Source organism: Vidua macroura, chromosome 10 (assembly GCF_024509145.1).
Source record: "Vidua macroura isolate BioBank_ID:100142 chromosome 10, ASM2450914v1, whole genome shotgun sequence".
NCBI classification, from domain to species: Eukaryota; Metazoa; Chordata; class Aves; order Passeriformes; family Viduidae; genus Vidua; species Vidua macroura.
Window position 1 is genome coordinate 24,036,060 of NC_071580.1, and position 253,599 is coordinate 24,289,658.

At 44.4% G+C, this 253,599-nt stretch overlaps 3 protein-coding genes and 3 long non-coding RNA genes across 9 annotated transcripts; 3 read left to right on the forward strand and 3 right to left on the reverse strand.

Annotated features, from left to right (window-relative positions):
* Positions 1 to 4,391: 4,391 nt before the first annotated feature.
* LOC128812275 (uncharacterized) lies at positions 4,392 to 7,011 on the reverse strand. Of its 2 annotated transcripts, none has more exons than XR_008438674.1 (2): positions 6,804 to 7,011; positions 4,392 to 4,499 (listed from the first exon to the last, which is right to left on the reverse strand). It is a non-coding gene; the product is annotated as an uncharacterized LOC128812275 (long non-coding RNA). The 2 variants fall into 2 exon arrangements; XR_008438673.1 differs by lacking the exon at positions 4,392 to 4,499 and adding an exon at positions 6,033 to 6,197.
* A 61,374-nt stretch (positions 7,012 to 68,385) lies between these two features.
* FOXL2 (forkhead box L2) lies at positions 68,386 to 69,726 on the forward strand. Its single transcript, XM_053986436.1, has one exon. The coding sequence runs from the start codon at positions 68,460 to 68,462 to the stop codon at positions 69,381 to 69,383; it is 924 nt and encodes a 307-aa protein (XP_053842411.1). The 5' UTR covers positions 68,386 to 68,459; the 3' UTR covers positions 69,384 to 69,726.
* Positions 69,727 to 91,096: 21,370 nt separating this feature from the next.
* Positions 91,097 to 92,290, reverse strand: LOC128812431 (uncharacterized). The gene is made up of 2 exons (XR_008438713.1): positions 92,208 to 92,290; positions 91,097 to 91,430 (listed from the first exon to the last, which is right to left on the reverse strand). It is a non-coding gene; the product is annotated as an uncharacterized LOC128812431 (long non-coding RNA).
* Positions 92,291 to 102,425: 10,135 nt separating this feature from the next.
* On the forward strand, positions 102,426 to 187,873 carry PIK3CB (phosphatidylinositol-4,5-bisphosphate 3-kinase catalytic subunit beta). Of its 3 annotated transcripts, XM_053986428.1 has the most exons (25): positions 102,426 to 102,880; positions 118,534 to 118,702; positions 138,235 to 138,351; positions 150,917 to 151,102; positions 152,127 to 152,352; positions 154,984 to 155,207; positions 157,974 to 158,156; positions 158,409 to 158,579; positions 159,051 to 159,128; positions 161,645 to 161,896; positions 162,214 to 162,310; positions 163,100 to 163,230; positions 166,106 to 166,159; positions 166,858 to 167,046; positions 171,739 to 171,860; positions 172,734 to 172,877; positions 173,846 to 173,945; positions 176,147 to 176,325; positions 176,980 to 177,089; positions 177,392 to 177,470; positions 182,905 to 183,072; positions 183,500 to 183,623; positions 184,680 to 184,825; positions 185,640 to 185,772; positions 186,243 to 187,873. In XM_053986428.1, the coding sequence occupies exons 4-25, from the start codon at positions 150,950 to 150,952 to the stop codon at positions 186,378 to 186,380; spliced, it is 3,201 nt and encodes a 1,066-aa protein (XP_053842403.1). In that variant the 5' UTR covers positions 102,426 to 102,880; positions 118,534 to 118,702; positions 138,235 to 138,351; positions 150,917 to 150,949; the 3' UTR covers positions 186,381 to 187,873. The 3 variants fall into 3 exon arrangements, with proteins under 3 accessions (XP_053842403.1, XP_053842404.1, XP_053842402.1); XM_053986429.1 differs by lacking the exons at positions 102,426 to 102,880; positions 118,534 to 118,702 and adding an exon at positions 119,924 to 119,952; XM_053986427.1 differs by lacking the exons at positions 102,426 to 102,880; positions 118,534 to 118,702 and adding an exon at positions 120,386 to 120,529.
* Positions 187,874 to 199,735: 11,862 nt separating this feature from the next.
* Positions 199,736 to 241,576, forward strand: LOC128812426 (vesicle-associated membrane protein 2-like). Its single transcript, XM_053986832.1, has 5 exons — positions 199,736 to 199,810; positions 231,948 to 232,065; positions 237,177 to 237,335; positions 239,282 to 239,333; positions 241,429 to 241,576. Coding segments are annotated over exons 1-5 (348 nt in total). The 5' UTR covers positions 199,736 to 199,808; the 3' UTR covers positions 241,446 to 241,576.
* On the reverse strand, positions 208,196 to 212,028 carry LOC128812428 (uncharacterized). The gene is made up of 3 exons (XR_008438710.1): positions 211,891 to 212,028; positions 210,907 to 211,120; positions 208,196 to 209,203 (listed from the first exon to the last, which is right to left on the reverse strand). It is a non-coding gene; the product is annotated as an uncharacterized LOC128812428 (long non-coding RNA).
* Positions 241,577 to 253,599: the final 12,023 nt, after the last annotated feature.

Genomic DNA, 253,599 nt, shown 5'->3' on the forward strand with positions numbered 1-253,599 from the left:
GAACAGTTCATTTAGGAGCTGCTGCTCATTAAGGAACCATTGACAGCCAAAAGGCAGAGAAGTCATAATCCACCTTCTGACAAGAGCTCGGAGCAGTCAGCTGCTTCAGTGTGGCACGTTCATGCTGGATGTGACTGGTATTAATACTCCAGGAGGCACCAAAGGAGAATTACAGCAGTGCTGTGTTGCCAAATAGGAAGGTAAGAGCCATCACTGTTTTCTTCAAGTGCTTGAGGTTGACAGAAATCTCCTAAATGATCCCCACTGCCAGATTTTAAATTGGGTAGGAGGAAGGGGGAGAAGGAAATGGATGGCCATGGGGAATTTGACCAGTGGCATGTTTTAGGATGGCGTAAAAATGATGAACCACTGGGGCAAACAGCGTGAAGAATCTCTCTGTATGTGCTAACATGCAGTGTTTGCTATTGAAATGTGTGTTTGTTTCTATAGAAATCAGTGGGAATGCAGAATTCTCAATAACTGCTGTCCCTGGGGAGGCAAACAGGCTGAGCACTGGGAGCCCTGCCATGCACATGGCTTGGGGCAGTGCCAGGAGATGCCAACGTGAGGCTGGTCAAGGTCTAGAACTGCCTGAGATCCAGCAGTTGTTTGAAATAGATTTTAAATGTTTGACAGGATGGCTGATCATTGCTTCGTGCAAACATGCTTACATACAGTGTTTCTCAGAATCAGCAAGTAGAAGGTTCCAAAGGTGACAGAAGGATATTTATCCAATAATAAGGAAAATGAGTTGAAAATATACTTCCAGAGTCCAGTATCTCTTAGCATTGTAATCACACAGCACTTTGCACAAAATATTTGGTGTTTTTCAGCAAGAAGTCTATATTTTTTATGTGACAACTCACTGGAAGGGACAAAAGACTCACAGTGTGGATTAGTGAGTAAAATTTAATTTTACTTAAGCATTAGCTACCAGCTGCTACTTAGAAATCGTGTTTCAAACTGAATTAAAATGGCAACAGTGTGCAGCACCTGTCTTCCCAAAGAGTTACCAAGTTTTAGAGGACACATCAAAAAGTCACATGAAACTGGAGCAGCTAATTTCAAAATGATTTTAATAATGCCTGATCCATTTGAATTTAAGCAGATGAAGGATAAGCAGAAGCAGGGATAAACTGAAAGGCCATGTACCGAGTCCCTTCATTATCTACATGACTAGAAACTGCTCTGCTTTAGCATCTGCTGTCTCTTCTTTGCTATCTCTCTCTTTAATTTTCCTAAATGGCTGGTGCACTGCTGCTGAGATAAGGTTTTTAATATGGGAAAGGATTTAGATGTTCCTACAAGACCAGCCTAGGCTCCTTTTTTTTTTTTAATGTCATCTTGATTTGTGCTTTTTTCTTCTCTCTAAGTGATGGGCATAGGGATTATGAAATGAATCTGGAAGCTAAATTTCACTAATAAAATCCTTGTCTCCAGTGGTAACATAAATAATAATTGGTTCATAGTACAATAACTCCAGACAGCAAGCATTATTACAAGATGCATAAACTAAACCTCATGCTGTAGGGCTACATATACTTCATTGTAAATAAAGTTACCTAATTTAACTTGTTTATGACATTATTTATATTTAAAAAAAATATAATAGATATATACCTGCTCCTTCTGTGTCCTAAAACTCATCCTGTAGCAATTCCATGGATTGACTCCATTAAGAACTAAAGTTTGGTAGCTTCCCCCAGGAGTGTATTTTTAAGGGAGTAATCCTAACAGTATGTCACATTCTGGCACCCCTACAAATGTTGAGCAGCAGCTCCCTCCAGATGTGTTCTGCACATGGCTGGGAGACACCCCTGTGCAGAGCTGCTCTGCTGGGCACCAGAAGAGGTGTCCACACACATCTCAGTGGGATCAGAAATGCATTTCTGGAGTCAGTCTCCCCCTTATCCCTGCTCACTCTGCATTGAGTCAATTGGAGCTCACAAACAAAGACAGAAAAACGTGCTTCAGAAACACAATTGCAGTGCTGCAGCTGTAACTGGGTGTTCAGCTGTGGGGAGCAGATCAGAGCCAGTCTGAAGAACAAGGCTCACACCGAGTCTGGTGTCCACAGTGCCCCCACATCAGCCTCTGCACCCTGCAGACCTGTTCCCATTGCTCAGCAAAACTTGCAAGGGCAGACAGAGCTCAAGGGTAACAGGAAATGCAAAGGCATTTCAGCAAAGTGCTCACGTTCCCAATAGCTGTGTAACCTGAATTCTAGCCCCTGTGTTTGCATATCATGGAAGCCTTCAATGTCACAATAGCCCATGGAGTTCTGCAAAATTTCTTGCTTCAGTCAATGCATTCCATTGACTTTTACTGGGGAAGGAGACAGAAAATCATTATTTCACTATCAACTTCAGGACATTTTTAAAATTCAAATACATTTGTTGCTGCAAAATGCATTTTCTATAGCATTTTGCTTTACTAATGGTGAGGCACAGTCTGGTATTACCAGCATAAACCTGTGACAAAGTGCCCAGACCACTTTGGATCCAGAACTGAACGGGGCACGAGATTTCTGGATGTGGATTCTCACATCTGGACTGAGCAGTGAACAGGAGAGCTCAGAGCAAACTTCCACTGAGCTTCCCAGTGCAGGGAGGAGAGGCTGCAGGCGTAGCCCAGATGCATTTGGATGCTAACCTCCAAAAAAAGAAAAGCATGGAATTTTCTGGTGCCCTGCTGAGCTAAGATCTCTGTGTGATGCTGTGTTTCAGCTGACAGCTCACTCTCTGGTGTCACCACCCACAACTGACAGACAGCATTAAAAGCTTGCTCAGATGGGCAGGAGCACTGAACAATCACTGGTACAGAGGTTTGAGAGTGTTCAACCATAGGTACACTTGAAACTCCAGAGCTTGAGTCTTGTAATAGATACTTTAACCCTTTTGGTTTGAAGCGTAAGCTAGTAGGGCAGATGATACTGGACAAGTAAAGATCTGATCCTTGAATAAAGCTTGGAAGGCAGAGAGAACTCATGTTTTGGCAGGCAGAGAATGCCAAATCCCTAGAAGGAGCTCAGGTCACACAACACAACAGCACTACAGCAGTTCCTTGATTTTCCTGAAAAGAGGGCCACAGGGTGCAGAGTTTACCCCACAAAAGTGGGTGTTTTTTCATAACTTGCCTCTTTATCAACACCTGTCTCAGAAATTAAAATTAAGAATTTAATCTCCTGGTTTGCCATAGAAGCAGCCCTTCCAGTGTGTGAAAGAAGCACAAGCTTGCAGTAGCCTGTTCTGGAAATTCTCTGGTACCTTTTTGTAGCTAGAGGGAGGAAATTAATGGATGCAGCTGCTAATCCTATAATATTCTAATGAAAACTTCATTTTTATTTAAACTTAGCTTTTATAGGCTTCCTGCTTGTGAATAACACTTGGTAGGAAAATGAACCTAGTTGTTAAAGCAGTGTGGACAGGGAGATAATTTCAGAGATTTGATCTCAGTTTCTCCCTGGAGGGAGAAAATGAGGCATAATACATCCAGAATTGGAAACTTAAAGGTTGATGGCAACAACCAGCGCTGCTTTTAGGCAACTTCAGGAGAGCTGTGTTGCAAAGGAAAATGTTTTCCTCACTGCAGTGTATGGAGGATTTTTGTTGGCATGTCCTGGTTCTTTGTGTCACGTGTGATCAATGCCTAAGGCAGACATGTGGAGGACAGCCTCTGCTCCAGGGGGGGCACAATTTCTGCCCTTCACTTAAAATGAGTGTTACTCCCTTTTCTATTGAATTGCACTGGCTAAGTCCCACCAGTCTGGGCTGCCATTGCCAAGGTGCTTTCTGCATTTAGTATGTGGAGACTTGAATTTATTTCCACTGCAGAAGAGGATACAGAATGCAATCCATTACTGGAGATCGGGTGTGCTGCTCCATGCAGCTGAGGAACATCTGCTCCCTGCTGCAGTTCAGGCTCTGAACCTCTGCACCTGAAGAATATTGGGTTTATGGTATAGTTCAGCCTATGTTCAGCCAGATGAAAATAATTAAAGAGCACTTGAATCCTTCACAGTGAAGGCCTCTAGTTAATGTTTACTGTGATGATAACATAAAATGCCAGGAAGCAAAAAATTTTTGAAACGTTTTTAATAATCAGAACACAGAGTTTTGAATATTAGATATTTATAGGCAGCTCGAGTAACTATTGTTTTTACAAGAGGAGAAGATGTAAATAAAGGTGTTTTTTCAAGGTGTAGTCTGCTATTGACAAAAGAGTTCTACTGCAAGAGAGAGGTGGAGGAGAGGTGGATCCACTTACCGACTGGAGCTGCTCTTTACTGTTTCCATTTGTGAGAAATCATCACAGGCAATCAGCCATCTCCTTGGCTTTAGGATGAGGGTGTTTTGGGGTGAGTATCAAAAGATAGCTCTGGAGACAAGCACTGACATGGATCTCATTTATCCCTGCCTTGGAGCTGGGAGATGAATGTGCTTCGAGGAAACCCAGCAAACGCGAGCAGAAGAAAAGACTGGAAAGTAAAACACGAGGTTCTGGGGGAAAATGAAAGAGATTGGGAAGATCATTTAGTCAAATCTTGTGGGTTTAGTGTAATACCACAAATACAATGCTCTGAGCATTCTGAGGCCTCCTTCTTTATAATTCAACACCACACGCTGAATTTTCACTTCTGTGGTTGAGATACTTTGGAGTCACCTTGATCTATTTTACAGCTTTTTTCCCCAATATTTTATGTAGGTTGTTTGGGTCTTTTTGGCTTTTATCTTTCTGTGATAGAAGAGATAATGTTGGCAGAATACAGAACAGTTAAAAGATGCTCTCTCAATCTTCGTGGAAATTCCAGTTATTTTCTGCTTTTGTTGCAAACTAGTGGTGAAATTGTTCAGAAACCAACACACAGAGCTGAACATCTTTAAAACAGCTTTGTCTCCTGTTGAATTACCAAAGGAAAAGTAAGTATGCTTTCAATTTTTCTCATTGCTGCTAATTCTAGGACAATGTTGCATTGTATATTAATAAGTAGAATACAATTTCAGTGAAAGGATAGGAAAGTGACTAACATTAGAAAACTATAGGTCTCAAATTTGCTTTGAAGGTTTGTATCTTTGCCTAAAGTAGTATTGCATCGGGATTCTGGTACGGGTTTTGTGCTAGGCTGTCTGAGGACGTACTCAGTCTTCATGCTGTTGAAATTATTGAAGCTTGAACAATTTATACCGGCAGTGCCCAGCTTTTCTCTTGAAGTTTTGAACATTCCCCTCTAATTGCCCAGAAAAGTAAATCTTTAGAATGCTGTGGGGTTATGTCCTTGCATGGTGTCTGAGGAAAGTGCATCTCAAAGGAGAAGCCAGTGTTTGTGGGGGGGTAATGTCAGAGCTCTCACTACGAACTCTGTCCTCTGCCTGTGCTGGTGAACCCAAATGCACACGGGTCTGCCACTGGGACCTGCTCTAGCTGCACTAATTAGTGCAAAGGCTGAGGGGGAAATAAAAACAGGACATGAGCAGTCTTGTTTACTCAGTTAACCAGAAGTCAGAGATCACAAAAGAAGGAGTAGTTAACACCAGTGTGATTCAGACTAGTGGGGAGGCCTGGCCTGTGGTTGTTTAGATCTTCTGCTGTGATGAGTCTTCTCATAATAGGCCCTAAACCAGGACACACATGAAGTCCTAAAACCTGGTAACTTAGCCTAAAAGTATAGAAAACCAGTTTATTTTTTCCTGTCAAGTAATTCAATGCACTAACAGAGCAGAGAGGAGATTAAGGTGGAGTTTGTCATAAACATCTGTAAGTATTCAATGAGACACTTTTGTCTCATTGATCAAGTTACAGAGTCTATTCTATCCCTCTATCCCTGTCCCTAAAAGGGACTCTATCCCTTTTAGATATCTGGTGATTATTCTTAAAAAACAAATTATTAACCTTCATCTAAACTACTTACCTGTAAACTTAGAATCGTTTTATCCAAGGGGGCTTTTCAGCACAAATTAGGATTTGAAAACCACTGGTTCCCATTATTATTAATATTTGCAGAAAGCTGTTGCCAGAAATATTTATCTGCAAAATGCTGTTTGTTCCAAGAGTTTTATTTGGTTGTGCATCTTGTTTATCATTTGCTAGCATGTGAGTTTCCAGGGTCCAGTACTAAGGCAGACAAGGGTAATTGTTCTTCAAATGTTGCTATTATTTTACTTGAGATTTCCCATTATGAAATGCCCTTAAATCAGTGTCTGTCAAAGAATCAGATTAGTGCCTGATTAGATCTGTCAAGTTTCATCTTCCAAAGTGTTTTGTGCCAGATTTGGATTTGAGGATGAATGCTTAGAGTATTAGAAGTTAATATATGATACAATTGAAAGCTCTGTTGGGTAATTACATTTTTCATTTTGAATTTGTTACCCTAACAAGTACAGTAGGGCACAAATGAAAGGTTCTAATATCAGAAAATTCACTACATGATGTCATACACTGCATCCCTCCCAGAAGAATTCATGTTAATTGTCACAGATCCCTGCCAAAATCATGAGCAGTGTGCAGTAATGAAATCCTAATAGCAGACAGCTGGCTTTAGAGGCACGTACCCAATGGCTTTAGCATTTTTCAAAGGTTACTCCTGCAAGGGCTCTGAACTCCTGCCTGACCCACTGAGGGAAGGGATGCTGCTCTGCCAGCAGCTCTGCAGAGCTCTGCAGTCTCTGCACACTCTGTGTGGGGCAGGAAAAGGGGCACTGGACCCACCTCTCTCCCAGTTTCCCTCAATGCCTGGCTGAGCCCAAGGGAAACGTCTGCCTCTACATTGAATTGAACTGCATCATGACTTTCTAATTATCCCTTACCTTCTATTTTCCCAGGCTCCAGCCCTGGGAATACCATTCTCTGATGTGTGTTTGTTTATAAATGGGTCATTTCCATGGGGCTTTGCCCTCTCCAGTTGGTTTCAAAACCTAAACTGTGTGGAGGAATCTGTTTTCCACCTCACTGCAGACACTCTCCCTTGTTTTCTTGGGTGAGGAACATACCCCAGTGAGCTCCTTCTTTCCTGAGACTAACTTGTGGATCCTAGTGACATTTGTGAGGTCACCTTCACAGCTCACAGTCCCAGACAGAAAGAAGGGGAGCTGTCACCATTCTTTTGGGATCCTAAAAAAAACCCCAGTTTTAATATACCAGTCCACCTGCTTCATGTCATGGAGAGGTGAACTCTGCAAGTAGATGTACTCAGTGGTACCAGCATCCATCCACAGATCAATCCTTCTCCTGTGTTTGGAATTTGATTTCTCACTACTGTTTACCAGTCATCTGAGAGGGTGACAGTTTTTATCAGTATCTACAGCCCTGTATGGATCTGTTTGAAAGCCCCACATTAGCTTTCTGCTGCCAGTCCTTACCTACTGATGTGCTGGTCACAGCTTGGAGGAGACTAAACCTTGTAGTCCAGCACACTGGTGTGAGCTGTCCACCCAGGAGGAGTGGCAGCTGTCCCTGCAGGGTGAAGCGCAGTGGAAGGTGATCCCAGGGCACATTGGCACCAGCAGAGAGAGCTCCATGTGCCCCCTGAGGCTGCTGTGGCAACACCTTGTGTGCTGGGCAGGTGAGTAAGGAGGCAGAGTGCAGCAGGGCCCCCAGGTACTTTGTGTCCTGGCTGGAATTTTGCACTGGGTGCTGCAGAAGGACGTGCAGGTGCAGACTCAGGGAACCCCTTGTGGGGGTGGTGGCAATCCAACACAGACATTGCTCCTGGGCAGGGAAAAGCCCCACTGCTTCCTGCTCCAGAAACAGAACTGGCAGCCCCTGGAGAAGAAAACCTCTCCTGATATGGTAGGCCAAGTGAGACTTCTGTTTGAACACCAGTAAATCAGGTCATAAAGGGAACTTGCCAGCAGCATGGTGAAGATTGGGGTGGGGGCTGCAGATTGTGTGCCTTGCCATGGGGAAAATCACGCTGCTGAAGTCAGCAGCAATGTTAGATAGAAAATGCTCCCTGGGCATGAACAGATTTCTCCAGGTTCAGTAAAATATTTGAAAGATAGATATATAGGTGGGAATATCTGATTTTTTTTTTTTAATTTCTAAGTAGTAGGTGAGTATATTGTAATCTGGGCAAATCAATCCCTTCCTACACCACCTGCACTAGGAGATGGTTTTCACCCCTGATATCAGTGATATTTCTGTGATATTTCAGTGATAATCTCCAGGCTCTTATGCCCTTTGGTAAGGACAGCCACCACAGTTTCATAACTTCTGCTTGTCAAGGCAGTGCACATGCCAGGTGGAACAATAATAAATCAGCTCAGGCAGAAGTTCTTGCTACTCCTTCTTTTCCTCTATGATGAATTCCAGTGTAAACCTGCCATGTTGCACATGTTGTTTTAGCTGTTTACACTGTCCTACTTCATGTTTTTCTTTTAGCATATTGGTAAATGCTCAAGCAAAACAATATTAGAGCAGGGAATGCAACAAGTGGTTTCTAAGAGACATCTCAAAATGAAAATTATACAGCAGCAACTCCACTGTCAGAGGCTTGGCTGTATAAGCAAAAGTTAATATTAGATGTCTCTCAGTTCTGATTGGGGGAGGGAGTGGACAGGTCATGCTGATTATTTTTGGTTTTACACAGCACCAATTGTGCTGATTATTTTTTCTTTTGCACAGCACCAATGTAAAAATTAAGAGAGTAGCCAAAGAGAATGAACACACACATGAAGAAAGGGAATTATTTTCAGGGAAGTGAGTAATAAAAGGCAGAATAGAAATGAAAAATGAAGTCTATGGAGCAGTGGAGGGTGGCTCCCAGCAACTGGATAGGGGAAGTAGAAAGGTGGCTGCCAAATAGAAGTGAACTCTTCTTTCCGTTGTTTTGATGTAAATATACAACTGTATGTGAGTGGGTGTGGAAAGCATGGCACTTATATTTCCTGTGACAGCTCCAAACCAGTATGGGTGTAGGACACAGGGCACAGGGTGGCTCCCTGTGCTCCCATGGGATTTCCACCGTGTGCTGCCCTGCTGCTGTCCTGTAGCAGGTGCCCAGGCACTGCCTGCCCACGGGCTCTGCCCAGCTGCAGTGTTCGTGCTGAAATGGTCACAACTGGGTTTGAGTCAAAGGGCTGCATCTCCTTGCTGCCACATGGGATTCCAGCTCTCTGGCAATAATACAGCTTGGTTTTTAATTTATTTTTAATTTTTAATTAATTTTTTACTTTTTTTTTTTTTCTTGCCAGCAGGGAAAAAACACTGCATTCAGTTCACGACACTTACTAAAAGAGGAGATTTCAAAAATTCCCTAAATTCCTTTTTTGTAGTGAGTTCAGCAGTACTTTTACCTCTGTTTAATGTGAAGGATATCTTTTGCTTCCGTGGATGTCTTTTGGTATCTTTGTTTCAGAATAATTAGTGGTATTTTGGTAAAGGGGAGGTGGGGTCTGTAGACTTCCCAAATGCACTGTGATTGTCCTTATCTGATTTCTGTGGCTTTCCTTACAAAGCAGAGCAAGGTCTGGGAAAGCAAAAGAGAATTGCTAAGAGAGAGAAGAGCAGTGCCAAGTCCCAGCTTTCCAGCAGAGCTTCCAGAGCACATCCAGCTGGGCTGTGCCCCAGTGTGGGATCCTGGCCCGTGCAGGAGCCCAGCTCTGGGTGTGCTGCTCCAGCAACGCCCTGGCTGGGCTGTCAGTGACATTTACAGCCCAGGTCACCGTCAAGGCCTCCCAAATACACTGATGTGGGCAAGCTGGCAGTGTCGGGGTTTGTAGCCTCAGCACACGGGTGCCATGTGCTCTGTCACAGCCTGTGATCTGCAGAGGGGCTCCCGACTACGCTGACACATCCCATGTCAGGGATCAGCCTTGCCACAAGAGCTCAGGCATGAGGCTCAATCTCCTCTCCAGTGCAGCCTCTGCTACACTGGTTTTCCTTAATAAGCCAAATATTGCCATCTAGAATTGAAGGAGTTTTCTAATCCCCTTACTGCTGAGAGCTGGTGTAATGAGAAGCAGCAGAAATGACCTCTGGAGTTTGTGCAGCCCGATGAGCTTTCACGAGGCTTTCGAATGCCATGAGTTCCACACAAATGACTATAAATAATTGCCTAGGTTGGCCTGACCTCGGGTTGTCTGAGAAGATGATCTGATAATGGCACGAGTGACTCTGGTTCTGTTCTGAAGCTGAGATCCCGTTTAGGATTATACTTATTTGAACTCTCTGTAATTTAAGAAGGAAGCTTTCTGCATGCGCCAGTACTGGAAACACATTCTGAGCACAGAGGTCACTGATGTGGCAGTTGAAATCATCATGAAATAAGTCACTTGGGACACGAGTTTAAGCAGAACTGAAAAGTTACCTCCTGTTTGACAGTGCAGTTTTCTTGCCCTGCTCTCTCAGCCCTGCTCAGAGCTGCCAAGTTTTGTATTAACTCCTCAGTTCTGCAGAGTGGATCGGGCAGGTCTGGCTCTGCAGGACCCAGCAGGGAGCTCTGCACACTTGGGGTCTCATCAGCCTGAGAGCAGCCTGCAGAAGGGCAAGTTGGGCACCAGCTCTTTCCCTGGGGGCATCCTTGCCTCCTTTCCTTACAGTGGCAATGGTGTGTGGTCATTTCCAAGAATTCCAAACCCATTTCATCCATCGTGGTTTGAGAAAGAAGAAATTATTAACAAAAACGGCCTTTATTACAACCTTGCTTAGTCATGCCTTTCTTTTTTTCCTGACAAGTTATGAAGAATGAAACTGACTCTTTAATGATGATGATCTTTAATGTCCTTTCCAGCCCTAATGATTCTATGACTCTTTTCCCCTGTAATTTCTCTTTTGCTGAATGCATAGTGTGAGGAGTAGTTCTGTTACTTGCTCTCTTCCACCCCAAGGTGCTCAGAACTCACAGCTTTTCATAAGACATGATCTTGATATGTAATAAAATAATTCTTTTGGTTTTGATGTGCTACAGTGTCCTCAGTCACAAAAGGAAAGATGAGAAACTTGTTTTTTGACGAAGTTGTCAAAATTTCCAAGTCGAAATATCCTAAAACAATCCTCTCAAAGGAGATGAAAAGTGTTGTTAAAACACTGGATTTGCTAGCAGTTTCTCAAATCAGCCGTGTCTGTGACTTGGTGTGCCATTGCTGCAATTTTTTGGGTTTTCCAGCAAATAATGATTTATAGGTATTGCTGTAGAAGGCAGCAGCTTAGGCAATGTGATGAATGTGCTGCTGGGAGGGGCATAAACCACTTCAAAATGGCCCAGAGCCCGGCAAACAAACAGGACTGATGCTGCCAGGGGAGGTGTTTGCAGTTACTGATGGTTGTACATGCAGCAGAAAAAAGTTTGGGAACTCCCTGGCTTGGAATAAAGAATTCCCTGAAGGTAGATGGTCTGTACAGATTAACTGTGGCCTTAGCAGCCAGGCTGTCAGTAAATTGTTTTGTTACTGGTGCCATCTGAAAGTCTTTAAACCTCATACAAGACTGGGAGAAAGCTCTGGAGAGATCTGTGTATTATTGATGTATTTTCATTTCTTCCCAAATGACTGTAAAAAGAATTACTGTTTTCAGTAATTTCCTAAGAAGCCTGTGAAAACTTTTAATTCTTCCACTTTGCTGCCTTTTCTGAAAGGCAGAGCTCTGCTTATCCTTTCTTTACTTGGCCAAGAATAATGTGTTGAGGGACATATCTGTATTTGGGGAAGCCTTGGGGCTCATTTCATTGTGGCTGTAGTAATAATATGGACCATAAATAGTGCAAACTGATTTATCATAAGCAGAGCCACTAGGTGAGGGAGGCAGATTTAATCAGATTTAATTTTTAATAATGAGGAAACTGCAAAGGCTTTATAGGTGTGAGAGAGTGACAGGAGAGGACATTCACAGTGCATATTTCAGCTCTTCATCAACTTTTTGTAATGTGTTAGCTGAGATTTTCAAAATATCTGCAGGATTTAGTCACATTTTCCACTGAGGTGTGATGGGCTTAGATAAGTTTAAATACCGTGTTCAGAAAAAGGAAAAAAAGATTGAAAATATTTCCAGTCCTTGCTGCAGCATCCCACGGTACACTGGTGTGAGGAGAAGGAAAAGACAGGTGAGATCTACTGTATGGCTGGGCAAGCTTCCAAGAGCACTAACATTTTATTTTAAGAGATGAATAAAACCCTCCAAATTGCTGTAGACTTGGCAGGTAAGGGTTGTTATGCTTCATCTTGCCTCTTGGCCAGAAAGCTCAGGGAGTGGGAGCGTGCCAGATACGGCAGTCTTCCCCACTACCTGAATTTAATTTAAACCATTCTGTGCAGCCCTGATTTTAATCCTTTCATTTTGGTTTTGAGTTACCGCATATATGGCACAATGGAAATATTTTTTCAAACTTAAATTAGAAACATATTTTAGGAGACAAAAAAAAAAGTGCCTGTCTTTTATGCAGAATGAAACATCTTTAACTGTTAGAAGAAGTAGAGCAATTGGACCATTTTACTTGAAAAGTTTGATTATTAGTAGACAAAGGTGGATTTTTCTTTTTGCTTCCCTTTCCTTCTTCCAGCTGCACACATTGCACAGAGTGTTTCTTCAGGGTGGACAACAAATATGTTTTTAAAATAACTAGAGATAGAAGTGGGACGTGTCAAAAGTAAAAAAAAAAAAATCAGTGTGTTCATCTTTATTTTTACACTCTGCATGTAAAAGCAATGGTGGGGTTTTTTTTAAATTCTACTGAGATCTTTTTATTTGCCATAAATTATGGCAATGTTTTCATCACCTCCAAGGAAATATGTTTCCATGTGTCCAGGATATACCATCGACTTTTGCTCCAAATGCAGTGCAGAACAGGAAGTATAAATGCTCAATCCAAGTAAAAATGGTGGAAAGAGGATGGGTTGCAAGTGGATCTTCAGTTTTGCTGACCAGGTTGGCCTTGTTACTTCCACAAGGAAAAGTAAGAGGCCAGCTCAATAGAGGAAAAAAGGTAATTCTTCACCCCATTTTTTAAAATATACTCAGGGTGTTTTTTGAGGCTACGAAGTATAGAAAATTCAGATCTTTATGGAACTGCCATATGAGGAGCACGGGGGAAGCCTGTCGGAGCAGTTATCAGCAATTCACCTTCAAGGGGATGAGTGGATATATTGGGTGGGATTCCAGAGACCCTGGCTGTGGCTGATCCATCAAAAGCACAGCTGGGACATGGAGGAATGTGGTTTCAAAGTGCAGATGACAGGATTCTGGTCCAGGAGGATGACTCTGACCTCGACCGGGCATTTCACAGAGCATGAGCACCAATGGGGCTGATTCAGTGTTGAGGATGTCTGGAGGTCTGGAAATGTCACTCAAGGCCTAAGTCACTGCAGTGATGCTCATTTGTTGTGAGTAATTCCTAGAATCTAGTAAAAGTGAGGGTTTGGGGTTTTTTAACGCAGATTTATTAGTAAATCTAATGTGTGTTAATGTAATTTATGCATTTTTTAATGCCTGCATGTTGGCAGCAGACCTTGGAAACAGAAAGGAATATTTGCTGTGCAATTGTGGACAAAGGACTGTCCTTAATTCTTTGATGGATCATTTAGAGCCAACTCCAGAAAAAAATGTGCCTGAGCATCGAGGCCGTAAGGACATACCCTGATGAATAGCCCCAGCTTCTCTGTGGTCTACCCCACGTACCAAACTGTTGGTATGTGGGGTTGCCTTACCACACTGCTGGTGGTACTTGTTTCAGCACAAATATATACACACTTGACTTAGTTTTATAAAGATGACTTTGAGAAGTGTGTCTTCTGAGAAATCCACGTTAGGTGATCTGGTTTGGTTTTATAAATTATGTGAATGAGGCCACTGGAAAATGGCTTATTTCTCTCTCTTGTGCCTGGGAAATGGTGGAGGGAGCAGGTTGAAATGTGGCTTCCCAGAGTGCTGGAATGCAGAGCAGGTCACGCAGTCACCCATGGGTGTTGGCCAGGACCAATCTGACACGGTCACAATTAAAGGCAAAGCAAACTGAAGGAGGGGAAGGGACTGGCGGGGTATCTCTGCTGGAGAAAGCTTATCTCCAACGTGCTGGCTACCCTGGCAAAGTGGGGAAAGGCCAATTAGCTCTGCTTATCCTTCCCTTCCTGTTGTTCCCAGCCTGGGTGTGATCCACTCACAACTTCTTAAGGCTTTGAGCAATGAGCTGCTTTTTCTAAGGACTGACAGGAAATAATTTAATAAGCCAGGGGGAGGGAGAAGTTTCCTGTTCTAGTTAGTCCCTATATAATTCCTAAACTAAAAAGAGAAGCCAGTTCAGTGGGCCAGACCACCAGCCCCAGTGTCCTTACTGTGCTCCTTTGACAGTGGAGATCTACCCAAAGTGATCACATCTCCATGGATCTCACTTTCCTCTCAGCTGGACCCCTAAAGGCTATCAATTCTTTCAAAGGATGAATAAGTTGAGTGTTTTCTTGCAGTTGCACGTAGTAGAAGTGCTTCCAAGGCCATGACTGTGGGTTAGCTCTGTGCAGAGGGGCTGCATCAGAGCCTCGGGGCCATTTGGAGCCTCACACACACTCCATGACAAGCTAGGCTCAAGTGAAGGCTATTTTGCAATGCACAGAAAAAAAGATAATGGAGATTGGTGTATCTTTGTCTTGTCTTACACCATTTAGTATCAATACTTAACTTCATTACTTTGGTCTGTGAACACAAGGCCTTTATTCCTTTTAATCCTCATGATACCGAGATGAATGCCAAGAAATTCACCTCGTGTGTGAGTGCCAGGGGCTGAGCAGTGCAAGCCCAAGTTCAGTTTCAGTGAAAATCTGCATAACTTCCTTGTGCTCCCTGCCAGCAGCTGGGCAGCCCCTCCAGCTCCCTGCCCTGTGCTTCTCTCTGGCACTGACTGCAGCCAAGTGTCTGCACCCACACACCCTCGGGCCAGATGGACCAGATCCTGCTCTGCACATGGCTACAATGCATAAGGCACTTATATTTATCTTACTGATGCTTTTGGTGTATTTATCCCCAGATTTGTTTTTCAGGTCTTATTGTCTACCAGTAAATTTGAAATCCACTTCTGAATTCACTAAAGAACGTGTGTGCTCATTTGAAGTTGTGCAAAAGTATCATTTTATTGATTTGAGTGGGTGAATGGGAAACACCAATTTTGTCAAAAGCCCCGGGTAAATTTAAAGCTTTAATACTGTAATGGTCCTGGCTGAAGAGTTGCACAAAAACTCTAGTGTATTTTTAAAAAAATACTCGCTAGATAGGATTTCAGATTAAAAGTGGTACTGACTAAATCTGCACTGTTAAGGGAGAGAAATATAAACCCTGCTGTGTTTCCAAGTCCAGCAATAGTATTATTCAATAACTGAAGGTAAATCCTTTGCTACAGACCTGGCATTTGTGTTCTGACAGAAGTGTGTGTTTGTTTCTGGAGCAGACATCCTCCACTGCTGAGGAGCCTCTCAGAAAGCACAACATTTCAGAGGGGTCCTGAGGAAGGATGTGACAAAGTTCTGCAAGATGTGACATCTGGTGGATGGCCTGGTCCCAGTGACCCAGGGCCCCTGTCAGGTACAGCGATGGGTTCGGTTTTATTGAGGTCTTTAACAAATTTCAGATGACCTGATTAAAATCATGAGCGTGCAACTTTGTCTCCACTGGGGGTTCACTTCTTTGTGCTGCAGTGGGCAGCACAGCACATTTAGGTGCTATTTGAATTTTGCTAACTGCTTACTTGACAGCACTGAAGGATTACAAATTTGTGTTCTTTAAAATCTGAGAGAAGTTTGGTAGCTGCAGGATATATTGTTAGATTTTGCTCTCTTTCTACTTTCCAGGACAGGTGTGTCTATTGTTGTAGGCTTGTACATCTGCATTTCCATTCTGTAATTACCAGGTTTTTTTAAAGTACCCAAAATCATGAATTCACCTAAAATGCATCTCAGTGCAATATATTTAACTGCATTTTTTTTCATTTTCTACTTCTAACAAGAGCCAAGAACCACACCTTTAAGTTAAATAATTGATTGTTTGTGACATAGAAATTGCAGTCTTCTGTGGCTCCAAGAGTGGAGACTTTCTGGAAAGTACCAGAAATTGCAAAAACAAAACAAAAAAAAATAAAAATAAAAATAAAAATAAAAAAAAAAAATTTAAAAAAATTTAAAAAAAAATTAAAAAAAAAAAATTAGTGTTTAGTAAAGCTCAGGCTGATATTCTTTAGTAAGACTGGAACTGTGAGGCAATCCTTGCAGTGGTGGCTGCAGTGAGCTGGCAGTAGGAGCTGGAAAAGAGGGCACAGGGAAAGCAGCTGAAAAATCAACATTTTTCAATTAAAAATAAACCTTTCCATGCCTGTTTCTGTTGGTTCTATATGCTTCCATGTCTGTGCTTTTCAGAAGTTACAGATTATGCATCCTTTATTATTTTTTTCTCAGTCATTCCAGTAAATTTTCTCCCCTGTTATTTGTTATTGCTGAGCTGCTCAAGCAGGGGAAGATTTGTTTGCTTGTTTTTATTTTGTTTTCCTCTTGAGATGCTCTGTCTGGAATTTCAAAGCAAAGGCAAACTTTTGGGGTGAAACTTCTGCTGGCAAGGGTTATTTCAAATAGCTGTGGAAACTCCATCAGAAACATAATTATTCATAATGATGAGGATGTATCAATCTGCCAGCAGTTTGCCTGGGACACAAATATACACACAAGCCCATGGATTGAAATGTCTGACCTGAGCTTTTGTATCCAGGAAAAAGTTGTTGATTTTATCCCTTGACAGTGTCAAAATACCTCCACCACAGATTTGTAGAACCTGTGTTTTTTCACCACACTTTCCTTATTTTTTCCTGAACTAAATTCTTGTAAGATGTTCTCGTCTCAGTATAAACCCACTGGTCTGCCTTCCCCCTTAACCTCCAAGGATTTCGTTTGTGAGGGGGAAGTGTTTAAAAATAATTCCAGATATGGCAGAACAGCCTGTATCCTTTCTATAGAGTAACTGACATCAGACTTCTGAGTTCACGAAATGGTCAACAAAAGATCAGTAAAAATATCTAAGGATTGTGAAGGGCAAACATTTTTTTCCTCTTTCCTTTAAAGGGAAAATGAGACAGCAAAAAGCAGGAGTAGATTTTCAGACTGTGGAAGGCTGAGTGACACACACCTTTTAGTAAAACTATGGTGATTTTATAGCCTAAAGCACTACCCAACCTCCTAAAAGCTTCACCTCTGAGGATACTCTGGCTCTGCTGCAATACCAGGTTCATAAACAGATGAAGGGCCCTGTGCATGAGTCAGGCTAAAGAGAAAAAGGTAAATCTCTCCTGTGTCCTTTGTGCCTGAGCTAGTGGCACACCTCGTGCAGGGCTGGGTGGGGGCTGCCTTTTGCTCCTGTTAGAGCTGGGGGATGTGAGGAGTTGCAGCCTGAGGCTGCAGGTGGAGAAGTTCTTCAGACCAGGGAGTACGTGCCTGCAGGGTAGCCCCGTGACTGCTGTGGCTCTCATGTGGCTTTTCCATGTGGAGGGCAGAAAGAGGGAGCCAAACTGGGACACACGGGACAAAAGCTGAGGAGGAGGTGTGGGAGGGGGCAGGAACTGATTTAACAGAGAGGGAGCTCTGTGGCTTGCTCCTGTTCCAGGACCAGGTGCCATTGCCACCCAGCCAGGAGCAGCAGCAGCCTGGGGTCACTCAGTGCTGTCCTGCTCAGATTGACCTTGCACAGTGCTCTCATTGAATTTTCTTATTTGAAGGAAACACCTGAGTGCTTGAGAAGAGGGCAGGCAGCAGAGGAGAGTTATTTCCTTATGCCCAGATCAAAGGTACTCCAAAATCCCAAACCAGACAAGCGAGGGGCTCCAAAGAGCAAGGCAAGGACGTGGTCAGCACCTCCTGGCCAGGCCGTGGTGCCCAGCAGGACCCGAGGCAGGGAGGACAACAAATGTTTGCAAACCCTCAGCTGAAAACCTTCCCTTACTGCAGGGCTCCACACCAGGAGCTGGAAATGTACCAGCAGTGCAGATTTTCCTTGACTTAGTGTTTTCCCCGCTATGTTTTAGAAATGTGGCTTTGGAGACTTTGAAGTGACTCATTTGGAAGCACCACTGGACTGTTTCTAATGATGTTACTTTTAATGCGTGCACACACCAGTGGACACCCATCTGATGTGTTTTCTCACTCTCTCCTATCTAACAAAGCCAGGACTTCTTGTGAATTGATACCTGCTAACATCAATATTTTACACTTGCCAAATTTCTTGGCTTACCTTAGAAAGACTAAACCTTGAAATAATAATTTCTTTTTTAACTAGAAATTTAAATTACTTTTTTTCCTGGCATATAAGACTAGACAGGGAAAACAACACACCCTTTTTCCCAAAGCAGTGGCTACATTCATATATGCATATATACAGCCACGCCAAATCTTTCTAAACATTATGAGCATATTCTTTCCCTCTGCTGCTTGCTAACAGATTTTTCCAGATCCTTGTCCTGTTCAGGAGATAAACTGCTATACTTAATAAAGCATTTTCTGGGCGCTTTCCCTTTGTTTTACGGGCTGGAAGTTGCTTGGGAAGCTGCGGGGATGCTCGGGCCCCGGCAGGAGCGCCCCGCTCGCAGCTCGCCCGGCGCCGGGCTCAGCCCTCGCTGCTCCGCGCTGCTCCAGCGCTCGCCGCTCCACTGATGCCCCCTTCTGCCCTTCTCGCCTCACGCCACGGGAAAATCCTCCTTCGGCACGGCACAGCAGTGGGGTTTGAGTGCGGGAAAATCCTCCTTCGGCACGGCACAGCAGCGGGGTTTGAGTGCGGGAAAATCCTCCTTCGGCACGGCACAGCAGCGGGGTTTGAGTGCGGGAAAATCCTCCTTCGGCACGGCACAGCAGCGGGGTTTGAGTGCGGGAAAATCCTCCTTCGGCACGGCACAGCAGTGGGGTTTGAGCGCTGCCGGCTGTGCTGGGGGAACGCGCCCGATTCCCGTGGTGCCGGCCAGTTCGTCATTAGTCATTTGCCTTTTCTGCGAGTCAGAAATGCATCCTGTGAATGCACGAGGAATACACTGAAGGAAGGAGGTGGGAATGATTTCATGCATTAGAAATCGTTGTGTGCGAGAGACCAAAAAGCTCTAAAAAGCACATTTGGTTTTCGGTTTTCAGTTGTGTGGTCACCCATGCACTTTTAGCCAAAGTATCATATCGGAAATTAGCTCCTCCTTACAAAAAAAAATAACAGACTATCTTTGAAAAATTGGGTCTGGTCTCTGTGACTGTTCTTTTTCATTTTCCTCTCCAACAAGCCCGTTAGGGTGACCCAGGAGTGCACATCCCTGTCCATGCTCCCCGTTAGGGTGACCCAGGAGTGCACAGCCCTGTCCATGCTCCCCGTTAGGGTGACCCAGGAGTGCACAGCCCTGTCCATGCTCCCCGTTAGGGTGACCCAGGAGTGCACATCCCTGTCCATGCTCCCCGTTAGGGTGACCCAGGAGTGCACAGCCCTGTCCATGCTCCCCGTTAGGGTGACCCAGGAGTGCACAGCCCTGCCCATGCTGGGAGCTGCTGCTGGCTGGGCAGGCTGTGTGCCACACTTCCGTGCCCTGCAGCCAGTGAAGTGTCCCAGCTCCGGGATGCACTTGCCCATTCTTGCCAGAGAGATCCAGTTACAGAGCTGAGAGCACCACCCAGATCCTTGCTCTCTGCTGCTGCTGCTGCCGCCCCTGGGGCTCAGTTCCACTTGGGTGCATTTTTGCAGCCCACGCTTTGCTGGGAAGGAGAGGGAAACCAGCACCTGTCACAGTTTAATTGGTGTGGGGCTGTGACCTTGCACTGAGCAACTTCACCCCTGAAAGTCTGCCTGCCCCTAGAGACCTCTGCAGGAGTGGCTCACCTGCTGGAAGCCCTCGTGTGGGTGCTGATTGCAGGTGGCACTCCAGGGACTCTTCTGGAATGGCCATTCTGGGAAATATCTGCACACAGACTGCTCCTTATCCTGTGAGGCCTCTCCTCCCCGTTGTATTCCAGGGAGCTCCTGCTGCACAGAAAACAGAGTTCCCAACAAGGTGATTACTTCTGTAACAGACACCACGAGAGCCAAGAGTGCGGGTGCTTGGGCAATAAAAGAAACTTTTTTTTTTAATTAAAAAAAAAAAAAACCACAAAACAAAACAAACTTGTCAATTCAAAATATGGATGAGAGGATATAGGCTGCTATAATTCAGCATGTAAAGGGAGTGCAGGGAATAATGCCATAGAGACAGGACATGAAACATTCCTTAGTTTTGGGGACTTTTAGGAAAAGGTATCTGTGGAAATGTTTCTGCATTTTTTCCAATGCAATGCAAAGATTGTTTCACTGTTTCCCGATATCAGCTGCAGTGATACAGAACCACTGTGGAAGAAGGTTTTAGTCTCTGCACTATCTTTGTTTTTACAACATTAAGTGCAATTACCAATTGCATGGAATGATCTCTCTTCTAGGTCAAACTCTTTGTTTGTATTGCAATGACAGCTTGACATAAAATGATTTAATGACTAAAATGAAAAAATGGTTCAATATTTCAACCCTCACATCATGATCAATTTAGGAATTAAAAAGAATAACATAGAATTCACGTATTTTTCAAAAATTCATTAAAACAACCCTCTTAGGTCCAGTTAACACTGACATTTAAATTGACCTTAGGTTTTAACAAAACACCTGTGTTTTGTAAGGAAAAAAATACCAACCTAATTGAAGTAAAGCCTTTGTATCTGAAGTTTCCTCATGTGTCCTGATATAGCTGTCCCTGAGATGGAAACTTCTGCTTCTCGCTGTAAACAGCAGTGAGAACTGGCAGAGGCAGCTCCTTCCCACCACCGTGGGCTCCCGGGATGTTGACACACAGGAGTGGCAGAGAGGAAGGTGCAAACAGACGAAAATCCCAGCTGAATGAGTGGGGTTTTAATCTTCTTGCACCTGTTTCCAGGAGGGAGTGTGACACTGATAGGGTGCAGAAAGGAATGTTACAACCTGGGCAGCAGGATGTGGGCGGAGGCTGGAGTCCCAAGGGGGAGTGGGATGGGGGAGGAAGAAGCAGGAGCTTGCATGGTATTTCTGACCTTGAATTTGGAAGAATTTGGTATATTGAAGACAATAATTTAAGAGAAAGAAAATAATTTAGGAGGCGTTTTTAGGTATGTTGTTTACTGAGGAGGAGAGGTATTGACCTGCACGATGTGAGTGCAGCAACTTCTCAAATAGCTTCATTTCCAAAAGCGGTTGCAGTGAGACCACAGCACTGACTCTGCTGAGAGGATTTCATGCACAGCAGAATCTGATCTTACCTCCCAGGCTAATTGCCTGAGCACAGAGTGGGGATTTAATGGTCAGGAGTAGGAGATGGAGAGTAAAAACCATCCCAGCCAGGGTTTGCTGTGAGACTGGAGAGCAGTGCAGCCTCTGCAGAGGGCTCTGTCCTGGAGGTGCTGGTACCCCATTGGGGACAGGGGACAGTGCACAGAAGGGGCTGCTGGAAGATTTTTCAGCACCCCTTTATCCATCTCCAGTACCAGGTCCCTGAAGTCCTCCTGGTCACAGGGGCTGAAGCCAGGCTTTTCAGAGGAGCCTGCTTGGAGGCCAAGAAGGCACCCTCATTTCCAGCCCTCTGTTCCTCGGTGGCCTTTTTCATTCCAGTGATAGGATTGTGACAAATGGCTAAAATATCTGCTCTGCAGTGTTTCTGGAGATTTGTGAACCTGCTCCTTTCCAGCACACCCCTGGGTCCCGTGCTGGGTGTTCCCTGGCCAGTGGTGGCAGCTCCAGCTGCTGGGTTATTGCCCAGCTGCACTCAGAGTCCTTTGAAACGATGCAGAGCAGAGATGAATTTCAAATGGTGCTTAAAATCTTGTGTTATTGCTATAAATCCTTTTTCCCTTTTGCTCTCTTTTGGGTGGACTCCTAGCAAGTTTGACAGGAGCACGGGATATTTTTGATATATGGCATCAGGTCTGTTCGTTCAGAAACTCCACACAGAAGCTTGTTTTTAGAAAGAGAGAAAATAAGATTAAACAGGACAGAGAATGCTGTTATGAAGGAATGAAAATATTTTCATTACCAGAGTATTTGTATGTCAACAGCTGATAGGGAATGATGTGAGACATTCCCAGAAGGACTCCCAAAGATTTTTTCCTGGTGTAATAGACCAATTAGCAGAGCCCAGATTAAATGAGCAATGTCACATTGCTTCTTGCATTAAGAAAGTGTGACATTCAGTCTCTTTATCTAGTAAATATTTGCATTTTTTATCCTTGGGACTTCAGTTATACTGCTTTCAACAGCTCTATGTTCCCAAGTAATACAGGGAAAATGGTAGCTTGTCCAACATAACTTTCAGACATACAGATACATTTCTCTTATGTAGTATAAATTTTCAAATATTTATTAATGAGAAGCTCTTGGAACACATACACATGTGAAAAGGAGGGGATATTAAACTCTGCTAACACAGAACTTGTAATACTTTTAAGCTGACTTCATGAGTTAATAAAGGAGGAAATGAGCAAATTCAGTTTCAGACTGCTGCCCAGTTCTCCTGGAGCAGCCCTTGAACTGACCCAAAAGAAATTATTTGATTTACATTTTTTTTCCAATATTAAAGTGGTTTGGATAAATTTTAGTCTTTTTCTAGGGAAAACAGCTGAATAAGTAGATAAAAAAATTAATGCTATTAGAAAAAAAAAATTATTTGCAGTGTAGCTTTGTTTTCTTAGCAGCTTTTGGATTCCACCGCAGACGAGGCTGGTTTTTGGTGACAGGGCTCTTTTAGGAATTAATGTTGGTTTGCAGTAGGTAGAAGAAATTGCAATAGATTTAAAGAGCTTTAACATTTAATTGAATTTAGTTTCTGTACACCTTTTCTACTTCCACATCCCTGAAAATTTGCACAAGTTAATTTTCAGCTAATGACTCTGCTCTTTCTCAGATGAGTAATTGAAGCAGGTTATAATTCAGAATCAGATGGCTCCTTCGGAAGTGATGTGATCTGCATCTCCTGTCAGTAATGTGAATTCATTGAAAAAAGGCAGTGGAATGTTATTCCATTTCAGCATTCAAAGGACTTGCATTTCACAGGACAGTCTTGTCCATCCAAATCTTCACTCTGATTCATCCACTGGTGTGTTATTACCTCATCTTTACCTTCTTCCTCAAATCTGTTCTTCTTTGCTGGTGGCTCTTTCTGAATACAGAGCACAAAACCTGTTCTTCAGGTCACAGGAACACTTGAGAGAAGAACAGTTAATTTCAAGAGAGATATTTCTTAATAACATTGCAATATGCTCCAGAAAAGACTCAGGACTCTGCTGTCTGTTACACTTACATATTTTCATCCTTCCCTTAAAAACTTCCAATATCGTCACAGGTGGGAGTTTCAGAAGGGCCTAAGTAACCCTAAATAACTGCATTTTTAATCTTCACTCATGTTCCAGGGGACATTCGTTCAGGAGTGTCCAGGAGATGCTTTGGGACTAAATAGAAGATGTCCTTATTTTTTTCAGATTTTTTTTTTCTGAAAAAAAATTTTCAGGTTTTTCAGATTTTCTTCTGAGGTTCTTTGGTTTCTTCTCTTCTGCTGGTCCTGGGTTTGAGGATTCTAGCTGACACCATTTCTGGCAGCTGAATTCTGGCTTGTTAGATCATCAGATCAAAACAGGGACATGATGGTCATAAAATGTGCATGCCTTAAGGGAAGGTTGAATTGTGTCAGAAAATACCAGTTTTCTCCTTTTCCACCTCATCTGTAGCTACTTAAAGTGTTTACAGCATTTGCTGCATTTTTGCACCTATCTGGAAGTGCAGATTTCAGTGCATCTCTGTGTTTCTTTGAGAGGTGTGTGCACGTGTAAATGTGTGCAGGAAAGACCATTTCTCTTCTACTCTTCTTAAAATATTTGTATTTTATTTACATTTTAATAAATTAAATATTTTATTTATGGATGGCACCTCTCTAGAGCAAAGCTGAAATAATACAAATACAAGCATTGTTCCTCCCCCTCCCTTGCCCACCCAAAAAAAATCCCAGAATGTGAAGGTCCTTCCCTGGAAATGAATCCAGCCCCATGGATATTCCTTCCTGCAGGAAAGAAAGGAGCAGGTGCCAAGTTAAATAGGGTCCTGCTTTCCATCCAGAGGGGTGAGTGTGAATATAAAGAAGTTAAAACAGTGCCTAATGTTGATTAGCTAATAGTCACATTTGAAATAGGCTCTTCCCACCCCTGAATATTGCCAGGGTCACTTGGAAGAGGAATGACTGCAGGGATTTCACTCAGGGTGGGGATCCACAGGCAAAAATGCAGTGAATAACCTGTGTGGTATTCTACCCGCTGCAGAGGAGCCTTCACCTCTTGCTGGAGTTTTTTGGCATCTAGAAGAGCTTATCTTCGAGCAGCATGTAGAGTGTAAGGTGAATTGCAAAAGAGGAATGCAGACAGCTTCTCCTATCAGCACATTGTTTTGGTTAGAACTCCACTGGAGTTCTGGAAAAATGCACTTGGGGGAAGAGAAACAAGACAAAGTCAGCCTGTCCTCGGGGTTTGCTTAGTTAATCAAACAAGTTTATTGGGAAATTAACACTTCTGGGCTTAGAAAAGAATTGCTATTTTATTTTTCAGGTGCCTTCAAACACTGCAGCCAGCTGTCTGAATAACAACCAGGCACAAAAATAAGCTCTTGCACCTCTGGCTCTAAATGCAAAGGTGGGGGGCCAGGAGCCTGCATTGGCATGGCACATTACTTTGAGAAAGGAATATTTTTTTATGCCTGACTTCTTGTGAGTGACTGCGGATCTTGCAGCACTCTGGATGTTGGCAAGAGCAAAATTCTCAGCAAATGACCTTTTCTATGATATTTTCTGCTTTATTTTAGATTTATCTGATAACTTCCACCACTATTAGCTGTTCTTTTGTGACTTCTATAAAATCACCCTTTAAGAACTGCCTGCTTGCACGGCTGGATGTCCTGCACTTCCCTCTCCTGAGCACACCAGTGTGACTCCCACAGCATCCTCCATGCAAAGATCCTCCTGGAAATTTCAGATGCATTTTTCATTAGTTGATTAAAATATGCTCTTGCATTTTCTAACTCATTTTTGCAGGGAATTAAGCCCTCCCAAAAAGTATGAATCTGCTTGATGAGTTGTTGGCTGTTTCATAGTGCCAGCACCGAGAATCACCCCTGGCTCTGCTGCCTCAATCCCTTGCCCTGGAGATCCTGAATCTCTCTCCCCAAATGATGGTGGTGGTCCCTGCCCAGAACAGCTCCTGTGCAGAAACCTTGAATTCTCCTTCACCAGCCTTGCCACCATTCCATCTAATTCCCTTTTCTTCCTTGCTCTTGGAGCTTCCCTCTTCTGTGATATTTCCTAAGCAGCTTGAGGAGCGCAGGGGTTTCAGTGCTTGCACACCCTTGACATTCTGTGGGTTTGCATCTTATCCCTGAGAAGCAGGACTACATTGCACTTCTCAGTGAACTGAAGCATGGGAAGCAAAGCCTTTAATTTCCACCTCATTTAAAGCTGTGTTAAAATCTAGGTTATCATTTTGGTAATAAATCTCCTCAGCTGGGGAGCTCAAGCATTCTCTGCACTCACCTGTGTCCTCAAAGACAGTGAACTGGGCAAGGTGTGTGGAGTTTCTGAGGGTTTTTTTTTTTTAAGAATTGAAATGTAAAATAAGCAAAATAGCAAACGTCAGGCATGCTGGGGAGCAGGGGCTGTCGATCTTTGTACTGATTATGTGGTGCAGAAAGCTTGTGAATGCTTTGGATAAGGGGTGCTGTGGAGAAACAGCGGCCCAAGAGTTATCCCTGCCGGGCTCTGTCCTTCACCCGGGGGATCCCTGTGGGCTCTGCCTGGCCGTGCCGGAGGAGAGAGCCGGGATTCTGTGCCTTTGAGGGAGCTCTCGGGGCGAGCAGGGCTGTGTGTGGGTGTGAGCCGCCCTGGAACGCCGCGTTCTCTGCGGACAGCCCTCGGGAGGAGGGGGCGGCCGCATCTGCCAGGCTTCTGGGGAGAAGGTCACTGCAGGCAAAGCCGACATCCGATCGTGCCGGCTCCACGCCTGGCAGCTGCCGAGCTGCTTTTGGACAGGTACACGGCTGATTGTATCGCAGCAACACCGAGCACCACTACGGCCCTTAACAAGACGAGATTTGCAAATTCCTTGTCAGCAAATGCCTTTGGGAAGTGTGCAGCAGGAACTAAAGAAAGGAGTCCCTGTCTGCAGCTCCACAGCCATTTCTCTGCTGCCTGAAGACCTTTCTTTTACCCTGTGCAGTTGAGAGACATTTCCTGAGCGCGAAGGCTTCTCAGGGACTGATGGACTTGCACCAGTCTGCAGCAGCAGGAAAATAGAGCTCACTGCGGCATGCTGTAGAAGCATATTTAATGTGCAGCTGTGAAATCTGGGGAGTGGAGAAGGCTACAGATTTAAGCAAATAATATAAAGAAAACTCATAAATGCTGTACATTTTATCAATGTGTTATTCTGCTCTTAAATCTGGTTTAGACAAAAGCAGAATGAACAGCAGTGAAGTAGCTAATTCCTAGGAGCTGATTTTCACCTCATTTCAGACATGCAAATACATCACTATCTCCTATCCAATCATGTATTTTGTCCTGAAAATACATTGTGCGCCAGATGAATATTAATTAATGTATTTCTCTTTATTGTAGGCAAAGTAAATATATGCAGCTTACCAAAGCACTTTAAAAAAGCAAATGTTGAACAGAGGCAAGGTTTGATTACTCTAACTATTGCACTCTGATTATTCAGAGTTTCAGAGTCTGGTTCTGCACTAATAAGAATAACTCCCAGGGAAGTCTCCTTGGTCAAATATATCCTTGTGGAAATCTGCTATGTTGTATTTAGTGCTTTATATCTAGTTCTTTTTCTCTTTTTTTTTTTTTCATATTTTTTAGGATCTTAAGTGGATTTTTCTTTTAAATATGAGAATTAAGAGAATTTTGCTGTATAAATTTAGAGGGAATCAATAAGGTTTTACTTCCCTTTGGTGGGGCTATTAGCCAAAAAGAAAGATTTCTCTAGTGTTTCACTCCAAGAAAAAAAAAAATGAAGTGTCTGTTCAGCCCTGGTTTGAGCTATCTGATAGGGAGCTGGAATTTATCATTTAAAAAAAGCCTTGTAGCTGAACTTCAGCTCTTCACAGTGGACTAATCTTGGACTGCCTCTGTGCAGGGCCAGATCAGCTTCCTTCGTGTCAGTAATCAAGAGCAAATAATTTGGGGGAGTTAACTGGCAAAAGAAAAACCCCTGAGATGAGCAAGCACTCTGTTCAAACTTTCTCTGATTTGCCTACTTTTATGTCCTTGGTTTTGCCCTTTGTCTCACGTTAAAGGATCTAATTGAGTGAACCCGTTAATTACCTAGACAGCTCTCATGATTTTGCTGCTCAGTCTATATAAAGCTTCTCTCTTTCTAGGAGGTAAATGGGTTCAGCACAGGCAAGAGGAAGAGCACATTGTCCCTCTTTGCTTCCTGGTAGTAAACTCTCCTAATGAGTGCCCTGCCTGGTGGCTGTGCTGCTCCAGAAGACACCTTCTTTCCAGGAACATGAAAGTCCTGAGATAGCCTGGAAAGACAATGAACACACAGACTGTGTCAATGAAAAGTCATAATTCATGTAAAAATGCAGACAGTCTAAAAAAGAATAACTGGATCAGCACAATAGTGGCAAATCCTTCTTATTGAGCTACTTTGACGGGGGAAATTTTCTAAAATACTAAAATAAAAGACTTAGCTGTGCTATTCATATCAAATAAATCCAGCATCCCTAAAGCAATTTTTTTTTCTTCATCATCCTGTGAATAACCTGAGTTAGAACAGCTGGATAAGGAACAACTCTGAATTGCAGATGCTGCAATGCAGATTATATTTTATTAAGCTGAAATGAGAGACATAGCAAACTCTCCCAGGGAGTTCAGGAGTTTCCACCCTCCTAGTAATTGCATACTGTACAGGAAATGGAGGTTAAAAAAAATTACAAAAGTCACTCAGGGTATCTCTAATAGCATCAATGCCTTGAAACAAGTTCTCATCTCAGAAATCCTCTGGAAGAAAGAATCAGGAAAGCCTTTTGGTAGTTCCTGGCATTTGTCAGAGAAAAGGCTCCTGAGCTGCAGTGCAGGCACCCAGCCCTGTGCAGACTCTGCACTGACATCTGCATTTCACACTGAGCTCCCCAGGGTACCTGCACAGAGGTGCTGCCTTCTGCTCTTATCACCACTGCTTTCCCCTGTAGGCACCACCTCCAAAAAAAGGTAATTTGCTACTCCTGCAAAGCACAACTGAAAGTATTTCATGTTGTTAATCCCACAGGCAGGCAGACAGGAGCACTATCAGCCTGCAGCTTTCATCTCACCAAGGTGATGCGAGATAAAAACTCAGCACTGGCCTGCATGGGAGCTCCAGGCTGCTCTTGCCCACAGCCCACCCCTCTCCCTGGGAGCACAGCTGTGCTCCAAGCTTCCCTCCAGCCACCTGGGCTCAAACTGCATCTTAAAGGGAGAGCAATGCCTTTCCTCCTCCTTCCTCTCCTTTCCTAATGAATACTATTAAAAAAAAAAAATCCAAGTCTGTGCTGTTAGCTCTTGAGAATAAGGTTGTTTTGGCAGTTGCAAGTCATGACAGTCACTATAAAAGGGAAGCTTTATACTCAGATTATGCTTTGTGAGGTAATTCTCTAAAAAACGTGGAGTACTGGGAGTGTTTCATCCACAGCAGTGCCAGAATGATCAGTTTCCTCTCTCGAGTGGAGAGAGAGAGGATTATCTGGGAAACAGAACACTTAATTTTTTGTTTTCTTCAGTGACTGAGTCATTAACAGGTGTATGGTTGAGGACCAGAAGGTTCTGTACCATGTTCTTGTTTCTTTTAACTGCCTATCATCTCCTCCAAATTGGCCATTAGCTTCATGTACCTTAAAAGAGGCATTGTGTGCCCCTCAAAGGGAAGGAAATATTTGCTTGCAATTTATAGATAAGATGCTTTAAATATGGATTTGACTTAGCCTGTCCAAATTCAGAAAGCTGAAGCTCTTTGAGGTCTGATATATGGGGTGTACCTGATGGATTGTGCTGGAACTGCTTCATGATTCTGAAGGAAATTGCCCTCCTCATTCAGCAGAGTTACCTGGATTTCTTTATGTGTGTCAGGGACTTCACAGTCAGTGAAAAAGGGGGTGGTGGATTTTTGTGCATTTCATTTGCTCTATTTTCCAGAATAAACACAAGGTTGAATGTGTTCCATCAAAATGCTCATATTTGAATTTAAACCATTGCTAGTGCAAAAATCCTGTGGGAGAGGGGGAAAAAAAGCTCTAAGACATGAACCTCATTGTACTTTCTTTGAAACTCCATCAGAATAGTAAATTAGTAACACTGAAAACACCAAGCTACACAAAATATTTGGTTTAGTTCTGTCTTTGTTACGTACCAGCCAAAACTGGTGCAAGATAGAGGCTCTTGGGAAGACTGAACAATGCATAACACATCAATTGGGCAATTTAGAGTACTGGTGGGATTATATTGTTATAAAAAGTACAGATATATTAGCTCTTGCAAGATTGGAGACAAGTTGAATGTCCAGGAAAACTTAATTTATAAAGGAATTAGGTGAATTTCAAATTAACTTCCACAAATGTCCTTCAATTGATGTGAACCTCCAACTTAGCACTCTGTCAGGAATATTGATATGCTTCTATAATTATGAGAGTAATTATCAACACTTATTTGACTTTTTCCTTTTTGAAAATGTCTGTACAATTAACAGCAGTGTCATTTACTTAATCTAGAGAGGAATTTGATTCTGTGCATGAGGTAACACAAGTACTCAGCAAAATTGCATTCATTAAGTTTTAATAAAAGATCACATTTGGAGCTTGGCTGTATGATAGAACGTGGCAAATCAGGAAATACAACCTCTAACACACATGGCTATCCAAGCTAGATAAATGGGCAAGACAGAAATAAAGTGGCTCTGTGCTAATAAATGCAAATCTATGCAGACTAAAAGTGAAAAAGAAGGTGTTTGAAAGGCACCAGATTCACTTGGTTTACATCATGGGATCTAAGAGATCAAGTTGTATAAAAAGGTGATTTAACAAATGCTCAGATTTGTAATTTTATGCTTCAAGAAAATAACTGAGGCACTTCTATTGTCACATTTGAAGCAAGATGCATAAGAAATAAAAATCCTACAGTGTGCACTGTACTTCCATCTTTACTTTTAATAAATTTAATTTTAAATTATAGGTAATTTTTAGATACCAAAATGTAGCCTGTGGTTTTAAATAGTTTCTCAGAACTTATTCTTTTCTTGCCACTATTTCAGTTGTAAATATTCAACAAACAATAAAAGGGCATTAAATTTATATCACTGCTTCAGTGAAGGCTTTCTGTCAGTAAGTATCAACTGACTCATTTAAGAACTTGGAGTTTTTATGCTTCTTTGACATGCAGCCAGCAACCAAATTCTCTGGCTCTCGTGTCCTCTTGGAGTGCTACAAAAGGCTAAGAGCACATTAAGTTGAAAAGAACTCACAGAATGCTACAAGGACAGGCCACTGTCCCATATCTGACAAATCCTGTCTCCATACAATGAGTCACATCTGATGGAGAGAAATGGGCTGAACACATCAAAATCATCTGTTGCACTGATATGTTTCACATATTTAAAATCACATAGCAAAAGCAAAAACACAAAGCTGTGGGCTGGGACCTGCTGATTCTCGTGTCAGCCAGATGTTTGCTGGCCCTGTCTGTCTCAGCTGAATGCATCAGCCCGGCGTGTGTGGAGGAGAGGAAATGGTTGACATCAGTGAAAACCTTGCCTGTAGCGGGCTGCTCACTATCTTTCCCATCTGAGGCTGCTCATCCTTTCAGAAGAGCTGGTGGGAGCTGCTGGTTTGTCCTGAGAGCGGATCTGGAATGGGCCCAAGCTGTGTGAGGAGCAGTTGTCCTTCTCTCCCTCCAGAGCCAGCGGAAGATCACAGCCCGTGTAGACCATGACCCTGAGACCATGGCCCTCGGCTCCCCCTGCCCCTCCCCGTGCAGGATGCTCCTGCTGACTGAGGATTTACAGGACAGGGGGTGCAGGCAGGGAGAGCAGTGATGGAGCTCTCTGCCAGCTGGGAAGAGCTCAGCACTGCGCAGGAGGGACAGGCACACAGAGCTGTCACTGCACGTGGCTGTGGTGCTATCTGCCAGGCATAGTGGATGTCAGCAGCTGCCAGAGTGTCCTCAGCTCTCAGAGTTTCCCTGTGTTCCTGGGGGAAGGCTGGTCACCCTGCACAGACTGACTGCAGGTGTGGGTGCAGGGTTATACCCAGCTCTGGCTCATTTCACCCTCAGACACATCCTGTCCATCATGAGAGCTTTAGGAGCAGAGAGGGACTGTCCCACACCCAGGCAGCACAGAGAAGGTAACTAGTGCTGAATTCAGAAATGTTGTGAGCTGTGCTGGAGGACAAGGCAGAGATTAGTGCAGTTTCTGAGGAGGGGCAAACATTTGGATGGACAAGGAGATCAGAAATGATAATGAGGTGGCAGCTTAGGCTGGGTGTACAAGGCAAGGTGTGCTGCAGCCAGTGATCTGTGCAGAGATGTTAAGATCAAGCAGAATAAGGAAGGAGAAAACTGAATTTAGAATTCTTAGCCATCCTACTCCAAAACCAGGAGTAGCTGGACAAAGAGACTGACAGGGGCTTGAGGAAGACAGGCATTGGCACAAGGATCTTGCTCCACACCTTTTTCATCATCTCTGTGCTGCTCGGTTCTATTTGCTCCATGCTGTGTTCTGCTCAATGAAGTCTTTTGTTCTGCTTAAAGTCTGGGTCTATTTTGTGGTTTTGTTAGTGAAAGGTGCTCCGTGCTTTGGATTGTTCTCTCTGCACTGACTCTGCCTGCTCCAGGCTGTCCTGTCTGAGATGTGCCCAAGCGACACATTATATTCAGGACATGAAAGAACCATGGGTGTACACAGAGACATGGGAAGGTTTTCAGGTAAATTTCTTACTCTTCATCAAATTCCACCTGCTACTGTGTCAGCTGCTGCTCGCTGAGCTGTTAGCTTTTATGGAACCCATCATTTCAAAGTATTGCTATTGCTCAGTAATAGCCAGAGTCCCTCACTGCAGGGATAAAATCAGGACTCTTTTTTACTTTGCAGATCGCTTCACACCTTTAAATACTTGAGTTTCATATGCCATTTTATGACAGATGTTAATATTGTCATGTAATTCTACGTGGCTGACTTTAGTTTTCACTGCACTTAAAATGCACGTCATGAGGAAACCTCATCTCACTCTCCACTTCTCTAAGACACTCATGAACACATGGACACCCCAAGCTCCAGTGCAGATTCTTGTGGAACTCCACGTTTTCCTGTGGCAAAGCACTCCTACCCCATTTTTCAGGAAGGTATTTATGAGTGGGAACACTTTTTTATCTCGTTTGAACTTAAAGCTCAGAGAGAGAAAAATTTATCATGAACTCTCTGGGAATAGAAGTAAGGTATATGAGTAAGGTGCCTATATCTGTGTTTGTTTGTCTTTTCAGAGAAAATCAGTATTTCTAGCATTCTGGCAGCCCTTTAGCCATTCCAATCTCCTTGCTCTTACTCAAGGTTATTTTGATAAATGTGCATTTTTTGTCCCCTTGATATGATGTATTTAAGTATTCCTGTAGTCTTCACGTACAAGATTTTCTGGTTTGCCTTTTGATTTTAATTTTCTTTTGACAAGAATTAACTCTGTAGCTAAAGCACTGCTGTGATGGATGTTCTCCTACAAGCAGCAACATGGTATGGGTGCTGCTGATCCTGTTAGGAACATTTTGATCCAGGAACAACTCAGGAACAACTAAAGAATTGTTTCTGCTCTCGTGTATATTCTGACCAACTGCTTTGTGAATTTTTTTTCGGGAAGAGATATTTGTGGTTTTTATTACAATATTATTTACAGGAAAACTTGGAAATGTAACTAGACTTTTATAATTATGTTCAACATGGGTCCTGAAAAACTAGGTGAGAAAATCATCTTGGTTAGACCTTGATTTTTTTTTAAATTTGATTTTTATTTGGGAAAATAAAATCTTGAAATGGATTTCTCAAAAGCCCAACACAATGATCTTACGTGAAACAAAATTATTAACTTTCATGTCAAGAAGTTGCTTCTTGAAGATAAAATTGAAGGTGATCTTGGTATGAACAGGCAATTTGAACACAAAACTTTTATTAAACATTTGTGAGATATAATATTTTGTCTCCTCTTTGCTTGAGAGAGGATCAGCTGAGCCACCCCATGTGCAGGCTGGTGGCTGTGTCTGACTGTGTCCCAGCAGTGTCACTGAGCAGCCCCTGGGTTGATGTGGTTCAGCCTTGGGTTCATCCCATTTGGGGTGATTTGCTCCCCAAAGCCTGTTCCCCTTTGATAAATTGTTAAATTCATTGCTCTGTTTGAGCTGTGACCTTTGTTTGTACAGAGACACTTCTCCTGAGTGAAACAGAGATAATACAATTAATGTACCTCACTGGGCTTTAGATTTTTCTCTTCATATTTATTTCCTAAGTCACATTCCCCAGCTCCTGGCTGAACTGGTGCTCTGCTGGTTTGAAGCTGGGCAGGTGGCTCCTCTCCTTTTGATGGTGTTGGAGGAGAAAGGTTGATTAGCTCTTCTCTCATCTACAACCTTTTGAATGTAGCCTGAAAGAAATGGTTGAATCAGTGTAAAATCCTCTCTGCAAAGTGCCTCACATTGTGTGGAAGGACACACATTCCTCAGGAGTGGCAGAACACTGTGACAGACATCACCATGACACACACACAGAGTCTGTCATGGTGCAAGAGCTGCTTCTCCCTTCCTAGCCAATCAGTCAAGTGATGGATGTGGTCAAAGGGTTTTAAATGGATCAGCTTGCCTACAAATCACAGTCCTGACAAAAGCAATGTTGTAGCATCCTCTGAAAGAGCAGAAATTCCTCCTCCTCCCTGATAAAGTCCAGAAAACCTTACAGTAAAACCACTCTAGAAATAAGGGATTCCTTTATCAAAATGATTTCCAGAAGTATTTTTAAACACAGGAGATTGGGAGAATTCCAACCCATGCATGGAACCATGATCAGCAGCAATGCCTGTCCTGGGCACTGCACAACTTGAGGGGATGCTCAGCTGAGTCTTTCCTCACAAGCTAATCCAAAATAACAAAGTTTCAAAAGATTCTGGGGAAGAATCCCTTTTCAGATAATTAATAGAAAGCAATTAAAAAAAAAAAAAACAAAACAATCCTTTTCCTTCACAAGTGCCATCCCATCCCCCTCCAGAAAGCCACAGTCTGACATCTGCTACTGCTGCTGCTCTGCCTGTTATTATTTGTCTTAGAGCCTCTGCCCATTTCTTTGCTTCTACAGCTGCTGCTGGTGTTTCCTCTTGGTGCTTCCTGCCTGCCTGGCCTGAATTCCTAAATCTAACACCCTCTTGGCCCTCTGGCTTTCTGCCCAGCTGGTTAAGAGCTGGCATCCAGTTGACTGCAGCGCTTATTTCTGCAGTAGGAACATGAAATAATATTTGGGTTTCATTTTCTTTTGAGCAGCTCTTCAAGACCTTTTCATGAAGGTAATCTATTATGTTTTCATGCTGACCCTTTGATCCGTGGAGGATCTTGTACCCGTGTGAGAATTGCCAGTGCCTGCAAGGTCTGCAGGGAAGCTTGGGGCCAATTTCCTGCTGCAAAAGCCTTGAGGAGCTGCTTTGGGTGGGGAAGGGGAAGGTGACTGCACAGCCTTGCCCTGGCAGCATCCCTGATGTCTCTGCTTTCTGCAGACACTTCTCAGTAGAGGGGAGAAAAATGCAAGGAGGAATTCAGGCTGTGCCTTCTCTCTTGTTCCTTCGCCCCAGTGTCTCTCTGGAAGCCCAGAGAAGGAGAGGTTCATGGTGAGTCCTCCTCTCCAGTGCCCTGGGAGATGCTTCCTTCAGCCTTCAGGAGAAGGGGGAGTGCCTGTCTGGGCCCTTCCATCTACAGAGATAACAGCTACAAACTGGAGAAGAGGCAAGTCACTGGAACTGCAGAATCTTCTCCTTTTTCACCTTAGATTTCTCACATTTAATGAACTTCATAATACAGTGCTGAATTTAACCATATTAAGGACTACATGGCCGAGGTATTTTGGCTTTTGAGAACTGACAGATGAGAACCTGGCCTCTGGAAGATGAGACATTTGAGAGAGTCCACAGGTTATGGCAACAGCTTATCAGCAATATCCCCATTTGGCTTACTGATATGAGGTTTTTCTGGTTTTATTAGATCACCTATGAAATATTCCTGTCTTCTGTACTAGCACTGGTCCCTGCCAACATCCTGAAGGGTGGGGAACCTGCTGACCTGATTATTTGGAAAAGACAACTTTTTTTTCCTGTCCTGAAGTTACCAGCTGTCTTCTATTAATGGCCAAAATAGACTTCTGATGTAATCTTATCTTTTCAGCTGTGAAACGACACCTATCCCATGTAGATTTTTAAAATTTGGAACCAAAATAAATCCTTGCTTAGCTATAATGTGAGTAGCCTGGTGCTGGCTTGTGCACAGAGTGGCTAAAGTGGCTAAAGTGAAGCATTACAGCTACAATCTGATGTTCCCACTTGTCTGTCATCTGGATGTTTTTGCACTGGATAAGTGCAAGATGTTATTCTAGGAGATAATACTGTGCAGGCTAATAATCACTTTTTTATGTATGAAAGTACTTCCAGAACAACAGCACGTCCAGCACAGAGAATACCAGGGAAAGGTTAATCTGAAATGGGCACAAGGAGTGACACTGGAATGGATGCATGGAGCTGTGCTCCACCAAATCATGGCCAAGGACTCCCGATGTCTTCTAACCCAGAAACTGAAGATCCAGAAATTACATGGAAATACCAGTAAATTAAAAGGAAAAAAGTTGTTATCACCTCCCTTTCTCCTGAAGTTAGTTAGCTCTGTTGAAGGAGCTGAATTCAAGAAGAGACACAGGTCTAAAATCCCAGGTTTTGTAGACAAACAGTTTCCAGGTGGAGGGATCAGCCTGTTCAGAGGCACAAGGTTTGTTTCTTGCAGCTGGCCTTGAATGATTATTTCTCAATGTTTTGCTGTCATGCTGCCCACACCACAGTTAAGCAGCACCTAAAACATTCTCAGGACAAGGAAACTAATGAATGTGGAAAAATAAGTTTGAATTTATGAAACAAAAATGTGTAACCAATAAAGCATTTCATCTTCATGTAATTTTGTGTCAGTACAACGTAGTGGGGAAGAGCAAGAATAATCTTTTGCCAAAAAAAAGCTAATTTTTAAGAGAACCAAGCTGCTGAGAACTGTCATGTCTCATATTCCCTAAATCTGTATTTGCCATACTCAGATTTCTATCAAAATATGAGACAAATACTATGAAGAACATCTCCAGCTTTTACGAATGTTGAGTAAAAGCCTGAAAACACAGGATGTGGGTAACAGTGCACTGCAGTCCTGCAGAGATGCTTGTGGTGAACTTACACCAGAAAATTCCTTGGAGACTCCTTTTCCTCCATTTGGAATGTTTTGGGCACTGCCAGGAACTTCACAGGTGGGTGCTACACAGGAAATTCTATTGCCTCTCCCAGAAAGCAAGAACAAGTACAGGAGGGGTTAATTTTGACTTCTCAGTTCATTCTTAGATGGTATCTTGGGAGTGTGCTTGACAATCTTAACTTGACACCTGTATATATATATTTATTTTTATTGGAACATAGAATTACATTGGATTTTAAGTGATTCCATTCGGTTTGTAAAATGATATTTTGTTTACATTGGTTCTTCTGGTTTGTTTTCAAAATGTTGTTACAGTGAGCTCTTAAATATTTTAATTAGCAGCACATTAAAAAATACTGTTTTCAGGGAATTAAGTCATTTAGAACTAGTTAAGACCCTTCTGTATCACTTTAACCTGAATCTAGGCTGCTAATCCTGTTGAATAACAAAAACATTGAATTTCCCTCCCTGGTTGTAGATTCAGGCAGATGCCCATGAGTAAAGTGCACCTTGAATGTCACTTAAGGGAATAAAATTAGAAAATTGAAATTTTTTTATGTATCTCTAAAACATAAATTAATTCCACTAGTGTTGGTTATGCAGTCTAGTGGAATGTCTGAAATTCCTGGGGTATCTGCTTCTGTTTCATATGATATTTCTGATGATGTCCAATAAAATACTCTCAGAATGTTCCTTCAAGCTGAAAAACGCTTTTGGTTTTCCCATAGTTGTAAACATTTGAGTTGCTTGATATTATTTCATGGCTTTTAATGTCATGTGTTTAAAAAAATTCCCAAATCCATTAGGTGTCTTCTCATTGTTTTTATTGAACATGTGTCAGATCTTTGGGGGTCACACAAGTACCTCAACGTGTAAAATGCATCATTTACAGCAATGTTTGCAGGTGTGGCCATTCAGAAACTTAAGCATGTGGAAGATAAATACATTGCCATGCAGCTGGGCTTTGGTCTGGCCACAGCAGGGCTGCCTTCCCTTGGGTAGGGGTAGGATCTTCCTCCCATTTTCCCTTCTCCATGGTTCCCCTCCTTGTCATTCTCCTTGATGTCAGCGCAGGTTTTGACCCTCCATCCAAAGCTGTGCTGTTTTTCCTTGGGTTCCTGGGTTTTTTTGCTGTGTGTGCTGAAAGCCAAGGCACTGAGCATCAGCTGCTGCTCCCTCCCAGCCCAGACCTGCACTTTTCTGGTGGCTGTCACCTCCCATTTCTGTGCTGCTGCTGCTCCCTCTGCAGTCCCAGCACGCAGGATTTCCCCCCTGGATAAAAAGCACTGCATTAGAGCCCGCAGCTTCAAACAGCTCCATTATCCCCTGAATCCCAAACTCTCCTGCCTGCTTTCACGCCTCTCCCCGGGATTTCGTGGAGAGCTGCAGCCTTGCTAAACCACCTCCCCTCTTTGCTCTCCCCTGCTCAGCCACAAGTGGCCTTCTTCCCTCTGACCCTGCTGCTTGTGCCGCCGGGAGCAGCCCCTGTGCCTCGCTGCCTCTCTGACTCACCACCTGCATTCCAAATGCCATGTGAAAGCCTAGAGCTTCAGCCTTGCCTTGGAACAATCTGCAGCAGCTTAAGGAAAACAACCTCTGGCTGTTACCCAAAGAGGGTTCAATAATTATTTCTCTAACCCTCCTAAAGTAAAAAGGTTGGCCACCAAAAACAAATAGGAGGAAGACCCCACACAGATTATCCATATTGGCTGGCTTTTTATCAAAGAGATAAGAGAAATAAAATGAAATGAAAAAATAAAATAAAATAAAATCTTGACAATTACCTCTGCTGCCTGGAAAATACAAAATAAAAAAATATCTATCCATGCAAATAAAACAGATTGGTACATTGATTTTTTTTTTTTTTTTTTTTTTTGGTGTGTGTGTGTTTTTCTGTAATATTCCCATCAACTCCTGGTTCTTAAGAATCATTTCAGAACAGGTGTGTGTTAAGGTGTGTGTTAAGCAGTAGTAAGGACAGAGTGTACTGTTCAAGTAGAAGTAAGATTAAATACCCATCAGGAACAGGATGATTGGAAGAACTCACTTAAAGCAAGTTCCCAATTCTGTGCTGCTGAGACTGTCCCTGCTTTAAAGCCTCTGCTCCATGCTGGTGAAACCCTCTCCAGTGCACCCCCACGGTGATGGAAGCACTTCAGCTCTTACAGGAGGTATTTTCTATCCAGTGCTCTGTGTAGAAGGCCAGGGACAAGGCAGCACCAGACAGGTTTCCAGGCTTCAGTAGAGTAAAAGGAAGTTTGATTAAAATTAACATGGCAGGCAAAAAGCATTTGGGAACCACTTTCTACCAAAGTCCTTGCTAATGCTCCAAGGAGCAGAGCAGGGAGGGAGATCACAAAGTCATCCCCAGTGTTTGCTTCCAGCATTATTTTTACTGGCTGCTGGTTTGTTCTCTTTCTAAAGTTCTAAAGTTCTTCAGTGCCCATTTTCCCTCTAACTTCATATATTTTTCTCACTGCTGCTTGTGGCTTTGCTTGTGAATCCTCATCCCAGCCAGCCTGGAGCACCTTCTTCCTTTTGCCTGGGGAAGGCAGCACCCTGCTTCCAATTAGCAAGGCAAGGAAGTTGGCTGCAGGAGCCTCTTCCTAACGAGAAACACCTCTGGTGTTCTGCTATTTGTGTTTGCTGCCTACTGTCCCTAATCAAGCTCAAGAGATTGCTGTGCTTGGAACCAGATACACAGATCTTGTCTTCATTAGGAAAAAGGTGGTTTAGATGTCTCGCTAAAGGGATTCAAAAGACTTGAGCTTAATACAAATCAGTTGCTGTTTTTAAAAGGGGGTTGTTAATTTGAATAGCTAAAGTAGATTAAAACAGCTGCTGTCTTTGGTAAGGCTGTAGCAATGGCTAAAATCAGGAAATACCCATGGTGTGGCTCAGCCAGAAACTGCCAGACAAGCCAGGTGAGCTCTTGTTTCTGCTGCTGAAGTCAGTCAGGATTTCCTTTCCATGCATGGACAAGTGCTTTGTGTGAGCACCCAGGGGTGCCTGCCTCACCTGGCAGGGTACCTTGTTATATAAAACACAACAAAATGGTGAAATAGGACTTGTACCTTTGAGCAGGTTCCCTATTTCTTGACATCTAACATTTTGTTGCTCTTTACTCTGTGTGAGTGCACAATGGGTAGGAAATTCCTTCCTGAGGGTTGATACAGCTCCAGCTTTCCCCTTAGGCCCTGGAAACTGTGTTGTACTAAAATTTTACATGAAGAGGAAAAATTGTCCGCTGTGAGGAGAGAGAAGACAGTCACTGTCAATCTGAGTGATAAAATTATGTTATAAAGTTTTTTCTGTCCCGAGCTGGGCAGCTTTGTCCAGATTCTATTTCAGTAAGTGTCATTCCAAGTTTGGTTCTCTTCCTTTTCTCTTTCAGTACTGTGAGCATTGCAGCTGCTGATGTGAACAGTTGTTCCCACACCATTATACTGTTTATGTAATTAACACTAATATAAGCCAGTCTACCTTTCTGACTAACGTTAATGGGGATGAAAGTCCTTAACATCTCCTTAATGCTTTCTTCAGCCACTTCAGTTACTTCTTCTCTGAATTAGAATTACTCACACACTGCTGTTGTATTTAAATACAGCACTTGCTTCTCTGTGGATAAATGCTAGTTTGGTTCCAATTATTGCATTGGAAGCCTGAGGCTAGAGTGAGGTTATTGCTTAAATAATATATTAAAGGAAGGAGGCCATTTGGCTGGTTTTGTTAAAAATCCTGGGGCAATCATTTGTGTAAAACCACTGAAGGCTCATACAAATGACACCTGTATAAGCTCCAGGGAGAATGGTCATCTCAGTTCACGCTAGAAAAACCCCAGCTTGAGAGTCATTAATGAAGCAGGAGAGCTGCAGAAAAATTCCCTTCTGCATCTCTAGTAAGAGATTGAGGAATAGCTGAAGCAGCTAAGAAATATCACTCATCACTGCTCCAAAATCTAAGGAGAGTGGGGTTGGGGGTGCAGCTGAGAGGCTCTTGGAAACTTTTGAAATTGTTTTCATGCTTTAACAGCTATATTTAACCTTCATTAAATGTTCAAGTAAGTGAATATTTTGGTTTATTAAGTGGGGTTCAGGTTGCAGTACAGACCACTGCTCATTTCTGCTTTAATCTTTGCACTTAGAGGAAATATTTGCCACGTTTAGGCACTGTTTACTCTCTTTCCAGCCTCTTGAATTAAAACTGGCAACAAAGCAAAAAAACTTTTGAAAAGTCCTACTTACATCTGATATAAACTAAATCTGTGTTGATATTTGCTTTTCTGAATATCGAGGAATTTCTGAATTCAAATATCTTCGAATTTCTGTTCGCTTCGAATTTTGTTAGCTTGGCTACTGTGGGCAGTATGCTCTGGGTCCCAGGCATGGCTGGCACAGGCAGCAGCTACCTGCAAACCCATCCAGAGCTGGGTGACACACAGCTCATGGCATTCCCTTACAGGGGAACCTGAGGTGCAGCTGTTCCCAGTGCCTCCCTCACAGGGCTTTCCTGGCATGAAGGCTCTGACCAGGCTGCCCAGCATTTTGGAAAGGTGCATGTTGAGGTTTCATTCCCCAGCATTTTATTTTCAGATCAGCTCTACCTGCTGAAGTAAGATTTGGTGGTGTGAACCTGCAAAGGCAGCCACATGGAAGGAGGTCTGAAACCCTTTTCAAGTGGCTAGACCCAATCCAGATACCTCGCTGGTGTTCTCACCCTGCCAGAACCGAGAGCTGTGGGGCTGTGTACCTCACAAGCAGATGACAAAGCCGTGATTGCTGCCCTGGAGCAGCTGCAATCCAAGATTCCAGTGCTGTGACTGGGCTGTTGGAATGGCCAGGAGCCCTCCAGGGCTCTGCTCCTCCTGCCCTGGGAGCATTTCTCATTTCTGGGACTGCAGGATGCTGCAGCCAGCCTTCTAAAGGGACATGGGGCTGGCCTGCCAGGGGATGGGGACACTCAGTGGCCCTAGACCCGAGCTATGAGTGTCTGAAAACCACACCCAAGGCCTCGATTCCAGAGCAGCACGCCGCTGTGCAGCAGCAGAGCTGGGATCTGCCCCCTGCACGCCCCAGGAGCCAGCTCTGGCATGGCCCCGTGCTGGGACCAGCATTCTGCTCCTTCTCCTGCCTGCTCACGCTCCTGATCTTCTCCAAGGTGAAGACAGCCTGTGCTAGTGGAGAGGGAAAAGAGCGGCTGGGGTTATTTTGGCCCGTGTTATTTAGGAAGTCAGACTGCGTGTTACACGATCACCTTACAACCGATAAAAACCAAGTGCTGGGGCTACTGTGGTCCCACATCTCTGGGGGCTGTAGAAGTGTGCACAGCCCTTGTGGAGAGCTGTCCCCTCCCTGGCACCCGAGTGTCCCCTCTGCTGTGCCCCTGGCAGGCTCAGGGCTCGGCAAAATTCCTGTAAATGGCACCTTAACAGGAAGGGACCCTCCCTGGGACTGCTGCGAGGGCCAAATTCAGAGCTGGTGTCAGGGGACACGGGGACAGTGCGGGGACAACCTCGGGGAAGCTCCTCGCAGCCAGGACACGAGGACTTTGCTTTCGTTCCCAACCTTGGCTTTCGTTCCCAAACCTTTGCTTTCATTCCCAAACCTTTGCTTTCATTCCCAAACCTTTGCTTTCGTTCCCAAACCTTTGCTTTCTGAGCTGTCCCTGCAGCTGGGCAATTTTTCATTCAGAAGAACAAAACCCAATACATTAAAATAACAGGGGAAAAACCAAACCCCAACCTTCTACCATAGCAAATTATCCCTCATTCAAACTCAGTATTTGGTCTCATTCATCTCCAGTGGTTTTTTTAGGCACTTTTAGAGATGTCTGGGATTTCTTCCCTGTTCATGGGCAGTGCTATAACTAGAGCTGGGTGATGCTTTGCAGCTCTCTGTTATTACTCATCAGAAATGCAAGTTCTAAAATCCTTTACTAAATTCAAAGCTTCTAAGGAATAAGTGAATCTATTTTTTTTAAAAAAGGCAAACACAAAAACAACTATTGCAGTATTTAAATAAAGCTTACATTTCTTATTTCAAATGATGTTATTATTTAGAAATCCAAACTGTTACTTTAGATAATTCTATAGACTGGGAAAACCAACAAGATTTAATCAAGATTTCATTTTGGGTCAGCCAAAAGGATTTATTTAGGTCAGGATTTTTTTTTTTAAAGACTTCTAGAAATAGAAATTAATTTCTAAAAGCTGAAAAAAAAGTGAAAAATCTATTCTTAAATTTCTGGTTTACTCAGTGAACAAAATTTATTTTGTTCTAGACATTGATCTTTGGAGCTAGTGAGGTGACAAATCTTTGTCCAGCTTCTGTTCAAATAAGTAAGACATATTTTCTGTATATTATATTTCCTGGTAATACAATAGCTCCACTTTTACATAATGCTCTTTCAGGATTTATAAGACTGGAGGTAATTAATTCTAATATAATTATTTGTTACCAACTGGAGATTATGAACAATAGCACAGACTAAAAAGGAAAGTTCTTCAGAAAGCAAGGATAAAAGGAGTGCACAAAGCAGATTATTTTTTTCAAATGCTTTCACTAATAAATTTTACTAAAATAGAGATTCAGACAGGAACTGTAGGATGTGAGCTCTGTCTTGGCAGGAGTGGGCACTGTCCACTGACTTACACCGCCTGACCAGCCAGGGAGATTTTGGGAGCTCTCTGCTGCAGCAGCAGGGACATGAGCTGCTGCCCAGTACAAATGTCAAGCAAATAAACTGTGTGCATGAATAAATCATAACAGGACCAGCATCATGTAGAGCCTCAGCTCTGCCCACAGCCTTGCTGAGATCTCTGCAGTCACTGGGCTGGTCATTACCTGCTAACTGTTCTGCCTCTCCTGACATAATACCTATTTTTTTGCATGAGTCACTAAGTTCACAAAAGCCTCTAAACTATCTGCAGTGATCAAGCCCTGATTATAGTCTGCAGATGAATTGAGAGGTCCTGTTCCATAACCTCTGTGTGACTTTGAAATGTGCATTGCACTTCAGGCGGTGTCTAACACAATCTGTTTCCACTGAAGGCAAGCACCACTGGAAATATGATTACAATAATTGTATTATGAACATGGCATTGTCCTGATCAAGTGAAGGGCTCCAAAATGTAACTGATAAAATTGCAGCTCTGACCTCCATCTTCAGCTCCAAAACTCAATCCAGTTCAAATATCCCTGTGTGTTAGGCTTGTTAGCACAAAGGCAGGCCCAGCAGTTCAACCCCTGCTCCCAGGAGCCACTTCACAGACAATACTCGGGTAAACAAGAGCTTGTGGGAGGGGAGAAACAGGATCCAGCTTTTGATGCTGGTTTAGAGCGTAAAAGACTGAATCTTGTGCTGTAACAGTTCCATCAATTCCCCGGAGCTGGAGCAACACAGAATTCGATTTGAAATTCCTGTGTAAACACGCTGGGGCAAATTCATGGTTGATGTAAATTGTTGTAACTTCCTTGGCTGTATTGGTATCACTGAAACCAATGAATTTGGGGCTGTTTGCACCATATGAGGATTCATCCCCTCCATAAATATTTATGCAAAAAATGAGAGAATTATAGCAATTTAAAAATATTTTAATGTGGTGTTCCAAATCATGCAGGACATAGTAGACCACTTCTGCTTTGTTTTCTTATCTTCTGGCTTCATTCAGGCCCTAGTCTGAACTTCTCAGCTAAATATGGAAAGAAATGTGTAAATTGTACCAGTCCTACCATTAGTTTCAGTTTGCAGAAGTGCCATTGATACAGACTCCTGCATTTATTTGGGGTGGAAAGTGTCTATTTGAATTGTGAGATCAATCGTCAAATTAGATGTGTGACTGCACACATCGCTCCAGTGTTTATTTTCTTTTCTGGCACACTTGTGGCTCTTTGGGTTTGAAGAATGTAACTCAATTGGAATGAGCCCCAGTGATAAAATGGTCATCACATAAGATGTCTTTGTGTTGTTTTGAAATGTACTATTACAAGGCATTTTAATAAACTTTGTTTTTATTTTCCTTGATTAATAACACATTTGCTTGTGAATTTTCCGGGATGTTTGATTCATGGTCTTTCCTTTCTTTTCCTTAGAACTCCTTGGTGGCAGCAGCCTCCAGGAGGCCTTGTGGGACTATCCCATGGCGAGCTGACCTGGTCCTGCCTTTGTCCAAGTAATTTTAGTCGCACTAACACTTTTGACCCCTGGTGTCATTGATAAGCTCCAGAGCACCGAGTGCTGGGTCAAAAAAGTTTTGAAAGGTCTGCAGAAAACTAAATGCTTAAAGCCATGTGATTGATATTTATTTATTTTAATGATGAATATAGAAAATAATACTGTCACTTTCTCTTCTCTGCCCGTTCACACTGACAGAGAAGCTGATTTATGGATAGTAGATACATTACATGTAATAAAAACTGCCAGTGATGTAAGGGAGAATATTCTGTTTTCATCTTCTCTGCTCAATAGCTGATATGATTTTTACCCATTCCTCAGCTGTATGGTTTAGAAGACTCCAAGTGTTGTGCAAGGCATTAAACAGCAGTTGATCACTTCTGCTAATATGGTTTCACTATAGGATATTGTCATCTTCTTCTGATTGGCATTTGCCTCTCAGAGAATTGTTTGGCTAATGCACTGCTTAATACTTTCATTTTCTCTTTTCCTTTTTCTTTTTTTTTTTTTTTTTTTGGTTGAAACTGGCTTTTATCTTTAAACTGTTTTTATAAAGCAGAAAACTATGTCCCTTTGAACTCATCTTCTGATGTCATAAGAGCTGGGAGCTGACATGAATTACACTGTGAAAATACTGACATTTAGAGCTAGGTACCAGCATGTGCTAAAACCCAGTAACATATGATGTGCTCCAGAATATTTTTTTACCACGGTGTTATTAGTGGCAGGCTCTTTGGTCTGAACGCCTTTGATAAGAAAAATTAGCACGCTGTTTTTCCAGCCTAAGTATGGTAAATTCTTTCCCCTTTTGGGGTCAAAAAATATAAATATTAAAGAAAACTCCAAGCGTCGCTATTTGCAAGGTTACAATGTTTGTTATTAGAGCTGCGGAATACATTCAGCCTTTTGGAGAAGACAGTGTGAGGGACCCCTGAAAGGACAGGAAACATCTATATTTGCTGGCAGCGTGCCTGGATTAAACACATTGCTCCCAGTGCCACCCTGATGGCACGGTGGGGAGAGCCAGCTCAGCTATGCAGAAGGAAAACAGGCAGCATATCGATATTTCATAACACAGCGTGCTCAGGAGGGGAAGGTAATTGGATGAGGCTCTTTGCAGGAAGCCAGTTCTGTGGACAGCCAAAAACCCCAGGATGTTCACTGGAATTAAGGCCCTAATCTTAATCCCCTCCCAGGAGGAGCAGCCCAATGCAGGAAGCACTTTGCACAGGGCTTCCTCTGGGTGCCCCAGAGATGTCCCACAGAGAAGCCTGGTTTTAATGCTGCATTCCTCAGCACAAATAAAGCACAGCTTTGCAGCCTTACTTGTGCAAGGCTCGAAAGGAGACTCTTAGGGAACCCTCCAGCATAGGTATACTGAGGCAATAGGGAAAAGTACCATTTCCCTTGCACTTTTTTTTTTTTTAATACAACAGGGTTATGCCGTACATGAAGACAAAGTAGACTTTGGATCTTAAGTAACATCAGAAAAATATACAGTGCTGTGCATCCTCTAAAGAAGGCTGAATTTAGCACCATTTATTCCCACCTATATCCATCCTCTAACTGTGCCTCGTATAAACAGTTCTGATTCCATCAGGCAATTTTCCTGATTGTGTTAATGGATATTATCCTTCCCAGGAGCATATAGAAAGCTTGGAGATGCTTTTAATATCCCCGTTTGTCTTACTCAAAAAAGAGATCCAACCAATCAAAAACCCTGCAGCCTTTTCTTTTTTTTTTTTTTTTTGAACCTAGTCCATAGCTCCTGGAACTAACTAAAACAAGAGCACAAGAAATCCAATGCATTTGTAAATAATCCCAATTCAGAATAGCAGCTTTGGCCGGGCTGAGTATGGAAGCAATCGGCCTGGCTCGGGCCACTGCAGTGTGACCCAGCCCAGCACGGCCGGTCCCACCCTCCCTGCAGGGCAGACAGGGAGGAGAGACGGGCTCTGCTGGGGACAGCCCTGCTGGGGTCACTCTGCTGGGGACACTCTGCTGGGGACACTCTGCTGGGGTCACTCTGCTGGGGTCACCCTGCTGGGGACAGCCCTGCTGGAGTCACCCTGCTGGGGACACTCTGCTGGGGACAGCCCTGCTGGAGTCACCCTGCTGGGGACACTCTGCTGGGGTCACCCTGCTGGGGTCACCCTGCTGGGGACAGCCCTGCTGGAGTCACCCTGCTGGGGACACTCTGCTGGGGTCACTCTGCTGGGGACAGCCCTGCTGGGGACACCCTGCTGGGGTCACCCTGCTGGGGACACTCTGCTGGGGACAGTCCTGCTGGGGACAGCCCTGCTGGGGTCATCCTGCTGGGGTCACCCTGCTGGGGTCACTCTGCTGGGGTCACTCTGCTGGAGTCACCCTGCTGGGGTCACTCTGCGGGGGACACCCTGCTGGGGACAGCCCTGCTGGGGACAGCCCTGCTGGGGACACCCTGCTGGGGACAGTCCTGCTGGGGACACCCTGCTGGGGACAGTCCTGCTGGGGTCATCCTGCTGGGGACAGCCCTGCTGGGGACACCCTGCTGGGGACAGTCCTGCTGGGGTCATCCTGCTGGGGTCACTCTGCTGGGGACACCCTGCTAGGGACACCCTGCTGGGGGCAGCCCTGCTGGGGACACTCTGCTGGGGACACCCTGCTGGGGACACTCTGCTGGGGACACCCTGCTGGGGACACTCTGCTGGGGACACCCTGCTAGGGACACCCTGCTGGGGGCAGCCCTGCTGGGGACACTCTGCTGGGGACACCCTGCTGGGGACACTCTGCTGGGGACACCCTGCTGGGGACACTCTGCTGGGGACACCCTGCTGGGGACAGTGCTGCTGTCCCCTCGAGGGGAGCACGGATAACTGCTTCTCCTGCCTCGGGAGCCCCTCCAGAGCACAGGGACGTGCACAGAGGGGCTCCAGCCCTGTTTGCTCCGGGACAGCAGGGCAGCCTCGCTGATGCCTATTTTGGGCTTACCTAGAAACAGATTCCACACAAAGCTAAAAAGATAAAAGCAGATATATTTAATGAAGGGCCTTCAGGTACATTAAGGGCAAACAAAGCCTCCCCAAGGGGCTACACCCAACCTGGATGATGGTCATGAGTTTTTCAGACAATTATGCGTTTGTCCATTTACATATCAGGGGTCAACTCTCCAATTTCAGCTTCAGGTAATGAAGTAATTTACCCTCAGTTTGCTCCTCCCAATTCACTTTTGTTTGTACTTTTTGGGGCCTTTTTGAGGCTGTGGGGTGACCTTGGATCTCAGGCCCAGAGGGATTGTTTTGTCTGACCAAAGTGCGAAGACAGTAATGAACACTGTATGGAGTTTGGAGTTATGCCCTAATGCAGCACAGGATCTGAAAAATAGAAAAGCTAAAATCCTAAGGCATCATCATGGTGATGTGCCCATGTCCCACGGTGGTGGGCTGTGAGGAACACAGATATGGCAAGGAAAGGCCGGGGCAGCAGCTGGAGGCAGCTGGGGCTGAGCCAGGCACCCAGCCCCAGGCTGTGCCTCTGCTGTGGTCACACCATGGCTGAGCTGCACACCCTCTGCACCCCAAGGGAGCATTGGGAAAAGTGATGCCTCGAAACTGAGCAAACGTGCAGGTAGGGAGTGGTGCAGGTTGTATACTGGTGTGTGTGTGTGTTGTGTAGAAATTATCATTTCAATGGTAATTGCGAAGGCATTATCAGTCACCTTTACCAACTGCTTCCAGCCACAAGGAGCTCTCTCTGATAAAGATTTCTGCTGTTTGGAGGCAGGCCTGTATTTACAACCACAAGATAAAGTGATTACATTCACAAGAAACTCTTGCTACTGCAGGAGCCCTCAGAAGGAGGATTGGTGCTGAATTCTGCTCTGGTTTCTCGTCCTGTGCTGCTGCTTTACCCATCCAGAATGGCCCTGTTCCTCGAGCTGCACTCAGAGGGAGGGCAGAAAGCTGCTGGCTTTGCTCACAAGGGTGCCTCCACCTCCATCCCCAACATCCTTCCCGCACCACCTCATCAGACTCTTGGCCCCTCTTTTCTCCCCCAGCAGATGAACTCGGGCCGCTTAAAATAAATTGTTGAAAAAGTTTTGTTCAGGTCCAAAATGGTGTTCTGTTGAACATACTTCATTTTCTTCAGAGTCTTTAACTTTTGACTAGATTTTTGGGATTTTCTTTTTGCCAAAATAGTGTGAGAGATACAAGAAATTTTCATTTTTTTACCCCCAAATGAGAAAAAAGAAAAAATACGAGACTAAAACACCCTAAGAAATAACCAAATCCAGGCAGATGCACTTCAGCTTTGAACAAGAAAAGGCAATTTGTGATAGGTTTTTCCAGAAGTGGACAATTTGGAGGGAGGATAGCTTCTTGGTTAGGAGGAAAAATTTTTAAAAAAGGAATTATTAGGAGAGAAGAAACAGTGAGAGAAGAAGCAGGAAAAGGGACTTTGGAAGAGTGTGAGAGGCATGGCAAGGGTGGGACAAAGGCACTCTGGGAGACCCAAGGGTACTTTATGTGGCTCATGAGTTGAGTTCTGTTGTCTTCTACTGCCCCAAGTTCCCTAACAAAGTTGTCCCAGTGGGAGGGATAATTTTCATCCTGTCCAAACCACTCACAAAATTCTGAACAAGAATGATGCAAAAAGAAGAGTGAATGAAAGGGTGCAGGTCAGCAGAACTTCCCAAGGGGCCAAGCACAGGTGGAAGAGCAAGCCTGAATAGAGTGGTGATAAAAGACTTGTCAGGAGAAACTCATGAGAAAGATGCCAAAGTTAGGAAAATGAGAAGGCTATTAAGAGCTTTGAAAGTTAGAATTTCACAAAAATTTTGCAGGAAAAGCCTGTGTGTCTGCTAGCCTATGTTTTTTGCTACTTTTCTCCAGAGAATGAGGAAAAAATGTGGAACTTTGTATGGGAGCTGAATTTGTGTTTAGGTGGACTTTGGGGATTTTATAACATAATGAGAAGGATTCTTGGACAATCCCTTGAAAAACCTGGAATTGTCAGTGGCAGCAGGGGTGCCCCAGGCTCTGGGGGTGTTGGGCTGGGGTCTCCTGAGCCTTCCCAGCCCCTGCTCTGCCGAGACCAAACCTGAGCTCCCAGCTCCTCAGGCAGTGATCGCTGTCAGAACAGCCAGAGGGTCCCTGTGAGTGCCCCCCGCGTGTTGAGCCTTGGGGTTCACCCCGCAGCCAGGGCTGCCCTGGGCTCAGCACGGAGCTCCTGCAGGGCACACAGGGCTCAGAGGGGCAGTGCAGCCCCCTGCGAGGCACCGGCAGAGCGCTGCTGCCACAGCCCTGCCCTCTCCTGCAGAGGATGGATTGTCACAGGAGCACATCCCTTGTGTGGGGAGACATGTGAGGGGAAGGAAAACCAGCCAGGAGCATTGCTCTGGAAGCTCTGGATCCAGCAGGCAGAACTGGCTGCAGCCTTGGCTCCTGCAGCCTCTGGGGACTGGAAGCTTTCTCTGTGCAGTTTGAAAACCCGTGTTGTGTAAAATTGTTTAATACTCACCATTCAATTGATTTTAAAGTGGATAATCATCGCTGAGCTTTAAATACACAGAGCTTGTTGTTGGAGCTACAGCTTTTCTTTGTTAATACTAACATTAAATATTTATTCTGGATAAGGATAATCTAGTAATATGGGGAAACACCTGTGATTGAACTGCTGTGATAAGGATCTCTACTATACACTTCTCCTGCCAATATTTTCACAAACCTCACTGTATTCAGGGGTAAATAAACTTAATTCATTTTCCACTCCTGTTGACTCACAAATTCGAATGTATTTGATGCATGAATGTTTGCAATAGGTTGTAAAGCCCAGTTCAAAACCTGTGCTAATTTGTTTAAGGAGCTCTGTGTGACAGAAGCCCCTATTTTCCCCTCCAGCACTAATTGGGTGATGATGATTGGGTCGTTTGTGGAAACACTAGAGCAGGAGAAGGCAGCTGGAGACAAACCCAAAACCATGCAGAGAATTAAGATTTTATGAAGCTGCAGCAATTCTCTGTCTCACTTCAGTGGAACTGTATTACCCACAGGCAGTTCCTCCCTGTTTGCTCAGACAGCCCCTTCTGTGTGGCTTTCTAAAACCTCTAAGAAGGTACATTTTTCACTTGAAAAGTGGAGAATGAAGTGATTTGTTTCTCCCTCCGGCAATAATGGAATCAATAAAAACTGATGCTGAATATCTCTGTTATATGCATGTGAATGTCAGATATATCTTAATTTAGTGTTATATATTCTATTTCTCAATAGGAAATATCTGATAATTTTGGCTTTTAAATGTCTTACTGATATACTATGCATAAATTTAATTACTCCAAATAGTACTTTGTTCCAATTTTACTTAGCTTTTTTTTTTAAATACCTCTTCAGAAGGAAACAGTTTTGTGGCATTGATATTTATCAAAACAAAACAAAAACTAAAAATCCTGCATTTTCACAGCAGCTGTCATACATCCTTGTAAGTATTTAATTGGGCTATTGCATGCATGGAACTCCTGCGCCTCAGAACATTATTCTGAGCTGTGATTTTTGTAGATAGAGTAATTCCTTTTAATACTAAATATTTAATATTAATATTTAATATTTAATATTGGTTGCTGCAAATACCTGTGTAAACCCAGACCTTGCGAAGCCAGCAGCAAATTTCTACTTGCTTTTGTGAAGCTGAGGTTGCTCTTGGTGGAAACTTGTTCTTCAGCCTTGTAAAGAGCCAGGGGAGCCAAGTGATGTGCCAGGGTTTAATGCCAGTGCAGGTGAGCTCTGCTCCCACCTTGCTGGCTGGTGTGAGGGGCTGCAGGAGCTGTGTGTGCTGCAGAGAAGCCCATTCTTAACTTCTGTCCTTACCTGAAACCCTGTCAGCAGGAGCTGTGTCAATCCTTACAAAGCAATTTCTGTGCCACAGTGAGTGTGAGTGACATTTCAGTGCTGCCAGCCCTGGTCCTGGGATGCCTGGGCAAGAGCTGTGTGCCTGACAAAGCTCCAAACCCAGCTCAGGGAGATCTGAGTGCTTCACAAAGCTCCAAACCCAGCTCAGGGAGATCTGAGTGCTTCACAAAGCTCCAAACCCAGCTCAGGGAGATCTGAGTGCTTCACAAAGCTCCAAACCCAGCTCAGGGAGATCTGAGTGCTTCACAAAGCTCCAAACCCAGCTCAGGGAGATCTGAGTGCTTCACAAAGCTCCAAACCCAGCTCAGGGAGATCTGAGTGCTTCACAAAGCTCCAAACCCAGCTCAGGGAGATCTGAGTGCTTCACAAAGCTCCAAACCCAGCTCAGGGAGATCTGAGTGCTTCACAAAGCTCCAAACCCAGCTCACAGAGATCTGTGTGCCTGACAAAGCTCCAAACCCAGCTCAGGGAGATCTGAGTGCTTCACAAAGCTCCAAACCCAGCTCACAGAGATCTGAGTGCTTCACAAAGCTCCAAACCCAGCTCACAGAGATCTGAGTGCTTCACAAAGCTCCAAACCCAGCTCACAGAGATCTGAGTGCTTCACAAAGCTCCAAACCCAGCTCAGGGAGATCTGAGTGCTTCACAAAGCTCCAAACCCATCTCACAGAGATCTGTGTGCCTGACAAAGCTCCAAACCCAGCTCAGGGAGATCTGAGTGCTTCACAAAGCTCCAAACCCAGCTCACAGAGATCTGAGTGCTTCACAAAGCTCCAAACCCAGCTCACAGAGATCTGAGTGCTTCATAAAGCTCCAAACCCAGCTCACAGAGATCTGAGTGCTTCATAAAGCTCCAAACCCAGCTCACAGAGATCTGAGTGCTTCACAAAGCTCCAAACCCAGCTCAGGGAGATCTGAGTGCTTCACAAAGCTCCAAACCCAGCTCAGGGAGATCTGAGTGCTTCACAAAGCTCCAAACCCAGCTCACAGAGATCTGAGTGCTTCACAAAGCTCCAAACCCAGCTCACAGAGATCTGAGTGCCTCACAGAAGCCCGAAGCCTCCTCACAGGGAGCACACAGAACTCAGCCTGCTCTGGGGGTTTGGGGTTAGAGGGTCTCCAGCCTTTTCCCCCGTGTGCTGTTCTGTGCTGCCCTGTCAGTGTCACACAAATTGCAATATTTGTTTGCTTCCACTCACGCGTTTAACGCCCACTGAACACAGCTTTGTAATGAATCCCTTGTTTGAGTAGGAATTCAGCTGGCAGCAAAGAAATCCAGTGCTTCTGTTTTCCATATTCCTCATCCCAGGTTGTATACATAGCAGTGACAGACAACAAATGCTATTTTTGTTATAAGCAACAATAAGCAACAAATAACATTTCCATAACAATTTCCATTGTGTTTTAAAGAGCATTTTGACCAGTTTAAATTTATTTGAGATAAAAGAAGTGTTATATTGATGTTTAACCCACAGAAACTCTTGTTTTCTTTTCAATTGTCCCAATACTGCTTTAAAGACTCCGGTGAAATCTTTCTATAGAATACTGAATATTCAGGAAATGTGGCACACCTTTTCTTCTGACTTCTAGTTCTGCTTATGTTCTTTTTTAAAATGCTTCTCCAGCTGGAAAACACAGCCATTTTAAAATGACTTTCTGTGTGTCAAGTTCTTCGTTCACATATTAAACTGTGTAGTAACTACAGCTCCTCTAACTGATAGGTGCAGGCTCCAGGACAAACCTTTTCTATTGTCATTATTTATTCCAGGGCTGGGGTGTCTGTGTGTAGCTCTGTCCTCAAATGAGGAATAGGCAGAGGAAACCTATTATGTGGATGAAATCTAATAACAGCATGGAGGTTCTTCTTTTTCAGCTCCCTGAATTGAGCTGTAAATGCAGGGGAATGCAGTGGCAGCAGGGTATCACTCATGGGCTGGCTGCCTTTTTCTGTGTCTGTTCCCAGAGAATATAAATCTAGATTACCTCCTCTTTTAACCCTTGAAAAGTAATAAACAATGAAGTTAGAAACTCACGGGAAAATTGTGCATCTTTTTGAGGAGGCTTTTTCCCAGTCCGAGTAGGGTGCTAAAGCCTATTTTTCATCAACTTGTGGCCCGGGGTGCCAGAGGAAGGATGTTCCACAGCACCAAGGCCAGCAGGGACAGCAAATGAAGGGCACTGCATCTTCACACTGTAGGGGAAAGTGGGAAATGAGCTCAGTTAGGGAGCAACACCTGCACTCTTGTTTTCTCTAGGTGGTTTTCTCTAGACAGAGATAGCAGCTCCACAAAAAGGAATATAAAGTTAAAACCACACCTTGAGGGTGCTCCTGTTAGGGTGAGGTGTTACAAACCACCTAAACTTGAAGCCAGCTGACAAGCAGTGAACACAAATCAACACCAATCATTTCCTTTGAAGCAACTGAAAGAAGAAGCCACGAGATATGTATTTTTCTAGAAAATAAGAATTTCAACCACAACAAAACTGGCTGATAACAGTGAATTTAGCACACTTTGGTAGCTGCTGAAGAATCCATACCAAGCCTGTTTTCCTGTGAAACCGGCTGCAGACAGCCAGGAGGAAAATGTCCATGTCATGGCCCCTGTGGAGAGAGCACCAGGGCTGACCTGCCCTGCTCCCCTTGCCCCCATGGGCTGCCTGGCCAGGGCTCACCTTACTTTATCCTCATTATTTTTATCTTTTATTATTTTATTATTACTTTTATTCTTTGAGTGACGTAATTCAGTTTAACTTAAACCACTGGAAAGCCTGGAATACTTGCAAACAGTTTCAAGTGTTAAACTGGGGGCCAAATAGCTGCAGAGAACATTGATGTCAGAAGTTTACTGCTGCTGTACTGACTTTTGCTTCAAACCAGCACATTCTCAGAGATTGCTCATAGAACCCTCATGAAGTGATCCTAGAACACTTGCTGAGATTAAGCATTTTCTTTGTTTACTTTTGAAATGACAAATTTACTTATCCAAATTCCTTTTTTCTGTGTTGCTGTAGCACCCATTTACATAGGAAGGCTTAAAAAAAACCTCAACAAATTAAGTGAAGATGTGAATTTAAAGCAAATTACTTTAGCAGGACTAAAATCCTGTGTAGAAATTCCTTTCAGAATTTGAGTACTCTAAACAGCTTTTAACTTAGTTAACCCAAAAGCTTTTGTTTGTGAATAAGTTGGAGGCTGAGGCCAATTAATTAATCCACTTTAAACACTAATTCAGTATAATTTCCTGAGTGTGTGTCTGTAGGCAGTTCTGAGGAATACGTACTGCAGAAATGGAAACCAGTGAGGATTTTACTCTCCTCCAAAGGACTTCGCTTCCTATCTAGGTCTGGTAACTATTCCTCAAAATCTAAAAATTTTGCAGTGACTGTGTTGTTGGAGCCCTGGGCTTGTTACCAACCTCTTGCATAGTCTCAGTGTCCTCTTTATCAAATTTTCATTACCCATTTCCCTAAGAAAATGAAAGTTCCTTAGCCATGTTGTTTGTGTCAGCCTTCCCAACTAGTTCAGAGCCTTTTTTTAATCTAAAGCAGTGGAATTTAGAGGAATACTGTAAGCTTTGGAGTAAATCTTCAAGGGAAAATACTGCTGGCAGAATGGAAGGCATTAGATGATGGTTCAGTATAATCTATGCTGACCTTACTAACACATAAAATATATGCTAGCAGGGTTTGGGATTGGAAATGCTGCAAACTGTGCATTGTGGTGCAGCAGCCTTGTGTGCACAGTTCCTTGTCCAGTGACCACTCACAGCCTTTGAAATTCTAATTTATCCTTTTCCTGTATAGAATGTAATAATATCACTGTTTAAAAAAAATCCTATTGAATTGATATCAAGTATTTAATGGCAAAATCACAATTTTTTATTCCACTTGCCATTTGGCAGTGTAAAGGCCCTACTGTGTTCTTTCTTTGAAGTCTGAAAAAAATCTGGCCTAGGTTCGTTATTTGGGGAAAAGAGATTTGTCTTGTGTAACAATTACTCTCCTAATGCCATGAGACACTCGGGGTGCGTTGTGTTTTCCTGACATAAACATTTAGCTCATCTTTTGTTTTTGTATCAATCTCTACTCACGTCAGCCCTGTAGAAACTGAAAAGAAAAGTGCCTTCTTGTAGGGGATTGTCTTCTCATTAGCCCCGCCGATTTTCCAAAAGATTTTGCTTTATGCAATGCATTATAATTACATGACAGCAGAACAGTGGAGAATATGGCATAGCATTTCCCATAGGTTTCCTATCTGAGATAAGAAAGATAAACACTCTGCCTTACTTCTCCAGGAACAAAGCCAGCCCTGGGCAGTTTCCTGGATGGGAGCTGCAGGAGCTGTGTGCCTGCAGGAGCTGTGTGCCTGCAGGAGCTGTGTGCCTGTGTGCCTGCAGGAGCTGTGTGCCTGTGTCCCTGCCCGAGCTCTGTCCCTGCCCGAGCTGTGTCCCTGCCCGAGCTCTGTCCCTGCCCGATCTCTGTCTCTACCCAAGCTGTGTCCCTGCCGGAGCTCTGTCCCTGCCGGAGCTCTGTCCCTGCCGGAGCTCTGTCCCTGCCCGAGCTGTGTCCCTGCCGGAGCTCTGTCCCTGCCGGAGCTCTGTCCCTGCCGGAGCTCTGTCCCTGCCCGAGCTGTGTCCCTGCCGGAGCTCTGTCCCTGCCCGAGCTGTGTCCCTGCCGGAGCTCTGTCCCTGCCGGAGCTGTGTCCCTGCCCGAGCTCTGTCCCTGCCGGAGCTCTGTCCTTTCCGGAGCTCTGTCCCTGCCCGATCTCTGTCCCTGCCCGAGCTCTGTCCCTGCCGGAGCTCTGTCCCTGCCGGAGCTCTGTCCCTGCCCGAGCTGTGTCCCTGCCGGAGCTCTGTCCCTGCCGGAGCTCTGTCCCTGCCCGAGCTGTGTCCCTGCCGGAGCTCTGTCCTTTCCGGAGCTCTGTCCCTGCCCGATCTCTGTCCCTGCCCGAGCTGTGTCCCTGCCGGAGCTCTGTCCCTGCCGGAGCTCTGTCCCTGCCGGAGCTCTGTCCCTGCCGGTGCTCTGTCCCTGCCCGAGCTCTGTCCCTGCCGGAGCTCTGTCCCTGCCGGAGCTCTGTCCCTGCCGGAGCCGCAGCTCTCCGCGGCACACAGCGCTCCGTGTCCAGCTGTCTGCACAAAGTGAGGAAGCCCTGGCTGAGGTGTGTGCTGGGTTTCCTGAGAATGTCCTTGTGGCCCAAGGGTCCCTCCACACTCCGCAGCTCTCTCTGCGGGCCAGGGAAGCTGCTGTTTATTTTTCCAGAGCGCTCTCCTTTCTGGGGGAAACAAGGGAGGCCTTTAATTGGATCTCTCTTTTGTTCCTGGATTGCTGCGACTCCAGCGGAGCTGGGAGGACCGAGGTCTGCTTTAGGGTATGCGTGGCTTGACTCTCAATGACCCACCTCTGGTTCAGCCGTGACACCCCGACCAGCGAAATATTTTGCTTGGGGATGACTTTCCTAAAGCAGGGAGAGAATCTCTGGTTACAGGAGCAGCGAGCAGCAGAGGTGCTTTCAGTTTGTTCTACTCTCTGCTGCACTTCCACGGGCTGAATTGTGCAAAAGGGGAAAGAATACCCAGGCATCACTTTCTCAAAGCAGCTGGAAGCCTGTGCTGTGGTTCCTCGGAAACCTGGGTGGGTGAGAGATTTAAGAGCTTTAGACGGTTTGGACAGGAGAGGCTGGAAAATTGCAATAATGCTGCTAGTGTTAGTGGTTATCGAGATGTGTCAAACACGCTGGGGTGACCTCCTCCACAGCTTCAGAGCTTTGCAATTCCCTGCATTTTTGCTTTGCCATTTAACTTTCTCATTTGTAACCTCTTTTTTTATTCTCAGACCAAGTTTTGTAACGCACTGACATCTGCTGTGTGTTTGACTAACACAGCCACTCAAGAACTGAAACAGGCCTTGCAGCCTGGGCAGAATGGGGCTTGAGGAATCAGATTTGAAAGGGGAAGGAGGGTGGAAGAACCTGGTGGCTCATTATTGATTCGAGGAGGTAAAAGGGAAGAAGCCACCCTGCCCTTAAGAATCTTTTATTATAATTGTTTTATGGAAGAGATGTACAAAGGAAGCTGATTTCAGTCATACAAACAGCAGTTCTATCCACGGACTATAGTTATCACCATTTAGAAAAAAAAACTATATTAGCTCCATTTTTCCTTTCTTTTTTACCTAATCAGGGTTGTGGTGATGTGGTGGCCATCGTGGTGGGCATATGGTCCTGATAAAGGGCTTTTGTGCCACTTTTCAGAGACACTGAGACTGAGAGGAAGCAGTGTAGCTGAATAACCTGCACCGTGAGCACCCGATCATTTACAGTTCCAAATTCTGTAAGGCAGGAGCAGCCTCCACCCCTCCAGCAAATAATTGTAGGTACCACAGCAGGAGCTGCTGAACAACAGCACCACTTTTAAAACATTAAACCAACCTCTGAAAAGACACTCAGTTTGATAGCAGCAAAACTTGCTGCTGATTGAAAGCTTCCCTGAAGCATTTTCAGTGGAGGTTGGTTTCTGGCAGGGATGTGAAGCAGGAGAGGTGTTTCCTTGTGGTGTGGGACAAGCAAACCTCCTCTGCCTCTGCCTCTGCCTCTGCCTCTCTCAAACCCAGCTCCCAGCCCCAGCTCCTGGCCCAGGTACATTTCAGCTGGACATTTCAGAGACTCAGTGCAGTACTAATCAGAAATCTTTTATCAAAACCATTTTAAACAAGAAACTGACCTGTGCCCAAAGGAATAGTTAGACAGTTTTGATTTTTGCCAAAAATTGACAGTATTTCTAATGAAAAACTGAAGCCAGGCTGGGATTTTTTGATACATTATTCATCAGAAAATAATCGTTTATAAAACCACACTTTTTTACTTTCTTTTTAAAAAAAAGTTATTTTCTGACTTCAGGAAAATCTAACAGTCTCTCTGAAAAGGGGGGAGCCTCCTAACAAATCGTTTTCACTTACATGAGCTTAATGAATCAATAAGTTATGGGGTTATCTCCCACATTAGTCCATCTATATATGTATTTTTAAGGTAAGAAGTCTCTGAGTCAGGCAAGACTCTATGCATAGACACTTGAACAAGAAAGGAGAGATAGCTTTTTTTTTTTCCATTTTCCATCTCAGAAGTGGCTGTAAAATCTTGGTTTGTAAATGTATGTTTTACTAGAAAAACAAGACTTTAAATAGGTCATAAACTGTAGTTTCTCCTTTTCTTCATTCCCAGCAAATGTGCAAAATAGCTGCAAGGCCATGACAGTGCTGGATTAACACCTCACCAACAGCAAGAACTGAAACAGAAAAGTACCTTTTCATTATGAGGGGTTTTAAACAGTAGGGGAAATCCTGCTCCCCTCGAGATCAGGAGGGAAATTCCTTTTCAGCTTCAAAAGAACCAAACTGTAGCTGTGCATTATTCTGCAAGCCTGTTTAAAAGCCCTAGCATTTCTATCCCTTTGCAGTCATCCCACGATCAGGAGAAGCGATACGGCTCTTTACAGCCTTGTCTCGGGGTTACAGGGCCTGCTACTGGGGTGGTGCTCAGGAACATTTCTCCAGGGCTTATAGCATTAAATGACTGCTGCCTCTTTCTTTCTTGTTAGAGGTTTTTGTTTGTTTGTTTGTTTTGTTTTGTTTGTTTGTTTCAATGTCTCACTTGAAAATCTCTGCTGAAGTGCCCTTCATTCATTGTTTTTAATGCTTCATATTGTCAAGGCCCATCACATTCTCAAAGTGATGTGTCTTACATCAGCAATCACTGTCAGGATTTAGAACAGGAGTTCCCAGCTGCGTTTAAAGATCCTGTGTATTACCTAATTCTGAGAAACCACATGTATAAAAATGTGACATGAAACGGCTGATGGAGGATCCAATAGCAAGTAAAGCTTTGTTTTGTGCCTTCCAGCAATGATGCTGTTTGTAAACCACTTGAATTGCCCAAAAGGTGTGACATGCTGCTTAAACACTGTATAATACTCCAGTCATGGCGTCGACTATAAGAAGAGTTATAACTGTTGGTTAATTAACTTATCAGGTGAAGCTGAGCCCAGCTCTCCCCACTGGAGTGTAAGCCACGCATTTGACCCCTGGTACACACTGCACATCCTCAGAGCACTAAAAGCTGACACATCACTCCAGGCAAAAGCCTTCTGAAAATGAAAAAGCCAAACCCCTTCATTTCCTCTGCCATTGATTTAAGTCAGCTAAAATCAGAGTTTTAAAACATCCAATTGTTGCGCCCTGCCCATTAAAAATGAACCACGGGAGACTAATCAATTTTAACTTTTTGAACTGTTATTCCAAATACCTGCTGGAGACTTTAACATGCATTCAGTGCAATACCTGCTTCCACATTCAGTGGGCAGTGCCAGAGTTCAGCCCCACAAGAAGCCATCAAACAGAACTGTCTCAGTACAATATTCAGCCATGTAGCACATGTTTTTCTGTGGAAATAATGTTCTTTCATACTTTGTATGAAACACCTATGGCACCAGGCAGATGAAGACCGATACAGCACTTAACTTCTCCTGACAGTTATTCTCATAATGGGTCTCTCTTTTATTTGTTGCAAGGGATAGCTACAAATTGGATGAAAAAAGGAAAACAAATTGAAATTAAATTATATGTAAGTAAACAAACCGTAATAAAATGAGCAGGCTGAACTTTCATCTACATTTCAACTGGATTTGAACCAAGTTCCTTCTGAGAGTCTAAGAAAGTTCGTTTAATTATTTTTTTTGTTTGGTCTGCTCTGCATTTCCTTGCTCTCAATTGTGACCAAGAGGAGAAATGCTGGAAAACTGCGAGCAACTCTGATCTGCTGTTTCTGGCCAGGTCAAAAGCAGGACAAGCTGGAAATGTCATACAAATTCCATATCTGGTACATTCCCAGTTCAGGTTTGCATACTTAGAAGGTCAGAACAAGATGGAGATAAGCTAAAAGACCTCGAGGTGATTGTACGGACAAAAATCAACTAGAATTTAGCTAGCCAAGCTTAAACTGAAATATTCCGTTTCTTCAAAATTTCTGTTCTTGCCATGAAGGGAAATTCAGTCTTTTGGGTTCGCATTGTGCTTCCAAGCCCACTGGTTGAGTGCGACAATGCAGGGACCTGAGAGGCGTCTGGGGATCAAATCCACCCTCCACTGGCACTGCTACCTCCAGTGAGTGTGTGCTTTCAGTTATACATTCAAGTTTTGGGCGGAGACTGTATGTGATCTGAAGTTGACTTTGGCTGGCTTAGGTCTTTTCCTCCAGAAAGAAGAGAATTTCTTCCATCACATCACTTTTAACCTGGTTCTCTAGAGATGGCATGTGGTTTGATCCAACAAAACAGATTTGTTGTCAGATCAAACCTAGTTATTTATCTTGCAGTCTTATAATCTTTGTAGAAATACAGTAGTTACATTTAAAAGGAAATTAACTTCTAATTGTTTTAAAGTGCAGCATGGTTTTGGAGAGGCACAGCTAGAGTTAGGAGGGAATAGTTTGTTGAGTGCACCACTCTGACTGGGGAGCTTGGCAAAAAGAACGGCTTTACAGATGCAGCCCATGCCACATGCTCCTGCTGAACCCTTCAGGTTTTCAAGAGGAGGAAGGTGCTCTTTGCAGGGCGTGGCAGCCCTCCCTCACATAACTCTGCCCTCTGGATGTGGCAGGGCATTCCCTGGGCGCTGCAGCCAGGGCTTCTGTTCAGCAAGCAGATGGGGAGAAGCTTGTGTGTACAGAGAGTTATTCACAAATTGTTTAAGTAGGTAATATATACACACATTCCAGATGTGGACACACTATTTAAAACAAAAGCACCCTGTTCCTGGCTGATACAGCCCCTTCTGCAAGTTCTGGAAGACCCTGGGACATGACTACTTAGCTTTAACCAAGTTCAGCTGCTTCAGCATTGCTCAGAAATGGAAGAGGAGCGCGACTTACGTGGTCATAATGTAGATGGCAAAGTCTGAGTACACACGTGGATTTTACAGCACATGGCTGCGTCTGGCTGGCTTTCTCCCAGGGCAGCACCTCCTCTGCAGGAGCCTGCAGAGAGCGGACAGAAAGCCCTGACCATGCCTCGCACTAATTCTCAAGGAGCTGCTAAAGACAAAACTTGAATTCTCAGTCCACAGACGCGCTGGCCAAGTTCAGTGGTCGGAGTGAGTCAGCAGGAGCTGCTCGCTCAAACTGAAATCTGCAGAGCTGCAGGCATGTGCCAGCATGTCCCCAACTGGCCAGCTCTGCTGTGGGACTGGGAGCCTCCGACACGAGACTGAGCAGGAGCATCCCAAAGACTCCCACAGCAAAGTGCTCCCAGTACTGACACAGCAACAGCTCAATGCCAGGGCTGACTTCAGCCCCAAGCCTGAGGTGCAGGCTCTCCAGACTGGAACAGCTTTGCCAGCACCACTGTCTGTAAAAGGGCCTTTGTCAGCAAGGTGAGGAATCGCCCTTCTCCCCACCACTAACAATCCAGTTACATTGTTATATTGTGTTGGTGCATCTTTGTCTCCTAAACTTAGGCATTTCAGCCTCTACCCTGAATGAGCTTTTCAAGCATTGTTGCTTCAATGCAGTAACAGACCCTTTATGAAAACAGACTTGGGTGATTATATAAATTCAGAGAGATTATGTAAATTCACCATGGCTACAGTTTGGGACCCACTTTCTCTGACAAGTAAGAGAAAACAAATTCTCATTGATGTCTGTAGGTTGGTTGGAAGACTTTTTCTTGAAGTCTCTTTTTTTTCAAAAAACCTAAAATTTGTATAATTTTCCTTGCTTCAATATTTAACTAAGCAATTTTCAAATGGTCTAAACAAGCACCCAGAAGTTTTTATTACCTAAAAATTATCTGTTAAGCCATGTATCTCTGCAGCAACAACGGGAGATGCCTGCTTTGGCTCTAATTTTGTTGTACAAAGCTATTAATTTGGAGCTTCGGGGTGATCTGGACATGAATGAACTAGAATGGTTTGGGTATTTTATTCCTCTTTTTATTTCCCCCTCCTCATGCTTTGTAGAAAAATAAGCATCAATTTTGAAGTGCTAGAAAGAGCAGCTTGCTTTTGAGGCTGTCAGACTGATACAAGCAATCTTTGCTTCGAGCTTCCTAAAAAGACATAATTTCTACTCTGTCTAAAAAGCAGAGGCTGCCTTGTTTGTTTTTATTTGCAGCATTCGGCAGCGTTGCTGTAGGCCACGAACTGCAGGATGGCAGCAACACAGGATTATCCTGCAGAGCCCTAACTGGTGAATCCATAACAGCCAACCTGAACTCTGCTGCGGGCTGCCATTTAATACCACAAGAAACTGTTTGCATTTCATCATGTAACCGGTTGTGTGAATTCAAGAACCTTCCCTGGATCAGGCTGTGTTTTCAGATGAAAGAAAGGAACTACCAAATGCTGGGGTGAAATACAGTGTTTATTTTCCTCTTGGCCTGTTCTCTAAGCATAAACAAATATACTGTAGTGAAGACTCAGGCTCAGGCTACAGAAGAAAAGCTGAGGAGAGATGGGAAGCAGGAATAGATAAGGGGAAAGGGCTGGGGCTGTCTTTTCTCGTGAGTTAGATGTCTTTGATATCGAAGCAACAGGAACAGGCTCAAAATTAAATGGGATCATGAAAATATCTTCAGAGTATCAGCTGAAGGGGGAAATCTACCCTCCAGATCCTAAAACCTTTCAGTCCCATTGGATTTGGTAGAGAATTGAGCCTATTCGTGACTCTTCCCCTCGGGCTCTGTTAGATGGACTTTTATTCAATGTGATTTCAGTCCCGATCATAATAAAGTTACTCTGTTCCTCATAACCTCACATTATGGATGTACAGCCATCATGGTCTACGAATTACTTCGTTTTTCCTGTAAAAACAGAAATCCTTGTACATATGGGAGCTTGTAAAAACAAGCCTGAAGCTACCAAAATTTTTAGCTGTACAGTATAAATGAGAAACTAAATTCTCCACTGCAAAACATACAGGCTCAAGGTTTTGACAATGAGACTTATTCATGCAGAAGAAGACACTTTCCAGGTGAATATTTCCTTCTTTTGGCGTCACACGCTGACTAATGTAATTAAAGAGTGTTTATGAAATGTTCGGGACTGTGCTGCTGGGAATCCTGAACAGAGGGGAAAGTGGGATTGTGTATGTTTGTGGTGTCCCTAGATGAGCGAGGTGATTTGCAGGCCAAGTGAGAGGTGAGGTTTTGAAAATGCAAGCTTTTCCAAGACAGAGTTTAGGGTCTAAAGGCAGTGACACGCACGCAGTTTCGTCTCACATAATGGTTGTGTTGAGGTTGCAAAGGTTTTATTCCTAGTAGTCGGTGCTGTGCCGACAAAAGCACCTCCAGGTTCGAGCCCTGCCTCTAGGTGTCATTTAGAAAGGGAGCGAAACGGGCTCTGGAAAGGAAGCGGGGCGGCTGCGGCCACGGCCCGGCCCGGCCCCAGCTGCCTGCGGGCACTGGAGCAGTGGCACCTCCGCTCCCTCCGCCCGAGGGGACACGGAGCTCCCGCGCGTCGGTACCGCAGGAAAACGCCCCCGTCCCAGCCTTTTAATAGATTAAATCGGCTGAATTTTCACTGAGGCCAGAATATTTTATTTCCCGCAGTACATTTCGTTAACTCTCATGAGCGCCGTAGTGCGAGACAGACCCGCGCACGCCGCGTTTAACACCGACCCTACTTTTTCTGGGCTTGTTATGTGGAAAAATACTCCACGATCTTAAAGACCAGTAGTATCTGGGAAAATAATATTTTAAATTAAAAAAAAAAAAAAAAAAAAGAAAATAAGAAGAAGAAGAAAAAGGAATAAACTAGGAATACTTGAAACAGCAGCATGGAGACTGCCTTGTCTCGGCCGCTTTGCTGAGTGTGCGGGGGGGACGGAGCGGGGACCGAGGGCGCCCGGCCCTCTCCGGCTCCCGGAGCCCCGCGCCGCCGCGGATCCCGTTTCTCGGGGAAACGGGACTCGGAACAAGGCGCGCCTGGGGCCGCTTTTAACATCCGTGTCCGTGTCGCTGCTACGTGAACCGAATGAGTGCGGATAATGTCGGTACGGCCCCAGAGTGCTGCGGGCTCGGGAGACCCGAAAGGTGCGTCCTGCGAGGCACCAGCTGCGTGTCCGTCCCGAGGAGCCGGGGCGCGGCGGGGAAGCAGAACGGACTAAGAACCGCAGGAGCGACAACGGGGCTGTGTCGCCTGTCCCCGTCCGGTCTCGGTGCGGGAGGCGAGAGCCCTGCCCCGGTGCCTGCAGGCGGGCTGCGCTGGCCGAACGGGAGCGGGGCTCTCCGAGCCAGGGGCGGACCGGCGCTCCCCGCCGGAGAAACGTTTTCTCGCCAAGAAAAAAAAAAAGGGAAAAAAAAAACCAAAAACAAAAAACAACAACCTTTAGTAGAGGAAGCCTGCAGAATTTTTAAACAAACCAGCCCCACACCTTCCAGGCTCTGGTGCCTGCAGAGGGTGAGTAGAAAAGAAAACCCAAACCACTCGGGCTACTCGAGTCTTATCAGCTCCTCAGCTGAAGGCACGGCTTTCGTGGGAATTCTCGTCCGGATTGTCGGGGACAGGCGTGGGGGTGGCACCGTGCCCCCTGTCCCCGCGGCAGAGACCCCGCCGCTCGCCGTGCCCCGCTCCGCTCGGCGCTCCCACCGCGAACGGGCTCAGCGCAGCGGGAATATCGCACCGGGGCCGCGGCGGGGGCTCCCGTGCTCTGTTCGGGAAGGGGAACCCGAGCCGGCTCGGTAGCGGCGAAGCCCCAGTTTGCAGCGTCTCTCGGGTCGCCTCTCTCAGCGGGGTTGCGCGGCCGGGATCAAGTCCCCCTCTGCCCGCTTCCCTCCCGGCTTCCCTGCAGCGGGGCCGGGCTGTGGCCGGGGCTGTTCTGCCCTCGTGTGCAGAAAGCGAGAGCCCATTCCCCGCCGCAACAGGCCGGGGCAAGGGCACGGCGCCGTGAACCCCCTCCATTGCTAATTCCCCTCATGTTTCCCCTACCCCGGTGAGCGGCTGTAGGACCGTCCCGGGAGCTCCGCCGGCTCCTTCTGCTCCCGCCTTGTCCGGGTTTGTCCGTCTGCTGCCCGGCCGCGGGAGCGGCGGCGGGAGGGGCGCGGGCTCAGCCGGGGGCACCGGCGGATCGGGCTGCTCCCCGGGGCCGTGCTGGGATCCTCGGTCCTTCTCCCGAAAGGACTCTCCGCGCTCCTCTGCTCGCTGCCCGTCCCCGTTACTTGCATTCCCCTCGCTGCGGCGTTTCTGTGGCTGCCGATAAACCCTCAGCTCTCCGCTTAACCGCAGCTACAGCGTACAGCTGCCAGGGGCGTGTTCCTGCGTTTTCAGGTAGTTGTTTCATGTCCCAAAAAGGGCTTAATTAGGAGAGGGGAGAGGGGGAGAGCCCGACAGCCCCTGCCTGCCCTTGTGTCAAACGTTCAAGTAGCCGCACACGGGGCTAAGCGCTCACCTTTGCTGCTCGGCCCGACCGCCGCTCCCAGCGCTGGGTTGAGCTTCTGCCCTGGTGTTCATCCGAAATCCCCCTTGGTGGGGCTGTCAAAAAAACCCAAACAAGACCCTAGGATGTCAAATGTCCTTTGCGAGCGAGAGAGCCCTGCCAAGGAGCTACGCGCCCGGCTTAGGAGTGAGAAGGGAGGAAGGAATGTGCCATTTGGCGGAGGTGATGACACACGCGGCAGTGCTGCTACACCTGCACCGGCCCTCGCCGCGGAAATGCCTGCGAGGGGGAGCGCCGGGAGCAGCATGGGTGGCCGGCAGAAAGAAGCTCGCCCCGGCCCTGGGGAGCCCAGCAGCCCTGGCCCCGACGGCGGGGCACAGCTGGCTCCGGCTGCTGCGTCGCCCTGAGCAAAGCGAGCCGCCGGGGAGCCGCCGGGGGCTGCCCGGGGAGAGGAACCCTGGAGAGGGTCTCTCCTGTGGGCCTCATCCCTTCGCCGTTTCGTTTGTGCGCGTTACGGGGGTGCCCGGGGGCGGCGTGCGCTGCTCCGCGGCTGGGTGCGGAAATAGATGGGCCTCCTTTTTGTGACCGAAGTCATGCAGCCCGGGTTTTGGGGCACGCGTTCCTCCGCCGACGGGAGATAAAGGATTGGTTATATGGCTCTAGGCGAAGATGCAGAAACGTGTTCTAACTGGGATATATAGAAATATGTAATTTTATATATATATATATATATATATATAAAATAGTTCCTCGATGAGCTAATTTATTTTTCTCGGTTAAAATTCGTTTCTACATCTTCGACTGCCTTTACCCGCAATTAGTCTGTCCCGGGTAGGGGAGCAGGGACCCGTGGCCGGGCAGAGGAACTAGAAATCTGCTCATGGGCCGGCGAAGCCCTGGGCGCCCCGAGGGGAGAGGCCGGCTGCCCCGGGCATGCACGTTCGGAAGATGCCAGCCCACCGGGCTCACGCTTGGTTACGAAAATTGATGTCGCACTTAAAATCATCGGGACAGGGCACATCGTGAGAGGCGGTTCACGTGCAACAAAGGCAGGAGCGAGTCTGAGGGCCATGAGCTGCCGGCGGGCAGAGCTGCGGGCGCCGAGGTGAGCGTGCGGCTGCTCCCAGGGCCGCTTTGGGCAGCCCGAGTTGCGCTTGAGCAGGGGCGGTGAGGCCGGGTCCTGCGGAGCCGTGCCGGCAGCAGCGAGCGAGCTGCAGCGCCCTGGGGACCGAGCGAGGCCGCGGCCGGCGAGCGCAGGTGGTCCCGGCCCTGCGGAGCTCGACCCGGCTCTTGCGGCTGCCGGCGGGCGCCTTGTCTGGTGGAAAGGCTCGGGGAACAAACGGAGCCGGTCTGCTCCGCTCCCGGGACAGGACTGGAGAGCCCGTTAGAAAGCAGCGTGAAGTGTCCCGCTGCTGTAGCCGGGGCTGAGCCCCGGGACATTGGTCTGTGAAAGCCAGCTGGCACTGCCTGCTCGGGGAGGCTCTGCCTGAAGGCAGGAAAGGGGAAGGAGAGGGGAATGTCGGTGCCACATACGCTACTCCAGGAACTGTGTGCAAAAAGCCGAAGCCCTCCAAGGGAAGGAGCAGGAAAGCTGCCCAGTGTGTCATCTCCCGTCTCGCCACCCTGCCCCGGCCCTCGAGGCGCCTGTCAGCCCCGCAGCCGTGCTGGGGGTCTGCGTGTACTCTGCGGGGAGGGAGAAGGGGCGACCCGACACCTTTTGCTTTCTGCCTCCTGCAAGTAAGAGCTGCAAGAATCGACTTGTAGGGAGCGGCAACAGCCTCCTTGCGCTCCCCGGGCGCGATCGGTTGGCGGGGCCCGCGGCCAAGACATATAAACGCGACCGCGTGTGCGGCTGGAAGCGTGACAAGCCGCCGTGGCAGGGCGAGAGCTGCGGGCACACCCCTTCGCACCCACAGCCTCCAGCGCGACCCCGCGCCGGGCGGGAGGGGAGCGCCGCGCCGCGGGCCCCGGCGGGCTCCGGAGTGGGCGGCGGAGGCTCGCCCAGCGCCCCCCGGACACCGCCCCCCGCCTCCCCCCTCCCCCGGCGGCTCGGCCGAGCCGGGGCGGTTCCGCGCCGCTCCGCGGGGCCACGTCGGGCCGCGTGTGCGCGGGGCTGAGCGCGGCGCCGTGACTGCAGGGTGAACTCGGCCGTGCCCAGCGGCTCGGCGGCGATAGGGGAGCGGGCTCCTGACGAAAGCGGAACTCGACCGGGCCCATACAAATCAGAAAAGAGCCCGGCCGCCGCAGCAGAGGGGAGCGGAGCCCGCGGGGGCAGGGACGACGCCGCCGCCGCGCTGCACGGACCAGCGGCGCCGCGAGAGGCGCCTCCCGATCTCCGTCCGGGTCCCGGCTTCGGCTTCGGTTTCGGCTTCGGCCCCGTCCCGGCGAGCGCAGAGCGGGACGGCCGGCAGCGGCGGGCTCCGTGCAGCGGGCAGCGCTCCGCACCGCGCGGCGCTGCGCTGGGCGCCCCGGGCGGCGGGCGCGGGGCACCATGATGAGCAACTACCCGGACGGCGAGGAGGACACGGTGGCGCTGCTGGCTCATGACACCGGCGGCAGCAAGGAGCCGGATCGGGGCAAGGAGGAGCTGAGCGCGGACAAGGGCCCCGAGAAGCCGGACCCCTCGCAGAAGCCCCCCTATTCCTACGTGGCCCTGATCGCCATGGCCATTCGGGAGAGTGCGGAGAAGAGGCTTACGCTGTCCGGGATCTACCAGTACATCATCAGCAAGTTCCCTTTCTACGAGAAGAACAAGAAAGGCTGGCAGAACAGCATCCGCCACAACCTCAGCCTCAACGAGTGCTTCATCAAGGTGCCCCGGGAGGGCGGTGGCGAGCGCAAGGGCAACTACTGGACCCTGGACCCGGCCTGCGAGGACATGTTCGAGAAGGGCAACTACCGAAGAAGACGAAGGATGAAACGGCCTTTCCGGCCGCCTCCGACCCACTTCCAGCCGGGCAAGACCCTCTTCAGCCCCGACAGCTACGGCTACCTGTCCCCGCCCAAGTACTTGCAGTCCACCTTCATGAACAACTCGTGGCCGCTGGCGCAGCCCCCCGCGCCCATGCCCTACACGTCCTGCCAGATGTCTGGTGGGAACGTCAGCCCCGTCAATGTGAAAGGACTCTCGGGCCCGGCGTCCTACAGCCCCTACTCGCGGGTGCAGAGCATGGCGCTGCCCAGCATGGTGAACTCCTACAACGGCATGGGCCACCACCACCACCACCACCCGCACGCCCACCACCCCCAGCAGCTCAGCCCGGCCAGCCCCGCGCCGCCCGCGGCCCCGGCGGCAAACGGAGCCGGCCTCCAGTTTGCCTGCGCCCGCCAGCCCGCCGAGCTGTCTATGATGCACTGTTCTTACTGGGAGCACGACAGCAAACACAGCGCCCTGCACTCCCGCATAGACATCTAGGGAGGCTCCGGCCAGCCGCCGTCACAGAAATGCACCGGCCCCGCTGCCCCTCTCCTACCCCGCCGCGTTCCCCTGCGCTCCGTGTCTCTCCTCCTCGTCTCTAGCCACGGACTTCCCTCTCTCTGTGCCCAAACTCTCGCGGTGGGGAAATAGCAGCTTTGCCCCGCGCGTAGTGTCAGTGTAGGAGCCGTCCCTCCATGAGAAGAAGGCAGTGTAAGTGTGGGGGTTCCCCGCGGGGCTGCGCCGGGCAGCGGCGGCCGGGCCGCCTCTCTCCGGGCGAGCGGGGATTCACCGGGAGTTTCTCTGCTCGTGTGTGTGTTTGTGAGTTGTTGGGTTTGGTGGGGGTTTTCGGTTTGGGTTTGTTTGCTTTGGTTTTGTTTCTCTTTTTTTTTTTTTTTTTTTTTGGGGTGGGGAGGGGGGAGCATCTAATTAAAAATTGGTTGTTCAGCCCTCAAAATTCTGCTCCTTTGTAATTCGGCCGTAATCTTTTCGGGCTCAGCCATGGGGAGAGTAAAGCGGAGTTTGTAAATAGCGGAGGCATTTTCACGCGTGCGGCGCGGGGCTGGCGGGGCCTAGACACTACCGTGTGCCCGCGGTGCTTGTCCTCGTCCTTCTCTTCATCCCCTCTGTCTTCTTCCTCGCTCTGCAAAGCACTGCGCTTCTTCCGAGCTGTGGCTTTTCGTTAAAATAGTAATTAACGTGGGGACTGCTGTAACAGCAGATGTGTGATATTGCTGGTTAATAGAAACCAACAAACAAATCCCGCCAGGGTCACTCGTGAAACGTTTCGGCAGCGGTAAATATATTTTTTAAAGGAGACAATGTCCTCTGAGGTCTTAAAAGTAATTTTATACAGGTCTAAAAAAATATTTTGATGTTATTAAAAAAAAAAAAAAACAGACGCTTTCCTGTAAATTGGGATATTTTTCCATGTGCATATTATTATTAATAATGAAAGTTTAAACTATCTTCAGTTTTTTTGCCCCCATACCTGGCCCAAAATGGATTTCCCGGTAGGTTCTGCTTTTGAATTCTTACTCTTTTTCTTAAAAGGTTTTGATCCTTCAATTTTACATAGATTAATGTGGAAAAAAAAATAGCGATTTTAAAACAGGGGCCAGTTCATAGCGATTTTGTAAATGTTTGTGTAAACCGATAGATGCTGTGGCATAGTACCATTTTGGGACCAACTTTTCTAGAATGAACTAGCACTTTCATTGTACTTTCTAGCATTGTAAAGTCTCCAATAAAATGCCTTTCCTTCTTTCCATATCGTTTTATTTCACTCCGCTCCTCCGCGTTCGGGATCGGGGAGCGGCAGCGGGGAGCGGGGCGGGCGCTGTGTGCCGGGGCCGCTCCGGGCGGCGGGCAGCGCTCCCGGCCCGCGGCTGCCCCGCTCCCCGCTGCGGCGCACGGGGCTCGGCTGCGGGACCGTGCTGGGCGCTCCATCATCTCCGCCAGGTCCCGGGGCTGTCTCGGCGGCGGCCGACAAGGTACGGGGACCGTTGCGTTGGTTCCGCGGTGTGCCGGGCGGGCCCGGGAGTGCCTCCGCTCCGGGCCGCGGGCAGCTGCCGGCACCTCGCCCGTGTGCCCGGCCCGGAGCGCCGGCGGCAGAGGCCTGAGACTGTGCCTGGGGCTGTGCCGGACCCTGGCTTCGCTTTCATTTCTTCCTCGAGTGCTCGGAGCCGTGGTCCTGGAAGGAAAAGCACGGTCCCGTGCCGCCCCAAGCCCGGCCCGGCCACGCTGCAACGGGGCCTGAGCGCCATGCGGGCCCGGGCGGTGACGGAGCCGGGAGCCGCAGGCAGGTCTCTCTTTCCTCGCCGGGCCCATGGCTGCGGCATCGCCCTGTGGGCCTCGCTTCTAACTCTGCCCGTCCCCGCAGTCAGTGGCCCTTGCCGGGGCCCGGGGGTCAGCGGAGGATGGGGCAGGCAGGGCCGCCCCTGCCCGGTGCGGGCCCGGCTCGCAGCGGGTTCTGCTCAGACTCTGGCCTGGGCCAGGACTGCGGTGCCGCGGCAGCAGCGGGAATGCGGTGTTCGCCTCCCGGGCCGCGCTGCCGGGGATGAAGCCCGGTAACGGGGATGAGCACTCCGCTCCGCAGCCAGGGGCCTGGCACTTGCCCTTGCCCGGCTGCCTGACGCTCTCCCTTTCTGTCCGGGCCTGCTCGCCTGCACGGCAGGAAGCGGCAGCCTGCAGCCCGGCCACAGAATGCCGTGCGAGACGCGGGACTGGCCGCCTCTCTGCCGCTCGGTGGGCACGGCCAGGGCACAGGGGCTCTGCGGAACCCGCCGGGCCATCCCGGAGCCCTGCGGTACCCCCGGCCCCGTTCCCCAGGTGGGGAGGATGCTGCGAGCGTTGATGCGGCGGAGGGGCTCCGCTCCGGGCGGACAGAGAGGCACAAGGGGTGCAGAAAGCGGGCTCAGTGCCCGGCCGTGCCGCCGCCGCTCCGCGCTGGGCACGGGAGCCGCGGGCCGAGCGGCTGCCCCGGTACAGGGCGGCAGGGAGTGAGCCTGGCCTCCACACGAACACCGATGTAATGGGAGGCCGAAGGCCGAAGCGGGGATGCCAGCGCACACGGGACGCGGCCAGGACTCACGCCATTGCCAGCGGTGGTGCTGCGGGAGGGGCGGCTCCTCTGCGCGTCTGACCTGCCCGGGGCCCTCGCGTGGGAGCGGGCGGCGGAGGGGAGAGAGGCAGCACCGCTCACACGCACCGAGGATCGCAGCTTTGCACCGGAGGGCTCAGGGCCTTGGCTGCCCGCTCCTTACTAGATACATGCTGCCAATACCGCTACTTTCCCCCGGGGTTATGTTGAGGCCAAAAGGGAAACCCCCGCCAGCGGAGGTGGGCACGGGGCGAAGGGAGGGTGGGAGCACCTCCCTGGACCCCCGCACAGGCCCAGCGGCGCCTCCTGGGCTCCTTCCTGGGCTCTGCCGTCGTTCGGCCTGAAGCAAAGGCTGAAGCACTGCTGGCACGCTCCCGGGAACGGCTGGGGCTCGCCAGCTTTGAGTGAAGCGATACCTGACCGTGCCAGGTGCAGGGGGGGAGGCAGCAGGCCGGGACCGGGCAGGGACGTGCGGCCCCTGGGGCTGTTCCAGTTCCTGAGTGGTCTGCACCCGGGTCCCGCTGTGTTTGACCAGCGGCTGCTTGAGCCCATAGAGAGAGGCAGGGAGCCGCGCGTTTGGGAGAGAAGCGGGCCGGCAGGGCCGTGCGGCCACTCTCCCTGCCAGGCCAGGGGCCTGTCCGTCTGCCGGGCTCCCTGTGCCCGGCCGGGGCTCTGCTTCCTTCGGCCCGGGCTCCCCGCGCCGCTCCCGGGCGGCCGTGGCCGTCGCGCCTGTAGGATGTTTTCACGCTCGTTTTGTGTATTTTACAGAGACTGCACTGAATGTAAACTCGCAGGGAAATCGCGTCGCTGCGCTCGCCGGGCGCTGTGGGGCGGCGGCCCGAGGCAGGGCTGATCCTGCCGGCAGCAGCCCGGCCTCTGCCACTGCAGGGAACGGCCGGGCCTCCCGTTCGGTGCCGCCGGCCTGGGGAGGGGGTGGCCATCATCTCCCCGAGTGCTGGTGCTTGCCTCGGCAGCGGGCACGGCCCCTGGGGAGCCGCCACGAACCGCGCTGCGCGCTACCGAGCACCGGGCACGCAGGGACCGAGTGCCCCGTAGGAGCTCTGCCTCCCCGCGGGCCCGCTGGGCAGCCCGGGTGATGCGCGGGACCGGGCCGCACCCCGGACAGTGGCACTTGGTTCAGCAGGGGCTGAGGGGGAGCAGGATCTGTACAGACCGCTCTGCAGCCAGCTCCGTGGGCACGAACGCCACCACAGGACCAAGGGGTGCCCGTGGTGGCTCAGCGTTCCCTCGCCCCGCGCCGTCACCTCCTCCGGGGCTCCCACCTGCCCCGGGTCGCGCCGCCGCCAGTCAGCCCCGCACAAAATCAAGCGGCCGAGCGCCGCACTCTTGGCAAGCGCAGGCTTTGCGCGTTGTGTAAGGTCTTTCCCCGTTATATAAATGACGGCAGGAGGAATGCGCACGGAGCGGGACGCGGTCCCCGGGACAGCACCTTGGCGCGGAGCCTCCTCCGGTCCTGGGGCCGCCGCCCGCCGCGGGGCTGCTCGGGGGCCAGAGCCAGGGAAGGGGGGCTCAGGGCTGCTGAGCCGCCGCCGCTGCCCTTTCGGAGCGGCCCCGGGTTTATGCAACGCTGGCGCGAGATGAAAGCAGAAGGGCGAGGGGTGTTTTCTCCCCGCTCGGAGCGGGCGTGGAAGCAGCCTGCCTCTGTCGAGGAAGGACCGAGTTTGGTCCTTCAGGCTGAGCGGACTCCCAGCGCCCCTCTGCTGCTCCAGCCCCCCGGGGCAGTGCCAGCTCCCGGGGATGTTTTGCCACCGCAGCTTTCTCGTCCTCTCCGGTCCTTTGCGCAGGCCGCAAAGGTCCTTTGAAGCCCTGGCCGGGCTCGGAGGGTGGCAGAGCCCTGGGCGCCGGGAGCGCTCCCCGGCGGCATGGCACGGCACGGCACGGCACGGCACGGCACGGCACGGCACGGCACGGCACGGCACGGCATGGCTGCCCTCTGCCTGCGGGCCGGCGGGAGCGCGGGGACAGCTGCCCGGCAGCGGGGTGCTGAATGAGGGACCCCGTGGGCTCTGTCCCGGCTTCTCTCGTCGTGCCGGGACCGGGCAGGGGGCGGTGGCAGTGGCTGCGGGCAGGGCAGAGCCAAGCTCCGTGAGGAGACACACACACACCTCTTACCTTGCGCCCTCCCTCCCGCCCCGGCCGGAGCGGCTGTTTAATACCGCCTGATTCCTGGTATTCTTGTCAGTGTTTTAAGTGGTGAAAAAGTCATTTCCAGTCCCATGGTCTGCGTTTTACCCTGAACTCATTGAAAAGAGAGTGCGGGGTCAGGACTGTTTATTATACAACCAATTAAAACAGGAAAATATGCAAAGGCTTCATTCAGCGAGATCCGGCTATTGTTAAGCCGAAAACGATATTTTTGCTTCAAAAATAAAAAAGTACATTTGTTACTTAAAAAATCTCCGCTCTGCGTGTGTGACAGCCAGGAGCGCGGCGAGCTCCGGCGGCCCCGGCTCGGCCGCGGCCCGGCCTGTGCGGCCGGAGGACGGCTCGAAGGGGCAGGGGGGCACCAGGGACCCCCGTTCCCCCCGCCCTGCGGGATCCGCTCTTGTCCGCTCGCAGGAGGGGCCGGCCAGCCTCAAACACCGGGGACCAACTCCGTGCAGGCGGGCACGGGCAGCCGGCGTTGTGCTTTGGTCAACACAAGACGGCGAAAATATTATTGCGAGGGCTAAAAAGCTCAACGCTGTAGCGGGCTCGGGCAGGGCCGGGATAGCCAGGCTGGAGAGCCCCAAGAAGCGCTGCAGAGCCCGGTGCTGAGCCCCGGAGCGGCGCCGGCAGCCCTGGGCACACCGCGGTGGCCCCGGGAGAGGGGACTCAGACGGGGCTCCCGGCTCTGAGACTCCCTTGCGGCTTCTCCATCCACCTATGTGAAATCCACCAGAAGCCCATTCCTGGCTCTGCGGAGCATCGCCGCCTTGGCAGGCTCTGCTCTGGGGCACTGTAACATCTGCCCCGCAGCACAGGACTGGGGAAGGGCAGGGGGCTCCTCCCGGCGCGGCTCGGCGCCCGCTCCGCCGTCCGGGGCCGCCGCGGCACCGCCGCCCGCCCCCAGGTAGCCCTCGGGGATGTGCTCAGCAGCAGGCCTGGGAAGCGTTCACCAAAACAATCGCTCGGGCTGGCCTAATCCAATGAGTTTATTTTAGTCCTCGAGCTGTATTGAAAACATTCGCTCTGCTTCTTGTGGTTGTTTACAGTATGTCGGTCTCAACATCATAGCCGCCCTTCTGGAAAAGTCTTACAGGATTCAGGCAGAGGGAAACCAACACAGAAGTGACTCGGGAAGCATGATGGCAAATGATTAATCAAATCAGAGACAGGAAGGCGGAGGTAATCAATGAGTTTTCACTTATAGTTTACTTGGATTAACATATTTTTCCTTTTTCTTTCCGTGAGTTTAGAAACCACACGGGGTTTTATTGCCCAAACAAGCAGCTGCAGGATTTGGTGGGCTGGGGGGAATTCGTTCAGAATCAGCTGCATGTTTCCTGAAGAAGAATTCGGCTTTCAGCAGAACCTCGTGCTTGTTCCCGCCCCAGGCACACGGCGCCGGGCACCGGGCAGGGCTGCGCCCCGCGGGATCCTGCCCGCTCCCGCTGCGGGGACGTGCCCGCTGTCCCGGAAAGAGGCAGGCGAGGACCACAGATCAGGAGCTCATGGGCAGGGAAGGAGAGCCCTGCTCTCCGTCAAGTTGCACAGTGAGCAAATACCTTGAGAAATGTCATCAGGTGCGATTTAAAAGTGAAACACCGGCTCTCCCTGCTCTGCCTTTGAAAGAGGGTTTGCGAATTGTGTGAGGCCTTTTCCCGTTATGAAATGACCGCAGGAGGAGCGGCACCCTGCCGTGCCGTGCCGTGCCGTGCCGTGCCGTGCCGTGCCGTGCCGTGCCGGAGGTGCCAAACTCGGTTTTCCCGGAGGGCACATGCGGGTGCGGGCACAGAGGTGGCTCCTGACACCGGCGGAAGCTCCTGGCTTCCCAGCTGGTCCCTGTAAACTCTACGGTTTTGCTGGCAGATGAATTGTTCGCCTACTTTCGTTTAATTATCTTTCTCTCTCCAAAAGTAACTTTTCCCTCCACCCTACATGAATAACAAGTTCGGAGCGATCACGAGTTCGGGACGGAATTTCGCTTTTCTCATTCACCATTCAATGACCATTTTTGATGACTTGAGGCAGCACGGGGATGGATTGGCCCCGAGCCGCGGGCTGGCCCTCGAGGGACATGTCACTGACAACTGATGGGCATCTGGCGTTTGGCTGGGGCAGGGAATAAAAACCGCGGGGCTTCAGTAAATGGGCTCTGGGAGAGGCTGAGGTTCGTGATTTGCGGGCTGTCGGGGTAGCCTCCACATCTTCGGGCAAGTAGTGCTTGCCAAGGTGAGGGTTTGGAGGCACGCTGCCGGCCCCGCCGCAGAGAAGAGTTACTGACCTGTTGTTTAAGATATGTCGCCCGTTTCCCCGTTTTTTTTCCCAGCGATAACTGATTCTTTTCGTTACTATCGTTATGTTCCTCGAAAACCCAAACAATCAATAAAGTACAGGGCGCAGCTGAGCACAACACGAGTCGTAATGTTCTCAGTTATCAAAACGGGGAGAAAACAAATAAGAGTCACTCGCTACTGATGTCTTTTTTAAATTTTTTTTTTCAGGTGTTGCTTTTAACAAGACGTTCAGAAAAAAAAATTTATCAGGTACATGTTGACCTGCGCTTCCTCTGCTCCTGGCTTTGGAGGTGATATCGCTTGGTGCTTATCAGCCACAACGTCTGAGGCATCTGGTACGTGGCTCCTGACTGCTTCCCGCGGTCGGGTACGAGTGGTTCTTGCGGCACAAAGGCTGTCCCGCATCCAGCCCCGCATCCAACCCCACATCCAGCCCCACATCCAGCCCCTCATCCAGCCCCCCATCCAGCCCCACATCCAGCCCCTCATCCAGCCCCGCATCGAGCCCCCCATCCAACCCCGCATCCAGCCCCACATCCAGCCCCGCATCCAGCCTCCCATCCAACCCCACATCCAGCCCCGCATCCAGCCCCTCATCCAGCCCCTCATCCAGCCCCACATCCAGCCCCCCAACCAACCCCGCATCCAGCCCCGCCGAGGAGCTGCTGGCAGCCCCAGAGGAGAATCACTGGTAACGGCACTGGTAACGGCTCGCAGAGCCCAGACAACGAAATCCCGAGAAATGATCACCGCTGCTGCCTGCCCGGCTACCAAAACACCCCCCGAGCGCGGGTTGAGGCCGGGAGGGGTTTCGGGGCGAAGCAGGTTGCAGGAACCTGAGGCTTGGGCAGCCGGAGTTCTGCCTTATGCAATCTCCCCAAGGTTTTTGGTCCGTGGCCGCCGGGCGCTGCGCGGAGCTGCTGCCAGCCCCTTCTGCCCTCAGAGCAGCCCCAGCGGGGCAGGAGGGACTCGCAGCCGGCGGCCCGGGACCCCACTAGTACCAGCGGGAGAGGGGCTCCCGAGGCACTTCAATCCATGTCCCCGTTAGATCCTGCCATGCATCTGATGTTCCCTGCCGCGCAGCCAGGGCAGGAGCAAGGGCAGGGGCAGGGACATGGGAAGGGGCGGCCTTTCACAGTTCCCGGCCTTACAAGTTGCTTTTCTGCTTCCTATGAAGCCTCCGAGATACGGGGACGTTTAAAAAAAAAAAAGAAAAAAAAAAAAAAAAAAAAAAAAAAAAAAAGAGGTACAGGAGGTTTAAAAAGTTAGCAGTATGGCTTTTTAAAATACACATCAGTGATGATATCTCCTGTAGAGCAGCCTCCTGCCCGTATTTCCAGTTCCAGGGAACAGTCCTCTTGACCTACTCTTTCCCCAAAATCAGCGAGTTGGCTTTGGAAGTCTCTTGGTTCGGTTTTTTTTTTTTTGATAAATCACATTTCAGTTCAGCCCAGAGCAGCCAGTGGTGTCTGGGACAGTCACCAGTTGCCTTGGAACAGAAATAGGAACCACTTGTTTAAACATCTTAATGTCCCAAAATCTCTAAGAGCCATCACAGAAGGGTTTGGGTTTTTTTTGTTCCCTTCCCGAAGCGAGAAGGGAGCGAGAGGACTACAGGGAAGAATGTCTGCTCGGGCTGCTGCAAAACCCAGAAGATTTTGGTTTGCCTGTTTTTTCCCCCCCATCAGTTTTTCCATTCCTTGAGGAAAATTTTTCAGTATCTGAATCAAAGCGCATGATTCCAACTTTTTTTTTTTTCCCCTGTTGTTTTGTTTTATCTCGGCCCTTTTTCATGTTTTCATTTAAAAAGTGACAGATTTGGTAGAACTCTCAAGTGTTTCCCATTAGAGGCGGGGAGTTCACCAGTGCGCCTTCCTGATGTTGCACATGACACGTTTCGGGCTTTGAGGCAGGAGCGCGCCCTGAGCAGTTGCGGTTGGGCCGGAGCGGGGCAGCGGCCGGGGCAGGGCAGGGCCGAGCCCGGCCCGGCGCTGCCCTCTGCCGGCCCCGCTCCGCCGGGAGCGGCTCCGTGTCCGCCGCCCGCGGGGCTCCGCGCGTCCCAGCGCAGCGGCCGAACACGCCCAGCCAAGCCCCGGGGGCGGGAGGTGTTTCCCAGCCCGCGGGGCGTTCTCCGTGCGGTCTCGCAGTGTGGGGAATTCCTGTTCTAGAAATGCGCGGTTGCACATTTCTGCTTTTGCCGGCTCCGTTCCCCTCGCGGACTCTCCCTCTCTCGCCGTTACCTCTCTTGCCCTCATTCCTGACAGCAGGCTTCTACCATTGCTCTGGTGTTCCATGTTTTTAACCACTGATCTCTCCTTGAAGGAAAATTTCCTTCATGTAACAAATCGCTCTGAGTTCTTGTGTTTTGGAGTGTGGCCCCGCACAAATTTTAATAAAGTGTTGTGGAAAGCACCACTTGGTTAGCAAAACTAGAAGGTGTCAAGCGATCTTCATAGCCAAATTTTCCTGTAAATACATGCAGGATACAATCCTTCTTTGGCAACTGAGACTTCACAAATACAGAAAATGTGTGTGTATGCACTTACTGACATTTTTGGTAGTAAACCTTCATTTTATACTACTGAGATCCAAAAATGTCACTGCACACTGACCTTGTGCAAAGGGACATTTGTAATTGCAAAATGTGAGTTCTGTACTTCCCAATGTCATGAGTTTAAGGTGTTCACAATTTATTAGATCCTACGTGAATCCTAAAATTCTGTATATGATCAGCTGTTGCCCTTTATTTGAAAAGGAACTATTTTAAAGTATTAGGAGAAGCAGGGTTTGCTGAAGAAACTCGAGTGTGGTGGATCCTGGAGAAATGTGAGGAGCAGTGAAATGATGCTGCAGTTAGAAGGAAGCCCTGGGTTCCCCGTGCTGCTGTGAGCTCCCTGGCTGGGACCTGGCAGCTGCCCTTCCCTGTTTCAGTTCTGCACGGGGGCTGGGCAGGGGGATTGTGTGGGGCAGTGGGACTGCAAGGGAGTCCCCACGGCCCCTGGGCTGAAGTGGCCGAGGAAAAACACGGAGATGACTCCGGTTCTTGTGTCTCCGCAGCCAGCCCGGTGGGAGGATGAGCTGTGATATCCCCTGCCAGCACAGAAATACAGACTGCAAATGAGCCCCCGCTTTGGCTGCCCAGCCCGGCCATGGCTGTTGGGGAAGATGAAATAGCAAAGCCCTATAAATATGATGGCCTGGCAAAAGAATCAGAGAATACAGATATCGAGATGAAAACAAGGTTTGAAATACCAAACCTTAATCACTGAGCATCTCGAAAACAATAATATAGCCAAGCTGAAAGCAATCCCCCTTTCTGATGATCTAAAAGGTCAAATGGAATGTTCTGTATCACCCCCCAATGTATGGTTCATCCCATACCTGTAACCCTCCCCTGAAGTATCAGGTGTCTGTAACCCCATTGGCCCAAGTCCTGTCCCAGCCCACCTTGAAGCCCCCTGATAAGGTGTGGCCAAGGGACCTGACGCTCTCTTGGACCTTCCTCCTGGGACGCTCACCTGGCACCCTCTCTCTCTCTCTCTCTCTCTCTCTCTCTCTCCCCCCCCCGCTCTCCCTGGGCCTACCACGAGTTGCGGCTAGCAACTCTAAGCAGGGCCCTTCATCCTTTACAATAAACCATATGCTCTAAAGACCGGGCTTCAGAGATCCTTCACCACCACCCATCCAAACCGTCCTGGAGCCCAGCAGTCCCCGCAATGGCGAAGCCACAGCCCCGCTCAGTGCTGCAGTGTTGATGTGCCAGCTCTGATGGCAGCATGAGAGTTTGAGTGGCAAGGACTGAGCTAGGGCAGCTCTCCTCAGTGAGCAAACCTATCTGCCTTGATTTCCAGGGTTGTTTTTTCTCTAATCTTTCCATTTCTGAGCTGACAAAGACTAGAGCACAGGTGAATTTTGGACTCACTGAACACTCACAGCTTGAGCCAGTGCAGTGGGAAGATGAGGAGCTGGCTATTTCTGGGAGGAAGGTGCTCACCTTGCGTTGGGAATTCCAGGAGTGGGAATTTTTTTTTTTTGTGGTTTATCTTTGTAGCTATGGTTATATTTGTTTACTGTTCAAGCAAGATTGAGGCATTTCTGCAATACCACAGCACATGGAGCAGCCCCAGCTCCTGAGAACCCCCAGACAAAATACTCCTGTGATGTTTGCAGACTGTTGGCTATCGCAGACCGAAGGGCGCCCTGCTCCAGGGCTGCTCCTGCTCCTGTTCCAGAGAACTTGCCAGGGCTGATGCTGCCCTGGTGCAAATCAGCACAGCAGTAATGAGCTCGGTGCACCCTCATGGTGCTAGGATGGAATTCTATTGATATGGTCAGTTAAAAGCACTTTTTCCTTTGTCCTGTGCCTCACATCACTGTAGCACAGAACACCTGTCATGATTTAACTTTTGTGCTTTTTCCCAGAGAACTGAGTGAGATGGATTGTTTTCTGGTGGTCATTCAGTATTTTCTGGCTGGCAGACAGAAATAAAATTCATGCACTTAAAAATCCCAGGTGTGGCAGGAGCAGGGTGGAAAAGGCAAACCCCTGAGCACGGCTCTGCTCTCAGACTCCTTGAAGGAGGGTGCCTGTGGATTTGACACCAGTGGATTTGACACAATGGGAGAACTGTTTTCCGGTATCATTCACATTATAGTTGAAATGTGAAATGAGCTCCATGTGGCAGCAGCCAAAGGAAAGAAAAAGGGAAAGAAAAAAAAAAAAAGGAAGCACTCTCCAAAAGTTTTGGTTATCCCTTGAAGCTATATTACAACATCTACTGCTCTAATTGAATCAGTGTGAGAACTTTCCCCCTCCATTTAGATCATTCCTAGTCTCTGGCCACTCTTCCCTGGAGATGCACACATTTGATACAAAGATGTGCCAGGGACACCCACACCTAGGGTAGGATTTAATGTCCAGTTTAGTGAGTGAGGTGCTGAGAAGGAAATGTCAATTCTCACATGTCTTTGCCAGAATCCATTACGATGTTCCCCCTCTTCTCTCCCCTTCTCTATAGACTTAGCACCCGGGTGAGGCACAGGAGTTTTGTCTGAGTAAAGGCTACTAGGTGTGCTCTGAGGATGCAATAGGTGAATTGATCATTTCTAGGGATGAATCAGAAAACCTTCAAAGCAGTGGTAGCCCTGTGAGTGGTGTTAACAAGGCTCATGGTGATGAAGAGGCATCGTGGTCTGGATGCTGCTCCAACTCTCCCACCCTGCTAACCCTAAGCAGGAGCTGCATGGGAGGCTCCTTTTTCACCCATGAAAGCACGGCCCGGTCAGCATTGTGAGCTCTCATTTGTTGCATTTAAAGAGCATTTTTAGCGCCATGGAGAAAATCTCTGCATATTTCAAAGTATCAATGTTGTTACATAACCCAAAATTACTTGACAGATGAGAAAGCAAAAGCCCTGGATACCAAAATCCAGGTCTGCTCCATAAGTGTTCACATGTGCCAATCAATACGTGATCCACAGAAACATATGGCTCTTGTATCAAATACATGGAATCAACTTAAATTATGAAGACTTTGAAAAGGTCCTCAGTTTAAATGTACACGGCTCTCTGAAATGTCCAGCTAGGTTTAATGCAACAATTAAAACCAGATAGATTGTCAGGATTCATAGAGCAGGGGTAGAATTAATTCAGTATGAAAGAAATGAATGACTGGAAAGAAGACAGAAGAGCAGAAGCAGAAGGAAAGAGGAAGAATGAGTGGAGGAATGAAATGCTAATATGGGGGGGGGGGGGAGAGTGAGGAATGGAAGGGGGGAAGAAAGAAAAGAAATTAAACAAAAAGAAAAAAAAAGAAGAGGGATATGAGATAGGAAAGAGAAGGAGAGCACCAAGAAAAATAATGACACTTTATTGTGTAATGTGTCAGCTTTTATTTTAGAAGAACTAAGCCTGCAGCATAATGGTTACTACTTATGTATTGAAAGTATGTGGGAGGGGGTTGTTTCTTTTTCATGGTCACATACCTTTTTTAATTTTTATTTTTATATATACATGTGTGTGTGTGTGTCCCTATGTAATTATATACATACTATGACACAGACATTTCAGTCTTCCTGGGATCTCTCACTGTTTCCCATACTATCAGTTTTCCCACCCTGCCACATGTCCAGCAGCAGTAATGCCCTTTTCCATGCCACGCTGTGAGTCAGGGCTTTCTGTTTCAATTTGCTGTTTCTTTCTTTCCTGCCCTCCAAGAGCTGGAAAAGGGGGTTCTGGCTCCCCTGTCCTGCAGCCCCTAACTTCAGGGCTGTCCACTGAGGTAGCACAGCTCCAAATTGCTGTTTCCTCCTGTTGGAACTAATGGCAACATTGTCATTTTGCACTGACTGATCCAAAATATATCAAATGTTGCATTGTTGAATTAGTTATTAATTGAATTAGTGTCATTGGTTTTGTCATGTCTGTTCCTGTGCATGCAAGCTGCTAATAAAATAGCATAACTTTTGATGCTCTTTAGGGTTAAAAGAGTCATTGAGTGATATTGAAGCAATCTATTTGATGTTCTCCAAGGTATGAGGAAGGTCAGACTCCTTTCGCTTTCTCCCACACACTGGAGAGGTTCCTCTTCTCCATAGGTATCCTCAGGTCCTCCCATGATTATGTTTATCCCTTGTCTCTCCAGGGAGGGCCTTTTTGAGGCCCTTTTTGAGAAGTCCAAGGATTTTGTAGTTCAGTGATGGATACTTTATTTCCTGATGCTGTTGGAAGCGGCATTTGAGTTTTGTTAGTAACTTTTGTGCTTCATTCCCATGCCCTGTCACAGCTGGCATTGTTCACCTTTTCCAGGGTACAAAGTGTTCTAGCTCAGGCATGGATCCAGGTTCATTAACAGTACATGGTTAATCTGTAATTTTTCTAAAGCCAAAAAGGCCTCTGGCCAATGCTGGACCAATTCTGCATGTCTTTTCTGATGTTTTGTATAAAAATCCGAGCTAAATTTGCCATTTGCCATTCTCCCTTATCATTCCCCTGTTTCATTTCTCATAATTCTAATAATCCTGTTATGAAGACAAGAAACAGAAACATGGATGTTTAACACTTAACAATGTCTTATTGTCTTACTGCTTTTGGAAAAGGGAATGGAAGAGGAAAAAGCTCACATAGGGCTATAAAAACAGAAGGAAGTGAGTTCACTATCCACGGGAAAGCACAGCTCTCCTGTGAAGGAGATTTTTGTTTCAGTAGAGGGGAAATGCACCACTGGTCTGGTACTGAGCAGTTCTTTTCAGCAGGCTGCAATGCTGAGAAGAACTTGTCAGAAAACCCCATATATGTGTACCTTGGGAGTGTTTCTGAAGATCATGAGACCTCTAGAGTCTGAGGCAGAGTCAGAACTGCATTGGAGAACTGGGGATGAAATAGTTAAAAGCTCCTTAAAAATTCTACAAATTTAGTGATCTTTGTAAGAACAGCAAAAACCCAGATTATTTATAATGCCTGAATTTTGATAAAGCACAAATATAACTGAGCACCCTCATTTTATTCCCTTCCTCCAGAAGATGGCAAAAGTTAGCTGGACTTAACACAAGTGGAGGGAAGCAAACGATGCAGGGCTGTGTGCCCCGGTTTCAGGTCACCAGGGGTTCAGTGCTGCAGCTGCAGGGATTGATCCTGACCTGAGATAAGTGGGGCTTTGAGCAGTCAGGCTCTGCAGCTCCAGCACTGCTGAGATGCAGCTCGGAGCAGCAGCAGAGGCTGCTCAGCTGCAGCTCCCCAGCAGCCAGGCAAGCCCCAGCTGAGGCTGCACCTTTCCCTTCCTCAGGGGGTGGAAATTGTCAGTGACATCTCCATGGAGATCACAGCCAGAAATGCAGCTGTGAGAAGTTTAAATTTTATACACCAAGTGTGAAGCACAAATTGCAGTATTTGTTAGTGCTCATGGTATGACAGAGCTTCTGCTGAAGAAAAATCCCTTGAGATTCACTCCTGAAGTACCAAAGAGATTAGTTCCCACTAATATAGCAGATATTTTGACTAGGACACTGTGGAGAATTTGCATTTACATAGGAACCATGACTGAAAAAAAAAAGAAAGAATATACAGCAAGTGTATAGAAAGAAACATCAGATTAAATACAGATTTGGCAATTAGGTAATACAATTTGCAACTAGGATTTTTTTCTTTCCATATCAGTCAAGGTACTCTAGAAAAAAGAAAGAAATATTACTGACAAAATCAAAAGAGACACAAAATAAGCTTTTATTTCTCCTGCAGTTAGTTTTGTTCCTATATTTAGCTTCTCTGGCATTTTATAATTTCAATATTAGGAAAATATGAGCGTATTTGGGTAAAGTAATACAGTGAAGTCAGGAGGCTTCCTGCCAGCAGAAAAGGAGAACTGGGGACTGCTTGTTTAAAGGGTGCTCCTGAGATGGCTCAGTTTAACCTGATGCTTATCCCATAGTGAAGTTCTAATTTGATTCCAAGCAAATTTGTCCTCACAACTTTTTGGACTAAGGGTTTTGACAGCTGCTGTAGCTGATGGATCGATGCTCAGAGAGGATTTGTGCCCATGGCCTTGGGAGGGGAGGGAGCAATGGCCAGTTTGGAGGACGTTTGACAAAAGCTGGCACACCAGCCAGCTGTGCTAACAATTCCTCTCCTAAATTCTCTCTAAGAGGAGGCAGGCTGTGTCCCTAACCTCTTATTGGAAGGGCAGGGCAGGACCAGAGGTGGGGAAGGACATGGAGCTCTCACCTCAGCTTCACATGGAGCTTTGGGTGTGGACAAGATGCTCCCATTTGAGCACACATTTTCTCCTTTGGACAGTGTTCAACAGCCCAGCCACACTGCTTGATCCACAGTAAAGTAGTCGTTGTGTCTTCTGTTATGAGAAAATGTTCGTGTCACAGTTCACTTCTACAAGGTCATATCCTTATTCTTCAAGCTGACTGGGAAATTTTAACAAAGTGATTCCCTGGTCCTCTGCTCCCTGTGAAAATGCAAATATATCAGAACAAAACCTTGATTTTTTTTTTTCAGTTTGAAGTCTCTTAATATGTCAAAATATTCAGTTTCCCATTCAGAAGCAGGAAAAAATCATGTTATCTCAATATTTTTGGCCGAGCTGAGTTTTCTGGGTAAATTCAAATGTGCAGAAGGAATATTGCCAACTGTCTGTTTTTAGCAGCATGAGAAACAATACCAGCCACGGGGAACGACCCTGTATCCCTCCCACTGGAATGATTCAGCGATGCTCCTCGTCAGGAGCCGGCTCTGATGGGGCAGGAGAGCCCCGCAGTGCCGGGGTGTGAGCTCCATCCCCGGCTGCGTCAGCAGAGGAAGCAGGCACACAATAGCTACAGCGGTAGGAAGCTTTCCAGCCTCCCCCCGGCTTCCTCCCCCAGCAGGGGCATTACCTGCCTGCCCACCCCTCTCTGCTGGGGGCACCTTCCTGTAATCCCCCTGCTCTGGCAGATCCCTCTGGGATAGAGCGAGCCGCGGCCAAAGCCCCACAGAAACGGGACCGTTCCCTTGTGCTCTGCTGCAAGCTCTAAAGGAGCTGCTGCGGTGTTAATGGCTCTGCTGCTGCCAGATGAAAGGAGGGCAGTATTCAGATCTAATAAATCAACAGATGTTAAAGCGATTTCTGCCTTCTCTCTTATACTGCACATCAACAGGAACGTGCTAAAGTGCTCTTTTGTACCGTTTAGCATCTGACATTTCAGCACATCTTGTGAGTGTGCATTAGGAGAATGGAATGTTACTATATTTGTACTCACAGATTTGGAATGAGAATAAAATCTGGAGAGATGCAATGTGCACATGAGATGTTTTCCAGAGGGGTTGAGGCTGAGGAAACCCAGCATAGTGAAGCTTGAGCTGTCTTGAGACTTCAGGCTGCAAATGCATGGAGTCAGAGTTTTGAAATGGAACTGAAAACTGTAGAAACTTGTAGCTGCTTCTCCAAACCCTGCTTAATTGTGGGATCACAGACGCCACTGTAAAATACTGAAATAGCGTGTTTGATTTTTGCAGTTACTCTGAAATATCTTGTTCCTTCCTCTTGTCTCTTCAGCTGTGGCTGATGTCCCTCTGGCTGGTGGCTTCAGAAGGGCTATTTTTAGGGAAACCAGGCTTTTACTGCTGAGACCTGGCAGGGCTCTGAGACAGCCACTGCACATCAGCACGATCTCTTCCCATGGTCTTTCAGCAGTTTGCTGTTAGATCCCTCCATGCCCATGCAATGAGGTCCTTGGAGCCCCCTCAAGCCTTCAGGCAGTACAGGTGCCCTCAGTGAGGGCACCAACAGGCTCCAATCAGCCCAAACAGCCTCCCCTGGGCCCTGCAGCCACACCTGTGTCCATGGCCCAGGAGCCTCTTTCTGCTCACCTGGAGCCTTCAGCCACGGTCACAGCTGTGTCACAGACTGACATTGTGGCCTGGTCCCAGCCCTGCCCTGTCACCGTGGATCTGCCTGGGAGACCTGGAGGGCACTGGCACGTTGCTGGAGCAGTGAGGAACCAGCAGCCTCAACTGCATTTTGACATGGAAGATGAATCTTGGGGATGGGCCTAATGCTTAACTCACCCCAAGAGAAATTGAGCTCTGTCCAGAGGTGAAGAGACACCTCTACAAAAGGTGCAGAAGCTCCTTCCTTGTAGATTTGTGTAGGGAGAGTATTTGTGCCCTAAAAAGCGGAGATGAATTGCAGAGGCAAAACGGGTGAAATCTTTCTTCCCCTCCTCTCCTTTATTTCTCCTCAATTGACTGTTTGGATGTTATCTTTCCTTTCTAGGTTCATTTCTCTTCTCCTGCCCAGGCTCTGCTTTGTCTTTTTCAAGAGTAGCATCAGTGTTCAGGTGTCCTTTGCCTGCTCACCCCTGTGCTGTGCTGGCAGGGCTCTGTTTCCAGCCCAGGCTGCCTTTGCAGTGAGCGGGGTTCCGAGGTTGAACCGCTTTTCTCCTTCCACAGGACCCTTAGACTTTTTAATCGGTGAAGCTAAAACCTTAAATAAACCCACAGCTTCCAGGGGTTTTCCACTGCAATTCAGGCACTTCTAAGGCCAAGGTACAGGAGGGTGTGTCCCCTCCTGAGGTCCAGTCCCATCCCAATGCCCCTGTCCCTGAGACGCAGAGGCAAACTGGGACAATGCTGCAGAGGCAAACTGGGACAATGTAGCCAGTCTGGCCTCCCAGGTGAGCGTTAGCTTCACGGCAGCTGGAAGAAAAGAGCCCCGCGTCCCCAGTGTGGTGTGACCGAGCCCGGCGCAGGGGCCCGAGCTGTCCCATCCCGGTGTGCCCGAGCTGTCCCCACTGTGGTGTGCCCGAGCTGTCCCACTCAGGTGTGCCCGAGCTGTCCCCACTGTGGTGTGCCCGAGCTATCCCCATCCCAGTATGCCGAGCTGTCCCCATCCCGGTGTGCCCGAGCTGTCCCCACTGTGGTGTGCCCGAGCTGTCCCCACTCCGGTGTGCCCAAGCTGTCCCATCCCGGTGTGCCCGAGCTGTCCCCATCCCGGTGTGCCCGAGCTGTCCCGCTCCGGTGTGCCCGAGCTGTCCCATCCCGATGTGCCCGAGCTGTCCCCACTCCGGTGTGCCCGAGCTGTCCCATCCCGATGTGCCCGAGCTGTCCCATCCCGGTGTGCCCGAGCTGTCCCACTCAGGTGTGACCGAGCTGTCCCATCCCGGTGTGCCCGAGCCGTCAGTCCCGGCTGCCGCCGCCAGGCGTCGCCGCGGGGCGCGGGGTTCCCCTGCGGGCGGTGCCGGCGCTGGGCCGGGCGGGCCGAGGGGCCCGAAGAGCCCGAGCGGCCGGGGGGAGCCCGGGGGAGCCCGGGGCAGCCTCGACGGGCCCGGAGCAGCCCGAGGGGCTCGGCGGAGCCCAGGGAAGCTCCGAGGAGCCCGGTCCCGGCACACGGGCCGCACCGTCTGCCGGCCCGATGCCTCCGTGCCCGTCCCTCCCCGCCGCAGCCGGGTGGAGCGGTGGCTGTGCCGGCACGGAAATCACAAACGGCGTGGTCAGGATTTCGGCCCCAGCAGATCTGCGACTGTAAAGTGTCGGCTCTGCAGGGGCCCTGACTCTGCTGGAGCGGCTGAGCGACAAAAACACCGCGAATCCGAACCCTCGGTGAGCTCGGCAGCTCTGAGGAAGCCTCAGCAATGCACAGGTGTGCGGTCAGTGGTCACTGCAGGTGTGCGGTCACTGTGCATTACCTGTGCACACCCACTGTCACCTGTGCACACCCACTGTCACTGTGTCACCTGTGCACACCCACTGTCACTGTATCACCTGTGCACACCCACTGTCACCTGTGCACACCCACTGTCACTGTGTCACCTGTGCACACCCACTGTCACTGTATCACCTGTGTACACCCACTGTCACCTGTGCACACCCACTGTCACTGTATCACCTGTGTACACCCACTGTCACCTGTGCACACCCACTGTCACTGTGTCACCTGTGCACACCCACTGTCACTGTATCACCTGTGCACACCCACTGTCACCTGTGCACACCCACTGTCACTGTATCACCTGTGCACACCCACTGTCACCTGTGCACACCCTCTGTCACTGTATAACCCGTGCACACCCACTGTCACTGTAGCACCCGTGCACACCCACTGCCAAGGCTGCGGGTCAAGTCCCGAGGGCACTGTTGCCAGCTGCAGTGGAGCTGTACTTTCAGCTCCATCTCTTGCTGAGGAGAAATCAAGTGTTAAAGTGCAGCCCTGGAGAATTCCTGCCCCTGGGTGTATCATTCCCACGGCTGACGTCCTTAGGGCTGCCGGCACATTCTCCACGGAGACTTAAAAAGGATCATTTACAAATACCCAATTGAATGTTTACTACCCTTGCCCTAGGTGGAATCGGGCCAGCTAATAAATACACATACGGTCGTTTTTGGAGGAGTCTCAGCTCAATTGAAATCTTGTGGGAATGAGTTCCATAGGTTAATTATGTGCTGTGTAGAAAATAATGTTATAATTTTAAATGTTGCCTTTCAAATTCCATTGAAGTCATGTTGTTCTTGTATTATTAAAAGGAGGTAACCAGTCAGCCCAGAGCTGACGGCAGGACTTCTACAATAGGTGTTAGTGCCCAAATGTGTGAAGCGTAAACAAGACTTGGCTTACTGTCTGCTCTTGTTAATGTCCAGGCTTTCTCTAGACTCATTTTAAATTTCACTGTGAAAAGGTATTTCTTTTCTTCAGATTTGTGCTTTTGACCCTTTCCATTTCCTTCTGTAGCCCTGTGTTCAAACATCAGGACAGGAAAGAGCCAAGCTGCTATCTCCTGTATTGAATGCTTCTATCAAGTCTTCTTTGACTCACTTGTTCTCTCTCCTGGGAAATCCTGGTCTTTCAGCCATCATTTGAAATTCCCCAGGCCCTGTGTCATCAGCATGTTGAGAAGGTGAAGAAGCTGACAGCTTCAGGGCTGGTGTTTCACTCTGAAGCAGGCAGGGCTGGAATCTCCCTCCCTTCCACTTAACACTGCTCACGATATTTTTCCACAAGCTAAGGAGTAGTTGTTATAATAACAACATAATTACAGCTGTACAGTGCTCACATACCTGATGTTCCTACAAAGATATTTTTTGTTTTTTCTGTCCTGTACCTCAAGCATCCAGGCACCCTGCAGCCTTCAGTAGCCACAGTCATTCCCATGATGGCTCTCCAAAGCTGTTTGCAGTCATACCCAGGTAGATTTTGTACCAGCACCATTAGCTGTGAGCAGCAATGTCTGACAACAGCTGTGCCTTAGTGCTTTACCGAAATACAATTATGTCTTAAAATGCCCAGACTGGGCTGGCCTTTATTTTATCCCTGTAATTGAAATTTGACTTCAAGTGTTTGTAACTACAGCCAGCAAATAGAGGCAAACCCCAATCCCTCAGCAGTAGTTCATTCACCCATTGTCCAGCAGTGTCTCCAGTGATTTATTTGATGAGTGTTGCTTGGCTGTGGAGGAGATGGAGTGAGCAGTGGGGTGACAGGAGCACTGATGAAAGGGCAGGTTCAACTAACAAGCAGCTAAAAAATTTGGAGAGTGCATGGGAGATGAGTGTGTGTTGGAGATTGGAACATACATTTCTCAAAGGACTAGGAGGGGAGAGCAAAATGTGTATTTTTAAATAAGCTAGCATCCAGATTTAGTTACCCTTATTTAGGGTTATCCCAACAGGCCAACTCTCAGACTTTATTGAAGTTTGCCCTTGTAATGCCCAGATTTTCTTCCTCTTTGGATTTTGTCCAGGAAAAGTAGGGAGCAGCTATCAGTGAGTTTCCAGTAGTGCTCTGAGTAGAGGGAATGGTCAGGACATATGAAAATAAGATAGCATTACTCATTTTAAGAAGTGGCAAAATCTGGCCTGTAGATATCACTGCTATTTTCTCACTTATCCAGAGTATTGGCCATATGCCAACATAAAAAGCTGCCAACTAAAACGTTTCAAGAAAGGAAACACTGTTTGAAGCCTGGCAGTAAATGTTTTCCTTCCCCTGAAATATGTGCTGAACATATATAAAGAAGGAAGACTCAGGGGTGTCTAGTGAGGTTTAACATTTTGTAATCATATGGATGAATTTGTTAACTTTTTCACACTTTCTTCTTTAACAGATGAACATTGTTACTAAAGGGTTTTAGTTAGAAACAGTACTTAAACACTGAAAACGAGAGACAGTGCAATGCAGTTGGATAAATCCATTAAAAAGGCAGTAGTATAGCATTAAAATGCCAACACCATGAATTCTTTGTCCATTTAAAATTCCTTTGCTGTTCTGCCATTCTCTTTGTTTCTCTATGCTCCTGTTTTTCCTTGTAACTGAAAACATCAGATGACCACGAGGGCTGACTGTGCAGCGGTGCTGCCTCCCAGGATGCGTGGCTGCAGTCTCTAAGCCCAGTGTTACAGCCAGGATCCACGTGGCTGATTGTTTTGCAGACATAGTGGTGGCGTATTTCTGTATTTCTGAACTTGTTTTTCAGGCTCGGTGGCCGCCTGCGCATCGTGGAGCTCCTGCTGAACAACAGAAATAAAGCACTTGTCAGGCAGCGGCAGGGCGTCAGGGCAAAATGGAATTCGCAAGACTAAAGTTTACACGAGGCAACAACGAAATCTACTGTGCCATTCTGTGAGGCAACAAAGGTAATTTGTTATGCAACATAATGAGGACTTGTGTGTGATAGGCAGCAGTGGCTCTTGGCTACAGGGCATTGACATCAACAAGCACATGCAGAGCTCGCATATAAGAGAATTGCTATACATAGCACAGAATCCACAAGCTTCGTTGTTATTACAGGGTTTTTTTCCATCTAAAAACTTGCAGTATAAACAAACACATTGAGACCGGTCCTGTAGTCTTTCTGTTATGGGTAGGACCTTCCTCATTTCCTTTTGGGTTGGTCTGTGTCTCAGACTTGACTGTCAGCCTGGGGACCACGAGGTCAGGGTCACAAGTGTCACACATTTCATGTGGCCCTGACACATTTGGCAAGCCTGCCAGCCCACACAATGACAGGGGAAGGGCGAGGGCAGGGGGAGAAGTTAGACACAGTCACAACGCTGTTTGCTGCCGCCCAGAAGTCTGTGATGTGTGATCCCATATGCTCCACTGCTGCTGTTAGCACATGCACTCCACAAGGCAGTTATCCCTCCTGGTGGGAGGCAGGGGTGCTGCACCTGCCTTGCAGACAAACTGCAGTGTGCAGGCTGTGCACAGAGCTGGGAATGGAGCCCCGGCCTGGAGAGCAGCAGGGCTCATCTGCTTTGCCATTTCACCTTTCAAAGCACATCTACCTGCTGCTGTGATGGGGCCACTTGTTCACGATGACTTAGGCTGCTCTCTGCCTCCAGAGCCAGAGCTAGACCCAAGGATCCACTTTGCTGACATTGCAGTACTGTCTCACAACTGCTTGTGTAACTCACTGTTGGGTATGTGTTCTCCTGGCCCATGCTGAATGATTCCCTTGTCATCCAGCTGAAAGAGAGAGTCTGCAAGCAATCTCTTCCTGAGAGCTGCAAGGGAGAAAGTGGGCTCGAGCTTCACTGATGAATTAATGCAGGAGAAATAAGGAATCAAGACTGTGCCACACGGCCTGCAGAGGACTGAGCTGAAGTTGTATTGGTAACATTTGTCCTGGCAATCTCTGGGGTTGGTTCTTTTTCTTCACTGCACGTGTAACACTGCACCTTGCTCATGATAGTTTGCAATAGTCATAGTTAAGCAAACAGTGTAGTTCCACAAGTGCTGTGTTAATCTGGAGAAAATGCTTGCTTTTTTCTTCAAAACCTGGCTGGCCAGACCATGCCAGGGCAAGCTGCTCCTGCAGGAAAGTCAAAGACCCCCTTTGTCTGGCATGCTGTGCCTTAAGCATCATCGCTAGTGGCAGGATGCTGGAGTTCTCCTGCCTGTGCCAGTGACTCAACAAGGGCCTGATCTGTTTACTCCTGCTCAAACAGGAGCCTAACTTCTTAGCACAGTTACAGCAGCAGTACAAATACGGGTAAGCCACTGAGTTAACACTACCTTGGTCAAGTTACTTTACCTCTCAGTGACTTGGGGCATACAGGACGATCATCACTGTGAACTTGCTCTCTGGTGCTCCAGGGTTTACACACCAAAACAGCTGAAGAAAAGCGGTGAAACAAGCACTGCTTTAGTGCTTTATGGTGTAATGTTTGACATGACACTCAGGTATTCAAACTAGGATGAGACTGAGAAAAATGTTGCTTTTGGTGCTGGAGAGGGACCTGTAGTGTGCCAGGTGCCTGCCATTCAGCAGTGGCTCCTCACATTAAGAGGCAGATAGGCTTGTCTGGCCCCATTCTCTAATGCATTTTTTTTCACAGCCTCTTGAACAATAGGGATGTAGTCCTGACTGAAATATTTTAGGAGCCACTGTGACAGAAATACTTCATGATGATACTGGTTATTTTAATTTAAGACATACTAATTTAATTACCAACCAAAGTAATTAAATTAAGTCTAACCAAATTAATATTGCATCACAAGAAGCACTAAGATTCCATACTGTGAGGATAAGAAGCAAACCAACCAACCCATTCATGCAGAAGATGCTATCTGGCATTTGCATATTGTGTATGTAATTAAAGCCATCTTTAATGTGTAATGCTCTTATTGCAGCCCTTGCTATTTTGTAGCAGTTGGTAGATCTTATAATGAACAAGTATAAAAATATCCCAGGGACTCTAGAAAGCATTGCAGTGACTTTGCAGACAATGATCCTTTTAAACTCCACAAGCATCCTTGCTTTTTCCCAGGGAAACTCCTTTTTAGCATCCATCAGGATGAACGCCACGGCGCCTCAGGGAAGCGCTGATCCCGGCAGAGTGAGGGCTGGCAGGTGAGCCCCGGCTGGCGCTGTGTGCAGCGCGGGCAGTGTGCAGAGTGCTCTCCGCAGAGCCGGGGCTGCGTGCCTGGGCCGCGGGCCGTGGGCAGGGGAGCGGCCGCTCCGGACAACCCCGGGCCGAGGGGAGGGGAGCCAGCCCCGGTGCCAGCCGAGGGGAGGGGAGCCAGCCCCGGTTCCGGGCCGAGGGGAGGGGAGCCAGCCCCGGTGCCAGCCGAGGGGAGGGGAGCCAGCCCCGGTTCCGGGCCGAGGGGAGGGGAGCCAGCCCCGGTTCCGGGCCGAGGGGAGGGGAGCCAGCCCCGGTGCCAGCCGAGGGGAGGGGAGCCAGCCCCGGTTCCGGGCCGAGGGGAGGGGAGCCAGCCCCGGTTCCGGGCCGAGGGGAGGGGAGCCAGCCCCGGTGCCAGCCGAGGGGAGGGGAGCCAGCCTCGGTTCCGGGCCGAGGGGAGGGGAGCCGGCCGCGGTTCCGGGCCGAGGGGAGGGGAGCCAGCCCCGGTGCCAGCCGAGGGGAGGGGAGCCAGCCCCGGTGCCAGCCGAGGGGAGGGGAGCCGGCCGCGGTGAGCGGCTCCCGGAGGGTTCGCGCTTGGCTGCGCGGCGGAATTGTGCAGCGGCAGCGCTCCCGTGGCACACGTGCCCCGGGCTTGTCTTTCCGCCTGAGTGCGGCTGCTTGCAAATGCCCTCTGCTCCCTCCGCTGCAGCCCTGCTTTCGGGAGCATTTCAAGGTCAAGGCTGTTCGCAGCGCTGTGAGCGCGGCGCTGCCTCGCTCGGCCCGTGGTACAGGCCGGTTATTTCCGACACACCTGTGCAGTACCTGGTGCACTGGAATGTTTTCCCCAGAGCTTGCTCCTCCTGCCTAGCAGCGGCACTGTTCATGTCACTTTGGTTGAGCCCTGCTGCCTGTCCCCCAGCATCGGGCACAGCAAGATGAGGAACAGCTCAGTATTGTTCAGCTGAATGAAGAATCACACACGGAGCTTGCACTGTTGCCATCAGCAGATTACCAAAATGAGAATGAGTGCAACTGTTCGAAAAGTGAATTAAGAGGAATTCTCACCTGTGAGCATTTGGACTGGGATCTGGTGTGACAACAAATGGATGTGTGAGTTGTGTATTTTAGGCCTCTACTTGTGTTTTCAAGGTGCTGTGTCAGGGTCAAGTTCATCTGGGTTGGGATGGTGGAATTTGCTCCTTGGAATGAAGCCTGCTGCTTCATTTCTCCTTGTGTAGATAGGGGTTTTTTTTGCATATGGTGTGTCTGTATTGCTTTAAAGTCAGTGTTGTGCCAAACTGCACCTATAGAAAAGCCTTTCCAAAAGTCAGGAATTTTGACCATCACAGGATTTGGTTCTAACCATTAAGAGAAGCAAAAACTAATAGATATTCCTCTGTTAAAAACCAATAGCTATTCCATCTGCTTGCAGCAGATGCTGCAACAGGTGACTGTAAGAGACAGGATGGGTGTGGCTGTCAGAGACTGACAGGTGACCAACCAACTTAAGTTGACCAAATGGGTAATTTTTATATTGTAATCTAAAGCCAGGTTCAAAGCAGGTGTGTTTGAGGTATTTGCCAAGTGTTAGGGCTTGATAAGTGCTGTGAGTAAGACGAAACTGAATTAACCACTTTGAAAGTCATAACAGGTCAAGTATCTAATGAAAAATGAAAGAAGAGAGTTAGTGGGAACAGGAAGGTTCCCACCAGGGCAATGAGAGATCTCTGAGAGCAGTGGGCAGCCCCTGCAGAGGCACCTTCTGTGCTCTCTTCTCACAGCTGCTTGTGTCTTCTCCTCTCCTCCTGAGACTGTGGCTTGGCTTTGCTTTCACTCTGTTTGTTGTCAGTACAGGCTGATTTGAATATTCCGAGTGAAAACAGTTACAGTCTCAGGATCTGCCCCCAGGAGAGTTTCATCTGTGTTTTCAGAAGTGGTCATGCAAACAGCTCTCTCCTGGTAGTTGGTTACCTACTAGCCCAGTCTTTCTTATTTCTTAGCTACAGAGCACGAAATACTCAGAAATCTGCTGCATTCCCACCACTCAGAGCTCACTCACTGGAAGGGAAACATTTCAGAGTGCTGTACAAGTTACCCAGGACTTGTGATTGGCACAAGGTATGTGTTGTCCTGGGGGCTCCCAGGCAGCCCTGGCAGCGCTGCCCCTCGGGCTGAGCCCTCTGTCCCTGGCCTGGCTCAGCCCCTGGGTTCCCCTTCATGCTTCCTGCAGGGCTGCTCACCACCCGAGCGCTGCTGCTGCCTGAGGATGGGCACTTTGGGGCTGCTTCTCCTCTTCCCACAGTGAAAACAAAATGCTGAGCACCCCCATTCCAACAGGTACCCTGTGCCAAGGCAGTGAGAGCTCTTGGTGCTACTGTAAGGCATCAGTCTTGCACTTCATGTGTATTTGTGAGGGGGTCTTGGCTGCTCTGCGGTTTTCTTGTGAGGCTCCAGATCTTTAAAGTTGTGTTAAAAAAGGAAAATGTCAACTGTAAAAACTCAATACTCCCCTGGTTTTGGTCCATAAAAAAAAAAAAAAAAAGAATTAAATCATATATAATTAAATATAATTTTTGCCCTATGGTTGCACAAAAAAATTAGAAATTAGATGTAGTTGTAATGTAATACTGTAGGCAGAAACTGATAATTAATAAGGAAAAAATCATACTTTAAAAGTTATTTTCATTATTTAAATGCTAAGTGTTGCCAATATCATCTCTTGAATGACTAAATTCAAGACAGTGATACTGCTTTCTCCTCCAAATGATGTTATAACAATATGTAAAATATCTTTAATACTGTTAGTTCATTAGAATTGGGCAAGCATAGACAAGCAGAAAATGCAGAACAGCATGAAACCAATTCCTTGTGGACTTCACAGGACCATCAGGACATTCTCACTGCTTATCAGAAAATATGTAAATAGCTCCTGGCTCCCTTGCTTGCTCAGATAGGTAGGCAAGATCTTTTCCATAAGCTTTCTTCCAGGAAACTCACCCTTCTCAAGGTGTGTGGTGAGAAATGATAGTAAAAAGAAAAAGCAAGAAGGATAAAAGGCAACACTAGATAAGGACAAGAATACAAAGGGATCCTGGGAAGCAGAGAGGGAGTGGCATGGGTTGTCAGGATCTGAAGAATGCTGAATACACTGATAAGGTGAGATGAAACCTTGGCCAGGAGTCTGTAAATTAGGCCAGGCAGACAAGCTGTCTGCAGGCTGAAAACTCCAACTGTGGCAATGGACATACAAACAGGATTCCTTCATGGCAAGGGCAAGAAACTGAGCAAGTGGGCTTTGTCTCTGCAGTAGCTCGGTACCTATTTTTACCCTTTCAGGCGATGCTGAGGTGCCACAGCTGTGTTCAGTGCATGGGGAACAGCCCTGCTTGGACAGCACCATCTGTACAGGGACAGCTGGTGGAGGGTGGAAAAAGTGAACTGTTAGCCATGCTCTGTGGGAGGAAATTGGAAATTTGAATTAAGGAACTATCTCAGGAATACTCAGTGAAGAATTAGGGCCAGCAGTGCCTTGCTGCTCGTTGTTCTCTGAAATTTGCCACATTGGCTCCCTTGACATGGATGGTCATACCAGAATGTCCAAAGGAAGTAGAGTCCTTTCAAAGCAGGGTTTAACCTACACATGCCATAAAAGCTACTGATAAAGTCAGTCATGGAGAACTACGCCTCCAAATCTGTAGATTCTGGTGCAGATATAAACTCAAAAGCACCCACAGTCGCTGAGAGTTACTGGTGCAAAACAGTTCCTAATGTCCTGACTGTTTTAGTTGCTCCTCAGCTGCTTAGGCTTTATCACATCTGCCATCGATCCATACGGGTGCTAGCGTAGGTGCCTGGAGGATGCCCCCATTTGGATTATTGAACCGCTACTAGATACAGAACTAAGTACTGTACTTTCTGTTTTGAAAAAAATCTACTGACATATCCTTTTTCCTTGGGGAAGCAGTTGTTAAGTCACAAGTACATTGGGAAAAGAAACCAACCACCGTATTTTAGCCTGGGTAAGTTCACTCACCCCACGTGTCCAGTGGGAAAGGAGCTGGCAGTGGTGGGAAGGCAGGGGCGATGCAGAGAGCACCACGAGCGGGCAAGGGAAGGGGGTGTCTTCCTGTGGTGTGGGTTTATGCCAGGTAAAATTGGGACTGAACTCTGACTTCCCAGTTTCTGTGACTCCAGGTGGAAACTGCGTGCACAGAGTGCCCCAAGCTCTCCTCCACAGGTGAGGGTGAGGTTGCAACTGGTGCTGGTGTAACTGGTGGGTACAGATGCTTATCCAAGGGGAGGGAACCAGCACCCTGCAAGAAACAGAAAGGAACCTGGGCTTTGTTCTGTGGCACTGAGGAGGGACAGCTCTGCTCCTTCCAGAGGATAGGGGAAGGGAAGAGATCTGGCACTGAGGATCCCCAAAGCACACCCGTGTGCAAAGAGAGGAGCCTGGAAAAGGAAATTCCAGGTGGAGGGCGCTTCAGGTTCCTTTGTTCTGTGACATTGTTTTTTCTGCTCTGCTCAGAACCTTATTTGTGGCTAGCACAGCTGTAGGAAAGGGTCTGGAGTTGCTACTGTTCATTGCAAGTTATTGCCCACACCATGCATTAAAAGAATGTCAGGCTTCAAAAATATAATATTGCCATGCTTTTAGCATATATTCCAACTTTGCAGCTTTGAAGATCCTCATTAAACCTTTTTTGCAAGTACTAAAATTGACAAGAGATCATTAACTCAAGTACCTCTGCTGCTGAACACCACTCTTGCTGCTTATGGCAGACAATAAAATAGGAATACAAGGTTCAGCTTGCCTTGGGGGATGTTCCAGGCCTCCTACTAGGGTATATTTTGGATTCAGGCTTTTCCTAGAGACCACGGTTGCCTTTGGTCCAGCAGTTGAGGCCACTCTTCCTGTGAGGTTTGCTCGCTGTCCTCCTTTTAGCTTTCTAGTTGCCCCATGTCTGCTGGCAGATGCCCTGGCCTTTCCCCCATCCAAGCTGCAGCCCGCAGGAGCAGAGCTTTGTGCTTTACCCCCTGACACGTGTCCAGCTGTGATGACTGGATTTGCACGTCTGTCACCACTGCACCTGAAGTTCCAGGTTTTGATTTGTCAGAACACCATCTCCCAGGCAGTGGCCTGAACCTGGGGAAGGCTGGCACAAGGTGCTGTTGGAGTGCAGAGGAGAGTAAAGGCCTTTTTTTGGCTGGAGGTCAGCCAGACATCTGTGTGGGCAGCGGGCAGCTGGTTTCTGCTGTGCATTAGGGCTGGGCTGGCTCGGGCAGGGCAGAGCATCCTCTGGTGTTGCAGGGTGTGCCTGTGGGACGCCCGTGTCGGCCTGCGGCCTGGCAGGGCTTTCCACAGCAGTTTCTGTGGCAGGTGTGGTGTGTGTGAGGAAGGCAGGCTCCGTGGGTGGCTGTCTGGCTGAAGGCCATGCTGGGAGCTACTGAGGAGGAGGAGAGGGATGGGAGGAAGCAGTGCCCTCGGCTGGCTGTGGCAGACCCGGGCCCTGCATCCCCCGTGTTACCTGCTGCCTTCCAGGCAGCTCCTCTGAGGGAACGGAGGCTGCCGTGAAACAAACCAGCAGATTTTATTGCAGTAATCACCTTTCCTCAGAGAAGGAGATAAAGGAACAGCTGGGTAACATTTGGCATGACTCAGTATTTCACTACCAAGTGCAAAGTCATGGCTGAGGGGGCTGGCTGTTCCTCTGCAGGGGCAAAAGGTACAGTGTGGCTCTGGGGCACTACCAGGCTGTGCACGGCAGTGGTAGTGGCAGGCTGGCAGGCTGTGCGTGGCAGTGGTGGTGGCAGTGGTGGTGATGGTGGCAGGTGGTGGTGGCCGTGGCAGTGGCAGTAGCAGGTGGTGGTGGTGGCAGTAGCAGGTGGCAGTGGTGGCAGTGGCAGTGTGGCGGTGGCAGTAGCAGGTGGCAGTGGCAGCGGTAGTGGCAAGCGGCAGTGGCGGTGGCAATGGCCGGTGGCCAGCGGTGTCCCGGGATATGGCAGTGCCCGGGGAGAAGAGGAGCTGTGGGGCGGCAGCGGAGCGGGCCGTGGGGCCGCCCTGCCCGGGCGGGCCGGGCCGGGGCCTGGCACGGGGCAGGAAGAGGCGGCGGCCCCGGGGCGGGCCGGGCCAGCCGTGCGGGGCCGCCCTGTCGGTGCGAGGCTGCGGGAGGCACGGCCGGGTAGGAGTGCGACTCGCGTTGTCGCTTTGCTGCTTTTCTGACCTCCCCCGACCCCTCTCCAGGAGCGGGAGCCCCGGCGGAGCGCCCCCGGCCCTGCCCCGGGCCCGGCACCGCCCGGAGCTCCTGCCGCTCCCGCTCGCGGAGCGCTCCCCGCCGGCTCCTGGTGCCGGACTCGGGCGCGTCCCCTCCCTGTCGCTGCTGGCGCTTTTCGTGCTGTGAAAACCTCCCCAGTCGCACTGCAGTGGCAGCTTCCCAGTCCTAGGTGAATCCCCGCTCCCCACGGTGCTTCTGGGGTCTCTTTCCCTTTTCGGGGTGAGGAGATGAGAAGAGGGGTTAGGATTGAATAAGATCAGATGCTACTGCATCAAAAAGAAACCAGGAAAAAAAAAAGTAGAAGAAAGAACAAAAAATGAAATCAAACCCACCAAGGAGATGTGACTACAGTGGCTAATTTACCAGAAAGCAAAGGGAACAGGGCCTCCCGTTGGGAAACTTTCAAACCCCAGCGAGCTCCGGCAGCCGCTGGGAGTGGGGAAGTGTGGCTGGCAGCGTGTCTGAGGCTGACACCTGCCCCGCCAGCATGTGGCAGACCGTTTAGAGTGTTAATGGCAAGAATTCACCAATTAAACAACATTTCATCTTTTTTTCCTGAAATACTTTCCACGTGTGCTGTCCTAAAGAGTAACCTCAAATTTTTTTAATGATGTAAAGCATTGATGTTGTCTGTCTTCCTCAGCAAGGTGCTTTCCTTAGCTGTGATTCATCACCCTGTTTTTCTTTTCCAATTAAGCTGCTCACTTAGAGCACCGAGACAATCAGTGTCTCATCCTATGAGCTGGGCTCAGCATTATCAGTGACTTTGTCCTTCGGAGTGGGTTCTTGGTAAACCAGAGGTGTTTTCAGTTTCAGGCTATTGTATTTTACTGGCAATTGTGACACGAGGGAGGTCAGTAATCTGGTAAAGCTCGAGCAGACTGGGAGGTGTCTGATAAGAGTGGAGCCTTGATTGCAAATGCTTGTGTGCTCTTGGGTTGCTTCTTGGAGCCTTCACATCCCCTCAGAGACCTCAGGCAGCTGCTGTTAGGGCTCTCCACTGCCCTCAGACCGCAGTCGATATTGAAGGCTTACATGCAGTGCTCCTGTTAAGAGTTTTGTACATTAAACACGAAGGTCAGTGAACTAATCTTTGACGTTGTCAGAGCATTCCCAGGGAGCTCAGTCCCTCTGAGCAATGAGTGGCCAGATACTGGAGCTGAGATGCTTGAGAGGGGAAGAATCCCCTTGCAATTCCCAAGCATGGAAGGAGTCTGGCAGTGGTGGGTATGGCTGCTGTTGCTGGAGCGTCCAGTGTCCTGCTCACTCCGCGTTTATAAGTGGCACTTCAGGAGTGCCCACAAATGGTGAGGAGCAGACATGATCACCAAATATATTATTTTGTAGAAAAATTTAAAGAGAAGCGCATTATTTTTGTCAACATGTGCAGTAGACTTTCTAAAATGGTGAATACTTCTGATTGACAGCTTTGACTCAGCTGCAGCCTGGCTTCTCTGGCCAGGCTGCGTCTCCCCAGTGGTGTCATCATCTCCCCTCTGAGTGATCTCACACCTCGTGGGAGGTGTGCTCCGGCAACTGAACCACAGCTCCGGTGAGGCACCACTTCAAAAACAAGGTTTTGTTGAAAACAAAAACATAGTAGGTCTTGATGTTTTCAGAAATTAAATACTAGACAGAGTGAGGGCCTTTAATGGGAAGCTTTTTTTTTTTTTCCCCAAGGAGAAAGACACAATTTTCCATAGAAAAACATAATGGAGGGAATTTTTTGACTATCCCTGGGCAGCAGTTCCTAAGATCCAATATTAATGGAGGGCTGAGGAATGAATGCAGTCAATCTTGTCCACTTCTTGCCTTGGCAGCATCCATGAGTGAAGCACTGACTGCCACGTTGTCCTGATGGGGCACTCTCTTCCCTAGGAGTGGGTGGATGTGTAAATCTTTCTGCTTTGCCCCAAAAGTCTGCATGGTGGATACTGCAGTCCTTTCAAGCCTCAGTGGATTTGGTGCTGTTTGCACACCAGTTGCCCAGTTCCTAGGCTAGCAGAGCAGTGAGCAGCCAGGTTCATTTCTCACACTTCTAGGCCTGTATGGGAGTTTTTTGGCTGTGAAAGTTCTGCAGGGATGCTGTGTGCTGCGCCAAGTGCTGTTTCCAAGGAAAAGTGCCATGAGTGGGTCCTAAACTTGATAACCATGGGTGTCCTGTTCTACATAGTGGATTTTATTTCTTCCTTGTGTGGTGGTTGTCTAAATTGGCAATGAATTTTAGCCAAATACTTCTGGTTTGTCCTTCAGGAGTCACATTAAAGCCTGTCAAACAGTGTGGCTGGGAGCCTTCCTGTGCAGCATCTGGGTATGAGCAGTACTGGAAACAGGATCCTGGCAGAAACTAACCTTGTCTCTGAACCATTGTGGTTTCTCTAATGAGATCAGTCTGCCACCTGCATCTCTCGGGGGTGTGACTATTTTAGAGATTTTGTAAGCGTATAAACAACCTTCCTCCCTTCCATCTTTTGCTTTATTCTTCATTTCCTTCTGTTCATCTCCATCCTCTCTCACGGTGCTGTGTCCTTGCAGATGTTCCTTATTGCTGGTTTGAGGTGAGCATTGTTTCACAGCTATGAAAGAGCTTGCGTGTGAGACAGAGCCCTCAGGATTTCACAGCACCCCCTGAGCAGCACCATCAGCCAGGCTTTGGCAGCAGCCTGGTTCTCATCTCTGACTCCTGAGCGTTGGTGGTGGCTCAGCAGAGCTTGGCTCTGGAACCCTGAGTGCAACATCAGATCTGCTTCTCGAGGTCATGAGCACAGTGGACTTCAATGAAGAGCTGTGACCAGTGAGGCTGAAATTCGCCATTGAGTCTGTGATCCAGGAACTCACAGGGTAATGTTGTTATTTCTTATTACTTTTCATGGAAGTTGTTCAGATATAAGGAATTTATGTTGAAGGCCTAAATATTTGGGATTATACTTTGTATTTATTGTCAACAGTCAAAACAACATTGGCACTGAAACTTCTGTGGGAAGGTTGTGAACTATTAATTATTTTCAGTCTACTTGGCATAACATGAAGGATTATTAACATAACCAGTCTTACAGGTGATGATAAATTCAACAAGCATTACTTCTACTTTTTTAAGAGGTTGGTTTTTATTCTTATTAATCTTTCACATTGATGCCTTATTCCAGCTGTCAAAATTCCTTTTAGAGGAGACATAAACCTTGTAATTTGCCAGGAAGTTAAGATATTTATTTAAGATAATTTTCCTCTTAATATAGCAACCAGGGTTTTCCTTTTATCTTGTAAAAAGCAAAACTTTGCAACATTACCTCAGTTCTGCAGACCTAGCATTAAATTCTGTTTTACCAATCCATCTTAAGGGGAAGACCATGTCTGTTAAATCTTTGTCTTCTCCTTCAATGAAGCACTTCACTAGTAGGCCAGGAGGAAAATAGTTTTCAGTTGTTCCTATGTATCTACCTTCAATATTGAGTGTAGCACCCTGAATCACAGAGGTCAGCCTGGGAATGGCTGTGAGGCTGGTGAAGGGCACGTGCAGATTTTGGACCTGCTGCTCTACCTGCAGCCTCCTGTGCAGGTTACTCACAGCTCTGACCTGGTGCTGGCAGTGCACGTGGGAGCACTGAGCTGTGAGCAGCTGAGGTTCTGTGGCTCTGGCTGACATCTGCTCTGGAGAATGTGTGTGACTTCCTTGCTGGAGCATGGCATCCAGGCTGAAATGAAAGCCCAGCTGAGAGACCTTGCTCGTTTTACTGCCTCCACTGCATGTGTTCAGGGCGTTTCCAAGCATGGCCTGCTTTGCTGTGCAGTACAAAACAATATTGACTCCAACAGTATCCTGTGGGCTCAATGGCCTTTTGAAATGGAGCAATGAAATATAAATTCATGAGAAAGTAACATGACAAGGCAAATACCTTTTATATTGACTGAAATGTATATGTGAGAAAAGTTAGGCTTCTAATAGTCTAAATAGCTTCCCCAGTGTTATTTTTATTACTATTAAGTATATTTATCTTTTCCCCTGGTGAGCAAGTGTCGAGGGTGTACTTGTAGTTAAAGGAAATTAATCTGGTTTTGCTGGTTACCCACTTGGTCTGGCACCTCAGAGAGTGAGGGTCACTTCCTACTCAGGCTGTTTTATACTGGGAGCGCTGCTCTTCTGGTGAAAACACACCTTTCAGTACCCCACCCTGATAGCTCTTTTATCACTGCCGTGCTGGACTTCCCCTAGTCTAAACAAAGCTTTGGTGCTACTATTTGTGTTAGTTGTTTTTGTTTGAAACACAATGTTTTTTTAGTTTCTCTGAAATCTGCCCTGTGCCTTTCTTCTGATACAGATGGTTTTGTGGTGCTTGATATCATCCCATCACAGCATCACAGGATGGTCTGGGATGGAAGGGACCTTACAGAGCCTTAGAGATCATCCAGTTCCAGCTGGATCCAGAGATCATCATTGTTCCAGCCATGGGCAGGGACAACTTCCACTAGACCAGATTGTTCAAAAAATGAAATGAAATGAAATGAAATGAAATGAAATGAAATGAAATGAAATGAAATGAAATGAAACAAATAAGCTGTCATGAAAAATACTGTTTATCCTAAGCTGAATTTAAGCACAGCCCTAGTGCTCAGAGCAGAGTGCAGGGCATCCCCTACAAGCACCTGTGTTATCTCCACCTGTCTCTAAGTCTTTTGGCTTCAATTAGACAGAAATGTGTAGCAATGTAAGCAATTGCTTATATCCCTCTTTTCAACATGCCTCCACAATTATAATGCTCCACACAAGTAAATATCAAAAAGAAACACCTGTTTCTTGTCTTGACTTTTAACTCAAGTAACATTTCAATGGCAAAGAAATATCTATCCTGGCATTCATCTTTTATGATGTGGTCCAGTGAGTAACAGTGTAAACTGTATTTAAACATAGCAATTACAGAGAACAAAGGGGTGGCTGAGGGAAGCTGGACATGTCTATGCACATTACAGGGCTCTTTCAGAAGGCAGCAGAGTGTCCTCTCAACTTTGGTTCCTAAAATACAGATTGGGATGAGTTTCCTTTGCCCTAATGCTCAGCTCACAGCAACGGCTGCTTCCTCAGAAGGGCTCAAACCATCCTCGACACTGTAGGGAATTTTCTTAGGAATGACCTAGTGACTTCCTAAATTCCCCTCTCAGTTTTTTTACTTGCATTCTTCTTTTCAGATTTTCAGCTGCCTGTTTTACTTACTCTGTTTTTGGTGGGTAGGACAGGAACACGGAAATCCCATTTTTCATTCCCCAGCTGCACAGCCAGTGTGTTACAGTTCCACCTGTGCTGGTGGCGATTTCCTGTTTTAGAAGATTAATTGGAGTTGAGAAATTCTGAGTTCCTCTAAAAGAAACTATTTTCCTTTCCTGTGTGGAAGGGAGATTGCAGTCTTCTGAGGCTGTAAACTTGTTTAGACCCACTGATGTAGCAATTGGTACCAGTTAGAGATACTGGCTGGTTTCAATTCTGTTCTGTGACATCAATGTAAATCTAAGCAGCTGCTGTTGCTCTCTTTACCTCTTTTAGAGGGGGTTGTTCTTGCAGGAAGAGTTTTTTGTCCAGCCAGAAGTTTGTCTCTTGCTCTCTCTTCTCTCTGAGTCAAAAGGCACTGTCTGTATTGTACTATATCTCCAGAAATGATTGCCCTGGTTGACTTCAAAACCTTAATCCTGCAAACAAAAGTGGTTTCTAACATACCTTCCCAGTTTGGATGGCCCTAAGGATTCACGTGCAAACAGCTTTCACTTGTTTTCTGCCCTTTTTTTTTCCCTCTTTTTTCCCCCTTTTTCTTTCCCCCCTGTTGAGGTGGTCAAATGGCCAGCACTTCTGCCTCAGTCACTTAGCTTATCCTGGTCTAGTTCCAAAGCCAGAGGGTGAGGAAATGGCCTTTTTCCTTGGGAATTTTGCTTTGCCAGTTTTTTTGTCACATGCCACATTAAATTGCTTGTTTCTTACCTTGCTGTGAAGTGTATTTGAACATCACTTGCTAAGGAGGGCTGGAGTCTGGCTTCATGCTCACTTTGCTTCTTTGGGGGAGGCAAGATGGGACATTCACAGCTGGCAATTCCCAGATTTCCAGAGTGGCAGGTCTTGAGCTGTTCATCTCTGAATCCAACACACGGGGAGTGCAGAGAGGGGTGACAAGGGACAAGGAGGGACAAGAGGAGGAAGAGAAATAAAGGGGACAGTGTGTCATCTAAAATGAATAGGAGAACATGGGGAAACAGGAAGGAGTTCATGAGGGACATTGAGGTTTCTGATCTTGTTTCTAATTTAGGCATGAGCTATAAAAACATATGTATTTATATATTTCTCATATGACTTGCTTTGAAGGCTAGTAAGATTCTCCATGAATAAAACTCTTTGTTCCTCTCTCTGACCTGTCACATTTAATCTTTTCAAGCAGTTACCATTTAACAGCAACTGTAAGAAGATATTTGAACTGGTCTCCTGATTCCACCCTGGCCCCCAGAACCAGCACAGCAGTCAGAGGTTAATGAGAGCTGGGAGAAATAAACAATTTGGGCTGCGTGTGCCACAGATGCAGAACCTACTGGAGATGGCAGGGCAGCAGAATGAGGGGTTGTCCCAACAGATTTTCAACAGACCCCATCAAGCCCAGATGTGGCATTGTTGCCTTGAGACTACTGTGCATTTGAGACTAAGAAAGAAAACAATTCTTAATAAACACTTGGGAAATACTATTCAAGAGATTTAATTTTTCTCCCCCTTCTGTTTCACGTCAAGGTGGAATTTTGGCCAAAAACCAGACTTTTGTGGGTTTTTTCCACTGTGTACTTAATCTCATGCAGTTTTAAGGAATTAGACTAAAATATATCAGCTTAGCTAGAGAACACTTTTTTTTTCATTTGATGTAACAAAAATAATTTGATAATTATTTCAAAATTCTTGCTGACAAAAATTGGAAAAATAATTTGACAAATGACAGGCCTCTGCTAAATACCTTTGCAAAGGTCACACTCAGCCAGTTTGGAGAAAAAACATGGAAAAAAATTGAGCTAAGGTAGTTCTTTAATAAATTTCCCTTTAATATCATTAACTGGACATCAGATAGGAAAAAAAAAGACAGCAAAAAGATGAATTGGAAACCTTGGAAAATCATATTTAACTAGATGGAAAGACCATAAACAGATGGAATGAAGTGGAAAAGGGCAAAAGGTACAGAAGCTGGCATATGCTGGGGGCAGACTGGCTTGGGAAGATTGTTTGACTCAGCAGGATTTCTGTGTGTGTAAGGTTACAGGTGGGGGTATGTGGGAGCAGCCCTGCAGACCCGGGGTGCCCAACACAGTGTGATCTTCTGGGCATTAAAAAGGCAAATTGCTAATTAGGACACTCAGTGTCTGTCAGAAAACCTGCATGAGGCAAGCACAGTCACTGGGAGCTGGCAATGAACCTGCCATGCAGTGATGCCATGCAGTGATGCCACGCAGTGATGCCACGCGGTGTCCATTGTAGCCTTGGCCTGCAGCAGCCTCCAGTGTGACCCTGGCGTGTTTGGGTGCCAGCAGTGTGAATGACAAAGCCCGTCCCTGATGTGCAGAGCAGCTGTTTGCCATGGAGTGACACTCCAGTGTCCCCTGGAGCAGCACATCCCATTGGCTTGGAAGGCAGGGACAGAGCCCGTTTTTGGGTAAGGCCAGGGAGCAGCAGTGGTGCTCAGCTGGGGTTCCTGCAGGCAGTGCCACAGATGCGTGGGCAGGTGTGTTTGAGAGGTAAGAGTGAGTCAGTCAGCCCAGAAGGATTTATTTAGAAACTTTTTGCCCCAGACAAGATGTGCAGCATGGGACACGGGCTGTTTCTCTTAAGCCACGCGGTAGAAGCCCTGCCAGGTACATCAGAACAGGGTGTGGAAAACCCAGTGTTCAGAGTCCCGCATGCTGCAAGGGACAGCCCCTGCTGGAGCTGTCACCGGCTGCAGGGAGAAACACAAAGCTGCTTTTGTTGAGTCTCCCTGCATTATCATTCTAATTCAGCGTTTACACAGTGCAACAGCCCCACTTCTGTCAGATGCTAACTAACTAGGGTCTGTTCACATTTTTTCATCTTTTGAGGGAGGTTATCACCTGATCTTTAACAACTTGAAATAATCAGTTTTTTAATAGAGTTCATATGGCCAAGGCCACTATGGAACTGCATGACTGTTCCCCCAGCTGCTGTTGTGGGGGAAGGAGAGAAAACAGCAAAAGAAAACCATGCTGTTTTACAAGGCATATTTTATGGATAATTTAGCTGAGCATCATCAGTTCTTAGGTTTGAAAATTATTAAGCCACAAAGTGTAATGTCATGTTCTTTGATAGAAAACCTGACGTGCTGTAACAGGACCTTGTTTTTCATATCTGAGTGTATTTCTTCTTAACATATATCTGTGATGATGGCAATTTAAGATGTGACTAAGATTAGAAGAGGTGAAGTATGGATCTCTCTAATACTTTATTCAGACTTTCTCTGAGGAATATTTAGCATAAGAGCCAAGATTTAAAGGTTAAATAAACATCTTTAAGTTAAATTATCAAGGGAAAAGACTGTTGTTTAAAAATAGTGTTTTAAGAGGTTATTTTGGATCTGTTACATGAAGGAATAAGCATAGGATGTTCTGGAAGTTTTACAGGCGCTATTTCATGAATTGAGATTTTTTTCACTGTGATGTAGAGATTTCTTTTCCTGAATTGTGACTGCTCCAGGTATTTGCTCTGTTGTTAATGGTGCTTCAGAACAAAGGTGCTTGAGAGCTGATACTCTTATCTTTTTTTTTTGCTGTTTTGAAACACCTGTGTAGTCCTCACGGTAACTGAGTCACTGTAACTGAAAATTGTACTTGACAAAAGGAATTCTAAATGTAGCTTAATGGCACGGTAAGGATGTCCTTGAAGTTTCAGTTTCAATGATTGAGTGTCGGTGTCCATTGAGTGGGGGCACTAGAAAGGCTAGGAAGGATTTCTGTGGGATGCTCTCCTGTGATGGCCTCACATCACAGCTCAGCTCTAGCAGCTGAGGTCTGGGTGGATTTGCAGGGTGAGGTCTGGGTGGATCCCTGCAGCTGACACAGGTATGCCAAAGTGCTCTGCTCCAAGATCTGTGGCTGAGCACACAGCAATAAGGATGCAGACCTGTGTGCAGTCAGCTATGTAAACATTTCCATATGCCAAATGTGTACAGCCTGTCATCACCATCCAGTCTTGGCCTTCCTGCTGGATGGGCATGCTCCCAGCTCCTGGTGGGATGTGGGATATCTGCAGAGAGGGCTGGGAGGCTGCTGCTGCCAGACACAGCTTCATGGAGTGTGACACAAGCTCATGGTGTGTGACAGGCTGAGGTCTGGCATTTCTTGCTGTATTGAGAGCCAAAGTGCTGTGAAGTTGCAGGAGGTGTGGATTATACACATCTGTATGTGTGTGCAATGTGCACACCAAGGAGCCCCCTCAGGAAAGCCCCTCCTGGCTCTGAGTGTCCTGTTTTATCCCACCTGCTGCTGCTGTGGAGGCTGTGGCTGGTGCCTGCCTGTTCCCCTGTCCCTCTTCCCCCGTCCCTGTCCAGGCAGGAGCTGGGCAGCACAATTCTGCTTTGGGTGGGTGGAGGGGAAAAAGGACAGTACAAAAGCATTTTCTTTGCTGTCATCACATTCCTCTCTGCACCAGGAATTTATACCTGAGCTTCAGTGCCCTCAGTGCTCAGGATGAAAAATAAACAGCTTTTCAGGTGAACTTTTCAGGTCTTGAGAAGTCTAGACACCACTGGTCTTTCTGAGTGTCCACTTAGCCCTAACATTTTTAGAAGTCTGGAAATAAATAATTTTATTAGTCTTTCATCAAAAAAAAAAAAAAAAAGGTTATTTCACAGCATAAAGAAGAATTAAGGTTGCAGTGAGTTACCCTTTCCTAGGAAAGCAGTAGTGGCTGGCCAAAGCTTTCTCCAAAGGTGTTTCTGGAGGGTTTGGTCTTTCCAGTAGTTCTTCTGTGAGGGAACTAAAAGCAGCAGGGAGTAGCATTTGGAAACCCTTCTTCAAATTGCTCCTTACTGATTACTGGCATTCCTGTGATAGCTGTAATGCAGTCATTACCCATCTCCTGAACAATCTTCTGAGCAGGACAGGCTCCTTCTGGCATGGCTTTTGCTTTCTGCCTGTCCTGATTAGCCCAGACAAAAAAAAAAAAAAAAATCAGCCTGTATCAGTTCCTGAGAAGTGCCCAACAGTTGTCGTGTAGTTGTGACCTGATTTTGGCATAGTGGGTGTAATTCCAGTTCCCATGCTCTCTGCGGTCTTTGAGCAGTCACTGCTGCTGATGTTGCAGTTGTCAGACAGAGCTGGGAGGCCTTTGCTGGGAGCTGGGATGTTGCCATTACTTCTCTTCCAGATGTGGGAGATCAGGTACAAAAGGCTGCTGCTGTGAGCAGGGGGCAGAGAAGGCTTGGAGAAGGTTGTTCACTGGCATTCTGCTTTCCATTTATTGCCTAAACAGGAGCATATTTCTTACTAATTTCAGTGACTTGGATCTAAGTAGTGTTCAGTGCTGCTGGTGTCAGATCCTCAGCTGGGCTGCAAGTTCAATTGCTGGGAAAACAATTATGGAAAGGAACCAATCCAACTCAATCCACAGCTCTCAGCCCCGTGCAGTTAACAGACATCAAATGAAATCATTTATACCTGGAAAAAGTTATAGAAAATGCATGAAGTTATGTGGTAGTAGCTCTCTGGCCACAGAGAGCAACACACAACTTCCCCAGGCATTGTCCTGGTGAAGGCTGTGAGAAGATTAGAGAAACGAATGATAAATAATTCTTATCTTTACTTGTTACACTTGTTGTAAACATGTTGAATGTGTTATAGAGATTTGTTTAGCAAAGGGTAATTTCTTAATTAACTAATAGTGATAGTGTTTGGATTCAAGGACCAGTTGGGTCCACTTGTATTGTGACTGTCTGTAGGTTTCTTGATAAGTATAGTATAATGAAGTGATTGATCAGCCTTCTGAGAATCATGGAGTCAATGCTAATTATTACCCCTTCGGGAATGCCATGTTACAACAAGCTTACCTTCTTGCTTAACAGCTCTGCTCAAACTTATTGCCCAGGCATTTTTCAGAGTGGAATTTGGTGTTGTTCCCTGGGATTTCCTTGGATACTTAATCCTAGGTCAGTCTCTCCTGCAGAAAACCCTTCAAATACCAGTGGAAAATCCCAGAAATTTCCTTGGGCAGTTCTCCCTTGGGACTCATGGAGGTGATTCAAGAGCCCATCTTCATCCTAGTGGTGTGATTAACCATGTCCCCTTTTGGTCAGTTGGCTCAGAACTGCCTTTACCCCTGTTGTGGAGTGTCCCAGACAGTAAAGCAGATTGAAAATATAACAGATTGAAAAGAGCTGTAGCTCCCCTTGGGAAAAGATGTGAAAACGCATATTCTCAAAATTGGGGTGGGGAACACTGTTGGGCAATGCACGACGGGAAGACAAGGCTCGTATAAAACATCCTTGGTGGGAGAGAAAACCCCCACCTTGCTTCCATTGAAATTTGTCATCTGTTCCTGAGACTATTACCAGAAGTGCAATCCTCCTGAGGCACCAGCCACCAGTGGAGGGTGAGGCCAGTCAGAGGCTGTCAGAGAAGGCCATCTCTGAGAGAGCTGAGTTTTCAAGAGGTTTAAAATCTACCCTGGAGATGGGGCACGAGGAAGATTACCAGCCAACGTTTGGTGGGAAGTGCCTCATTAATAATAAGCTTTCGGTGCAGAAGAACTGAGGAAGATGTTTTTCCATTATCACATGGGGGAAGCAATACCAGTTAAGGCAAGGCTTGCAGCAGAAACATTTACTGGAAGTGTTTACATGTTACTTAATACCTTGACATGCATTATTCAACTTGTGTAATATCAGCTGGGGTGGAGCAGGGAGGAATGACTTTGGCAGCAGAATTTGTTTGCTCCCCATGGAATATTTTCCTGGTTGTAGCTACCTTCTTTGGCCATGAGATACATTCCAGGAACAGAAAAAGTGTTCTTGAGCCACATTTTTATGAGCTGCTGGAACGTGCTCTCTTGTGAAGGTGACCTAACCTTGTCCAGATGGCTGCTCCTGCTCTGAGCACTGCCACCCTGTCAGTCTTTCTCCAGAGTGGAACAGAACTGCAACAAAAGCCCCCTGTGAGCCCTCTCCAAGCAGGGGAGAGGGCACTGAAATGGGTGCACTTCTCTTTCTGGAAATAATCCCCACGTTCCCTTGCAGAGGGAGGCAGCAAGTGCACTCTCCTGAGCAAGGCACTTCGGCTGCAGCTCTCCTGGTGTGCCTGGAGGACTTTCTGAACTGCAGCCAAGTGAGCTGTGCCTTTCTGCTGGGGAAAAGGCAGGGAGAGTTCTGCTCACATAAGCAGGGCTGCAGTCACACCGTGAAGGAGAGGAGAAGGAGAAATAGATTGGGAGCGTGAAGTTCAGCAGGCATCTCTGCTTCCCTCATCCACAGACAGCAATGTCATGATTCACCTGCTGGATGATTTTGTTTTGCTGACAAAGCTGTGATAAACAAAGACTTGCCATCATTTGCATATTTGTTTAATCTAAAGGCATGTGAGTCATATTAATGACACTTTCAACTTGTTGTGATAGACTGCCAGGCAGAGTGGGTGAAACACACAGTTTTTGATTTGGTTAATCAGTACTTGGAAACTTCGTAAAAAGTGATTCAGCACAAAGCCTGGAGGTTCCAAAACAGTAAGGCAGGCTTCATTTCTAGTTTTGAAAGGAGTAATAATATACTTGTACTCCCTACGCTGCAACATTTTTTTTTTCCAATGGCATCTTGCCAGACTTAGTAATTTTAATTCTTGTAGACAAAAAATTAGGATGATGCATCTGTAGCTTGAAGAAACTGTCTAAAATATAATTCCTAGAAATAACATGAGTCTTCCTGATTCAGGATGACTGGATTGTCTAGCAACGAAAGGCTAGAAAAATGAATTTTAAAAAATGTACTGGCATTTTAGGAGTATTCCAGGAATCTCTCCTGCACTAGTTGTGCGGTGCCTGTTAATAACTCTGCTCTGAAATGTTCTTTTTTCCAAGGATGGGTCTCATGGCTCTGGATTATCGAAGTTTAGTAGAACTTTGAGATGAAATTATTTCTATCTGCTGCAGCAGGGAACTGAACATTCTTGCTTCTCAGCAATTTCAGCATGTGCTTGTGACTCTGTTTGCACTGATTTATTGTAAGACAGTTTTATAGAAAAATAAACATTGAAATTAGTTATACATGAATTAGCATTAGACTTGAAACATTGTTAATAAGACATCTGTAAACACCTTTCGAAAGCCTATCTGCTATACATATATGTATTTTTGGTAGTCCTTTTAAAAATAGAAACTCATCAGTAGTATTAAAATTACAACACAGTCACCAGAGTAGTTGACAGTTAGAATCTGAGATTTTAGATAGAGATTCACAATAATAGTCCATTTGTAGTTAGAGTTGTTATTTTTAAGGAATGATGATGCATGTAGTATTTGTCGTTTTTCTAGTGCTTACAGATTTTTTAAATTTCACAACAACTTCTTCAGTTTGCCCTGCTGTGTAGGTATAGTGGTGATAAGCAATGAAATTGTTGTTTTGATCACATTTTCCATGGGCTAGTGAAATGTTAATGCAGTACCTGTATCTTATGGTAGCAGCACATTTGCTTTTATCTTTCTTTGGTTTGCACATCACGTGTAACTTGTGCGAGGTGAAGAAAGATTTAGGTTGGAGCAAGTCTTTCCTGGTTTGTCAAGTTGCATGGCCAAATTCTAAGGTGATGCCCTCTGTGCCCTTCAGGTCAGTAAATGTGTTTGACCCAAAGGATAACTACATCAGTGTATTAGAGGGACAAAGACTGTTTTCTCTCTTGTGGCAGTTCTAACAAAACAAAGTCTTGCTAACCATGACTTACACCATTGTGGCTGGACAACGATGTCCTCTGAGAAAACTTGACAAAACATCAGTTGAAAGTCTCCTCAAGGTGAAATTCTGAAATAATACAGTGTTTCATATCCACAGTCATTAAAATGTGTGACAGCCTCAATAGTGTTCCTGATCATTGCTGGTTTTCACAGTTGTCACATCTGCTCTAAGAATTGCCTTAATAAAAAGGCCAGCTAGAAAATAAATATGCAAAGAGGCTGAGAGAGAGATGGATTTCCTGTAATGAATCTTTTTCTAGTCTTTGCCTCTGGCTGAGAATAGTAATATGCCATTAATCCAAGAGATGTAAAACATGCTGTGCTGTGCTTGGAAGGGTGTCAGAAACTCCTCCTGTGAGGATGAGAAGATATTTTATTGCTATTCCAATTGTTGGTTAGCCTAATCATAGAAAGCATTTCAGAAAAAGGGAACTCCTTGTGAAGGCTGATGTTTGATTTTGGTAATTAGCAGATTGCAAAGAGGAGCTGGTAACACAGATGTGTTGAGGCAGGAGGAGCAGCTGTTACACTTGAAGTGCTGTCTCACACATTACAACCTGCTGGACATTGAAGCCTATTTTTAGTAAAAGAATAAATAAGCTGGCTGTGCCCTACTTTTTGTCAAAATGTGTCATGGGATCTTTGTATTTGATTAGAAAAGTTGGTAGAAATAACACAAGGGAACTCGGTCCATCGTCTAAAAACTGCCATTTCTACCAATCCAGTTATGTTAATAAAATTGGTTATGAGTTCAGGCCCACCAAGTAGGCAGAGGAAATGATAGCTGGTGGGAGACTTGTCTGTGTGGGCTGTGAGGTTACATGTGGACAGAAGTCCTGTTCTAGTCAGCACTGGCCTTTCGGATGAAAGAATTTGTTTTGTGTTGATGGAACTATTTTTACAAAGCCTGCGTTAGGAAACTGGAAAAATGAAAGACTTTGTAGAGTTATTTGTATATAAAGGGAGAATGTAGCAGGAAAGTCAGTTGGCCACTTCAGGATGCTGTTGATTGTTGTAAAGGCCTTACTCTTCCTAATTCTGAGTATTTTTTTTTAATCTGCACTTGCTGGTACAGATGGAGGTCCACATACTTAATGAAAAAGCTGTCTTATAAAGTGTGACCATACGTAGAAACCAGAACAGATGCAGAAAAAGATACATTGGCTATGGTATGGAATTAGTGACAATAAGTATTTTCAGTCAGTTTGTCTATAGATTAGTGCCATTAAAATTTTGCTGCTTTATTACAATAGAATTTGCATAAAGTGATCAAAATGCCGCCATTTAAAAGTGCCTGCCTAGGAGCTCCTGCCCATGGGGCTTCTGTGCTTTGGAAGCAATAGGACCATGTGCCTTCTGGCTGTGGGTTTCCATGGTGGGTGGGGGTTCAGTTCCCAGCCCTTCCTGGCACAGCTGCAGCCTCAGGGCAGAGGGACTCTGCAGTTCCCCAGCCAGGGCCCAGGTCTGGGGAGCACCAGGGGAGCTCTGTGGGATCACCAGCACAGCCAGTGCTCCAGGAGAGCCTTGGTGGGGTCAGACCTCCCTCCAGCTCAGACCTGCTGCTGCTCACCAGCTCACACAGCTTGTCTGAACGGGGAAGAGCAGAGAGAGCTGAGCCCAGGAGTTCACAGCAGGGCTGTGTCTGCCCTGGTGGGTGCAGCAGCTGACTGCTGGTGATTCTGGTGCAGCACAGCAGCCTGGGAGGTCAGGGAGAATGAGGAAGAGGCCCTGTATTTCAAGTGTCTCCGTGTTGTTTAAGTTAGGCTTAAAATTTTAAAACGAATGGCTTCAGACACGGAATTCAGCGGGGGGAACAGAACAGTGAAGTGTTAGGGCAGTGCCAGGATGCTGCAGCTGGATTTGAGGGGCTGCTGCAGCTGGCAGAGGGCTTTGCCTCTCTGGTTCCTGTACGCTCTCAGAGTTCTCAGAGAACTTTTCTACTGGATTTTGCTCGTGTTAAACACCTTGGTTTAGCAAAGCACTGTTAAAAGCTGCATGTTCTGGCTGCAGGCTGTTGCTCCATTAGCCAAAGCCAGCATCCCTTTTGTGTGACACCTGCTTTGCAGTCTGGTACTGCTCGGGCTGGCGGCTGCTGCTGCTGCTGCTGCCCCTGCACGGGGCCAGCTGAGACACCAAGGGCAGCTCTTAGAGACACCCAGGGCATGGGGACCACAGCACTGCCCGAGCACCTCTGGGGAGTGTCCTGCCCACAGCATCCAGGTGGTGTGTCCTGCCCACAGCATCCAGGTGGCGTGTCACCCCGCATCCCTCACCATGCCATTAGCACTTCTCCATGCACCCCGAGAGGCCCTGGTGGCAGTGGTCAACTTGGATTTCACAGGCTGGGCTGTTGAATGGCTGCAGAGATGGGGGAGGTCCAGGAGGCCAACTTTCATTTATCAGCTGAGCTGGTACAGGACCATGCTACCCATATATCTTATCCTCTGTCATACCATTTCTATGTGTTGCAGTACTTTAACCTAGGGCATGAAATCATGTATTGGGAATCTCTTAGCATTTTCCCTACAGGAGATTAAATATAGGCTTCAACAGTTAAACCTGGGATTTATTGTACTAAACAAATGGTTTGAAATAGTCACAACCAGTATTATTCACTTGTTTATTAACACTACTTAAATTTCAGTGACTAATGACTCTACCTTCCAAACGGTAACAACCTGCTACTTTAGGGAATAGGGGACATATTTTTTCTAGTCTAGATGAAGGAGGGCTTTCAAAGGGGAGATGAAGGTTTTGTTAACAGACAAGCTATTTTTTAAATGTTGCAAAGCAAACTGGCTTTCCTCTAGTGACTGTTGAGGAGAGTGACATGTTATTTGTCATACACAAAATGTTTGAAAGCCTTTTATTTGGACAGCAGTAGGCAGCAAGCTGGCAAAGGGATGACCATACAGTGTGGTGACCATTATTCTCTCTACTATTGCTCACACAATTTTGAATATAACTTTCTTTCTTTTTTTTTTTAAGAAAAGAATTAGTGACGAGAGATTCTTGTGTCATTCTGTACTCACCAGAAAACGTTCCTGTGCTTTAACTGCCCAAAGCTCATTTGGTTTGTAGATGTTGCCATTGTATCACAGTATCGGACAGCAGCAAGTTGCTACGAGTGTTTAAATTTTCTAATAAATATTTTTTAAGCCCAGTATCTCCTGCCTAGTATTTTGCTGTGTTCTGGATCATTGTCCTTTAGATTTTTTTTTTTAATTTTGTTTTTCTGCTTCAGGCCAAACATCCTTAACATGGCATTTCCACTTGCCTTTTTTAATGTCTGGGTCTGCTGTCACAGTTCTGTGATGTTTGCAAATACAGAAACAACTTAATTCCTTTCTTCTGATCACTGCAGTGACACAGGATTGAAAGAGTGTAAACCCAAAAAACTGAAAATGACACATTTTCAAGCAACCAAGAATGTGCCCTAGGTGTACAGCTGTTTCACATGCAAAGACATGACTCAGATCCAGCCTTTTCAGACAAAGCCCTTTCATTATACTGTGAACACATGTAACAATGGCCTGGGGGGCAGAATAATAGAACATTTGTTGTTTTGTGAAGGGGGGTGGGAAGGCAATCTAAAGATAAGGAAATTGAAAATTAAAATTATATTTGACGTCTGGTGGGGGCTTTTTGCATGCCACATAGGATATAAAAATGTTTCCTTAAGATGTTTCAAGGCAAGTTCCTTATCCGTGTCACACACTGTCTGTAACAACTTCATGTGTGACAAGAACATGAATATCATGCAAGCTGATCAATTGTAATCTGAAATACCTTAATAACTACTGACTGAGATCTCTTTATTCCCCCTGCTAAATCCTGATCTTGTATTTGAAGGCATAAAACAGAAAATGGAAAGGAAATTTGAAATCAGGGATTACAACCCTGGAGAAAAACTTGGCATGGTCAGGTTTCACTGAAGTCTTTTCACAGAAATTGTCTATACAAGACAGTTTTAAAGTGCCTGGGGCTTTATGTGTGATAGACACTTCAAGGCATCATTACTCAATTGAAAAAGGTGGCAGTACAGCAAACAGATTTTTAAGGCTCTGGATTGCAGCCCTCTGCTCAGTCATTCACATCATACTTGGCTTATGCTTTGCAAAGACTGCACTGGATCCTGTAGAACAGCCACCTAATGTCGCAAGATCCAGAGTAAATAGCTCCTTTTAAAGAAACGTTATCAAGCCTTTCCAGTCACAAACCCATTTGTCATCAGTGAGGCCAACTACTGAGCCAAAGTTTCAGTGTCTAAGCCAAGACTATCTGGAATATTTAATGTCAAAACCACAAGTATCAGAATGATTTGAAAAACTGCAGATTTGGGGCTTTTTACACTACTGGATTTCATTAATGCCTTATTTCTTCAGAAATATATTTCAATTGCAATGTAAACTTTAAACAGAAGAAACAAGTGGCTCAACATGGTGAACTAAACTTTGCCATGTAGAACACGATCCATTTGTATGAGTGGCACATTTGCCTGATAAACCAGTTTCATTTGAACTCTGCTTTTTTTTTTTTTCAGGAAGAAGGGAGATCAAGGCAAGTTACTACACCCTGTGGTGTGAAGTAGCAGCATGATGTTCAGGAGCAATGCCTGTGGTACTGAGCAGACTTAAGGAACTGGTTAAAAGCAGGAAGGGGAGCTGTTAATTGACACAGGACAGACAGGCTGTGAAGGCAACTGACACACGGTAGGCAAGATTTCTCATTAACTTCTGCCCTTCCACTGAGATTTGCCTAGAGGTAGCATTTGCATGATCACCATGCAAAAATCCCATTTGCTGAAGTAATAGGGGAGATCATTGTCCTTCCCAGACATTTCCAGTTAATTGATGTTGTGGTTGGTTGGGTGGTTTGTAAAAAACAACAAAACATTTCCTAGATATTTTCTGATCCAAATTTAATGGATTTTTAGTGCCTTGAGAATCAGCAAGTGAAGTTGAGGAAGTAAATCCATCCACCCATTTTCAAAACTGGAATAACTTGAAAAATGAACAGACTAAAATAGACAAGCTTAATGATACAGCATGATTTATTAGCATAGGGATGTTAAAATATGCATAATATGATCATTCTCCTTGTGGACAAGGATGTGCTACGCCTTGCCCTGTGTTCATTGAAGGCGGCAGGAATGCTGCTGCTGATTTCAGTGGGTGGGGACGTGCCCGCTGCATGCAAAAGTTATTTCATTACCGGTTACATTCTACCTTGCCTTCCTTTGCTTGCTTCTTTTAAGCATTAGAAAGCCCCCTTTTCTATGTACTAGTTCCTATGGAACTATTCCTGGCCGCTCAGCACCAAGACTCTTGAAATGAGGACGTATCGGTGAATTCATTGGCAAGGCAATAGACTGCTATAATGAGCTCTTCCCTGCTGATTTCCAGACGGCGCTTCGGGAAAGGTGCTCTGGGATGAGCCTCTCCAGCGTGCCCAGGGCGGCTGCCCCTGCTCGCAGTCCGACCTGGAGGTGCGGTAGCGGCTTCCGGAGCGCTGCGAGTGCGAGCCGCGCCCGCGGAGCGCCGGAGCGGGGAAAGCGGAGCTGCACGTCCGTCCGCGGGCCGGCGGAGCGCTCCGGAGCGCCAGGGCCGGCTCGCCAAGGGCTGCGCGGCCCGGCCCGCGGCAGGGCGGGGGAAAGGCGACCCCGGCCCTCCCAGCAGCGCCGGCCGGAGGCGCGGCTAGCTCCGGCCCTCCGGGGAAGGGGAGAGGCCGCAGGGGCGGAACGCGCCGCGCCATTGGCCGCCCGGCGCGGTGCCATAGCGAAAGCCCGGCCCGGGTTGGCGGCGGCGGCCCGAGGGCGAAGCCATCGCCTTGGTAACCCCGGCGGAGCGCAGCGCAGCGCCGCGCCGCGCCGGTGCCGGCCGAGGGAGCGCTCCCCGCTGGCTCCAGCGCCGCCGCGCTGGCTGGGGCGGCGCGGACACGGCGACGGCCGCTGCCCGGGCAGGTGGGCGTGCGGGGCGAGCAGGGGCGGGTGCGGGGCATGCGAGCTGTGCGGGGCGTGCGGGGCTGGCCGTGCCCGGGCTGCGCTCCGAGCGCGACGGGACGGGGCGGACCGGCGGCACCGCTTGGTGTCGGTGTGGCTGCGGCGGGGCTCCCCTCGCCGCCGGCCCGCTGCCGGCGGTGCCTCCCCGCCCCGGGCGCCGAGCTGCGCGGAAGACGGCTCCGCTCCGCTGCGCTTGCGACACCGCGGTTGCTCAACTGCGCGGGCGGCTCCGCGCCCGCCCCGCGCGGGGGAAGGTTCCGGCGGGCCGCGGCCGTTTGGCGGCGGGAAGGGGCCCGGGGCGGCCGGCAGGGCCGGGCTGGGCTCGGCAGGGCTCGGGCGCCTTTGTGCCCCGCCGCGCCGGCAGCGGCCCCGCAACAAGTGGCCGGCGCGCCGGGCCAGCCCGACCCGCGGCCCCGCTCCAGCCCGGCTCACCCCTCCCGCTGCCCGGGGCCCGGCGGCGCTCCGGAGAGGTTGGACGGTCGCTGGGTGCCTGCTCCCCCCGAGCGTTCGCCAGACAAGCTTTGCGCTCTGCCTGGAGGTTTTTTTCCTATTTTTTTTTTTTTTCCTTAGCCGAGAACTGTTGGTGATTGCTCTGTGAATTTTAAGTGGCGTTTCTATTACTCGATACTCCCGGTTGTTTTCAGCTGGGTTTCTGAGCGTTGTTTTCCTTGGGAACCGCAGGAATTTGTATGGCGAAGCAGTATTTGGGAAATGTGTTTGCAGTCAGCTGCTCGCGCTGTGCAGGGTGGTGCACAGAGCGGTGGCTTTGGCACTGCTGTCATCGTGTGCTCTCCAAACAAACAGCCACAGGCGAGGAGCTGCTTCTCTGTAAGGGGGGAATAAATCTTCATTAGTCCCAAAGAGTTCCTGAAAGAGAAACGGAAACCTCTCATGCCAGACTCGCTGGTTTGTCTAGCTGCAACACATGTGTGCTTAGACTCATGCTGGACACTTTCCAAACTCCGGAAAGTTGAGTTTTTCTTGGGGTGTACAGAGTTTTTTGTTTGTTTTGGTTTAGTTTTGGTGTATGTTTTTTTTCCCGAACTTTATGCACTTACAGTCTTGGCTTTTCTTGTCACCGCCTACACTGAAGTTTTGTTCATTTGGAATTGACAAGTGTAGCCATAATTGTAAATATTAGGTACTAAGTCTTTGCTGCCGTTGTTTTGTTGATGTTGAACTTCATTCAGGCTTAGGAAGTTCCTGAAGCTGGAAACCTCAGCAATGTATAATTTATGTTTTCAGGACCATAGTTCAGGGTTTGAAGTGAGATGAATGTATGAAGGATGTCAGAGAAATTTGATTGGCCTGTGTTTTGCAGTATTAGCTAGAGACTCCCACAGCTGTATGCCTTCAAATATTAATTAAAAGGTGGAATGAAACTTTAGAGCATGCTTGCTGTTAGGAAAATAGCATATAAAGGAATATTGAACATCCATGTGCTTGGCAGAGGGTTGTGAAGTCTAAGGAATGTGTTAAGGCTGGGGATCAATCTCCTCAGCTGGAAACTTTGATCTGGAAGCTTCCCTTCAGAGTGATGGTGGTTTCCAGGTTTTGGGAGTTTCATGCCAGCAAGCAGTGCTTTTCAGGAGTGGGGGTTCAGGAAAGGATTACTGAACAAAAATTCTTTGGTAACTGGTTTACTGACCTTTTAAAAAAGAATATCAGGGATATTGGTCACATCAAGAATGGTTTGATGTGTATTGCCTTGGAAACATACTTTAGTGGGGGTTTTAACATTGATTAAATGCTTTGGGGCATTTTTTGGTTTTGTGTGGTTTTTTTGTTTAAATAAAAGAGATCTCCTCTATATGTGGTCTTAAAATAGTTTTGTTGTTTGTCTATTTAAGTATCTATTTTTCTTGAGTAAAAATCACTTCCGTTCAGCCAGGTTTCACTTCCTTGGAATATCTGATGTCATGAATTCACTGGTTCTCCAATTGTTATGGACTTTTGGCAGAACTCCAAATTCTAGTGTAGGAAAGCCTTCTTAAAAAAAAAAAATCATTCTTTGACTCTTGTGATGTAGTGAAGAGAGAACATGTCCTGTTCCACTACTCCTTTCTCTTTAAAGTTTGCATATGTCTCTTATGTACTCTATTTTGCAAATAATTTAAACCCAAAATCCAGTAAAACCCCAAGCTGTTAGAACGCTGTATATAGGAGGAGGGTGCAGAGGAAGGAAAGTTGTTATTTAGAAGTTGTGTGGATGCAGGCTGATGCTTGGGCTGTTTACTTACAAAGCTGCTGTTGTGTTTCAGTGACCAGGGCACACAGCTCAAGCAGTTTAAGTGCTTTTTCACAGATCGAAAGATACACGTGGAAGTGTTGCCCTTGGTTCTCTAAAGGTTGCCATCAGTTAACTTACCTGAAAACAAATGCAGGACTTGTTGGGCTGCAGAATGTGATGCTGGATTTATCCAAAGGCTGCTTTGCTTTAGCTGGACTTTCTGAATTGCCACTCTTGGGAGCAGTTCCCAACTGGCAGTTTCTGTGGAAGCAGTCCAGGACAGAAACATCTGAAATAAGCATAATTCACACAACTGCATAGAAAAGCTTGCTTGTTTGTTTTGGTGGGGTCTTTTTGTTTGTTTTTTTTTTTAGTGAATGTGTGTTTTCCTTCAAAGCAGTACTCTTGGGCTGACACACACGATGTTACACACTGCCTCTCAAATCGTTTGCCTCAAAGTATAAGGACTTTGATTCGTGGAGGCCAGAATTTCATACTAATTAATTCAAATACTAATGCCTGAGTGCATGAAACAGTTTGTTTTGTGGCAGTGTTGTTAATCTAGTCACTGACGTGTGAAAGTTTCAATGCGTTTTCGTGTTTTGTTTTGATAATTAAATCAGATCTGGGGGCAAGATCATCTTGTGTTAGAAATTTAACTGTTTTTTTTTTTTTTTTTTTGTAATTTATTTTAGTAGTAGCTAGTAAGAAAGCAGTTTTGCTTTGGGTTAAGGTGCGTACTTACAATCCAGGATAAACAGCAGGTAACCTTTGAAATAATCACAATTCGGGGAACCTCCAAGGTGAAGGGTACATGGATCTCCATAATGCCTGACGGATCAGGTACTCTGTCGGCAACATCGACCAATCTGTGTTAGTCTATCACGTTTACATGGGTAAATCTTTTTATCCCAGCCTTTGGTGGAAGGAAATTCAGGAATGCGGTTTCATTTACATACATTAGGAGCTGCAGAGGAGGCCCTCCTGTGCAAATGCCCGTGGATATGGAGGTACCAACATAATTGAATTTACATACTGGCTTCAGAAGATTAAAGAAACAAAGAGTGACACCGAGGTGTCAAAACCAGCTTCCTTTGAGAAGTGGGATTGGGCAGTTCTGCTTCCCCACTGATCATTTGTGTGTGTGCATTGTTACTGGTTTGATTTTGGCTGCTTTTATGCAGCCGAAGGTTAATCCCAGCCTGCTGCAGGGCACAGTCTTCCAGGAGCTGCTTGTAGACAAACTGAGGATCCGGGCAGTCCTCACTTCCCTGCTTTGGCTTTTGGCCAAACCCTTTTCCGTTCATTCAAAAAGGAGAAGGGCAGTTCTATCAGTTTCTTACCTTAGGTGCTCCTGACTTAAAACGGTGAATTAGCTGAACTTGGGAGTAATTTTGTGTCTTTGGAGCTACATCTAGGTATATAGAAATATGTTTAGTATTTACTTTTAAAAGAGCATAAGAATTAGGAGTACTGTAACTTCCTTCTGACACAAAATACGTAAATTTGCTACTCACAGCTTACTCTTGTTTTTTCCAAGCTTATTAAACATGTGCATTCTTCATACGTAGCATTACATTAAATTGTTGCTATGAAATTGAATTGTAAAGGGTGCTTTTCTGTTTCTAGGATATCTTGCTTTTGTTTGCAAAAGTAATTACTGATTTCTTTTAGAATAGCTTTGTGAATTCATCAAATATCTTAAAGGAACTTGATCAGAGATATTGAGGTCTAGTTTTATGCTTGTGTAGCTCAGCTTTATATGCTGCTGTAAAAGCTGAACAGCTTTACTTCCCATATTAGGTTGATAAATAATCTTTAATACTTCACTACTGGCTACATAAATACAATTTTTGTTCCTGTTTTCCAGAAACTGTTTTGATTTGGAGTAAAGGCTGTGTTGGGGGTTTCATTTTTGTGCTGGTATGTGATGTTATGTTTTGTCTTTGCATGAATTTAGTTGTAAGGGGAGGAACAGTGACAGCACTGTTATTTCTAATTTCTTTCTATGAGACACAAGTAATCACTGTGTTCTCATTGCCGGCTTTTTGGGTTCACTTTTAGGGGCTACTAAAAGTTTAGGTTGATTTTAAATTTCTTTTCACAGTGCTCTTCTGGGGCTTTCCCCCACCATATTCGTTGTATGCAAAGCAGAAAGCAGAGGCATTAATTTGGAACTAATGGACAGTTTTAAGTGATGTGCACTCCATTAGAGCTTGCACTGCTTGCTCTCCCTTTAGGTCGTTCTGTCCTCTCCTTGCCCCCAGGCACCATATATCCACTGGATTTAAAAATAAAAAACAAACCTCAGTGAGAGAATTCAGAGGTGAATTGGAGGATGTAAGTTTGGAGTTGGCCTCAGCTGGCAGAATGTGGGCAGGAGCTCGTGTGGCTGGCAGAGGTAGATAGAGTTCTGTGGAAGTCATGTGGGGCTCTGTGGAGAAAGTTATCTGTTAATAAAAATTTGTAAAAATATTGCTGTGACGTTACTTTTATGGTACAGTGTTGCTATGAGGTGTTTGCTAATTCTTGGTGTTTCTGGAAGTCCTTTGTGAGCACAGAAGGTATCAGGGCAATGAAATAATTTAAAAATAAGCATAAGAATAGCCAGTTGTTTATGGAAGCTGTCATGTGGACTGTTCAATCATTTACATGACACTGCCAGAAGCTCAGAGTTCTGCCGTCAAGTGGTTTTGTGACAGATTTAATGGGGACGTCCTGCTAGTGTGCAGCTACAGAGTATCAGAAGCAGTTTAAAAATCAGAGTAGGTAGGTGATTTGGGAAGCATTGTACAAAATCTCTAGAAAATAGAACGACTGGTAACATTTTTTAGTGCTTGAGGTTCTTATGGGAGCTAACTGTTGAGCAGTACCTTTTTTATCTTTGGCAAATATGGTGCTTGAGAGATGAATTTTGGTATTGTTGCATCATTTTATTTTCTAACAAGCAAAGGTAACATTTTGAAATGTGCTATTATTTTCACTTAACAATTTGATGTTGATGAGTATAGAATGTTCACAATAATATGAAAAATATGAAGCCTGTGTGATTTACAAAACTGATTACATTTGTGTCACTACAAGTAGCAGCCAAAATATCCTGCTTTTGAGTCCTGCAGAAGGATGGCTTTCAGTCAGTGGTGTGAGCATTGCTGTTTAGTCCTCCAGAAGACTGCAGGTTGGTCTGTAGTTTGTGTGTACAAACCATTGGTACAGACACAGCTACAGGGGAGAGCCAGGTCAACAAAGGCCAGTGTTGCCAGCAGAAACTCAAAAAGCCAAGTACAAAGTTGACCTGGTAGAAAGAAGCACATGTTACTTGAAAATTGCCCTGGGCACTGAATGCCCTTCCTGCTTGGCTTCATGTCTCAGATTCCTTTTCTGGTTTTGAAGATTACTTTAGTCTTTTTGCCTGTACTCTTTTCTACTTCATCTAGCTTTCAGTATTCCCAGCTTTTTTACTTTTTTGTTTTTCTTTGTACAGTTTGGCACTAAGTTTACTACTTTTGGTTAGTCCTTCTGCCCAGATCCTCCATTCTTTCCCTCCCAACCTCCAAATAATTTCAGTGTGTTAACCATACGTGACAATGTTACTTACTCTCTGCTGGTGTTGGGATATTTTTTGCATTTGGGGTTTTTTGTGGTTTGGTTTTGGTTTGTTTTTTTTTTTTCCCAGTTCCCTTTTTGACTTAAATAGGTGTTGCTGAGGAAGCTGAGGCCTTTGAGATTTTCACACCACCACGCACATTGTGTCCTGGAGTTTGAAAATCACGTAGGCTTGGTGTTTTTGTATTTCTGACCTTCAGTGCTGAGCATCTTAGTTTGTTTCTGATATGGGGAAAGAATTCCTGAATTTACTATTTGGTTATCTGTATGCCCTCCTAAGGATGCAGTTCAAGAGAGATGATGTTTAAGGAGGATTGTCCAAGTCCTAACCAGGGATCCTCTAAGCAAGGAAGAGTTAGTGCTTGGTGTGAAGACAGCAGTGACAGAGACACTGCAGGTGTGTGCTGTCCATATGGGCACAGCAGTGGCAGCCTCAGAATGGGAGCAGGCACAGCAGAGTGTTAGGCCTGGTACTAATTAATGGAGATGGACAAGACTGAATCCACAAAAACAAGTCCAAACCTAGCAGGAAATAAAATTTGAAATGTAGAATCCTAGAATGATTTGGGTGAAAAGGTTAAAGATCACCCAGTTGCACTCCACTGCCTTGGGCAGGGACACCTTGCACTATCCTATCCCAGGGTGCTCCAAGCCCCGTCCAGCCTGGCCTGGGACACTTCCAGGGATGGGGCAGGCACAAGTTGCTTTACAATTTTACACTAGTGTACCTTTACAACAGCCTGAAAGGAGGTTACAGCCAGGTGAAGGTCAGCCTTTTCCCAAGCACCCAGTGACAGCATGAGAGGAAACTGCCTCAGCTACACCAGGGGAGGTTTAGGTTGGATATTAGGAAACATTTCTTCACCAAAAGTGTTATGTAGCATTGAAACTGCCAGGGAAGTGGTGCGCTCACCTTCCCTGGATGTGTTTAGAAGATGTACAGATGTGGCACTCAGGGTATGGTTTAGTTCTGGGCTTGGCAGCACTGGGTTAAAGGTTAAACTTACTGTTAAGGGTCTTTTCCAACCTCAATGATTCTATGATTTTATTCTGTCTCATGCCAGGTTTCAGTGTAACTGGGGAATGGTGGCTTGAGCCACAATAGCAGGAAGTGAAGAACACTTGTGTACTTCTGCTGAAGTTTATTTGCTTGTAGGAATGACTGAGGGGGGTGTGTGTGTGCAGAAGAGCTGTCTTGTTTCTCTTTTCATGGGAGGAATCTGTGGTGAATGCTGACTGGAAAGCGAGTAGTAGTTTCTGAAGCCTCTGGAGTGAAGAAAAACACCATTAGTCTGGCAGATTGTCAGCAGCAAATGGTACATTAATTTTTGGCACAAAACTTGCTAGCAAAAAAAGAGACTTTCCTTTATGTTGTTAATAATAAAAATGAGGAGGGACTGATTATCTGTGTTCGGTAGCTAATATTGTTCTGTGTTTTACTATCCATGTAAGACAGATGCATTGCTTTTGACAAAAGTCCTTTTATATTTTATTAAAAATAAAAAAAACACTTTATAATATACTGATAATCTGCATCCGATTGCATATCTAACTTTAAATAATTTTATTATGCTATAAGCTTTTACAAGCTGTGTGCAAACAACTGCAAAATTTCCCATGTGTTTAAAGATAGAGAATCACTCTTCAGCTGTGTAGAATACTGACAGTCTTCATGCTAGGCCAGTTTTACTTCCCCAGCACTTTGGAAGTTCTTTTTTACATGTGCTACTAGTGGTAGTAATGTAGGGAGATAATATTTTTTTAATAGAAATGTTTATTTACACTTGAATTAGGTGACCTCTAGCTATGTTGAAAATTTTAGTAAGGTCAGAATAATGACATAACTCTATTTTTATTTGAGTAATAATAACAGCAGCAACATTTTGTTTACTGAATTGTTGCTTTAACTGTTAGGATACCATTTTTTTTATACTCAGTGTCATTCTGCACAAATGAGAGTCCAGCTAACATAAATACATAACAGTGGTTTATTTGCATTCTGCAGTCTGTTTTGATATCTGGGAGCTCCTGTTTCCTCTGGGTGGGCGCTGTAAATAAATCTGGTGCGTGAAGAGTTGCAGTGAGAGGGAAGAGCAGAAAAGTTCTGCATAAAAAGGAAAAACTGTTTAGCAGAGTTCTTCAATAAAAGCAAGTTTGGCAAGAATGTGAGGATGTAACTTAGAAAGTTGGAAGGAATGTTAAGAGCACAGTCGAATCTTCTGCTCACAATTTCTTGTAATGAGTAGTCGGTGGAGATCTGCAGCAGCTGAATGCATATATTGGGTGCTGTCCTAATTTCTGTCATTGCAAATATGCTGTATTACAACTCACTTTAGAGTAAACCTGCTGGGCACCACAAAATGACAAAAGTCCTTATCTGTTTCTACACTTTGAATAAAGAAATTCTCTCTGTATTATTTCCCATACTCCATTTGGTTTAACTGAAAAGCTTCAGCATTAATTTACTTGGATGAGAAATACTGTGAGTAAAGCACTGGCTGGGGATTTGTAATAATTAGGTTCTATTTCCAAGTGTGTCACAGGCTCTGTGTGAGTTCAGAGACACTGGGTTATCCTGGTGTGTTTTTATCCATGTATTGTGGGTGAGGCAGTTTCCTTTCTTTGGTATCTTTGCATGGTAAACTTGAATTCATGTCCTTGAACAAATATAATGGATGTGATGCTTGGGGATGGGCCTGGCAGTGCTGGGAGAACAGTTGGACTCCATCACCTTAGAGGCCTTTTCCAACCTCAATGATTCTACATTTCTCTGCTGCTTTTAGGATAAATGCAAACACTTAATTGAAAAATACTTTGTAGCAGCTCTGGTAGTTGAAATCGATGACAAATAAGTTTTATGTGCTTTATATTAGGATGGGGAAAAGGTAAATGTATTTTTAAGTGGCCCCATTAAAAAAAGATCCATTTAAGTGAGCACATATAATTGTTCCAGCTGATGCACCGGCTTGCTTTGGTGACTGTAGGTGAAAATGGTTTTGTCGGAAAAAACCCTCCTTTATTGTGTTTAAAAAAACAAAGGAGAAATTATCCTTAAAAAGTAGGTAGAGGCAGATTGTAGTGCAGCAGCTGAAGTATTTTTAAAGCATCATAAGATTAAAAAGTTAGTCTTTAGTGTATTCTTGTCATGGGAATAGAAATTTGAATGATTAACCCCTTTCTATTTATAGCTGTTTTCTCTGAGTTATTTCAGTTCTAGTTAACTTCTAGGTAAATTTAATGAGAAGGCAGAGCAATTCTTGCCTTAGTTTATCTCTGCAGCTCATCATTTTATTGTCCTCAAGTTACTTTTTTTTAAATGTGAATGTCACAAACCACAGCTGAATTTTCAGATTTATTTGTAACTTGTCAGCTTTTATTATGTTCAACTATAGGATTTATAGAGGCCTTCAGCATTTGGTGGCTCCTTTTTTCTTCCCATCACTATTTGCCAGTTTTTAAATCCTGGTATATATCACTGCTTGGGGTAAATTCCTGGGGTTATTGCCTCAGAAGAATGAGAGGTGCAGGCTCTGTGTGCTGTGCTGATAAAGCTTGAAAGAACCAGACAATATATACCAATTTCTGTGAAAGTTTTCCACTCTTTTGGTGCCCTAAGTTGTTTCTTCATTGTTGATTTAACTGGGACTTGTTGGCCAGAAAGTAGCACGCTACTCTTCAGGTGGTTTTTAGCTCTATTTGTGCAATAATCAATGGTTTCTGCCTATGTAATGACAATTTTCTTGAAGAAGAGGCAGTGGCTAGACCCCTTCTACAAGAAGGGTTCTTCAGAAATGGCAGCATTCCTGAAACCTTTAGCTCAAGCATGTACATTTTGGTGATTAACAGATCCAGTTAAGCTGAAGAAAGATTTGTTGGGGTGTGGTGGCAAATGAAATGCTTTGTTGTTAAACTGTCTGTTGTTCTGTTATGTACTTTTTTTCTTGCAATGTACCGGTGAGAAGTAAAATAGGATTTTAGAGGGACTTTGTTTTCTTTCTCACTTATCTTGGGAGAAATTTTGAAAGGAGTTTAGGGAAATACTTTTTGAGCTTTTCTGCTGTCAAGTATGGGTGTTGAGAAATTTCTATCTTGGGCAAGCCATTGTTTGTGTGAAAACTGAAAAGCCTTTGCTTTCAGTTGCAAGAATCACTTTTTTGGTGTCTGATTTTGTCGGTTTGTTAATAATTGCTTTCTTAAATACAGATGCTGCTGCTGTGACAGCTCTTTTGTGTGCCCAGGTTTACATCCCCTGTGTCCTACTGCTCCTGCAGTTTGGAGATGAAGCAGCAGGCTGGGGTGCAGAATGCAGTACCGGTTCAGATGGAAGTCTGCAGTGATCAGCTCTGGGAGAAGGAGCTCATGCTCATTTATCAGGGAGAGGGTGGGTTTTAGATGCCTGTTTCCAGACAGTGGTGTAAATACTGGTGTCACGATTGAGCGACAGCAGGAGGATAAATCCATGGACCATAATGTATCTGCTGCCTGTGCTCCATCCTTCCACACCTTACATCTGGAAGTGCCAGAGGCAGTGTCATTTCTTGGGGCAGGTCACAACTCCAGCCCTGCTCAGGCTCTGCTCCCACTCAGAATCTGGAAGGGAATTCCTCTCTGGAGCGCTCCTGGCACCACAAAATGCTTCTGCTTCTCTCAGAACAACCTGTGGAACAAGGTAGCTGGTGAATGGACTGAAACCTTTCATTAATGAGGGATGCCAGAAAATGCCATGTAGTCTAAATTACTGAGCTGAGCACTGCAGCTGAGGAAAATAGAAGGGTTTGCATTGGTCGGTTTGTTCTCACATCGAGTATTCTGTAATTTTAGGTGTTATGTCCAAAGGAAGTGTAAAAAATATGAATACTATTCAAATCTGACTCTTAGATCCAAATTCAGATTTAAACTGTTGGTTTGAGGACAGGAGGATTGTCTTTTGTGTTTGGTTTTTTTTTGGTGATGTGTTTCTGGTTTTGCTGGGCTTAGGGTGTTGTTTGGTTCGTTGGTTTTTGTTTTTGAAACCAAGCACTCCCTTGCTTCTAGCCTGGGATTAGTTCAGATTTAGAGTTCTTACATTACGCAGTATTATAAATTGTCATGCTGAAATTATGCTTCATATTTTAAATATTTTTTCTAAGAGGCCTCACTACCTGAAAGAGGAGGGAGTGGGGAGCAAGAGCAGATTAAAATGTACACTTCTATTATCTGAAAGTGCTTAATAGATTTGCTTTTGAGTGCTGGATATAGCTGGAGCTAAACTGCATTTATTAGATGCTTATATTTTTTCTTCTTCAGCACAGGGACTATTCTTAATGATTACTTCTAGTTTCAGGTAATATTTACGGTATGCATGTTGTTAATGATGGAATGCTGTTATTATTATGTGGTAATTTTTGGAATCAAAGAGCAAGTTGGACTGCAGCAGCATGTCTGTAAAATACACTTAGGTATTTCTGTATTTGTTCATAGTCCCTTGCAATCTGCACTTGGGGGTTTATTTTAATCATAAAGGACAAAGCCTTTCAAGTGATACCTGAAGCAGGGTGGGCAGCACCTTCACAAAATGACTCATAATAATTAATAGCTGACAAGTTGTTCAGTCGTGCTTTTGAATTCTGTGCTCTCGTTTATATAAATTCAAATATGAGTACAACAAAAATTTGGGAAGTAAACAGAAGTGAATTTGTGTAGTTTCACCATATTAGGCATTTCACAGAATGTAACTGGGAAGTGAAACATGGAGACATGAAAGTAGTGAAGAAAATAGGCTACACAGATCACAAGAAACAGAAAACACAAGTAGTGCTACTAATTACATTTCAAGTAACTCAGTAATCGTGGTGGGATCTTTACAGAAACAGGATGAGGACTCACTGCTTTATTTCTCTGTTTAAAGTGCAGGTAAATGTTTATTCATGTAGTGACCTTTGGGTGGAACCAGTTGGTGTTTTTCAGTGTTTTCATGTTTATGACACAGTAAGTAGAAAATGCATCAGCAATAAGGGCCATATTCAGGTGTTACTGAATTTAGAGGAAATGCTTCATCAGTCCTTATGTACCTTGGCCTTTGAGAGTTTAAGACATTCAGAGAGAAATCATGAAAAAGGTCATCATAAACTTTAGAATGGCTGAAAATACCTCATTAAATGAATATAAGATTTCTTTATTGAAAATGATGGTGCAGGGGTAATTTTGTTCTAGAGCAAGTCCTTGTGTTCTGCCCAGTAATAAACTCTAGATTCAGGAGCAGCTTAAAAACCAAAAGTATGGGATGTGATTGTGTTGTGATAGAAGAACAAAGAAATAGGAACAGGAATTGCTGTGCTGCTGGCAGTTAATGCCCCTACCCTTGCCCCTGAATCTTCTGTTCTTAAATACTGCTTTAGATGTAATGAAAATCCATGCAGAATCAAATATTTTATTATTGCTTGCAGCCTGTTTTAGGATGTGGAAAGCTGAATTTGGGTGGCAGGGCTGCTGAGGGTTTGCAGGGACGGCAGACAGGCTGGTGTGGGGGACTCATTGATTCCTGCAAACATCTCTGTAGGTGTCACAAGGGCTTGTGCAGGATGCTGCGTTTGTTTGCACCTGCCTAAACTGCTGCTCAGTGGTTAGGCCGGCTCAGCCCAAGCCTTTAGGCCTCACACTTCAGGTGTAGGTGAGGATTTCTTACACATGCACGTGTAGGTGAGGATTTCTGGGAAGAGGAGCGCTGCTCTGTGACCACGGCTTCCAGTTCTTCACTGCTGTCAGCCACATGGAGTGAACCAGAGCTAGAGAAGCTGTGGCACTGGCAGGGAGGTGAAAGTGATCTGTGGGCCCTGGGAGGAGTTACATCTTCACATGGATGAGTCTGTTCGGTCTGAGCCGTTCAGGTCTTTGTCCCAGCTCTGGAGCTGCTGAGCCGGCTGGGTCATCACTGTGCCCCGTGCTGCATCGGAACTGGAAATGAGCTGGAAAGTGTTGCTCACTTGACTTCGTGTTTGTGAAGCAGTATAAAGCAGATCTAAGCACTTGTTTGTGAGTCATCTGAAATAACAAAAACACTGCTGTTTTCACAAAACCGTCACACGCAGCCTTGAACTTTGTGCTTTTTGAACCGTAGAGTACCAGACAGAGTACGCCCTCCAGCCCAGAGCCTCTGCTAGGAGGAGTTTTTCTTATTCTGCACTTGTCAGTAGAAGTGATCAGCGCTGGCAGCCAGCCCTCGGTGCTGAGGGCATCGCAGGGTCTCCCTCAGCAGAGACTTTGCCTGTCTCCATCTCAGCACACTGCCCTCAGGTCAGGGAACGTCTGGCTGCCTGGCAGAGTGTGAGAGGAAAATTTGCAGTCTAGGAGCCTCTTTTTGTTAAGCTTCCCTTGCAGTGATGTGTTCCCCTTCTGCTTTGCCCAGAGGTATTTCTTTTGAAGGTGACAGAGCAGGAAAAAAAACAATTGAAATGTTCTGGGAAAATAAAAACTAATTATTTTTGTTTAATTTTCTGTTTGTTGATCCTAAGTAGTGCAGGTGATTCCTTCCCATCTGGAACTATCTGCTCCTTGCTGCTTTAATGGAAAGTCCTTTATTTTCCAGTGACAATAAGTACCGACAGTCTTTTGCTCTTAAGCTTGACTTTATTGTAAGGAAAAAAAGATTATTTGCCTCCCAACTACAATCGAATTGAGTTCTGAGACACAATTAGTAGGAGGGTTACTGGGTTACTGAACCTTGAGCACCATCAAGCAGGATACATCACTGTGAAGGAGCAACACAACCTCCTGCCCTCCCAGATAAATTCAAATGTCTGTAACTGACACCCTGTTAAAGAATCACTATGTTCAAAATGAAGACTCAGTGAAAGCTTGCAAGATCATTTTGTGTTGTCTTGCAGTTCTAACCGAAAGGGAACTCAGCAGCCTGTGCAACCAAGTAAAAACATGATTCATTGTGAAGCATATTAGTCTGTGCTTGTGTGAGTATAAATTAGTTTTAACCAAGCCTGTTGGGCACTGGAGGGGATTTCACAGAGGTGAGCCAGGGCCCAGTGAGGCAGAGCTCTGGGAAGAGAGAACAAGGCTTCCTCAGACTGTGAGTCACTGTGGTGGGAGACAGGGCTTCTGCCCTCAGTCACCCACTGCATAAATGTAGTTATGGTATCAAGTTCTTGATGAAGACATAACTGAATCTAGCTTCAAATCATGTTTTTATCTGTGATCTATTTAACTTAAAGAATAATACTGGAAAATGCTAAGTGGTCTCTGCTTTGCCCATCTTCAGGAATAAGAAAGGACGTAAACTGACTTACAGTTCAGACTTAGATGTCTCTTTTGAACTCATTTGGTGTTCTGCAATTTCTGTCTCTGCCTTTTTTTCTTTTTCTGTGGCTGTTCTTGTGCAATGGGAACTTGTTGCCTGTTCAGTTTTGGTTAAAAGATTTTGTACAAGATAGGTGGGTTTCACATTTCAGAGAAGTCTGAGGCTTTTAAAAGGATATTACTGGTTTCTGACCAAGCACAAGTGCCTGGGAAAGTAGAACACAGAGAAGAATGCTGCTGTCCTGTGTGTAACAGTGTGCTGTCCATTTGCAGTATGGTATTTTGTCTCGATGTTACTGCAGAAATAAGTGCCACCTTTTAAAGGTCAGAAGTGGTCTTTGCTGCTGGAGAGACTATGGCACTGCATTGTTGGGACAGTGCTTGTGTAGACTCTGCTGTCTGGGTCAGCTGGCACGCAGCACTACGTAACAGATACGAAATACTCCTTTCAGACCTAGGATTTAACCTGCGTTTTCAGCCTGGGCACTCAGCTGTGCAGCGTGTAGAAGCTGGAAGTTGCTGTCATTTAGGCAGATGTGCACTGCTGGGAGCTTCTCTTTTGCTCACTGTTTTAGTTCCTGGGCTTGAGTTGTGATGGCTTAATTAATGGCAGTGACTGCTCTTGAAGAATTTTATGTCTGTTATTGTTGGAACTTAACTGAGTTGCTTTATATGTTTCAGTAGTTTAAGTTGAAGGTAGTTGGTGTATTTACTGATCCTTCATACTGTTTTGTCTCCATCTTGGTGAAATGGTGAGTTTCTTCATTGTTACAGCAGCTAATTCAGTTTGGTATTCACTTGTCCAGTCTTCAGCACTATTGACAGCATGAAATGCTCAAGGCAGCTTTGAGGTGACCAAAGCTGTGAACCAAAAACTCTAAAATGCCCCAGCTGTGTATCACTGTCCTAAACATCTGCTAGTGCTCTCCTGATGCCTGCCTCTGCTTTCTTCCAGAGTAAGAGGTTTAATCACAGAGAAGATACCCAAGAAACTGCTGTGTTATGTCATTCAACCCACTCAGAGTTCCTTATCCTGAAGTAAACCTGGAGCATCCTCTCCAACAAATGGATTTTTTTTTATGTATTCTGGAAGAATTGATGGAGCAGCAGCCTGTCTGATGGGCCTAGAAATTGTTATAGAGCAGAAGACAAGTGGGCCGCAATTAGCCCAGTAAATTTCTTACATTGCTTATGAATGATTTTTTTTTTTCTCTTCTATTTTTTCTTTTCTCTGTCTTTGTGAGTGGCCTATTCCCTTGGCTTGTAATTGTTTATCTTGAGCATTATGCCACACAGGAATTTTAGGCAAAAGTTTCTTATAGCTCTTCCCCCTTTCTTTCCTTGTGATATAATTTTTTTTTTTTTTTGGTAATACATTCATAAGTGTTTCTTTGGACATAGGGAGTGTAGGTGGAGAACTCTAAAAAGTTTTACTGTATTGTCACAGGCAGTCTGATTACCACAACACAGTTTTATGTTTTCTGAATTGCCTCATAAGATTATTAATGTTTTAGAGAAAACAAGTTATGATTTACATAAAATCAGTATCTGTGTAATGGGGGTGTGATTAAAGGATTCATAAAAAGTATTATTTTGCCAAATGCAATTTTTCATGCAGAAGTTGCAAGCTGGAAGGGAAAAGGATTTCTGTTGGGTGCCATCAAAAGAAGTCATATGGGTGTGGGCCCAAGGTGGATTGGTGGTGCGTTTTTGGCTGAGTTCACACCCAACAGACCCAGAGGAGAGGCTCTCTGTAATGTCCAGATGCCAGTTCTGTTTTTCCCATGTTCCCCAGAGAGGTGCAGTGGGGAAAAGAGATGTCCTCAGAGAGTCCAGTTTGTGAGGCAGTTCCTCCAAGTCCTTCTAGAGTCTTTATGCAGTTCCCAAAGATGGTGCTGGCATGTTTCTTCTGTAGCTGGAGTCCTCAGCAGCTGTTGACAGTCGGTAAAAGGCCAGCAGGATTTGTACCCTGTTGGGTGTAACCAGCCTTTGGAAAATTCTCCATTCGTGGTGTGAAGGTGGAAAGTGTTCTAGCTGCCCATGGTGTCATCTGCAGCCCGTCCATACCACCTCTCTTAACCCCTGCTCTGCTGCTCTGAAAAACAGGAAAGGTTGGCTGGTGAGAAGAACAAGGCTGCACACCCTCATCCACTAATGAAGGGTTTGTTTCTCATGCTTGGATGTAGCAATGGCTGCTTCGTTTGTGTACTTTAGAAATGGTTTAAGGTCTCGAGGGCTGGCTGATCCCCCACAGCTGGTTGTAGTGGACCAGCCTGTTGTCAGCGTGATGTCTGAGCTGCAGAGATCCAAAGTGACGTGAGGAAAGAGGGGAAACAGGACAGGGAGCTGTGGGGAAGCGAGACTGGGGTGAACACAGGAGCTGTGACAGGAGCTATTCACAATGCAGTGGTTTGTTTAAGCTGTACCATTTATAGACCCTGGGTAATTTCTGGGCACCCACCGTCAGATTGCTCATCATGTGTCTAGTTAGCCGTTGACCTCTACAAGTTTGGAATATCCAACTTGTAGTCAAAGAGTGTCCTGCTCCTGCCATGGGGTATGGCTCAGTCACACACTGTGCCCCTTGTTTGAGGGGCCAGAGGTCATGCAGGATTTCTTCCTTGGGTGGAAGTTCTGTTGTCATGCCTGTTAGCTGTAGCAGGATGCATTTCACACCCCCTCCTAAGATCCTGCCTGCTGGCCAGTAGCCTTTGATTAGGATTTTTCTGGTTCCACAAGAACAAATATTGACATGGCTGTAAAACATGAATTCCAGGCTGGTAGTTCAGCCAGCCTTGGTTCTGTGATATTCGCACTGATGCTTTGTCCTTGCAATTTCCAAATCACATGATACTGTCTTCATTTTTCTCTAGTCTTTTTTCTTGTGTTGTTCCCTGCTGCAGGCTCCTAGACGTATTTATGAGAAGTTTTTGGACTAGCTCATGCCTCTGTAAATAAATCAAATAACTTAATGTGTGTGGATTGGCTTCTTGCACACCAGGTGAAGACCCATTTTGTGACAACACCTTTATGCACCAAAAGGTTGTGCATGGAGCAGTAAACTTAACTCTTTAGATTTAAGTATACGTGGGACAGTAAGAATTTATCCCTCAAAACCACTGAAGAGTCTGAGTTGCTTCAGAGGGCTCCACATGCCAATTCCCAGAGGAATTCTGCTCTGTGAGGCTGTGACAGCCCTCCCTCCCTCCTGGTCACTGTGCTGTGTTGAGCTCTCACGAGCACAGTGGGACCTGCCTGGTGTGGTTTAGAAAAATAATTGTTTATGGGAAGTGCAGTGTAGTTATATGTCTTGTGCTTTGTGGCTTGGCCTACAAACCTGGAGATAGCATCAGTGCAAACTGACAGCGCTGCTGGTGCTCAGGGGGGATTGAAGTAGTTTTTGTTCACTTCTCTTTACTGAGATCTTGATTTGCAGGGTACAGCTAAGGAGGATGATGCCTTGCCTCTGTGGAGATGTTTTGCCCTGTACATCTGCAGGGTGTTGGTTGGTCAGAGACCTTCTGAACTTTCACACATTGAACTGTGAATAAGAATATGGGATCACTTGTGTCATCAACTCAGCTTCTCCATAGTAGGACTACAGATGATATTACACTCTTAAAGAAGACAAAAACACCAAAATCCCCCCAAACAAACAAAAAACCTCCACCAAAATCAGCTTACAGCCCAGAGGAAAAAGAGAAAATGTGCTTAAGATAATGAAGGCAACTCTGTCTCTTTTTTTGACTTTAACTGCAATGGACATCTGCTGGTCTGACTCAAATTGAGTGTACAAAAATTTGAAAATATTTTTAGCAGCTAAGAATGCTTTTGACTAATTCATGATCATAAGACTTATTCTAATAAATGGCAAATTCAAATTATTATTTCCTTTTTTCCTTTCTGGTAGCAGGGTGTTTGTGGATTTGACATTCATATAATTGTTAGATTAATCACATTGTGCAATGGGAATGCGGTGCTGTAGTATTTGAAGGCAGTAAAAAATAGTGTGATTATTTACGTATTTCTGCTCAGAAAGTTGGTGCAGCTTTTAAACCAAATGCACATCACTGATTTTCTCATTTGGTCAATTACATTATATTGTGTTTTGCTTTTTTTAGATCACATTGAGGTCATCTCGTGGAATCTTCTGAAAAAAACAAGAGTAATAGGAAGAAAATGTTTAATAAAAGTATCTTTGCTACACAATCAAACTGAAATAGGAAAGATTCATTGGAGTAAGTATTACGGGGCTGGGGTTTTCTGGGGTTGTTTTCTGTTGTCTTTTGCTTGTAAAGACAGCATGGTTATTAGGCTTTTATTGTATTTAACTTTGGTATAGTTATGTTAAAAATATAAATGGGTGACTCTGGACTCATTTCAATTGATCAGCTAATAATGGTCTCATGGATTCTCACTGAACCATCTTCCCTCTTGAAAATCATAGTATCTTGTGAAATTGAGATGTGTTTCAGGTTTTTCTCTTGGCTGCTGTGTATGCTGGCTATGGCTTTGAGCAGGGGGTTGTCTGGTATAGATGTGATTACATATAAGCCCCTATTTGCTGGAAAAACTTAAAGCACTGCTTGCATTTTCCAGGGAATTTGAAAATACACTTGTTTTTTTGGTCTGTAACTCTCCAGTCATGGCTCTTATTGACTGACTTTATTTTTGTTGTCACTGTTATTTGTCCTGTATTGTAGTTCCATCATGCATCAAATTTGCCTGGGCTTTCAGTTTATGAATATCAGAGACTTCTTTCCTTCACTGTTTGTAGTTTCCTTCCAGCTTCTGTGAATTCTGGGCTGCCACATGTGTGTCTCATTTCTGATAAAAGGAGCTTCTCTACCTAATGCAGGGACTGTGGATTGCACTTTTTGCTACTTGATAAATAAACATTTATATCTTGATATAGTGTAATTCTTAATTTCTGTATACTTCATGTGCTGGAGATGAGAAATGTAATAATTTTTCTGCCACTTTGCATCAGACTGTCAGATGTTTAAACATATTCTCCTTAGAAACTGGGGAAAAGCTGCCTATGTCTGATGCATTTTGAACGTGCTGTGAGGTTGTGTGAATGTAATTCTGCAGGAGTCACTGGACATAGTCCTGAATGCCTGCTTGGAAATGGAAAAGATCTGGCCATTAGACCTGAGAAGGGTGAGAAGTCTTTACAAGAAGTATATTTCAGCATATTGCTTTATTACCAAGAGGAAATGACTCCTCTTAGCTTCTTTAAACACGGATGTGTAGAGGGTGTCATAATTTGTGTAGAAAAAATGTCTGTGGAACCTAATCAGACAAGAAAAGCATTTCATACTTGGTGTTTTTAACAAAGTGTTTTTAACTAGCAGGATAACATGTTTGGATTGACTGATTTCCTGCCTTAAAGAAAAAAATTCTATAAAATTTTCAGTTCAGTGTGGATTTAAAGAAGTTGATGTGCATTAGTTCCCTTTCTCTAAGTACTTGAAAGAAATGCTACAATTTTTAGTCAGCACATTTAAATTTTCATCAGTTCCTGATCTAGGCCAAATGTCAAGTGACTGGTAAATACTCATATGCAACATTCTTGTGGCACCTGATTCTGAATTCTGACCCCTGAAGTTTTCAGGAGCTGTGTTATGTGGAGTTATTTGTCTTTTACTGCCTTATTAAATAACACAGTGGAAATACAGGCACCTGTTCACAAGGTCCCAGTACAAACAAACAAACCAACCTATTTGCTGCCTGCACACTTAGTCTGACAAGTTAATTCTTGACTCTGGTAATCAAGTTACTAAAACACATAAACAATAAAGTTGCAGCTGAGCTCCCCAAACAAATAAAATGAAGAATGTCCATTGGAGACAGCTTTAGTAATTTTAAATCACTGTTTTTAGGCTTATGCCAGACAAAAAACTTGCTCAGGTGTTCAGTAGTCAGTAAACTTGTGTTTCTTCCCCTCCCTCCCCCTGCTTTTTTTTTTAAGAGACTCAGAGAATTCCATTGTTACAACTTAAAATTAATTCAGGTTATTCCTTTTTGGAGAAATGTTTTGCAACCCGTTTGTTTGTTTTTAGTTGGAGGTTGTGTGCTTGTGTGTGTTTGGTTCATCACAAGGTATTTTGCAATTGGAATTTTTAAATTTCATTAGCATTAAAAATGAAGTCCGGGCAGCATCTCTATTCACAGTTAAAAAGCCTGGTGGAGTTCTTTTGAAGTCTTAGAAGCAGATGCTGACTCTCACAGCTGGGGAAAAGTGACCCCAGGAGCAGTCAGGCCCTGCTGAAGGGATGCTGAAGGCATTTCTGGGACGCTCTAGAGCCTCCATCCATGGAGACTTGCAAAATTATGTGTTGCAGAAGCAATTTGCTTTAACTTCAGTGTTGGAGCTGAGCTTGGAACCAGCTGACTCCCAGAGGTACCTTTCAGGCTAAATAGTCTGTGATTCCTACGTAATCTTAAATATTTTTTGGTCCTCGTGATGAATGGCCAGGGCTACTTTTGGCTTTATTACCTTTATCTTCATGATGAAAGGGGTTTTTAGGATTGTGTTTTTCTATCAAATGGCATTGTATTTCAACTTGTCTTCATAAATAAGTTTATTGAAAAATATATATAAAATAAATATTTGCATTAGAGTTGAATTGTTGGATTTCCTTCAGTGTTTGTTCAGTCCTTGACCAGTCCTGTCCATGTAACAAATGGCTGTGAGCAGCTACCTCTGAATCTCTGATGGGGGTGTTGAAACTGATGTTGGAAGAAAAATAACTGCAGAAATCCAGATTATGTAAGAAACAGACCCCATCAGGAAGAATGCCTGGCCAGATGAAGCGTGTAAAATGTATATTTTTTTTCCCATTAAAGGGCATCTTTCTACTTTGTAAGATCCATGGCATCTCTGTATGAGACTTAAGCACAAGCTGCTTGTGTGTTTTGGTCTGTGTGCCCTGCTTGTAGGTGAAAATTTCACTCCTCCTTGATATTTGGCTGGTTTTAATTATTTCACTGGTTCACCTCCCTCTGTAGATACATGCCATCTGTCTGCTGGAGAATAATCCCCTTTCCTAGAGGTTTTGATCAAAATACCAGAAATAATTAAAAGGTGAATCTTTTAGTCCCTGTGTGAAGAGGTATCCACTTATTGGAAAAGCTCAGTTTCTGTTTTTAATTTTTATAGTAGAATGTTATCGAGATATAACATCTTAATAGTCAGCTGCTGGTGAGATTTGATGGTCTAGGTCCATTTGTACAATTCCAAAGGAGAGGAAATATTAACTATTTATATATTTAAATGTCTTATAATATTTCCTCTGTGTTTACAGTGGAATAAAAAATTATTTTGAGTGGTAGAACAGGCAAGGAAATCCCAGAGACCAGAACTAATCCTGGTTGATTATTTCCTAGTTTTGTCAGACTGTTAAGAAGTCAGGTACAATTCTTGTTGAGCAATGGGAGGAGAGGGCCCCTACAGTTTACTTAACAATAAAGTTTTATTTACGGTTTACTTAGTACAGTAAAGTAAGAAAAGCAGAATTATTAATGCATCTTTTCAGATTCATGACAGACACTACATAGTAGTTCTAATAACAGCTTGGGCTGTTAGAAAGCCAGGCCCTTAGGCTGTAGTTTTGCCTACATTTCTTGAAATGATCTAAAGAGCTGTCAAATGGCCAGGCAGCCCTGAGGCTGCGAGGAGCTGTCACTGTGCCACTCCTTGCACTCTCACTGAGCTGGCACAAGCACTGGCACAGCTTTATAGAAACACCTGGCTCACCTGGGCTCAAATGACATCTTTATTCCGGTTCAGCTCCTGCTCCTCCTTTCCCATTCAATCTGACTGTCCAGTCCTCCTCCTTCCCTTGTGCCCCCTCCATTCACCTGTTTTGTTAAGCTTAGCTTTGTGTGTTTGTTTAAAATATCCAAGTGAGTGTGGCATCATATCAATGTTTCGTCTATTCTTAGGACTCAACATACCCTAACAATTTCATGCCGCCCTCCTGATCTGATGCCATTTGGGTTTTTCCTTTTTTTTTTTCCTTTTTTTCCCCTTTTTTTCCCTTTTTTTTCCCCCTTTTTTTTCCCCTTTTTTCCCTTTTTTTTTTTCCTTTTCTCCCCCTTTTTTCCCCCATGTTTGTTTTTTTTTTTTTTTTATGTGATCTTTACATGGCTTTTTCTGAAGGCCTTCAAATAAAGATCTGCTCTTATGTTACCTCCTTACTAAAATGATCTCGAGTTTCATTTCCAGATTGGGAAAAAGGCAATACTCCCTCTAGTTCAAGAAGCACCTACAGTGCTGTGCAGGGTCAAAAGGGCTGAGAATTCACCAGGTCTGATCTGTTCCCAAATCTTCAGTCTCACCTTTCTGCACTGGAACAGGATACATAAATGCATTGCCCCTCGTGTCAGGGCCCACTCTGCCTGCTGCTATTGAAAATTTTTCAAAATATCTAAGAGAGTCGTTTAGAAATGCTTCTGAAGGTGATTCTACCAGATGTTTTCTCACAGCCCAATTGATACAGAATACTGCATAACTGGCCTGGCTTTTTTCCTTTGAGCTTTTCTCCTTTTTTTCTCTCTGACTCTCTGTTGGTGAAGGTGTCAAATGAACTGTTACTCATGTGACAGTGCTTTTCTGATCTGCTGTTTTCTTCCGTTCCTTTGTACTCCTTCCTTCTCAACCATGCAGAACTGCATTCCAGCCAGCTGAAAGGGAATGTTTTCCCATAGTGTTCCCAGCTTCAGTGTGATCCAATGATTGGATGCTTCTAAAGACAATTCCACACAGCAATATTGAAATGTGAAAGGAGTTTTTCTTCTCCCTGCAACTCACTCTACTTACACAGTTCAAAAGGATAGCCTGAAACGATTTCTGTTTTAATGTGTCTATGCAGTGATTTCAAGGTAGAGCAGGGGATGGTTGTGAGAAGCTGCTGTTACTGGTCAGTGTTCCAGAATTACGTGCTGCCTGTGCATTGTCAGAAGTCTGTCAGAAGCCTGGGACTGAAGTTTTACTCACTTGTTCAGTTCATTATGGATATTCTTCAGAGGGAGCAGCAGATGTGTGTGTTTGCCTGAGTGTAAAGTAACAGGAAGTAAAGTTTTCCTTCTATCACTGCTCAAGCCAAGTCTAGAAGTTGTTCTGAGTCTGAAATACCATTTTAGTAGTGTTGTTCTCTACATGTAGACTTGTTTTCCAGGAAGAAAAATTCTGAAGGTAGTCGCATTCACAGCTACTTTCTAAACTATACTTTCATTGAACTGTTGAATAACTTTTGTAAAAAGGGATGACTAGAGGTAATCTAACCTAACCATCTGTTCAAATGAAGTCAGTTAAAATGAAATTAAATTTTAATTTGTAACCAGTTAACATGTCTGTATTTTTTTCATATCTCTGAGTCCTGTGTAAATCGATTGCAAATTTAGGTGCTCAGCATTTCTTGAAAACTGGGCCACTTTTATTTAGAGGCATTAATATTTGAGTAGAAACTGCATTCATTGTGGGTTTAAAATCCTGACTTCAGTTTTTAAAACTTGGTGCTTAGTGCTGTGGGTACACCAGAGGAATAAAGGTACAGGACATGAACAGGAAAAATAATCAGGGATCTGGGATAAAAAAAACCCAATGAAATTATCTTTGTTTGTGGAAAATTAGCTGTGTTTCATGAGGAGAATGAGAGAATCTAGATTTGATGGCTGAGAGACCACTCTTGGTACCAGTGTGAACGCTGTGAGGGAAGGAGGCCTTTGAAAAAGGCCTTTCATGTTTTCTGTACATAGATATTTTTAGAAAACTAAATGATGATATTTTTATTCTGATTTCTGGAAAAACCCTGACTAAATGGACATTTAATTTTCCATTCCATAGGGCCAGCTTATGTGGCAATTGAACTAAACTGCTGGGAAATATTTATAGTACCACATGATCTTTAAAAATAACTCTCTAGTCTACTTTGTAGATGTCTTGGATTCTTAAAATCTTTACTATTGTAGGTGGATACCCATGACATTTGTGGAGTGGAAAGATCTCTGCTGTGCTGATTTAGGCATTTGTATTTATCATCAAGTTGATTGTATTTTATTTTTAGATTTGGAAGCAGTTTGGATGGAAATTCAGCTGTGCAGCTGTAGAAGGCCAGAACCTTAAGTGTGTTCACTCTTTAGGGCTAAACGAGAACTCCCATGGCAGGCACACAGACCACCCTGGAGTTACCAGTGTTCTGGTTTTAAAAGGGTCATCATTGGTCCTGTGTGACCAGGGAGGGGTGAGCAGAAAACACAGCTCTTAGCTCACTCACTGTTGGAATAGGTGGTGCTCGCTCCTGTCACGTTAAACCTTTGAACAATCCTTGCTGCAGTTGGCTCTCTGCAGCTCCCTGAAAGGAGGCTGTACTCAGCGGGGCTTGCTCTCTTTCTGCAGCTGACAGAAGGAGAGGACCCAGCCTTAAGCTGCGCCAAGGGAAATTTAGGTTGGCTGTTAGGGAAAAGTTTTTTACTGAGAGAGTGATAAAGTTCTGGAATGGCCTGCTTGGGGAGGTGGTGCAGTCACCATCCCTGGGTGTGTTTAACAAAGCCTGGATGTGGCACTGGGTGCCAGGGTTTAGTTGAGGTGTTGGGGCTGGGTTGGATTTGATGATCTTGAGGGTCTCTTCCAGCCTTGTAGTTGTGTGATTGCCGTCACCCTGCTGTCACCCTGTGCGTGCTCTGTGGGCTGAGGGCCGTATTCTCACCGTGCCCTGCTCCTCGCAGGGCGAGGCCGCTCCGGGCCCCTGGCAAACGGGAGATGTCCGTATGTTCGCTCCCGGTGTTTGCCATTGCAGGCCTGCCGCGGGATGGGAGGGGACGGCAGGAAGGGGAGAAGCTGAACAGAGCTGCTCTGGCTGCGGGCTGCCCTCACAGAGAGCTGCCCTCGGTGTGGGGGGAATGAAACGGCAGCGGAGAGGGGAGGGAACAGGAGCAGTGAGGGGATGGGACAGGGCTGGTGAGGGGAGGGATTGAACAGGGGTGACGAGGGGAGGGAATGGGAGTGATGAGGGGAGGGATTGAACAGGGGTGACGAGGGGAGGGAATGGGAGTGATGAGGGGAGGGATTGAACAGGGGTGACGAGGGGAGGGATGGAACAGGGATGATGAGGGGAGGGAATGGGAGTGATGAGGGGAATAGAACAGGAGCAGTGACATGAAACAGGAGCGATAAGGGCAGGGAATAGGAGCGATGAGATGGAAGGGACTGATGAAGGGAGAGAACAGGACTGATGAGGGGAGAGGGTCGAGCTGGTGCCCAAAGTGCCCCTGTCACAGCCTGTGGCAGTCCTGGGCAACTCGGACACTGCCCTGGGCTACAGAACAGCTCCTGGGAATTTGGTACAGATTGAGGAACAGAAGGAGATACAGTTCTACAGAGCTGTGAACTGGCCCTGATCTAATGCATATATTTGTCTTTAGCGTCTTCAGAAGAAATCAGACTTTTTCAATCTTTTTTAAAAACTTTTTTCTAAATGCCGTCTAAGTTTCATAGGACATAAGTCTTCCTGAATAGTCAGGCTCCTTTTCCATCATTTTACTAGGTTCTTTTCCCTTGTTTCTTCTCAAATATTTCATTTATAGCTTGCTCATCCTTTTATAGTACTAGATGTTTTACATGGTTAGAAAAATGATTATAGTGATTATGTTGTGTAAGTGCTTAGTGTTTCTCCTGCTTAGCCTATGTGATGTGCTGCTGCTGTTTCCTAGAAAATGACTGGTCAGATTGTCATCTCATCTGTTCTGGACAGTGAGATAACTTCAAACACTGTTCTTGTGTGTCTGGATGCGGCGGCCCTTTTCACTACTGCAAGACTTCTGTTTTTTTAGCCCCTTGACTGCCACATGACAGAGCAAGCAGTAGATAAAGAGCTGTATTGATGACAGTGATGATTGTCTTGGATGTGGTGCCCAACAGTTGTAACAACTTATTACATAAAGCAAAAATCTGGATAAGCAGAGTGCCCTTAGTTTTTGCATATTCAAAACTTTGGTTTTGCATATTCAAATTTTGCTTCTGATACTCGTCCTTTATGTAAATACCCATAGGTTTAGTGAAAAAGAAGAGTAAATCCAGCTTTATATTTAACTTGAAGAGCTGTAGATATTTATGTGCCCTTAAAATGCCACCTGTGTTTTGAAGAGGTGATGTAAAAGAAACTTCTTATGGGAAGTTACTTTTCAATATATAAATGATCTTCCCTTCCAACTTTTTGCCATCTGTTTGGGATGATAGCATACTGATTTCATCCTGAGAGAACTGACCACATTTCAGGGGTGGGTGACATCATTTCAGATGCAAGATAGCTCTTCTAAAGACTTTTTCAAAGACTTGTTGCTCAGGAGAATAAATGCTAGGAGAGATAACAAGTCATCAACATTTCCCTCTGACACTGCATTATATGTGCGTTTATAATTACCACCTTCTTTGCAGCTACTTCTGCTTGTGTTTGATTAGTGTTCTTCTGGATTATAGTTTGAGATACAACATTGAGCATTGCATTGGATTTTATGTTGGTGTTCTTTTAACAACAGAAGAACAGATCTCAGAGGATGAGTGATAGGGGATTTGTGGTGAGTTCAGAAGTAAAGGATTTAATGACACAATGTGAGTTTTCATAATTGCTGCATTCTTCAAAAGGTTGGTTTTAGAGGAACTTATCTGACACAGATAAATGTTGAGTGTTGATGACAATTAAAGTGGATTTGGTACTTTTTAATGTCTAAGTCTTTTGCTGATATGATAAATTATTTTCAAAGGAGAGTTCATTGCATTGGTCCTTCAAGTCTCAATTTTTTGCTCTAGACAGGCTCTCTGTGAGCATGTTCTTGGGCAGCTCTTAGTTTCAGGATAACCTTACAATCCCCCCACCATGCTTGCCCTTTATATTTCCTTGGCCAGCACAGTTTGATGTCAGATATTTGCACCTCCTGGATTTAATTCCTGTACACATGCAAGTTAACTGCCCAGCATGGGTAGAATTGATTTCACCAGCTCTGGCTGCAGTGGTGGGAGGCCTTTGCAGCTGCGTGGTCCTGGGCTCTCAGCAATGTCCTGAAGGAGTCAGGATGGATTTGAGCTTGGCTCAAGGTAGTCTTGCCTGCCTTCAGGAAAATGGGTGAATGGCTTAGAAAGAGAGCACAGCCCCAGCGTGTAACCACAGCCACTGAAATCCTACTGATCCTTTACTTCAGTCTGAATGTTCTGAATTGCCTGGGTTTTGTTAACTGGTACAGTGCAATGTTCCAGTGGTTCTGCTGGTCGCCAACACTTGCTGGAAGTGTTGCCTACATTTGTTTTTCCAAACTGGATTTGTACCTGCTCTGTATAACCTGATTTTAGTTCTGTTTCGGTTAGGGGGAAAACATGAGGGGGCTGCAATTCACATAAAAAGATGTGCAGCTTACTTTTGACTGTGTCTGTCCTTAAACTATTTTAGAAATCAATGAAGAAGCAGCCTACTTCTGGTAGCTCTTTTTTATTGGTTTGTTTTTTCTTTTTTTGTTTTCCAAGTGGTCTTGTTAGTTAAATGATGAGACGTACTTCTGTTGGGAGGTGAGGGGAATGCTGTAAGGTCTCCTGGCTTCTGGAATGAGGCTGTTAGCACCAGAGCAAAATCTTTTGTCTGCCTAGAGATGGGAAGTCCTTTAAAAACCACAACAGCAACACCCAACTGAGAAATCCTGTTTTAGGGCTTCTTTGTGTACATTAAATAAATAAATAACAAGATGAGTGAGAAATTTCCTTCTTCTGCAGATGCTCTACTCATCTGTGTTCCACTTCTTTCCATTAATATAAGCAGCTCTGGCAGAACTGCTGGTATATTAAAATACAATTTGGTTAGGGGGGAGAGTGTGTGGGCATGCACACATATATAGGAATCTGAAATTTGCACGTTAAAGCTTAGAGAAAATGTACACTTTACATGGGAAGGTTTGAACGCTGTCAGTACTACCTGTGCCTTAGAAAAGCATTTTGTATTGGGCTTTGCCCCTGTGAAATTCCAAGTCATTGATTAGACACTTGAGGAGCCAAGGTTAAGTTCTGGTTTAATTACTTCCTTCTTTTGTAAGTGAGGTTGTTGTTACTGTGACAGTGGGCAGGAATAGCTATGAGGTTAACAGCCTGAAATAGCTTTTTATTATTATTTGAATTGTTGGTTTTTTCCTTTAGCTGGAAGTTGTTTAAAATGTCTCTGGTGCTGTTACTCCCAATCCAGATGGCTTTTTGCCTTTGTTTCAGTTCCTAGATGTGATATTGTGAGTCAGTCAGTCACCAGTGCCACCACACATGTCCCAGCTGGGGCCGTGACTCATCCCCAGAGCTGCTGTGGGTTGGCAATCTTGTGTTTTTCAGGATAGAACCTGGTTCTCTCTTGGCCCCTGTGGTGTCAGCTCTTGGGGCAGACACAGGGTGCTGGCTGCAAAACACACTGACCTGCTTCCTTGAGGAAGGAAATATTAAGTAAGTGCCTGAAGGCAAGAATAGCTCCTCAGCATGCTCAGATTGGTGAAATGGCTTCTCTTCCCTTTTTAACTGAAAATGCAAATGGAATTTTAAGACTCTGGTGTCTGTGCTGGAAATCTGTAATTATAAACAAGTATCTTACAAGAACTTTATAACTCTGTGTTGTGGTGTTTGGGCTCCAAGATATGGAGCATCATTTTAAAGTCTTGTTTCTTTGAACATTTTAAACTCTTGTTGATGAACTAAAGTGGTTTCAACAACTGCAACTGTGAAAAACATCTGAAAGAGGATGAAAATAGAAAAGATACACTGAATTAAAGCAGGAATTAACTATATACAAAATAACTACATAAAACAGATGTCCTTGCTGCTGTACCCATAACAAGACATGCTTTGTAATGGAAAACCTGTTTATTTTACCCTCATGACCACAGAAAATAACTGCAGATTTGTACATCCAAATATGAAAAATGTACTGTATGAGTATTTTTCTGACTGACTGCTAATTTCAATTACAACAGAATTGCAGTCAGTATTTTAGAGGTACAAATAACTGGATGGAGGAAAACAAATAGTATCCCATTAAAATAGCAGCTTGTGGAAAATATACTGCTTGGTAATGAGGACCATAACCATTTTGTCTGGGTGTATTTTTTGGGTAGATACTGTGTTATTCCAATAACATAGTCTGTACATAGGGTGTAACGATGGGATAGCATTTTATTTCTTTCCTTTTGACAGCTTAGAGTTCACACACCATGCTAAACTTCGCACATCCAATGATGAATGGGTGGATTTGTAAACTGTGGGAATTCATATGAAATACCTTCATATCTGATTTGTTATTTTTACCAAATCACCACCTCCAATTACTTCTGCTTTAATTCAGTCTGCTCAATGCAGTGATTTTTTTTGGATGAAAATGTGGATTTAATGGTCGTAAAACTATTATTTGATAGTGATGACGGTAGAAGCTCCCTAATTATTGCTTCTATTGAGAAAAAAATGTTTCTTCTTATGTACTTATGCTTTCCAAAATTTAAAGGTGTTTTATTTGGCATGAATGATAACTCTGCTATATTTTTATCTAGTACAAATAAAATATGAAGTGATCCATGCATTAGTGTGGTTACAAGATGTACTGGCAGCTTGTGCTGGTCCTAAGCTTTGCTAAGGCCAGGTGGAAAGCTGTTGGAATCATTTGGGTCTTGTTATTCAGTGTATTTACGTGGCAGTTAGAGGTGGGATGGAGTTTGTTGTCAAATACCTGAGGCAGCTTTGACCTGGCAAGTTGATTTTTGTGCTGCTGGCATCATCAGTTATCCATTGTGGGGAAGGACTAATTGAAATATTGGAAAGCTGCTAGTGGAATTGAACATTATGACATTTTCTGTTACAAAGGGTGATTTCCCACATCTTGTGCTGTCCAACAAGAATTCAAAAGATGCAGGGGTAATTTGACTATTAAAGTGCTTTGTTACAGTGTTTTCCAATGCTCCACATCCCTTTGGCAGCTGAGGAGCATTGTCTGGATGAGGAGGAGGTAAATGATTCAGTGAGCCATGGCTGAAGGGAAAACTCAGCTTCAGAGAGTGGTAATCAAAAAAGACTTGGGAAAACTGGTGGTAACATTTGGAGTGAATAAAAATGTGCTGAAATACAGAGGACAGGCAGCAGGAAGGCAGAGGAGGAGCCAGAGGAGATCATGGGCAGGGTTTCCTCCTACCCTGCAGTGGGTGCAGTTCCCACCGTGGATGGAGTTCAGTGATCGTTCTCTGAGGGTGGAAACAAATTGAGATAAGTGTCTTCAGAGGAAAATGGCACTTTCTAGTAGAGTCAAAGAAATTTTTCCTGCTATTAATACAGACTTTCAAGTTGAAATGCCACATTCATGAACAACTAAGAGGAAATTTACAGAAAATAAAATAATGAAACTGATTATGAGTTTTCATATGAAATATTGCCACTCTTCATCCATGAAGTTTATTTTGGTTGTGTTTAACACAGATAAAGTTTTAGATAGGACTTGAAATTAATTTCTAACTTTGTTTTAGCCAACCTCTAATTAGTTTTTTCTCTTATTACTTAGTTTTAATGATATAAACTTCTCAACAATAGTGCTTTGCCAGGCAAATACTTATATTATATTAAATAACATTAATGAGTAAAACTATGCTTATGTGTTTGCAGTACTGGCATTTGAGACCTCAGAGTTGTAAGCTGAGCTGTACAAAGCAGGCTTATATAAACCTTCCAAAGACTTTTAAATGTGTGTCTAATTATAGAAGGTTAAGTATACTGAATTTTAGGGTTTTTTTTCCCCTAAGGCCATGTGGTTATGATATTATTGAGATTCCATAATGCCTCCTGCCGTGACAGACAGCCTTGACATCTGGGCAGTGGATTCACAGATTGGTGCTGATGGCTCAATATCTGTGGACTTCCTGTTGCCCACTGGAATCTACATCAACCTGGATGTCCCTCGAGATGCCACCATATCTCAGATTAAACAGGTAACACCAAACGGGCAGTTAACTGAGGTTTAGAATGAGGGCTGCTTCTGATTTTGACATGCCCTCTGGCAGATCAAGTCGTGAATTTTAGCAGGCATAGGAATGAGGTACGTGCCCAGCAGGTTGACTGATAAAGAAGTGTGTCTGGGGGGGTTAGCACTGGGTTTGGGCAGATGGCAAGGTTTGGAAAGTGGCTTCTTGCTGATAGTTACAGTTCAGCAGAGATTATTCTAATAGCTCTATATTAATATTGTACTTCTACTCTGAACCTTTTTCTGACACGTTGGTAATCCATTGTTTGCTGATCTATCATTTCCCTGATTAGATGTTTAGTGCAAAAGTCACAGATTGGGCTTCTGCTGACTGGCACCAAAGATAATTGCTTTAAAAACTGTGTCTGCCTCTGAAAGATTTTGTGCAAATTGGAGCACCACTTAAAACGTGAGGGAATATGCAAACGGAGGGAAGGGCAGAATGTAAGGAAGTGACCACAGACACTAAAAAACAATCTAATGACCTTTGATCAGATAATGGCCGTGTGAGGACATTGGGAAAAGTTACTGAGGAATTAGGCAGTGAATGAATTACAACACAGACTAACCTACTCCTAATATATCAAGTGATTTCAAGGCATAAAGATTTTGAAAACAAATGTGTGACAGCAATAAGGGATTTGAACTAAACTGTCTGGTTTCCTTGCTGCTTGTGGCACATGGAAACTTGACATGCCATCAATATGTACTATTGATATTTAGCTGTTTTCCAAAGAAAAGGAACACTGTTGCTAACTACAGAGGTCTGTCCTGGAAATCACTCAGGATAGAGACTAGAAGTGAGACAAAGTAAACACGTAATGATTTATAGTGATAAAAATTTTTAAAGTTAGCAAACACGTTTCTTTTCTATTTTTTTGGGAACATAAATGGAAATGAATGTTAAGATATGTCCTTATTTTCTGGTTTTGTTTTTGTTTTTTTTTTTTGTTTTGTTTTGTTTTTAATTTATTTCTTTGTTTTCATTGCAGCTGTTATGGAAGCAGGCACATTCCTACCCACTCTTTCATCTCCTCATGGAGATTGACTCTTACATGTTCTCATGTGTGAATCAGACTGCTGTACATGAAGAATTAGAGGATGAAACACGGAGACTTTGTGATGTTAGACCCTTTCTTCCTGTCCTTAAACTAGTGACAAGGAACTGTGATCCAGGAGAAAAGTTGGATTCCAAAATAGGTGTCCTTATAGGCAAAGGTAATTCCATTTAATTTTTTTGAAAAATTAGGTTAAACTTTGTTGAGGGTCTTAATTGGGCAGGTAGGAGTGAATTAAAAAAAACCCAAACCTGTTAAAACTTCAGTATTTCCCTTTGTCAAACAAATACTGATATAGTTGGAAAGAATTTAAATGCTCAGCATGAAATGCATACAAGTTATTTAAAGCTACTTTCTGTATGACACTTCAGCATTGTATTACTACATCAATCAGGAACAAATTTTATTTTGTAGATGAGGAGAAAATATATATAATATTTTTTAAAATTTTTATTACTAAGTGAAGAACAGCATAATCCTTGAGAATTGTTATCATAAATAACCTACCAGCAAACTGGATACTCAGAAGGAACTAGAAATTATTATGATTTTATTATGCGTGGTGTCCGACTTGGTTAACAGTGACACTGATTTTCATCAAACAATGAAAAGCTATTTTTAAAGGTTTCACAGTAACTTATTCTTGATGTTATTTCAGAATTTTCAGCTTTTAAATCTACTCTGCTTGGTTATGCAATCAAGATTGACAGGGTCACATGAGGTCATACCTCTTGTTTTAAAACAATGAGCCATTGTTAGGTCCCTTATAAAGACTGCAGGTTTTGTTTAGATTTCAGTAGTACACTGTCTGCCTGTTTGTTAGAGCTGACAATGGGAACCGTTTAACCATTCAGACAGATTCGGAGAGATTCACATTCTGTGATTGAATATTTCGTGTATTAGAGCTGTGTGACACCCTGCCTTGAGCAGCCCCTATTCTGTACCTTAGCAGGGAAAAAAAAACGTGTTCCTGTCTGAGCTTCTAAACTTAGTGCTTTGTTCTCAGAAGGTGCTGGGTGCTTTGTGTGATTTGGGCAATGTCCTTCAAAGTTCACGAGTAAAGATAAAGACACTTGCAGTCCTACACATCCTGAAGTACCAAAAAGTCACAGCTTTCCATTATATCATAGGAACATGGGATGGTTTGGGTTGAAAGGCATCTTTTAAAGGTCATCTCATTCCACCACCCTGCTGTGGGCAGGGACACGTTCAACTGGACCAGGTTGCTCAGAGCCTGTCCAATCTTAACCGTGTCCAGGATGGGGCATCCACCACCTCTCTGGGCAGCTGGTGCCAGTGCCTCACCTCCCTCCTTGTAAAAAATTTCTTCTTTACATATGATCCAAACCTACCCTCTTTCAATTTAAAAACTCCCCAGAGCTTGCTCTTCTCCAGGCTCCCTCAGCCTCTCTCCATAGCAGAGGTGCTGCAGCCCTCTGAGCCTCTTTGTGGCCCCCTCTGGGGTCTCTCCAGAAGGTCCCTGTCCCTCTTATGCTGGGGGCCCAGAGCTGGGAGCAGTGCTGCAGGTGAGGTCTCACCAGAGCAGAAGAGAGGGACAGAATCCCCTCCCCTGCCCACCTGCCCTCAGTGCTTGTGATGCAGCCCAGGACACGTTTGGCTTTCTGGCCTCTGAGTGCTCATGGCCAGGTCTGTCCAGCTCATCCACCAGTACCCCCAGGTCCTTCTGGGCAGGGCTGCTCCCCATCTGCTCATCCCCAGCCTGTGTTGATACTGGGGGTTCCTGTGACCCAGGTGCAGGACCTTGCGTTTGGTCTGGTTGTATCTCAGTGGGATTCCCATGTGCCCACTTCTTGAGCTTGTCCTGGTTCCTGTGGCTGGCATCCCCTCCTTTGTGTGTGTCACCACGCCACTCAGCTTGGTGTCATCTGCAGCTCTGCTGAGGGTGCCCTCAGTCCCTCTGTCCATGGCTTTAATGAAGCTAGTTACTAACACTGGTGCCAGTACACCCCGAGGGACACTGCTTGTCACTCACGTCACTCACTGGGACCCTGAGATGTTGACTGTGACCCTCTGGAGGTGCCCATCCGACCAATTTCACACCCTCTGATCAGTCCCCCATCAAATACGTCTCTTTCCAATTTAGAGATGAGGACATTATGGGGCCCATGTCCGAGGCCTTATGGAAGTCCACATAGGTGACATCCACAGCCATCCCTTGTCCACTGATGTCACTCAACCACAGAAGGTCATCAAGTTGGTCAGGCAGGACTTGCCCTGTGTATTCTTTCTTTACATGTTTTGGAAAAGGAGCTGTACTGGTCTTGGACTGGTAGAAATTTCAGTCATGTCATTTTGACTTGAGTAGAGGATTTTATTTTTTGACTTTTAAACAAAATTAAAAAGGATGATGTCATCTTTCTGGGCGATTAAAAAACCCTATAGCTTGAAAGCACTTCTGCTCTGTGGTCTTTATGATACATTTACTGTGCTTTTTAAAGATTGCTCTTGTGAGGAGAGACTTAAAATTTTCCAAACTACCTTGAATTCAGGGTAAGATTGGATTTTCCACTTCAGAGTACCTAGGAGATACGGTGGTTCTTGTTTAAAATAAACACTCATGCCAGGTTGCATGGGAGTTGTGCAAGTAACTTTGGAAGAACACTGATGTGCAGGACAATGTAGACCCCAGCTCAGCTTTAAGCATCCATTTTGGATGGGATGTCTGAGGGAAACCACCTGTATCACCTTAACTTAAAGATAGTAACAATTTAAATGGGATGGGCAGTATTTGTACAGCTGTGTATCCTTTTGCTTCCTTGAATTCTTTCAGGTCTCCATGAGTTTGATGCCTTACAAGATCCTGAAGTGAATGACTTCCGAGCTAAAATGAGGAGGATCAGTGAGGAAAAGATTCAGTCACTTGTGGGTCTCTCCTGGATGGACTGGTTGAAGCACACTTACCCACCAGAGCAGGAGCCTGTTATCCCAGAGAGCTTCCAAGATAAGCTCTACAGCGGAAACCTTGTAGTGGCTGTTCATTTTGATAACTGCCAGGTAGGAATGGTTGTTCATGTTTCATGAGCTGTTCTTGATCCAGGTCTGAATTGGCATGGATTGCTCAAGAATATAAATGAAATAGAATACTTACATTATGGTGTTTGCTTTAGAATGCAAATCTTTTACCAGGATCCTTGAATCTTGAAAGAAAGTGAGGATGTAAGCCCACGGTAGAGAATTGAACTTCTAAAGTCTAGTTACAGTTCAACTTCTAAAGGCAAAATGTACAACTTGTATCTTCTATATTACTTCATGTTTGTTTAAATGTAAAACATGGTTCAAAGTTGTCAGGACTTGTTTTGCCAACTGTTCCTGTGTTGCTTCACTTACATTCAGTTTTAAGCTCAGTTCATCAGAGTTTGCTGGTAATTGATTTGCACCGTATTCAATACATTTATCTCTGTGTATGACTCACTGAATATCTTTGGGGTTGATCTGCTAATTAGATGAAGAAAGTAATTAAAAAAAAAAAAAGAAGACTCAGTATTCCCTTTACTAGAAATGCACATGGAAAACCAAAACACTGATACTTAGAGTTGGCTTTTTGTTAAGGCTAGAAAAACTGTAGTTTATTTTTAAAATAAAACCCCCTTCAGTTTCTACCAGGAAAACCTGAAATGTTTTAGCATGAGTTTTTATGATGTTGAAGCTGCTCTGACTGTGCTTGAGTTACTGGCAGCTTCTATGGCATTCTAAGGTAATTCCCATTACCCTTTTTGTACTCTGTTCTTTTGGATAACCATGAATGATCAGCATTGGAAACCTTAAAAATCTTACAAGTGTGTAAGACATCAGGCTAGATTTGGTGTCCATTTTGACCCAGGTGCAAGAGGCTGATTTTCTAATCATTCAGTTGAGTTTAGTTACAAAGCTGAATTATTTCTAGCACTGTCTTTTTAAACTTTAAAGGTTTAAAATGGTACACACATCTGCCTCTGGAGACACAAATGTAGAGGCAAAAGCTAAATTTGGTCATCAGTAACCCCAGCTGATGTTGGATGCATAGGTGTTTTATGACAAAACCTTTTCCAGTCCTCTTCAGCTTAGCAGAGAATTTGTGTTGTGCAGGAGTGAGATTATCTCCAGCCCTTGATTAAATACTGCATCTATATGCCTATGCTGACAGGACAAAAACAGTGCAAAAGTTCTTGCTGGTGCAGAATGTATTTGCCTGCCACTATAATAGATTAGGCTGCTGACATTTCAAATGTTTCAAATGCTTCTGCTGCCAGCTCTGACCTTCAGAGCTATTAACAGTTCAAATCTGAGCTGCTTTTTAGAGCAGTAAGCTCTGTTCCAGACTTTACTACTTGCACTGAGCACTGGAGTCATCCCAGGAGAGTTAGAGAGGAAGGTGTGGGGACTGTTCTGTCAATTCTTGCAGCTGCAAGATTGAGAGAAGGAAATATTGAAGTAGTTTGTGTCTGGAAGGTGTGGGTGAGCTGTAAGGGCTCTGTGGTTGTCTCTGGAGCAGGAGAGACTGCTCCCCATCTCTGTGACATATCTGTTAAGATCATCTGGGGAGCAAGGCAGCTGTCAGAGACCACCAGCTTCCTGTGAAGAAAAAGTGTTATTCCACAACATAGTGGTATGTTATTCATACCACTAGCAGTTATGGCAGGAGGAGAAAGCCTTTGCACTGTGGCAGCTTTCTGAAAGAGGGAAGCTGTTGTGAACCAGGCAGAAACTGAGAAAACACAGAACTAATTTCGTGTGACTCTGCAAAGTTTGCTTGTTCCATTGGGGCAGCTTGGCTTCTTACCAGTTATTACATAAATGAAGTATTTATTTATATAATAAATATACAGAATTTATATAAATAAAGCACAAGTCAAAAGAATCTAAGCAGACAACACTGCACATTTGTCAGTAACTGGGTTTAGGTTGCTCACATCTTCAGAACTGGGCGTATAAATAAAAAATAAGAAAACTTGAAAAAAATAAAACAACAAAACCCCAGTGCCTCCTGAACCAACCTTTGCAAATTTACCTGTAAAAAGCATAATGTAGTAGATGAAGGGAGATGAAAGATTTCACAGACAATCTTGTACTTTAGGAACTTGAAATTAATTTAAGCTTCCTTTTTAATTTACAAAAGAGAGCACCTTCTTACCTTTATCTTTTTAGAACACATTAAAATTAGAGATACTTTGGAAATAGGTTGATAGCCTCTAAGGGTTTTAATTAAAAGCTTTGTTTAAAAAATGCAGTCTTTCCATGTTATGTTCAGAATGCTACAAGTATTGGCCACTGCTCCTCTTTTCTGCTCTCCTCCCAATGTGGTGGTGATTTTCTACATAAATTGCATTCACAATTTCTTCTACTTTCTTACTTGAAGCTTTTTCTTCTGAGTTCAGTGATACTTAGAAAGAGGATAACTTGCTAGTGGCCAGAAAGATGAAAAAATAACACATCTAGTACTGCTAAATACTTTGAAATGCATCATGATTTATTGTCATTACAAAATACAACCTTCTAGATCAATACGTTGCTCTAGAAGTCTTTAAATCACTGCTAAATCAAATAAAGGTCTATGTTTTTAAAAGTACTTCTGATAATATAAAAGTTTGGGAAATAACATCTTACAGCTTTTAGGGTGTCTATTATTTTGATTGCCCTAAACATACAGACTTTAACTGTTAACATAGTCTGGATTTAACAGTTATTATTTCTACCTATTTTCTTATGTGTGTTACAATTTTAGTCTCGTGTGTCTGCCTAAGACAAGTTTGACCTTCATTATTCCTGCTTGTATTTTGTTAGGATGTATTTAGTTTCCAGGTGTCCCCTAACATGAATCCCGTCAAGCTGAATGAGCTGGCAATCCGAAAACGTTTGACTATCCATGGAAAAGAAGATGAGGAAGTTGATCCTGCTGATTATGTGCTGCAAGTTAGTGGAAGGCTGGAATATGTCTTTGGTGATCACCCATTAATTCAGTTCCAGGTACACAGAGTTTTTTGGAACTTGATATAACAATTCCCTGCTGCCTTGGCCAAAGGTGCTTCCTCCCATCCCTCCTATCCCATTACTGAACAGCAGTACCTCCCTCCTTGTGTCTGCAGACCCTTGCAGGTGTAAAACACTTGAGCACCATTCCCTTTGTATCTCTGTAATGAATTCTTTGTCTCTGTGGTTTGGAAGTTGCTGTAGGAATAGTCTGCTGACTGCTAACAACTGTTTTCCCTGGGCTTCCAGTACATCCGCAACTGTGTGATGAGCAGGACCCTTCCCCAGCTCACCCTGGTGGAGTGCTGCACCATAAAGAAGATGTGTGAGCAGGAGATGATTGCCATAGAAGCTGCCATAAACCGAAAATCCTCCAACCTTCCTCTTCCTCTGCCACCAAAAAAAACAAGAGCGACAACTGTGAGTTCGTGGGGAGAATGCCTGATAGCCGAAGGGAGCGGTGACTCGTGGGATATAAATCACAGTGCCTGGGGTTTGTTGCTGTGACTGCTGTGTTCCAGTGTAGGTCACCTGGGTCAACTCAGAGCCTCCTGTTGCTTGGGAGATTTACTTCAGAAACATAAATGTGGGCAGATCTTTGCTCTATTACACACTCAGGAGTTATTCAGAATGAACAGTAAATTTTGAATTGTCAGGATCTAGTACATGATGTATGTTCTCACCCCCAGCTCTCTTCCAGCTGAGTTTTTACTTTGTCTCCTCTTGTAGCTATGATAACCAATTTATCTTTGAAGATTTCAAATTTATATTTTTAACTGCATTTTTTTTTGGTTTGTATTTGATTTTTTTGCTTAAAATGCTTGGCTTACAAAATAGGTCTCAATGTTACAGGGGTGAAGAATGAACTTGTATCTTTGTTTCTCTTCTCAGAGTGTGTGGGATATTTCCAACCCTTTCAAGATTATTCTATTAAAGGGTAATAAACTAAACACAGAAGAAAATGCCAAAGTAAGTAACTGTTGTCTGGTATCAAAAGACATTCTGTTCATTGTTTTAATGATTTTCAATGCTAAGTGAACTCAAATCATACAGATTTCAGCATTGGTAGCACTGGTCAAAATCTGGCTTTTTGGCTGAAATATTCCTTTATTACTTGAAGTTGGATATGTGCATTGGAACATTGCAATCATTGTGGCAGTATGACATAAGTGTTCATTGGTATTTGATTTTTTAAAAACATGGTTTCTCTAAAGTGCTGATAGTGGTGTGAAATGAGCTCATTTTAAATAGATTGTCATAAACACCTTACACAAGTAAATTAAATATTAAATGTTTTAAAGTGCAACATGGTATTTTTGTAGTCCTGAATATATTCTGTATGTCTAAACTTGGACTGTGTGCTTTTATACAATCTGTCTTTTATTTTCTACACATGAGGAACACAAAGAAAGCTGGAGTATCATTTCCTGTAAAAATATACATGACTAGGCTACTGAGTGCTGTACAGACCACAAGTTGTTAACACATGGGAATTTATTGCACAGCTACTTTAATGCCTTACAAAACACTTGCCTGTGAGGTAGAACAACATTAGACTCCTTTATTTTGTTCAGAAATCAGTAAATTGTGTAGCCAAGCCTGTAGATCAGTTAACCATTGATATTTGCTGTTCTCATGCTTTATTCAGGATACTTGGTGCATTTTTTTCATTCAAAACTTGTTACAACCTCCTTGTAAATTAGCAATCCTACATTTTGGTCAACACCAAAAAGAAGTTTTACATTACAGATAAATTAGCCAAAGTTACATTTTAATACCTGAGACATTGTGATTGTGACTGCAAAACCAGATGTTTCCCTCTTCCTTGTCTAAACCATTATTTAGCTAGTTCCAATATCTTCTTAACTCTATTCTGTAGTCTCTTTAGTTTTTAAAAGGAAAGATAAAAGAGCTGGTGGATTCTGGGAGCAACATAGCTATCAGGAGTTTCTAGGATGGATTTTTTTCATGCTTAGAAAGGTGACTTTTGGTTAATTTCAGTATGCTTTTAGAGGAAAACAATCAAAGTATTTTCTAAGCTTGAGAAGAAACAGGAAAAACGGGCAGATCTTTCATATTGGCACCTGTGGGCACCATCTAAATGTTATTTAGTATTTTGAATGCTTTTTAGTCTTGAAAAATTACAAGTCCTGTGGGTAACCTAGGACAAGCATGAATGCAGTGACCCTGCAAACCTGTGCCTGTTTCCCTGCCTTGTCTGTCTACAGTGTTACAAAATTGTCACTGTTGAGAATGTATTTGTTTTCCAGTCCTGATTCTAAGGCTGTTTAATTCGCTGCCATTGTTCCTTTAGCCCCACTCTGCTGTGGATAAGCCAATATTCATCCATTTCTGCTGAACCAACCACCAAGGTTCACAAATGCAATGTTTGTAGTGGAGAACAAAACATTTGTCAGCTGGGTTGCAGTGCCCTAGTGTGAGCTGGGTTGGGGACATTCACCTAGGGCACAAGTGACCTCACCCAGCAGTCCAACACCCCATTTTCCAAATACGTGGCATTGAACATGGCTTTTCTTTTGTCTTGGTCTTTGGACACCCCATCAGTGCACACCATTTCATTCATAAAAGGGGCATGTCAGAATGAAAAGAAAAAAAATTGGGATCCAATCCTGTATATTAACAGGATCAGAAGTCATGGAATTAGCGAGGTGAATTTTTTTTTTAACCCAAAGCCACTATCAAATTTAATATTTGGACTCTTTCCCTTGCAGTGCTCAGCAATAATATGATAGCTTAAAGGGTATGTGGGGAAGGTTGATTCAGGAGCAGAGGGAACCTGAAACATCAGATCACTTTTACACATTTAACATTGAGGACTTCTTTTTGGTGTTGACCAAAAGATTACATTTATGAGTTTTTCTCTCTCTGTTTCTCTCTCTCACTGATACTTTGGAAGGCCACCTGAAAGAAGTTGGCACATTTCACTTTGCAGTTTTCTGTGTATATATGTTATTGAACAGAAATGTAGAAATTAAACAGAAAAATGAAGAAAGAACAGAAAAACATCTTAGCATTGACCTGTAATGAGTTTAATTTCAGTGCCAGTAACTCCAGCTTCTTCATCTAGTTCTCCTTCTCCTTTTCTGATCCTTATTTACATTGTTCAAGCTACCTGGTTTTGTTGGTTTCTGGGTACTAAGGACAAAACAATCCCTGGAAATCATGTTGTTATTATTACAGGTGACTCCTGTTAGGGTCAGCAGTGTTCCCTCTATACGTTTTTAGAAGCAGTTTAAATAAAAAGTGAGTTTTTTCTTAAGCTGATTAAAAAATCCAAGCATTTCTCATTTAGAAGCACACATTGGTTCTACCTGGAGATTTTAATTTGTATTCAAAAAATTAGTCTTCTTCATTCTGCTTAGTTGTTTGATGAAATTCATATGTATGTATGTTCTATATATTATTCTATGCAGAATTCTGTAGGTTCTGTGACAAGCTTAAAATCTTTTATTTCTTTATGGCAGGTTCATGTTAGGGCTGGTCTTTTCCATGGCACAGAGCTCCTTTGTAAAACAATTGTAAGCACAGAAATATCTGGGAGAAGTGACCACGTTTGGAATGAAGTGCTGGAGTTTGAGATCAATGTCTGTGATCTGCCAAGGATGGCAAGGCTCTGCTTTGCTGTTTATGCGGTCATGGATAAGATGAAAACTAAGAAGTCCACCAAGGCAATGAATCCTTCCAAATACCAAACCATTAGGAAGGCAGGAAAAGTGGTAATTATTTCATTTGTTTTCCTTGAGTGACCTCCTAATTATATCAAAATGAGCATCCAGAAATCTTTCCTTGTCCTCACTTTATTGCTAAAGAATCCAAAATGAAAAGAAAATATATTAAAAGCAGTGTATTGCATTAAGAATTGCACATCTTTGTATGAAAACTTTTGATACTTCTCAGTGATTAATTGCTTTCTGAAAGGTATCACCATTTGAAAAGAACCCCAAGCCACCCTCTCAATTTTATGTATTTTACAGTGTTTTCTGTGTAGTAACATTTGCTGACATCTCCATGTAACAATTCTTTCCTTTGGCAGCATTATCCTGTAGCCTGGGTAAATACCATGGTGTTTGATTATAAAGGACACTTGAGGAATGGAGAGCTGGTACTGCACAGCTGGTCATCATTTCCTGGTAAACCTCAGCTTTTCAGATGTGGACTTTGGGTGTCGGAGAGAGTGGGATTCAATAGCAGAATATTTACTATATGTATGCTCAGTTCTCTTGAAATAATCTCTTTATACTTGTAATTTTTATGTGGATAAATACACATTTTAATCTCTTTCCTGAAAGTATTGTTTAGCAGGAAAGAGGAAGAGCAAGAAGTAGTGTTCTAAAAGTTTCATCTGTTATGGAAGGAAAACCACATGAAATAGATGCATGATTATATCTGGTCTTACTTGCTTTTAAGGTACAGTTTAGATTTTATTTGGTACCTGTGCCATGCACCCCAAATTGAATAGATCAGTTATAACGCAAGTGATAATATTTGCACCAGCAAAAATTGTGAATTAGAATTTTGTCTTGTTCCCTGATATTGAGATCAGTTAGTGGGAGTGTCTGGAGCCTTGTGTCACTCTGATCCCATCTTGAGGAACCCTATCCCAGCCTGACTGGCCTGAAGCTCTGCTCTCCATTTGATCCAGAGGATGTGTCCTGCTTTGCAGAAGCTGCAAATCTCACTGGGATTTGTTTCATTGTAGGGATAGCTCAGCTTCCCTGGACTATTATGTTTCCTTAAGGAAATCAGTTTCTCATGGGGTGATAATCCAACATTTGGGAATGCAGGAGGCAGTTTATGCTGGAAATACAGAGCATTGCACTAAAAGTGCTGTGCAGCAAAACATGCTCTGTCCATTTTAAAAGGAATGATTTCTTTCTGCATGCTGGCCTGTAATATTAACTGTTCTATCTGTGTTTCAGACGAACTTGAAGAAATGTTGAATCCCATGGGAACCGTCCAGACCAACCCTTACGCTGAAAATGCAACAGCTTTGCACATTAGATTTCAGGAATATTCAAAACAGCCTATTAATTACCCTCCCTTTGATAAGGTAAGGGATGTCCTTAAGAGCAGTCATGAATGCTTATGTGCAGATAGTTGTGTTTTCTTTCCTTTCAACTCTGCCTTTTCCAGTGAATTCCCCTTTTCCTGCCTTTTAGTCACTGTACTGCAGTTTGTTAAACTTGTGCTGCATGAGTGGCAGTGCTTGACTTCAGGGTCTATTTTGAAGATGTACACTTTTAAAAGTGGTCTGTACATGGTCTTTTGAAGGTCAAAAGCAAATCAGTTTCCCCTATGAATGGTCTTACAAAAAGCTAAATTTATCTGCTATTCTGGAAACCTTCAAACTGTTCTTGCCTGTGATCTATAAAGATCTGTTCTCTCTTGGTACAAATGTGTGTTAGCCACTCTTTGGGACACTGCCCTGTGAGCTCAAGTCCTTTAAAGGATAAATGGACTCTTAACACTGTGTGCAAAGGGATTTCTGAAAGTCTGCTCTTGGACTAAATCCACTGAAGTGGCCCTGGCAAAAGATGAAGATAAGAATCTGTCTAGAAAGGGAGTGTATATTTGGAATACATATGGTTATTTCTGTAGTGTGAAGGATAGATGGAAAGTTGTTCAGAAACTAGCAAAAAAAGTTAAGACCTGAAAACAAGTGATGAAATAAATCTTAAAACAGACTGCTAATGATACATTATAAAAGTCAGGCTTAACTCACATACACATTCGTCTGAATTTTGGTTTGGGGGAAGTAATAACAACCTAGAAAAATTGCTTCTTTTTTTTGGAGGATTTTGCACCTTTGAGGGGCATGAACAAAAAGACAATTGCCAAGTTTTATCATCTCATTCAAAGGCAGATTTGGGATTTAAGGTTCATAAAAATGAGATCAAGTAACAAGATAGGGTTTATTTTGTTTCAGTTTAGGTTAATAGTGTTTCCCCCTCCTTGTCAGCACAGTACTTTTTCTTTTACTCAAACAACAGCGTTGGAAATGCAGTAAGAGCTAAACCACTACTGACCAACTGCTGCTTGACCAGTTAATGCTTCATATTTTATCCAGTTTTGGTATTGCTTTATTTGTAATGCTTTAAGGTTTTTGCTCATTACACTTATAGGTATTTCATTTTGAAAGAAAAAATTGATGTACATATTAGACAGGCTAAGTAAAAGTGTGTCTCTTTAGTAATCACATATTTGTTCTGGCTCTGGTGTTTTCTTTGTCCCTGCAATACCAAGTTCTCAGGAAGTTAAAACCCTGGGCTGAATGCAGCCAGTGACAGAGAGTGTAGTGACATTAAGGTAGGGTCTAATGGTCTTCATCCCTTGTGACTTTCAGCTTCATTCAACTCAATCTCCTGAAGATTCTCTTGGTGAAGGTTCTGTTGAATGAGGAGTGATGTTGCAGCAGCTGGAATTATATCAGCTGAGGATCTGTCTCTCAATGCTCCAGCTGAGACTTGCTTGCTCTATGGCTGCTTCTCATTTTCCCAGTGTTGTTGCTGTTTTGTGCCAAGAAAACAAAGAATCATATGCTAGATTTTTGTTTTGAGAAACACAATGTGCAAAAATAGATTAATATTTTCAATCATATTATTAACCTACTTGCACAGTGAGGAGCTGTTTGTGGCTGAGAGAACAAACGTGCCTGGACCAGGGATAAGAAACTTGTCTGAGAGAAGAGCCATGTGTGGGGCTGGTCCATGGCCAGTGCTGCAGGCACATCATGGGGCTCGGGGTTCACTTGAACAAAGCTGGACTTGCAAAGACTTTGAAAATTTATTTGCAAACAGAGTAACTCTGCAAAGCACAGGGAGGCAAGAATCAAGCATAGAATTAGGACAATGTGGTTTTGTTTATGCATGTTTTCACACACAGTATGTAAATAAGCTTTGAAGCCAAGTAGCAGATGTAATACATGATATTAATGAGAGTTTCATACAGAGAAAAGAAATAAAACAAGTTAGGATGCCTTTCTAAGGATTTTAGCTGCTGGGTATTTATGCTCTGATTATTGCAGACTTTTGTTGTTTCTCTTGTTGTCTGAGTAAAGACAACACAAGTCTTGATGGATCTGTGACTCCCAGACCAGCTGGGGTGCTGTCGTATTCCTGGGTGATGGGAGAGGCAGAGCTCTTAGGGAAATGAGATGCTGGATTTCCTTAGACTTTTTCTTTTTTGAGATTTTATTTCATTATTTGTTCCTCGAAGCAGCAGCATCTGACAGCTGTAGACAGACATACCTGGCCAGTTCAGCATTGTAACACCTGGCTTGGTTGCAGTAATGTGCAGAATGCACTTTGAAGAACTGCATTTACTTCTATACTTAATTCTCCATTATGGATTATTGTGTGAACCTCAGAAACCAAGTAAAATGTTCAAAAGGAAAAAAAAAAAATGGAGAGGCGATCCAAGATCTAGAGAAGTATCTGGACACACTGATTGAGATCATATGGGCAGTCTGAGAGCATGGTGAAAGGACTGGGGTGGTGGATTCTTTCTGGGATTGAGGGCTAGAAGCATGGATCCATGGGCATGGAAACAGTGCCCCTGGAAACTGCACAAGTAGAGGTGAGAATGCAAAGGATAACTTAAGAGTTGAGGAATTGGTTTGCTGCGGTGAAAAATAAGAAGGAAATGCAGAAACAGAAAGCAAGATGTCATTGGGAAGGCTGTTTAATTTAGGAGTGATGAAAAAGGAAATAATGGAGGTCATCATAAGCACTGCTGCTCCTGATCTCCCTAGACCTGCAGGTGAGAAAAGGGACACTGCACACAAGTCCATGTTATACCACTGGATATACAAAACTGCCTAAAAGATACCAACATTTCCTTATCTGCTTTGTTTCTGTAATGCTTATTCTAGCAACGTAGTCATATTTGGGGTTAAATCTAATGTATTTAAAACCAACTTCTTGCAGATACTTGAAAAGGCAGCTGAGATTGCAAGAAACAGTGACAATGTTGCAATGGCGGTGAGCATCACCTAAAGATTATTTTTAAATCAATTTTCTGGGTTTTTTTGGTTCCTATCTTCTGCATCAGTCTAGAAATAAATAAGTCAGCTTCTCAAATAGCAATTCTACTGGATCTGTTTTCTTATTCACTTTGATGAACTGCTTTAAAATTCATATATATATCTGCTTTTTCCAATATATTTTGGACTTGTCTATATTTTGTCAAAAAGCTTTACATACTCTGGATTTGGAAGACAGCTAAGATTTACATTAGAGCTGAAAAAAATTTAGGACTAGAAGACCAAAATAAGTGTCTGCCTATTTGGCAAATGTGTTTTCTTTTGATTGTTGCAAAAGTACTTTTTTATTGCTAATGAGAAGAAATGATTATATATGTATCTAAATTTGCTCATTTGAAAAATAGAAGAAGAAAGTATATGCATCCTAAACGAGAATGCTCCGTGTAGGAGTTAAAACAGAAATATTGCCATCTAGCGTCCTTAACTCTAAAGCTGAGTTATTTTTTTCAGAAAGTTCTGCACACTGGATTTGGAATCTGTTACTTACTGTGCCTACAGTAAGGAATCTGAAAGAAAGGCACAGTGGTCATTTCCTTGTGTTTCATGAGTTTTTATCTGCTATAGACTTGCTGGTATTTGAGCTACCATACCAGAATCTTACTGAATTTATCAAAGTATACATTTCTCATTTCTTAGGGTCGAGGTGGTAAGAAGTTTTATGTTGTGCTAAAAGATATAATGGAAAGAGATCCTTTATCTCAGCTTTGTGAAAATGAAATGGATCTCATTTGGACTTTGCGGTATGACTGTCGTGAAAATTTCCCACAATCGTTGCCAAAACTGCTGCTCTCTTTAAAGTGGAACAAACTTGAAGATGTTGCTCAGGTAAGGGAAAAGAAAGTGACGGTGGGGAAAAAAAGCTTCAGTTAAATCATCAGTAAACAGGATTTCTTTCCCAAGTGTAGCCAGTTTGAAATGGTGCTGTTGTGCAGGCTGGAGTTCAGTGTCTAACTTCTGCAGCCTGGACACGTAAAGAAGAACTTACTATCTCAAAAAAAAACCCCATAAACTAAAACCAAAATGCATTTCAGGGGTCCTCTGAATGATGAGAAAAACACAGTGGATATTTATACAGGCTAATGTTAAAACCTTGTGCTCAAATTTGGTCTTAAAAGCAAAAATTTCCCAGACTCATCCAGTGCAGCCCCATGCTCCAGCACGGTCAGCCTGAGCTAGGCTGTGTCCAGCTGAGTTGGGAGTATCTCTACCAGTGGAGACTCCACAGACTCTGGGCAACAAACTCCAGTGCTTGGCCACCCTCACAGCAAGAATGTTTTTTATAAGGCTATTCAAAAAAAAAAAAAACAAAAAACCTTTGTAAATCAAAATCTGAAATAAAACTTCTTGTTAAAATGGTTAAGCTGCTCAAATACTATAAAATCCACATCTCAGAGTGGGTAATTAAAACTCACCGAGGCAGACAGATGATTTTTCAAAGAGATGTGAGACCCACCAGTGCTACAAAACACATAATTCTTATCCTGTCTCTTTTACCAAATAGTCTCTTTAAAATAACTTCTAAGGATGTGAGGCTAGTGCTGTGATACAAGGTGCATTTTCAGTAAAATTGTTTAATTTGTTTGCTGCACAGATGTGCAAGGTTATTTCACTACACTGTAACAAAGTTGGTGTTGCTGCCTTTTGCTGTATTTGCCCAAAGAGAATCCAATTCCTGGGGCACTTTTTTGGGAATAGATTGAACTTTAATACAGGAGAAATTATATGAGCTGATAGTAAGACCATCCCTGCTTGATAGACTGGTTTTAAAAGTAATAAAACAACAGGTTTCTGGATTGGTATTGAAATGTTTTAGTCAGATTGTGTACAGTGAAGTTTGGGCCAAACTAAAAAGTCTGGCCCAAGTTACCAAGCACAGGTGTTGTTCTGGTCTTCCTGAAAGAATTCAGATATAAATGATGCTCACCTTCTCACAGACCACTACACTGAGATAATGTTTGTGTCTTTCCCTGAGCCTCATTTAAAAAATTTTCAACTACCTTTTTTGACTTTTATAAACTTAGAGCTAAAAAGCATTTGCTGTGAAGGGTTATGACTGATGGTATAAAACTCTATTGCCCCTTAATATTCTGACCTTCACCTGTTACAAGCTACGTGTTCTGGGAAGAAAAGGCAGTCACTCCATGAAAATTCATCTTCTGTCTATCCATGATATGATTATTGTGATTATCCAGTCAGTCAGACTCTTAGTTTGCTCTAGCAGGGGTTCATTTTCTGCTACATCCTTCCTCCTAGCTAGGTGTATATGTTCTGTGAACTTCTGAAAATAAGTGGCATTTCATCCCAGCTCCTTGTCAGTGCCATGAACACTACACTAACAAAATTGAACACTCACACATTGCTTGCTCACTTGTGTTCTTTCGTGTGCAAGAATCCTGTTTCTTAGTAGTTCCATTACTTCTGAATTTATTGTTCATTATTAAAAGTTATCTGCAAATCAGAACTGTAGAAATACAAGCAGGCACTTGTTTGCTCCTTAAAATATGTGAAGGAAAAGGCATTCTGAGTGCTGGGGCTTGTAAAATATGGCCCTTGGTGGCAGTTTTGAAAAGTTACTTGGAATATGGATATTAGCTGACAGCTCAAAGTCCTTCACACTTGGAACCATTAAATATTACATATGCATAAACCTTTTTATTTAAATAGATGGCTGAAAATATGTTGTTGTCTTGTTACTGTGTACTTTCTGGAAAGAATATATATATGTTTGCTTATCTATAGACAGTAGTGCAATTTATATCATAATATTGGTTTTGGCAGTGTGGAGAGTCTCTCTCAAAAATGAGATCTTACCTTAAACCTGCTGAATATTTCTGTAGTACACAGATATGTCAGTACTCCTAATGATTTACCTTTTCAGGTAAGGCAAGACACCCTCATTAATTTTAGGAATTCCAAAATTATCAGGATTTATAATTTACTTCCCATTAAAATTAAATACTCGCTGTACCAGCTGTAGTTGTCTGCTACAAGGTGCACGCTGTTGTACCAAATGTTGTTTTAATGCCCATTTTTAGATGTATTGTAGTAAGTCTTGACACTTCAAGAAAGAAGTTCAAAAAACCCCAAACACCATACAATAAAACAACACAACCCAAAGAAGCAACCAAATATCAGCTGTTTATAAGAAAAAGCAATCAAACACCAGCTGTTTGTAAGCAAATGGACTTAATAACTATATTCCTGTTTTTATTAATGCCGCTTAAAAATAGCGAGGCTCTTTTAGAAATGTACTCTCTCATATTTGAATGTAGACTATCTTTAATCTGTTAGTTCAGTGGTCCATGAAGTTATGTCCAGTGGATTCAAGCAGCTTTCCTGAATTATTTACCATTGTTTACCAAGCCCTGGTTGGATTTGCAGGATTTTAGCAGAATGGTTGCACTGAAGGAATTGCCCTTCCTGCTGCCATAACCTCCCTGCTCAGCAGAATAGCGTGCTGGCAGAACTTGTTATGAGAATTCTCAGGCAGTATTTATTCTCAAAGCAGAATTAAAACAAAAAAAAATAAAAGAAATTTTTTTTTAAATCCACTTGCTTTCAGTGAAGTGACATCATCATTAATGAGAAGTAGAGAAAGGACAATAATTTGAAATAATTTGAATAAAAATACTGGCCTGTGCTTAATTTTATTGTCTCATATAGTCTTCTTAGGGAAGAAATTGTGGTTATTTCTTTATAGGAGAAAATATTGATACACCAAGGCCAAATTCAAGTTTTCTCTGAAACATGCATTGTTCATTCTCATTGTAACTACCTGTACAATGATTTCAGCAAAGGGAGGAGCTCTGTATTTTCAAATCTTCTTCCCAGTAAATGTACATTTACTGGAAAAAAGTCATGTGGACCATGACTTTCACTGCCTGATGTATGAGGCATGTGGGGCCACGTGAGCTCATTTTCCAGACTATTTCAGGTTCTCCATTTCAATCATTCAGTATTAACTAAAATGTCTCTATATTCTTGCTGTTTCTGCACCCGATTTACAGTAGATTGTGTAGAAATTCTGATCGTTTTGGCAGAGCTGCTGTTTGCATGTTCAGTGTCTGCCTTGTGTATTAAATATTCACTCAGGGTTAGTATTGCCCTGCAGAGTTTCAGTGCCGGTGTTCCTGCTATGGAAATGTTGCTGGCTGCAGTCCTTGACAGCAGGACTGGCATCATTGACCCTTGCTGGGTCAGTAGATTTTGGAGTGTACATCTGAGTGTATTTTTCTGTGGGAATGTCACATCTATGTTTGAAACACCTTTAGTTTTACTTTACATCATTATGGATTGTACACGTGTCCATACCTGTATTTGCCCATGGAAGGAGTTTAGCTGATCCTTTCCCTCCACTTGTGGAGTTGCAGCACAGCCCTGTCTTTGTGCTGTGATTCATGCCCATTTCTTGCCTTCTGGATTTCACAAAAATGATCACTCTGTTCAGAATCTGCTCCCAAGGTGTATAAATGGTGTTATAAACATGCCTGTTAAATGTGGGCTGAGAATGTGAATTCATGTTAGTCCTACTGGAACTGGAAGTAGGAGCTGATGGGTGACAGAGTAGAAATAAAGGCTTTTCACTGCTGTAAAGTAATTATGAAATCAGGAGAAAAACAAGATCTTAATTATTCAGATTTTATAAGTTGCTATTGAAATATAAAATAACCTGTGTTACCTAATTTGTAGGGAAGGGTATTATTATCATGACTTGTTCCTACAGAAAGAAACATCTTGTGCTGTTGATACACTGAATTTATACTAATATGCATTTATATTAATGTGCATTAAAGTGTTTATTTGTATCTATAGTGCACTGTTTCAGTGATACGACTCTATACATATTGCTCTCAGCAGGTAGCTGTGAGCTTCATAACAGTGCAATAAACTCAATTTATTTTGTGAGGCCTCTAAATGTTCTTCTTTTTGGTAGTTCAAAGTTATGCATCACTGTATTCTGTCATTTTTTCCCAGCACATTATTGCATCAGTCTAGGGATTCTTCATTTATTTTAATATCTAACCTGACTCTTTTTTTTTTTTTTTTTTTTTTCCCAATTTAAGCTCATTGCTATTCACAGTGAAAGTTCAAAAAGGCTCCATCAGTTGAGGTGGACAAATATTTTTGGTAAAGAAAGCTCTCTCTCAACAAAAAACTTTTTTTTTATCCTGTAGAAAACTTTCACTGTTACCAAAATGGTAATATATCTATGAGAGCACTTACAAAACATCCTATTTTTATTGAATTTCTGTTTTTAAAGCATACATATCTGGTGTTACCTGATTTCTGTTTACTGTGCATTGTGTCTGCATGTGAAGGTTTTTCAGATTAAAAATAATTTGCATCATTTTAAAGAATAACAAACTTAGAGGTGGGCCCAGCTACCCCAAATTATTTCTCTCCTCTTTACAGCCCCCCAGCCCATTTCAGTTGGTCACCATCTTCTGTTCATTTGAGTGCCTTTATGAGCAGTGAGACCCACCTGTGTCCTTACCTGTCACCTTTTTTTTGGAACAGCTTCAGGCCCTCCTGCAGATCTGGCCCAAGCTGCTGCCCAGGGAGGCTTTGGAGCTGCTGGATTTCAACTACCCTGACCAGTATGTCAGGGAATATGCAGTGGGGTGTTTGAGGCAGATGAGGTAGGTGAGGGTTTCTGGGGTGCCAGACTTCATTCTTTCTGCTCACAGGATAAAAGAACCCCAAGAGGAAAGAGCTGAACACACTGCCTGCCATGAATAGGTGGCCAAATAAAGCAGTCTGATTTCTGGAGAGGCTCACTGGCAGCTAAATAAAACCACCTTATTCTGACACCTTGTAGGAAATGATGATTATTTTCCATGTTGCAAGGAGAGCACCAGTTCACCTTTGTCCCAGAGAGGACTGGGTGTCCATCCCTTTCTTGGGCAAAGGAGTGAGAGAAACTCTGAGAGAAACGTTTTAGTAACAAAGGGAGAAATACCCCTGGAGTCAAGTACTGTAATGCCTGGCACCCAGCCACCTCCACTCTGCTGTACCATTTAATAGGAATGTGAGCTGCAGCATGTAATAAATAATGAGAGAATTACCAAGAGATTTGGTTTTGATTCACAGATTTCTTCATTCTCTGCAGTTCTTCCCTTATTGCATTTCATTTGCTGTCCTATGTAACCTAGGGCAGGACTTGTGTAACATTATCATTACTGCACTTTTCCTGTCCTTGAATTCTGAATTCTCTGTGGTGAATACTTCAGTGATTAATTTTTAATGGTCAAGGATAGACTTTTGGGGTAAAAAAAAAAAAAAATTATTTTGACTTCTTTCCAATCCAAACAAGGAATTTGGGTGCTTAGAATTCCGTCATAAGAATGCATCTGGAATTATTTCCATCTGGAAATTGCACTAAGTTGTGTGTTGTCCTTCTCTGTGTGATAGGGAGACACTCTTGGTATTGAACCAAATTCTGTCACTGTTGGGTTTGTCATATGCACTTGAATTTCTAAAGTAGCACTAATCATTTATGTACCTCATTCTAGTGATGAAGAGCTCTCTCAGTATCTTCTCCAACTTGTACAAGTCCTGAAGTATGAGCCTTTTCTGGATTGTGCACTCTCCAGGTTTCTCCTGGAAAGAGCACTCGGCAATCGGAGAATAGGACAGATGTTGTTCTGGCACCTGAGGTAGGAGATTTTCCTTTCATCTTTCTGGAACTATTGAGCCTGATTGGGCTTTCAAATAAGATTTCTTGAGTTTTTTTCTAAATGAGCCATTATCATAGTGCCCCACAACTCCTCTTCATTTATTTGTCTTTGGCATCTATAGATCAGACCTCTCATTAAAAATAGAGTGGTCTGTAATCTACCCTTGGATGAAAGTATTCTAAACTGCATTCAGCTCTGACTACCTGATGAGTTAGGTTTGTAAATACCCATAGTGTTTATTTTGGCTGTGGGTACAGTAAAAGCACAATATTTATACCTCACAGTTAGGAAAAAATTATTATTGTTGCAAGTCTAACAGAAAATAAAAGCTGTTCTGTGTATTCTTGCTGCTTTTGATAAGCAATTTCGTGAATGGCAGAAGCCTTGCAGAATGGACTGGAATAGGTTGGATAGGTTGATTCTGTCTTTAGAACACAATTAATTTTAATATTTCTAGCTAAAAAGAGCAAGTGTTACATGAAAATGTTTTGGAGGATAATTGGATCTGATACAAAATTCAGTGGTTTGTTTCAAAGTGTTCTCCTTCAGGCAAATTGGGCTTTTCCCTTACAAAGAATGGAGAATGTGTGGTTTAAAGTCAGCCCTTCAGTGACTTCTCAGTGCTGCTCTGAATAAAAGGGGGTCCTGAAGCAGGTCCTGAGCAGTCACCAGCTCTTGGCATGAGCCCTGCTGCCCCTCGAGCAGCAAGGATCCTGCATCCAAATTGGCCTGTCCTCTTCATCTCCAGCACAGAGGGGTTCTAGCATCTCCTAGGAAATCTGGCTTGTTTCAGCTATGTGACCATGAGGTGTTCTAATGTTTGGCGTGACCATGAGGTGATCTAATATTTGTTTTGGGGTTTTTGTGTTTGTTTTGGGTTTCTGAGTGACTGGAACGATGCAGTTGTGTGAATGCTGTGGTCTGATGAGCAGCTTTTCCCCTGGCAGGTCGGAGGTTCACATCCCCGCCGTGTCGGTGCAGTTCGGTTTGATACTGGAGGCTTATTGCAGGGGGAGCGTGGCTCACATGAAGGTGCTGGCTAAACAGGTAGGGACTTCCCTTCCCTTTCCTGTCACCCTGACCTCTCCAAGCCTGGAAGCCCCATCCTTACTCCGTTGCTCCTGGGCTGCCTTGACAAAGCTGGGCAGTGCAGAAGAGAAGGAGGCATGAGTGACACAGGGCATTAAAAGGGCTGAGTGATGGAGCAGCGTCCGTGGCACAGAAGGCAGCCAGGGCTGTGGGGCCTCAGGGAGCTGATTTTACAGTGCTCTAAGACCTGTGAGACACCTTCAGCACTGTCTGTGTATTCTGGACACAACAGAGGCTCTCTGGATTAACTGAAGAAGGGCTTCTGTGCATTTCAACTTTTTCTCCTTGTAAGGGTAGCTTGTCCTAAATTTTACCTAGATTACTCCAGGACTACTTCCTGCAGCTTTGACTTTTGTTAAAAGGTGTTGCAAATTACCCAAATACTCATTTTAGTGTTAATATAGGCCTGTCATTTACACACACACAAAAAGAGAGAACAAAGGAGGGATATGTTTGCTTTTAAATACCCTGGTAAGCACAAGAGGTTTGCTTTTGAAAGCACTAATAATTGTACCACCAGATCATTAAGAGACACTCACAAATCATGTTTCAAGTCTCTAATGTGGTTTTAGTGAGTTAGTTTAGATTGTGATCTTAAAAATATTTGAAAACTGGTCTCTCTTTGGAGTTAAAGTATTTACTGTATCAGGCCACAGAGATTCACTCAGTGAATGAGTAACTGATCATGGTGTTTGTCTTCATTGAAACTGCTTTGGGAGCGTGTGGAACAGGGATGTTCTGTTGTGCTCTTTATTGCTGCAGCTCACAGGACGTGGAAAAGACCATCTCTTCCATGTGTGCTCCCTAGCATTGTCAAAATCATGAAAAGAGTAGGTGGTGAAATGCTGTAAGCAATAGATGTAAGGTCAGTAAAGTTTTTGTGCACTTTACAGGAAGCAAATGTCAGTACAATCAAAGAAGGGGCAAAAAAATTCCCAACTGTGCAAACACGGAAGAAATTCAAAGTAGAAATACTTCAAAAAGTTCCTGTTTGTACAACACAGGTTCCATTTTGTTCCCTTGTCACTGATGTTTGTACAGCTCCTAGAATAGTGGAAAAGCAGAGCCCTTTTGGTTTTGACAGATGGCTGACCTGGCAGCTCTCCACTGCCCAGTTTTATAATCAAACTCCATACAATTTCCACAGCATCCTGCCTGGCAGGGTTCAGGCTGTGGGAGGGGTGACTTTTGACTCAGCACCTTGTAAGTCAGGCTGAAGCTTCCTTGTATAGAAAAGAGCTTTCATAATTGTTGCATTTCTGCTGTTTGCTAGAGAATCTGTGTATCGCTCAGCACCTTACTGGTGCAAGCACAGCTGATTGTTAGAAGAACTGTTTGGTCCAAAAGTTGCTTAGATGTAGTTGTATTTGCTGTATGTGCTGGCTAGATTTGTCAAAGGGCTTTGCTCTGTCATTTACATCACCAGTTTCCTTAGAGATGTTGGAACAGTAAAAAGCTTTGCAAAGCAGAAGGGGGAAAAGGAGTTAAACCCATCTGTATTATTGCAAATAATTGCCTTGACTTGTTACACACTTCTAAGGTAAAAATTCTGCTTAATTGCGATGCTATGATTTTAAACACTGTAGCCAATTAAAGCTTTTGTGTTCTGCCTGACTTCAGCAGGATTTTAATGACACACATTTAAGACTCTGTTCTGTGAAAATTGTCTGCAAATGGTCACGTGGTCATTCCTCCTTGGATGCAACTTAATGTGACCAATGAAGTATCTGCATCCACAGCTCATCTCCAGTAATGTCTCAGTTTGTTAGAGTATGAAATAATCAGTGTTCCTGTTACTTCAGGATGCCTAGGGGGCACCTAGTTATGTGCTTTGTTGAAATAGGGAACTAAAAATTGTACTTTGAAGAAGGAATTTGTGTTAATGTGTCATACATTAAAATGCCTCATTCATTTTTTTGGAAATGTTAGGTCATGCTTTTAAAAGTGACTCAAGGCTTAGGAGCTTTCATCTCATCAGTGTCTCTGTTAATTATGAAAATGGTATTTCTGAAACATGAGTGACTTAATTTCCATCCATTATTTCAATTTTTAAGAAGTTGTAGAATTATGTAATAATTGGTTTTGTTGTGAAATGGAATTTCACATTGTTACATCTCAAATCAGAGCAATAACTCTTAATGATAAAATATCTCTTTCAGGTGGAAGCCCTCAATAAAATGAAGACTTTAAATAGTCTAATTAAGCTGAATGCCATGAAGCAAAGCAAAGCAAAAGGCAAAGATGCAATGCATACGTGTTTGAAACAAAATGCTTACAGAGAAGCACTTTCTGACCTCCAGTCTCCTCTGAACCCTTCTGTTATACTCTCAGAGCTGCAGTAAGTGAAGAGTGAGCACAATTTCACCATAGCTTTGCATGGCAGCAGTAGAGCAGGAACACATTTGTGTCTGAACTTCCTCTGGCTGCATTGTTCAGCACGTGCTGCCACAGGAAATTTCTTCTGTAGTGACAGAAGCTCTGCTGGGCATCTTCTGAGGTATCATTTAAATTAGAAGATTTTAGTGATCCACCATGAAACTTGATACTGTCTTAGTCAATGCATTACCATGGCTAAACATATTTAAATGTAAGCCTGAAAGTGTATTTGACTGCATTCCTGACTTTTGTTTTTAACATTATTGTTAAAATTTCGTGGCACAAAGGCCACGAAAACTTTCCACAACACTTAAATATGAAGTCTAAAAATTGATGGGAAAGGATATAAAGAAAACAATTTTCTGTGAAAATGAGGGTGCTTGATTTAAGCAGTAGAGATACATTCACCAGTCAGTATCAAATACATTCCACATGTAACAAATGTGTTCTTAGCCTGGTGACTGCTCGTGACATAGCAGCAGAATGAAAGCAGACAGAGCATTTAAGTATTTCCAGACTGGAAGTCTACCTGTTCTCTTATGTTCTGAACCATGTTTAGATCTTGTCAGGTGAATTATTCCTATTTGACTAAGACTTCTGTCACGTTTTCTTCTAGCGTTGAGAAGTGTAGATATATGGATTCTAAAATGAAGCCTCTCTGGATAGTGTACAACAACAAAATGTTTGGAGGAGATCTTGTAGGGATCATCTTTAAAAATGGTGACGGTAAGAAATGCTAGAAACTTTCAGATTTTCCTTTTCCTTCTTCATTGGCATGTTTGCACTTGAGCTGTGTTCTTTTCTATTGCCGTAATGTAAACATGGATTACTCTGACATCAGTAAACCAGTTAAGCATCTTCTGACTGAGTTTCAAAGCATGGACACTGCCAGTCAGGGTGATATATTTATGATTAATACCACTTTAACCCTTAGGCTGAGTGAGTATTTTTAGATACCTTTTTCTGAAGGCCTTGGGAGCTTGAAGAAGTTTGAGGAGTTGAAGCAGCGGTGTCACCTCTCGTTGCAGATCTCCGGCAGGACATGCTGACACTGCAGATTCTGCGCTTGATGGACATTCTGTGGAAAGAGGCTGGCCTGGATCTCCGGTAAGGAGCTCCCAAGGGCTGTTTTCCTTGGATGGAGGGTCTGGTTGAGAAATAAAGCTTTCCTGCTTTTAGCACCTTCCCCACCATCCTTTTTCTATACATCTGGGGTGCCCAGAGGTTCCAGCTGTCATGGCCAAGGTGAGCAGGCTGTGGGAAGCGTTACCTCTGCTCCTTCCTGATGTGAGCAGAGCTCTCATTGCTGCTCACACCAGCACTTAGAGCCACTGGGAACATCTGCAACCCTGAAGTCACTTTCTCTTGTTGGCAAAACACAGTTTGGATGCCAGAATGCATTTTTCCAATCAGAAATATCTTTGTATCTTCTGAAGTCCCTTGCATAGCAGCTTTCTTACTTTTGTATCCTTGATCAGGTAAACATGACTTCTTTGAGGAATACTGGAGTATTCCTAAGAGCAACAGTATGAGTCATTGCTCAGTGTTATCACACAACCCACTAGTACATGGGAAACCTTTCCACCCAAATTTATGAACCAGTTTTAGGTAATATAATTCACAAATTCTAATTGGACTTTAGGAAAATAGTCCTAAAGAAGGTACTGGGTGTCACACAATTAGAAACCATTTTTAGCCATAAATTAAATTTTGTATGCCTGTTCAAGAGCTGTAATCCTCTGTGTGTAAGTTTTGTATACAAGTCTAGAAGTTCTTATATTTAAATATTGCCTGAAATACTTAATATAGATTCTTGGAGGTCTTTTCAAATTTTTTATGGTTCAAGTGTAGTAGTGGGAAGTACATAGGGCACATCAGCACAGGTTAGTAAAATTATCAATTTATTACTGAGGATGCTTAAGGAAAGGTGGGAATGTGAATTACAAATTGTTTCTGGACAGGTACAGTTGTGATGAGATGGTTGAGTGTGTGTGAAGTTGAACACTGACTTGAGGAAGCCCTAGGTCATTTATGTCATTATAAATGGATTGTGAGGAGGCTGATCCAGCATTTGAGGGCAAGGACAGCCTCTGGCAGCTATGGAATCCCAGATGAGGCATTCCTCAGTGGCTGCCTTCTCAGAAACTGTTGTGGTTCCAGCCTGGGCCACACACCATGCCTAGCAAACAGGAATAGTGATTAGAGTCATCAAATATGCTTTTCCTGACTAAGTTTTTTTTGGTTTTTTTTTTTTTTTTTTAATGCAACAAAGGAAAACCAAAAAGAAGCTCTGATATCCAAGATTTTTCTTAAAGCTCTGCAAAGAAAAAAAAGTAGAAGGGGAAGTTCCTAGTGAGAATTGAAGTTCTATATTTGGCCTCTTCAATTTGTTTGCTTAACTGGGAGCATCTTCCTTCCATTCATCCTGTCATAGTTACCATTATGAAATAAAATCCTGGGATTGAGGCAGGGTTACAGTTCAGTGTCTGTCAAAGAGATTAATCGGGCACTTGCCAAGAGAAGGCTCTGAAATGACCTTTCTTGAGAACAGAGTTGGCCAAAACAGCACTCAGAACACCCAGAGCATGAGGGCACAGCCAGTAGGGTGAGGCTTTGGCATCTCTGTGTTTATAGCCTACATCTCTCTCAAAAAGAGACAACTCCAGAATCTATGAGCCAGCAGTGGTGGAGTGAGTTCTTTGCCATGTTCATGAGTCAGGACTCAGTGGTTACTTTTTTTGGATAAGAAGCATGGTCTCAGCTGAAAAAGTAGTATCAGAGCTGCTTTCCTGAAAAATACAGTGCCACATGCCCATACCAAAGAGTGCAGTCCTTGCTTGTTGCTCTGTATCATCCTTAGTTTCCCTGAAGTTATTTCTATTTGTGCATGCACAATGGATTTTGCACTTTTCAACTTTTTTCCACTGCAGAGAGTCTGGTAACTCCATCCAGGTAAAAGCAGGGCTTCTCACTTGTGCCAGCAGTGTCAGAGCAGCTCTGGCTGCTGCTGCTCCCCATCAGCTGTGTTTTGCCACAAGCAGATTGTCCAGCTTCCATGAGGCATGGATCAAATGGCAGCCAGTGCACCACTGAGCTGGGGACAGGATCAGTTCCCTTCTAATTGCACTGAAGTCCACACTCAGTTCTCTAGCAGTGATTGAAAATGAAACCTAAGCTCAGTCTGTGTCTAAAGCAAGCACGATATTCCCGGTGGGATTTCTCAGCTCTAGAGAGGAACGCCAAATATATATCGATTTTGAGAGCTGAAGGAGGAGAAATGTTTGCTTGTTTGTTTAACTGACAACTAATTTGTCTTATGGGTGACAAACAGGGCAGGGGGTGTATCAGAGGGGACACTTGTGTGCAGGAAGATGGCACCATGTGCTCCTGTAAGTCCTTCATCCTGGGCTCCCTGCATGGGCACAGCTGAGGAAAGCCTGGGGCATAGGCTGGATCTGCTTCCCAGAACAGGACCAGCACCAAGACAAACACTGACACTTGGAGGACTCTGCCTTTGGTCAGTCTACCTCAAACATCATCCAAGTAGCAGAGAGAAATGAACGAAGCAAAAAGTATATTTTTTTAGTTAATCTCCACACCTTAATTTCTAAGACAAACTTGTACCTGAACACTGAGCAGGAAGTAGATGGCCTAGTACAAATACATGTCACAGCAGAGGAGCACAACATCTGTCTTCCCAAGGATGCTGTGGGGTGTGTGGTGCTGCACCTCTCAGGAAATTCCTTGTCTCAGAAAGTGTTTGGGCTGCTTTAGCTCTGTTATAGCATCAAAGTTGTGTTAGTGGAGAAATGAGTAAAGTAGCAGCAACAGAAAATCAAAAATTTGAAGAGTTTGATCTATGCCAAGTCACCTTTGCTGTGGTAAATTGTCATAAAAGTATTTGATACTTGGTTACTTTTTGACCAGATGCAGGACATTCTCCGAAACACTTTTTTATTTCAGTGCCTGTCTATAGTGGCTTTCATTTTTGTCTCCCTTACATGTGTGAGATCTGAGGTAACATGGCTGTGTATGAGTGAAATCAGAGTTCACACACATACTGAAAAATGTATTTGTTACAACTCTTTAACATGTCATCATTTTTAAACTGTTGGACCTGAAGTTACAGAGAACGTGTTGATAAATTACCAGTATTTTGTATGTGTTTGGAAGGGCACTGGTTTGGTGAATTAAACACTTGAAATAAAGAAGAGTTTTAAATGAGTGAACAGAATTTTCTGTCCTACCCAGGATTTCAGTATTGATGTGTCCATGGCTTTTGCTGGCTTTAAAAAGCAGGGAGCATATCCTGCTGACAGATGCTGAAGTCAGAAAGACCAGGATGAGATTGAAAGGGCCCAGAGGATTTGTCCCTAACTTGACTCCTGTCAAACTGTCTCTCTGACAAGGATGTTTTTTCCTGCAGTTGTAAGCACACAGCTCTCCAGGGGCTGGAGGCTTTCATCATTGCCTGCTTTTGAAGGGGAAGTTGTTGGCCGTGTGCCCGGCTCAGCCGTGAGCGGGGTGGGTTGCGGTGCCATGGAAGGAGGCCAGTGTGCACTTTAACCTGGCCAGCTTTGGCTCTCATTTGGGCTGTGGTGATAAGGATGGGCAGAGCTTCCCCATGCCCAGTGGCAATCCCAGCCACCCTCCTGCTCCACTGCTCTGGGGACAGGGCTGGGACTGGGCAGGGCTCAGAACAGAAACGGGAAGAATGTTCCAAGCCTGCACTTCTGCTGTTGTTTTGAAGTTGAGTGCTCTTGAAATAGCCTGTTGAATCTGGTTTTCAGTGCACTTTGTTGCCAGTAGGGAAGAATCCCAGTCCATATTGTTACTGCTTCTGATGCCTTAGGATTTTAGCTTTCATATTTTTCAGATCCTGTACTGCATTAGTGTATAACTCCAAACTCCATATAGAGTGTTAGTTAACTGTCTTTCACATTTTGGTCAGACAAAACAATCCCTCTGGGCCTGAGATCCAAGAACACTTTACTGTCTCAGGCCCAAAAGTATAAAAAAAAAGTGATTTAGGGGGGAGCAAACTGGGGGTAAGTGACTTCATTAGCTGAAGCTGTAATTGGAGGATTAACCCCTGGCATGTAAATGGACCAAACTCACAATTGTCTGAAAAACTGGTGCCCATTGTCCCCCTTGGGCGCAGCCTCTGAGAGGCTTCTGACTGCCCAGGGTGTAGCTATTGAAGGCCTTCAATAAATACCCACTTTATTCTCTGAATCTTGTCCAGCCTCTGCTCTAGGTAGCCACTCCAAGGCACCACTACTTGCATCACTTCAGTTGTGTTATCCCCTTGGCGGAGGAACTGCTCAATTCCCTCATAGCTGTAAGGCAAAAAAATTGTGTTTAATTTTGTAGGGAATTTTATTTATTTTTCTTCCATGGCTTGGGATAATAGGCTGTGTTAGTTTAGAGATGTGGTTATGCTTTGTAGCTATTAAACTTAGTATCTTATATTAAACTTTATATATATACACTAATGACAGCTTCACCAGCAGTGAAGCTTTATATATATTTATATATGTATGTATGTCTGAAGGTAGTACACACATCAGTTTTAATGTCCTGCAATTGTTTTATACAGCTCTGTAAGTCAGTGAGTGCTAGTCTATACCTGGTTGCTGCAGTGTAGATTTTTGTTGGTATTCATTCTCTTACCCATGGACCATGACCATAATTGAGATCTTATTCTTGGCCTGAGCTGCCTGGCACAAGAGCAGGCACCTCAATTTGTGGTGCATTGCCTTTGATAAGTTTGCTGTAAGTTTCCCTTGCAAATGCTGAGCTCCCATCTCATGGGGTGTTGCCATTCTGTTTAGCTTTTTAAGCATCTGGAGGGAGGAAATGGAAAGAGATACACTTACCTATTTGTGCACATCTCTCCTTGATTTTCATCTTTAACTGTGTCTCACTGTAATGCAATGACATGGTAAGAGCTATTTTCACTGATCACAGTGTGTGAATGCACAGGTGTGTTCTGAGATACCAAGCCAGTTAAGAGATGTATTCCTGTTTTCCATTGGGTTTCTATGCTTCAGTTTAGTAAGAGCTGGAAAACATTCTTTATGTTAATATTTAGAAGGATTTCTAGCATTTACCCTTGAAGTAGGAAGACGGTGGAAAAGGATAGGATCCTCTTTTGCATTTCCAGCAATAATATATGGGGAATGAACTGGAGCAGGTCAGGGTCTGTCCGGGCAGGAATTCACAAATGCAGGCACAGGGCTCCCTCTGTGGCTTGTCTTGGGAAGTTACAAGAAACTGGGTTCCAGCAAAAAGGAAATATTAGGCTTTTTAAAATGTCTCTCTTCTTTGCATCTATATACATAATAGGAAAATGAAAGTTTTCAATGTATTGCTGGTCTTTAACCTTTACAAGCAATTTCTGTATATTACCCCTTGAGAGTTTACTGTCCACATGAGTATTCAGCCAAAAATCGTGAGTATTCATCTCCAAACATGGAATACACTATAAAGAAGCATTTTGCAGTTTTAGGTTCTGACGTGATTCTGTGTTTCCTTGCAGGATATTGCCCTATGGCTGTTTAGCAACTGGAGATCACTCTGGCCTCATTGAGGCTGTTTCTAGCTCAGAAACCATTGCTGACATTCAGTTAAACAGCAGCAACGTTGCTGCAGCTGCTGCCTTCAACAAGGATGCACTCTTGAACTGGCTGAAGGAATACAATTTAGGGTAATTTCTACACTTACTCTCTCAGCTATAGTATAAGCTACAAAATTCCTCTGAAGTTTCTCTTTTGGTCTGGAGGAAGGTGTGGTTTCTTGCTAATTGCTTTTCTAGCGTATCAAATTCTGCCTGAGATCCATGGTACCCTTGGGCCTGGCATTTGCAGCATTTTGGCTGTGTGCTGTTGAGTAAGTTACATGAAATTTGGCAGCACAAGCAAACCTAAGAAAACTACATGGGTCTCAAGCCTTGGTGTTGCCTTCCATACTGCTTGTTCCCCAAACCTACCTTTACAGTATTTTTTCTCAAGTAATTCTGGTTTTACAGCATCCTAATGGACTTCTTACTTAAACAAGCAAAAATCCTTTTTGAGGCCAAGGCATAACATGAATTCCAACAGTGTGCACCAATACAATTTTCTGTGTGGTTACAGAGAGGACTTGGATCGAGCCATTGAAGAATTTACCCTGTCTTGTGCTGGCTACTGTGTAGCTACATATGTGCTGGGAATTGGTGACAGACACAGTGACAATATCATGGTCAGGAAAAATGGGCAGGTAAAAATCCTTTCTGTAGGCAGAATGCCTTTTGTGTCCTTGGTGTGCAAGAGTTCTCTTGAGAACTTGTAATTTCTTTGGTGCCTTGGTGAAAGGAAAGGCACACATGGTTAGAACTGTGTGTGGTTCACTGAGGGTTGGAGAAAGCTTCAAGGAAAGGAAATGTAATGCTGGGGGAAGGACAGAGAACAGCCTGATCCATCAGCAGTTCTGTGTGGAGAGAGGCTGTTCTGCAGAGCTTTTACAGAACATCCAAGGGGCCGTATAATGGTTCGGATTCATTGAATGAAAGTGGTCTTAGGGTATCTTGCAAAGGACTGCCCTTAAAAATCCATGAACTGCGTTTTGGAGCAGTGTGGTTTCCCTGAAGTGAGTCTGTGCAGCTCAGCCCTGCAGAAATGCTCAGTGTGGAACCCAGCACCAGCACAATGCTGTGCACTCAGAACCTGGGGGAGCTCCTAGACATGTGCTTTCTTAATTGCTACCCTGTAATATAACTTGCCTGATTTAATTGAAATTATTCTTCCTAGAAAATCAGCAAGGGTTATAAAATTGAGAGTTTTACAGACATTTGCAGTATTCTTTTTAAGTTTGTACTTCCTCAAAGAAAGCTGAAATTCCCTTAACCTCAATTCTAACACGGGGAACTGCCACAGGGTCCTTCAGATTAACTCAGCTCTGCTACCTTTGTCTCTGTCCTTGTGTGGGAAGGCCTTGGATGTGATGATGTTGAGCCTCATGGGCTCATCCTTGGGCTCATTTTTGTCTGATACTGCCACCAAGATGTCTCTCTGTGGCAACAGCAGCTTAAACCTGAGAGAAACTTCTGCTGCAGTGGTCACTTAGAAGTGTATGGATGTTATTACTGACTTTAAATCTTGAAGTGGTTTAGAACCAAATACTCCCAAAGGGTTGAAACCACAGGTTTTGGAGAGTCACATTAGGAGTTAGCTGTTCTTGATACCTGCATCCTGTAGAGATATTTAAAAAGTGACACATTTCACTGGAGAGATTATTTTTCACTTGTTTTTTGTTTTGTTTTTGGGTTTTTTTTAGCTCTTTCACATAGATTTTGGGCATATTCTTGGAAACTTTAAGTCCAAGTTTGGAATTAAAAGGGAACGGGTACCTTTCATACTCACCTATGATTTCATTCATGTTATTCAACAAGGAAAAACAGGGAACACTGAAAAATTTGGTCGGTGAGTATTACTTTGATCTATTTGTAATCGAGATGATAATTTCCCGCATACCAGAACCCACCTGGGGTTAGTTTGCTCATTTGCACTTGTGTGGAAGTGTGCCAACACGCATTTACAGGAGTATCTACTGCTCTCCCTGAGCTGGAATGTCCAAAGGTGACTTCAGAACCAGAAGCTGCAGCTCTGCAGTTGATCTCCCACAGCAGGAGGTGGCATGTTCTGCTGGGCTCAGCTCTGCCTGCAGCAGCTCTGGGCTCCAGGCAGGGCTGCCAGACTGTTGTCCAAGCACTGCCCTTAGGAAGAGGCTCCCTCTTGCCCGTCCTGTCCATCAGGGCATGTTCATTGTGCTGCCCCATGCTGGCCTTGCTTGGATGCTTGGCCACAAGGAGCCACATGCTTGTGATCCACCAGCCCTGGAAACTGGCTCCGTTTTGACCATGGAAGGAATTAGAAATTACAGAGATCAGAGAGACTGTAATAGAGCTTTGGCTTTTCCACTGTAGCCCACCCCATAGGATCATCAGGGCATTTCACCTAACAGATTCTCAGGGAGGTGGGAGCATGACCTCTGGCACTTTTGTTCTTTCGTGGTGTTTCGTACTGAGGGCTCACCAGGGAGACGTGGGATGTGTCTGTGGGAATGCACAAACACAGGTTCTGCAGGCATCTCTGTCCTCTCCGTGCTGCGTTCCACAGTCTGTGTTTGTCAGACAGGTAACAGATTGCAGATAACAGTTAAGCAGATACACAGATAACAGTTGCAGACATTTGCAGTGTGTGACTGTCCCTGTGTGCTCCCTGCCCGCTGGCACAGGTTCCGGCAGTACTGTGAGGAAGCCTACCTGATCCTGCGCAAGCACGGCAACCTATTTATTACCCTCTTTGCACTGATGCTGACTGCAGGGCTGCCAGAGCTCACCTCTGTCAAGGACATCCAGTATCTCAAGGTAAAGTAAGAGCTACAGCTCAGCAGGACTCAGCATTTTTCCAGGATGTGATTTTTTGATTCCAAGATTAATACATTTTAATTGTTTTCCATTTCTGTGAAGATTTCCACACAGTCCTTGGAAGTTTTCTTTTTCAGCTCTATAGAACAAGGTCTATAGTCAGGCTGAGTGCTCAGAGGGTAAGGATCTGTGCATCTTAAATGGAGTCATCTCAGGGATATTTTACATCTTGGCTCATGCACAAGCATAGACCTGGAAAGGTGAAAATTATTTGCTTCATTCTCTTTCAGTTTTATCTTTAAACCCAGGAAGATATATTGTTTAAACCAATTGATGTATTGCTCAATGAATAATAAGCAAAAAAGCGTCAGAGGAGAACAAAACACACTGTAGCTTGTGTTTAAAGCTGAAGGAGGCTTTAACTGTGCTTTTTAAAATTCCTAACTGTCCTTGTTTCCCTGTTGCCTTAGGACTCCCTGGCCTTAGGGAAGAGTGAGGAAGAAGCACTAAAACAGTTCAAGCAAAAGTTTGATGAAGCTCTGCGGGAAAGTTGGACTACTAAAGTGAACTGGATGGCTCACACTGTCAGAAAAGATTACAGGTCCTAGGAGATTCTGGCATTTGCACTAAGTTGAAGGTTACCTTGATAAGTGTTTGTAAAGGGTTTCTGTGGTATGGACCAACAAAACTTCAGGAAGCGCTGGGACAACGCTCTCAGGCACAGGGTGGTTCGTGGGGAGCCCCACTCAGGGCCAGCAGTTGGACTCTGATCCTGATGTGTCCCTTCCAGCTCAGCACGTTCTGTGATTCTATGACCTGATCCAAAACAAGAAAGGAAACGACAGCGAAAACAAACGGACTGAAATAATTCCTGAGTCTTTTGCACTCTGCTTCTGAATGCTTGATTCCAAGACTGTCTCTACAGTTAGTGAACATCCTAGATAATCAGTTCCTGCTGATTTTGCACGCTGAGAGCTACTAGGCATTTTTAAAAATTCTTTGGTACTTTATGGAGGTGTAAATATTTGTTTTTATACGTTAGAGTAATGTGCTCTAACATATCCTCAGGAGGTTTGAAGACCTCTGACAGAACTTTTCTTCGTTTAAAGTTAGGACTTGAAGAGTACATTTTTTTTTAATATCCTAATCTGGCTAAAAATGAGTGTATTGTGTATATTTTTCATATGACCTCTGCCCTACTGCACAGATGCATTAATTCTACTGTAAATAGCAATGGTATCACTGTACTGCAGGGAGCTGCTTCATGTCTGTGCTGCTGCCGAAGGAAGGGTGGGTGTGTGGAGGGTGGGGGACGCCTGACACATGTGATGCAGCATCCAGATGTTCAGGGCTGCACAGCTTTCTTCCTCTGACTTGAGACACAAAAGAAGCCCTTCAGAATGAGGAAGGTTAGGCCAATTCCATGCCTGAGAATTCCTCGTTGGTTAGTCTCTCACTCAGCCTCTGGGGCTTTGCCTTCAGCTCCCAAAGGGGCACAATTTGGCTTGGCTCCAGCAAGAGGCTCCTTCCAGCCTTACACTGAAATTCCTGTCTCAGATCAATCCTTCCCTGTGAAATGTACTGACCTGTGTAAGGGATGTTTTCATTAAATATACTACACAAAGTGATTTTTAAAGCATACATACCAAAAACCCCAACTGGTCGGTGAAGCAAGAGTTTATGGGGAAAGATCATTCCACAGAACACCAATGCAGTCACTGATTTTCTGACTATTTATTAAAAGCTCGCAGGATTGTTGCTTTACTGAGATATATATGTTGAAGATGGTTGCTGAAGAAACTGGATTTGTTTTAATTTATTTCGTGAGGTACCAGGCTTTTAGGTGCTTAAATGGAGAGCGAATTTGTTACGTGCAATAGGGAACTGCTGGTTAAAAGATGTAACAAATTGTTCCTGAACATCAGCAAGAGAGGTTTAACTACTGCCTGTTCTCCAAGGAACACTGGTAGCTCTTGATTCTTGTGGACATTTGAAAGAGAATTAAACATATATATATTTACTTTTTGACTAAACAGTTGTTCTGCATAGAGATGTTGGATGATGTATGAATTTAATTAAAGTAGGTTTTACTTTGTTGAGAGTGCTTTGTTTTTGTTGTTTAGGGGTTTCTGTGTTTATTTTAGAGGTTAAGAACTTACCTGGAGTCAGTTCTGTGTAGGGCATTGATTCTCTTCTCCTCACCCTATGGGCTTATCTGTCTCAAAAGACTTCTACTTCTAGAATATTCTAAAAGTAACAAGTGGTATGTGGCTTGGTTTTGTTGGTTTTAGGGCTGATTTTTTAATATACAATATAGTAGCATTTAAACTGTGCCATGTCCTTTTTAAAATTATTATTTCTATAGCAGATGGCAGGAAAGTTAAAAAGAAACTATGTGGCAGGTGACAGCTCTGAAAAAAGTAATGACATCCTCAGGTAATTCACAGCATGTGAATTTGCGTAAGGAACCCTTCCTGGACACATTCTGCTTTCCTGTGAGATAGAGCACTTGGACATGCCTGGTCTTGCTGAGGGAGACATCAGCTTTTCCAGGACTTTGAGATGAAGTTGGCGAGTGCCCCTTGGCTGCCTGGGGCTGGTGTGCATGGGCTCTGGCAGGAGAAGCAACGTGGCATCTCCATTTCCTTCATTTCCATAGCTCCGAGGGCAGCTGGGTTCCCTGTCCCACCCCAAGCATCCCGTGGGACTCGGGCAGGTGGCTCAAGGCTGTTCCTCAGGCTCCCCTCTGCACCACTGCAGGTGACAGCTGCAGGTGCAGGAACACCTTCCCTACCTCAAGCACCACCGGGGTACTGCACTGAGTAAAGAGGTTTTGTGGTGGTTGAGGGGATTTTGGATGCGAGTTTAATGCAGGTTATAAAAGTACTTGAGATGGTGAGAAAATCCCATTGCCTCTGTTCCTTGAGGAATATTTAAAGGTGATTAAGAAATACTGCTTCTGCTCAGTGTTTGTGTTGGTTAATAGCCCTTCAATGGCTGTGTTGTGTTCGGTTGTCTTTACCTTCTCTATGTTTACTCTTGGCAATTAATTAACAAGAATGGGAAAAGAAAGTTAGAGCCGAGTTAAATGGTCTATTTTTGTGTTTGGCAGCAAAGACAATGACGTGTTTTCCTCCTGTGAATTGATCTTCAAATAGCTGAGAAGAGATCCCATCTCACAGCAATGCTTCCCAGGCTGACCTCTCAGAGCTGAACCTGGCAGGAAGCAGCATTTACCAGGTCACCAAAGCTGATTCTGTGATACCTTCATGTTAAGTTCTGAGTCCTGGTTTGCTGAATTGTATTAGTGAAAAGATCACCCCTTTTCCCTGGTTTTCATCATACTTGCTACAGCCTGTGGCATACAGACTTTCATTCAGAAAACAAACAAATTAACTGCTTTGTGAAAAGTCAAAGGAGACTTTGACACTGTTTGTCATCCAAAAGAAGACTGGATTTTGGCACATCAGTCCATTGATTATTTCTGTACTTTCCTCACAATATCCAGCTCTAATACTAAATTGGTACATTAATTTGGGCTAATTTGGAACATATTATTTTAGACCAGTTTCTGAATTCAGAAGTCATCAAATGGTTAGATTATAATAAGAGAATTTAAAGATTTTGTGTTGGACTTCAGTTCATATGGTCTCATGTTAATTACCTTTCTTTGTATATGTCCACTGGTAAAATGACTTTTCCTTCTCAAGGCCTTCATTGCATCTGGCAGAGGGGAAAGCTGCTTGGGCTGCTTTAAAAACCACAGCTGAAATTGAAATGCAGTGTGTAAATGATCTTTATTTGTTCTCATTTATTACTGATTGCATGGTTACTTGATGGGTTTACTTTCTACCTTGAATAATTTATTTTGTAACAAACGGTGACAGCTGCTGCTTTTACACTCCTGCTTGTCCTGTGTTGGATTTCCAGGGAAGGAGCTCCCATGGCTTTGCCCCTCAGCTGTGGAGCTGCCTCCTTTCCCTCTCGTGCTTGTATTGGTTGTTTTGGCAGTGGGGTGTTGGTTCTTGTCAAGTCACTCACATTCCAGCAAATGCCTTGGACAGAGCCCATTCCTGTATTTAATATAAAAGAGTCCAATATTCCTTTTTAATCTCCCAGAGCTATTGAAATCAGATAATTAAATAGTAGAGGCTCTTAATAATTTATATGTCAGGCTATATTGTAGCTTTATTCTGTAGGATGATTTCAAGCCTAAATCTTTTAAATGTGTAATCAGTATTTCTGTTATTATTCTTTCACAATATAGTGTATTAGTGTAATTATGTGTCTGAGCCAGCTTTAAAATCTAAGCCTGAAATCCTCTGCTAAGATATAATAATTTTAAAAACTACTTGTCTGGCATGACACTCCAAGAGCTGAGGGAGCAGAGCTGTTCTGATGCACACGTGTCAGTAGGTGCTGCCAGTGTCCTGCTGCTGTTGGGCCTCACTGTTTGCAGGGGGCTTTGGGCATTTTGGAGACTAAAGGGGTTCACTGTGCTGTGGCTGACGAGATTAAAGCCAGGCTAAGGTCAAGGTGTGGTTCTATTGCCTGACCTCAATGGACACGCATTAACCTGGGTGTGGTAGGAACAAACACAGCACCAAGCAGATCTCTGCAGCAGATTTTGGTAGCCAGTGCAGGCAAGGTGCAGTAATTCACCAGCTGCTGAGAAATCGAGTACAAAACTGTTGGTGCTGCCTCAGTGCATAACAAAAATGTTGTAATTACTCTCCCCAAACATGATTCCATGCCCAGTGGAGGAGACGGGAGGTGCTCCTGCCAGGAGCATTGGTTCACCTGGTTGGCTTTTTAAAATGAACTGAAGTGACAATCAAGCACCACGGAAATGTGGTTTTGGAGGGATTAAGGCCCTTGTAGCACAAAGGTGTTCGTAAAATCTCACTTCTTGGCTTTAGAAGTCTGCATTTGGGCAGGAGGTCTGGGCACTTGCTGGCAATGTGCAGAACCAGTGAAGTCTGGGCAGAAGGGAGGAACCTGGCAGCAGTTCATTTCAGTTTTTGAATCCTGCCTAAGGCTTTCTCCTACATGAAATTCCTAATTCCTGAAATGGTCTCTGTACCTCCTGCATGAGGAGCATTGAGTGTCTGACATTCCACAAAGGGAGCTGGGCACTGTTGTTCAAGATACTCTGGAGCACAGAATATTGTATATGTGGCTCTGAACTCCTCCTGCTGAAACTTTTCCTGGGGGGCTGGAAACAAAACACGAGAATAGATGTCATAGCTCAGTCTAAGTATTCCCTAGGGATAGGAAAAACTGGATTCCAGTCACCTTACCAGACATTCATTCGAACAAAAATGGAACAGCTCCAAAAGAGGAGTGGGAACGACAGAGTCCTTTTCCCTATTGACTTGTTACTTTCAAATTTAGGAAAAGGAGAGATGAAATGAAGGTCCAAACATCCCAGCCTGTGTTCTTCTGCTTGGCTAAATAAAAGAACCCACAGTCATTAATATTTATAAAATAAATATTCATAGCTGTGGGAAACGAAGTCTGCTTAGCCTGTTCTCTACCAAAGAGCAAGGAATTAATCCTGCACATAGATGTGTGCCCCTTGGCATGTGAGGAAAAGGTGCATGCTGCTAGACTTGGGACCATCTGTTCCCGAGGCTACTTCCACCCTTCACCTCTCCTTGGGAATTCCACAGTGGTAAAGTCTTTTGTACACCTGGACCTTAATGCCACCTGCCCTGCCCCAGAGCCTTGGCCTGGTGTCTGGAGTTGTACTACACTGTTTGAAAAACTACTTAAAAATACTGGTCAGGCTTTTAAGAGCTCAAAGAAGGCTTAAATACTTCATGAGTTGTGATTGTCGTTGCTCCTTTGAAGGCGAGGTGCAGGATCACAAGTGGAATGTTGAAAGCCTGTGAAGGTTTGGAAATTCTAGGAGGGAATTTGGATGTGAGCTGCAATCCTTGTGGCCAGGACAATTTCTAGAAGCCCCTTTCCCCCATAAAGTTGCATCTCAGAGGTAGTTTATTTAAAAATAAAACGTTTAATATTCTAGACCACGAACAACACGAACAACAAGCAAAGAAAGGCATTGCAAGTGGCTGTGCGTGTAATCGTCACACTCGCGTTTGCAGCTCAATGGGATAATCTTTGTTTCCTTGAGAAGAAAAGGAAAGCTCCAGATAATATTTCTGAAACAATTCCCTGTCCTTAACAGCTGAGAGATGTTTAGGTTACAGCTCTGTTTACCGGGTTGTGCTGGTTAAATGAGTGGTGCGTACAGACTGAACTGCGGGGCGGCTGCGGCGGCGCGGAGCTGCTGCCTGGCCGGGATCCGTCATCGCGATGGATCCAGCTTTGGGCTTGGGATGCGCTCAGAGCCCCCAAAGCTTCCACCCCCGGCAGAGCGGTCAGCAGGGCAGGGCTGCCGTGTCGTAGTGGTCGAGCAGGCTGTGGGCGATGAAGCCGCGCTGCGAGTGCAGGGTGCCGCAGGGCCGGCAGAGCAGGATCTCGCAGCTCGGACACATCGTCCCGGAGCGCCGCGGGGCTCCGGGCTGCGCCAGCGAGCACGGCTCCTCCTGCGGCCGCCGGGAGCCTCTCCTGTGCCAGCACCTCCGCTTGTCCTCGGCCAGCGGGCTCCTTCCCTGGGCGCTGCAACCGGCACAGACAGAGATGACAAGTTCAGCCCGTGCACTCCTGGATGGATTCAGGCAGCAGAAGAATTAGTGAGTTCCTAAGTCGTTAGATTTATGAACCCTTCCAGAGGCTGGACCTGTGACACCCTTTCCAGGTGTGTGGCCACCTGGAAAAAACAGGGATGGACAGAAAAAATGGAGAGTCTGGCTCTGGTGCTGTGGTGGCAGTGACAAGCCATTAGTTTTAGAGCACAGAATTATTAAAGGATTTTCATCATTTAAACAAAACCATAAAAGAGCGGCATCAGCTAACGGAGTAGGAGCTTCAATGCGCAGCTCTTCTGTGCACGGCTGTGGCATGAGCCTTGTGTGTTTGCAGGAGGACAACCTCCACAGAGCTCTGGGTCTGACCCCATGCTCCCCTACATCATCACAAAGGTTCTTGTCCCACTTGTGTGCACCAGCAATGCACAACAATGCTGGCCAGGATTGCACTGAGGTGGAAGAGCTGAAAGGAAGGTTCTCCTGATCGAATTATATACCCTTCTGTTCTACCTACACAATCCCTTACAGAGCTCATGAATCAGTGCTGACTGTAGGGATGATCTGGTTTGGCTGTACTGCTGTGAAAGGTCTGTAAGCTTTCATGGCTCGAATGCATTTAAAAACCACTGCCATGCACTGTGTCTCTAGGAGTAGGTCCAGTAAAGTCTGAAGGCTGACTCTCTCTCCATTAAAATGGGAGTACCATGGGAGGTTACTAGATCACTGCTCAATTTTAAATTTTTTTTCTTTTATCTCTAACTGGGGAAAATTCATATTTATCACTTACAAAAAAGGATCAATGCTCAGAAAACATGATTTTACTGTTTCAATTGTATTTGTCTGCCTCCTGAATGCACTCTTCAGTGAAATTATGAACAACACAGAACATTTCACAGCAGTAATTCACTTCTTGGATGTTTGACTATGTTTCTAGTCCAGTTCCTCAGCAGTGCAGCAAAAAAAATCCCAAAACCAAGCCCTTGGTATTAATTGTGCTGCAATTAGATCAGTCTGGGGGAAAAATCTGGCTCTCAGGTTCATTTCTTGCTAGTGTATTTTAATCTTCTGTGGAGCCTGCAACCAGCTGCTGTGGCTATCAAGCCTAATGCAGTTAGCTGAGTAATTGTGGAGACTTGCGTGCACTTCCTGCTAAGACGGTAATTTCATGATAATTACCAAAGACAGACTCCTTTTAGGAGATCTGTAGGGAAAACAGCTCTTGGATGAGAAAAGACACTTTTTGGAAACCCCTCCTTGATCTTAGCATATACTCAGTTTACTTCATGTTAAGGAAGAATAATACCAGGGAGAAAGACACAAGAAGAAAATTTCAAATCCCGTAAGAATGATTATGATAACTCAAAACGAATACATTCACAGAGCAGTAAGTTCAAAATAATTTTTGCCTCTGCTTACTTAGGTTAAAAAGCCAAATAGTTATTATTTGTTTGTCTTTTCGTTTCATTTCCTTCTTTCTCCTTCTAACTGAAAACAGTAAGTATAAAGGCACTATTGTAGGAACACAAGCATTAATTATGAATTTTCAGAAATTTCAAGTATCATTAACTTTGTTGAACAGTGAGTTTTGCTGCTGCCCATGCATTGACATTTTCCATTGCACCCTGGAGTTACAGCTCTGGTGCAACAAAAACTGGAGCAAAGTGGGGTTGTCCCAGTGGCTGGTGTGTACCTGGAGAAACAGAGATGCTGTCCCTGCTAATCTCTTGCTCAAGGCATAGGGAAATGGATGTAGGATAAACACACAGACACACAAGACCTGGAGAAGTTAATTTCATCTCTAGTGCTGCCAGTGACTTAATAGTTTTAGCTCATGTTGTTTAATTAGCCTCTGTTTCCTCGTTTGTGAAACATTAATCCAACAGAGGTAACAAGGTGTCTGTGGCTCTTCCAAAGCTGCTCTGGAAATACTCACAATTTTTTTGTTTGAAAATGTATGCAAAATATAATCTTGGATGTACTTACAATTTCTTTTTGGGAGACCCAGAGAAGAGGCTCAGTCGAGAAAATCTCTTCTTGAGGAGCCGCTCTCGCTTTTTTCGGCCGTGCTTCCCCTCTCCTGTGCTTTCTTCTGTCAGTTCTTTCTTTCCTTTGTGCCAGCTCATTTTATCTGTCATACCAGCAGCACCTGCTTAGCTGGAAGCAGAAGTCTGAGTCTGAAGACCTCTGCTTTGCTGGATTGTACCTGGTGAAGTCTGGATCTGCTGCTTTACAGACCTGAGAGGGTCCCAGGCACGCAGGAGTTCAGTGGAGATCACTGAGCAGCCGCTTTCCATCAGATGAAGCAAATACCTGCTCTGAAAAATCCTGCAGGCACAAAGTGACTCTGGATAGTCTTGTTCTATTCCAGATAATTATGGAAAGTAGGCTTGGACATTAAATAGAATGAATATTTCCCTCTGCACGGTCTCTTTCATGATTGAGGAGTTCCTTAAACCAAGAGCAGAGGCAGCTTGTTTGACACCAGCAAAGAGCCAGGAGCCAGGGAAACAGCTTTGTGCAGGGACCAGAAGCAGTGAAATAAATGTGAGATGGAACAAACACTGCTAGGCAAAAACAGACCCCTGAAAAGATGAAGAAACAGCTGGGGATTTTAGTTAAGGCTTGGAAATTGTTTCCTTCTTCTTTTGATAAAGCAGTTGATTAAGCCCGCATTTCCGCGTTGCAGTGCTTTGTCTCCAAGAATTATCCCTTTGGCCCCTCTGATCGAATTAGTCCCTCTGCTCCACATTTCATATTTGGTAATTGCGTTAACTTTTGGTCGCTTGACTTGGAGGGTCACGCTCCCCCCCTCCTCTGTCTGTTGTCTTGTTCCTGCCTGCTACAAATATTTCCCACAAATCTTCTAAATCAAACCACACAAAGGCTTAAAAACAAAATTGGCAACCATTTTTAACTTTTACTCTTCTTCTCCCTCCTCAGCCCCTCACAGACTTGTAAGCAGAGTTCCCTGTACCCAGTTTTTACCATAGAGACACACACAGGCAGGAGGGAGTGGGCCCCACTGTACAAATGCTTGGCAGGATCACACCTGCAAAGTTTTCAAAATTATCCATTAATACACATTAACAAGGAATTGTCAATCCCTTGAAGGAGCACAGAGCATCACACCTTGCTACTCAGGCTTGGTAATGAGCTACTCAGGGTTTTAACAGAACCCAGGTAAGCTGGACCTGGATCCCTCAGAGAAATGGCAGAAAAGACAATTTTTGAGAGGAATTACGAATGCTTCACTGACCTGTAAAGGAAATTATCACTAAAGCACTAATATGCTGTGAAGGAATGAATAGAAATTGTGAGTGAAAGAAAATTACACACCCCACAAATACAGACTTGAGGTTTTAATTTGTGACAAAATAATCTGCAAATACAAGACCCATTTTAGGCAAGCAGTGGCTGAAGTGAAGCTCTGCAGAACAGATCACCTGTGGCTAATAGAGGCAGCAACTGGGCAGGCAGGCATCTGCCTTGCTTCTGAGAAGTGAGCTGCAAAGGCTGGGTCATTCAGTACCAATTCCACTTTTCTAAAAAGTCAAGAGAAGAAAACAAGCCATTTAAAATAAACATGTAGAACTTGGTGACAAAGGATTGAAGATACTTGGAACAGATCTTTTCTTTATCCTTTCAGACAACAGTTTCTGGGAAAAAAAATGTACTTTGCACATGTATAGTGTTTAATTTCTCTTTTAAAGATTAATTTCTCTGGCTATGCTGAGTTTCCAGTGGCATATATTCTGAAGATTTAGGGGGAATTCCTCCTGTACCTTGTTTAAATACATTGCCAGATCAGAAGATTTGAAAATGCGGCATTTGAATAATTGATTTATTTCTCTTGCTTTTCTTTTCTCCTTAAATCTTGTGAAACTTAATTACCATTGCTTTCTATAAACCAATTAATTGCTCTCCCCTTTCTTATTTGGCACTAATGGTGTTTTGTTTTGTGAGCCAAAGTAACCAGTACCAGTGTTACTGTGGCTGGCCCTGAGATTTACTCTATTGTATGGGTACTCCATAAAGCTATGGACTACATGAGGACTCTTCTGAGTGGGGATCCTACTTGCAGATCCACGAGAAAATACATTTCTCTCAGGTGAAGATCATGTAACAGCAGTTCATAACATTTTCAGGAGCCTCAGTGTTCTATCTCCAGGTTGCCCCTAGATAATTATAAACAAGCTCTAGCACCTGCAGGACTCCAGATGCCAGAATTGATTTCCACTGATGATGGTGCTTGGTTGGCTCTCATTCTGGAACATCCTCAGCAGTGTATTGGTGGCTCTGAAACTGCCCTCATAAGCAAAATTTTGCTTCAGGGCAAAATACAAATTATGGATGGGGTAAAACCCCAAGAGTTCACAAAGCAGACTGATTGTTTTCCATACCCAAGAGGGGCAGGATGAAGATGTAGGAAGTTATTTCCAAAAGTGGAGCATTTCCATAGCCATCCCTCCAACTGCACCAGCCCTGATCCTGCTGTTGTTGTTACACCAAACAGAATAAGAGGGAAAATCTCTGTGGCAGTGCAAACAGACAGAGCAAAAGATGCCAGACAGGAAAGGAGTTCCAGAGAAAGTTCCTGAATAGCAACCGGGGGACAATTTCTCTGTGTCACCAGGATGCAGATTTTCTGATTCAGTTTTGTGACTTAAATGAAATTTAAGCTGTTTGAATTCATTCTGGTCGTATTAGTTTTGCCACCACAGGGTGTCTCTGCATCTCTTCTAACACCAAAGGCTTTGGTGGCCTTTAATGGCAGTCTGCAAGATCCAGGGAATGTAGGGCTAAAGGAAATGTCCCCCAGATCAGCTGTGGATTTTCCTCAGGATCGTGAGCCTTCTTGGATTGGAATGGTGATGCCTTCATTAGCTGGTAGGAAATTCTATTTTTAGCAGCTACAGTGCAGTGATGTTGTTTAATTTGGTTTAGAGAACTCTCTGGTACCACTCTGGAGGAAGCCACGGCTAGATGATCTGGGGCACTGGTGTAGCTTCAGCTGATTCTGCACTGTGCTTCACAAGGTCTGAGGTGTTTTCCCTGTAGTGGAACGCTTCTGCTAATTTCTGATTTCTAATCTTCCTGACTGCCATTTCACCTTTATGCTTGTGTGGATATTTTCTGTTCCCCTTCAATCAGGATAAAGGTGGCATGGGGTCAGCACAAACACTGTATCATTTGCTCTGGATAGTTTGTATAATAAAAAATTTCAAAGATTTCAATGTGTTGGATTTGGAGTCTTCCAGGTTTTTTGTTTGGGGTTGTTTTTTTTTTTTAGACCAAAGACTTGTGAGCTTTGGTCTAGCACCAGCACTTGTTCCACCCTGCATGTAATGATGACTGGAAGTGAGACCACAGAAAGGGCAGAAAGGTCTGGTGGAAGGTCTCTCTGTCCCAGAAGCTCCTGGCCTCACAAGCCAGGCATGACTTGTTACTTTCTCAATATTCAGGTGTGGCTTGGGTTTAAAGATGAAGGTGAGAATGTCCCTGGTGGCAGGTGGTGCCTGTGTTTGGTGCCAGCCTGAGTGTGGGTGCTGCTGTGGCATCACACAGATAATCACATAAATGTATCATATAAACAATCAGATATATAATATGTGACATAAATGTATCTTTGTCTAGGATATCTGAAAAGTAAACTCTCCTCGGAAGGGAAGAGTTCCAGAGGAAGTCCAGATGAGAAATGCTGAGCTAAGTAATCTGTGGGTGGATAAAGCCTGAAGGTAATCAGGGAATCTCCTGATTGTCATCAGGGTGTACCAATAGGTTGAAACTCCATCTTTACATAAAGAAAATATAGTTTGAAGTGTTTTCTACTTCCATCAGGAAAAGTTTCTATGGCCAGGCTCTCATCAGTGTGATAAATGAGCAAAAAACCTAAGGCTCGAAGTGGTGCCCAAAATGTCAAAGTGGCATTTATTCATTCATGCGGATAATTGGCTCCAGCACAAGAGACAGAATCCAGTGGCAGGAGGTATGAGGAGTCTTTAATGCAGTGAGCAAGCTCTCAGGCAGCAGAGGAGAAGGAAGAGGCTCCTGTGACTGTCACTCTGAGGAGTTCCATTCTTCCCCAGGGAGTTGGATCCCTTCAGAGCTGACAGCCCATGGCTTACATCTGAGTCAGGCTGTGATAACACCTGAGCCCAGATTTGGGCAATAGCTGGGCGTCCTGATGTCTGGGCTGTGGGTGCTGTCACATTCCCTGGCTACATTCGGCATGAAAATACTCAGCTGGTTGATAACAAGCTGAGAAATTGGGATTGATGCCTTGCTCACTCCCAGTAACTGGGGTGCCTTTGCCTATTGGTTTGAGGAACAATTCACCTTTTCTTAGATTTCCACATCAGAAAACACAGATTTGATCTGATGACACTGTTGCACTTTATTCCCAACAGGCACCCCAAGATTTGAGGTCTAGGTACCTAGCAAAGCTACCTAGCAAAGCTACTTGCCTTATCCAAATACCTGGTTTGAATGGCCAGTGCTGGCTGCCACTGACACCCATGGAAAATTAGTGAAGGCAGTGACAGGTGAGGCATCTCTTCACAAGTGAACAAGGTATCGTTGGGGCAGCAGTGTTAAAGGCCACTTCTTAAAAAACCATGCAGACTTTCTTATTCCTTCACCTCTGTTCAGAGTATGTGAAGGCCTTGGTTTGCATGCAGAACATGTGCTGTTTCAGAGTTTCAGTTCTGCACAGGGGAATGGGGCATGCCAAGGAGGTGCTGATGTTCATGGAGGGTGAGGCTGGATGCCTGCATTGAGGGTGAGTGTGAGGTGACGTCTAAACCAGAAGCAAGGGCTGTACTTCCTCTGAGACATAACCTTTCCAGAATCAGTGCTTGATCTGGTATCTTATCTGTCTCTGGATTTGCTCTGTGGGTTTTCATCCACAAGTGGATGAAACGACACGCGCAACAGCGTGGGATCGAACGGCAGCACCTTCCGTCATTCTCTTCCTTTTAAAAATGTTTCTTTCTAGCGAGGAGAGGCAGAAAGAAGGCGGTTAGAGAAACACTCCGCGGTTTCCACCTGACCCCCGCAGGCTGCCGGCCGCAGCGAGCCCACTCCGGTGACCACACCCAGCGCTGTCCCCGGCGCTGCGGGCAGGGGCCGGGGCTGGGGCTGCCCCCGCTCCGGGCTCCGGGAGCGCTCCCGCGGGCAGAGGGTGTGGAGGGGGCACTCCGAGCCTCGCCTCTGCTCCCAGCCTGTGATGCGAGGCGCAGGCATGCTCAGTAGCCGGTGCCTACCCCTCCTCTCCCAACAACAGTGCCTACAACAGTAGGAGCCGGCTGGCAGCAGGCGCGGAGCCGAAAGCCATCTTTGCTGGAGAGGGAGCCAGCGCAGCCCGCTCGCCCCCCGCTCGCCATGTGAGTACCGGCCGGAGGGCTGCGGGGACCTGGGCACCCTGCTGGCCCTCCCGCAGAGCACCGGGGTCACTCGTGCCGCCGGGGGGGACACGGGCCGGGGGTGGACACGGACACGGGCCGGGGATGGACGCGGGCCGGGGATGGACACGGACACGGACACGGGCCGGGGATGGACACGGACACGGGCCGGGGATGAACACGGACACGGACACGGGCCGGGGATGGACACGGACACGGACACGGGCCGGGGATGGACGCGGCTGCCAGGGCGGGGGCTCGGCAGGTGCCGCGCTCGGAGCTGCGGCAGCACCGCCCGTCGGACCCGCTGCTGCCGCTGCACCTGAGCGCACGGATGGGCTCTCTGCGTGTTTATCCAGCAGCCCGGGGGTTACTGACACGTTTCTAGTAGGATTCATGCTGAAAAGGGAAGGCTGGGCCAAGATCTTCAACAGGTTCGAGTCAGGGTGGTTCAATTGCATGAGTCACCCGGCGCTGCTGCTCCCCGGCAAACGGGTCCTGTTTGTTTTCCGTGTTTAATGAAATGTTCTCTCGCAGACGGTTGCTGTCTGATCAGTCCAGCCTCACCTTCTCCAGTGCCAATGGCTTCCTGTCAGCAGTGCTTGATAGTAATCTGTTCCTTCTTGTTCCCATCTCTCCAAATACCTGTTCCAAGTTTTTACATGGAGCATTAATGGAAGCATTAACGTTCCCTGCTAGGCAGCGATGAAACCCCCAAAGTCCATTCTGAAACCAGGAGTGTGCTGAGGTAAATAGGAATTGATCAGGCCCTTCTTCATTCACAAAAGGATTCAGGCAGCTGAAAGCATCATTTTACTATTGCCTCAATTCATTGCTCGTTCCCAGTGACCCTTAAGGGAGAGCCCGGGGAGATGCTCAAACAAACAGGCATTTGTGCTGGTACTGGGTGATCCTGTAAGAACTGGAGCTTGGTTGATTCCGAGAACATGAGGAGTGCAGACTCTCTTGGAAATCTGCGATTAAATTGCTTTAAAAATATTTCCAATAATCAAGTGTTCTTCAGGAGGCATTTTCAAAATAGAGTCTGCAATCACATGTTCTGAAATGTTAGCTTTTGTCTTTAATGCTGTTTCCTATATAATATCTCAGACAAGAAGCTTTTATTCGTGTTGTCCAAAATATTTCTAAAGCAAGGAACTCCTTGGAATTCAAAAAAATAACTTTCTAATAGAAGATTCCTTATGCAAACACCGAAGCCTGTCAGTTAAAGGCAGTTCATTGTAGGCTCCTGTTGCCTAGCTGTGTTTCTGTTGAGCCAGATGATGACATCAAACACTTTTATTTGTACGTGAGCTGTTCTTCAATGATTAATATATGAGTTTGCTGCTGCAGTTCTATGCAATCTGAGCTGTTCTGACACTAAGCAATAATCAGGTGATGTTTAACATAACCTGTGTGTGTTTCAGTCTTGGTGTATGTAGGTTTTCATGAAGTAGAAGGGGTGATACCGATATAACTTGGTCATACTTCTTCTGTAGGGGCTTTACATCAGACTGCTGACAAAAATTAGAGGAAAATGGGAAAGCAGTTTTTGTCTAATTTAGCCAAATGGACTTTCAGTTTGATAATCGAAAGAAAATCAAGACAAACAAGCACCTTGTCATTGGCAGTGTCGGTTGGCTTCTGTTTCACTGCCAGATGCTGTAAGGAAACCTTTCCTTGAACAACTCCATGGATGTCTTGTCCCAGTAGCTGCTGAGCTACTGATGAACCACAGAGGTGAGTGTGGGTTAGCTCCTGCCTGGCAGCAGCAGCTGGACTTGCCTGGCTATCAGAGCCAGCTGCTGGTGAGCACCAAATGCTCTCTGGAGGTGCCTTCTCCTGCTGTGCCACGTGTGGGAGTGCTGGGCTCCTCCTGTGCCTGTCCAGACCTGCACTGACACTCACGGTGCTGTGACTTCACTGCTGGGATAAAGATCTGCCCTGGGCCAGGTGCCAGCCCCACCCACCCCCGTGTGCTGTCCCCTGCAGCAGCTTGCAGGGTTTGCTCAGGGAAGGGTACAGGGGTGTGCCAAGGTATTCCCAGAATGCTTTCCCAATTTCCAGCTTAGGAAAAGGTCTCCAGCCTGGGGAGTGTCTGAAGCTCAGGAGAGTTCTTAGTATTTCATGACTCCTGGTGGGCTTTGTTCTCTCAGTAAGGTGTCCAGTTGCTCAGTTTGTAGTGTCCTGGGGTGAGGAGCTCTGCAGTTGGACCATACAGCATGTGGAAGCAGCTCCCTGTTGGTTTGGAGCTGACATGGAGCAGGTTCTCACTCTTGTACTGGAAACCAGAGAACAGTGTTCCTTATTCACCATGTTTTCTGTGACCCATGGCTGTGTATCACCCCAGAAGACCTGCATGATCCACATCAGGTGGGAATCTGTCCCCGTGGCCTCTCACAGTGAGCACAACCCAGGGCAGGTGAGATCCATCCAGGTAACAGGACTTTTGCCTTAACGAAGGCAGAGGAGGGGAAGCTGTAACATCAAAAGGCTGAATGAAAGGAGAAGGACATAAAAAGTATTTAAAGCAAGAACAGAGAAAGGTTAGACCTGCCAGTAGAGCTGGGAAAGATTTTCCAGGTGTGAGGAAGAGCACACAAACTCATTTGGAGGAGATGTGAGAAGCAGTGAAGGACAAAATGGTGCTCAGAGTTGAGGTGCTCTGAGCTTTGCTCCTTGCTGGAAAACAGACCAAGAGCAGCAGGTGAAGTGATGGTTTTGTCTCGTTTACAATGGTCACAGCTCAATGGGTAATTCCATACAATAGGAGCTCAAGGCATCGTGTCATCTGCTGTTAAGGCAGGTCAGTGACCAGGCTGCAGGGTGCCTCTGATTGCATCAATCCAGTACCAAGGGGCTCCACCGCAGGGGACACCTTCTGTGAGACGAGCAGCAAAGCACCTGGCTCCCCCCAGGGCAAAATCCTATCTCATTCCCCAGGTAGCAGTTAGAGCTTCTTAAAAAAATTATTCTTGTGCCTGTTTTAGAGCAGCAAGGAGGGGCTGGGTGGGATTAAAATGGTTTCAGCAGTAGCAGTGAGTCTGTTCTGGTTGAATGTCTGTTTAGTTTCTCTGAGAAGAGTGTCGTGACTATTGTCTCCTGTTGTTTGTAGAGCAGTACTTAGCCCTGCTTTTGTGGGCATAATTTTATAAAACTTGTCAAAATCTCCCTGCCCTTTTCTTGTACTAATCAGCAGAGACAAACTATTCAGTCCTGATCCACTGCTTGCAGGGAGTTCAGTGCCTTACAGAAGTGCATACAGCCAGGGCATGTCCTAGGGAAGTCCAACAAGCATGAAATGGAGGGATACACGTTCAGAGTGGTGCAGCTGTTCCATGCTGTTCCTGTGTTCCCTCAGAAATGTGTTCCACAAGAGCTCCCTAAATCCATTTTGCAGGAAGATGGGAGTCCCTGGAGCTCTCGGGGTTTCTTACCTGGTGGCCAGCTGCCTCAGACCCAGCCAGCCAAGGTCAGGAGTGACATTTGCTGCCATTCTGCCTCCTCCTGCAGCCAGCCAGAGGGATGATGGCTTGAGACTGGTTCACACAACCATGGCTGTGGAGCTGCTCTTCTCATCTAAGGGATGTAATAGAGCTTGCAGAGAAAATAACCAGGCTGTTCTCAGAGCAGCAGGGCCATGTACATTGGAAAAAGGATGTTGAGAAGTGGAAAGCTCCCCGTTTTCAGCACAGTTCTGCCCTGACCTGCCTGCTGGTTCTGAGGCTCACAGCTCTTAGTAAAAGCCTTGAAGTCAGGGCGTTAGGAGTAGGAGCTGCTGCTTAATCTGCTGCCTGGAGACATGACCAGGGGGATTCATGTGTTTTATTCATTGTTGGCTTCCCCTGACCTGCTCTCATGTGGCATCGTGCAGACACAGATCAGCTTCATGTACTGCAATAGAAATAAATGTTTCCAGCTCACATGAAGTGTTATTCCTTATACACTCAACTTGCCATTTGAAGTAAGGGTGGCCCAAGTAGGTCATAAATCTTTTGGATATTTGGGTGATTAATGTTTGAAAGTGTAGAGATCAAACTGTGTGGTGTCTTGAGGGCCTCAGCCAAGGAAGTAATCTCAGGAAGGGAGCTAATGGGAAGGATATGTGACAAGTACAGGCAAAGATTATGTGTCCTAACAAACATTTTTCCAAACAGGCTGATATGAAGTAGATGAAACCCAAATACAAGTAGTTTGGAGGTCCCTTTCCTTGTGACTTAGCTCTCCTTCATTCTGCTGTGCATCACTGCAGCTTGTTCCCCTTGACTGCCAGCATTTTTCATTGGTAGTTCCAGCTGTGGGGTGACTCACAGGACACTGAGAGTGGCTGCAGCAGCAGATGAATTGGTCTGGCAAAGGAACACTTCTTCTTCAGGAACTACTTCCATAATTAATGCCTTCCTGAAGAATCAGTGATCAGGCTGTTAGAGCACCAGGCAAAGCCATGTTTGTGTGCAGGTGTGTAGAGAATGTTCCTGGGTGGGGGATGGACAGGCAGGGCTGAGGGGAGGAGAGAAATGGATCCAATGTTCCTTCTCTCCTCGACTGCCACTGGGCTTTCTACCAAGTAGCCACGTCCAGGGAGAAAGGCTGGAAGGTGGGAAAAGAGAGAGTGACCAGTCCAACGAGCTCAGTTCTGTGCGTTGGGGTCATTAACCACCAGACAAAGAAATCAGAACTACTGAACACCAGCGTGCTCCTCTGCCACCATTTGTGGGATGCAGAACCCCTGGAAGCTCCCTGACAGCCTTAGCCAAATGTTTACAGCTCCAGCAGGAGCAGCACAGGCAGTCACCAGTAAGTTCAGATTGACCAAACTGTTTGAAGCAATTACAACTGAGAGAGAGAATGTTCTCTCTCCTACGTCATTCAGCACTCTCTGCTGTCATTATTCGTAGCCATTACCTGCAATTAACCAGCCTAGGTTTCTGTAATGATGCAATTCCCTTTTTCCCCATGTCTGTGGTTGAGCACTCTAAACCCTTTTGCATTATTCACTGCAGAAGTATCAAGTGATTGCAAGGTGGTGTTTTTCTAACTTCTCAGCTATGACAACCTCATGTTTTTTCAGTGTAAATTAGTGAGTAACTCATTGAAATAGAGCTGTCTGTACCTTTGCAAGTGTTTTGTTGGTTGCAGTTATATTGCTGCTTCTGTACTGGGTGATATAATTAGAATGGGAGTTTCTGACCAAATAATCTGAATTAGGTGATCCAGTTCCTTGATCTTTCTGGATGAAAAATTTAATAAGTAAAATAAAAGTATTTATATTTCAGAATAAATGAGAGAAAAATTTAATATATCATGTATTTTAACTTACACCTGGACTCAGTATCACAGCATCAAAATAGAACTCTTCTGGAAAGTAGAGATTCTCCTATGATCACCTTTTAGAAGATAAACCCCATAAGGAGTTGTGTTTTGTTTAGTTTGGTTTTTTGATTTTTTTTTTTAAGTACATTCTCATCTTTTTCATCTCTCACTGCATTGTAGTGCACTTGCAGCATAAGCCAGTAGATGCATGGTAATGGTTTCCAGTATGTGGCCACTGCAGGTTTGGAAGCACCAGAGAGATGAAAGTTTGTGTTTGTGAGGGGTCTGTGCTGTGACCTTCACTGAAGGTTTCATTGTTCTGAAACCACACAGAACTGCAACAACCTTTGCAAGCAGCTGGAGACAGAACCAGACCTGCTGGGTGGTGGGAACATCCCCGAGGCTCTGATGGGTCCTGTCCCATCCAATGGTCTCCATGTGCTGGAGTCTGAGCAGGCAAAAAAAGTGTCCATAGAGTTCCCAAAACTCCTTACGTGATCTGGAAAGGAGTTGAAGAGAAGAAACACACAGTGGTAAGTGTTGAAGTGAACTCTTCTTAGTGCTTGGTACTGGATAGGTGCTGGTTTTCTTTTAAGATGCTTACACAAGACCCAGGTAGGAATTTATATATTGAAATTTTAAATTTCTGATGAGTAATTGAAATTTGAAAAGTGATCAGCACTGAAATGCAGTCATTGTAGCAAAAGTCTTTTTTCTTATTTCCTATTCTGAAAAATGTGTTGTTACAAAATTATTAAAACACTTCTTTGCATTCTAGGAAATGAAGTTGGAAAATTTGGTTTGAACTAACTTCTTGGAAGGACTTCTTGCAGTGTCTGTGTTGAGGAGAGATGTTTTGAAAATTGTTTTGGGAGCTAATAAAAGATCTGACTGGATGGTGTCCTCAGCAAGTCCATCTAATGGGCTCTGCTTTGAACAGATGGTTGCACTAGATAATCTCCAGAGGTTGCTTCCAACCTCATTGCTTCTCTAGTTCTGTTTGAAAAGGTCAGTCATAATTCAGTATGTTGGAGTTAATTAAACTAACATTTGGCTGTTTCCCAAACATTCAACATCTTGACGTTTCATCCATGATAACTTTAATTTTCAACCCGTTGGCAGTGGATGCCGCAGAAATACCTCTGCTAGAATGGGAAAACATATGGTATTCAGGAAGGGAGGGAATGTAGGAGCTTGGAAAAATGCAGATCACTGGAATGCATTATTAAATTTGTCTTGAATGCAAAAGTTTGTGTTCTTCCCACAGAGAACAAAACCCAGATTCTCTGCAAGTGAGCTTTCTCATCTTTCATCTCCAGTGCAGGCTTCTCTGGCTCGGTGTCAGCTCCCAGCTCTCTACAAGTGTCTAACAAGACCTTGGGAGTCTGGGGAAAGCCATCGTGCTGTTCCCCTGTAAGTGCTGCCTCAGCAGAGCAGAGTGATCTGTTTAATAAAACCAAATGTGTTCGTACCAAGTGAGAGTGTTCAGATCCATACCAGAGGGGAAGATCTCCCTGCCACCTGCAGCAAGGAGAGGAGTCGCTCACAGCAGGCAGGGAGTGGTGCTGGCCAAGGCAGGAGGCGATGCCTTGGACTGGCTCCCTAGAGCAGAGGCTGGGCAGAGTTAGAGAATAAAGTGGGTATTTGTTGAAGGCCTTCAATTGCTACACCCTGGGCAGTCAGAAGCCTCTCAGAGGCTGCGCTCAAGGTGGACAATGGGCACCAGTTTTTCAGACAATTGTGAGTTTGGTCCATTCACATATCAGGGGTTAATGCTCCAATTACACCTTCAGCTAATGAAGTCACTTACCCCCAGTTTGCTCCCCCCAATTCACTTTTGTTTGTACTCTTTGGGGCCTTTTTGAGGCTGTGGGGTGTCCTTGGATCTCAGGCCCAGAGGGATTGTTTTGTCTGACCAAAATGTGAAGACAGTAGTTAACACTCTGTATGGAGTTTGGAGTTATGCACTAATGCAGCACAGGATCTGAGAAATACGAAAGACGAAAACTTAAGTCATCATCAGAAGTTGGATGGATCCCTAGCCCAGCACCTTCCCTGCCTCTCCAGATCTCCTTCCTCATACTAGATTTTGTGTTCCTCTAGAGGAGGTGAGCAGTGAGTTTCCCATGCAAATTGCATTTCTTGGTGGAATCAATCTCTGAACCTTCACAGTGAGTGATCCACCCCAAGTACTCAGCTCTGCTGTAGCATGGAGCCTGTGTAAGGGCATCCATGAAGGAAAAGTCTTGGGAACTGGCTGCCTGGGCTTCTCAGCATCCCCCCTGCACACACAGAAAGTCAGGGCTGCTGGCTCTGCACCCAGGGGTGGTGTGATGTGCTCAGTGCTTTTTTAGACACTGAGGTCCTGGATCATGTGATGTGTCAGCATTTTAGAAATGTATGGATACTGATAAAGCTTTCCTAGAAATGATGAAAATCATTAATTATCCCTAAACCCACTTGTTATCTACTTCAGGAGGTCAGTGGTTAGAAATTGCATTTGTTCATTTGAATTCACATACAAAAATAGCTCCTCTCTATCTGCGAGTGACTGGCCCTGTGCAGGGCCTTAATTACAGCGTGCTGCAGCAAGGCAAAGGGCACTGCTGCTGGAAAGCACAAACCTGCTCTGCTGGCACAGACTAATGCATGGGTTCATGTTTTGTACATTATTTTGGAGTTTAGAGGGGGATTTTAAGTCTGTACATTCCTTATTGCTGTCAGTGATCCTGAGCAACACTAAAAGAAGAGACAAAATTTTCTCATCCCCTCTCCCCCTCACTCTTTTTAGGCTGACTTGTGGGAAAGCTTTCTGAACTGCAGCTGGGTTTGCTGATAGCTCTGACAGATTTCCTTCACGTGTCTCCAGCAGTATCCACTTCCATTGTGTGCAAGAGACAACACCTGCAGCCAGCACCTGTCACCCGTGGTGACAATTCAGGTGGGGAGAGGGGAAGGGAAGCAAAGGAACAAAGAGCTTTAACAAAGGAAGCAAAGGAACAAAGAGCTTTAATCAATAGCAGCAAAAACATCCCAAGGGCACTGAGTGACAGACCAGTCCTTCCAGAAGGCTCTGGGTACTGGGTTGTTTCTGCACCTCAGAGGGTGACTGGGGTTTGGTGATGACCTCTGTCCCACTGGCTCACCCGAGGGCTTGAAGGCAGAATTTGCTGAGCTGGTGTCAGAGCTGTGGCTGGGAGCCTTTCTGCTGATTGGCATCTGGGACAGCTCACTTGGGAGTGGGTACTGCCAGGATGAATCAGCAGATATCCTCCTGGAAGCCACTGACAGCCTGGCTATCCCAAGCGTTTAGCAGAGATCCCACCAGGCTATAAAAGTCTGCTTGTGAAATGTTTGACTTCTTCTTTCCAGCAGGGAGCTGTACAGTCATTCCCTGACAGCTGAGCTGGTCTCCCACACACATGTGAAGATCACACAATGACATTTTTCAGCAACTTTGTTTACTAGATGATACAAATACAAAAATATTTCAAGTCACTTAACTTGATGCTATTTTCTTTGCATTGAACATTTTAGGGAGTCAGGGGGAGGGAATGGGAAAGCAGAATATGCCCCACACGTCTTGGCATGCTGACAGGAATCACATTTTTCACGTCAGTCTCTGTTGCTTCATGTGCATGAAGCGATGTGTTCCCTTGTATTTTATCTCTGTGACTGATCTGTGGCTTCAGCAGCAGGAATGTTAAAGCACAGACCTTTCCATCAGCATGTTCATTGCCCTTGCAGTGACAATCACTTTTATGCACTTGACTCTAGGGGAGAATGAGCAGATTTGATTAAGTTCTGTGCAGACTGAGATGTCTTAGCAGTTGAACAATCTCCTAACAGAAATCACAGCTGACAGGTGCTTTTCTAGTTTAACCCCCAACTGGCAAAGCCAGTTATGCACTCTGCAAGCTGGTGTTTTTCTTGTTGCTGACTCCTAGAGAGCTGTTTGTTCAAGAGCTCCTTCACCAGCACAGCTTTGGAAATAAAGCCTGTTGAGTCCCGATCTGCCTCTGCCAGCCCTTCCTGCTCCAGCAGCAGCCTGGATGGTGAAACCTGTCATGCAGAAAGGAGGACTTGGAGGAAAACATAGAGTCAAACACGAAATATTTGGGCAGAAGGAAGAACAACTCTGAGTGTTTGTGTGTGTGAATCCAGAGAGGGCCTGCACCTTGGAGAGGGAAACAGGGACTCCACAGAGCAGAGCTCCTCTCCAGAGCCCCCCTGTTCCTGTGTGCTGGCAGTGACCAAGGATTTCTCACTGTGGTCTTGTACCAAGTGAAAGGACTCCAGCAATCATACATTTGGTAGCACTGAGTGGTTGCAAGCACTGAAGCCCCTTAGGAGATGAAGTGCTATGCAGCAAAGGGAAAAGGGGTCCAGAAGGTTGTACCTGTGTGGGAAGGTAAATCCAAAATCCTCAGAGGCAGCATGGCTACTGACTGGATCAGGCTCAGCTCAGAGCCAAGTCATTCTGTGCAAGATGCTTTCCCCCTGAGGTGCTGCAGTAGCATTGCACAATGTGAAGGGAAACATTAAAAAAAGTAGCAAAGGGTAGTTTAGAAGGTAACTCCCAATGAATTAAGCATGATTTACTTTGCTGAGTGAATGTAAAAAATTCCCAAATATTGCAAAATATGAAACATTTAACAAAACCTAAACAGCAATTGGCCAAATGTTAATTTAATTTAAAACTTCACTCTTTTTTTTTTTTTTTTCTTTTTTGTCCTTTGGTGCTGGTGCTTGTCTCTGGGTCTGTTCTAGTACTTCTTGTGTGTTTACAGCAAAGGCAGCTGTTTCCTGAAAGTGGAGCATAGTATTTGTGCTTCACTGTTTGGGTACATGTAACCATTTGTGAAACTCCTGTAGCGGAAAGGATTTTTTGCAGTGGCTTACATTTATTTCTGTTGTCTTTGTTTTGCTTTGAAATGGATTGTGCAGGTTGCTGATGAGATTTTGCAGGTAAATGACGAAGGACTAGCAACAGAAACACATCCAACAGCCTGTCAGTGGTGACAGGAGACAGGATTGCAGTAATTCCTTTGTGTTGTCAGATGAACAATGGGAATCCCTCTGCTCTGAGCTACAATTTCCTTTAATTTGGTCAAAGTAGAATAATTTGCATTTATTCTTCTTGGCTGTCTCTTTGAGAGAATAAACCAGGCAAACTCTGCTCATTCTTTCATAACAGAACAGACTGGATGTGGGCTGGGGTCAGAATAAAATTAATTTAGAATATGTGAGGAGTTGGGGTGAGGGCCTCGACTCTTTCTTACAGAATTTTGGATTTCTGAAAAGCCTTTGCATTTTCTGCTCTGACAAGCTCCAACCTGGTAAAGCCTTTTTTGGGAGCAGCACAGAAAACTGAGAATTCTCATGATGGACAAGGCTTCTTTTACTTTGACCTCACATCCCAAATGAGAGCACCATATGTGCCTCAGCATTTGAATGAGGCACGTGAGAGGTGCTGTGACCTCTCAGCAGGCCTAGCAGCACAATTCTCTCTCAGAATGGAGACCTGACATTCTGAGCAAAGCTTTATCTCTGTCCAAACATCCTTAAGGAGCATCTAGGACTCTGGATGTTCCTGCTGTGTACATGCAAAGGCAGTGGGGGGGGTCATGTGGAGCCATCCTTTCCAGTCAGAGAGCTTTTGTGTCTGCACTGAACACGAGCAGTGAGGAGAAACAGGATTTCTGCCCTGCTGAAATCAATACCAGGATAAATCTCTGTATTCAGGAGCTTTACCTGGGCCATACCTTTGCTGCCCATGCGTGTCCATCAGGCCTGCAGCAGGGCTGGGTCAGGATCACAGGCTTTGGGGATAGAAGAGATTACTGCTCTTTTCTTTTGGCTGCAGCCACAGAGAGGCTGAGTGAGGAGTTCACAAGGACAGAGTGGCTGGGATGTCCAGAAATCACTCTGCCTCTCTGTTGTACAGAGAATGAAATTACTGCTGTCTCTGCCTTCTGTCTGCAAAGCAGAACAAAGGGAAGAAGGGGAAAAAAAAGACTCAAGGACTTTGTTTGGTTATCTTCAATTATTAAACCATTGCCCAAGTAGTGGGGGCTTGTTTGGAACTGGGAACTCCTTATAGGTACTGCCATAACCAAGGCAGGGTTCTTCTTGAGAAGCCTTTACTTTTCCTTAAAACCTTTGCTTTTCTTTACTTGTGGTGTATTTTGTATTTCTAAATATCTGTGTCATTTTTTTCTTTACATAGATTTTACATAGAACTTGCTCTTGGGCGTGTCCAGATAAATGCTCAGGGTGCATAGCTCACAGGTCACAAAGACAAGTTGACCTTACAAGGATTAGGAGAAGATATTAACACTCCACAAGAAGCGTGAGACTTTAGGTGAGAAGATATTCAGCACAGGAACAAATACCTCTGCCCAGAAGCATGCAGATTTTTTTTTTCCAAATTGCTGCTATTTATAATGACAGTTGCTTTGTGCAAATGTCTATAAAGAAAGCTCAATTCAGAATTTTCCATGATGCTGTGCAAGAGCTATTTTACATATGAGCATTATGATTGCAAGCATATTCTGTTTGACAATTCAGTGTTTTGTTCTTTCTTTAGAAATAAAGCCCTGAGGCTGATATTTTTTCTATGTGTATGCATTAGATGGCTTGTTTTGGGACAGGCAATTTGTTTTGTTTGTTGTTCAGAATATCTACAATGGAGAAGTTACTTGACAAATTTAAATGCTGGAATTTAACATTTTGGTTTGGGGCCTCACCTCCAGTCCACTGGGGTGGCTCTGGTCCCAGTCTGGGCATCTGGCTTTGCAGAGTTCTGGGTTCTGTCAGGAGTACTTGGCTTTGCCCAGGATGTGCTGCTGCTGCTCACCCTCTCCATGGGGAGGTATCATCAGTAGCAGTCTAATGGCAACAAACCAAGAGCAATCATTTTAACTTTGTGCCTGCAGCATCAGAGAAATGGGGAGTTTATTTCACAGAGGGACAATGGGTGGCCCCTGACTGCACAGGAACTGGCCCTGTTCATAGAAGAAGAAAATCCTGGGCTGTACAACAGGTGGAAGAGGATGCATCCAGCATCTTTCTCTTTCCTTCTTGTTCCCAGTCTGTCATGTACATGGAAGTAAAGCAAATTGATTCTTGCAACACTGGCAACCTCAGCACTGCACAGATTTACACAATACAAACATTGACAAATGAACCAAAGAAGAATTAAAATCTCCTTGGAAAACTAAGGCAAATGTAGCTGCATAGAATACATTTTCCTGGATTATTTTCCTTCAGAATAACAACTGTTGATCTATGACTGACCTTTGAGTATCTTTGCTCTCCTGTAACTATTTTGCCTCACAAAATGGAGTGAATTTGCTCCAGCAGTCTGTACACAATGTGTATCTTTTAGATTTTTCATCAGAGGCCACATCTTGTGTCATCAGGAATAAACTTGCCTGGCTTGGTTCTAATTTTAAATTTGATTTCCTAAATGTTCATAAATTAAAAAAAAAAATTAAAAAGGCAGGTAAAAATAAGCATCATGCTGTGACATCTGAATGGAGCAAAGCCTGTGGACTGGGGAAAATATCTTCTGACTAGAAAAGATATTTGAAGAGAGAAAATAAATTCCCTATGGAAAGATCAAAGCATATGAAGGTAATGGATTATGACAAGGTAAAAAAACACCTGGAGAAAATAGTTAGTTCAAACATAAAAGAGGGGAATATGAAGGAGTAGGTTTTTTTGTTGGAGATAAAGGGTAGTTAGATGGATGGCTAAGTACTTGAGATTATATGTTGTAGCTAAAGGGTTATTAGTGGGAATTGGGACTTTTTCCTGTCTGGTGCAGCCTCCACTTCTGTGGTGTCAAAATAACCTTGGAGCTGCAGTCCTGAATTCCTGCTCTATTGCAGTGCTCTGTGTGGTGACTGCAGCCTGATGCACCCTGCACTGCAAGCAGATCCTGTCATACTGACAAGAGACTGACAGAACTGTAATAACTCTTAAAAAGTCACTTTAATAGTCTGAGCAGGTCCTGCTGGGGTCACAAACATTATGGAGCTTATCCCAGAAAGAAAGGCAGAAATCCATCTGGTGAGCTAGGAAATATTCATGGGTGAAGAGCTCTGAGAAAAAACTTTTGTTCAGGTTATGTCAGCAAAGATCACCGGCACTGCTGAAGGTGTCCACGAGCCTCGCTCGCTCCTGCAGCGTTCCTGTGTCACAGCCACTCAGAAACAGGAGCTAGAGCAAAGATAGGTCTCAAGGATCTCCCTCTCAGTGGCATGTCAGTGGGAATCAGGCTTTGAAATGCCTCCAGAAGCTGAGATCAGTGACTTTGTCCAAGGCTGGGGTGGGCTTCTGGGGCCGAGCGGAGCTGCACCTCATTGTCCTGTTTATATCCCATCCTTTCCTGAGCCTTGGCACAAAGCACCAGTGCCAGGGTTTGTGCCAGGCTTCACCTGCCCTAAATGAAAGTCCTGGATTTCCTGAGAGACACTCTGCCACTCAGAGCCATCTGCAGGTGTTGCTGCTCGCCCCTCTGACTTATTGCTGCAAACGTTTGAGCATCCCCACAAACCTGCTGGTTTTTCCTTTATTGACAGTCCTGAATAAACAACACTCAGTGCCTCTTAGCAGCCCCTGCTTGCCCTCTGTCTGGGGTCAGTGTCTCATTTGCCTTTTCAGTTTTTAAGAAACAACCTGCCTCTCTTGTCTTTCTGTCTCCAGAAGTTTATTTTGATAAAGGATTGGTATAGTGACCGTAAGGAAGGAGAGTTTTTTTATGTGTGTCACCTCTGTGTTGATGAGCTGAACAATACTGGGGTGCACTTCAGCAGCACATCCCATTTAGTGCCGTGCCTGTGGCCATATGCTGTGGGAGGGGTGATGTTACCAGATGGGGAGAGAGGGAGATAAAGGCCCTGGAAATTCCTGCTCTCCCAGCCCTCGCTCCTCATGAGTGTTGCCTGTGCTCTGTGGGTGCTCCTCTGCTCTTCTAAGTGCCTAAACTGATTTGTTGTTTCCAGCTCACAGGCAACTTGGAATGAAAAAAAAAAAAAAACTAAATTAAAAATCAAATTCTAAGCCTTTCCTTTGGTTAGACAGTTTTACTTTAAACTAGCAATTTTCCCTTGTTTTAAAGCAAGAGCAACTGCAAGAGCAATCTCTCCTCTATCCTTGTGACCAGAAGGAATTACATAAAGGAATAGATCTCAGTGGGTGCATGGTCCAGAAGGAATGGAGCAACATGAGTGCAAAAGTCAGCTGTTAACAGCAAAGCACTGCTATCTTCTATTCTCTTAATATCTTGTTTAGTTTGGCCAAGTATAAACAAACCCCAAGAAATTATGGGAAGTAGATGCAGCAAGACTGGGTTGGATAGAACGAATGGTTTTGATGAGAGATGTTATTACTCTGGAAATGAGAAGATAAGAGACCTTGAGCTGAATATTTGATATTCAGAATTCCTGGTAGTAGGATGCCAACAGAATTTCAGAGGGACTGAGGCAGTACATCAAGGACTGTTTCAGGCCTTTGGCAGCTCCCAGTGTGAGGCCACGCTGTTCACACCTTTTCTAGGATGGTCTGTTATAGTCCTTCCTGTGTCATGAGAAAATTGTGCACTTTGTTATGTCTGGCACCTCTTTTTGGTTGTGTTTTTGGGTTGTTTTATTTTTTCTTCTTCTTTTTTTTTTTTTTTTTTTTTCTTTTCTTTTTGTACAACCATTCTATCTTAGTTCACAGGTAAGCTTAGCTACCGGTCCTAAAATTTCAGTTTTCAAACCTTAAGAGTTTTCAACCCTTGTTTTGCCCTGGTGCTCTTGTACAGAGCAGCGATCACAGTGGCAGCCTTTGGCACACTCTGTTCCTGCCAGGCCCAGAGCAGCTGGAACAAGGGAGTGCTGCTCCCAAAGATGCAGTGACTCCTCCTTCTGCAGCTCTGAGTTGCTTTTCTTTTGGGTCACTTTTTGTCATTTTTACCATCAGTCATGTCTGGGGAAGTGTGAGGGGTGGGAGGTGACAGCACACACAGTGCTGCTGTGGGAGGTATCATAAAATAAAAGGTGGGATAAAAGCAAGAATTAGCTGTGGACATACTGAAAAATCATCATTACCATCTCACATTGTTGTTCCACCGTGAACAACGCATTTGGCCACCTCGACTTCTTCTCTTCTCACAGCTGGGATGAAAACACATGGGATTAGAAAGCAACAGAAACTCAGTTTTCATTTGAGGAAGGAAATAGAGTGATTCATTCTGAAGCCATCGGCTCCAAGGGAGGAAGATTTGAATTATTAACAGCATATTTAAACATGACGGGTGCTGACACTTTCATCTCTTATTTTTACTGCCATGGATTTTCTTCACATGCAGTGAGAGAATTTACACTACAGGAACTGTTAATGGTTTCATGCTTCCTACCCATTTTTAGCTGTCTAATTTATGAAAAGCCATTACTAGGTGAGTCACTGCTTTCACAGGATTAGTGTGGCTGAGATAGAGTTTTGGGTGTTCCTTTAATTTCCGTATTTGCTTGAAAGGAACATCAGACCCACATTAAAACTGTTATTGTTTGGTATAAGAGGAGAGTTCAGCATCTCTGCTCTCCTTGATCATGTACAAATACTGAGGAGATGCTCCCTGTCCCTACAACGAGCTAAATAAACAAGAGATTTTTATCTGCATTCTAGATACTCTGAGTCAGGTGGCTCATTGCTCAGAATTTGTGCCTAATTGGATGGGAATCAATTAATTCCAAAGATTACAAATGAATCAATACTGGGATCTCACTCTAAATCTCACTTTAAAGAGGGAATTGCAAAATTACATTTACTCTCTGGTTGAGCTGGTTGAGAAGTAGACATTCACAAGTTTAAAAATGTAACGGGCAAGCCTGAGGGCGAGGGATTTCCCCTCATAATAAATGAACTGTGCGGTGAAATGCATTTGGGCTGTCTGGATCACAGATGTAACAGGAGAAAATGCAGTGTGTGAAATACGCAAGCACTGAATAAGGGGCAGATTTCATAGCCAATACTCTTTGTAATAAATAACTCTGAAATATTTGTTCAGTTTAGTCAACAAACTCCAGCAGGCAGTAATAGATAAAATTTAAAGGAAATCCTGAACTGATTTTTTAAGCTAATTCACTCATCTGTAAACCTCTAAACTTGTTGCAAAAGGCACGTGTTACTTATCTTTCACCCAATTACAAGCTCTTAAAAAAATCACAAAGCTCTTCATAACAGTACTTGAAGATTGGTATTTTTGCTGGATAAATTCTGAGGCAGATCTTCAGCTGCTACAAAGAGAAATGACACTGAAGACCCAGGTTTTCTTTTTTTCTTCTAATTAAAAAATTATAAAATAATTAAAATTTCAATTAAATAATTTATTAAAGAAATAAATTAATTAAAATAAATACATTTTAAAATGTAAAAATTAGCACTTCTTTTTTTCCCTAGGAATTTAAAAATGCTTAAGAGGTTTTAAAAACCAAAGGAAGCAAGTACAATAGTGACTGATGTGCATAAGGTTGGGAGACAATCAGTGATTAGTGGCTAAATTACAGAAACTAAACATCCATCATGTTAATCAATTGGTCTCTGTACATGTTTTCATGTGTACCCCCAAGTGTACGATTTTGAAAGGGTTGTTAGAAAATGAATTCAAAATGAAACTCTTAGAACCTGACATCAAACTGATCCCAAGAGCGTGTACTTGCCTACGTCTTAACCAATAAACATTGCTTGGCTGCTGTTGTGCTGTGGGAGTCTGTGGTGGAAACGGAGCTCCCTTGGCACTGGCTTCTGCAGGAACTTCAAAGTACTTGGAGTATTTAGAATTGAATTGTTCCATTGTGCTTTGCCAGTAGGACCTTTCTTAATGGAGATGTGCTTGGACCACACATCCAGTGCCCATACATCTGGATTTTCAGGCAAGCATTTTTAATTTTCTTCTGAACCAAGATCAATACGAACATTTGTGGTGGCGTCTTTTATTTGTACTTTCAAAACACCCCACATTTTTCCTGTTGTTGTTTCATTCAGGGCAGCTGAGTGACTGAGTGCAGAAGAAAAGCAGAGGAACAGCATTCTTTGGAAGCGGAATGATTGCTGCTCATGTCTTACACCACTTCCACATAACGTGAACAGTGTCCTCACCTGGGAGCCACTGGTGTGGCTGAGGTGTAAAACTGAGGAACAAAAGCAACAGCAGAGGCTAAAAAGAGATGCATGCAAGGGCTTTAAATGGTGCTTGCTTTGGCCAGCCTTTCCCAGGAAATGCAGTTTGTGTGATTGCCCTTTCTGTATCCTGCTAAACTTGATGGCGTGGTGAAAACCTCAGAGATGCAGATTCCTGAAAGCTGTGGAGAATCAGTAGCCAGGTGGAAAATCAGTAGCCAGGTGGAGGTGAGGCCCCGGGGAGTGCTGGCAGCTGAGGAGGAGTGAGCAGGAGCAGCTCAGGAGCCTCTCCCTGCTGTGTTCAGCTGCAGGGAGTTCCCACCACAGCAGCAGTGCTGGTGCTCCCTGGAGGGGAGAAGCTGGAGCAGAGCTGGGGATGCGGCAGGAACTGCAGGAATTGCAGGTTAGCAAGTCTTGCAAGATGGTAACAGAGGTCAGCTAAAGGTGTTTGGTGACCCGGGAGGGATGTAGCAATTTCGGATATGAAGCCAGGCTTTATTGGTTTAGTTCCTTGTGGAGCAGTTCATAATACAGCAACAAAGGTTGCTTTTTGCTGACAATTATAACATCATAAAGCAGGGGATAAATGGAGTAATTGTCATTTTAGACCAGGAGAAGGCATAAGGCTCAGTATCAATAACAGCTCCAAGGGGACCCTAACCATGAAAAAAGGCAGAAATGGATGCAAAGTGAAGAAGTATGATAATACACCATAAGAGTTTGTTCTATAAATAAATAAGCCTGTGGATTGAGTATTTGTCCTGCTTTGATGCATTTCATTTCCAAACAAACTAACACAGAAATTATAAACAAATGAAAATATTCTTTCCCTTTGGACTTTGACTGTTGTCTCCAGTTGCACCAGAGGAAGCTGAAGGGTGAGATGGAGCTGTACCCCACTGTTAAAAGCCCCTTGGACATTGCCTGATACACTTTGGAGGTGTAATATTTTACTATAATTGCTTTCTTAAGGAGATGACAGAGTGCTGAAATTGCTGTCACTTTTTCTGTATGAGTTAAACCAAAGATGTGTGATTCAGGCCTACTCACTGACAGAATGCTCTGAATGTACATGATTGGAATGTTCTTCGGATTAAAAGCAATTCATCAGGGCATTTCTCACCAGGAAAATACCTGTGTCAGATTAGCCCCTTTCCCTCTATGATGGGAGGACAGTGATCCTACTGAATTCAAGCAAAATCTCTGAACTACTTGCACAAACCATCAGGTGGGGAGTTACATAATGTCTGTAATTAATCCCTGATATAAAACTCTGCATGTCCAAGATTGAAGGTTGAGCTAAAGTTCTTTTAAAACAAAACAAACACAAAAAAACAAACCTAAAACAAACAAATGCCCCCCAAAAAAACAACCAACCAACCAACCAAACAAAGCACCAAAACAGCAACAAAAAAACCCAGTACAAAGTGGTACTACAAACTTCTGAAAAATAATCTTTTTCAGAAAACCAGGCCATTCAAATCTATTGAATCCCACGAAATGTTAGTAAAAACATTAATAAAAAACGTTTGGCAAAGGGTGTCAGAAGGTTCTTTCTCATTCTGGTGCTGTTCAGGAAGGCTGGATATGGAAGCAAGCTGCAGGTTCTCTGGAGAGTTGCCATAAAAGGTTGTTATGGGGTGTCCAAATATCAATAACCACTTCCAAACTGTTCTTTTGTGCTGGTTTGAAGCTCCTGGAAGTATTGCTATTAATCCACATAGGCACAGGGTGCACTGCATCTGATGCTGCAGGGATGCATGTGAGTGCAACAACATCATTGCAACTCATAAGAACTTGCATTTGCTGTTAAAAAGCTGTGATGCTGTGCAATCACTTCTAATATTTCTAATATTTGTTCTAATATTTGTGAGGTCCAAATATTTCTAATATTTGTTGTAATATTTTGGATTCCTCGGGAGACTGACTGGGGGAAAACAGGGAATTTGGTACAGCTTTATGCAGATGAGGTCATGGCAGAATGCAAGAGAAGAGTGAGAAACTGGACAGTTGCTCCACTGACAAAACAAGTTGGATCCAGTTTTTCTCCTTGTGTTTGCTCCCCTGTGTGAGCACAGAGTAAAACATAATTTGCTTTACCCCTGCTTGGTTGGATGGCGTTAGTGAGACCGTGGGGATTATTACTGGAAAGGGAATGCTGCTCCTTTCACTCCTAAAGGATTCTGTTAGTGTTCAGTGACTAAATAAACAGTGTATGAGCAAAACAAAACCTTTTAAATCAGCAGCAATCCAGAAAGTGAGGTTGTTAACAAAATTGGGTTTTTTTCTGCAGGTTACAGATTACATTTCATTTACTTGAATAACCCAGATGTAGCAGTGTGGAGAGATTAGCATAATCACCAAATATATTAATCTGAATTTAATTTAACAGCTATTGATAAAAATCAAATTATTTCAGCTAGAAATTGATTTTTTTTTCAAAGGAACTACAGCTTGGAACTGAGACTGAGGCCAAAATGCCATTAAATCCTGATTTATTGTGTTGTGTAGATAGATTATTTCACAGTTTAGTTTTTTAAGCCACTACAAGTTTTTTGAATTACAGCAGGGATTAGTGTGTTGATGTTCAGTTTTTTAAAATTGAAATTTAGCCTTCATTTAGCTGTTTAAATTGATAACCCACTAATCGTGGATCATTATGGTTTTGTTTGCTAGACTGGAGAATAATCTAATGTCTGACACCTCCCTGAGCTCTGAAGATTACTAGTTTTGAGGTGCACATGCACATATATTCATGAGTACATATTTGTGGAATTACTTCAGGTTTTAAGCAGCATAACAAACTCTCGAGCTAGTAACTTCTATGATTTTGAAGTGAATACTTCACAGTTTATTATTTAACTTTTCCGTTCAGAATTACCTATAAGAAGTCTGGTAATCTAATTTATTTTTAATAGTGTGAAAGTAATCTCTGAGAACTTCTATTCAGTGGATTACTAACAAGCTGTTGGTTGTTTTTATTTAAAATCTCATTGTAAAAATGGAAATGTGGTCTTTTCATCTCGGCTGCACTAGTTCTGTTATTTTCTCCTCCATTTGAATGCTGGAATCTGACTTCAAAATCTATTCTCCCAATAACTCTGTAGTTTGTCTTTCTGATAATACTTGCCTTAGTTAAATATTTTAAATAGTCACAGGCAGCAGCTCACAGACTGCAAATTTCAAGATTTTTATGAGTATATTATTAAATTATTTTTAACAAGTTAGTTCTAATTCAGACTAGGGAATTGAATCAAAGCAGTTTTAAAGAGAGGAGGCACAGAACAGGCTAAAATGTACTTTGCCAATGATTTCATAGACACTTCTCCAGAATAGGTGTGGTTTCTATCAAGGTACAAGTTTACCCAGAGAAAATTACAGCAAGGGAATTCTAGCAAGGAGAATTACTTGTCTTCATTTCTGTACTGAATTCCTCTTTGGATATTCAGCCACTCTAGGGCTTCATGGATAAAAATAAAGAACTTGATTTTAAGGTTTTCATGCAAGCACCAAGATTTCCTCATATTCACAGGTCAAAATTCTTTTTTTTTCTGGTTGCTGTGGTCTCCCAGCTGATTCCTGATTGCCGGGCCTGCAATGCTGCAGATGCATTTTGGGCACCCTCACTGGGGACCCTGGCCCTGAGCACTGCAGAGCATCCCTGCAAGGGTTAATGTCCTGTGCCTCGGGAGCTTGGAGGAGTTCAAAGTGCTCAAAGAGCCTCAAAATGTCCAACACAAATACTGCTGGGGAGAGGGACAGATAAGGCAGGGGCAGCACACCTGGGTCAGCTCTGAAGCACCACTCAGTCACCCCTGGAGGTAAGGGGGTGGTCAAGGTGGCTTCTCAAGTCCTTTTTCATATCCATTTTCTCTTTTCTATTGTCCTGGGGGGGAAGGAAAAAAAAATAATTAAAACCTGATTCAGAAGGAAATTTTCTGTCATAAACACTCCCAGTTGTCAAAATCAGTTGCTTACATTGGGAACTGAGTGACCTTGTGTGGTTAGTTCCCAAAATTTTTACTATCAGTCCAAAGCCTAATGATTTCCTACTGCCATCTAAATAAAATCTAGAGTTTTTTACTATTACAAGAGTAACCTATTGTTCAGTTAACTTTAAGGTGCCTTCTTGGTGTGAAATGCTTGCTGCCATGTGCCAGCTGTGCATCTGGCATGGAGCAGCCCCTTCCTAGGCCAGCACCAGCAGTGGGAGAGAGTTTAAGGTGGGGCTTACACCTGGATCCTTTTAAAGCAGGTCTGGTCTGTGAAGATTTGCTGCACTCAGTGACCGTGCTGGCTTTCTGGAAGCACTGGGCTGGGCATTGACAGGTGACTGATCTCCATATGGAATATCAGCCACAGGGGAGTGACTCACGCTCTGCAAACCTCCTGCTGCTCAGGAGCTGTTTGTGATGTGAGAGAGTTGGTAAGGTCATGGTGAGGGAAGGGGAAAAGGGCTGGAAGGCAGAGTGTTCCTGACTGCTGCAGGTCATGCCTTAGGATTTTAGCTTTTCTATTTTTCAGATCCTGTGCTGCATTAGGGCATCACTCCATACAGTGTTCGTTACTGTCTTCACATTCACTTCCAAGTTTCAGAGGAATGGAAAGCAAAGCAGAAATGCTCCTTCAGCAGACAGGGAGGAGACTGTTTCCATTTTCCCAGAGAGCCCCAAGGGCTGCTTGTGATGATGCAACTCACTGCAGATTTTCAGGCATTAAAATATCTGGGCTTTTTCACAACTAGCAAAAGGCAGTGTCTTGAATGTAACAAGCCTGAAAGATACAATCAGAGTAAACAGCTCTTCACTGAATTAGCAGATGTTTATAGATTTACTGGGGGAAGAAGAGCAAAACTGGTGTTCAGTTTCTGGACTGTGGCATTTTGCAGATGTGCAAGTGTTCACAGCATTGATCCACAGAATGTGGCTGTGGGCCCCAGAAATCACACTGGGGTCCTGGAAATGGGATTTAAACATGGTCTTTGTGTAAAGTAAAGGTGGTCATTAAAAAATCAGAGTTGGAGGGAAAGATAGATGGTAAAATATAGGTGGGAGCTTAGCCTAAGAAGAAACCACAAGGCTCTCGGGGATCCCATGAGGATGGGGGAGTTCAGGGGAGGTGGCTGTAATGTTATAGACTTTGTCTATAAGACTAAATCTTACTTTACATATTTTAAGTTTCTGTTAGGAGGTATTTAATGAATTCACATTCATTTACCAAGTGATTTATTTGGCCAAATAATCTCAGAAATCTTTTTTAAAAGGTCTTTAAAGCTCTGGCTTTGATTTATTAAAAATATTTTGTGGTTTTGGAGTTGGTTTTTTTGGTTTTTTTTGTTTTTTTTTTTAATTCAATGAGAACTTGAAATGAGAAATTACCCTTTATTGCTTTAATGTATTTTATTGGTTAAATAAAATTCCAGTTTTAGGAATTGATGGATGTTGAAACTGGAAAGAAGGGACATGTGTGTGAATAACCCTGTGGGAAGGTTGACAGGACACTTGTAAATGATAGCTGTGCTTCATGGGAGCTCTTCAGGAACTGAACTTGACATTTTGGGAGAAATAAGGGTGAGAGTTTGGGTCTCTGTACGGATCCCTGTGCTGTTCTCTGACACTTGCACAGACTGCTATTTAAGTAATGAATAGGTGGGATAAAATATTCAGTGCAGTTTTCTTGGCTAAGTAGCTAGACAAGATTTAAACTTAACAAGCCTCCTGATAATTAAGCTTTAATATAAGTAGAGGTGGTAATTACCCTGTGAAGTTTAGCTGTGATGGAACTGCCTCTGAATAGCAGTGGCAAATATACAGACAGGCTACAAAAACTCTTCGCTGCTGGTGGAAAAGTGACTTTCTTTCAGCTGTTTTGTTGTTTCTGGGACTTTAAAAACAAACAAACAAACAAAATCAGGTTAAGAGTTGATTTACTTCTAAAATGCAGAAATTCTAAAACTCTTTAATTCTAAAATTTACTTCTAAATCAGCAATGCTGGGAAGTGATGTATAGGAAAATGGGAAGCCCCAAAGCCTCCTGGGTTTTAATCTGAGTCTCTTGACAGACAGGCAGAAAAACCATCTTCACTCTTGAGAAAATATAACTTAAAAGCAAGGAATCATCCTGAGCACTCCTTTGAGAGCCTGCCTTGTTCTCTGTGCCAGAGTTCACTTCTACCTGGCTGCAGCCAGCAACCAAGGGCAGCAGCACATGAGTCAGAGAGCTGGGGATGCTGAGTCAAGGCTGCCCTGCTCCTTCCCTCCCAGCCCTGCCCAGCTGCTCCCTGCTGACTCCTTGGGGTAAACCAAGGAGCTGGAAGCCCACACAGAATTGGAACAGGGGAAGCCCTCACTCCTCTGCACTGCACAGGTGATGTCCAGCTTCGGGGTGACACATCAGAAACAGGAACTTTGCAGGTAACACCTGTAACACCTGGTATCTCACAGGTAACACCTGCTCAGAAAGTGGAGCTTTGCTCAGAGCTGAGCTGGGTCCTCTGGGGCTGCTCTGGAGCTTCTCCTTGCAGGTTTGTGAATCTGGAATGTCTGCCAGACCAGACCAGGGTGTCCAACCTCACTGGGCTTCTTCAAACCTGCTCCAGCTTTAGAGTCCTGGATTTTGGAAACGTTTCTCTAGCAACATGTTTGCTATTTATGTCTTTGCCCTGTAGTTCGTTATCGAGGCACACCGCATTTCTTAGCTTCCAGTAAGAAATGGCAGCAATGATGGTGACTCATTGATTGTTTTATTCTTGCTTTGTTTCAGACGTGTCTCACCAAGGCTCTGAGTACAGCTTTGTTCTGTTAGGCTTCCTCTCTCTCACAGCCTGCTGTACTTTGGTGATTTATGCTTTAACCCAGCGTTGTGTGTTTGCAATCAGTTTTCTTTCCCTAATTTCACATCAGTAATTTAGGGCAAGAAAAAGAAAGGCTTTGTGTCATCCAGGATTTTTTTTTTTTTTTTTTTTTTTTGTTATCCAGGATTTGACTTCTTTGCCGGATCTCTTCTTTGTTTTGGTTTGTTGGGGGTTTGTCACTGTAGCTGAGGGGGGTTGTGTCTTCTTATGCCCAGTAGAAGCACTTTCCTATTTTTGAACTAAAATTCCTTCAATAAACTTTTCTAGGGAGAAAAGTGCACCTCTTCTTGTGATGTCAGCCTTTGGGTTCTGTTTCCAGGTGTGTAACCTCAGTGTGCACGACAGAGCTGAAGGTACTGAAGTACCAAAGGGATTTAAGGACCACTTCAGCTCAAATGAACCACATTAAATGAACCACATTAACATAACTGATGGGGCCAATGGAGCATAAGGAACTTTAGCAAAAGAAAATTCTGGTATTTTTTGTAACCACATGTTCATTTACATACACTAGATTTCATCTATATTGAAATAGTAACCATTTTGAGAGAAAATTAGATGTCAGACCTGATTTTTGTGCCAGTTTTATTGCCTTTAGCCCACATCTTCACCCAGATAACTCAAGGCTAACAAAATGAAAAGCAAAAAAATAATTAAAAAGGGAAAAAAAAAGAAGTTTGTGTTCTTTCCAGCTGGTGAAGAGAAATTATTATAGGAGCCTGAAACCTGCCAATTCTGAAACCTTGTAAGAATTAATAGAAGGTGCAATCAATGCTATCTAGGAACTTGAGATAACACTTCCTTCTGAAAAGTGATTTTTCTGCAATACAGTGTTTTGGTGTTCTTCTGTGTAGACATTGCACTGAAGATAGATTTTAGTTAGTAACTGCTATGAACATATCACAGAAATGATTTTCCATATGTTTTACTAAACAAATTTCTATCTGAAAGCAGACTGATGGAAATTAAACAAATTATTAATTTAAACAAGCAAAATGTAGAAAACCAAAAATTACATTTGTCTCTTTTTGCAATATAATGTTGATATCTGTATAAATATTAAGAGAAAGGTTTTTTCTTATTGCTTACACCTGTATTTGCTTTCATTCTCTAATGAAAATAAATCTTATTTAGTATAAAAATTACAATTAGTTTCATACCAGCCAATGAGAATTAACCCTTTTCTAAGAAAAAACACACAGTATGGGACTGAAATTGGTTGAAGTCACAGGTCAGTCTGTGGAAATTACCACAAAAGGAGATTTATTTAGGGTTGGTTTGGGCTTTTTTTTTTTTTGAGCAACATTCATTTGGCTTGAATAGAGATACTGGAGAAGATAAATCAGTTGGTCATTACTAACTTAACAAATGTTGATCAAACTCAAGATGATGTCTTAGGGTTCCTCTCCTTTTCCTCTGTGTGCATATTTAGTACACCAGATGGTTAATGCAGTCATAATAAACTAGTGGGAATATTTCATTAAATGTGTTCCCAGGACATTAAATGCAGAGTATTATCCTTTGGCTGGTGATCAGAGTAAATATTTGGCAATAAGGGAGAGTCCTTGTAGAATATTGTTGGTAATACATGAAAAGCACATTTGAGAACAGAGCTGTGCTCAAAGCAGGACTTTCATCCCAAAATGAAGACATCTCAAACGCTAATTCCTTCTATACGAGGGGTTTTGTTCTACCACCGATTCACTATTACTCATTACACAGGTGTTACAAATAGCATGAGGAATAATTTGAAATTTGATAGTCCTGGACTGGAATTAGTCTAAGCTTGTAGCCATTTACTTGTCAATAATCACATTTTTACTGAATACTGAAGGGCTCAGATGGAAAAAAAAGCACAATGAAGAGCAAATCTCTGTTCAAGCAGTGATGCTTCCCTTGGAAAGGAAGGGAGCCTCTTTGCTCTTGTTGGGAGCTAATTCTACTCCCTCTGTGAGGTCTCAGAGGGCTGAGAACGTCTTTCTGTAGTCTGAAAAATCCCTCCAGCCACAGTCTGCAAATGGCCACTAGCCCAGCAGTGATACTGCTCTGTCAATCAGCTGTTATCTCCTCAGCCTAACCAGTTTTGTGATACCATGGCTTTCTTTACTCCCATTGAGCAGCTTTTTTTGTTCCCCTGCAGAAGCAAGATGAGTAGAATGAAAACAAGGATAAACCTAGCTCATTAAAATAGGCTGGTTAGTAACTGGAGGGGGAAAGATGGGCTAGAAATCTGAAATATGTACAGTTAGTGGGCAGCTGGACTGAAAAGCAAATTACCCTACTGAGAGCATCCCAGAAGTGGAGGTGATGGTCTCCAGCCACAGTTGTCTTTTGGAGAGTCCTCTCACCCTGCAGGCAGAGAACATCATTACCTTCTTGTAAGAGGAATGAGAACCTGAAGAACACTTAATTTTATGGGGGTGCTAGAAGTTTCTCTGCAACTCTCCTAACAGAATTAGTGTGTGGTTTTCAAAGAGTAACAGGACCTGCCATTTGACACTATCCCATTTCACTATGGGAAAACAAACAAACAAAAAAAATTGGTAGGAGGTGCTGGAGTGGGTAATTAATGTCTCTTTCCTGGACACAAGGAGAAAAATGACTGTGCTCCCACAGCTGTGGTAGGCCCATGCCGTTTTTAAGTTTGTTCAGTTAAGGACTTGAGTCTGGAAGGCTCAGAATCATAAGGAGTTTAAATACCAATTTCTTTGAGAGGTGACACCTGAATAGAGGAGCAGAGAATTTGAGTCTGCTCTGTTGATCAGACTGGGTTTTGTTAGGGTTATGCCAAACCTCACATGGCCACGCTGATTGGTAAGAAAGCTTCTTTAGCTAGGCTTGGCTAAACTGACCTCATGCAGAAATAAAATCCCACGGGGTAGCACCTGATTAACACAAAGCTGGAAACCTGCAAATTCCTCCAGGATGCAGAAATCTCCAAGCACAGTCAGTACAAGTCCCTCCCTGCAAACTATCAGTGGGAAAATTTGTTTAGCTGTTACTGCACAGGAATAAACAAAGCAAGTCCAAAACTAACAGCAAACCCCCAGGGCTATAGAGCTCCTTTCTTTCCTCAGAGACCCTCGTGCCTCAGAACTTCCCAGTGCATCCCAGTTCCCTGCACCAGGGACAATGTGAGATGGGTGTGTTTCTGCAGCTGCTCCTTGGGCCAGAATCTTCACTGACATGCACTAAAATAGGGTATACATTTGCATTTGTAGCCAATTTTAATAATTGTTTCAGAGTTGAATCTCAAGAGTACAAAGCTGTGGAAGTGTTCTGTTTAACTATTTCATAGTTAAACAAAGAGGTGTTTGTGGTGTGTTTTTCAAATGCCTTTGAAACCGCAGACTGTCAGACTCTACTTCCAAGTGAAGCCCAAATGGGTGGGTGCCTTTTGAAGGGGTTCGTGTGGAAAAAGTGTCTTAAATATGTGTAAGTTACAACAGTAAATATGTACTACACAAATATGATACCTGAAGAGTAAAAAAAAAGAAAAAAAGAAAGGGAAGAGAGGCAGTGCAATTTTGTTTTATTTGAACAACAGAGAAAGGGTTTGAGGAAAGAGGACTCAGACTGGGGTTCTAAAAAAATTGCCTGCTTTTTTTTCATTTTTGGTAGGGATCAAGAATCAGATCTGCTGCATTGATGCACACTCACTGCCCCTCCCCTGAGCTCTGCCAGCTGACAGCCCCTAAAGCTGTCTGATGGGATTCTTGCTTCCCATGTGCTATCAGCTTCAGCTGGGTTTCTCACTGTCTAAACAGAAAATAACTCCAGCTGTTAAAAATAGGTTGTGAGCTCTGGCTTGAGTCAGAGTTGGAGAGGAGCAGGAGGAGGACAGTGAAGAGGGCTGGGCTGCTCTGCCCCAGCCTTTCTGTGCCATGGACAAGTCCCTTCATCCCCTCTACCTGTTTCCAGCCATATGTGGGATAACAGCTTTTCCTTAGCTCAGTGCAGTGTTGTTAGGATAAGGACTTTGAAGGGATTAGGTCCTGTAGTTGGAGGCTTTAAAAAGCACTTTGGATGGATAAAAGAAGATGCTGAAAGCAGCCTTGGAGGTCCTCATGTGAACTGTACCAAGGCACAGTGGTGCCTTGGCATCCTCCTGGTATTTGCCTCTCCCTTCCCTAGCCTGACTAAGTGAAAAAAGATCTGCTATGTAGCTCACAGATATGAACAAAAATGAAAGTGTGTGTCAGATGGTTTCCCAAAATATTAGATGCACAATCACCCTTAATGCTTTTTCAGCCAGTGCTGAAATGCAGAACAGTAACACTGGATATCTCCAATTCTCTTTAAATTAAGAGTTGCAGCTGCCTTTAACTGTCAGATCTAAACAGCAAGTTGCTTCCAAAACATCTCAGCGAGATGACAAATCTCTTAGTCATGACTTTGACCCACCAGTTTCAGGCCCAACTGGAGGAGCAGAGGATGTCTGAGTCAGCTGAGACCATTTTGCTGAATCACTCAGAAAGTCCCTGAACGTTTCTTCCAAGGTGGCTGCAAACACAGAGCCTGCAGTGCTTTCAGTCTGCTGGGCTGCTTGTCTGACTGCTCCAAATGTGGCTGGTGCTCTGATGTCTCAGAGTGGTTGCCATTTAAGAGTATTTTTGACCAACAATAACAGAATTTTGTTCCTCTTTCAAAATTAATTTGACTTGGGAATGGCAGTTCTCAGCACCAATGGTAATTTTTTTCCTTTCCCTAAAAAAAAGTACACAAGTCTGATGGCTAGGGGCCTAGTGATGGAGCTTTCATATGGATTTTGCATTCTTTGTAGCTCCCCAAAATCATGCCAGACCATGAGAAATTATACTTTAAAGTTGTGATGCTTCATGATATTTCAAAAGGAAGCTTCTACAACATAGTGCTAAGATTTTTGCATAAATTTCTTTGACTAACACTTCTGAGGAATTATAAGCTGATATGACATGGTACAGAGGCAATTTTAGAAGAATGATGTAAATGCAGGAAGAATGATGTAAATGTGGGCTGGACTTCAATTCCAGAATTTTTGCTTTATGACATCACAGAGAATGTCTGTGCTTTCAAGTGATGCAGGCCTTCAGCTCCCTTTTTTACCAGAAAGCTTGGATTAGAATTTAGGTAATTAATTAAGATGGGTATGTTAATTATGAGCTTGCTGTGCCTTAGCATAAAGATTGTCACCTCTCTTTGGTGGTTGCAGTAGCTCCTGCTGGATGGTCAGGGCAACTGTAAAAACTTCCCATCATCTCCTGCCTTGTGCAGGGAGCAGAGAAGCCCCAGAAAATGCAGTTGAAACCAAATTAGATGGCAGCAAGAATGCTGGAAGAGAAGAACCTTGAAAGTGTCTACTGTATGTCAAGTCATTTTAAGGACAGCTTGGGAGCTGCAAAAAAAAGATGAGAATTACTAGGCAGAAAAGGTGCATGGCAGAGCTCCAAATTTGGAGTTATCTCATAGCTCTGACCAAGAGCATTGCTGAATTTATAAGCTCTGCTTACAGCAAAACATGTGGCAGGGAAAAACTCTTCTCACATCCTCCTCTTCTGTAGTCTCTGGGATTCCAACAGTGCATAACTGAAGAGAGGAGCTCTCTTGACGTTTGTAGTAGTGACACAGTGTTTCCACAGACAAAAATCTGCTTGTGTTGATTGGGAGAATGCCTATTTACTTCCTTAACTGCAAAGAAGTTTTACAATTTTAATTTTATCTCTGTTGTTGTACCAGGATCTCCCTTTGAGGCTGTTGATGCTCCAGGGAGATCTTGTTTTGTGTTGTGTGCGATGTACATTATAGTCAGATTTTGATCCTTTGTGACAACTCAGAATGAATCCTGTTGGGATGCTGGCCTGTGGCCATTGATGGAGTGCTTCCCTGGCAGGTGGCAGCAGCCTCTGCTTTTAATGTTTTTAGTTGTGGCCGTGAGGTCCTCAAAGGATGAGCAAGTAGGATGGTTCAGTTTCTGCGCCTCCAGCTCAAGCTTGCTAATGGCATTCCCACCCCAGTGAAAGAGTGAAGTGTGAGCCACAGCAGTGCTGCAGGTCTGCAAACAGCTGCTCCATCTCTGGGAGCTTCTGGGGGTCAGTGCTGTCCACAGGGATCTCAGCCCTCAGGCAATACTGTCAAACTGAATTTTGCAGCTGAAGGCACCTTTGGGGAGCTAACTTCAGTGCCCCAGGTGTTTTGGCAGTGTATTAATGAGGCTGTAATTCCAGCAGCATTAATCAGAGCCCAGGATGTAGAAGGGAATGATTCACAGAGAAACACTGTGTTCTCTCAGTCTGTCACTGTGGGAAGGCACTGGTAATGCATGAGTGGGATTTGTGATTTCAGTTCACATGCTCAGGGATTTCCTCTGCAGCTTCAGGAGGGGTTTTATTTCCCTGCGGGGAGCAGTGAGAGGGGTCCCTTGGAAGAAGAGGTGAGGTTTCGCAGGTGTGAGTGTGAGGGATGACTGGCTGAGGCTCAGGGACCCTGCTCAGGCTGGTGGAGTCATTTGTCTGCACAAACTCACACTCTGAGAAAGACCAGATGTGTTGCTGGATTTTCAGGACGCTTTGTTTTGTCCTTTGTTATGAAGCAGACTGGAGAAAGCCGGTGTTGAAGGTCAGGAGCTGCTGTGCAGAGGGTCAGGACTCTGCTCACAGCAGTGCTGCCTACTCATCCAGGGGCTGTGGATATGCTGAAGCTGCTCTGGTGGGCATTCAGGGACCAGGACTGGGGAGGGTCAGCATTACTGCTGCCAGAGATGACTGACTTCATGCTGTGTGCAATTCTCACCCCCACTTCCTCCTCTGTTTCTCTCCTCTCTTCTGTTTGTGATGGATGCGACCTCCTCCTGTTTCTGTTTGTTTCCTTCTGTTTATCTTTGCTTGGTGAGGTGCAAACAGGAGGAGCAGGGCAGTGCTTTACTCAGCACAGCCCATCTGCTGCATTCACAGAGTACCAGAGCAGAGTGGGTTTCCTTAGTGGGACTTAAGCTCTGCCCTGCTACTCATGCCTGAGATCAGTTTGGCCATTGGCCTAATTTAGGGTAGATCATCTGAGTTGTTTGCCATTTAAAAATGCAGCAAGGAAGGTGGAAGAGTTTGATAAAGTCCCATCAAGAAATAGTGTAAAAACTGATTGTGGTATGAGAAAGAATGGTGTGAGAAATAGATTTGTAGAAAATTTTCAAAGCTTGACAGAAGGCTCACACAGTATGCCTCTGTATACAAACCTTGGGATAAGAAATACTGACTTGGAAATGCCATGCAATAGGACAGACATTGTTGAGAGAAAAATAGAACTAGAAACAAGTTTCAGAGGATGTCTTTACAAAAAAGACAAGGCTTTAGAGAAATAGAACTATGAAAGATGCATTGTGGTAGGACCCACAAGGGGTAATTTTAGATTATTAACTTTCAGGCATTTACAGCGTGGTGTGGCAAAAGCTGATAGGCCAAGAAACGCTTATGGTGTACTGTAATTAGGAAATAGTTGGCTTCTGATTGTGATGGTGTGAATTATAACATCTGTATTGTCTCACCCTTATCATGAGACTGAAAATGGAATAAGAGTGTTTAAAATGCCTCTCAGAAAATAGCATTGTCCAACAGAATGGAGCAGTAGGGCTGTGATCCAGGAATGGAAAACAGGGATTGAAACAACGGGAAAGTTCTTTGAAGAAAAAGAAGGTACTTTGAAACTTCAAAAGTTCTTTGAAGAAATAGGTACTTTTTAACAGTTCCAGAAAAGGGGTAGTGAACAAATAAGGATGGTTTTGGTCACTTTGGTTCTCTGGTTTTGCCCTAGGTCTGTTCCAGCATCTGCCCAGGGTCCCACAGGGGCTGCAGGGGCTGCAGGGCCCCCTCCTGCCACCAACGTGTCCAGCAACAAGAGGCTGCAGCAGACACAAGCCCAGGTGGACGAGGTGAGTGCTCCAGCACAAGGTGCTGCTGTGCTCAGTTCCTCCCTTGTGCAGCTCCTGCTCATCTGAAGGCAGTGGGTCCAGGAAATGAGATTTATCAGAGGAGGCAGACAGTAAAGAGACATCCTGAATATAAACATCCCTGCACCAGGAACAGCTCGGCAGATTAAATGTGGGCATTGCTGCCAGTTCAGGGATTCCTCCCAGTCAGTCTGGTTAGTTGGAAATGTCATAGTGGAAGCAGCTCTTCTAAGTGTGTTCCTGCACTCCTAAAGGTTAGATGCTAATTTCTCAGACTGTTTCACAGAGACAGAAGACCACCAGCTTCTCCCAGACCGATTAAAACCTCCAGAACTGAGCCTCCGAGGGCGGTGTTCATTAGCAAGCGCTCAATTGATTAATCATCACAATTTATTCCCAAAGAAAGGCACCCACACATGATGTCATAACAGCATCTCTAACAAATCCCCACTCCTGTTGTTGATCTTGGAGGACCAAGTTCCATGTGCCTGTTCCAGCTTGGATCCTTAAATTCTTGTCTTGGCTGTAGCAGCAGAGTCCATGCAGCTGCTCTGGGAATGGGAGCAGTGAGCACAGCACTGCTCGTGGTCCCTGGCTGTACCAGGAGCACAGCAGCAGCTGTGCCATCCTTACACACCTGCTGGGTGCATTTGTGTGCTGGTATTAAGGAAAGGATATTGTTAAACCCCTCCAAAGACTGAAGTACCTCGTTGCTTACTGTCTGTGGTGAAGTGCACAGAGCCTGTGTGACCCTTAAATGCCAGTTTGATAAAATACACATTAGAAAATATGTACTTACATGCCCTAAGGCCTTTATTTTCAAAAGCTTCGGGCATGCTTTAAAGATAGTAGAGAAGACCTCAAAATATCCAACTCAAATGAATTTCTTAAGATGAGTTAAATACACCTGCCAAAACAGGATTTGTCTTTTTGAGAAGCTTTTCTTTGTTGAAAATCTGGAACAGTGACTTTCTGGTCTCCCCATTGTTGGTGTTCAGATGTGTTCAGAACATCCTCTGGCTGCAGAAATGCATGCAGAAATGTCTAGACTAGGTTCTCTCTTTAGCTCTTTATTTCCTCTTCCAGTGGGGAAAGGAATGTTACATTTTAACTTCTGTCTTTGGTCAGAATAATGAAATAAACTTCTTGTCCTGAACATGTTACATCATGGAGGTCCTGTAATTGTTTATGTGAATGACAGCAAAAGTAACTGTCCCTAAAAGATGATAAAAATTGCATTTTATTATCTTAAAATGAGTGATGGCTCTCAGATCATAGGGCTCTTCAAGTAGATCAGTAGAGATGGTATCAGTGAGGGAAGTGAACTCCTGCTTTGTGTTGTATTCTGGCTCTGTTCACTCAGACCCATGAAAATACATCTCTTTGTGGAGATGATTACATCATTTTGGCAGTTACTCTTGCCCAGTGTGGGGGGACAATGAGTAGTTCTTGAATTTGAGGGTTATGTTGGTGAAATCCAGGATTTGTGGGGGTTTTGCCTTCCATTTGAGAGAGAGGCTGCAGTTGATACAGAATCACAGAATGATCTAGGTTGGAAAAGACCTTTAAAGTCATCAAGTCCAACCCATGCCCTAACACTTTCACATCAACCAAACCATGGCACTGAGTGCCACGTCCAGGCTTTGTTAAACCTCCAGGGATGGTGACTCCACCTCCTCCCTGGGCAAATGATTCCAGTGCCCAGTCACTCTTCCAGTGAAGAATTTTTCACAGGTTTGGAGCTGACAGCACGTGGTCAGCAGGTCCTTTTTAGCAGGGAAATCACAATGTAAGAATGGCCAAGGGAGGCAAACTGGCACTTCCAGCACTGTGAGGTCGCTGGGCTGATGCTGGTTTGTAACACCAAGGGATCCAGTGTGTGATGCCATGATGATTTTTTTTTTTTTTAACTTTTTGTTTTTGTTTAACTTTTATGTATTCTCAATACCCTTAACATGCATATTTGTAATGTTTAAAACTTAATGTCTTAACATAGTCATGGTATTTTGCTAGGCCAGAAGGCCAAACATCTTAAAAGCCTTACAGTTGGGGACTGGAAAGCCTTATGCTCTCTCGAGATACCAAGGTCCACTCTAAAACATAGCTTGTAAACTAAAACTGGGCCCATCTCAGGGGGAAAACTTTAGAATAGGGAGATATCACACCATTCATTTAAGCCTCTCATTGAGACATCTTTTAGATATGCTAATTTGCAAGGTCTATAAATTTATATACACAATCTACTGTGTGTGCACACACACTGTATTTGGCATATTGCACCTTGATGAATTGTTGTACTGATGCCTTGGAGGGGCTACCTAGAGCAGGGGCTGGGCAAGATTCAGAGAATAAAGTGGGTATTTATTGAAGGCCTTCAATTGCTGCACCCTGGGCAGTCAGAAGCCTCTCAGAGGCTGCGCTCAAGGTGGACAATGGGCACCAGTTTTTCAGACAATTGTGAGTTTGGTCCATTTACATGTCAGGGGTTAATCCTCCAATTACAGCTTCAGCTAATGAAGTCACTTACCCCCAGTTTGCTCCCCCCAATTCACTTTTGTTTGTATTTTTGGAGCCTGAGGCAGTGAGGTGTCCTTGACTTTCAGGCCTGGAGAGGAATTGCTGTGTCTGAATAAAAGGAAGAACAGCAGCTGACAGAGAATGGAGTAGAGCGCTATGCACTAATGCAGTACAGGATCTGAAAAATAGAAAACCTAAAGTCCTAAGGCATCAGTACCATAAAAATATCGAAGTAAAACTCCTTTTATCTCTTACCTGTGACTTTTCCCGAACCTTGCTCTGCCCTTGTCCCCGGTTTTCGCGGCCCGCAGGTGGCAGCAGAGCCCGGGCGGCGCTCGGGATTTCTGGTGGAAACCAATGCCCAGGGAGAATTTCAGCTATTCCTTATTGCCGTTTCCCCCCTGATTCCTCTAGACATCGTAGAGCTTATTTTCTAAGGCCCAGGCAAACATTTATTCATTTGACAAAAATGAAATCTCACCTGGGCAAATCTCACTGCAGCCAGGTTAGATTCAGTAAGTAGTTCTAGGGAAACAAACAAACAAACAAACAAAACCACCAAAAAAACCCAAAAACACCCAACAAAAAAAACCAAACAAACAAAAAAAAAAAAAAAAAAAAAAAAAAAAAAAAAAACAAAAACAAAAAAAACCCAAACAAACATAAAACCCCCAAAACAAAACAACCTAAAGAAATCCAAAATAAAACAACCCAACAAAACCCCAAAACAAAACAACAAAAAAACAACCTATTAAAAAAAAAAAAAAAAACAAAACCCAAACAAAAAACCTCCCAAAAAAACTCCAAAAACCCAAGCAAACAAAAAACCCCACAAATAAACAAAGAAAAACCCCCAACCAAACCTCCAAAAAACTAAGAGAATGGGTAGGAAATAGTAGAGTATTTTGTTTCAGCATTTTCAAATAGTTTATAATTTCACTACAAATCATTGTACCAAGATAAAATTCAACTAAATACTAGCTGAGAAATCAATGTTTAAAAAGAAATTATTATTGTTTTATATGAAGTTAAGTGCTTGGAAGGTTTTTGTTTGGAAAAGCACATAAGAAAATTTGGATTAGTTTTGACAGACAAGTGAAACAAATCTTTTGAGACCTTTTGCCAGTCCTGTTAAAGGTTCTTTCACTACCAATTTCCTCTCACTGTATTTGAATAATGTATCCTTTAAATAATTCTGGATTTTTGCAGGTAATAGTTAAATTTTATTAAATATGTATAACATGGAATTCCTTATTATAGAGTATGAGAATTAGCAGACCATCAGCCTCATTCACTACTAGAAAAATTGGACACAACTTCACTGAGATTGTGACACAGTCTGACATTTTCATTAGTGGTGGCTTTCTACAGGATTTCCATTTAGTTATTGGCTTGCTAGAAGAGGATTTTCACCTTACCCAATGTATAAACAAATGCATGAACAGCCCTTGCCTGTTGTATCCTGGCTGTGCAATGAGCCTGAGCTCTCTGCTACTCTTTGGGCTGAATTTGCTCAGGTAAAACATTCTCCTCCTCCACTTCCAAGCAGGACTTCAAATCATGGCTGAGAAGTCATCTTGCCCAAAAGATCTGCAGAAAGAGAAAATTATTTGGGAAGGAAATGCATACAGTTCCCTTTAGAGTGGCCTTTATCTGTCTGATTTCTCTGCTTCAGGTAAGGAAGGTATTAAATGTACAAGGAAAATAATGGCTTGTTCTTAGTTATGTCAATCAAATTGCGCTGCAGAGATCTTCATCAGGTCTTTGTATCTGTATAAAAGAAGTCAAAAACTTTAATGAAACTAACTGTGGTGTTTCATGATGTCTCCTTATTTTCTACCTCAAAGGGCATCCAGCAGAGTGTGGCTCACTGAGGGTGTTTCCACAGGCTGGGGTTTTGAGGCAGTGCCCAGGGGATGCCATCACACACCATGTGGCAAAAGGCTGGGTATCACTGTCACTGCTTTTACACTATTGTAGGGCTAAGAATGATTTATTTCTCAGATAAACATCAGTCTCAGAGGCTGTGAGATTTTAGGGGAGCAAGCATTCAGCCATAGCTCAAAGTAGTAACAAGTTCTTTGTTACAAGGGAATATAGAACTTTTTGAACCAATGGACCACAAGGTTTATTTTGCTTTTGTAACCTATCACCTTTGCTTAATTTTGCTGCGCTGCAGGTGCTTTTACCCAACGGGCTTCTATCTCACATATACACAAATGCTTCTGTTATAACCTCTAAACTCTCAGCTACTCTATCCAATTACACCCCTAAACTGTAAACCCTTCACCATCTTATCAGTGCAGTTTCTCACTTTCTTAAGGCATATTCTTACTTACCACTATAGAAACATAAGTTTATGGTTTTTCTGTTTAATATCTGTGTACTTTACTTTTACATCAATCCAAGCTTCTCCCAGGGCTGCAAAGCAAACCCTCTGGTGTCTGTGGAAGTTTCTGTGTTTCTAATTCCCACAGCTGGGTTTAGGATGAGGTGTGACATTCCAGGGTGTGACCAGATGGGCGCCCCTCAGCTTTCCTGTGGGAGGAGTCTCAGGTGTGTCTGTGCCTTCGCAGGTGGTGGACATCATGAGGATGAATGTGGACAAGGTGCTGGAAAGGGACCAGAAGCTGTCGGAGCTCGACAACCGGGCAGATGCGTTGCAAGCAGGTGCCTCACAGTTTGAGACTAGTGCAGCCAAACTGAAGAGGAAATACTGGTGGAAAAATTGCAAGGTAAGGAATATAAATCCTTGTTCGGAATCGCTTCATGGCAGGAATTGCTTTCTCTTGCATTTAGTGGGACTTTGCCTGCAGGATGCACTTCTGAGTCATCTCTTCTCGTCAAGGTGAAAAGAAGTGCCTTGACCTCGAGGCTCCAGAAGTCAAGCAACTTTGATCTTTACCAGAACCCATAATTTCTGCAGTATATAAAATGTAGATTTTGGATGCTTCCCCAGTGCCTTCAAATAGGGATGGGAAAGCATTCCATGTCAATTTGTGTCAGTTCTCTGTGGGAACCACAAAACCTGATCAGGTGCAGTAAATTCCAGCAGTGGAAGAAAAGAAGCTTTTTCCTTGCAGGAATCATCAATTTGATTTTTCTTCAGGATGGTAAACCATAAAAAATACCCAAAACTGGGTTCCACAAACTTCTGTGAGAAGGGAGAAAATGACAGTCTCTTATGAAGAGGGGCTGGTTAGGATAGAGCAGGACTTTGATCAACCAGCTGCCTTCTCTGCTGTCTCCAAAGTCTAATCCTTTCCCAAGAGCAGAGGGAGCCTCACTCTCCTTTGCTTTTTCAGACCTTCTCCAGCACTTGTGGATTTTGGACTCAGAATCTTCATTTCCTCTTACTCTTCTAAGACTCTTGTCTTTGCTTCTTCCTGCTTATGCACCACCAACCACCATGACCCCTGTGCCAAAGTTCAGCTTCATTTCCATTTCTCAATGTCAACTTTCCTGCTGACTGCTTATGTCCATCCAAATAAAACCAGCTGTTCCCAAGGAGGAATCCCACATGTATCCCTCACTAGCCTGTTGTCTGCTTTGTCTCTTCAATCCACAGTGCTATGAAATGTAAAGCAAGACAAAATATTCTGGGTAAACGACATGTAAAAACACTCCAGAAATAAAAGGGTCTAACATTAGCAATTCAACTGAGCTGGTCCTCTGGGCCTCTTTTAGCTGGTGCTCAACTGATATGTCTAGAAGTGCAGGAAGCAGGGCTTTTGGGAGCTACAAGCGCAGATTTTGAGTTAGGTTCACCCATGTGACTGCAGTCACCACAGTGACCTGCACTACAGTACCTTCAAACCTGCCCTCATTCTCCTTTCCTCATTGTCCCTTCCTGCTTTCTCCTAACAAACAATCCCCCTGTCATTCTTCTGGCTCCCAGACTCTGGAAAGAGAGGGAAGAAATTTGAAAAGAATCTCCTGCAGGCCAATGGCTGGCTCTGTCCTCGTGTTAGGAGGAATGAAAGCCTTGATTTGACATGCCCACATTTGTTGTTTTTCATTCTTTCTGCTCACTGGGGTAATAATGGCCACTGGACTGCAGCATCCCTGGAGGGCTCATCAGCTTCCAGAGAGTCTCAGGGGGGCTCTGAGGCAGCTCCCTGCTGGTGTGGGCTGTGCACAGCTGCCTCTGCTCTCCTGCTCCTGGGGGAGAAGGCTCCTGCTTTGCACTGAGCTGTTTCCAGGAGAACAGCAACTGTTCTGGCAACTGTCCTGGCTAGCATGGGCTGCCTGTCTCACCAGCAGCAGCACAAACAGCTGCTAGGCTTTGGACAGCTCCAGCTGCCTCTTCACTGACTTCAGCAGCGTGGGGAGAAGGGATGAGGTGATTCTGTGTAAAGTGGCACCTGGCCACGTGTGAACCCAGCCACTGGGAGCTGTTCCACTTGGGAAATTTTTTCTTTGCTGCTGGCAATGGCTGAGCTTGGTCACTGCATCTTTAGCTGACAAACTGGCCAGCTTTGACAAGAGGCTCTGTCCACTGTCAATTTTAAAGCCAACACAAAGTATGGGGCCTTAGCAAGTCTGTTGCAGTAAGTCTTTAGAAGAGTTAAAAGTATGAGGAATGAGTCACTAAGTAAAAGAAAAAAAAATTGAGGAGTTAATGTCTTTCATGTGAAAACCTGACTTTCTCTTTTTCTTTCTTATACCTTTCTTTTTATAGATGATGATCATCCTCGGTGTAGTATGCGCAGTCATTCTCATTATAATTATAAGTGAGTAATTAATTTTTTCTTTTATATTTATGATCTCAAAAGCTTGTGACTTAAGAATGGCTGATACATTAAAAAACAAAGCAATGAAAAAATGGATATAAAATATTTAAACCGATTAATTTGTGAAATTTCCCTTCCAGTGTTATGCTTTTATAGTGAGAATTACTGGAAACTCCCTGGACACATATTGGCAGAATTTGTTGACATTTAATGTTTTTTTACATTAGCATGTTACATAACCTTCCCTAGGATTAAAAGCTCTCCCTTTTTATGTTTTAAATAAATTTTTATGCAGTCTCAGAGATCTTCCTTTCATTATGATGAATGCCACAGTGCTGGTGTTTTCTACTAAGAACAGTAATTCTTGAAATACCTCATGCCTATAAAAAGAGGGTGAAGGCACACAGGCAAACAGGCATCTGGTGAATTTTTTAGAAGTGTGTAGGTGCCTGGTTTCTGCCATATAGCTAGAATTTGAGATGTCAGTGTTTCTGAAGATCCTTTTGCACCTCGAATGCCCAAATGTTGTTAAAAGATGGCCCAAAGTCTCACTGACTTCTTTTCTCAAAAGATCATCTCGTTCCATGCAGTTGTTGTAGGGAAGTTAGCTATGAATGAATAATAGCAGTCGTGCTGGTTGGGACTCAGAGACCTTGTAATGACAGGAACTGAACATTTCATTTATGTAACCCTGTGTTAGCAACAGCTGTTAGGTGACATAACTGTAATATGGCATTAACTCCTAAAAGGGAGATTTCTGCAGATACACAATGCAGGTAGTAATCCAGAAGAGATTCACCAGAAGGCCAGACTGTGGATGTGAGTTAATTCCCAGCTCTCAAGTTACATGCCTGATACTCAGCATGTTTCCATTTTCCTCTGTTGCTCCTGTAAAGAAAGCTTACAGGATCACTTGTAAACAGGACTAAAAGGAATGAGATACATGTGACAGTTTATTAGCCTTATGAATGCTGGCACCAGAGTGAGCCAGAATAATTCCAGGGTTTCGTAACACTGATACAGCAAGAATGGGAAATGGTTAGATATTAATTAACTATATTAACTGGGTACTCAATTGAAAGACCAGCCCTTGTGCAGCAACCAGACAAAAGAAGATGTGCAGCCATTGAACTAATTGCTGGGTATACATTCCTCATTGAGCATTATCTGAGTCTTAACAAGAAAGTAAAAAGTGGTCAAGATAGCTCACATCTCCTCCATGGAAGTTTAGGCTGAAACATATCTAAGTAAGAACACTGTTTCACTCCTGGTTTAAAATGTTGAATGTCCTGATAAGTTAAAAAAAGAAAAAAAAAAAGAAAAAAAAAAAGAAAAAAAAAAAAAAAAGACAGTGCAGGTTTGACGTGGGTTAGGTTGAGTTTAGGGTATTTAATAATAGACTTGAGCGTCCCATTGTTCAACCCAGGCCTTGGCTCTCCACAGTGAGATCAGGTCAGTGAGATTTGAGTATACCTGTTGTTCAAATTATTTTTCAAATTGTTTGATTCCTCTGAAGGAAGTGCCTAAAGGTTGCAGCTTCAGGAAGGACCTTGTGTATTTCACTCAATGCTGCGTGTATTTACAGTAGCTCTCAAGTATATGCTTAAATCCTATAGACATCAAGCATCCAAGTGCTGTTAGACAAGGCCTGCATGGCTTTTCCAGTCTGATTTGAGCAGGAACAAGGCCATCCCCTCTACGGGGGTGCCTGTAGGTGCAAAGTGAGCCATTCCTCACAGCAGCCAGCTGCCATGGGCGCCAAATGACCTGAGCTGCCTGCAGGAGGATGCAGTACAGCACACGTCTTTGCTGGGGCTGGGGACAGCAGCTAACATCACTTCAGTCCTTGCCCTTTCTGCCTTTTGAGCCACAGTCTCCCCTGCTTTCTACTCCAGTTTCCCCTCCAAATTCCTTTAAACACAGGAGGAACATCCCTGTGGAAGGAATACTGCGTGCCAGACACGTCATGCTCCTTCAGCTAAGAGGTGCTAAAGATGTTTGCAATCCTCTGACACATAAAGCACAAGAGTAACTGTAATAACTCCTGGTTTTTGTCTTTTTCTTAATCTTTCTTTCCTTCTGCTTTATTTCCCAGTTTATTTCTCCACTTGAAAAAGCAGAGAAGGAAGACTTGGCACAACTTTGTTCATATCAGCCAACGATATCAGTGTTCCTTTGTTGAACTCCGCTTTTTAATTCCCAGTGTCTTGGGATTTTTGCTTGTAATAACCCATAAGCATTCAGTGTGGTGTATTTTGGAATTCTGTTGTTTCCACAAGAAACTGTACCAGCTAAATACTGCCAAGTAGTTCCATACACTGTCTAATCACTGTGTCTTAAGATGTGTACGCACTGACCTTCAGAAACTGTAGTATATGAAAAGCATCCTAAAACATCTCAGAATCAGAGAATGCAGCTGTGGGGAAGCTCCTGTTTAAAGGGACACTGCTGGGTGGATTGGACCCAAATCTAAGGTTGCAGCAAACATTAGGACCAAAATTCTCCTAAAGCTCCTAAAGTTGGATGGCAAAATCCATTCTCAGATGTATCTGTTACTCCCATTGAAGAGAGTGATACCTGTAAGTATTTATGTATCATATTTAAATTTAGCCAATCAAACACAGATTTCTTTGAGATTGGATGTAGAATCCAAGTCTAAAAACCTTGTCCACAGAAAATAAATTAAGACTGGTTTGTCATCTTTTATGGACTTAATTTTTTTCCTTATGGAAAACACCTCATGGTGTTCTGAACAACCAAGGTGGCCTCAATATGAAAGCCAGAAAGGAAAAAAAACCTGTGTGACAGCCAAAAAGCATTAGCCAGGACAGTCCTGAAAAAGCCAAGTGAAATGCAGAAGTGGTAATACAAGCATCACAAATGACTCAGGTACAGCTCTTGCTGAAAACTCAAGGCACCATTTGTCAGGTTTCATGGGACATCTCTTGGATGCCAATCCCCAGTAATTGGGCCCTGACCTGAAGCCCGTGAGCAGCGTTGGTGAGGTTTGTGGCTGCCCAGCTCTGCAGAGGAAGCTGCCTCTGCAGTTTGCAGAAATGGTCCCCACTGCCAGGATGGTTCAAAAATCAGGAAGAAGTTGGGGGGAACAGTGGGGAGAGGCTGAGAAAGGGAAGGGTGCCTAGCAAAGCTTTCCTGGAGAAGAGGAAGGAACAGAAACACTGTTCAAAGCAGTGGTGTTAATAGGCTTTAAAAATATATATTTTAATTTGTGCATGTGGATAGTTCATAAACCATACTGTCATCTTTGTAAAGTACTCAGCTGAGATACCTATTATACTCAATTAATTTAAATTAACATTTGATGTAATTATAAGAAATTATATATTGTGGCTTTATGCTCTTGTGAATTTCTTGTTTTTCTTTTTAAAACAGTGAATAGTTTAATCATCCTTAACCAAAGTAAAAATGAATTAATCAAATTTTGAGCCAGGAAATTCAGAAAAGGGTCTTTTTAGGATAACTCCTTCAAAATTTCTAAAAAGAATTCATAGAACTAAAAAAATAATCGTTTGATGGGTTGGGGTTTTTTGACTGCAATTTAACTAGGGAATAGAAACAGTGATAATAGTAGTGTAAATATTCCCACTGTGGAGTATCTCTCTTGATATGGTTTTGGATTAAAAAAATTGAGAGCTGGACCAGTTTGTTGCTGTGAACATATATATAAATTGTGCTAAAGTAGAATTTTGCAGAGAGAATAAGTAATGATCAATTGAAAGGTTCCAGTTGCATTTTTCCCCAAATATTCATCACTTTATAGTCACGTGTACTACCTCATATCATTAAGTCATAAGTGGCCCCAGCCTTAATGAAGCTGAATATTCAAAATTACTAATGTGGTACTGGACTCCCTGGTATGCCCTGATCACTTCAGTCCCTCACTGGGTGAGAACACAAACAATTCAGAAATCCTCCTGGGCTGGACAAAAATGTAGCAGGGATGAAAGGCCCGACTCCTTGAGGGGACACAGCTGAGGGCTGTGTATAAATGAACTTTCACTGGGAGAGGAATGAGCCATTCAACTTCAGGAGCCTTTTTAAACTGCTAAGGTAACTAGATATCTGATATGAAGGAATTATCTGCTGAGAGTGGGACCCTGCCACCCACACCTGTGCTGAGTGTGGTGTCCTCACAGGGCTTCTCTGCTGAACAGACTCACGAGATGAAGATAGCTTTTGCTGGAGGTGGTGCAATCAGGAAGGTGAAATGCTGATACTGAGCCTTAATACAGATGTTCCTTCTCCTCTGGGAGGCTGAACTGATACTCAGCTGATAGGAGTGCAAATACACATTAAAGAGTTTGAATCCTCTAGCTACAAACACACAAAGCTCCCAAATGAAACTGCAGTGGAAGTGCTACAAGGATGCAAAGCTCACATTCTCCCAGCTAATGTAGTTCAAGCAAGTTAATAATCAAAATCAAATCTCACCTTTAGGTGAGAGTGGAGAATAGAAACTCTTCTTTGTGGAATGTGGACCCATTCTCTCTCAAAATTGTAACTAATGGGGATGACTGCTAAATGTAAGTGAGAATTTGCAAGGAAGAGTTAGGAAACCTGCCTTCTAGTGGGTTGTAGAATGTTTCCTCCTGACTATTTCCTCCTGTGTGGTGGTGAAGTATGGTAAATTAATGTGTTTAACTTTTCAAAGTTATTGGCCCACAGTGTGCTCTTGTATGCTCAATGTTTGCTACTGCTTGTGCTGTGGTGGTTGGTTGTGGTTGGTGAGATCAGCCATGTAATCTTTCTAATTCTGCCTAGGGAGCATGAACAAATATGTCTTGCCCTGATGCACAGAGCTCAGCTGCTCTTGCAGAGGGTTAAACCTTCAGCAGGGAGAATATGGTAATGGAGGACTGTTCAGGGTCATAGATTGTGCAACAGCATCTCTCACATACGTGCAGGCTGGTGCAGAGCACAATCCATACAGACACGGCTGGAGATCTCGTTTGCGTTGGAGCCAGGATTGATTGCTTTCCACTCGCTCTTCTACATTTGAAATGTCCGTGCAGTTACAACTGCCTGCCTGGGAATTTTCCATGAAATGGTTAAGTCATTCTTGTTCAGTCACCACCAATTAGAATTTCAGCTCCTGCTCTGTGCCACTGATACTGCCTGGGCTGGTAAAATGTCACAAAAGGGCTTCCTTCTAGTGACCTCCTGGCAAACCCTCAGGGGACTGCAGGGCCATTGCTTTCTGACTGCCACCTTGGGGACCAAACTGAGGCCTCTTCTGGCTGGAAACAATGCTTTTGATAGCTTTATCCAGAATTAGACATTGTTTGAGACCTGCATATTCCATCCTTGCCAGAAGCTCCTCCTCCACTTTCTGGAGCACATCCCTGAGGCTAAACAGCAGGAGATGCCCTTCACACAGAGCACAGCTGAAAGGAAACGGTTAACAGCTGCTCAGTGCCTGTACTATGGCTGCTGCTTGGCTTCAGTGATCTTGTCAATGATCCTACATCAGCTTCTGACCTTGAACAAGTGTTGCTTGCACCCACTATCAACAGGCTATTGAGGTATACTTTCTCTCAAGTTTAGCTCACTTGCAGTGACACAGGTGGGGTTTAAAACCCAAAAACACACATGTGGCTTTAAACCCCAAAACAGTGTTGCACAGAACCTGGCAGGAAAACTTAGTGTGGAAGACCTAACGAGGTACTTGACCTGATTTCCACTTGACAGCATTACATAACAGCACAGTCAGTCCAACAGCGTGGAACCTAATCCAATACCATCAATCCCATCCAGAAGGAGGATGGGAGAATCTGATAAAGATTCTGAATGTAACCTAGGGTCTGTAAGACAAGGGGTGATTTAGAAATGTAGTCAGTTGGACTTCTAAAGTGGGCACTTTCATTCAGTTGGAACCTGCATGATGTTAGCCCTGGGAACAGTTCAAGCAAGTAAAATATTTGGCTTTTTTTCTTTTTATATAGTGATCTGCAATAAGTGACTTAAACATTCAGTGATAGAAGAGCAGGACATTTTTGGCTGTGCAAGGAATTCATTAGAACAGCCTCAATCTGCTATGCTTTTGTCTGAGTAGCAAGACCTTTTAAAATTCCACAGTTTCTGTCACTGCTCCTGTGACAAGGCTTCGCCTAACTTTAATTTTATGAGCAGCTGCAGTACTTCTTGTCTGAATACAATGGATTTTAGCTCTTAAGACCAAATTTTTGACTTGACATTGATATTAGAGCATACCTGCAAAATGGTGATGTCTACTGTTTAGAAGGGCATTGACCATGGGAGACTCAAATTGAGGAACTTTCAGAAGCTCGATCTCAACTCTTTCATGCTTTCACAGAGTGAATTTTCTCTGTTCTGTGAGGGATTATCCACACAGAGGGAATATGCATGATCTATTATATTTTTTTAAGAGAGCACCTTGATTGTATGTTGGTGGGAGACCTTCACAAATAACCTAGGGAGCACTTGGATGATCCAGGATTTACGTCTCAGCCCTGCTCCTCCTGCCCTTTAAACAGGGAAGAGGGCTGAACCAGCAGCCATATAAGGCATTGGGCTCCCTCCCAATGTACACAGTGAGTATTAGAGAAAGGCCTCAAAGTCTCTTTGATCTGGATTTGCATCCTGACCTGAACTTTAGACTTGTAACAGATCATAACCTTTGGGCCCACTATCTCGTCAGAAGACTGAGATGCTCTTCCAGCCAGTTCTTCCTCACCTGATTTAGGTCCCTGTAGCTGGACAAGATACATTTGAGTCGAAGAAAGAACAAGCATCCTCAAATTAGCTTCTTTAAAAGCAAAATCAAAAGGCTGAAGAAAGTAGTTCGAAAAAAAAAAAAGGAATTGTAGCTAGAGAAATTACTGTCTGAAGATTTCTCAAATGGTAACATTATTGTCAGGAGAGATACTAGATTGGGATGTATGAAACAACCAAACCAGAACCTCACACCAGTTGTTCTTTCTCCATCTGGTCTACTTCAGAAATACTTCAGGAAAGGATTTTGTTTTCCTCTTCAGTTAATTTCCCTTCCTCAGCTGATTAATGTGTGTCTCAGTTGATGTGCCCAGTAGTTTTTCTTCTCCATTGAGAACCCTAAGGCTCTCTGCCTTTAAATGCATGCATAAAAAGAGATCTGAGCCACCCAAGGAGTTTACCTTCCTTCCTGGTGCACTGACATTTAAAAGCTACATCTTAGAATAAAGCAGAAAAACTGTGGCAGTCTGGTTACATGCAGTTTTGGTGGAGTAAACACTTGATTATTCAACAATGAGTCACTCCTGCAGTAACCTCATTCTGTCATGAGTGTATCACATCTGCTAACTCTCCAAAGCAAAAACCAGAACCTGCACCTCTTCAAAACATGAATACAGCCTCGTGGTTTGCATGTAACACTCTATTCAACCAAAGAAGCCATGTATTAGAAGTTTAAAAGGGCAAAGTACTTGTTCTCAAAGAGAAAATCTCATAGAGAGTAACAAAGACAATTACAAAAAAAACCTTCTCCATTCTTTAGCTCTTCTCACAGTGTCTGGCTTATCCATTATTCTTCAAGTCTCTTTCTGTTCTCTTAGAAAGCCGTTGTGGTTTTGGAGTGTAGTGTATTTGGAGCACAGAATTTTGGGGCTGTTCTGCCCTCTGGGCTGACTCCCTGCCTTGTGCCACACTGTCCCTGTTGCTCTCAGCCAGTGCTCAGGTGGGGCTTGGCTGAAGCAGAACCTCCTCTCACAACACCCAGGTCTCCTCAAACCTCCCCTCTCTGGTCAGCAGAACATGGCTCCTGGATCTCCATTTGCTTCAAAATTATGGGATACAAAAGAAGACTAAACAACAACATTTTTGCTACACTACCTTAAATTGTAACACTGGAATTTTAATTAAATTTATTTAACAGTTCTTATAAGAGTAATTTCATTAATTTTGTTGGAAAGAGAGGAAACAGTAAATAAGGATATTGTGGTAGTCACAATATCATAAATTGGGAAATGGTGCAAGTGAAATATTGCTAACATTCAGTAAAATCCTTTTTTTAAGTGGCTCTACCTAAGAGAACCCTTTTTATATTAAAATTAAGCAGTGCTTGTCTATTGAATTCAAATACTTACAATGAACTATGACAGATGGTAGTGTTTTTCCTGGACCATGCAGGAGATGGATGCAGGAAGGATGGTGCAGCATTCTTTGCAGAGAGCACCTTTTGGGGTGTTCTAGCCCCAGACACGGGGCTGCTGGCAGCTGCAGCAGTGTCAAGGACTTCAGTTAAATTAGCATTTCAGAATGCTTGGGGCAGTAAAGATCCTGCCTGAATGTCCACTTTGTCCTAGAGCAGTCTGGGCTCAGTAATGGAATCTTTTTGACACAGTGTGATTATTTTGGTTACTCTTGATCCTCTCCAGTTCCTGTGCTTGTCCACCTGTAAATGGTCTAAGGTGAGGATAAAAAATCCCTATGTTGAATCTTTTACCTTCCTGTCCTATATATGTGAATACATGGTGGTGGTCTTAGCTTTTTGTGAGGAAAAGTTGAAAATAATTAAATCAGTTTCTACCCCTGATACAATGCAGGTTTGTTTAAAGTAAAACTAAATAATGGCAGCTGCAATTATTTTCTTTGTAAGATCAAGGATTGAGATAGTGCATATAATGGACCTACAAATTCATAGATGCACAATGCACATTTTTTTTCAGAAATTTAGCTATTAATATTTATAGTATTGATCGGAAAGTTTGCTAAAATTTCTTTGTTAATGAAAGTAGCCTTAGCTGGAACTGAAAATTCAGTGATTGGAATGATTACCATGCCACTAGCAAGCTACTAAATAATGCAAGTTCAGCCTTTCATGCAACCAAAGGGAAAAAATATTCTGATTAAAAGTAGAAATGTATGGTAAAGACTATCAATATAAAGTTTAACCATTACTTATTTACGTATTATTTAAGCAATTAGCAGCTATAAAAATAGTAACATATTTAGTTTCCAAAGCTTAACTATAGATGAAAGAATACATATTTTTTTTCTCATTAGAAAAGCTAACTTCAATCTGTGTTCCATCTACTTTTTTCCCAGACAATAAAATGCTAATATTGCTATGACACACTCACAGGTCTGCGCAATAAAATGTTACAGATAGCCCACTACTTGTCATGAAAAACATCATTATTTTTGTAAATGAAACATCCTCCCTCCCCCAACCACAAAAGTGGTAAAATATTACTCACATGAGGTTTATCAGCATCACTGAAAGATTAGAAATTAGCACCTCCTACTCAAGAGCAGGACTTAAAAACATGCTTTGTCTGTTGCAAAAATACATTCTGAGGGGGATGCACCAACTGTGTAGAGGTTAAAGTTTTATTTGGCAACCCCTAGTCTTTTTTTCTTCCCCTTTCCAAAGGAAGTGCTTATATATGTAGGCATTTGCCGTTTGGGTGAGATGTTCTCGTTCCAAGTAGGAAAGAGATGAAACAGCCACTGTCTACTGTGAGCAGCCTTAGTTTGCTTTGCAGCATAAAAAGTCCTCTAAGTGGCAATATATGAACTCTTATTATAAACTTGTTATGCTCATTGCAGGAAATGAGTTCATAGCCAGCTAATTAGTATTTTCCTTAATGACTTATGCTTGAGTGTTAGCAGAGAACAGCAGCCTCTGGAGGTGTTTGTGTAATCAGTTCAGCACGGCAGTGTCTCACACTCACCAGCCTGGAGTGAGGAGCAAGGTGTGCCCAGGTCTGGAAGTGACTTCAAGATGTGCCTAAGCATACAGTCAATGTCTATTTTCTGTTTAACACAACAAAAAAACCCTCATTTGTCCTGGCTAAACCCAGGCCTGGTGTGGAATCTGTGCCGTGTTCTAATTCAGAAGAGGAAAAGCCTTTCCTTTGAATGATAAAAAACCAGGGAGAAAAGGACCACTGGGGTTGCCTGGTCCGATGTCCTGCTCGAGGCAAGGCTGCCTTTGAGGTTGGGGCAGGTTGCACGGGTTTTGTCTTGATGAGATTTGAAAATCTGCAAGGCCCAGGGCTCCACAACAAATTCTGTCATTGGGTATGTTCTACTGAGGCTGATAAAAGTGCAGGAAACACCTTTATAAGTGCATGTGGTTTATGGTTTTGCCTTTTTGTTCTGTTGTGCACTTATCTGATTGGAATAAAATGCAGATCTAGTGGAATTAAGTGAAACGCCCCTTCTTTCAAAGAACTTCCACTGACATCAAGAAATTTCCTTTCTTTCTTGTTGCCATTGGACTAAGGCAGATGTGATCATGCTGAGGACATCAGTGCGTTCTCTCCCCTGTGTGTGTGTGAAGCCTGCTTCTCTGACACTGAATAGGCAAAGAATCAGAGTCAGGACATCCGCTGAAGTCTTGTTCTGCATTGTCTGAGGTCAGTGACAAAATCTGGAGTGGCTGCTAAGTTACTAGACTGGCACCAAAGAAAGAAGAGGATTTACTGAGGTTGCTCTTTCTCCTCACAAGTAACCTTGGCAATACCACACCTGTTTCAAATGCTGATGGAATGGCAGTGCAAAATAAAAACGTTTCTTCTACCTCTTTCCTTGTGATTCGTCAAGCTTTACTTCCTGTAATGAGAACAATCAGAAATAAGTTTTCAGTTGCCCTTTTAAAAGCCCAAACTCCAGACCAAATCTCTAGTTGCATTCTTTTAAAGGCCACACAGTGGGTTTAAGCTCTGTAGTAAGACACTCAGAAAGGAGCTGAAAGTCTGTGCTGAGAGCAGCATCTCTCACCTCATAGACTCAGCTGTACTGAGCAAGGAGCTGTGATTGTGCCTCTACAGAAAACAACCCATTTGCACCTTATTGGAACTATCTGGAGAGGAAAAAATAACGTGGTGGAGACCAGGACATTTCTTAAAGTGCTTTACCTGGAGGTCAGTGGAATTTCATTTATAAATGATAAAATGCATGTATTTTGATGCTGAAATTGTGATGACTTACAAAGTTTGATATTACTGTACTTTTTCTGTGAACAGTGATTTTTTTGAAGTGGTGAACATATTTTCCAAGAGTATCGTAGACATTTGTAACATGTATGTTTGTGCCAATAAATCTTGTTTTAAGAAGTTCGAGTTTGTGTCATTCTGTTCCCAATACACACAGTTTAAGGACAGTTCAGCAGCTTCAGCTTTCATTCCCTCTCTGTGTATAGTACTAGAGACTTCCAGAAATGAAGATTTTTCTAATTCACACTGAGTTTTTACATGTTCCGTGTAATAGAAAAGAAAAAAAAAAGCACTTCTGTTGTATAAGCAGTAATGAATCCTGTACAAAAATATCCAAACATTAACAAATGGTGAATAGGAGCAGATGAGAAAATGTATTTAGTGCATTTGACCATACTCTTAATTTTCTTAATGGTAACATGGGTTTTCATTTTAACAGGGCATGGGGAACTTGGGGAACTCATTGCTATGAAATACTGATAGTTCACCAATTTGGTGTACGTTGGACAGATTTTGGATGAAGAAAGAAAGATTTTCAGCGAGGGGAATACAGACTTTTGCAGGGTCCTCTCCTGCCTTAACTTGAAGCAGCTGGTGCTGGCCACTTGTGTGATGGAATAATGGGGCATGGTAACTGTTGCCATGGTTATTCCTAATGAGCAATTAAGCCCTTTGAAGGGACAAGGGTTGGAAGCTGCTTTTCTGCCCTTCCTAGTGCCTACACCTAAATTTTAAATTGCATAAGCATCACAGTAACATCTTCAAGGCATCGGGGCATTATTCAACAACTTCTCTAATTTTGTTGCAAATGATCTCAGAACACATAAAAGGCACATTATTGTCTCTCCCCACCCCAAACCCAGGTAATGTCAAGATGCCTGTTTAAATGAAGGTTCTTTATTAGCAAAACTATAGATTTGTCCTTGGTAACTCAGTGCACCTGGCAATCAACTGGGGACACTTTTGAGTCTAAAAGGAGACAAAGCAATCACTGATTTCATACATTGCACATTCTGGTCTATGTGAAACAGCAAATAAGGATGAAAAGAGAAAGTGAATTATGTTGACTGGTGCATGTGAATATGATATTAAAGAACACAGGAAACTGATCAAAGCCAAAGTGAGGCTCATTAAGGGAGTACAATGGGCTGGTGCTCCACTAGCACTCTTACAGCAAGGTTGCGTAATTAGCTCAGTTTTATTGAAAAAAAAATCCCAATTTCTGATTTTTTGAGCTTGCATAGAATTCTAGTAGATGATAAAAACAAGTGAAAATGAAGTTATGTTTAAAATAATGGAGATATTTAGATGGGTGTGGAAGAATCAGTAAGATTATATGAAAAATCTATCTCTCATTCTGGTCAGATAGATTTGCATAATTCATGGCATTTCAGGGAGCAGAAAGAAGAACTGCTTACTAGAGATTATTAAATTATGTGGGGTGATGAGCTCTTGGGACATGCACATGCTTTGGAAAGTCAATACAAGACAGTTCAAAGACAAAACAATCCTTGAAGTGACTGCCTGTACACTTTGCTTTGTAAGCTGAAGTACCTGAAGGTAAGTGAATGAATAAGTGCTTGTAAGTGCTCCTGACAGTTTTGAAATGAAAAAAAAAAAATGTCTCACATGACTAAAGATGGTCAAAACTGCAATCTGAGAAGAAAAGTTGGTAAACTGCTCAAGTTCCATAAGAAAGAGAGCAAGGCAGTGGTAACTACTGTAGAGCCAAAGCAGCCTTTTTTGCTTTCCCAGGAGTTTCTAATCTAGAGGAACATAACCTTGTAACACTGCCTGTGGTTGGGCAGCTATCATCAAAAGCTCTTGCCAGGCTGTGGTAACCATAACCAGTACATTTTACTGGGGGAATTTCCTGGCAGTGAGCTATTACACTTTCAAGGGGCAGTTTTTGGAATGATTCTGCAGAAATAACACCCTTGTCATCCGAACAGTGTAATTAGAATTTAACAGCTGTTGGCTGACTGCTTTACAAAGGCAAGCAAAGCCTGGTGTTTCTACATCCTGTTGGCCATAATGCAGATGTACTCTGTAGAATGTAGTCAGTGGGTTGGATAATTTGACTTCTAGTACTTACCTAATGACAGGTTGTTCTTTTTACTGGAAAATGTACAATACAACATTAAGCTATTTACACCTTCCCTGGCTCAGCCTAGAAAACACCTGCTCCACAGTCCAGTTACAGCAGGAGTTGGAAAGGCTCCCCAAAACTATCCATTGCATGCTCCTGTGATATAATCTGTAGTGATCCATATGGACAGTGCACTGGAAGAGCTGCCTGGATTGGCCCTGCACCAATCCAGGTTTTGTTAAACTTCCTCTCTAATGATCTAAGAAAAGTGCAGAAGAGAGAAAACCAAAAATTCTCACTAGTGAGTCAAACGACCAGGGAGACAAGGAAGAATTCCTTCTCTCAGATCAGACTGTCCAGTGAGACAGTTCAATTTTGAATAGGATGCAGAAAGGAAGCATCTGAAAGTGTCATGCCCCAAGGAACACTAGGGTTAATAGTGATTGAGGATCTGGGAATGTAAACCAGTAATTACAATGCAGACATTGCCCTGGCAAAGAATACTTTTAATCTCCTTTTAATGTCTGACTCTGAAGACACCTACAAGTTTCAGTGACAAAGTTCAATCATTTTATCACCAGGAAGTGTCTGGATTAGTTTTGCTATCCTTTTACCTGCTTATCAGTTATCATTTCATAACCACACACACACTCTTGGCATGCTTCAGTCCTCTAGAAAGCTCGATCTGAGCTTCATTTCTGAGCTGGCTCAAAACTTCTTTTTATTGTTCTGCTTACTGGGCACAATGTATAGCTCTTACTCTTTTGTTTGCAATTCTTCTTCAGTTCGACTGCCCATGTCCTTGGGCATCCTGACAGTACATCCATGCACATTTGCCAGTTCCATCTTTTCTGATTGTTGTAGTTCTCAGCTCTCTGCCCCGAGTAAAGGTTTGCCAAATGCTGTATGTGGTGGCACAAATGTTTTGGTGTCATTGAAGAAACCTGAAATATCTTACTACCATAATAGAATTTCTCACAATTGCCTTTACCCTTCAGCCCCATGGCAGTCATCCTAATCATCCTGTTACACTTGCTGCATCTTTTAATCTCTTTTTCTTATCTCTATAGTTTAGGACCAACAAAATTATCATTGCTGAATCAATAGTAAGCGATATCCTCAACAATTAATTTGATCCAAATTTTCTGCCTTTATCACCAAAACAAATCCTATTGATACATCCAGTGCTCAGCCAGATGGCAGCCAGGGAACCTGAGAC

Coding starts and splice junctions, on each gene's coding strand:
- PIK3CB (XM_053986428.1), top strand. CDS start 150,950: ATGCCTCCTGCCGTGACAGACAGCCTTGACATCTGGGCAGTGGATTCA. Junction 177,471..182,904: donor GAGGCTGGCCTGGATCTCCG/GTAAGGAGCTCC, acceptor GTTTCCTTGCAG/GATATTGCCCTATGGCTGTT. Junction 185,773..186,242: donor AGGACATCCAGTATCTCAAG/GTAAAGTAAGAG, acceptor CTGTTGCCTTAG/GACTCCCTGGCCTTAGGGAA.
- LOC128812426 (XM_053986832.1), top strand. Junction 232,066..237,176: donor CACAAGCCCAGGTGGACGAG/GTGAGTGCTCCA, acceptor GTGCCTTCGCAG/GTGGTGGACATCATGAGGAT. Junction 237,336..239,281: donor ACTGGTGGAAAAATTGCAAG/GTAAGGAATATA, acceptor TTCTTTTTATAG/ATGATGATCATCCTCGGTGT.
- FOXL2 (XM_053986436.1), top strand. CDS start 68,460: ATGATGAGCAACTACCCGGACGGCGAGGAGGACACGGTGGCGCTGCTG.